At 53.2% G+C, this 243,793-nt stretch overlaps 12 protein-coding genes, 2 long non-coding RNA genes, 1 other non-coding gene and 2 pseudogenes across 21 annotated transcripts in view; 13 read left to right on the forward strand and 4 right to left on the reverse strand.

Moving 5' to 3' along the window:
* CEACAM19 (CEA cell adhesion molecule 19) overlaps nt 1–16,435 on the forward strand; it is an 18,697-nt gene extending 2,262 nt beyond the window's left edge. Inside the window, exons 3-7 of the mRNA XM_025269274.3 lie at nt 9,504–9,654; nt 13,176–13,222; nt 14,280–14,362; nt 15,145–15,219; nt 15,827–16,435. Coding sequence (XP_025125059.2) covers nt 9,504–9,654; nt 13,176–13,222; nt 14,280–14,362; nt 15,145–15,219; nt 15,827–15,880 — 410 coding nt within the window. The 3' untranslated portion in view covers nt 15,881–16,435. The remainder of the gene's footprint in view (nt 1–9,503; nt 9,655–13,175; nt 13,223–14,279; nt 14,363–15,144; nt 15,220–15,826) is intronic.
* On the reverse strand, nt 8,486–13,169 carry LOC112580321. Its single transcript, XR_003104693.3, has 2 exons — nt 9,863–13,169; nt 8,486–9,355 (listed from the first exon to the last, which is right to left on the reverse strand). It is a non-coding gene; the product is annotated as an uncharacterized LOC112580321 (long non-coding RNA).
* Nucleotides 16,436–28,262: 11,827 nt separating the features above from the next.
* On the forward strand, nt 28,263–33,443 carry LOC123465078 (carcinoembryonic antigen-related cell adhesion molecule 16-like). Its single transcript, XM_045163222.1, has 5 exons — nt 28,263–28,316; nt 28,839–28,944; nt 29,783–29,839; nt 31,632–31,769; nt 32,857–33,443. Exons 1-5 carry the CDS (start codon nt 28,263–28,265, stop codon nt 33,438–33,440), a joined length of 939 nt encoding a protein of 312 aa, XP_045019157.1. The 3' UTR covers nt 33,441–33,443.
* Nucleotides 33,444–33,466: 23 nt separating this feature from the next.
* On the forward strand, nt 33,467–40,102 carry CEACAM16 (CEA cell adhesion molecule 16, tectorial membrane component). The gene is made up of 4 exons (XM_044930732.2): nt 33,467–33,966; nt 35,404–35,682; nt 37,796–38,122; nt 39,884–40,102. Exons 1-4 carry the CDS (start codon nt 33,612–33,614, stop codon nt 39,892–39,894), a joined length of 972 nt encoding a protein of 323 aa, XP_044786667.1. The 5' UTR covers nt 33,467–33,611; the 3' UTR covers nt 39,895–40,102.
* A 1,415-nt stretch (nt 40,103–41,517) lies between these two features.
* LOC112580322 lies at nt 41,518–45,827 on the reverse strand. The gene is made up of 2 exons (XR_003104694.2): nt 45,560–45,827; nt 41,518–42,828 (listed from the first exon to the last, which is right to left on the reverse strand). It is a non-coding gene; the product is annotated as an uncharacterized LOC112580322 (long non-coding RNA).
* Nucleotides 45,828–71,354: 25,527 nt separating this feature from the next.
* BCL3 (BCL3 transcription coactivator) lies at nt 71,355–80,907 on the forward strand. The gene is made up of 9 exons (XM_025269276.3): nt 71,355–71,834; nt 73,509–73,662; nt 77,919–78,027; nt 78,214–78,418; nt 78,526–78,614; nt 78,805–78,882; nt 79,481–79,648; nt 80,039–80,156; nt 80,274–80,907. Exons 1-9 carry the CDS (start codon nt 71,579–71,581, stop codon nt 80,459–80,461), a joined length of 1,365 nt encoding a protein of 454 aa, XP_025125061.1. The 5' UTR covers nt 71,355–71,578; the 3' UTR covers nt 80,462–80,907.
* An 11,660-nt stretch (nt 80,908–92,567) lies between these two features.
* On the forward strand, nt 92,568–109,007 carry CBLC (Cbl proto-oncogene C). 3 transcript variants are annotated; one of them, XM_025269277.3, is made up of 12 exons: nt 92,568–92,932; nt 95,837–95,983; nt 96,744–96,900; nt 97,173–97,294; nt 98,356–98,493; nt 101,421–101,508; nt 102,315–102,446; nt 104,191–104,325; nt 104,613–104,693; nt 108,524–108,639; nt 108,759–108,825; nt 108,931–109,007. In XM_025269277.3, exons 1-11 carry the CDS (start codon nt 92,583–92,585, stop codon nt 108,766–108,768), a joined length of 1,476 nt encoding a protein of 491 aa, XP_025125062.2. In that variant the 5' UTR covers nt 92,568–92,582; the 3' UTR covers nt 108,769–108,825; nt 108,931–109,007. The 3 variants fall into 3 exon arrangements, with proteins under 3 accessions (XP_025125062.2, XP_025125063.2, XP_025125064.2); XM_025269278.2 differs by lacking the exon at nt 104,613–104,693; XM_025269279.3 differs by lacking the exon at nt 98,356–98,493.
* Nucleotides 109,008–115,084: 6,077 nt separating this feature from the next.
* On the forward strand, nt 115,085–125,344 carry BCAM (basal cell adhesion molecule (Lutheran blood group)). The gene is made up of 15 exons (XM_006067546.4): nt 115,085–115,240; nt 117,247–117,368; nt 117,930–118,158; nt 118,281–118,351; nt 118,630–118,726; nt 118,821–119,003; nt 119,467–119,603; nt 119,832–119,988; nt 122,528–122,643; nt 122,750–122,891; nt 123,057–123,193; nt 123,355–123,499; nt 123,589–123,733; nt 124,697–124,814; nt 124,907–125,344. The coding sequence occupies exons 1-15, from the start codon at nt 115,159–115,161 to the stop codon at nt 124,910–124,912; spliced, it is 1,887 nt and encodes a 628-aa protein (XP_006067608.4). The 5' UTR covers nt 115,085–115,158; the 3' UTR covers nt 124,913–125,344.
* Nucleotides 125,345–133,234: 7,890 nt separating this feature from the next.
* Nucleotides 133,235–166,134, forward strand: NECTIN2 (nectin cell adhesion molecule 2). 2 transcript variants are annotated; one of them, XM_006067543.4, is made up of 9 exons: nt 133,235–133,543; nt 146,717–147,112; nt 150,457–150,753; nt 151,918–152,035; nt 152,836–152,984; nt 160,575–160,728; nt 163,865–163,928; nt 164,075–164,161; nt 165,033–166,134. In XM_006067543.4, the coding sequence occupies exons 1-9, from the start codon at nt 133,453–133,455 to the stop codon at nt 165,294–165,296; spliced, it is 1,620 nt and encodes a 539-aa protein (XP_006067605.3). In that variant the 5' UTR covers nt 133,235–133,452; the 3' UTR covers nt 165,297–166,134. The 2 variants fall into 2 exon arrangements, with proteins under 2 accessions (XP_006067605.3, XP_006067607.3); XM_006067545.4 differs by lacking the exons at nt 160,575–160,728; nt 163,865–163,928; nt 164,075–164,161; nt 165,033–166,134 and adding an exon at nt 156,746–157,499 and having other exon boundaries at nt 133,239–133,543.
* Nucleotides 133,552–146,007, forward strand: LOC112580323 (annotated as a pseudogene).
* Nucleotides 159,493–159,564, reverse strand: TRNAC-GCA. Its single transcript has one exon. It is a non-coding gene; the product is annotated as a tRNA-Cys (tRNA).
* Nucleotides 166,135–169,955: 3,821 nt separating the features above from the next.
* Nucleotides 169,956–181,487, forward strand: TOMM40 (translocase of outer mitochondrial membrane 40). Its single transcript, XM_006067541.4, has 10 exons — nt 169,956–170,115; nt 170,225–170,504; nt 171,234–171,301; nt 171,871–171,963; nt 172,811–172,912; nt 173,989–174,094; nt 179,158–179,280; nt 179,418–179,494; nt 179,603–179,705; nt 180,829–181,487. The coding sequence occupies exons 2-10, from the start codon at nt 170,231–170,233 to the stop codon at nt 180,966–180,968; spliced, it is 1,086 nt and encodes a 361-aa protein (XP_006067603.1). The 5' UTR covers nt 169,956–170,115; nt 170,225–170,230; the 3' UTR covers nt 180,969–181,487.
* A 7,251-nt stretch (nt 181,488–188,738) lies between these two features.
* Nucleotides 188,739–191,479, forward strand: APOE (apolipoprotein E). 3 transcript variants are annotated; one of them, XM_006067539.4, is made up of 4 exons: nt 188,739–188,834; nt 189,597–189,662; nt 190,142–190,331; nt 190,622–191,479. In XM_006067539.4, exons 2-4 carry the CDS (start codon nt 189,620–189,622, stop codon nt 191,337–191,339), a joined length of 951 nt encoding a protein of 316 aa, XP_006067601.3. In that variant the 5' UTR covers nt 188,739–188,834; nt 189,597–189,619; the 3' UTR covers nt 191,340–191,479. The 3 variants fall into 3 exon arrangements, with proteins under 3 accessions (XP_006067601.3, XP_006067602.3, XP_045019440.1); XM_006067540.4 differs by lacking the exon at nt 188,739–188,834 and adding an exon at nt 189,029–189,143; XM_045163505.1 differs by lacking the exon at nt 188,739–188,834 and adding an exon at nt 189,264–189,348.
* A 4,947-nt stretch (nt 191,480–196,426) lies between these two features.
* On the reverse strand, nt 196,427–198,343 carry LOC102392564 (annotated as a pseudogene).
* A 4,691-nt stretch (nt 198,344–203,034) lies between these two features.
* Nucleotides 203,035–205,949, forward strand: APOC4 (apolipoprotein C4). Its single transcript, XM_006067538.3, has 3 exons — nt 203,035–203,192; nt 204,372–204,594; nt 205,761–205,949. The coding sequence occupies exons 1-3, from the start codon at nt 203,117–203,119 to the stop codon at nt 205,924–205,926; spliced, it is 465 nt and encodes a 154-aa protein (XP_006067600.1). The 5' UTR covers nt 203,035–203,116; the 3' UTR covers nt 205,927–205,949.
* Nucleotides 205,950–206,094: 145 nt separating this feature from the next.
* APOC2 (apolipoprotein C2) lies at nt 206,095–208,715 on the forward strand. Of its 2 annotated transcripts, XM_006067537.4 has the most exons (4): nt 206,095–206,529; nt 207,748–207,823; nt 208,004–208,163; nt 208,467–208,715. In XM_006067537.4, the coding sequence occupies exons 2-4, from the start codon at nt 207,769–207,771 to the stop codon at nt 208,555–208,557; spliced, it is 306 nt and encodes a 101-aa protein (XP_006067599.2). In that variant the 5' UTR covers nt 206,095–206,529; nt 207,748–207,768; the 3' UTR covers nt 208,558–208,715. The 2 variants fall into 2 exon arrangements, with proteins under 2 accessions (XP_006067599.2, XP_025125067.2); XM_025269282.3 differs by lacking the exon at nt 206,095–206,529 and having other exon boundaries at nt 206,549–207,823.
* A 6,485-nt stretch (nt 208,716–215,200) lies between these two features.
* Nucleotides 215,201–242,731, forward strand: CLPTM1 (CLPTM1 regulator of GABA type A receptor forward trafficking). The gene is made up of 14 exons (XM_006067536.4): nt 215,201–215,357; nt 221,674–221,786; nt 227,593–227,716; nt 228,653–228,811; nt 231,192–231,309; nt 235,552–235,637; nt 236,372–236,492; nt 237,092–237,336; nt 238,076–238,169; nt 239,976–240,166; nt 240,443–240,538; nt 240,856–240,991; nt 241,613–241,780; nt 241,998–242,731. Exons 1-14 carry the CDS (start codon nt 215,286–215,288, stop codon nt 242,285–242,287), a joined length of 2,013 nt encoding a protein of 670 aa, XP_006067598.2. The 5' UTR covers nt 215,201–215,285; the 3' UTR covers nt 242,288–242,731.
* The last annotated feature ends 1,062 nt before the right edge of the window (nt 242,732–243,793 follow it).

The raw sequence follows: 243,793 nt of genomic DNA on the forward strand, positions 1-243,793 counted from the left end.
GTCAGGGAACTAAGATCCCACAAGCTTCACAGTACAGTAAAAAAAAAAATGTATTGATGAATCTACTCTGAGCAAAACAGATATATGGTGGCAGAGAACAGCAACAGCTAATATTTCTTAGGTACTTGTTATGGATCAAAAACAGCTCTAAACACCTGCCCTAGAACACAACTTCTCAATCTGGGCACTATTAACATTTTCAACTGGCTATTCCTTCGTAGCAGAGGCTACACAGTTCTGTGCCCTGTCAAGTATCTAGCACCTTCCCTGGGCTCTAGTCACTAGAGGTTAATAGTGCCCTCCCAGTAGTGACAGCCAAAAACGTCTTCAGACATTGCCAAACGTCACCCCTGTTTGAGAACCGCTGCTGCTGCTAAGTCGCTTCAGTCATGTCCGACTCTGCGCAACCCCACAGACGGCGGCCCATACCCTATATTAATTCATGTGTTTCTTTTCTCAGAACTCCATGAACTATTATATGCCAATTATATCTCAATGAAGCTGGGAGTGGAATGACTTAACTTTTCCAGGCAGACTTGGTCACTCATCACCTAGGTCCCCACAGGACTCTGCTCATCCCTTTACCTTTGTGATTGTCATCATGGGTTCTAATTTATCACCTTAAGAACTCGTCTTGTGGCAATTCCCTGGTGTTCCAGTGGTTGCAACTCCTTGCTTCCACTGCAGAGAGCACAGGTTCGATCCCTGGTTGGGGAACTAAGATTCCACATGTGCATCAGTGCGGCCAAACAAACAGACCACAGAGTAAGAAAAATGGACCATACTCACCCTTTTATTTTTTAATTAATCCTTACTGAAGTCTAGTTGCTTTACAATGTTGTGTTATTACCGTACCGTTCCTATACATCCCCTCCCTTTGGAACTTCCTTCCCATTCAACTCACCGTGAAGTAGAGTCCCTATGCTATACTATTAAATGACCTGTTTAATAATAGGTAAATGCCAGCTTTACCCATAATAACTCATTTAATCCTCACTGCAGCTCTGCTAAGTAGGTAACATTATTAGATCCATTTTACAGATGAGGAAACTGAGGCACAGAGAGGTTAGACTTGTCCAATAAAAATAAATAAATAATGATGTGATCTAGAATAGGCTTTGCTGAGAAAGTAGGCAAAAGAAGGAAGGGAGTCCTGAAGATTTCTAGGGCAAGAGTTCCTGGTAGAGGGAATAGCATGTGCAAAGGCCCTGAGGTTAGACTAGTTTGGTGTGTTTAAAGTATAGACAGATGGACTCCATAGCTAGAAGACAGTGAGCGAGTTGGGTGTGAGGTCTGAGAGGTAGACAGGGGCCAGGTTCATAGGCCATGGCAAGACTGACAAGAAGCCACGAGAGGGCTTAAACAGGAGAGTGATCGATTCACAGCTTAACCCATCCATTGGGCACAGGGCAGGTGGAATCTCTGTTTTATCCTGAAGGTTTGAAGCAGGGTATCAGGCAGCTCACCATCAAATCAGCAGCAGAGATGGGACTCGAATGCAGTGCCTCCTGAATTAGACACACAACTGCCTCTGCAGGAACTAAATTCCTCATTCACTCTTCCTTCAGCAAGCACCCGCTAAGAGCCACCTCCTCCAGGCCTCCTCTGTGTCTGGCCGGTGCTGGGCAGCGCTGGGGACGGAGTGGTGACCAAGGCAGCCCTGACCTTCCCCTCCTGGGGCTCACAGCCCAGTGACGGAGACAGATATTAACTTCATAATCACACACACCTACAATACAGTCTTATGCACAGTGCAGGTACTGGGAAGGAAAGTGCAGGAATTATGAGATTGTAAAGAGGGGTGTCAGGGAGGTTGCCTGAAAAGGTGATCCTTCAGTTTGAATGATGATCAACAGTTCCCTTTTTTTTTTTTTTTTCTTCACTACTTTTTGTTTTGGTTGCTCTGGGCCTTAGCTGTGGCATGCGATCTCTTAGTTGCACCATGTGGGATCTAGTTCCCTGACCAGGGATTGAACCCAGGCCCCCCACATTGGGAGCACAGAGTCTTAGTCACTGCAACCACCAGAAAATTCCCCTGGAAGTTCTAATTAGAGAAGAAAGGAGCTCTGGAAGGTGTATGGGCAGAGGGCTCAGCCTGTGCATAGGGCCTGGGGCAGGAAGCTGCAGGGCTCATGAATTAGCTGGCAGGAGGCCAGCATGGCTGAGACAGGGCAGTGAACAGGGGGCATCCTAGGAGGTCAGCACTGCAGGATAAATTTGAGCCAAGGCCACGGGCTTCCCTGGTGGCTTAGACAGTAAAGAATCTGCCGGCAATGCGGGAGACCTGGGTTCAATTCCTGGTTTGGGAAGATCCCTTGGAGAAGAGAATGGCAACCCATTCCAGTATTCTTGCCTGGAGAATTCCATGGACAGAGAAGCCTGGCAGGCTATACAGTTCATGAAGTCGTAAAGAGTCGGACATGACTGAGCAACTAACACTTGGGTTGTAAGGATAGAAGCTCTCTCCAACTGACTCAGAGTGGGGATGTCTTGTAGAACCCCAGAGGTAGCCCCTGGGATGTGGGCTCTATATTAGGCCTGGGTTCACAGCTGCTTCTTCAGAGCCTAGAATAGGGCCAGTCACACTGTTGCATGAATGAATGGACCAGGCGCCCAGCCTGGAGGGTGGGAAAGGAAGCTTTGCGAGAAAGCAGGTTCTCCCTCCCCCTCCAGGGGGTGCCATCTCTGGTCTCATCTCTGCTCCAGGGCTCCATTCTGCTCTCACAGCCAAGGATTCCTACCAAGACACTACACAGGCTTTTTTGCGTATTCTGAGTCTTCTCTTCCAAGATGCAGAGATAGAGAGAAAGGGAGCTGGAGAGACAGACAGACAGAGAATCTGGTTGGCTCTATCTGGCCTGTGGGTCTGCTTCCCCTTGAGTCATAGGCCCACCCCTTTTCCGAGGAGATGGGATCAAGTACAACAAACCAGAAGGGGAGCTGGGGGTGACAGCTGGGAAGATGAGCCAGGACTCAACAGTCACAAGGTAGACTTTATCATTTTGTTCATCATCAATCTCCTATTGCCTAGAGCATGGCTTAGCACACATGAGCAGCTCAGTAAATATTTGCAACCCCATCTCTGATTTATGAAGCACTTACTACTTGCCAGCACCTCCAACTAAGTGCTTTGCCAACCTCACTTCATTCCATTCCCATAAGAACCTTGCAGGTAGCCCTGGGATGGTCCCCATTTTACAGAAGGGTAAATGGAGGCCCAGAGCAGGTCCCAGAGCACGCCTCTGGGAAGGGGAGGAACCAAGTGCATAGCCCTGGCCCTCCTGCCACGAGGTTCTTACACACGGACTCCCATGGAAGTACTGAGGGGTCCCCGTGGAGAAAGCAAGCAAAGGAGGCAGGGAATGGCCTTGATTTCAGGGGGCTGAGCACAGGGAGCAGGGAAGCCAGGCAGTTCAGCCCAGCATAAAAAGAAGAGCAGAGGAAAAGGCAGAGGAATTAGGAATAGGATTGGCTGGGAGGGTCCTCATGTTAGGGTGGGTGTCCTCAGCCCCAGACATTTATATTGGAGGGCCCCAAATTCAGCCCCCCAACCTAGGTGGGAATGGAAATGGCCAACAGCATTTCCAGCATCCCAGGTAACTCGCACACTCAATCTCTCTTCATCATGAGGGAGTTTGGCTGTAACAGAAGCCAACTCCGACTGGCATGTGCAGGAAGGTGTTTTAAGGGTTTTTTAAAAAATATATTTATCTTTTAAATTTATTTATTTGGCTGTGCCAGGTCTTAGTTGCATCACATGCGACCTTCTAGTTCCAGTATGTGGACTCTAATTCCCTGACCAGGGATTGAACTCAAGCCCCCTGCATTGGGAGTGTAGCGTCTTAGCCACTAGACCACCAGGGAAGTCCCCAGAAAGGGGTTTAATAAAGCTTAGCATGTCTAAAAAAAATAATACACATCAATTTATTAAAAACTCAGAAATAGACTCACAGATACGAAAAACAAACTTATGGTTACCAAAGGGGATGAGAAGGGATAAATGAAGAATATGGGATACAGAGCATTTTATATAAAATAGATAAACATTAGGGATTTACTGTATAGCACAGGGAACCATTGGAGAAGCAAATGGCCACCCACTCCAGTATTCTCGCCCGGAGAATTCCATGGACAGAGGAGCTTGGCTACAGTCCATGGGGTCGGACATGACTGAGTGACTAACATTACTACAGGGAACCATAGTCAGTATCTTGCAACAATTTACAATAAAAGAATCTGAAGTTATGCAGCTAAAACTAGCCCAACATTGTAAACCAACTATGGTTAAATTAAAAAAAAAAAAAGAAACTATAAAAAAAAAAAATAAAAAGGGTAGTACATGTTCGCAGGACCTTCCCGAGGCTAGAAACAAGGAACAAGGTATAAATACCTTGGTGGAACTGCTCCGACTGGAGTAGCCATTGCCCACAACATCTGGGCCCCTGGGGCCCAGAACCCCTGCCTGAGGGCCCTTGGAAGGCTGCATTCATTCATGTATTCATTCAACGAGCATCTACATTGAGCACCTACTGTACGCCAGGCACTGAGTTTACAGAAGGAAAGTACAGAGATCACTGCTTTTGTGGAGTTTATATGTTGGCGGACGTGCCGGCTCCAGCCTCACCATCACAGGCCCCACGTGGTACCTGCATCTGGCTTCACATGGACCCATCTAAATCAGGGAGCCTGGCTCACATGACAGGTCCCCAGGGAAAAAGAACCTAAGAAAGGGAGTCTCTGGCAGGACTCCCAAGGCACATGATTCACAAGTGAAGGCTCAGGATGTGTAGATACTGTAAACCATCCCCAGTTTACAGATGACAAGACTGGGGCTCAGAGAGGGGAAGGCAGTCTCCCGAGGTCACACAGCCCGCAAGCAACAGCAACTTGGCTCAAAAGTACAGAGGGGAGCCACAGTCCCAGAAACCTAGTCATGAGGGTTTGGGGCCTTTGAGAAACTCTGCCCGGTTTCCTCAGTCTTCAGGCCCTTTGGTACCCATGGGGATTAATTGTGGAGCCTGACTGCCCCTGACTGACCATGTACAGTGCGTTTCTCACACAGGTATCGTCTATGCCCTCCCAATCATGGCGTGATGACCCCCATTTTACAGATGGGAAAACTGAGGCACAATCTGAGTAACCTGTCTAGGTCATCCACATAGGGAGAAGCAGATGCTGGACTGGAACCCGGGCTAGTTGGCTCCAGAGTCTATGCTCCTAGTTAGGTCTTGATTCTGCCTGAGTGTTAACAGCTATCATCGTAAACTAACTATATGGAGTCAAGGGTTTAGTCCTGACCCACAATGCAGTTACGGAATTAGACACAAAGCCTGCCCTTGAGGCCCTAGCTGAACCCAAAGCCGCCCCCACTCCCGCCCCCCGGCTCAGGGAGTTCTTTCCCACTCAGGCTCAAGTTTGAGCTGCCAATAATGAAATTGAATTTGGTGCAAGCAAGACAGGCTTGAGAGTGGCCAGAGAGTGCAGAAGGGGAACTTCTACTCTAAAAGCCTCTTCCCTCTGAAGGGAGAGGAGTAGGGGGATTTTAAGGGTTAGGAAACAGGTCATCAGGGCTCTAGGAAAGAGGTGGAGATTTCAGGGGCAGCCTTGGGCACGCGCAGTCACCCATGCTCCTTTGCACATAGCTCTAACTGAGTCTTTATTGTTTTAGTTGTTAAGTCACCTCTGACTCTTTTCAACCCCATGAACTGTAGCCCACCAGGCTCCTCTGTCCATGGGATTTCCCAGGCAAGAATACTGGAGTGGATTGCCATTTCCTTCTCCAGGGGATCCTCCTGACCCAGGGATCGAACCCAAGTCTCCTGCATTGGCAGGCGGATTCTTTACCACTGAGCCACCAAGGAAGCTAATTTTGCCTAGCAGAGTATAAATCCCCTCTTCGGGCAGAGATCTAACAAAACAAAGGTAACTCTCGGACACCTCTGGGTCTCAGCTGCACAGGCGCACTCATGGGGTCATGTCAGAGCCGGTTTTGGGGCGGTTGACCACTGTATGTCTCTTAGCGCACAGCTGCAAAGCATCGCTGGAAGATATCAAGTGCTATGAAACAAACATGGAAATAAATCAGAGCAAGTGTTCTTCAGTTTTCGGGGCCTGGTATGAAAACACAGAGATAAACGAGGCAAGGACAGTCGGCTTTCTTGGATCTAGCCAGTTCAGTCTGGTTTTGTCTCGGGTCTTTGCAGCATCCTGTTGATAAAACACAACTAACCTGTGTGGTTTAAAAAAAAAAAAAACCAGTTTCTGTACCTGGGACCTGGACTGCATAGACTGCATAACACGGGTGTCAATATGACCTTTAGTGAAATGGCCAAAACTTTCAGAGGCTTTGTTCCTATGTCTGTAAAATGGGGACAACGACATCACCACCACCACAGGATCCTTTAGATCCCCAACATTTTTGGCACCAGGAATGGGTTTCGTAAAAGACAATTTTTCCGTGGCAGGTGGGGTGGGGTGAGTAGTTTGGGGATGATTCAAACGCATTACTAGTATTATGCACTTTATTTCTGTTTATTATTACATCAGCTCCACCTCAGATCATCAGGCATTAGATCCCAGAGTTTGGAGACCCCCTGCTTTAGAGGACTGCCATGGCAAGTCCATGTGAAGCTGCTACTTTTGAAGCTGTGGAAATAAAGGATAACCAAGGGAGGAAAACAAAGGCTATTAATTCAGAGCTTGTGTGTAGCAGGGGCATCATCCACTATCCCTTGCATTTTGGCAGAGACTCAAGGGCAGGCAGAGAGGTGGAAAAGCCTTGGAATGAAAAACAGGAAAGGCTACAGGTGTGTCCTTGTGGGAGGCTGTTGGCACAGAAAGGCAGGACACCCTAAGTGATTGGTTACAATACGTGTTTGGCTTTCTCTGGCTGGCCCTGAGTTAGAAAGAAGGGACAAAAATTAGGGAGGCTGTTAGTTGTTAATCAAGTCCTGGCCATTTGGCACTGATTGTTACATAAGTTATTGTTCAGCTTCCTGCGTTGTCACTAGAGATAGAAATCTGGCTTCCTGTAAGTCTGACTTTAGCTGGCTTCCTGGGCTGTTTGTAAGAGGGTTGGTTTCCTAGGCAGTTTGCCGTACCTTGTGAGTCAGAATTCTGTTTTCAGAGCTGGTCTGACAGTTGTCGGTTTGCATACTGGTCTCTCAAAGCACTTTTTCGATGTGATTCTATCTTACCAAAGATCAACATGGAGGGACTTCCCTGGTGGTGCAGTGGTTAAGAATCCACCTGCCAACACAGGGGCCACAGGTTCGATCTCTGGTCCGGGAAGACTCCCACATGCTGTGGGGCAGGTACGCCTGTATGCAGCAAGTACAGAACCCACGCTCTAGAGCCTGAGAACCACAGCTACTGAAGTCCATGCGCCCTAGAGCCTGTACTGAGCAACAAGGGAAGCCACTGCAATGAAAAGCCCTCACACAGCAATGAAGTGCAGACCCCGCTCCACAACTAGAGAAAGCTCCCATGCGGCAACAAAGACCCAGTGCAGCCAAAAATAAAATTAAAAATAAAAGGATCAACATGGATAAATCTACTCCATGGAAGACCCAGATTTTTTGTTAGTAGAACTGAGAATAGATGGTCCCAGAGACCAGTGAAGAGAAAAGCCAAAAGAAAAGATGTTTCAGTCCTGGAAGAAGAAACAGAATGTGAGGCTCGGTTCCAGCTACTTCTTCTTTTTTTTTTTTAATTAATTTATTTTAATTAGAGGCTAATTACTTCCAGCTACTTCTTGCTGTGGGACAAACTCAATGGTATAAAACAACAACCATTTTATTATGTTCATGATTTCTGGGATCAAGAATACAGAGAGCTTCGTGATATCCAGCCTTAGATGAAAGGCTTCAAAAGGCTGAGCTTGGCTCAAATGCCGGAAGCCAAAAGCACCCAGAGGTGTCTTTATGCACTTGCTGTCAGCTGGGAGCTCAGCTGGGGCTATCAATAAGATCATTGATCCTATTGATCAATGCGTCCTCGCCAGTGTGACTGCTTGGGCTTCCTCACAACACAGTAGCTGGGTTCTGGGTTCATGATGGGAAAGCATGGGAAGAGGAAGTGTTCTGGAAGACCACAACAGAAATTCACCTTGGTCTACACCGTATTCTTCTGATTTTCAAGTGAATCACTAAGGTCGGCCCACATTCAAGGGAGGGAGATTAGACCTTCCGATAGATAGGAGAATGGCAAAGTCATATTGAAGAAGGGTGTTCAGTTGCAATCAACTTCGGAAAATACAGTGATTCACAGGCTGGCTCTTCACAAGCTCACTGTCTATAATAAAAGGCAGAAAAACTTCCTTGGTGGTCCAGTGGTTGAGAATCCACCTGCAAGGCAGAGGATACCATTTGGATCCCTGGCCCGAGAAGTGTTCGCATGCCTTGGAGCAACCAAGCCTGCACACCACAACCACTGAAGCCCTCGCACCGAAGAGCCCTGGATGCAGGACACAACGAAGACCCATAAAAAATAATAAAATAAAAGGCAGAAAAGATAGCCAAACATAAATAAAATTTTTAAATAAATAACATTTTTAAAAATAATAAAATAAAAGGCAGAAAATATAAACAAGCTGTGAAAATCATGTGAATCAGGGAAGTTTTCTGCTACAGCAACAGAAACTGCTTCTGGCTGATTTAAACAGAAAAGGAACAAATTCAAGGATCCTAGACAACGCAGAGAGTCTCCAGAATGGCAGGGAGCCAGGCTTGGAATGTGTTGTTTGTTGAATTGCATGCTCAGTTGCTTCAGTCGTGCCCAACTCTTTGCAACCCTGTGGACTGTAGCCCACCAGGCTCCTCTGTCCTGTGGGGATTCTCCAGGCAAGAATCCTGGAGTAGGTGCCATGCCCTCTTCCAGGGGATCTTCCTGACCCAGGGATCAAACCTGTGTCTCCTATGTCTCCTGAACTGGCAAGTGGATTCTAAACCCCAGGCTTAGCTACCAAGAAAGACTGGGATAAAACAGATGTCCAGACTGAGATTAAAGGCTGGAGGTCCTCTTAAGAGGAGGGGGCCAGAGTGAGGTAAGGCTTGGTCCCAGATCTGGCATGTTGAGTTTGAGAATCCTACGAGTCCTTTATGTTCCTGACAAAACACAGTCCAGAACTTCACCCTTTTCCTGGAAGGATGGAGGGGTCATCAGCTGAGGCAAGAAAAAGCCGGTCACTGGAGCAAGGGTGGGGCAGCGTGTCACGAGGTAGGTATGGGATGTGCTGAGGTTGGAAGAAAATCCTAGAGAAGCAGAGATTTTGAGGTGGGGGGAGCCAAGATGTTCCATCTGGGACATGTTGACTTTTCTGTGCAGCAGAATCAACCGGACAGTTGGATGCTCAGATCTGAAATACAGGAGAAAGCTCTGAGCTGGGAAGATGAAATCACACTTCAGCGTTCTATGGACTGTCACTGATACAGTGGGGAGGGTGGTGGGGAGGCCTTCCAAAGAATCACATGGCCCTCTCTCTCTCTCTTTCTCTCACTCCCCAGAAAAGCCTAAGGAGCTGCCCGTTACCAACCTGCCTGTGAGTGCTGGGATTGTGGCTGCTATCGTCATTGGATCTCTTGCCACTGGGTGTCTGTTCGTCGGCACCATTGCCTATCTCCTGGTGACAAGAGGCTGGAGGGCTCAGAACCACAGGTACAGGAGCCCCAGCCCTCTCTCCCTGTCAGTCTGCTCCCCCTGCCCTCTTGGATCCCCTTGATTCTTCTTCCGTAAGTCACATCATCCAACTCATACACAATCTCATCCATCCTGGAACCCCTGAGGTGGAGAGGATCTTCCTACCTTGTATTAGACAGAATTCTGCATTGCAAGGGACAGAGACCTTACCTTTATATTGGCTTACCAAGTAATAAGAAACGTTCTTGTCCTATATAAGTGAGCTTCAGTTATGGCTGGATCCAGGGGCTCAATTCTATCAAGAAACTCTGATAGAATGTAGACCCCTCAACTCTCCTTTTCTCTACGGTGGCTCCATTTCCAGGAAGGTTCTCCCCTTAAGGTGTGACAAGATAGCTCTCAGTGGCTCTAGCCTTATATTCCAGCTAAGCCACCCAAGAGGAAAAATAGTACCTTTTTCCTGATAGTTCCATCAAAAACCCCAGAGCTGCCTCTCACCAGCTTAACTACATCACATGTCCTTACATGAAATAATCACCATGGCCAGGTCTTAGAATGCAAAGTTGAGCTACTTGTATAACCCTGAAGCCAGAGAGATAAACCGGGCTCCACATGATGAAATGGATTGAGAGTGGGGAAGGTTCCTCAAAAGAAAACCAGATGTAATTGCCAAAGAATGGGAGTGGATGGCGGGCAGGCAAAGGCAACAGATGGTGCTTACCTCTGAGGGGTTGGGTAGGCAGGAAGAGGGAGAGGCACAGAGAGAAGGGGGAGGAAGGCTGTTTTCCCAGGGAACAGTGTATTCATGAAAAATTCCTTTCTCATGAGATCAGCCTCTTCAGAACTTTGTCTCCTATCTTGATTCTGAGTTAAGAAGTCTAATTTTGCTTCCACTCAGTAATCCCTAGAAAATGAAAGCAGTAATTTTGTCTCCTCCCTCAACTCTTCCTTATGTGTTATAGCTTCCTGACCTTCAAGATTTTGTTTTCCCTGAATATGTTCTAATTTAGGGGTGGCAAACAGCTTTCACCTCCCAGCCCAATTCCAATCAGTAAATTAACCTACACATATTTGTTGAGGGCCTGCTATGGGCCAGGTACTATTCTAGGCACTAGACAGCTTAATGGAAAAGGAGGTGGGGAGTCCCATCTAAGTTAGTGAGAAAAGATGCTGCGATGGATTAACAATGTCTGCCACAGTCATATCAAAGGAAGTGGAGGCACATGAGCCATACCTGCTAGATATCCTTGTCATCTCAAAGGTGATACAAAAAGAGGTGATGGGGGACGTCTCTGGTGCTCTGGTGGTTAAGAATCCACCTTGCAATGCAGGGGATGAGGGTTCAATCCATGGTCGGGGAACTAAGATCCTAAGCCTGTGTCCTGCAACTAGAGAAGCCCTCACGCCACAACTAAGCCCGGATGCAGCCAAAATAAATAAGTAAATAAAAGGGAGCTACAGTCCATGGAGTCACGAAGAGAAGGACATGACTGGGCAAACACACACACACACAAACACCATAGTTTGCCAGCGCCTTAGAGACTAGAAGTCATTCAACAAATGGCACCGAACTGGCTCATGAATGGCAAAAGTTCTCAAGAGAGTGAACCTTACCTGCCTACCTTGTAAGCTCCAGAACCAAAGCTAGACACCGTATAACCTGACCCTCTGACCAGCTTCCTTCCCACAGGGCCAGTGATTCTAGGTAAATTTGAAACATTTCGAAATCTAAAAAAATTTTAACCTTTTGATGACATTTTTAAAGTTATGATATTTTTAAAGGCGTTGAATCAGATGGGGAAAATAACTCCTTTTTCTTCTCTTTTTGCATGATTCTGAGAGCGGCAAATGAACGCCTTGATCAGGTTTTTTTAACGCCTTTCTAATGCTTGCTATCTTCTACGAAGAGAAAATCAGCAACATATGGAGCTATGAATCTAAACCATTGTTTGACTTTTCCTTTCTCACTTTCTATACTTATGTCCAGCTGTATGGATCCCATGGACAGAGAAGCCTGGTAGGCTGCAGTCCATGGGGTCGCTAGAGTCGGACATGACTGAGCGACTTCACTTTCACTTTTCACTTTCATACATTGAAGAAGGAAATGGCAACCCACTCCAGTGTTCTTGCCTGGAGAATCCCAGGGACGGGGAGGCCTGGTGGGCTGCCATCTCAGAGGTCGCACAGAGTCGGATAGGACTGAAATGACTTAGCAGCAGCTGTATGGAGTTGTACTTTCATTCACAATGTAACAGCTTCCAACTGGTCTCCCTGTTGCCACTCCCACCCGCACAGTCTGTCTCCCATTATCCCGCTTAGCAGCCAGAGAGTCTGTTAAAATTGGTCAGGGACACCCCTGGTGGTTCAGTGGTTAAGAATCAGCCTTGCTAGGCAGGAGACATGGGTTCGATCCCTCGCCTGGGAACTAAGAGCCCACAGGCAACTAAGCCCGGGAACTGTAGCTACTCAGCCAGCAAAGATCCCACATGATGCAGTGAAGATTCCCCTGGGCTGCAACTAAGACTCGACAGAGTCAAATAAAGAAATAAATCAGTCAGCTCTGGTCCTGGAGTCAAGGCCAAAGTCCACACCATGGTCACAAGACCCAGCTCAATCTGCCACGCACCCTCTCGCCTCCCTGATCTCACCTCTTGCCACTCTTTCCCTCACTCTCTCTACCCCAGCCACACTCCGCTCCTTACTATTCCTTTGCTGTCCCGGCTCCTGCCTCAGGACCTTTGCACAGACTGTCATCACTACGTGGAACTTTCTTCTCTTGATTTCTGCACACCTGGTCCCCCTGGCTACTTCAAGCCCTTGCTCAGCTGTCACCTTCTCGATGTGGCACCCCAAACCGCCCTGCCTGAAACTGTGTACACACACACACACATATACACACACACACATATACCACCCTCTGCGCACACACACACACATACCACCCTCTGCCCCTGCAGTCTTCATTTTCCTTCATCCCTTTTGAAGGAAGGGGTTTCATTCCCTGATGTTCAATGTCCCATCATTTATTCTAATCCTCTCCCTCTCTCCTCACTATGGCGTCCACTCCAGGAGACCAGGGGTCTTTGTCAGTCTTGTTCCCAGCTGTGCCCCCAGTGACTTCAACAGTGCCCAGCCCGTGGTCAGTGTTTTTATAAATATTTGTTTAGTGAATTAATGAATTCGTGGTAGGGAGGTCACGTACTTTTTAAATAAGGGTATTCAAAAGAGCCGATTTAAAGAGGAATATTAAGGAAACCATGAAACAGGTAGGTGGAGCTGAATCGTTCAGGTGGTCTGTGTAACTGACGAGGTTAAGGATGCCCTGTGTAAGGCGGCAGCAGGGGAAACCTGAGGAACGACTGTGTGCCTGGGGATTATGGGTGGAGAAGCTGGGATGGGGCAGAACTTGTCCAGGGTCATTCTGAAGCGGGGATCCTCTCTCTCTCTAGGGCCTGATGGGGTTTCCAGCTTCTCTGAGTCTCTCTCCAGCCACCTGAGCATCTTTCAATTCTAATAGCCTTTCCTCCATGTGCCCCCAGGATAACAGCCACAGAGAAACCAGAGCTGGGCCCCAGTCATCGTGCTGGTAAGCCAGAGACCCCCGTCTCGCAACCCGGCTCTCCTCAGGGCCCCCTCCTCCTCTGCCTCCCAGCCAAAAACCCCCTTGTGGTCCCCAGTTTGGGGCCTCCCAATCACTTCCCCCACCCAGACCTTGCTGGGACTCTCCAGATTCAGCCCACGGAGTCTGAGCACATTAGCGCTCACCCCAAACCTGTTTCTCCTCCTTTTCTCAATGTCTAGCACTCCTGTCCTCTGTCACCACAACGCTGCTGGCTCCTGTCCTCCAACGGGCCACAACCCAACCCAAGCTCCATCTTCTGGATCTCCCAACCCAGTTCCCCACTGTCCTCCCAGCTCCCACCCTCGCCTCCACCCCATTTCTGAGCAGAGTCCCTCTATATCTCTGACCCTGTCTCTCCTCTGCTCAAAAACCCTCTATGGCTCCCTAGTACCCTTAGGACAAAGTTCAGACTCTTTAACATGACTCTCAAGGCCCCTCATTAATTGGTCCCCTCTGTCTTTCCTGGGTTCATCTCTCATAAGTAACATTTCCATCTCCAAAACAATACAAACAAATATATATATATATATATATATATTGGGGTCGCCAAGAAGTTCATTCAGATTTTTCCATAAGATCTTATGGAAAAACCCAAACAAACTTTTTGACCTACCCAATGCAATCCAGACAGATGAAACGTAGTCCCTCAAACACCAGCGTTCTCACCGCCAGGCCTCTGCACACCTGCGCTCTTGCCTTTGCGTGGCTCCCACTTCTCTTGCTCTTCTCAGAGGTCCCCTCCTCCAGGAAGTCCTCCCTGGCCCCCCTCCAGGAGCCCTGTGGGCTCCCCCACTCCAGCTCTGCACACTCTGGGTCACCCTCAACTGAGGACAGGTTTGTCTCCCCCACTGAACCATGAGCCCCAGGAAGGCAGGGCAAGGCCAGCGCTGCCTCAGTCACTACTGTGTCCCCAGCACAGGGCTGGGCAAGAAGAGGGCTTAACACAAATGTTAGTTGCAGTAGCTGGAACGGACCTGTGGGCCACCTGTCAGCCGGTTCCTCCTCCTGTCCTCTGCTTCAGGTGATGACAGCATCTATGAAGCAATACCATCGCCAGTCCTCCTGGTGTCCCCTTGTGACACGGGGCCCATGAGCACTGCCACGGTGAGCCCCCGCCCCTCTCCCCTAAAGCCTCCTTTTGACCTGTTGCCTCCCTTCCGAGTGCGCTGGGGCGCCCTAGGGTGCCTTGTCACACAGTTTGGGAACTGCTGTTCCCTGGCTAGGCCACTCCCTATTTTAAAAATATAAGCAAAAGAAACTAAAAGGAAACAGCACAACACAAAGACAATTTGTCTCTGGGCATGGAGGCTGGTGGGTGGGCTTTATCTTCTTCTTAGAAGTGTGGCAACTTAAGACAGGATTCTTAAAAGAGGATTTTCTACACTAAGCAGATATTTCCTTTACAGGTGGAAAGGGTTGCTTAAAGTAAGAAATGAGAGAGACTGGGAATTCCCTGGCGGTGCTCTGGTTAAGACTGCACTTTCACTGCCGAGGGTACAGGTTCAGTCCTTGATCAGGGAACTACGGTCTCACAAGCCTCATGGCGCAATCAGAAAAAAAAAAAAAAAAGAAATAAGAAGAAGGTGGAGGAGAAGGAAAAGGGACTTAAACAGTTAAGACTGAAAGCTTAGACCCACATGTGTTGACGGGGAGGCTGAGCATTATCTGGGTGATTGTCAGGCCATTAGTTACCCCTCCCATGTACCCATTTCTCAGAGGAGAACACTGAGTACAGGGAGGTTAATTCCCTTCACTTAGAGGCCTCAGAGTCAGGGAGGGGCAATGGGGACCCGGAGTCCAGGTCTGTCCCGATACCACAGGGCAAAGGTGGGGGGGGGGGTGTTAGGGTGCCGGGGCCCTGGCTCACCTCTGTTCTTCCCTTGCAGCCGCCAGACCTGCCTCTGCCCCCGCCCCCACCCCCACCGCCCCCACTGCCGCAGCCTGAGAACCACCCCTACCAGGTATGGAGCTGGAGGAGGGGGGAGGGGTCAGGAGCGTCAGGCTCGGTGGGCGGGGCTTCCTTTCCGACCCCGCCCCCGACTCCCGAGCTCCCGGGAAGGAAGTGCGCAGCCCCCTCGCCGAGACTTCCCGGGCAAGTCGTTTCCCGTCTCGGTGGCGAGGGGCGGAGGAGGGGTGGGTTACAGTTTCTTCCTGCGTCAAAGGAAGCCAATGCAGGAAGAAATGAAGCCCAGAGAGGGGAAGGGCCTTGCCCAGGGTCACACAGCGAGTCAGGGCCCCACCGCAGGGCGCCCCCGTTTCTGGGCCTGGGTCTCAGCCAGTCGCCCGCCGTCTGCCCCTGAGCTTCTGCCTCCGACTGTGTCCCTGTGCGTCCTATCTTACGTTTCTCTGTACGTGTCTCTCTACCCCTGAGGGGTCTCCCCACCCCGCCCCCGGCTCCTTGTGATCTTGCGTCTCTCCCTAACTCTTTTTTCTGTATTCTGCACAGAACTTTGTTTCTCTGTCTCTCTCACTCTCCTTGTCCCTCCTTTTCTGTGTCTCTGTCTCCCCCTGGCTCTCACCCCCAAACCACAACAACCCCTCCGTCTCTTTCCCTCCCCTTCCCCCCAGGATCTGCTGAACCCCGACCCTGCCCCGTACTGCCAGCTGGTGCCCGCGCCCTGAAGGGGTCCCAGGTGAGGCCAGCCAAGGAGAGGAGACGCGTCAGACTCCCCCCCGCGCCTTGAACCCGCAGAAAAGCCTCCGCAGAGACGCAGCACGACTGGGGCCCCGAGGCTGTAAGGTCGACAAGATGGACGCGGCCGTGGCTTAGGCAGCACAGCAGGATGGTGACGGGCCTAGCTCCTCACCCCGCAGCGAGCGAACAGCACGCCCTGAGGTCTGGCCCTCCAGCAACCTGGCCTGGGCCCATGCCTGGGAAAAGCAGGCTCTTGCTACCCCCGCTCCACTCCAAAGCCCCCAGAGGGTGGTCTCAGGCCTGCTTCCAGCCAGACTGCACAAGCCCCTGCTTGGCCGGGCTCCCTCTTCTCAACCCACAGCGCCCCACCCAGCTCTGTTGACCTCCCTAGAAGCCCCTTCCCCTGGGCTCCCCACCACACGTGCCCCAGAGCACAAGACACATGACTGCAAGCTCCGGCTTCACGAACCTGTGGCCCCAGAGGACAGTCCAGGCCAGTTTCCATGGCCGCCGGGGCCCCTTCCCTGTCCAGGCAGATCCAGCCCCTCTTAAAATTCAGTTTCTCAGAACCTGTGGCCAACTTCTGCCCATTTCCCGCCACACCCCCAGTTCGGGGCAGCCACTTTCTCCTCTACCCCCACGTAACCCTGTCCTCAATGTGGGTTCCATTTCTCACCCTCTAATTTATTCATTCATTCAGCAATAAATAAACTGTGTGCCTTGCACAGTTCAAAACAAACATCCCTGCTCTCCTGGAGGGTCACTCTTGCAACGAAGAGTCAAGAAACAAAATAAATAACATATGTGGTGTGTTGGCGGGAGGCATAAAGAGAGAAGGAGGGCAAGACTGTTGGGGAACTGTGTGTGTGTGTGTGTGTGTGTGTGTGTGCACGCACACACATGCACACACGTGCTCAGTCACTCAGTCGTGTCCAACTCTTTTGCAGCCCCATGGACTGTAGACCACCAGGATCCTCTGTCCATTTGATTTTCCAGCAAGAATACTGGAGTGGGTTGTCATTTCCTCTTCTGGGGATCTTCCCAACCCAGGGATTCTTACCACTGAGCCACCTGTGATGTGTTGGGGTGGGAGGGATAGAGAAGAGTGAGAGTGTTTGGGGGTTGAGGTTTTAAACAAAGGGCAGAGAAGGCTTAGCTGAGAAGGCAACAGTGGACAAAGACCTAAAGGAGGAGAGGGAGGGAGCCCTGAGGGGATCTAGAAGGAAAGCATTCCAGGCAGTGGGAATAGCGAGAGCAAAGGCCCTGAGGTAGGAGTCTGCCTGGTGAGTCCCAGGAGCATCAAGGAGGCCAGCATGGCAGAAGCAGAATAAAGAAAGGGGAAAGGGTGGGAGGCGAGATCAGGGAGATGGGCAGGGGCAGACCATGCAGGGCATGTAAGCCCCTGCAAAGACTGGCTTTTCCTCTGGGAGCCAAAAAACAGACTGTGTGGTAGGTGGAAGAATGACCCTTGCATTACTTAGGGATTCTGTTACACCCAGCTCCCTGTAAATCCTAAATGAAACAACCCCACACCCATGATGGCAGTACTTTCAAGAGTCAGTTCTCTGAGGCTGACTGCGTGCCTTCTAGCTCCCTTGGTACCAGCTTTGTTCTACAATAAATTGTGTTCCCCCCCAAATTCATGTTGAAGCCCTAATCCCCCATGTGACTCTTTTTGGAGTAGGACCTTTAAAGAGATGATTAAGACTCTTGAGAGTCCCTTGGACTGCAAGGAGACCAAACCAGTCAATCCTGAAGGAAATCAGTCCTGAATATTCACTGGAAGGACCAATGCTGAAGCTGAAGTTCTGATACCTTGGCCACCTGATGGGAGGAACTGACTCATTGGAAAAGACCCTGATGCTGGGAAAGACTGAAGGCAGGAGGAGAAGGGGACGACAGAGGATGAGATGGTTGGATGGCATCACCAACTCAATGGCCTTGAGTTTGAGCAAACTCCGGGAGTTGGTGATGAACAGGGAAGCCTGGCACGGTGCAGTCCATGGGGTCGCAGAGTCGGACACAACTGAGCTACTGAACTGAACTGAAAGTTTAAATGAGGTCAGGGGGTAGGGCTGTAACCCAGTACAATTAGTGTCCTTACGAGAAGAGGAAGAGAGAATTCCCTGGTGGTCCAGGGGTTAGGACACCTTACTCTCATTGTGAAAGGCCTAGGTTCAATCCCTGGTTAGGAAACTAGATCCCACAAGCTGTGCAGTGCAGCCAGAAGTAAATAAATAAAAATTTAAAGTAAAAATACCATTAAAAGAGGAGGAGGAAACCCTAGGGATGCACACGCATGGGGAAAAAAAAAAATGTGAAATCATAATGAGGCAGTCATTTGCAAGCCAAAGAAGGAAGCCTCAGAAGAATCCAAGTCTGCTGACACCTTGATCTTGGACTTCCAGTCTCCAGAATTGTGAGAAAATAATTGTTGTTGAAGCCATCAGGTCTGTGGTATTCTGTCATGGCCATTCTAGCAGGGTAATATAGGTTTGTACTACAGCCCTAGGAAACGGGCACCATTCCTTCTTCCTCCACCACGATGAAGCCAGATTTAAATATAATGATAACTGGACTTCCCTGGTGGTCCAGCGGTTAAGAATCTGCCTGCCAATGCAGGGGACACAGGTTCCATCTCTGATGGGGGAAGATTCCACGTGTCGAGGGATGCCTAAGCTGCAACTGCTGACTCGACTATGCCTCTCCCTATTTGAATTTAAGTTCTCAGAACAGCTCCGGGAGGCTGGGACTATTATATTCCCATTTTGTTGATGGAGAGGTGGAGTGACTGCCTCCAGGTCACGCATCAAGCATAAGGAAAGACCAGAGATGCATCAGGATGGGCTGGGTTATGCTGCAGTGACAAGCAACCCCACACGTTCCATGGCTTAGAACGTCAAAAGGTTTGTTTCTCTCTCTTCTTTTTTATAACATTATTTGTCTATTTGGTTGCACCAGGTCTTACTTTCAGCACGTGGGGTTTTTGATCTTCACTGTGGCATGCAGGATCTTTAGTTGCAGCACGTGGGCTTGAGTTCCCTGACCAGGGCTCAAACCCGGCCCTAATGCCTTGAAAGTGCAGAGTCTTAGCCACTGAGCTACCAAGGAAGCCCATACCCAGAATACGTGCGTGCGTGCATTCTAAGTTGCTTCAGTTGTGTCCAGCTTTTTGCATCCCTTGGACTGTAGCCTGCCAGGCTCCTCTGTCCATGAGATTCTCCAGGCAAGAATACTGGAGTGGGTTGCCATGCCCTCCTCCAAGGGATCTTCCCAACCCAGGAATCAAACCCATGTCTCCTGTGGCTCCTGCATTGGCAGGCGGATTCTCTGAGCCTCCAGAGAAGTCCTCATACCCAGAATATGGAGAATCAAAATATTTGTGAATAGCTCAGTCAATACACCTTCAGGATTCATGTCAGAGCCCACACTCTCACCCACTATGCTTTCTAGAAAGAAGTTCTCTGGCAGGTCTGCCTTCCCCCATCTATTCATTCAGTGACTCATACATTCATTCAGCAAGTGCTAGATCAGGGTGGAGGGGGTGGCTGGGGAAGAAGTGCACAGAGCTGAAAGATATTTAGAATGAAACATTGATATTATATAATTTTATCCTGCATTAGAGGAGGCGGATGAAGGAGAAGGGTGTTGTCAACAATGTGTCCATTCATCTATTCAACACATTAATCGATCACCTGCTGTGTGCAGCCGTTCTAGGCTCTGAGGAGACACCTGTGAACAACATATACAGAGATCCCTACCCTCAGAGAGCTGACAGCAAGCAGCACTGAAGGTAATGTCTGAGCGGGATGAGGGAGAGGGGCTATGAGGGAGAAGGAAACAGGCACCAAGGAAGCCAGGGTACCAGAATGCCCAGGTCTTTCTTGTTCCTGGTTTGCCACTGAGGGGTAGAGGACAGTGGTGCCATCCAAGCTGCAAGATGGCAAGGTTTGCAAGAAATGAAGACATACATCCCCACAGAAATGTGTTCACAAATGTTCATAGTAGTGTTGTTCATAATAGCTGAAAATTAAGACAACCCAACTGGCTATCAGCAGATGAATGGATAAGCATAATGTGATCTACCCGTAGAGGAATGAAATAGGAGCTTCCCTGGTGGCTCAGTGGTAAAGAATCTGCCTGCCAATGCAGGAGACACAGGTTCAATCCCTGGTCCCGGAAAATCCCACACACCAAGGCGTACCTAAGCCTGTGTGCCACAGCTACTGAAGCCCATGCTCTGCAACAAGAGAGGCCACCACAATGAGAAAGCTGAGCACAGCAACTAGAGAGCAGCCCCTACTCGCTGCAGCTAGACACAAGCCCGTGCAGCAGCAAGAAAGACCCAGCAAAACCAGAAATAAGTACATACAATGAATGAAATACTGATCCACACTACAACTGGAGGAAACTTGAGAACACTATGCTAAGCGAAAGAAGCCAGACACCAAAGACCACCCGGTATGGCTGCTGCTGCTGCTAAGTCGCTTCAGTCGTGTCCGACTCTGTGCGACCCCATAGACGGCAGCCCACCAGGCTCCCCCGTCCCTGGGATTCTCCAGGCAAGAACACTGGAGTGGGTTGCCATTTCCTTCTCCAATGCATGAAAGTGAGAAGTGAAAGTGAAGTCGCTCAGTCGTGTCCAACTGCCAGTGACCCCGTGGACTGCAGCCCACCAGGCTCCTCCGTCCATGGGCACGCGAATGAAATATCCAGAACAGGCAAATCCAGAGAGACAGAAAACAGATTGGTGTTGGGCAGGGGACTGGGAGGGAGAGAAAATGGGGAATGACTGCTAATGGAGACAGGGTTTCTTTTGGGAGTGATGGAAATGTTCTAAGGTTGATTGTGGTGATGGTTGTACAACTCTAGGAACACACTTAATACTTGGTCCGTGTGTTGCATCTCATAACACTCTTTAAAAAGAAAGAAACAGGGAGGGCTTGGGAGGCCAGTCTTGAGTTTAGTTCAGCGTGTCGGCAGGGGAAGGCAGCTGAAGATCCAGGTCGGTGGTGTTAGACTGGGGACAGTGAATGGGGTGCACCCTGCAGCTCGGCTGCCCAGGTAATACCCTCTTTGTCACTGGTTGGGTTTGGGCTTACTGGACCCATCCTGGTTACCAAGACTTACAGGCAGGACGCGAGTCAAAGTGGAGCCAGCAGGGGGCAGCAGAGGACCGCGCAGACCCACCGGCCAGAGCCGGGCGGCGTGGTGCCGCGCATCCACCTGCCTCCAGCCTCAGCCCCTTTCTTTGCCCCTCTGGGCGCCTATGGAGTCTACACGGCTGCCCAGACCCCGAAACATGGGTGCCTCCCTCCCTCGGTCTCACTGAGGCAGGCAGCGGACCCTGCCCCCTAGTGTCCTGAGCTAGGCCTTCCATCCTCTCTAAAGTCACCACAGCTTTCAACTACCTGCGGGGTCTCCCTCCTGGGGGCCCCCTCAGTCTAACCTCTCAGACTTCTGCCCCTCCCCCCAACCCTGTGGTCTGTGATCTGAGGGGCTGAACTTCTTCAAGAACCTTGAAGAAGGTATTCTCTTCTATCTGCCTGGAGTATGCCTGTAGCCATATCACCCCACTGTACCTGCCTTATACATTCATTTATCCTCCAATCTTGATTCAGATGCCTCTTCCTCCAGGAAGTCCTCCCTGACTCCCAGTCTGGGTCAGATCTCCCATTCTGAGTTCCTATCCACCCCAGCCTTGCCCATGCTAGGTCATCATCACTGTCTGGAGATGGGTTTATCTCCCTGCTGGACTGTGAGATCCCCAGAGAACACAGTCAGGGTCACCCGATGAGTCCCAGCACCACTCAGCATGGGGCACAGGGTAAGGGTTCCAGGAATGTGTGTGGAATAAGTGAACCTGTGTGAATCCTCATTATCTGTATCTTCTCTTCCTGTGTCCAGCATCTCCATTCATTCATTGACAAATGTTTACTGAGCAATTACTATAGGAGATCAGCCCTGGGATTTCTTTGGAAGGAATGATGCTAAAGCTGAAACTCTGGTACTTTGGCCACCTCATGTGAAGAGTTGACTCATTGGAAAAGACTCTGATGCTGGGAAGGATTGAAGGCAGGAGGAGAAGGGGACGACAGAGGATGAGATGGCTGGACGGCATCACTGACTTGATGGACGTGACTTTGAGTGAACTGGGGAGTTGGTGATAGACAGGGAGGCCTGGCGTGCTGCGATTCACGGGGTTGCAAAGAGTCAGACACCACTGAGCTACTGAACTGAACTGAACTATACATCAAACTCTGTCAAGTGAACTCAACTGAGCACCAGAGACAGGAAGATAAACTGGACTAACCCCCACTCTCAGGGAGCTCAAAGTCTAGTGGGGGAGGAAATATGGAAGCCAATGTAATAATAATTAATAATAAATGTCTCTTGAGCATTTACCAAACGCCATGCAATAAGTGCTTTACTTATTTATTTTATCCTCAAAAGTTTCATGAGGCAAGTACTATGATTCCTCCTATTTTATAGATGCAGAAACAGAGGCTAAGAAAAGTCAAGTAAGGGACTTCCCTGGCGGCCTGGTGCTTAGGACTCTGAGCTTCCACTGCAGGGGGCATGGGTTCAGTCCCTGGTTGGAGAACCTTTAAGAGTCCACATGACCCGTTGTGCAGCCAAAAAAGAAAAAGGTCAGGTCACACAGGCTGTAAAGGCACAAACTGGGAATGGAACCAAAGACTTTCTAACTCCAAGCTTTATCCTCTGCACGGTTCCAGTCTGAAAGGACAAGGGACCAGGATGTAACCCACACCACTCAAATGCTGGGATCTGCGTGTCCAAGCAGAGGGGAATGCTTAATCCGAAGGAGGTATAGCTGATGGTGGAATTTCAGGCACTGGCCCAGTTTTTGGCCCGGTTAGGAAGAGACCAATGTCCTTGGCTGGGACTGGGGGCCCCCAGGCTCCTTGGCTCTCTCGGCCCCATCTCTGTCCACTAGGGGTCGCTGCCCCCCACCACCTACTTCCCATGAGTCCAGGGGCACCTCCAGACTCTCAGGCCTGTGGCTCCTTGTTTTATAAACGAGGAAGTGGCTGCGTGGGGAAGGAAGTGCGCTGGGCCATGACCAAGAATGATAATGATTCATGGGGAAAACCCTTCTCTCCCAAATTCAACCCCTTTGTGTGCAAAAGGGCATTGCACTCTGAAAGAGATGGCCGGGATCAGATGGTGCGAGTAGCCTGGCCTCAGAGGTGTGGACGCCCCTTCACCACCTTCCACACCTTTGATGGGGGTGCAGGTTGGATCCTCTACTCGGGAGAGGGGGCTGAGTCGAGCCCCAAGGTACTTTTATCTGCTGGATGCACTGGGGTTCCACAGATGATTTCGTCTGAGGAAAGCATTCAACTGAATGGAAGCAAACACATCTGAAGTGAAGCAAACACTTCAAAATATTGAGCCATTTTTTGATCTTGGCACAGGGAAACCCTTGAGGGGTGATGAAAGGGTTCTAAAACTATATTTGGGGGATGGCCGCATATTATGAATATTATGGGATGAATATTCCAAGGTGAATATTATGGGATGGAAAGTATGCCCCCCAGTGAAGCTAGCAAAGAGATTTTGACGTTCAGGAGGTGACTGGAAATTTGGACCCATTGGGTATATGAAGATACTAAGGAATTGTTCACTGTTGGTTTTGTTTTCACTTTTTAGGTGAAACCATGACATTACAAGTATGGTTTTTTTTTAATGAGTCCTTACCTTTTGAAAAGACCCTGGTGCTGGGAAAGATTGAAGGCAGGAGGAGAAGGGGACGACAGAGGATGAGATGGTTGGGTGGCATCACTGACTCAATAGACATGAGTTGGAGCAAACTCTGGGAGTTGGTGATGGACAGGGAAGCCTGGAGTGCTGCGGTCCATGGGGTCGCAAACAGTCGGACACCACTGAATGACTGAACTGAACTGAACTGAACCTTTTAGAGACACAGTCTGAAGTATGAATAAAAACAATACCATGGCTGAAATTTGCTTTCAAAATCAAATGGGAGAAGAGCATGGGTAGGGACAAGAAACAGGATTGGCCTGAGCTCGGGGGAAGGGTGTCCTGCCCTCTGTTTTGAATGAGCATGCAAAATCGGAAGTTTTCCAAAGCTTTTAAATTGCTTTAAACCATAACTCAAAATCCAAGTCCAGACCCTTCCCATATTCTTGATGGGGAAAAATGAGGCCCAGAGAGTAAGGACACTTAGCCAAGTTGCCCCTCCCAGGCCCCTTTGGTCCTTTTGGGGTCCCCAGAGAACCCCGGCACTCTCTCTGCTCCCCTCCGCCTCCCTAATTCTGCCCTTCACTTCCAGGCCTTGACCACCTTCCAGAAAAACCCACCCCCTCACTCGTGCCAACCTGGCCCCCTGTGGCCCCTCGCCCTACACCTAAACCCTTCCCTTCTGTTCCTGGAGAAGGGAATGGCAACCCACTCCAGTATTCTTGCCTGGAGAATCCCATGGACAGAGGAGAGCCTGGTGGGCTACAGTCCATGGGGTGGCAAAGAGTTGGACACGACTGAGTGACTTTCACTCACTTCACTCACTCTGTTTCTCTTTGGCTCTTATCCCAAGTTCAACCTTTCCATCACGTGACTCATCTATAATGGGCCGTCTTGTGTCCAAAGGGCCCTGTTCTGGGTCCCCTGCTCCTTTTTCTATTTTTTTCTTGGCTGTGCCACATGGCATGTGGGATTTTAGTTAGGGATCTTGGCTCTCCGACCAGGTATTGAACTTGTGCCCCCTGCAGTGGAAGTGCAGAGTCTTAACCACTGGCCCACCAGGGAAGTCCCCCACCTCTTCTACAACCAGCTCCTCCCGCTGTCCTGTCTCGCAGAGTTCCAGCCACACCCCGTCTCCTTGCCTTCCTCACACTCATCCTCACCCTTGCTGCCTCAGGGCCTTTGCACTTGCCCATTGTTATTTAGTCACTAAGTCACGTTGGACTCTTTTGCAACCCCATGAACTGTAGCCTGCCAGGCTCCTCTGTCCATGAGATTTTGCCCAGACAAGAATACTGGAGTGGATTGCCATTTTCTTCTCCAGGGGATCTTCCCAACCCAGGTATCCAACCCGCGTCTCTTGAGTCTGCAGTATTGGCAGGGGGATTCTTTACCACTGAGCCACCTGGGAAGCCCAAGACTTCTGCCAAAAACACAGCTCCCCTAGATACTCACAGTCTTCCTTGGTCTCCTCCTTCAGGTCTCAGCTCAAACATCACCTCCTAGAAAGACTCCCTGACCTCCCTACCAACAGAGCAACCCCTGCCACTCCCAATCCTCTGGCCCTATCTCATATTTTTATAACACTTATCTCCACCTGACATGATATTCTCTATCAGTCTTTCCATTACGACCCGTCTCCCTCCAATAGGATTTAGCCCCACAAGGAGCGGGATGTTGCCTGTCTCCCCAGCCATCCTGGCAGGTAGTCAGTGTTTGATAAATATTTGTTCAATGATTGAATGACCTGGAAAAACCCAGGTGAATAAGGTGAGACTGGGATGGGGGCAGGGAGCGGGACAGGTATCCAGGCAACGGGAACAGCCAAGGCGAAGGTCTGAGGCTGGCCCCTCCAGTCCACTGTCCACCCCCCACCAGGCACAGTAGCCTGGACGTTCTTCTGAGGGTGAGGAATTAAGGGGATGTGGAGTTCTTTCTCCCCAACAACAGCCTCCCCAAGACCAAGCCCAGACCTTGCCAAGCCAGCACAGGAAGCCACACCCTGAAGTCAGATCCATGAGTAAATATTACAGCACCCTCAGCCTCGCCCTGGAGAGATAAGGGGAACAGAAAAGAGGGGTCCAGAAACCTGTTTCAGCCTCGCTAAGCGAGTAGCTCTCAGAGCGAGGGCTCCAACCAGAAGAACAGGGCAAGTGTCCTGGCATGAGAGCCCCAGCCACGAGTTCCACCTTAGGAATGTCGTCAGTCATGGGCGGAGTCTCGGAGAGGAGACAGAAAGGAGGAGGCCCAGGTCACCCCCAGCTCCCTAGGGCACTAATGACGTGGCTGGTGAGATAAGAGGGCAGGGGTCAGGGGACAGAGTGGACAAAATAAGGTCAGAGAACTTTGTCCCCAGCTGCAGAGAAGATTAAGGCTTGCCCACTTCAATTTCCCAAAGCTAAGGTCTGGGCCTCAGTTTCTTTGTCTGCAAAATGGGTTTTCAGGGAGGGAGGGATGCTAGTTGAGACAATAGGTAAAGCCAATAATGTCAAAATGATGCATAAATCATTAGTAAAATATATCAGTGACCCAACCACGTCTCCCCTCCGTGGGCCAGCCATACACTTTACAACGTTTTGGTATCATATGAAGAATAATAAAGCATACACTTTAAAACGTTTTGGTTATCATATGAAGAATAATAAAAAGAAACAGGTGAAACAAATTTATGTCACCCAACATAGGCAAAATGTTATCATTTCAATATGCTAACTCTCTTCAGTCATGTTCAACTCTGTGTGACCCCACTGACTGTAGCCTGCCAGGCTCCTCTGTTCATGGGATTCTTCAGGCAAGAATACTGGAGTGGGTTGCCATACCCTCCTCCAGGGGATCTTCCTGATCCAGGGATCAAACCCATGTCTCTTATGTCTCCTGCATTGGTAGGTGGGTTCTTTATCACTGGCTCCCATCATTTAAACATGGACTCAATATAAAAAGTGAACAACAGGTTTTGTATTCTTTGTGTATGTGTCTGTAATAAATCTTCAATATTTTTTGTGAGCTTTTGTTCCTTTTCACTTTCAGGGTTGTTTTTTTTTCCAGTTTTATTAGGAAAAACCTTATATAGGGAGTTCCCTCATGGTCTCCATGTTGTCACGGTAGAGGGCCCTGGTCAGGAAACTAAGATCCCTTAAGCCAGGCAGCATGGCCGAAAAGGAAAAAGAAAGACAAAGTTGAATATATCACTGATTGAGGTGCACAGCAAGATGGTTTGATTTACATATTTTGTGAAATGATTGTCACAACAGGTTTAGTTAAGCCTATCGCTTCCTATAAATACAATTAAAAAAGAGAAAAATAATTTTAAATTTATAGATGTTATAAGACATGAAGATTTAATATCTCCACTTCTCCTTCCTCATCCTCTTCAAAATTTTATCATGCATGCATGCACACGAGCATGCTCAGTCGTGTCTGACTCTTTGCAACCCCATGAACTGTAGCCGCCCAGGCTCTTCTGTCCATGGGGTTTTCCAAGCAAGAATTACTGGAGCGGGTTGCCATTTCCTTCTCCAGGGGATCTTCTCGACCCAGGAATGGAACCCACGTCTCCTGCATTGCAGGCAGATTCTTTACCACTGTGCCACCTAAGAAGCCCATGCTTTTAATTATATCAATAATTAGTGTTTGCACCATTATGATGACAATGTAAATATCGTTCACTGCAGGACCTATTAGGATACTGTGATTACGTGTCTTTTCTTTTAGTTGAAGTGTAATTGACCTGCGACACTGTTCGTTTCAGGTGCACAACATAATGATTCAACACTTCTGTATATTACAAAACAATAGCCTCTTCGGTGTGTACTTTTCACTCAGAGCTCATCTAAACTCGGAGAAGCTAATCGCAGTGACTACCACACTGGATGAGACAGCTGGATGGCATCACTGACTCAAAGGACATGAGTTTCAGCAAACGCCGGGAGATGGTGATGAATAGGTAAGCCTGTCGTGCTGCGGTTCATGGGGTCACAAAGAGTCAGACACAACTGAGTGACCGAACCATCACCACCACGCTGGACAGCGTGTCTAGACTTCTGTAGTCACCCCACTGCCTCCCAGCATCTGCTGTCACCTCCCACAGTCTGTGCCCCACACACAGCCAGAAGACCCTATTAACACCTAAGTCAGCTCCCATGCCTTCTCTGCTCACATCTCTCCCAGGGCTCCTATCTCAGAGTGAAAGCCAAAGTCCTCCTGTGGCCCACAAGGCCCTGCAGGATCCGCCCATGTTTCCTCTGTGCCCCCCTCCGCTCACTGTACTCCAGCCACACCAGCCTCCCACTCATCAAAACACGGCTGCCTCGGGGCCTCTGCACTTGCTCACTTGCTGTTCTGTCTGCCTGGAATGCTTTTCCCCAGAATCCCCCAGATTCAATTTTCCCTCATTGAGTCTCTACTCTGATGTCACCTCCTAAAACATCTTCTGTTGACCCTACATAAACCACTACCCCAGGCACCTCCATCCCCTCTCCTGCTTTGTTCCTCTCCATCACATTATCTCCACCTGATATATTACATCTATTTATTTGTCAGCTGACTATTGCCCCGAACAAAAGGTCAGCTCTATGGGGCAGGGATTTTTCCAGTCTTATTTGTAGCTGTAAACCAGCACCTAGCACAGTGCCCGGCACCTAGGAGATGCTCAATAAATGTTTGTTGAAAGGTGAGTACCCAGTGCCCACTCTGGAGCAGGTATGGCACTGAGCCCATGCACCTGGTCTCCCTCACCCCCAGAGAAACCCCAGAGAGGTCAGTATCATGATCACCTACCACCCACCTGCCAGACAGGCAAAGGCCCCTGCCCAGGATGGCCAGGTTTACTTTCTGCCCAGCTCTGGGCCTGGCACATAGTAGGTGCTCAAGAAACCACAGCACTCAATTGGACCAAAAGTCCAGGCTCATGTCTGGGAGCACCAGGGGGAGGGGCTGGGGAGATGGAGCCGGGAGTGAATCAGGAAGCACAAGGACCACAGAGCAAGGAGGGTCTGTGTGTTGCTGAGGGTGGTAGAGAGCCATGGTGGAGTCTGGACAAAAGCCAGGATTTGTCCTCAAGACTTTCAGAACCAAAGCCTCTTCTCGCTACTCAGCCAGACGGCAAATCCCCAGAAGCCCAGACCTCCCTGGAGACTCCTCTGTCTGTGTCATCCGCCCCTGGTGTCCAGTTCCACAAACACTCTCAGCCTCTGCTCCATCATCCGATCCTGTGCTGGGCAGTGCGGGGGACATGGTGATGCCCACAGCACAGCGGCCCCAGTCCTGCCCTCCCATGACTCAGTCACTTTGAAGAAACAGACCTACCCCCTGACAGTGAAGACCCAAGGTGGTCAGGGCTGTGACTGACTGGGGATGAGGGGCGCACCTCATGAAGTCTAAGAGTCCAGGAGGGCTTCCTGGAGGAGGAGGGGCAGTTGTTGAATAGGCAGTGAAATAGAGCAGGGGGAAGCAGGGATGTGCTGGGTGGAGAGAGTGCCAGTGAAGCAGAATAACTGGAGCAGAGTTCCCAGAAGGAACGGGTATTCAAGCAGGCAGGGGCCAGGACATGCGGGGCCACAGTGACAACTGGGCTTTCTCCTGAGGGCACAGCTTTCTCCTGAGGAGCCATAGCAGGTTCTGGGCACTGAGAGGGAGCCAAACCAGGGTCAGAGACCAGGGAGGAGTTGGGGAGGGGAAGCCAGATGAGGGGGCCAGTGCAGGTTGGGGAGACCCAGACTAAGGCAGGAGCCACAGGGAGAGAGACAAAGACGCATAGGGCATTTAAGAAACAGGCATGATAGAGTGTGGTATGCGGTGGCAGGGGTGGGGGGGTAGATTATAATCAGGGACAAGGCCCCGTCTCTGCCCCAGTGACGGTAGACGGTGGCGCCATCTCTGATAAGAGGGTGGGGAGGAGGAGCAGGTCTAGGGGAAGATCTCGAGGTCAATCTGGGACGGGGTGAGCGAGAGGTGCCCAGGGACATCCAGGGAGGTGGAGAGGGGGAAGCATCCTGAATGATATCCTGAGCCCCTGGATGAGGTTCCCAGGGCTCAGGGGAGAGGGCTGGGCTAGGACAGAGAAGGGTGAGTTGAGGTCACAGGAGGGATGGGGGGAGTATGCCAGGTCACCCACAACTCACCTGGCTGCACCCACCCCTCTCAGCTCACACTGTCCCCCACGTCAGAGCCCCGCCCTGCCAGGGCAGCTGAGGACGCAGTGCTGGAGGAGCAAATCAGGACAGGTGAGCCACAGGTATGGCCCCCGGCCCAGAAGCAGGATGCTGGAACCTCAGAGACACCAGGACCCAGACGCCATCGAGATACTGATAACACATTTGTCAAGAACAAATGTTCTTGACTTGGTGGCGGGGGGTGCTTCCCACCCCTGCCCCATCCCCCCATGGCCTCTACCAAGCATCACCTTCCCAGAGAGAGCCTCCCTGCCCCATCACCTCTGGCCCCAATTCCAAAATCGCCAGCCCCCTTCCTGGCTTGATTTTTCCCCACAGCACTTATCTCCATCCGACATGGGATAGATTTTATGTTTAGTTTGTTTACCCCACAAATCTCAGCCCCACAAGGGCAGGGATTCTACCTACTAGCCCCAGGACAGTGCTTGGCAGGCCAACAATGCTGATTAAATATTTGTAGGATGAATGAATGAGCATCTTTTTAAAAAAATATATTTTATTTGTTTATTTGGCTGCACCAGGTCTTAGTTACAGCATGTGGGATCTAGTTCCCTCACCAGGGATCGAACTTGGGCCCCCTGCATTGGGAGCATGGAGTCTTAGCCACTGGATCACCAGGGAAGTCCCTGAGTGATTTCTTCTTGAGCCTCTGCTCCATGCCAGGCATCATGGTAAGTACTTTACACAAGGTCATTCATTTCATTCTTCCAACAGCCCATGATGTGGGTATTATCATCACTCCCATTTTACAGATGAGGAAACTGAGGCCCAGTGGGCTCTATAACTTGCCTATGGTCATGGAAACTAGGAACAGCGGAACTAGGTCCAATAACACCAACCACCCCTTGTGTTTGGAACCCAACTCTGCCAGGTGCTAAGTTCCTGATACGTGGCATCTCACTAACCGCTTAACAACCCTGATTAGAGTCTATACATCCCTGGTTTTCAGAGCAGTCAACAGAGACTCAGGAAGAGGCTGCTTCCAGCCTCACTTCCAGAAAGTGTATAGCCAAGGTCAAGACTCTCTCTGGCCCCAAAGGGTTCACATATGCCCATTTCACAGACAGAAAGAACTAGGCTTCAAGGGAAGAAGAGAGAGAATGTGGATTGCTCAGCCCCATGTATGAAACCAACAGGAAACACAGCCCCTGGGACTTCCAGTGGTTAAGATCCCACACTTCCAATGCAGGGGGAACCCGGTCAATCCCTGGTCGAAGAACTTGGACACTATGCCGCCACTAAAGATCCTGCCTCCCACAATGAAGATTAAAGATCCCATGTGCCGCATCTGAGAACCGGTGCAGTCAAATAAATAAGTATGTATAAAAAACAAACAAAAAACAGGGCCCCAGAGAAAGTGTACAGTCACTGGCCTCCTTCCCTTCTGTGTGGGTTCAGAAACAGAGCAGAGTTCAGAACCCCCTGCCTGCAGGAACTTGGGCAAGTCAGAGCCCTTACCCCATGCCTCAGTTTCCCCGTCTGCCTGCCCTGACAGTGATCGCATCACAGGGCAGCCGCTGAGATGAAACCTGAGGGTCACCCACAGCTTTGGGCCTGGGAAAACGGCAGTCACTGTGGATGTGTTTTATCCCTCGGTGTCCCCCCCAAGTCGGCCTGCGCCGTGGGTAAGAACTGCCCTAAAATCTTCCCCTGGCCCTCCTCCCGCCTCCCTGGTGACCTGGTTCTTCTCCCGGTACCAAACCCAGGCCCTCGGCACAAAGAAGGTCAGGCAGCGCCCCAAGAGGCCTGACCAGGTCGTGGCCCCTGGCCCGTGCCTGCCACACCCGCTCTGGTACCCAAACGGGGCCCCAGATCCTCGGTGACTCGATCCCTCCAAATTCAGGTGATCTCCCCCAGCTGCAAATCACCGAATCCTCCCAGGTCCAGCGCCAGACGGAGCCAAACCCCAACCAGGAAGGGCCTCGGAGCGCCGGGCCGCCAACGCCGTTGTCTCCAAGAGCCGGCTTTGGGGTGAAAGATGGTGCTGATCCGAAGCAGATGGCTCTTTCTCAGTGGTGAGCGAGAATGGCACCCCTAGAGCCTTAGCCCCATGGTCTCAGGGAAGGGAGGGGAGCCTGGGGAGGGAAGATGTGAGCAAGAAACCCAGCAGGTAGGGGCAACAGCTCTGCTTCATGCAGGCACGATTTGCTCCTCCAAGAATCACCAGTGTGGGGCAGGCCGGGGACTGTCACCCAAAGAGATTTTTGAGGTAACTTTGAAGATTTCTAAAACCGGGGTGTAAGTTAGGGTTAGGGAGCCGCTGCTGTGCTTCATTCATGTAGCAAACCCTTACTGAGCTGCAGAAGCCTTAGCTACCATGAGTTGTAATCAACAGCTCAGCCCCTCCCTCAGGATGTGGTTTGGGCAGTTGCTTTCCTCTTCTCAGCCTCAGTTTCCTCATCTATGAAATGGGTCTAACTCCTGGGGTCATTTGAAGGTCATCCCCAGCAGCATTTACTACCATCTACTGGGTGTTGTCCTATACACTTTTTGTGTATTCATAACCACCGCACCCATGACCCCCACTCCATAGACCAGAAGCCTGAGGTTCAGAGAGGTGAAGTCGCTGGTCAGGGTCACACAGCCAGAAAGCGACAGGGCTGAGTGCTAGATCCAGAGCCTTAGCTCATAGCCAGGCTCCATCAGCATGGAAAGTACCAGAAACCAGGCCAGGCATGTAAACACTTCTTACGTGAGAACCGCCGCAGCTTCCTGATCCAGGCAACCACGCACAATTCCATCCCAGGCAGACCCGACCAGCTAGTCGGGTTTGGGGCTTATCTCCTGGGTTGAGAACAGAAGGGGTGGAGTGGATTAATCACAGCCCTACTTTCTGCTGTGGTTGAGCCTGGGGAGGCAAAGGAAGGGCACCCAACCGGGAGCTGGGGTTCCCGGGGGGGCTGGATGAGGCAGCTTAATCTTGTAAGTGGAGGCCTGATGACTCTCACGGCCGGGGAAAACCCTCTGGGTCTCGTCCCAGGTCCCATAGGCTGAGTGGGTGCTGTGAGCTTGCTATGAGCAAGGCCGATGCTAGATCCTTAGCACAGCCCATCACATCTGGTCCTCAGATCACAGCCCCTGTCCTCCCAGGACTAAGACCCCCTTTAGCACCTGGCTGACAGTTACTGAGTACTTACTGTATGGAAGGAACACATGTGCCAGGAGCCCATGTCTCCTCCCCCATCAAACGTGGGGAGCGGTCAAGCCTGCCTCACCCCACCCCTCTGGCTCCTTTTCAGCCGTGTTCCTGAGTGCGGGGGCCGAGATCATTATCACCCCCGAGCCTGCCCAGCCAGCCGAGGGCGACAACGTCACTCTGGCTGTCCAAGGGCTTTCGGGGGAACTGCTGGCCTACAACTGGTACGCAGGGCCCACGCTCAGCCTGTCTTACCTGGTAGCCAGCTACATTGTAAGCACAGGCGATGAGACCCCTGGCCCAGCCCACACGGGGCGGGAGGCTGTGCGCCCCGACGGTGGCCTGGACATCCAGGGTGCCCTGCCTGGGCACTCGGGCACCTACATCCTGCAGACTCTCAACAGGCAATTTCAGACGGAGGTGGGCTACGGACACATGCAGGTCTATGGTGAGACACCCCCGAGAGCCCCCTCTACCCTAGCTGGGTTTTCCCAGCTTCTGCCCAATCCTTCTTAAAAAAATAAATAAATAAATAAATAATGTGCCATCAAAAAAAAAAAAGAAAAAGTCCTAAAATAACATTAAAATGCTCACCTCCTCCCAGATGGCTTCCAGGATTAAACCTCCCTCTCATCCTGTTCTTTGCTCCTCTGGCTGGGGTTTCAGGGGTAGTGCTGGGATCCAGCCATGCCCCCTGCCTGGGGAGGGGGAGACCCTGGGAGCAGGCAGTGCCCGGCCCCCTCCCCCTCTGTCTCTTGCCCCACAGAGATCCTGGCCCAGCCCGTGGTCGTGGCTAACAGCACGGCCTTGGTGGAGCGCCGGGACACCCTACACCTGACGTGCAGCAGCCCCAGCCCTGCTGAGGTCCGCTGGTTCTTCAACGGCGACACCTTGCCCATCGCCGTGCGCCTTGGCCTGTCCCCCGACGGCCGGGTGCTGACCCGGCATGGCATCCGCAGGGAGGAGGCCGGCGCCTACCAGTGTGAGGTCTGGAACCCTGTCAGTGTCAGCCGCAGCGAGCCCGTCAACCTTACCGTGTACTGTGAGTCCTCCCGGCCCAGCCCCCAGCCTCGTAGATGGGGAAACTGAGGCCAGGAGAGGGTGCCCCAGGGCACACAGCGAGTCAGTAGGCCAGCTGGGGTTAGAAACCAAAGAGTCCCCTCAAAATGCCCTCGACCCATCTCCAAAGCACAAGAAGACCACGTTTGAAATTGAATCATCTTTCCCTTTGAATCGATACCTCCAGGACTGGTTGTTTTCAAAAGGGAGAGGGGACATGAATGGTGGAATGGGAGGGGGAATAAAATTAAAAACATAACCAAAGTATGGAGTCATCTCCAGGAGCAGCAGATGCACCATGTGGCATTCAGAGAAAGGGCTTCCCAGGTGGCTCAGTGGTAAAGAATCCACCTGCCAATGCAGGAGATGCAGATCCGATCCCTGGGTCGGGAAGATCCCCTGGAGAAGGGAATGGCAACCCACTCCAGTATTCTTGCCTGGGAAATCCCATGGACAGAGGAGCTTGGGGGGGGGGTGGCTACAGTCCATGGAGTCATAAAAGAGTCCAACACGACTGAGCGACTAAACGAGAACAACAACCAGAGAAAAGAAATCACTCAGGTACACAAGGGATGGCAATGTAGAAAAACTTAGAACCTAGAATCCTACAACCAGGGAATTCTAGATTTGAGAAGCTCCGGATTCTAGACTCTGAGAACCCCAGAAACTCTAGAGGCAGAGATTCTTAGACTCTAATTCTAAAAACTTAGAGCTGCCCAACCCTGCTGCTGCTGCTTAAGTCGCTTCAGTCATGTCCGACTCTGTGCGACCCCACAGACGGCAGCCCACCAGCCTCCCCCGTCCCTGGGATTCTCCAGGCAAGAACACTGGAGTGGGTTGCCATTTCCTTCTCCAATGCATGAAAGTGAAAGGTGAAAGTGAAGTCGCTCAGTCGTGTCCGACTCTTAGCGACCCCATGGACTACAGCCCACCTGGCTCCTCCGTCCATGGGATTTTCCAGGCAAGAGTACTGGAGTGGGGTGCCATTGCCTTCTCCGTGCCCAACCCTAGAATCTTAGAAACATAGATTTCTAGACTCTTAGCCTCCTAGAACATAGAAACACCTGCTCTTGGAACCCTAGAATTCTAGATTCTTAGAATGGCTTATCGGAAACCAATCATTTAGACCTTTTTTTCCCTTAATGAACCCGTAGATGTCAAAAACATCTTGCAGTGTTTTTGTGCAGTGCCCCAACGTCGTTTTTCTACAGAAAAGACAACTGAAATCCCCTGAGAGGGAAAGTGATTGTCAAGATCTTAGAGCAAGTTAGAGATCCATGTGGGATTTGCAAAGGCCAGAGCACTTTTTTCCTCCAGATTTTCCCAGGGGCCCCTCCTGGTGGAAAGAAAGCCGGGCGGGTGCCCGCATCGACGGCCCTCTCCCTCCACTGCCCCGTTTGTCTCCCTCCCACCCTCACAGTTGGCCCTGAACGCGTGGCCATACTCCAGGACTCCACGACCCGCACAGGCTGCACCATCAAAGTCGACTTCAACACGTCCCTCACGCTGTGGTGTGTGTCCCGGTCCTGCCCGGAGCCTGAGTACGTGTGGACCTTCAATGGGCGGGCCTTAAAGAGCGACAAAGACCACCTGAACATCAGTAGCATGACAGCCACCCAGGAGGGCACGTACACGTGTATTGCTAAGAACCCCAAGACCCTGCTCTCTGGATCTGCCTCAGTGGTGGTCAAACTCTCTGGTGAGTCGCCCCCAGCCTGGCCACCACCCCCTCCCCTTGGAGGCCCAGTTGGACCCCAGCTTTGGCTGCTCCACCCACCATTCTGCTGCCCTTTGCCCAACAGATGATGGGAAAGGGAGAGATTCTCACCCCATTCATTGGCCAAAGGACAAAGTGGCATTTCAGGTGGACTCTCTTCATCCCCAGGTCACAAAAGGAAGGCAGTCTGTGCCTTATCACACACCCCACCCCCCGAAAAAAAAAATCGACATATCAGACTCTCTTCCTTGAGGGGTGGCAAAGCCAGAAACTGGCCACGTGTTCCAAACCGTGCAGCGGTAGAGTGGAAAAACATTCGATGTCCCTTTACATGAATGCCCCTGTTTTAAATTCAGTCTGTCACAGCAGCTGCAGGCTGGACCCCATCCCTGCCGCAGAAACAGCTGAACCTCCGCGCAGCCAACTCAATTATTCAGTTATCTGGCGCGGATGCTGGTGTGCGCATGCGCACACCCTCACACAGGCAAACGCGCTCCCGGGAAAATTACAGCCGTTTATTGGCAAATGGAAAAACACAGCGAGAGAGGCACTGTCTTGCCTCTGTCCTTAAACAACCTGGCAGTGGGGGTAGCACGGACACAGCTGGTGTTCTCAGAGCCATCAGGATCCTCAGGGGACGTCTGCTCATCCCCTGGGGATGATGGCTTTGAACATGAGGGCCTCATTCATTCTGCCTTGGTTCCTTCCCAAGTGGCCACCATCCCCCGGGGACAGGGGGAACAACCCTTCCCTCCCTCGTGCCTCCCTCCTACTCACAGGCTGGGTTCATCCAAGGGGTGGAATCTCTTTCACCCAAAGCAGAAATGGCATCCCCAGAGGTAAGTGTACCTCCTGCCCCACCCTACGGGGGGCCTTGGCAGCTGGTCTTGGCAAGAGACAGGGGGGTGGACCAGATGACCTGAGGCGCTGCCCAGAGCCCTGTCTCTGCAGGTCAAGATAGGGGTGTCCAAGCTGTGCAGGTATGTGCAGGGAGTGGGCACAGCACCCCCAAGGGCCTCCTGAACTGTTGGCCACCCTGTGGCAGGTACCAAGGGGGGAGACAGAGGAAAGGGAACCATAACCCTGCCCCCACCTGGTCTGATGGAGGAGACATGGTCTCTGCCCTCGGAGAGACCGTCTTGAATTAGGGAAGAAGCCTCCCTATTCAAGAGCTGCCAGTCAGAGAGAAGAGGCAACGCCTCACACGCCACCCGAGCAGTGATGAAGACGGCATGACTTCTGATCAGATGGAGGAGACACAGGGGACACTGAAGCAGATTTTGTATTCTGATGGTGGAGACAGGGTCTTAAGGAGACATGGCTTTTTTTTTTTGAGAATTCCTAGTCTGATGGGGGAAACACAGTTTCCACTTTTGGGGGTACTCCCAATCTGATGGGGGAGTACAGGCCCCCCACTTTCTAGGAATTTCCAGTCTGATGGGATAGACATGCCCCCCATTCAACTTCTGGGGTCCCCAGCTGACTGGAAAGACCCAGCCCAATAATAAATTGGAATTTTTAATCTGATGGAGGAGACATGGCCTCCACTCTGTGCAATCTTTCAATCTAATGGAGAACTATAGCTCCCCCTATTCTGAGGTCTTGCAAGCTCACAGAAAAGACAATACCTGGAGCTCATAGCTCCCAACGATCTAATGGGGGAGACACGGCCCCCATAACCTGAGAATTTCCAATCTGATGGGGGAGATGCAGCCCCTGGACTTTTAACAATTTCCAATCTGATGGAGGAGACATGACTTGGCCCTCTAGGGTCTTCCAGTTTAATGGGGAGAGATAGTCCCCCAAGAGCTGGAAATTCTTAGTCTAATGGGAGAGAGACGGCCCCCACGCACGGGGGTCTCCCAAACTGATGAGGGAAAATGCAGCTCCCTGGCGGGCAGGCATTGTTGAGACACAAAATCCACCTCCACTGCCACACAAGTCACCACCTCCTTCCTCTGTCTCCCTCCTGGCACCCCAGCACGGGGAGGGCCAGTCAGTTGGGGGAGGCATAGATGAGCTGGCTGGGGGTGGGCGGGGGGCGCTGTGACCCATGCAGGCCCAGCTGACCCAGCAACCCTCGCTCTCTCCCCAGCGGCCACGGTCGTCATGACCATCGTTCCGGTGCCCACCCGGCCAATGGAGGGCCAGGACGTGACGCTGACCGTCCAGGGCTACCCCAAGGACCTGCTGGTCTATGCCTGGTACCGTGGGCCTGCCTCCGAGCCCAACCGGCTTCTCAGCCAACTTCCTTCGGGGAACTGGATCGCAGGCCCCGCGCACACAGGCCGGGAGGTGGGCTTCCCCAACTGCTCACTGCTGGTGCAGAAGCTGAACCTCACGGATGCCGGCCGCTATACCCTCAAGACCGTCACACTGCAGGGCAAGACGGAGACGCTGGAAGTGGAACTGCAGGTGGCCCGTGAGTGTGCAGGAGGGGAGGGGGAGGGGCGGCTCTTTTCAGACAAGGGCTCCCAAAAGTGGGGAGTCCAGCTGACTCAGTCCTCCAGCTGACTTGGGCCTCCCCAGATGGAGCTCTTGCCTTGTCTGTCAAACCAACAGACCAGGGGCAGACTGGCTTTCTCCATCAGACTGGGGGCACTCAATGGGACTTCCATGCCTTCTCTCTTCTGTAAGAAGCACACCAGACCAAAGGTTTCAAAATACAGGGTGTAGACTGAGGGTAAGGTACCCTTTTCCCTAGAACATAAAACACAGGAGATATTGCCGCCTCCCTCACGCTGTACCTCTCCCATCAGATGGGCGGTATAGGGTGAGGGTGGGTCCATGCCCCCTCCTCAGACTGTCATCTTAGACAATGCGGATCATGTTTCATGCTTTGTGCTACAGTAAGAGAACAGAATTTCTACCCTCAGAGGGTACATTTCTCTCGCAAGCTGAAACAAGGATTATCTCCTCCATCGAGATGGAGACCCCTAGGTGGTGGGAATTTTGTGTCCTCTTCAGACCGGAAATTCCCAGTGGTCAGGAACAATGTCTCCTCCATCAGACTAGGAATTTCCAGATGTTGGGGACCATAACTCCCAGTCAGACTGGGAGCTCCCAGAAGTCAGGAATAATATCTCCTCCATCAGACTGGGAGCTTCCAGATGTTGGGGACCGTGTCTCCCCATCAGACTGGGAGCTCCCAGAGGTAGGGACCATGTCTCCTCCATCAGACTGGGAGCTCCCAGAGTTAGGGATCTTGTCTCCTCCATCAGACTGGGAGCTCCCAGAGGTAGGGACCATGTCTCCTCCATCAGACTGGGAGCTCCCAGAGTTAGGGATCTTGTCTCCTCCACCAGACTGGGAGCTCCCAGAGGTAGGGACCATGTCTCCTCCATCAGACTGAGAGCTCCCAGAGGTAGAGCTCATGTCTCCTCCACCAGACTGGGAGCTCCCAGAGGTAGGGACCATGTCTCCTCCATCAGACTGGGAGCTCCCAGAGTTAGGGATCTTGTCTCCTCCATCAGACTGGGAGCTCCCAGAGGTACGGACCATGTCTCCTCCATCAGACTGAGAGCTCCCAGAGGTAAAGCTCATGTCTCCTCCACCAGACTGGGAGCTCCCAGAGGTAGGGACCATGTCTCCTCCATCAGACTGGGAGCTCCCAGAGTTAAGGATCTTGTCTCCTCCATCAGACTGGGAGCTCCCAGAGGCAGGGACCATGTCTCTCCCATCAGACCGAGCATCATCAGAGGTGTGAGAGGCCATGTCCCTGGAGCCTTGCCTCCCACATCAGACCCGGCAGTCTCAGAAGCCATGTCCCTGAGTCAAGGACTGTGACCCCCTCCCTCAGACTTGAAGCTGTGAGGATCAAGGACCCAATCACTTCCAGACACCCCTAGCACCATCCTTCATCCATTCACTCATCAAAACCTAGTTTTCTGGGTCAGCGCTGGGGGGAGAATGCTGGTCCATGACAGCAGGTCGCCCCCTGATGATGCTTCGGAACCCCTTTTCACCCTGTCTCTCTCCTCACAGTCAACCTTCCTTCCTCGCCCAAGGACCAACGCCACACCTTCCTGAATCTGAACCTGACGCAGGCTGAGCATGGGGCGGGTGGGGCCACCGGGAGGCCAGGGTCGGGCAGGGGCGCAGGAGGAATGGGGGCACTGGGGACCTGGTCCCCTACCTCCCCTGATGGCTTCCTCCACCCCTGTGCCCCGTCCTTCCCCCACAGTCCTGGAGTAGCACTGTGGACCTGGAGACCTCCAGAGAGACGAGCTCTTCATGTCACTCTCCTGTCTCCTCTCCTGGAGCAGAGGGCCACTCACTTTCAGCAAGGATGCCAGACCATGGTCCTCTCTTCTCCTGCTTTCACCCTAGAGTTAGAGCCCACAGGGCCCTACTCCTTCACCGAGCTGTCGGAGAGCCACAGCCTATAAACATCCTGGTTAACACACGCCTGTGTCAGCCTCTCCTTCCACTGCTGCCAACTTTGTCGTTCCTGGTGGCCACACTTGCTTCCCTTCCCACCCAAGGTGATCTCGGTCTGGCTACATACATGCACAAGGAAGCCCAAAATGCAGGGCTCCAAGCCCCCACTGCTTCATGTCACAGCCTCAGGCCCTTCCCACAACACTCCAGAGTATTTCTGAGGGTCCTGCTTTCCAGTGGCTGAAAGAGTGCCCCTCCTGTGGCACCAAACAGCTGTGGGACATGCCACCCCACACACACACACTGCGCCTCCCTCCATAACCTGGAGCCTGATGCAAAGCTATTTGCGCACAGGACAAGGAATAGCCAAATTTCTCAAGAAGAGTTCCAGCACCTTCTGGCCTACATCGATTTAATCAAAGATGACCTTTTGTGCTCTCCACTGTGTTGGGATTCCCCCACCCCCACTCCATGTATCTCTCAAGCATCACCTGCAGAATCCTAAAAATATCTCCCTCCTCCTCTACACACACCAAAAAAGCCCCTATGAATAAATGAATGCAAACGGGGCAGGGGTGGGGTTGAGGGCTGGAGAGCAGGGAAGAGTGGGAACCAGAGGGAGAGTGTCTTCTGACCAGTCTCACTAGGATCTGAGCCACAAGCCCCACCCAGCCAAGATGACCCTACTATAGCAAGACCTGGTGTTAATCAGAAGTGTGATAGCAGACTCCAGGCTTAGAGTGGAAAGAGAGGTTGGGCAGGGATGGAAAAACTCAGTAGAGCGATTTCTCAGAAACTTTAAAGACAGAGTCTTTCTGGGGATGGCCTTGAGCTGGGGAGAAGGCAATGGCACCCCACTCCAGTACTCTTGCCTGGAGAATCCCATGGACGGAGGAGCCTGGTGGGCTGCAGTCCATGGGGTTGCTAGGAGTCGGACACAACTGAGCTACTTCACTTTCACTTTTCACTTGCATGCATTGGAGAAGGAAATGGCAACCCACTCCAGTGTTCTTGCCTGGAGAATCTCAGAGACAGGGGAGCCTGGTGGGCTGCTGTCTATGGGGTTGCACAGAGTCGGACACGACTGAAGCGACTTAGCAGCAGCATGTTGAGCTGAGATGGTGAGTGGTGAAAGGCACCCAGAATGAGGGTTCTAAAATCTGGGCTAGAGCCCTTCGTTTGCTATGGATTCACTAGACCCTCCATTTGTCCACCAGTAAAAAGGTGTGGACTTAACAATACTGGAGTGGCTTGCCATTTTCTTCTCCAGGAGAATCTTCCCACCCAGGGATCAAACCCAGGTCTCCCGCATTACAGGCAGATTCTTTACCATCTGAGCCACCAGAGAAGACCTAGGATAGACTAGAGTTTTCCAAACCATTTTATTAGCCTCAGAGCCCTTTCTTCAAATGCAAGCTTACATGGTATATCAATATATTATTTTTAAAACATTTTTAATATATTAAATCACAATGCAATAAAAGCAGATATCAATTCAAAAGCCATAGCCCTCTTCTCCCACCACCACCAACTTTCTACACACTGTTGAAAAAAAAAATTCTTGCATTTAAATGATACGTGGATTACAGAGGCAATTAAAATGTAAAATAGCAACCAAAATCAAATGACAGTGAAAATATTATATATAGAGACTATGGGATATGATCAAAGCCACACTCGGAGCAGGATGATAGCATTAAAATGCTTAAATACATTGAGAGTACCAAAAAGAAAAGATTTTGAAATTGAGCAAAATAAGGTTACCACTCAAGAAACTAGAAAAAGTCCATGAAATAAACCAAAGAAAAAATGTAAGAAATTAAGAAAGGTAAAAGCAGAAATTGATGAAATATAAAATCAAACAGAGCTAGTCAATAAAACCTAAAGCTGGCTCTTTGAAAATACCAGAGAAATCAACAAACTTTTGGCAAGTATGATAAGAGACAGAGAAGACTAATATATAAAAGAAACTGTTTTGATTGAAGTAGAGTAGATTAGATGCTCAATAAATATATATAGCGAGGGAAGATATGTGGATACTTCCCCAGCAGCCACTCCTCTTTGCTCTTTTATGACCGAGGCACTGCCTCCCTTAAAGGAAGCTGAAAATGCCAGATACTCACTTTCCCAGACTGTCTTGCAGTTTCAGGTGGTCATGTGACCAATTCTGGCCAATGAAGGAAGGAGAGAACTAAAAGTTCTGTCCAGTGACTCTCCCTACCTAAGTGGACACTAAGGGAATTCCATGGAGTTGAAAACTACTGGCTAAATCAGTGTTCTCCAATATGAGGTTTCCAGGCAATGGCACAGCTAGGAAGTGAGGATGGATTTTAGCCCATACTGTTAACCCCAAGAACACTATCCAGACCCAAAATGGGAAATAGCATCCGTATTCACCCCACCCCTCCAAGTTCACATAAGAGTCAGTGACATATATATCAGTGAGAATTTTTCTTCAGTGGCCAGTAAGAGAGATTGGACATAACACGAACAAAGACAACACTAGAATACAAGATAAAAGAGAAACTGATACGTTCAGGAGCGGCTTACATAGACAGAAGATTATTTCTCTCACACATAAAAGGTGACCATGAGCAGAGCTGGGATGATGGCGCCACAGTGTCATTAGAAACACAGCCCTTTCTGTCTTTCTGCTCCATCGTCGCTGGCATGGGGCTTTCATTCTCCTGATCACTTCATGGTCCTAGATGGCTGCTGGAACCACAGCTGCCTCATCCACGTTCCAGGCTGGAAGCAGAAAGAAGGGAACAAAAAGTAAAAGCAGCTCCATGCCTGATTATGGACTGTGCCCCCCACCTGCCCATTTTTTCCTTTTTGGCCACACTGCGTGGCACGGGAAACTTTCCTGACCAGGGATCAAATCCATGCCCTCTGCAGCAGAAGCACAGTCTTAACCACTGGACCACCACGGAAGTCCTAATCCGTGCCCTTTTTAAGGAACCTTCCCCAAAGTCCCATCCTACCACTTCCACTTACATCTGATTGACCAGCTCTTAGTCATGTGGCCACCCTAGCTGCAAAGGAGGCTGGGACATGTAGTCTTTTCCCTGGGTATATCACTGCTCCAAAGAACTTCAGGGTCCTGCTCTCAGAGACAGGAAAGAATGGATCCCAGGTAGGCAGCTGGCAGGCTCTGCCATGACAGACCTTGGAACTCCTACTTCCCAAGCTGGACAAAATGGCCTTCCTCACCTAAGCCCAAAGGGAAGGAGTCCCAGATATAGTAGCCAGGATTTGGGAAAGACTGGGGTGGTGTTCTTCCAGGGCTTGCTTTGTGCAGTGGAGAATGAGGCCAGCAGGAGGGGCAAAGGAGGAGAAGGGGTGGCAGCTCAGTTTTCTAGGTCAAGTCGGATCCCATATCCTCAGGCTGTGGAGGCTCAGATGTCCCCAGGACCGAGTCTCCTGTCCCCCTAGGCCTATCTGGGCTTCTGGACTGAATCCTCCAAGCAGTCCAATTCTCCTCTTTAACAGTCCAGGAAAGAAAAATAGCAACAAAGCTTCCCAGGTGGCTCAGTGGTAAAGAATTTGCCTGCCAGTAAAGGAGACCACAGGAGACATGGGTTCTATTCCTGGGTCGGGAAGATCCCCTGGAGTAGGGCACGGCCACCCACTCCAGGATTCTCGCCTGGAGAATCCCACAGACAGAGGAGCCTGGGGGTCACAGAGAGTCGGAAACAGCTCGGCAACTAAACCCTGCTGACCCTGGTGGTCCCGCGGTTGACGCTGCCCTCCCACTGCAGGGGCCCTGGGCGCAGGAAACAACAATAGCTCCTGATATCTCAAATGTTGATGTTGTCCTCTTGTGTCTCTAGCTCAATGAATTCCTACAAGAACCCTGAGTAATTACCGGCAGTTCCTCCATTTTACAGATGAGGAAATTGAGACCCAGAGAGCCAAAAACCTCGCTCCAGGTCCCATAGTTCCCACGGCTCCTGGAAGGAAGCTAGCTGAGTTTCCGTCACTCCTCCGCAGGGCCGGCCAGGCCAGGGCACAGGCTCGGAGCCCAGACAGAACTGAGAGCAGACACTTGAGCCGAAGGACTCCAGGCAAAGTGACTTTTCTCACTTATAAGACAGAGATAATAATAGTATCCACCTCTGAGGACTGTTGGAAAGATTAAATGAGCCAATATAAGGAAAGAATTTAGTTACCTAAGTGCTTGGTGAATGCTTTTTAACTCACTCAGGTGGTAGTTTGGGCAACATGCAGATGGATAAGCCAACAATAACCATTTTTCTGTCATAGCTTCTTCCTGGGGGGCTTAATTAAGCCTATGTCACAAGGTCCCCCGTGACAAACCTAGACAGGGTGTTAAAAAGCAGAGACATCACTTTGCCAACAAAGGTCCATATAGCCAAAGTTATGGTTTTTCCAGTAGTCATGTACAAATGTGAGAATTGGATCATAAAGAAGGCTGAGTGCCAAAGAATTACTGCTTTTGAATTGTGGTGCTGGAGAAGACTCCTGAGCGTCCCTTGGACAGTGAGGAGCTCCAACCCATCCATCCTAGAGGAAATCAACCCTGAATGTTTATAGGAAGGCTGAAGCTGAAGCTCCAATACTTTGGCCACCTGATTGGAATACAGTGGCCACCTCTTTGGAAAAGACCCAGATGCTGGGAAAGATTGAAGGAGAAAGAAGGGGGCGACAGAGGATGAGATGAGATGGTTAGATAGCATCACCGACTCAGTGGACATGAGTCGACTCAACGGACATGAATCTGAGCAAACTCTGGGAGATAGCAGAGGCCAGGGAGCCTGGTGTGCCGCAGTCCATAGGCTTACAAAAAGTCGGACACAGTTTAGTGACTGCACAACAACACAGATTCCCCTCATTTTATGGAATACAGGCTGTTCTTGGAAAACTGTAATCATCTGAAAATAGTTTATGAGAAAAATAATACATGTGTACAATTAGAATCCTGATACTGAAAGGTTTTTTTTTTTTTTTTAATTTAAAAATAAAAGATAACGAGGAATCCCCTGACAGTCCAGTGGTTAGGACTCGGCACATTCACTGCCGGGGCTCCAGAGTTTCATCCCTGGTTGGGGAACTAAGACCCCACAAGCCATGTGATGTGGCGAACAACAACAACAAAAGAACAAAAAAACAAAAAGAAAATCTAAAAATATCAAGGTAATTCCAACGCTGCTTATCACAGGTGCCGGGGGAATGTGCCCTCAACACAGATCCTCTGGCTTGCGTCTCACCACCTCCCTGTGAAATGGAGCTCTATTTCTCCAGTCTCCTAGCTCTTTATTAAAAATACACCTTCCAGGTCTCCCCCTGGGCCCAGGAAATCTGTGTTGTCTCCATGGAAGGGACCTGGAAACTGGATTTTTTAAAATAAATAGCCTGGGTGATTTTTGTCAGCTGCAAAATTGGGGGACCCAGATGCAAGAACTGTCTGACGGACAAAAAAAGGAAATTAAGGCACGAAGAGTAGGAGGCAACTTACCCACAGTCCCTGAGCCAGGAAGGGGCAGGGCCAGGGATTGGCCCAGGATCACACAGCAGGGTTCAGACTGGTGGCTGAGATGGGGCCTCTTCTGCCCCACGGGCCTCATAACTGCTCCCCTTCTCCCCCACCCCCACTACCCAACCCCTCCCGACAAAGCCCAGAGGGTCCTGGGGTCCTCTCGGACCCTCGGATTCCATTAGCCATGGGTGGGAGCCAAGCGGAAATCCAATGCAGTCTCTGCCTCTCTCTGCCCCCTCCCTCCCTGCTCCCCCAAGATGCCTTTTCTCAAGTAACCTTTCTGACTTGGGGAGGGCCGGGGTGGGGGTGGCAATGACCTTGAGGCCAAAACACACAATGGCCCAGTCAGGCTCTGGAGCTCTGCCAGGCAGAGGAAGGAAGCCTGCCCTGTTTTTCTCCCCTGGGCTGGAATGTTGATTCAGGAGGGAGAGAGAGAGAGGAGGGTGAGAGAGAGAAAGGGAGAAGGAGGGGGAAAGGGGGGGTGGCAGGGTGGGGGGCGGGGGGAGAGGAGAAAGAGAGGTGAGGATGGAATAGGAAGGAGGAAGTGGGCAAGAGAACAATGGTGAAAGAGGTGGGTACCTGGCACCAGGGTGCCAAGCCTGGACTTTGGGAACCAAGTGGGGAGTCTGGTCAGCACACACTGTTCAGGGTCCAGAGGGGTCATCCCAGCCCCTCAAGGTTGCACAGGACCAGGGCAGCCGAAGGGCCTCATTCGTCTGCTGACCACAGACACGGTGACCATCAGGAGCAGGTCTCAGGTGCCCCCAGAAGTAAGGTCACCTTTCTGAATCATCTCCCCTTTTGGATCACGGTCAATCTCCTCCTCCTCTTTTTTCCTCTCACTCCACTCTGGCCACACTGATCTCCTTGTTATTGTTTGAACAAACCATGCAACTCCTGCCTCAGGGCCTTTGCACCATGGATTCTTGAATCACTCTATTCTCTGCTCAAATGTCATCTCCTTAGAAGGAGATCCCCCCAACACTCAATGCCGTCTAGCTTTGTTCTTCAGAGCTTTTATGACACATACACCCACCACTTCATATCTTCATACTATAGTTTTTCCTTTTTTTTTTTGGCCACACCAAAGGGCTTTTGGGATCTCAGTCCCCCAGCAGTGAAAGCCCTGAATCCTAACCACTAGACCTCCAGGGGACTCCACATTCTATATTTCTTCCTTCACTTGCTCATTATCTGTCTTTTCCACCAGACTAAACTCCACGAGGCAGAAATTTTCCTTCTTTTGACTATCACCTTAAATCAGTGCTTAGCACAAAGTAGGTGCTCAATAAATAGTAGTAATAATGATAAGGAGACTTTCTCCACCAGATAACAAAATGCACAGTAGACTTATTGTATCAGTATCTACTTACTGTGTAACAAATTACCCCAACACTCCGCAGCTTTATTATCTCAGTTTCTGTGGGTCAAGAATTGGAGAGTTGGGACTTTCTTGGCAGTCCAATGGTTAAGACTCTGTGCTTTCACTGCAGGGGGCGAGTGTTCGATCCCTGGTCAGAGAACTAAGATCCTGCATGCTGCTTGCTGCAACCAAAAAAAGAAAAGGAATCCAAGAGTGGCTTCACTAGGTGGTTCTGACTCAAGGTCTCTGGTGAGGGTACAGTTAAGAGGATGGCTTGGTCGCAGTCATCTGAAAGCTTGACTGGGACTGATTGAGAACCCACTTCCTGGCTCATTCACATGACCACTGGCAGGAGCCCTCAGTTCCTTGCCACATGGCCCTCTCTGCAGAAGGCTCATGACAAGGCAGTTGGATTTTCACAAAGTGACTGCATGGGAGGACACGAGAGAAGCCACTGTGCCTTCACGATTTGGTCTCAGAAGTCACACACCTCCATTTCTGCCATACTCTACCAACTAGAAGCAAGTCACTACTTCCAGTCACATTCAAGGGGAGGGGAATTCCTCTCCACCTTTCAATGGGAAGATTGTCAAAGAAGTTGCGGACATATTCTTAAACCACTGCAGATGTAATAAGATGTCATAAGTAAAATAGTGTGGAATAAAGAAAAAACAACTGAGAGACAATGAATGCTGGAAGGTGTCTGAGTCAGTTCCCGCTGCCATAACAAAATACCACAGACAGGGTGCCTTAGACAACAAATGTTTCTTTCTCATAGTTCAAGAGGCTGGGAAGTCCAAGATCAAGGGGCCAGCAAGGCAGACTTTAACCTGAGGCCTCTTCTTACAGCTTGCAGCTGGGTTCCCGTCACCCTGTGCTCTCCTGGGCTCTTCTTTGTGGGCTCACAGAGACAGAAAGAGAGCAAGCTCTCTGGGGTCTCTTCTTCTAAGGAAACTAATCCTATCAGCTCAGGGCCCCACCCTTAATTACTTCCTGATAGGCCCCATTTCCAAACACAGGCCCATTGAAGGTTAGGGCTTCCACATATGAATCTGGGTGGGGAGACACAAACATTCAGTTCATAATAAGGGGCAACAGAGGACTTCCCTGGCAGCCCAGTGGTTAAGACTCTGTGCTTCCAATGCTGGAGGGGCAGGTTGGATCCCTGGTTGGGGAAGTAAGATTCCACATGCTGTGTGGCTCAGCCAAAACGATCAAAAGCAAACAATAAAACATAATAAGGGGTGACATGGGGGCAGAATCACTGTCTGCATGCCCCAATTCCAAGAACAGTGCCAGGCAAATACTTGGTATTCAATAAATACTTGATGAGTTTAATAAATGAATGAATGGATGAATTTGACCAATATCTGCTGACTATGTACTCTTGAGAGTCTCGTGGACAGCAAGGTGATCAAACTAGTCAATCCTAAAGGAAGTCAACCCTGAATATTCATTGGAAAGACTGATGCTGAAGCTGAAGCTACAATATTTTGGTCACCTGATGTAAAGAGCCGACTCATTGGAAAAGACCCTGACGCTGGGAGAGATTGAAGGCAAAAGGAGAAGGGGGTGGCAGAGGATGAGATGGTTGGATAGCATCACCGACTCAATGGACATGAATTCGAGCAAACTCCGGGACATTGTGAAGGACAGGGGAGCCTGGAGGGCTGCAGCCCATGGGGTCGCAAAGACTGAGCAACTGAATAACAATGACCACAGTGTACCCTCAGGAGGCCTGATGCAAGGTCACAAGAGCATATTCTGATGGAGACAGCCTGACCTCACAGAGCTCACAGCCCAGAGCAGGGGACAGGTGTTAAGAGATAGTTACAAAGTCATGACAAAGGGTCATGAAGCCCAGATGGAAAAAGGGTGGTTTCTGAGAGAGAAACACCAGAGCATGTAATTTAGGTGGAGGCTCCAAAGCAACCTCCCTGGGATGATAGTCACTGTGTGTATCAGTTTCCTGTGGCTGCTGTAACAAACTGTCACCAATTCAGGGGCTTTAAACAGCAGAAATGTCTTCCCTTACAGTTCTGGAGATCAGAGGTCAGAAATGAGTTTTACAGAGATTGAATCAAGGGGGTCACAGGGCTGGTTCCTTCTGGAGGCTTCAGGAAAAAAAAAAAAAATCCATTCCTTGCCTCTTCCAGCTTCTGGAGGCTGCCAGCCTAACTGGGCTGTGGCTGCATCACTCCCATCACCATCTCACGATCTCTTCTGGGGTCAGCTCTCTCTCTGCCTCCTTCTTACAAGGATGCTTGTGATTACACTGAGGACCCACCAAAATCATGCAGGATCGTCTCTCCAGCTCGAGATCCTGAACTTCATCGCCTCTGCCAAGTCCCTTTTGTCACACAAGGTACCATTCTCAAGCCAGATTCAGACCTGGACCTCTTTGCGTGTTAAGTCGTGTCCAACTCTTTGCAACTCCATGGACTATAATCCACAAGGCTGCTCTGTCCATGGAATTCTCCAGGCAAGACTACTGGAGTGGGTTGTCATTTCCTCCTCCAGAGAATCTTCCTAACCCAGGAATCAAACCCAGGTCTCCCACATTACAGGCAGATTCTTTACCACCTGAACCATGAGGGTAGCAGATTTCTTTGGGGAGCATTACTCAGCCTATCACAAGGTCGGAGGAGCTGGGCAGAAAGTTGGCAGAGAAAGCATTTCAAACCAAGGGCCAGGAGGAAGGAAAGCAGATTCAACCCAGTGTGGCAGGGACTTCCCTGGTGGTCCAGTGGCTAAGACTCTGCACTCCCAAGGCTGGGGGCCCAGGTTCCATCCCTGGTCAGGGCACTACATCCCATGTGCCGTGACTAAGGGCTCACTTGCCCCAACTAAAAGATCCCGCCTGCCACACCTCAGACCCAGCGCAGCCAAATAAAAATTTTAAGTGTGGCAGGAGTGGAGTCAACACCAGGAGCGTGGAGGAGGTGAGGCCAAGGGGGAACAGGGAAGGTGCAGGGCCTTGTAGGCTGCGGTGAGGACCTTGGCTGTCACCTTGAGAGAGATGGGAGCCCCAGGAGGCTCTGTGCAGAGGCTGGACGGGCTCTGACTCAGGTCCTAAGAGGATCTCTCTGGCCACCTCTGGATCTCTCTGGTCTCTTGGAAGACACTCTGGTAAGCAGACATAAGAGCAGGGAACGCAGGGAGGATGTAACAGCGGCGCTGACCGGAGGTAACGGCAGCTGCACCAAGATGGTGGCCGTGGAGGTGGGGAGAGATTTTGCCGGCGGAGTCGACAGCATTTGCTGATGGACCGGAGGGAAGAGAGGAGTCAAGGGGCCTCTCAGCCTTTCTCTGAGCAGGCGCAGGAGGAGGGGCTACCATGCATGAGGCTGGAAGGCTGCAGGCAGAGTGGGATCTGAGGTTGGAATGAAGACATGTGACATTTCAGAGGCTAGTGATCGGGCAGATGGCCTGGATGGACCCCAAGGCACACAGGCTCCGAGAGGGAAGTTGGCACAAGTTGTGGACTGTGGTTTTCACCCACCTCGAGGGGCCCCTTATCCTCTCCCCCAACTTCCCCTCACGCCCGGGTGGAGCCAGCCTTGTTTGCTTCCCTCCCGTCATCCGTTTTATGATGGGGAAGGCTGGTTTTCCCCTAACCCAGCAGACACCTCTCCCCTCTGCCTGTCCCTGACCCTCCCGCCTCGGGAAGCCCCGCGCTGGCCTCCTGAAATGTCCCAGCAGGATGGGGCCCCTGCCACCCATGCAGCCAGCCAGATGGGTCCCAAAAGGGGAAGTGGGTCACCCACAGTCACCCGGCACGCGGTCAGCTCAGGACCCAGGGTCTCGTCTTCTTGATGTCCCACCACAGTCCTGGGAGGCGGGGGAGGAAGCAACCATCCTTTTCACATTTCTCACGAGAAAGCTGGGGCTCCAGGAGAGGCCCGAGTTCACCCGAAACGCTCCGCCAACAGGGAAGCTGGGATTGAAACCCAGGTGCTGACAGAAGGATGTCTTCATTGTAAGCACTGCGGACAAAGCGATGGGTGAACGGAACCCAGTCCCGTCCTCCCAGGACCCTCATAGGGGAGACATAACTGTCACGGACAGTGACAACCCAGCATTGGTCAGGGCTGAGATGGAGCGGGCCCAGGAGTCTGGGTTGGGGATGGCTGAGGCAGCTGGAGAGTCAGGGAGGACTTTCTGGAGGAGGGGCTCACTGAGACCTAGACAATGAGTGGGAGGGAGTTAATTACATGCAAATATTCCACTCAGAGGGAACAGCATATGCGAAGGCCCAGGATTAAGAGGAGGACTCTGGAGACTTCTAAATCTAACCTTGTACCTCCTCTGATTAAACTCTCCTGTGGCTGCTGGCAAACTCTTTAGCCTGGCATTCGTTAATTCTTGCTTTCATTCAGTCAAACTAACATTCCCTAAAGTTTACAGCTAGTGTCAAGACCTGTGGGGACACAGCCCTCCCCATGGGACTGTGACCCTGACTTGGAGAGGGGGTCAGAGAGGGAATCCTGGAAGAGGAGACATCTCCTCCAAGACCTGAGGGAGAAGAACAAGAGATGCTGGGAAGGGGACTTCCCTGGTGGTCCAAGGAAGTGGCTAAGCCTCTGAGCTCCCAGTGCAAGGGACCTAGGTTCGATCCCCTTTCAAGGAGCTAGATCTCACATGCTGCAACTAAGAGAGATAATAATAATAAGAGAGATGCTGGGAAAGAGGCAGGGAAGGGCGTTCCAGGCAGAGAGAACAGCCTATGCGAAGGCCTGAAGATGAGTTCCGAGAACGACACGCTCCCAAAACTACTCAGGTTCAGTTGAGGCACGGGGAGGTTTGGGAGAGGTTAGAGAGGCCAGCCTCGCAGCCCCCATGTGTGGACTTCGTTCCAGGGCACTGGGGAGCGGCGGCAAATTTGTGTGCAGGGGAGAGACAGGAGTAGGCTGATAAGTCAGAGAAACACTGCCCCCCACCACTGGAAGATGAGCGCGATGAAGCCTTAGAATCACAGATTGGTTTCTTTGGAGGTGGGAGGGCGGGGAGGATTTGAACCTAGCTTCCGAAGGAGGGGGTCCCGTTCTTCTGGGGCCCCCAGCTCTGGACGGGAGGCTTGGTCCGTAGCAGCCGCTAGGTGGCGCTAGGACACCACCGTCACCACCACCAGGTTCTGAGCTCACGAAGGGGCGTCCGGCCCAGAGTCCTACAGCACCGAGTCCGGGTTGGGGCAAACCCCACAGGCCCTTTGCTTCTGTGTCCTGTGGTCCTGGCCCCCCCAGAGCTGGGGCTTGCTCACGGTGATATTATAAGCATTTAGGTGCTCCTTGGACTCGGAGGGCTCCGGAAAGAGGTGGCTGAGCCGCAGCAGATTTTATCTGTCATCACATTGGAAACTCAGACTGGAGGGTCTAGTTTCCCGCTTCGGGGTCGTGGTGTGTGTGTTGGGGATGGGGGGAGCGGTGTTCTTACCTCCTTCTTACCTACCTCAGACTGGGGCTACCAGTCTCCTCCCTCAGATTAGAAACTCATTTCACACATCAGAATGAACCTTCCTTACCTTCCCCCAACAGACTGGAAATCCTGTTCTCCATCCAGGGAACTGGGCATTATCTTCTCTGTCCTACTTGGGAAATCCTGTCTCCCTCCTCAGACTTGATAAGAGCACTTTATTGTCCCCATCGGGCTGGGACTTCTGGTGTCTCCCTCCACCCTCTCCACCACCACCCCCTCCCACCCGGCCTCCGGAGGAGAAGATTCACTGGCCGGTTGCCAGTCCTTCTTCTGTCTGTTGAAGGAGCCACGCCCATTTTACCGAGGGGTGAACTGAGGCCCAAAGCCGCGAGGCTGCACGACCAGGTGGAACTGCAGATGCTCGCCTTCCCCTTTTGCCCCCTTCTCTGCGCCTGCCCTTTGCCCTCCGCGCCCTGGGTAACTCCCCTGGCACCGGGAGTAGGGGAATTTCGCCCACAGGCCTCTTCACCGCTTGCCTGCCTTTTATTGGCACCGGGCGGAGGCTGGGGGTAAAGTCCGGAGCTGGGCTTGGGGCTCAGGGCGCCGAAGGAGGGAGGGGTGGCGACCTAACCTGCCTGAGGCCGCCCCTGGAGGGGAATGAGCAGGACGGCATTCTGGTCTCTGCAGAGCGAAACAGGGCGTGGGTTCGAATCTCCCCACTTCTGGTTCCCCACTGTGCGGCCTTGGAGTGGAAACTATGCAGGCTCTCCCAGCCCTCAGTTTCCCCAGCTATGAAAAGAGGATGCTCCTCTGGGTGATTGTGAAGACTCATGGAGTTCCTACATGAGAAACACTTGGCTCAATGGCTGACGGTGACCTTGGAAATCAACATGGACCCCCACCATCTCCCGTCCCCAGGGGTCTACCTCCTAAGTCTCTCCAGTTGACCCTCTCCACTCGTCTTGCACCTACCCTCCCAACCCAAGCCACCTGCTGTCTTGAGGCAGACAGCTGGTCCCCCTGCACAGTCAGAGGGGTCTTTCCAAAACTCAAGCTTGGGAATTCCCTGGCAGTCCAGTTGTTAGAATGCCGAGCTTCCATTGCAGGGGACAAGGGTTGGATCCCTGGTCAGGGAACTAAGATCCCACAAGCTCCACCGTTTGGCCAAAAAAACAAAAGACTCAATCCTGACTTCTGCTCAGAACCTACTATGGCTTCCCAGTGCCCTCGGGAGAAAGCCTGAGGGCTATACCTCAGTTCCAGGCCTGCTGGGCACTGCATGGCCTGACTACTGCTTGCGTCCACCCTCCTTTCCATTTTTCTAGAAGATCCTAGTGTTCTCCTCCATCAGACACTTCCCCAGCTGCTTTAGGTCTCAGCTGAAACATCAGGGCCCCAAGGATGGTTTCCCCTGATCTCCACAAAACAGGCCTGATCCTCTCATTTCTCCCCTTCCTGCTCCCTGTACCCACCACACAGCCCCTTTCACAGCTAGAAATAAGACACACTTATTTGAAGGTGTCCACCTTCAAAATAGCCTCTGAATTCAGCCACTTCTCTCCATCGCAACTGCTCCACCCACCATCACATCACCTATGGCCTGGACCACTGAGTCTCCTCCTCCTTCCTGGGCTCCCTGCAGCCAGAGTTGTTGTTTGGTCATTTCAGTCGTGTCTGACTCTTTGTGGCCCCGTGGACTGTAGCCCACCAGGCTCCTCTGTCCCTGGCATTATCCCAGGCAAGAATACTATAGTGGGTGGCCATTTCCTATTCCAGGGGATCTTCCCGAGGGATTGAACCTGCATCTCGTGCATTGCAGGAGGATTCTTTGCCACTGAATCATCACAGCCAGAGGGACCCTGTTAAATCCTAAATCAGATCACATCCCTCCCTTGGGGCCTGGCTCAGAACCCTCTCAGGGCTCCCATCTCCCTCCGAATAAAAGCCAAAGTCTCTATGCTGCTGCTGCTGCTGCTGCTGCTAAGTTGCTTCAGTCGTGTCCGACTCTGTGCAACCCAATTCATGGCAGTCCATGAGGCTCCCCTGTCCCTGGGATTCTCCAGGCAAGAACACTGGAATGGGTTGCCATTTCCTTCTCCAATGCATGAAAGTGAAAAGTGAAAGTGAAGACGCTCAGTTGTATCCGACTCTTAGCGACCCCATGGACTGCAGCTTACCAGGCTCCTCTGTCCATGGGATTTTCCAGGCAAGAGTACTGGAGTGGGGTGCCACTGTGACCCGGAAAACCCGAACAGTCTGTTCAAGCCTCCCTCTACCCCTTGTTTTCCTAATCTCATTTCCATCCTACCCGCCTGCTCCCTCTATTCCAGCCACATTGGCCTCAAATAGCCAGCACAATCCACCTCAGGGCCTTTGCACCTGCTATCCCCTCAGCCTGGAACACTCTTCCTCCCAGATGTCCGTATGACTCCTTCTCTCCCCTCCTTCACGTCCTTGCCCAAATGTCACTCTTTATAGGGGCCTCTCAATTCACTGCAAAACAGTATTTTCTAATCACTTAGAACTTTTAAAGCAGTCTCCTTAACGGTGTTTGGGTAAAAGAGGAAATAAAAACTGCAATTACAGACAATTTAGAGAAAGATGATGAGAGCATTACATTTCACACCTCATGATGAAAGCAAAGCTGTACTCCTGAAAAAACATTTACATACATGAATGTGGAAGTCTAATCCAGTGATTAGAATGAATTACTCTAGCGTCTGGGCTTCCCTGGTGGCTCAGAGGTAAAGAATCTGCCTGCCAATGCAGGAGACATGGGTTTGATCCCTGGGTCAGGAAGGTCCCCTGGAGAAGAAAATGATAATCTACTCCAGTATTCTTGCCTGGGAAATCCCATGGACACAGGAGCCTGGCGGGCTACAGTCCATGGAGTCACAAAGAGTCGGATCATGACTTAGCGACCAAACAATAAATAAGGGCCTCTGGATTAAAAAAAAAAAACAAACACTTTAGGACTTCCCTGGTGGTCCAGTGGTTGGGAATCCACCTGCCAATACAGGGGACACAGGTTCAATCCTTGATCTGGAAAGATTCCTCATGCCAAGGGGTGGCTAAGCCCATGGGCCACAACTCGAGAAAACTCTGGAGCAGCAATGAAGATCCAACGCAGCCAAAAATAAATAAATGAATGTTTTAAATAAATGTAGGGGGAGAATGGATGCATGTATATGTACAGCTGAGTCCCTTTCCTGTACACCCAAAACTATCGCAACATTGTTAATTGACTATACTCCAATATGAAATAAGAAGCTTAAAGAATTAAATAAATTAATTAAAAAAAAATTTAAACCAGGGGACAACAGAGGATGAGATGGTTGGATGGCATCACTGACTCGATGGACATGAGTTTGAGCAAGCTCCAGGAGTTGGTGATGGACAGGGAAGCCGGGCGTGCTGCAGTCCATGGAGTCGCAAAGAGTCCCATACGACTGAGCGACTGAGCGACTGCACTGAACTGAAACCACTCTCCACCTCTCCCTCCCCCCACCCAGTCCCTTGACGACTTTTTTTTTTTTTTTTTTTTTTTTTTTGGTTCTTTATTTATTTATGGCTGCACTGGGTCTTTGCTGCTGTGCACAGGCTGTCTCTAGTTGCAGTATGCCAGAGCTACGTTCATTGTGGTACACAGGCTTCTCATCGCGGTGGCTTCTCTTGCTGTGGAGCTCAGGCTCTAGGCGGGAGGGCTTCAGTAGCTGCAGCACGCAGGCTCAGTAGTCGTAGCGCACCCCACGGGCTTAGATGCTCCGCGGCTCGTAGGATCTTCCCAGAGCAGGGATGCAACCCATGTCCCCTGCATTGGCAGGTGGCTGCCCGTCTGCCTGGGGAATCCTTGACGGCTTCATTTTTCTCCCCAGCAAATACTTGACACTCTCGATATTTTCCTTGTCCTGTTGATAGTCTGTCTTGAGAACTAGACTCTGATCCCCAGGGGCCAGACCTTATTGGTTCACCACCAGAGCAAGGCCTGAAATACCTGTCGGTGAAGTGTGTGGATTGCATGCCTCTATTTTGAACCTGTAAGACATTCACAAGTTTCAAAATCCAGAAGACAGGAAATGGAAGTGAGAAGCAACCCACCCACCACAGCGACTTATCGACCTGGCCTGACCCTTCCCAGTGCTGTTTGCCGGTCCCAGTGTCTTGTCCAGAGATAGTCTATGCAAGGATGAGAAAATGTGTACATGTATTTCTTCCCCTTCCTTTCTCTCCACAAATGCCACACACTCTTATCCTGTTTTGCAGTTTCCTCCTAGCAATACATCTAAGAGATCACCACATCAGTTTCCAATTGCTTCCTCATTCTTTTTTGTTTCTTTTTAAGCAACTGCATGCATGGTGACCAAGGGGGAAATAGTTTTTGTCGCAATCAGTTTTCCAGGAGCAGCGGCGGCTGAGAGCTCAGCGCCGTCTCACAGACCCCCGGACTCACACTGTGGTTCTGCAGTCAAGATCTCCCACACACTTCTGGTGGGCATGCAAACCAGAGTGGCCACTTTGGAACACAGTTTGCCAATCTCCCCAGAGGTTAAATATACACTTCTCATATGACCCAGCCCTTTCATTCCTGGGTGTTTACCCAAGAGAAATGAAAACCTCTGTGCGCGCGCGCGCACACACACACACACACACACACACAACCTGTATGTGCATGTCTCTAGCAGCTCTCTTCTGAATCACCAGCAGCTGGAAAACAGCCCAGATGTTTCTTCAGCTGGGAGACGGAAAAGCAAAACTGTGGTTCCTCCCCACATGGCAAGAAAAATGCAACACACTTTGGATTCGACAACCTGAATGAGTGGCGGATGCGTTCAGCTGAGTGAAGGAAGCAAGACTCGGAAGGCTCTATTATTCCATTTAGAAGACAGTCTGAAAAAGGCCATTGGGTAGTGACAGAAAGAGCTGTGGGTTGTGGGGGCGGAGTGGGGGAAGGGTGTGGCCACGGAGGGCCGGCAGGAGGGGATTTTGGGGGTAATGGAAACCATCTGCATTTTGATTCTGGGTGACTACTGCATGCGTGGCACAGAGCTTATAGAGCAGCACAGAGAAAAGAGTAAATTTTACTGTATGCAAATATTTTCATGAATTTTACTAAAAGAGTACCTAATGTAGGAGCCCATGTATATGACATGCTGGAATAGCAAAACTATAGGAATAAAAAACAAACCAGTGGGTTCCCGGGTTGGGGGATGAGGGGAGGGGCTGACTGCAAAGGGGCACAGGGGCGGTTTTGGGGTGATGGAACTTGATGGTATCTTGAGTATGATTCGATGATATGACTATAAACTTTTACCAAAAGTCATACCTTGTACACACTTAAAATGAGCGCCTTCTATTGTATCGTATTATAAATTATATCTCAATAAAATTGGGTTTGGAGGAGTTTTAAATATAATTTAATCTCAAGTGGTGGTGGTGGTTTAGTCACTAAGTTGTGCCCAACTCTTGCAACCCCGTGGACTGTAGCCCACCAGGCCCCTCTGTCCATGGGATTTCCCAGGCAGGAATACTGGAGTGGGTTGCCATTTCCTCCTCCAGGGGATCTTCCTGACCCAGGGACTGAACCCGTGTCTCCTGCATTGCAGGCAATTCTTTACCGTTGAGCCACCAGGGGAAGCCCCAGTAAAGTTGGTCTTAAATATCCTATCTCAGGACTTCCTTGGTGGTTGGGTGCCTAAGACTCCATGCTCCCAATGCAGGGGGACCTGGGTTCGATCTCTGGTCAGGGAACTAAATCCCACAGGCCACAGCTAAAAGTTCGCATGCCACAGGTAAAGATCTAGAGTTTGCAATGAAGATCAAAGATCCCATGTGCGGCAACTAAGACCCAGCATGACCAAATTAGTGAATATTTTTTTTAAATTAAAAAATAAATGTTTGTTAAAAAAAAAAAAATCTTATCTCCCCTTGCCCCTCCCTGACTGTGTGACCTTAGGCAAAGCCCCTAACGTCTCTGTGCCTCCAGTGAAGGAGGAAAGATCTGGGGAGGAGGTGGGTGCTGAGGTCTTGGGTCTCATCGTGGGTACCTAGGTACACCAGTACCCGCAAGAGACGTTTACAAACAAAGCAGAGGGGCTTTATGAGGCTTTAGGGTGAAACTAGGGTCAGACAGCTGAGCTGCTGACAATGGCTCCTGTGTCTCGGAAGGACAGGTCCTGAACCGAGCCCTGTCAGGCCCTTCCTGAGTCCCTTTGAACCACCGGGCACTCCTTGTTGACCTAGAAAAGCGAGGAGAAGCATCCGTGGGTCCCAGAGGGATGGCGTCAGGGATGCACAGTTCAGAGCATTGTAAGAGAGCCTTTTTCAGTAGTCAGATGGAACTGCTGGATCAGTTCCCTGCAGTCTCAGCTGTTCGGGGCAGAGTTTGGGTATGTACAGCCCCTGGCCTGCTCTCACCGGCTCACACGTAGGGGAGACTGAGCTATATCAGCGATATCCCAGAAGAGCTGGGGACTCAGGCTAGGGAATCCCGAAGGGGCACGACCCAGCCTAAGGAGAGAAATCAGGGAGGGCTTCCTGGAGGACAGGCTCAGCCAGAGCTGAGCCCTAATATGCTGACTGAACACCTACTGAGCACCCTGGCTTGGATCTCAGTGGAAGAGCCTATTTTTGAGGCTGAAGTGAAAGGGGTGTATGCGGGCAGAAGGGTGGGGGCAGAGGCTGCTGCTAAAAGCGGAGGTGTGGGGGGGAGCAGAACAGTGGGAGATAAGACAGGAGTGAGGTGGTACCTGGTTCAAGGCCACCCTGGCAGGAGCCTGGACTTTCTCCCTCTCACGCCCTGGGCAGGAGCAGCTTAAGATCCATCCACGTGTGCAGGGAGACTGCGATGGGAAGAAGCTGGGAGAGGTCAGGGGAAGTGATGGGAATGAGGTGACTGTCGGAGTCACATGGAGAAGTGGGTGCACATGTTACCAAAAGGTGAGGTGGACCCGGCTGCTCACCGCTCAAAAGCCAACAAACAGGCCAGACTGGTGGAAAGGAGAGTTTGCTTTATTTCAGATGCCAGCAGCTGGTGGGGGTGGGGGTGGGGGCAGACATCTGTCCAAAGGCTGACGAGCCCCCACTCCTGGCAACCAGTGGGGCAAGGGTTTTTATAGACAGAAGTGGCCAGGGAGGGGGGCTACCTGCAGAAACAGTAGCGTCAGCTCTAACAGTCATCTTCAAATTGGTCATCAGTGGTCTGACCAGCATCATCTTGATTGTTCTGCTGCTGCTGCTAAGTCACGTCAGTCATGTCCGACTTTGTGCGACCCCATAGACAACAGCCCACAGGCTCCCCTGTCCCTGGGATTCTCCAGGCAAGTACACTGGAGTGGGTTGCCATTTCCTTCTCCAATGCATGAAAGTGAAAAGTGAAAGTGAAGTCGCTCAGTCGTGTCTGACTCCTAGTGACCCCCTGGACTGCAGCGCACCAGGCTCCTCCGTCCATGGGATTTTCCAGGCAAGAGTACTGGAGTGGGGTGCCACTGCCTTCTCCCTTGATTGTTCTAGGGACAGTTAATCTTCAGTTCCAGGGTCCTTTGTTCTCATTTCTTTGAGGCCAGTTCTCAGAATCGTGGCAGCTCATGTCCTGGATACAGTCTGGTCCTCACGTAGTCAACTTCTACACCCTGGTGTTTTGGTATCTATAAGACAGCTCACAGGATATGTCTCAGAATATTTAGCTATAGCCCTTGAGAAAGAGCTTGTGTAAAGGTCCTTGACTCTGCTTAATGACTACCTTATTATTTGGTCTCCTTTGACTGTTTTCCTTTGTTTCTTCATTTCTTGTATCTCTGATTAAACTTATTCTTTGACTAAAGTTTTCCACAGACAGAAGGCAGGCAGAGGACATGGGGTGGGAAGGGGAGGACCATGAGGTCCTGCTCCATTTCACAGGTAGAGTGAGAAGGCAGAGTTCTTGCCTCCTAGGTCCCACCCAAGACCCTTCCAAGAGCTAGGAGGTCTCTGCTAATGGAGCGTTGTTATTTTTAAAGCATTAACACAATGATGCTTTAAAGATGCATTGCCAAAGATGCATTTTTTTTCTCATTCTTTAGTTCCTCAGACTCTCCGATCTGATCGTTTCTTAAATTCTGTTCGTCTTGGCTTCTAAAGTTCCATGGTGGCAAATATCTTTGATCCTTGGAGGCTCAGATTCGTTCACTCAGTACACATTTATTGAGCCTCTGTCCTGTGTGAGTGCCAAGAACACAGAAAAGAACAAAATAGATGAAATGATGCAAAGAGCTGACTCAATAGAAAAAAAAAACCCTGATGCTGGGAAAGATTGAAGGCAGGAGGAGAAGGGGACGACAGAGGATGAGATGGTTGGATGACATCACCGACTCAATGGACATGTGTTTGAGCAAATTGCGGGAGATGGTGAGGGACAAGGAAGCATGATGTGCTCCAGTCCATGGGGTCGCAGGGAGTTGGACACAACTGAGTGACTGAACAACAACAAGATGAAATTCCTGCCCTAGGGGAAACCACAGTTATTGAGGGCTAAGGTACCAGGATCAATTCTAGGTGTCCACATGTAACTCCTTTAATCCTGCCTCCAACCTTATGAGTTAGAGACTTAAGTAATCCCCATTACCAAATTCAACATTCAAAAAAAGATTACAGCATCCGGTTCCATCACTTCATGGCAAATAGATGGGGAAACAGTGGAAACAGTGACAGACTTTATTTTGGGGGGGCTCCAAAATCACTGCAGATGGTGAGTCCAGCTATGAAATTAAAAGACGCTTGCTCCTTGGAAGAAAAGTTATGATCAACATAGACAGCATATTAAAAAGCAGAGACATTACTTTGCCAACAAAGATCAGCCTAGTCAAAGCTATGGTTTTTCCAGTAGTCATGTATGGATGTGAGAGTTGGACTATAAAGAAAGCTGAGCGCAGAAGAATTGATGCTTTTGAATTGTGGTGTTGGAGAAGACTCTTGAGAGTCCCTTGGACTGCAAGGAGATCAAACCAGTCAATCCTAAAGGAAATCAGTCCTGAATATCCATTGGAAGGACTGATGCTGAAGCTGAAACTCCAATACTTTGGCCACCTGGTGCAAAGAACTGACTCCTTGGAAAAGGAGTCCTTTCCCTGATGCTGGGAAAGATTGAAGGGAGGAGGAGAAGGGGACAACAGAGGATGAGATGGTTGGATGGCATCACCGACTCAATGGACATGAGTTGGAGCAAGCTCCAGGAGTTGGTGATGGACAAGGAAGCCTGGAGTGCTGCAGTCCATGGGGTCACAAAGAGCCAGACACGACTGAGCAAATGAACTGAACTGACAAAGGAGGAAACGGAGGCACAGGATTCTGGAATGCCTCGCTCCTAAAAGTCTCAGTCAGTCAGTTCAGTCACTCAGTCATGTCTGGGACTCAAGAATTCTTTGCTCCTAAGATTCTAAGGTCCCACAGTTGTTGGTCTTGTTGTTTAAAGCAGTCTAGTTGATTTCTGATGTGTGTTCATTTCTGCTGTACAGCAGAATGACTCATTTATACATATATATTTTGTTTTTCATATTCTTTTCCATTATGGTTTATCTAAGTTTCTAGAGCTTTTTGTCCTAAAGAGTCTGTTGTCCTTCCATTCAAGTGAACAGTGGACTCAATCTCATTGTGGAGTGAGAAATTGCAAATTAGAACCACTATGAGATTCACACATGTACACACACACCAGGATGACTCATATTTTCAAAGTCTGACCAGATTCAGTGCTGACAAGGTTGTGGGGGGAGGACACCCCACAGCAGACACTGAGATGGGAGTGAAAATTGGAGCAACTGTCTGGCAGTATCTCCCACATCTGGACATCTGCACACCCTGTGTCCCAACAATTTCATTCTTGGGTTATGGGGAGAAATGTGTATGCTCATGGGCTCTAGGAGATGTACACAGCATTGTCAAAAGAAGGCGGAACCTGGAGACCACTCACATGCCCAGTTTTGTAAATTTCCATGCAAGAGAATGATCCAGTCAGGGAAATGAAAGAAATTCAACAGATGTAAGAATATGCATGAACCTCATAGACATACCTCACAGAGAGCTTCGTAGGTGGCTCAGTGGTAAAGAATCTGCCTGCTGGGCTTCTCTTGTGGCTCAGTTGGTAACGAATCTGCCTGCAATGCGGGAGACCTGGGTTCATTCCCTGGGTTGGGAAGATCCAACCCTGGGGGGAAGATCCTTCCCTGGAGAAGGGAAAGGCTACCCACTCCAGTATTCTGGCCTGGAGAATTCCATGGACTGTGTAGTCCATGAGGTTAAAAATAAAAGAATCCACCTGCTAATGCAGGAGATGCAGGAGACATGGGTTTGATCCCTTGGTGGGGAAGATCCCCTGGAGAAGGAAATGGCAACTCATTCCAGAATTCTTTCCTGGGAAATTCCAGGGACAGAGGAGTCTGGTGGGCTACAATCCATGGGGTCACAAAGAGTCAGACACAACTGAGCATACACACACACAGAGACATAAGATTGAGTGCAAGAAGCCAGATCCAAGAGACTGCACTTGAAGATTCTCTTTATTAAAAATTCAAAGAACTTGCCTGACAGCCCAGTGGTTAAGACTCTGCACATCCATGGCAGGGGGCATGGGTCTGAACCCTGAGCAGGGAACTAAGATCCCACATGCCTAGTGCTGTAGCCAAAAAAAAAAAAAAAAAATTCAAAACTGGGTGGGGGAAATAAATGAAGAGTTTGAAATTAACATATACACACTATAATATATAAAAATAACCAACAAGGACCTACTGTATAGCACAGGAAGCTATACTCAACATTTTATAAAGATCTACAAGGGAAAAGAATCTGTAAAAGAATGAATACATATATATCTATGTGTACATATATATATGTATAACTGAATCACTTTGCCTGTACACCTGAAATTAACACAGCATTGTAAATCAACTATTGTGTGCATTCAGGTTGTTGGACTCTTTGCAACCCCATGGACTATATAGCCCACCAGTCTCCTCTGTCCATGGCAAGAATTCTGGATCTGGTTGCCACTTCCTACTCCAGGGGATGTTCTGGACCCAGGGATGGAACCCACATCTCTTGCATCTCCTGTCTTGGCAGGTGGATTCTTCACCACTGCTGCTGCTGCTGCTAAGTCGCTTCAGTCGTGTCCGACTCTGTGCAACCCCATAGACGGCAGCCCACCAGGCTCCCCCGTCCCTGGGATTCTCCAGGCAAGAACACTGGAGTGGGTTGCATTTCCTTCTCCAATGCATGAAAGTCTTTACCACTACTATCACCAAAAAAAAAAAAAAAAATTAAATAACAAAAAAAGAAATGAAATAAAAAAGAAATACAGTTGTCATTTTTAAATTGACCTCACATTCTAAGCCTCACTAAATAACTATTTATGGTGGCTTTTCATAGATATGGAATGTCCTATGTCACATGCCTCATGTGAATGAAGACAGTGTCAGTCTTCAGTGTCAGGATAAATAAACAAAAGTATAAATTAATCAGTTAAAAACTGTAGTGGTCAGGTGTGTATTCATAGGTAGTAAACGTAAAATAATAACATCACCAAAGAATGCGTTCCCTTGAGAAGAGAGAGTTGCGATTGGGAAGAACCCTTGGAGGAACTAGCAGAACCATTTCTGAACCTAACTGTCCCTTTGAAACGAGTTGGCGAAACGAAGCATCATCCGTCATGCGATTCTCTACATTATATTAATATTTCATAATTTGAAGATTTATATTCTTTTTCATCCCATGATTCCACAGTCTCTCCGTTTCTCCTATGACTCGGTTCTCCAAGGGGGCAAGATTTCTGAGCCCGGTGGGGGGAGGGGCGGGGGGACGGCAGGAGACGGCTGCGGGAAACCACAAGAAGAGAATCTGGGATCTGAAACACAAGATACCATTTGACTTTCCCAGCAGTGAGCGAGGGTTCTGGGACCGTGTGACCACAGGAGGCCCGAAGGGACAAGTTCAGAGGTGGGTACGGCCGCAAACCAACCCCACCCCCACCTCCCGCGGAGCCTGGCAGTAAGAGGTCCCGGGCGCCCCACTTCTCACCAGCAAGCCCAGAGCCAGGGGTCGAGGGGCGCAACCTTTCGAGGACGCCTGGCGCGACCCCCAGGCTTTCTGATGTGGAGACTGAGCCTACCCAGGGCTGCGCAGCTGGGAGGCTGCGGTGCAGCCACAGACCTGATTCCTCCGGGCGGGGTAGCGGAGACACGCCCGCCGGGTCCTCACTCTCGTGGGAAAGTGCGGCAGGGCAGGGGTGGCCCCGACTGGGACGGGCGGATGGAGCCAGGGAAGGTGAGTCCAGCGTGCCCCCCCCCCGCTCAAATGAGGAAGGGAGGGTCTGGCCTGACCTGCTTTCCCAAGAGCCTGGGGGACTTTCGCATCTGTGTTTCTAAGCCCCGGTGGCTGCTGGGGAGGTTGTGGCCTCGGGCTGGGGAGGCACCGACTTCCAGGGAAAAGGCCAGCTTTTCAGGGAAGGTGCTGTCCCTTGGTCTGAGGTGGCCTCTGTGCTCTGCCCTGCGGAGGTGGGCTCGAGAAGGCGGGGTGGCTCCCAGTTCACTGGGGGGAGGGTCGCCTCATCTGGGTAAGGGTGTAGACTGATGGGGGAGGCAGACACCCCGTTTCCTCCTGGGGAATTTATAGCTTGTACTTCAATACTGGAGGAGAGCATGACAATCCACTCCCGTATTCGTGCCTGGGCAATCCCATGGACAAGGAGCCTAGCAGGCTACAATCCACAGAGTCAGACATGACTGAGGCGACTTAGCACCCACACACTTCAATACTGGGGACAAGATTCAGTCTCATTAAGTGTTCCCAGTGAGATGGCTGGTTCAAGCGACACCACTCAGCGAGCTAGTCTGATGCAGGAGGGCAGGACCTGGAGGATGACTAGACCAGGCTCAGAGGGCAAAGCATTTGGCAGCGGCCACAGGGTTGGAAACTGGCAGAGTAGAAGGTAGACCCAGATTCGATTCATCTCACTCCTTACAGGTGAGGATGACGTCGGCAACTGTGCCAAAGGCCCTAGGAAAATTCACTGGATCCACTCAGCCATCATATTATCACCACCATGATGACTCAGAGGGGGATACTGACACCCAGAGAGATCAGATGCCACTCCAAAGCCACTCAGGCAGAGCTGATACTCACACTCAGGTCGTCTTAACTCTAAAGCCCATTGTCGCAACGGGGTCCCCCAGAAAGCAGATACTTAGAGTTGTTGTTGTTCAGTCACTAAGTTGCGTCCAACTCTTTGCAACCCCATGGACTGCAGCACACCAGGCTTCCCTGTCCTTCACCATCTCCCGGAGTTTGCTCAAACCCACGTTCACAGAGTCAGTGATGCCATCCAACCATCTCATCCTCTGTCATCCCCTTCTCCTCCTGCCTTCAATCTTTCCCAGCATCAGGGTCTTTTCAAATGAGTCAGTTCTTCGCATCAGGTGGCCTAGAGTTAGGAGGGCAAAAGATTTATAGAGAGCAGCATGTGGGAAAGAGGGTGTGGGGGAAGCAGGATTGGGTAGGGGGACCATCAGGCCAGGATAGCCCCAAGGGGCAGCTCTGGAAGCAGACTGCCCATGAGGAATCCCACAGTGGATAGAAAATGGCCAGACCCTCTGACCCCACCTGGCTCTGTCAATGGCCAGAATCCCCAGCTGGCAAGCTGAGGCAGACCCTGAAGGAGCTGACTGTCAGCCATCTACACGCCTGGCAGCTGGGCCACAAGTCCTTTCTTCAAAAGGCATCCAAGCAGCATGCCTCTGTGGCAGCCCTCCCATACCCTATATTAATAATAGCAATCATTTGAAAATAACAGCTTCCATTTACTGAGAACTTACTCCACACCAGCCTGCGCCAACATGTGTTAACGCCTTTGACCCTCACTACAATCCTGTGAGACGTGCACTGGTTTCGCCCCATGTTATAGATGAGGAAACTGAGGTTCAGAGAGGGTAAGTCACTTGCCTAGGGTCACACAGCTGCTAAGTGGCAGAGTTGGGGGTTGAAGACCCTCAATTAAAGCATGAGCCTCGTTTACAGATGAGGACACTGAGGTCCTGTAGCACACCTCCTGTTAGTCCACCATCACCTCACTGGGACGTTTCTGCCTTACACCTGACCTTCCCAGAACCCCACTCCCACCCCCCATCCCCCAGGGCAGATGCTGATATCCACAAACCCCTCCCACTGCATCTCCCCTGTCTGATCAACCCAGTGAATTGGGGGGCGGGGGGAGGCTGTCCAGTCTTCAAACTCGCCTGGGGAGAATGTTGCAATCTTCTGACTCAGCGGCGGCCTGCGTGCAGACCCAGCAGGAGGGAGAAAGGGGAAGATTAAGTCTTGGCCCAAGCCCCAAATGGGCTATGCTGCCTGGTGCCAAGGATTCCAGCAGCTGCCAAGGCCCCAGGGTGGGGAGGAAGCAGGAGGTGCAGGCCAGCCTCCAGGAAGCTGGCCTGCATTCACCCCTGGGGGTGGGGTGGAGCCCAGGAGCTGTCTGCTGACCCAGGAGGGACTTGCAGCTCAAAACTGTGTGACTGGGAGGCTATGTGACCTTGGGCAAGTCCCTTCCCATCCCAGCTCAGCATCTCTGTTTCCCTCTTGTCTGCAAAATTCACTTGCTCTTCCCAAGCCTCTCTTAAATCTAACTCAGCCCTGCTGCAAGGCAATCTTCTCTCCGTCTGCTCCACCCTCCCTGGCCTGCCGAAGAGCACCCGAGCAAGAGTGCAGACTCAGGCACGAGACCTTGCCTCTCCTGTGCCCTAGTTTCCCCATCTAAATGATTCCTTCCCAGGAAGTGGCTAGGATGAGAGCCGAGAGGGGAGGCCGACGGTCTCTGGGACTAATGAGCATCCCTTCCAGGTCCGTGGTGCAGCAATCAAGATGCTGGGGCCATAGAGACCTGGTTTAAAATTGTGCTTCCCCAACCCATCTCTCATCATGTTCCCCCTAGACAGTGACTTCACTGCTCTGTGTCCCTTTCCTTCCCTTTGAAATGGAGATTTTCACTGAATTTTCCTTACTGGGTGTTAAGAGAATGAAGTTAGCCTGTTCCTAAGTAGGAGCTCGGGCAGAGCAAATGGGCCTATCTAGTCTCATCTCTGGGTGGAAAGCATGACAAGAAAGGCCTGGCCTGGCCTGGGGGCTTCCCTGGTGGTTCAGTGGCTAAGACTCCAAGACTCGGAACTCCCAATGCCAGGGACCCAGGGTTCGATCCCTGGCCAGGGATGGAGATCCCACACGCCACAACTGAGACATCACGTGCTGCAGCTATAAACAAAAGAGCCCGCATGACACAATGACGATCAAAGGTCCCGCAAACCACACACTAAGACCCGGTGCAGTCAAATTAATTAATTAATTAAAAATTACAAATAATCAAAGGCCTGGCCTGGCGGTGAAGGCAGACAACGTGAAGCATGGATACCATTCATTCATTCAGTCAGCCATTCACTCTGCACACCTGGTGTCGATCTGCTCAGAAATCCTGGGAGGCAGAAGCTGTCATCATTCCCAACCATAAAGTCACAAGGAAAGCCCTTAGGGGGAAAGCCATCTATCCAAGGTCACACAGCTAACACGCAGCAGAACTAAGGCTCAAACCCAGCATGTTGAATCGATGAAATTGGTCCTGCTATTGAAAATTTGGGTTAATGGATTAATAAGAATTGGTGTTATTCCTATGCCAGGTTATAACAGGAAGAATGGTTATAATGGGAAAAATAATAATAGCAGCTACATTGTATCAAGCACTTTCTATAGTTCAGGACCTACAGAATAGAAGCATGTTTTCTTGATTTAGTCTGTCTTATAAATGAGGAAACTGAGACTCCATAACGTTCAGTAACTGCTGCAAGTCACAAAGCTCATGAAAGCTGGAGACAGGACTCCTCAGTCAGAAGCAAAGAGGACAAAGGCCAGGAATTAAGCCAATAGGAACTTAGGGTCTGACCAGCCCAATCTTCTCCTTTTAGGAGAAATGGAGGCCCCCAAGGGCAAGAAAGCTGGCCCAGAATCACAGCCTTCTAGCTGTGGGACTTCACTTCCCTCTTGGGACCGTGAGCAGATATAATCATGGCCCTTCCTTCCCCAGGGAAATTTGAAGAAGGACAAGAGGAGAAGCAGTAGGAAGCAGTGTGACCAGGTACAAAGGTTGGCCTGCGTGGGGAAGGTGGTTAGACACCAAGCAGAACTTCCCGGCCTCCTCTGGGAAGTTTCTGGGACTCATCCAGGGGCCGCCCCTGCGGGTCGGGGGGGGGCCCTCCAGAGCTCATGGCCCAGAGAGGGGAGACCCTAGTCCTCCCCGACAAGAGTGCAGGGAGCAAGGGGGGAAAGGAGGGGGGAGCCATCCTGGTTCCGCATCCTCCATTCCCGACACAGGAGGGAGGCGGCTGTGGGAGCTGGGACTTTCCTGAGCAGCAGAAGATTCTGGGAAATTAGAGACAGCTGCGGGGCGGGGCTGACTCCAGGCCTCCCTTCTCTTCCCTCCCCTCAGTCCCTGCTGGTTCCCCAAGCATGCCTCCCTCTGCCCCAAGGAGGCCCTCTTCCAACTGATCCCCCTCCCTCAGACCATGGCCGCCACCCTGAGACCCTCAGATCTTCTCCCGCAGAATTTGCCTCCACGCTCACAGCCTCTTCAGATCTCATCTTCCCTCAAACCCTTCTTCCCCCACCCTCCACTTTCTCCTCCTCTCTCAGAGCCACTGGCCTCACTTAGTTCTTCTCTCTCTCCCGCAGACCCTCACCTCCCCCCTCAGACCCTCACCTCCCGCCTCAGACCCTCACCTCCCCACTCAGACCCTCACCTCCTCCCTCAGACCACCTACTTCCCTTTTGGACCTGTCTTCCTCCTTCATATCCTCCTCCCTCAGACTCTTTCATCCTTCCTCCACCCTCAGATTCAGAACCAGCAGCATCCTCTCTTTCGGCCCTCTAAGCCCCCTCTGGGCAGAAAGCAGACACCCCCGCCCCAGTCCTGTCTGGGCCCAGAGTCATTGCTCCACCTGCAGCAAGGGAGCCGGGGCATGGGAGGACCTTGAGCGTCCTTCTAACCCTACCTCTTGGGGTCATCACCTTGACAAGCCTTGCTTCTCCCAGGCTCAGCTGCTCTCTGTACAGCGGGGCAGTGCTCTACACCCCATCCCTCCCCTGTGTTGGAGAGTCACCAGAGGTGAGGGCTGAGTGGGTGGGAATGCCAGACTTCCCAACCTAATTCCCTCACCTCTTCCCCTGTAGCCCCCACAACTCTGGGGGCAAGGGTTGATTTCAGCCTCATTTTCCAGAAGAACAAACTGAGGCTCAAGAGAAATGACCTAAGGTCCACTGTCAACAAGGGGTGGAAGTGGGACTTGAACCCAGATCTTGCCCCCAGACGCTCTACCTTTACAGGGCGCGGAGGGGGAGACCCAGAGAGGCAGAAAGGAGAGAAGCAGGGAAGAGAGTGAGGCTTCTGTCTGCCCACAGCTGCTCCTGACATCACTGGGGTGGAGTCCCAGTCTTGGGCAAAGTCCCTTCCTGAGAACCGGGGGCCTTACACCCATTTTCAGGGTCCCAGGATGGGGAGACTGAGATGCAGACAGAGATGGGGAGACAAGGCGACAAGGCGGGACTGGAGGCTGAGGGACGGAGACCAGGGAAGGAGATGCAGAGACCGGGGGAGACACACAGAACCAGGAAGACCCTGCGTGCCGCCTGGACAGATCTGGGGTTCAGCACCCATTCCCTCGCCCCTTTAGGTCCCCAAGTCTTCCGCTCCACCTCCCGTAAGTCAGTGACCGGGACTCAACCCCAGCGATAGCCCCGCCTCCAGGGAAATCCGGGAAAGCCCCGAGCCGCTGGGGCCCCTCCCCGAGGCGGAGAGAAGGGCGGCAGAGGCGGGGTCAGGGGAGAGGCCCGCCTCCGTCCTTCCCTCCCCCTGGCCCCGCCGCCTCCAGCTCCAGCCTGCCTCTGAGTCATGCCCCCAACCAGCCGGGCCTGTTCCCCACCCACCAACCCCGCCCGGGATGGGAGGGGGACGCGGGGGCAGAAGGGAAGCCCGCCGGCCCCCCCCCCCCCCCCCCCCCCGTCTTCTGGACCCGGGCTTTGGCCGCTGTGACTCTGATCTTGTGACCCTACGGCTCTTGCTGTCTCCCCGTCTCCCTCTTACCTGGCCTCTCACGACCTCTGGACCCCTTTCGCCACATCTGTTTCTCTGTGTATCGAGGATTTTGGGGGCACCCACCCTGTGCCCGGAGGCTTAGGCTGGGTCGTGGGACCCCGAGGGGAGAGACACGTTCGCGGTTTCTCTGTGCACTCCCCACAGAACATCTCCCCCCACCACGCCCCCAGCGAAGTTCACACCCCAAACTGAGCAGGCACATGGAGGAGGCAGAGATGGGGGCAGGGCAGGCAGAGGGATCGTGCCCGGGCGCCCGCCGAGGGTAGTCCCTGCCCTGGGTGCGTCTTCTCGCTCCCACAAAGGAGGAAACGACTCAGAGAAGGGAAGTGCCTGATCAAGGTCACCCAGCGAGGAAGTGGGAGTCTGGAATCGAACCCACGTCCTGGCGACCCCAAGGGCCTCAGGGAACTGCCTCCCTGGGGAGGTGGGGTCGGGGGGAGAGGAAGAGGCTGAGAGGCAGACAGCGCTCGAGGGACAGAAAGGGATGCCCAGAGACGATGGAGACAGAGACAGTGAGAACAGTGAGAACAGAGATAGAGAGACATCCATCCAGACCCTCGAGTCAGGGACAGTTCCAGACTGAGATACAGAGATAGAGACCTACAGCCAGAAAGAGACACTCACACACACACACACACACACACACACACACACACACACACAAACACACACGGAGACGCCGCCGGAGGCCCGCAGCCGCAGGGGTGGGGACCCCGCAACCTCGCGACCCCGCCTCCTTCCCGCCCCCGCCCCCCGCCGAGGCCCAGCCGCCCCGGGCGCCGCGGGGCCGGGAGGGGGCGGGCGCGGGGCGCGGCGCGGGCGGGGCGATCGGCGGGCGGCACCGCGGGACGGCGGGAGAGGCGGCGGGTCCAGGAAACCCCTGGGGCGGACGGGTGGCCCCGGGGGGGCCGGGGGCGGGGAGGCGGGCGGCCGGCACCGCCCGGGCCGACAAAAGTCCCTTCAGTTCAGCCGGCGGCAGGGGAAGTCCCGGCGCTCGGCGCAACCACCCTCCCGTGCCGCCGAGCCCAGCCGCGCTCCGGCCGCCCGCTCGGCCGCCGTCCCCGGCGGCCCCATGCCCCGATGCCCCGCGGGGACCATGGACGAGGGGCCCGTGGACCTGCGCACCCGGCCCAAGGCCACCGGACCCCCGGGCGCCGCGCTGCCACTCCGCAAGCGCCCTCTGCGCGCGCCCTCCCCGGAGCCCGCCACCCCGCGCGGCGCTGCGGGCCCCGTCGTCCCCCCGGATTCCCTCCGCGGTGGCTCCGACACACCGGCTGTGCCCGCGCCCCCTCACGGCCTGGCGCGACCAGAGGCAATTTACTACCAGGGTGAGTGGCTTCCGCAGGTCATGGCCGGGTGGGGGGCAGGCAGTGCAGAGGGTGACCACCCGAGTCAGACGGCAGAGCTACGACCTTAACACGGGGGGGGGGGGGGCCCTCTGGGAGCCGAGGGACAGAAGCCAAGGTCCCAAGGACACAGAGAGGGGGTTCCTGGGGAGATGCGGGCAGAGCCTGAGGTCCCAGGGGTGCAGATATGGGAGCTTCAGGGAGCCAGCACCTTGGGACACAGATACCAGAGCTCTAGGAAGCTGGGTATCCGAAGTCCTGAGATCTGAGACCCACCTATAGGGAGCCAGGAGACAGTGCCCAGCAGTCCAGATATGGGGTCTCAGGGAGTCAAGTCCCAGGAACACAGAATTATAAACTCTTAAGAACCCAGATATATAGGGTTATAAGGAATCAGCAGCTGGACCCAAGAAGCTGGGGGTTTTGGAATCCTTGAACTTTATGTGGGGTCAAAGGGAGTGAGGGGAACAGAGGCTGGGGTTCTAAGGAGACATATTAAGGATCCCCATTTGTCAAAACCTCGGGAACCCAGATGTCGGGAGAAGATGGGAACAGAGTGGGAGTACTGAGCACCCCAATATCTGGGATCACAAAAACCCAAGGAAACTGATCCCAAAACCAGGGGTCCTAAGAGTCAGCAGGCCAGAGACCTGGGGTTCTAAGCACCCACTTCTGTGTGCTTGCAAGTGATCAGGGTCTCACTGGTGTCATGAGGTCAGGAGGCCTTAGAAGGGATTTGGGGACTGAGGATTCTAAGAACTGGGGGGCAGGACTGGGGAGTTCTGGGCCTCAAGGATTTAGGGCCAGGGAGGATTTGGGGGGTCTCTGGGCAGAAGGCCTGAGGGCACCAAGGCCTGGTATTGAACATACAAGGACCAGGAAACTTGGGGTTTCAGGAATGGAGCCCCCAAGGACCAGGAGATGACAGAGAAAAACAGGCACTATTCTTCCCATCCTGTCTCCGTCCCTGATACCCAGGAGGGGGCAGTCTCTCCCACAGCTGTGCCCACGTCACAATCTACGAGTGACCCCCAGAGCTGCAGAGACCCCAGGCCTTGGGCCTCCAGAACTTTGCCTGGTTTCTGCACCTTTCATCCCCTCAGGGTACAGCTTCAAGCCCTCCATCAGGAGGCCTGTCATTGCCTTCTCCCCTTTCCCATTCCCCCATGAAAACCTGAGCATCAGTTTTCCCCGTCTGAGTGATGGGTAGATGTAGATTTGCCAGCTACCTCGGTGCCTTCCAGCAGTTTGATTTATGCTGGATTCTGGCACTACTCCCTCTCCCCAAACTCTGTACACATTCATCCCACCCCCTACACCTGGTGCTTCATCCACCCTTACCTTCCTCAGCCACAAATTCACTCAGCAAACTGGCCCTGAGCTCCCCATGCTGGGCGATAGTGCAGAATCTTTGCCTAGTAGAAGATGAGGGGTCAGAGAGAAGTAAAGATAAGTGACAATGCCCAGGGCTGGGGAGGAGAGCTGCAGGAGCGCAGAGGGCCGTGGTAGAGGAGTTTGTCTTGGGCCTTGAGGGCTCAGGAGGAGATGCAAAAGGGACTAAGGGAAAAGGGCAGGTGACCCAGAGCGAAGGCCTGGAGCCGGGGGCAGGCTGATGACCTGTGGGCTTGGCCTCATGCATGTCCTTTCTCTCCCCAGGACCTTTACTGTCCCTGTACCCCACCCCGACCATGGGCTCCCCCTTTCCTCTGCTGAACTTGCCCACACCTCTGTACCCCATGGTGTGCTCCATGGAACACCCCCTGTCAGCTGACATCGCCATGGCCACGCGAGCTGATGAGGATGGAGATACGTGAGTGACAGTCCCCCGTTCATGGAGGGGGGTAGAAGGGTGGGGAGGCCAACCCTCCACCCACCTCACCCACCCATTGCAACACAGGGGCACTCAGCACGAGCTTTCAAGTTACCTGCACTGAATTAGAATCCTGTCTCCCCGTCTATGCGACTTTGAGGAAGCCCCTTTCCCTCTCTGAGCCTCAGTTTCCTCTTCTGAAAAATGGGCACCCTGAGAACCCTTACCTCCCAGGACTGTTTTTGAAGCAGTGGGCTTTAAAAGTTTTTACCAAAAGCCAAAAATGAGAAAGACATTTTACAGATTGACTTATTATACGAATTAGACATGTTAAGCTCCTTGCACAGAGCCTTGTAGATTGAAAGTGCTCAATCTGTATTAATTAATGTTATTATTATCATTATTACCTTTTGCTAAGCACACACACATATATAAACTTGAAATAAAAATTGCACAGAACAAACAGCACTCATGCTTACAACATGGGAGCTACTTTGGGGTTTTCTATTCTAGTCATGTCGCTGTTTCCTGGTCATAGCCCACTAAATTAATTTGACAATTCTTTAAGTTGATTTCACAAATCTCATGGTTTTATCATCTACTGTTTGAAGGACAGGCTTCTGAGCTGCATGAAGCCGAGAAATCCTGCATGGGAGTATTTAGCCCAGGCCTAGCACTCAAAAAAACACTTGACCACCATGGTTATGGTAATTCTACCAACCTCGGATGGAATCTCAGCTGGTCACTTTCTCACACCTCTCTACCTCAGTTTCCCCCTGTACAAACAAGAACCACAAGATGAAGGTCTCTATGAGGTAGAAAAGAAATGATTTCAATAAAGCAATTATACAGGAATGGGCTTGGGGACTCTGGAAACCACAGGGGGAAATGCAAGGAAAGTGGGGGGGTCTCCACCACTGGCCCCTGGGTAACTTCACATCCCCAAGCCTCAGTTTCCCTATCTGGAAATCAGGCCTCATGATCACAATGCGGATTCAATGCAGTGAAGTACAGGACTTGCTGTGCACAGAACAGGGCCGGGCACACAGTCGGTGCTCAGTACATGGGAGTGGATTTTGTTGGAACAGAGCTCCCAGGGTGGTTGTGGACTATCCTTGCGAACCCAAGCAGGACAAAGTGTCTGAGTTATAAATGTTATCTTTATATATATGTATATATAAAGATATATATATTTATACACAAAGGCCTCGGTAAAACTAGTTCCCGCCGCCTCTGGGTACCTGTGGGGTCATCTGTGAAATAGATTCAATTTGTCTCTGTCCCCAGGGGTGGTTTGTTTGCAGCCTGTGAAAGCCGGGTGCAGAAGCCCTGGCACACCAGTCTCCAGCCCCACGCCCCAGCCTCCCTCCCACCTCTCCCCCAAAGCAAACACTTCTGCCTCAGCTGCCTGGTGGGGGAAATCCCTTCCCGCAGAACTTGACCGCAGCCCAGCTGCTCTGCCTTCCCCACGTCAGCACCCGTCACTCACTCACAGCCTCCCCCTCCTGGCTCTCCCTCTAACCTTAACCCCTTCCGCTGGGGCCGAGGCTTTACCGGAATGGGCAGCGGGCCGGGCGGGGGCGGGGGTTGGGGGACACGCTAGGTCTGGATCCCCAAAGGGCCAAAGCTACGGTTGGGAGGCTGGACTTCGAGGTATTCAGGGCAGTAAGATCTCAGGGCATTTGCAATCACCCACCCACCCCCTCCCAAAGGTCTGGCAGTGGGGAGCTGGAAGTCTGAGTTTCCACGAGGTGGGGGGGAGGGGGGACGCGTTCTGAGTCCCGGAGGGCAGAAGTTGGGGTACTACATGCCTTGACCGCTGAGCGTGTAAGGCGCCGAGCGGCAGGGCAGCCGGGGGAGCCTAAAACTCGGAGCGATGGGGACAGTCCGTATCCGCCAAGAGTTAGGGCATTCTATGCCAGGGTCGCAGGAGGATGCATGCCAGGATGTGGGGGACAGAGAGGCAGCTGGAGTCTGAACCCTGAGGCATAGAGTTCTAGCGGGGTCCCCTGGCTGGAGCAATTGGGGTCCTTTCTTACCCCCAAGGTAACTAGAGAGAGCTCTTTGGGTCGGGCTCCCCTCTCCGCCTCATTCGAGGATGGAAGTTGGGGTGCCGGGGTGGCCAGGGTAGATCCCCGAAGGGCCAGGCTTCCCTCCCCCGGGAGCAGGAAGCGGAGCCCCGCCCAGCAGACCTGTTACTGGAAGTCCGAGGGCTGGGCCGCCCCTCCCGTCCCCACTTCCTCCAGCCCCGCCCCACCCCCTGCGGCCCGCGCGTTTATGGGAACTCAGGCCTGGACGGTTTCTCTGAAATCATTTCTCCCTCTGCCCTCGCTTAACCCCGCCCGCCCCGAAGGGGACCCAGGCGGGGCGTCCTGTGAGGTGCAGGGAGGGGACGGAGCCTTTCCCCGGGGGCCCCTGGCCCAGGTCCGACCCCTTCCCCGAGATTTCTTTTTCAAATGTGGCTCTCCCGGTTCAGGATCCGGGTTCAGAGTTTCACCTGCAGAATCTCTTCCTGGGAGCTGGCGGGAGATATTTTACCGAGGAGAAACCCGAGGCTGTAAAGGGCCACGTGACTTTGCCCACGCTTCAGGGCAAGAGAGATTTGCAACCCTGGCTCAGCCCCCGCAAAGCCCTCCGGTGCAGCAGAACTTCTCTGCCTCCAGCACCTAGGAGGTGGATTCTAGAAGTCTATTCCGCCGTGGGGAGGACCGCCGTTCACCTCTCTTAGCCTGGCCCAGGTTTGGCAGCAAGAAGCGGCGGGTGAGAAGGAAGTTGCCCCCAGTAAGTGGCCCTTAAATAGAGGTTGTGGGGCCTGTGTAACTTCAGCCAGCCTTATGGACTCAGCGCCAGCGTCCCCCCACCCCGCTACAGCCATCCCAGATTGTCCTCAGCTCTGAATGGCTCTTCCAGCTTCGGGGGCCCTGAGAAGCTGGCAGGAGGTTTATTGGAAAGGGTTCTCCAGCTCAGTGCCCGTGGGGATGGAGAAAGCCGGACTGGGCAGAGGGAGAATTCGCTGCTCTGTAGTTTCAACCGGGCCTCAGGGATCCCACAGGGAATATGGCAGCTGGAGCAGCCTTTCAGAGAGTTGGGGCCAGAAGGCTGGGCCTTCTATGCCCACACGGACCAGTCAGCGGATGCCATTGGGTGGCGTCTACCCACCCCCATGACCTGAGCAAGCAGCCCTTTTCAGCGGAGGGTAATTCCCAGAGAGAGCCGAGATTTGACAACCTTCCCAGAAGCTGAGGAAATGGAGTCCTTCAGTCCTAATGGGGGGATCAGGGTTGCGCAGTGCGGCCTCCCAAGCAATGACCCTCATTCCTGTTTGTCCCACCTGTACCATCATCTCCCTTCTGGGCAAAACTTGCCCCATGTACCTACTCTTGGGTTGGAGGCTGAACGTGATCTCCAGTCACCACAGATGGAGACCATCCAGTTCATCCCCAACCCATTCCACAGATGAGAAAACTGTGGCCCAGAACGGGGTGAGCACATGGTCCCCAGCTTCAAGGATGGCCAGGGATCCTTGAGAGGGCCTCATCTATTCAGGGTGTTTGTGGAGCACTTTCTCAGCACCAACCACTGTCATAGGCACTGGAAAAACGCTTTACCTGGTGGAGCTGACATTCTATCGAGGGAGATTCAGACAGGAAACAGTGTAAGATGTCAGGTGATGATGTGGAGGAAAATAAAGCCTGGGGGTGGGGGGGAGCCTCTGCCCTACCATTTTAGCAGAGGCCCCAGCGAGGGGAGTTAGCCTCAAAGATATGGGGGCGGGGGAGATACTGTTCCTGGCAGAGGGAACAGCCAGTGCAAAGGCCTAGGAGGCAAGCATGCTTGGTATGTTTGAGGAAGACCAAGGAGGCTAGTGGCCAGAGTGAACTGAGGAGAGTCAACAGAGATGACATCAAAAGGAATCGAAGAGGGAAAGACAAGATCACCCCAGGCCTGTGGGCCATGGTGAGGACTTTGAGAATTCTGTGCAGAAAAGGGGCATGATTTGACTTAGGTTCTAAAAGGGTCTCTCTAGCTGCTATGTGGGGAGCAGACAGCAGGGCTTTGTGGTAGTAGAGAGGCCAGTAAAGAGGGGACACTCCAAGAGGGAGATGATGGTGCCTGAACCAGGATGGAGGGAATGGGGAGCAGTGGTTGGATACCCCTGTTACTTCTAAAGCATCCTGCACATTTTGGAGTTAGCACTGCTAGGCATACAGGGGTGAGAGGTGACCACTCTCATGCCTGTGATTCTCCACCCCCAGGCCACTCCACATTGCCGTGGTGCAGGGCAATCTGCCAGCTGTGCATCGCCTGGTCAACCTCTTCCAGCATGGAGGCCGGGAACTGGATATATACAACCACCTCCGGCAGGTGAGCCTGGGGACCTGAGTCCTAGGGGAAGAAGAGCTGGAGGCCCTGACGCTTGACTCTGAGGGAGGAGGTGCTCAGATTTCTGGTTCAGACTACTGCTGAGGGTCAGGACCCGGAAACTCTGAGGGAGGCAGGACTGGGTCGCAGGGCAGGAAACAGGAGTCCCTCACAGTCTCTGTTCCCCAGACACCGCTACACCTGGCTGTGATCACCACCTTGCCGTCTGTGGTCCGGCTCCTGGTGATGGCTGGTGCCAGCCCCATGGCACTGGACCGCCACGGCCAGACGGCAGCTCACCTGGCGTGTGAGCACCGCAGCCCCGCCTGCCTGCGGGCCCTGCTGGACAGCGCGCCCGGGGGCACCATGGACCTGGAGGCCCGCAATTACGATGGTGAGCACCTACCGGGGCGCTGGGTGGGGCTGTCTGGTAGGACCTGGAGTCCTTCTGAGGCTGCAAAACCCCAGGCCTACGTTTAACTGAGTTTCCCGCTCTTTCAGGGCTTACCGCCCTGCACGTGGCTGTGAACACCGAGTGCCAAGAAGCGGTTCTGCTCTTGTTGGAGCACGGAGCGGACATTGACGCGGTGGTGAGCGCGCTTGGGCTGGGGGGTGGGGTGGGATGAGGGCGCCTGGAGGAGCAGGGAGGGGCGGGGCCAACGGAGCAGGGCTCGAAGTACCTAAGGAAACAGATGCTGGACCCAGCGCTGGTTGGGATGCGGGCCTCCAGCTGCTTGGGCAGAGCAAGGGGACGCTCAAAACCTTCCTTCCTTGCCGCAGGACATTAAGAGCGGCCGCTCCCCGCTCATCCACGCCGTGGAAAACAACAGCCTGAGCATGGTCCAGCTGCTGCTGCAGGTGGGTACGGGCCCCTTTACGTGGCCTCTCGCCCACCCTCTCCTCTGGCCCTGACCACCTGTCGCTCCATCCCTGCCACCGACCCCTCCTCCTTCCAGTTCTTGCACTTGTGCTTGCTACGCTTCCAGCCCCGACCCTTCCTCCTAGGCCTCCTTCTGTCAACCCTAGGACTTGATTCCTCCAGACTACGAACCAGTCCCGGCCCATCTCGCATTCCTTCCTTTAAACCCCCAAAACGTTCCAGGCCCCTCCCAGCTAGAGTCTTGCTGACCCTTGTCTTCCGGCTTTGGCCCAGTCCCCGCGCTGTCCTTCCGCCCTGACTCCGTCCACGATCAGGCCCAGATCTCTGTACCCTTCTCTTCTTTGACCCCGCCCCCTTTGCCTTGGCCGTGGCTGCCGAGTCCGTCGCCAACGGCTTCGGTGCCGCCCCGCGACCCGCTTGGTCCCGCCCCTGTTTCCAGTTTCCACCCTTCTCTGACCGTCCCCAGGTCTGGCCCCGTCCCAGCTTGTGACCTCGCCCCTCACGCTGGCCCCGCCCCCTGGGTCCCGCCCCCTTCCACCCAGGCGGTGGTCCTGACCCGCGCCTCTCCGCCCGCAGCACGGCGCCAACGTGAACGCGCAGATGTACTCGGGCAGCTCGGCGCTGCACTCGGCGTCTGGCCGCGGGCTCCTTCCGCTCGTGCGCACGCTGGTCCGCAGCGGCGCAGACAGCGGCCTCAAGAACTGCCACAACGACACGCCGCTCATGGTGGCGCGCAGCCGCCGGGTGAGTAAGCACGCTGGTTGCGGCGGGGGATTGCAGGAGTTGCGGGAGTTGGAGGGGTGGGGGCTGAATGAGGTTGCTTCTGTGCCCGAGCGCCGGTCTGCAGGGATGGGACAGATGAGTGGCACGTGTGTGCAAGGGATGCGGCAGTGTGCGTGTGCGCATAAGTGCCAGGGCGTGGAGGCGAGCCGGTGCAGCCTGACGCGTGGGTGTGAGTTCTAGGCAGAGGAGAGACTGAGGCCCGAAGAAAGGAAGTGACGTGCCCTCTTGCACGTCCTGAGAGAGAGGCGAGGCTCCCTGAGCTAGGAGACTCGGGAACCGGGAGAAATGGAGAGAGGCAGGTCTGTGTGGACAGGGCTGGCCCGGAGGTGATCATGCGGCGGCGTCCCACAGGTCATCGACATCCTCAGAGGCAAGGCCACACGGCCTGCTCCGGCATCCCAGCTGGAGCCCTCCCCGGACCGGAGCACCACCACGTCCCCTGAGAGCAGCAGCCGCCTCAGCTCCAATGGTGAGAAGCCAGCCCCCAAGGCCAGCCTCCCGGAACCCAGGGCTCGGGACCCCAGCCTCCTCCCTAGCTCTGGCCTCTGGCCACCCTCACCCCCGCCCCTCTCTTCTGTTCCCGCAGGTCTTCTGTCAGCGTCACCACCTTCCTCGCCTTCCCAGTCTCCCCCCAAGGACCCTTCTGGATTCCCCATGGCTCCCCCCAGTTTCTTCCTTCCACCCTCATCTCCACCGACCTTCCTGCCCTATGCCGGTGTCCTCCGAGCCCCTGGCCGGCCGGTGCCCCCCGCCCCAGCTCCAGGAGGTAGCTGAGAGGAATGGGGGGGCAGATCTTGGACTCGTGAGGAGGGACCTTGCTACCCTGTGGGGTCAGCCCTCCTGGAAACTGTGAAGATCTCACTCTGCCCCCCCCCCAATCTTTTGGATCAGGATTTGCACAGAGGCACATATATTTACCCCCAACCCCCTTCTTCTCAGCACAGATATTCCTCCATCTCAGCCCCGCCCCCAACCCAGGACTCTTACTCCCATTTTTCTCAGGCATCCTGGTCTCCCAGTCTTTAGTCTGGAACTGCCCCCAAACGTTCATTTCCTTCTCCTCTCCCAGAGCTGGTGGAACCAAGGAACAGCTCTCCCTTCTGCACTCTGCCCACTTCAGTGAGGAGGGAGAGATGGGCTGACTCCAGGCACTGATATCCATGTAAATTATTAGGCGTTTTGGTTGGATTTCTTTTGTAATAAACTATTTTTGTACCATATCCCTGGCTTTGCTGGGTCTCTTACATGAGGAGGTTGGGAGGAAGTGTGTGTGTGTGTGTGTGTGTGTGCACATGCACACACCTGGATGCCATATCCAGCTGTCTCGGGCTGACGATGACAGGTGTGGGCGATGCTGGGACTTCCAGGTGTGTTGTAAACATGGCATCGTTGTGTCACCGTGCCGTTGTTTCTGGAGAGTGGTGTGAAGTGTGATATCTTTCCAGAGGACCCTATTGGCTTCCATAGTAACCTTGGGTGTGTGTGTGTGTGTGTGTCTCTGAAGGACTCTGCAGTTTGTGTGGTCCTTGTGGTACCACAGCTGACTGTGTTGACCTGTTGTAAACTGTTCATTCCAGCTGTCTCTGGGTCTCTAGGCATGAGTGTTCTTAACACTGAGACCTGCAGTTATCGGGTGATTGTTTCTGTGTGACTACTTTGCTTCATGTGTCACATTTATTCGGTGGCTCCAGGGCCCCCCCCACCAACATACATACATATATATATACACGCACATATGTACATATGTGTATACATACATATATGGGCTTCCTAGGTGGCGCTAGGGGTTAAAGAACCTGCCCTGCCGGTGCAGGGGCCATAAGAGACACAGGTTCGATCAGGAAGATCTGGAGGAGAGCATGGCAATCCACTCCAGTATTCTTGATAGAGAATCCCATAGACAGAGGAGCCTGCTGGGTTACAATCCATTGGGTCACAGAGTTGGACACAACTGAAGCAACTTAGCACATGTACACACACATATACATATATACATATGTGTATATAATTATACACACACACACACACATATATATGCCTCACTGTGGGGCCTGTGGGATCCTAATTCCCCGACCAGGGATTGAAACTTCACCCACTGCATTGGAAGGCAGATTCTTAACCACTGGCTCCCCCACCCTGGGAAGTCCCCAGATATATTTTTGACTCTGTGGACACCTTTCTTATGTAGCAGTCAGGGTTTGCATTCATTCCCTGTTGCCACTGTAACAAAGCACCACAAATTCAGTACCTTAAAACAGCACAACTTCATCCTCCTACAGTTCTGGAGGTCAGCAGTCCAAAATCAGCCTCACCAAGTCAAAGTGCCAGGCAAGCTGCTTCCCTGTGGAAGCCAGAGAGGAGAATCTGTCCCCTTGCATTATCCAGCCCACAGAGGCCACCTGCATTCCTTGGCTCATGGCCCCTTCCTTGTATCAGAGCAATTTCTGTCTTCCATTTGCACATCTACTCTGATCTCCTGTCTCCCTCTTACGAGGTCCCTCTGATTCCCTGGGGTCCACCCAGATAATCCAGGATAACCTCCCTTCACGAGACCATTAACTTCCTCACATCTGCCAAATCCTTTTTGCCATATAAAGGAACAGTCACAGATTTCCAGGGGTTAGGATGTGGATATAATTCAGCCAACTCCTTTGCTTCAGTCAGAGAAACAACATTACTAACAAAAGGTATATGGATAAGAGATTCGATAAAGGAATTTGGGGACTTCCTTGGTAGTCCAGTGGTTATGACTCTGCACTCCCAATGCAGGGGCCTGGGTTCAATCCTTGGTCAGGAACCTAGATCCCACATGCCACAACTAAGAGTTTGCATGCTACAGCTAAAGATCCCACATGCTGCAGCCAAACAAGCTAACATATAAATAATAAATAAACAAATTTATTCTCTAACAGTTCTGGAGGCCAGAAGTTCAAAATCAAGGTGTCAATAGGCCACACTCCCTCCAAAGCCTCTTGGAGAGAATCCATCCTTGTCTCTTCCAGCTTCCAGTGGCAGCTGGCATTCCTTGGCTTGTGGCCGCATCACTCCCATCTCTACCTCCCTCTTCATGTGGCCTCCTTCTCCGTGTATCTGTGTCTTCTTTTCTGTCTCTTATAAGGACCATTTTCATTGGGCTTAGGACCCACCCAGACCCCATCCAGCATGATCTAATTCTTGACATCTTAACTTGAAGCGCATCTGCAAAGACCCTTTTTCCAAATAAGATCGATCACATTCACAATTTCTGGGGCGTTCGGAATATTTCCTTGTGGGAGGCTACCATTCAACCCAGGGCTTCTCAGGTAGTGCTAGTGGTAAAGAATTCGCCTGCCAATGCGGGAGATGCAGAAAATTCCCCTGGAGAAAGGAATGGCAACCCACTCCAGTGTTCTTGCCTGGAGAATCCCATGGACAGAGGAGCCTGACAGGCTGAAGTCCATAGGGTTGCACAGCTGAGCACACACACACACACACACACACATGCACGGCTCAACCCCCTACATAAGGTGACTTTTGTAAGCAGCTGCATGTGAGAACTTCCCTTGTGATAATCCCACCACATGAGCAAGGTCATGTGCAACGGCTGGTCTCTCCAGCAGACAGCGAGCTCTGGGAGGGCAGTGCCCTCTCCAGCAGACAGCGAGCTCTGGGAGGGCAGTGCCCTCTCCAGCAGACAGTGAGCTCTGGGAGGGCAGTGTCCTCTTGCTGCTTGACCCACGGCAGCCAACACACCGCCTGGCACGGAGCAGACCCCTGAGAAATGATGGCAGAATGCACTACGGTGTCTGTGATTCTTCATGGCTGTATCTGATCCCTTGTCCCACTGTGTGGTCAATGTGGGGGCAAATATTAGCAGCAATGTATTGACCATGCGTGCTAAGTAGCTTCGTCACGTCTGACTCTTTGAGACCCTGTGGACTGTAGCCTGCCAGGCTCCTCTGCCCGTGGGATTCTCCAGGCAAGAATACTGGAGTGGGTTGTCATTCCCTCCTCCAGGGGATCCTCCTAACCCAGGGATTGAACCCCTGTCTCTTACGTCTTGTGCACTGGCAGGTGGGTTCTTGACCACGAGCACCACCTGGGAAGTCCTGCATTGACCATAATGTTGCCCATATTCCAGATGGGAAAACTGAGACTCACAGAGAGCAAGCTGCTTGTCCAAGGCCAGGTCGGCTACCTCCTAAACCCACATTCATAGTCCCTGGGCCCTCTTGACTCACAGGAAGGTAATGTGTGGTTGTGTCCATTATTTTAAGTGTGTGTGTGGGCACCTGTGTGTGGAAAAGACAGCAGCTGTGTGATTGAGAGCACAGGCCCTGGAGTCAGACCTGGATTCAAGTCCTGCCCTTCTGCTCCCTAGCTGTGTGACCTAGGATTGGGTGATTTTCACAGCCCTGAGCCTCCATGTCCTCAACTGTAAAATGGGAATAATGGCCACTTCTCAGGGTCAATGGGTTGATGATGGTTTGATGAGAGCAGAGGTACCAGCCCCATCATTGGCCTGGAATGTGTGTGTCAGGATCTCCTTGTATCTGTGGGTCCAGACGGTGGGTGATGTGTCTCTTTGTGTGTGGGAAACTATCTCCGGGTTCAAAAGCTGAACCCAGCCCCTGACCTTGGCAAGCTACTTCTCTAAAACAAAGGATCTGGCTTCTCCACGGATGGAAATCCCCACTCAGCCTCCTGACCTTGGGACTGGGCACGTGTCCTTCCACACCCAGCCCCCTTCCCCTGAAGAAAGGCAGACTCCTAGGAGGTGGAGAGGAGGGTCACAGAGAGGGTCTCCAGGCCCCCTACACCAGCCCTCCCAGAATTAAACATGCCTCCCTCAACCAGTGCCACCAAGACCGTTCTCATCTGTGAAAGTCCTTGCATTCTTGAGCCAGAAGTCATACTTCCGAAGCATTTCTCCACGAGCCCCATTCCTGTTGCAAAGTTTCATTTGTAATCACCACCCTGGGTAAGCCCACACGCTCAGTCAGAGAATATCACTTCCAAGTGCATGCATTGCTGTTTCTGTGTGCTGTGCTCAGCCACTCAGTTGTGTCTGACTCTTTGCAGCCCCATGGACTGTAACCCCCAGGCTCCTCTGTCCATGGGATTTCCCAAGCAAGAATACTGGAGTGGGTTGCCGTTTCCTTCTCCAGAGGATCTTTCTGACCCAGCAATTGAACCCTTGTCTCCTGCATTGGCAGGTGGATTCTGTACCACCAGCACCACCTGGGAAGCTCCAAGTGCATGCAAGAAATCTTCCAAATCTTAAATATGGGTGCTATTCCCCTCAAATGCTTTTAAGAGCATTAGAACTAAACAGAGTGCTTCAGCTGGTTGATAAGGATTTGATGAGAGTGTAGGTGTGAGCTCCAGGTATGTGAGCAGACCCTCAGGTCAGCCACACCTCCATTTTACAGAAAGGGAGACTGAGGCCCAGAAAGGGGAGACTCTGACTTGGTGCGGCGATGAGTCCAGGATTCCATGATTTACCTTCACCGAGCGATGGAATTCATCATCAAGAGTGCAACCACCAATACCGCATACCTTCTGATATGACACTCAGAGAAGGACACAGCATCATTTTTATAATAGTCCTGCCACCAGAATCTGATCACAAGGAAATGCCAGACAAACCCAATCCTAGACATTGTTACAAAAGAACTAAGAAGTGGCCTGCGATTGATCAAAAATGTCAACTTCATGAAACACAAAGATAGGCTGAGAGAGTGTTCCAGACTGAAGGACACTAAAAAAGACATCAGAACTAAGTGCATGAACTTCCCTGGCGGTCCAGCGGCTGAGACTTTGCCTTCCAGTGCAGCGGGTACGGGTTCCATCCCTGGGGGCGGAGCTGGTATCCCACAGGGCATGTGGCCAAAAAATCAAAACATAAAATAGAAGCAATATTGTAACAAATTCAATAAAGACTTTAAAAATAGCCCACATTAAAAAAAAAAAAAACTAAATGCAGCTTGTGATCTCAGATTGAATGCTGGACTGAAAAAAAATAGCTTGCTATGAAGGATAGTTTGGGAACAACTGGCGATTTGAATATAAACCGTGTTGTTAGATGCCAGTATTGGATCACTGTTAAATGTCCTGCTGTTGATAAACATACAGTCACTGTGTAAGAGAATGTCCTTGGATTCTAAGCAAAGAGGTATAAAATCTGAAATTTACTCTCAAACTGTTCGAGGAAGGGGGCAGAGCAAATAATAAAGCAAACTGGCAAATCGACAACTGGTGAATCTGGGTGAAGGGTATTCAAGACGTCTTTGTCCTATTCTTGCGACTTTTCTGTGAATTTTAAATGATTTCAAAACAGAGAAGAAAGTCTGCAAATTAAAAGTCATGGTTTTAAGGCTCCACGTTTCTAAGAGGATAAGTCTGTGCATGCATCTGTGCTCAGACCTTGGGGAGTCGGAAAAGTGAACTTGCTGCTTCAGACTGCTTTGGGGTGTGACCTGGGTTTTAGGGTGTGTTTAAGGTCTAGGGATGTGGTCAAGGCCCTGGGGGCGTGGCCAACGTTTCAGGCGTGGCCAGAATGAGAGGCCAGCCAAATCCTTGGGTGTGGACAGATTCTCAGAGGTGTGGCCAGAGTTTACCATTAAGGCCTGAGAAACTCAGTTCCCAAGGGAGGAGGTAAATCTGTGCATAGAGCTCCCTCTTGTGGCTACCCTGAAGTGTGGCCTCCACTTTTAAAAACTGTTAAGTCACTCAGTCGTGTCCGACTCCTTGCGACCCCATGGACTGCAGCACGCCAGGCCTCCCTGTCCATCACCATCTCCCGGAGCTTACTCAAACTCGTGTCCATCGAGTCGGTGATGCCATCCAACCATCTCATCCTCTGTCATCCCCTTCTCCTCCTGCCTTTAATCTTTCCCAGCATGAGGGTCTTTTCAAATAAGTCAGTTCTTCACATTAGGTGGCCAAAGTATTGGAGCTTTAGCTTCAGCATTAGTCCTTCCAATGAATATTCAGGACTAATTTCCTTTAGGATGGACTGGTTGGATCTCCCTGCAGTCGAAGGAACTCTTAAAGAGTCTTCTCAAAACCACATGTCAAAAGCATCAGTTCTTCGGTGCTCAGCCTTCTTCACAGTCCAACTCTCACATCCATACATGACCACTGGAAAAAACCATAGCTTTGACTAGACGGACCTTTATTGTCAAAGTAATGTCTCTGCTTTTTAATATGCTGTCTAGGTTGGTCATAACTTTTCTTCCAAAGAGCAAGTGTCTTAATTTCATGGATCCACTCACCATCTGCAGTGACTTTGGAGCCCAAGAAAATAGTCTCACTGTTTCCACTGTTTCCCCATCTATTTGCCATGAAGTGGTGGGACCAGATGTCATGATCTTAGTTTTCTGAATGTTGAGTTTTAAGCCAACTTTTCCACTCTCTTCTTTCACTTTCATCAAGAGACTCTTTAGTCTTTCTTCACTTTCTGCTATAAGGGTGGTGTCATCTGCATATCTGAGGTTGATATTTCTCCCGGCAATCTTGATTCCACCTTGTGCTTCATCCATCCCAGCATTTCTCATGATGTACTCTGCATATAAGTTAAATAAGCAGGGTGACAATATACAGCCTTGATATACTCCTTTCCCTATTTGGAACCAGTCTGTTGTTCCATGTCTAGTTCTAACTGTTGCTTCCTGACCTGCATACAGATTTCTCAAGAGGCGAGTCAGGTGGTCTGGTATTCCCATCTCTAAGAATTTTCCAGAGTTTGTTGTGGTCCACCCAATCAAAAGCTTTGGCATAGTCAATAAAACAGAAGTAGATGTTTTTCTGGAAGTCTCTTGCTTTTTTGATGATCCCAGATGTTGTCAATTTGATCTCTGGTTCCTCTGCCTTTTCTAAATCCAGCTTGAACATCTGGAAGTTCACAGTTCACGAACTGTTGAAGCCTGGCTTGGAGAATTTTGAGCAGTACTTTGCTAGCGTGTGAGATGAGTGCAATTGTGCAGAAGTTTGAGCATTCTCTGGCATTGCTTTTCTTTGGGATTGGAATGAAAACTGACCTTTTCCAGTCCTGTGGCCACTGCTGAGTTTCCCAAATTTGCTGGTGTATTAAATGCGGCACTTTCACAGCATCATCTTTTAGGATTTGAAGTAGCTCAACTGGAATTCTATCACCTGCACTAGCTTTGTTCATAGTGATGCTTCCTAAGGCCCACATGACTTTGCATTCCAGAATGTCTGGTTGGTGATCACACCATTGTGATTATCCGGGTCGTGAAGATCTTTTTTGTATCGTTCTTCTGTGTATTCTTGCCACCTCTTCTTAATATCTTCTGCTTCTGTTAGGTCCATACCATTCCTGTCCTTTATTGTGCCCATTTTTGCATGAAATTACTCCCTAGTTCCCTCTAACTCCCTTCCTTTAGCCCCAGGCAATCCCTAATATACTTTCTGTCTCTGTAGATTTGCCTATTCTGGACATTTTATATAAATCAAATCATATAATATGTGGTCTTTTATGACTGGCTTCTTTTACTTTAGCATAATGTTTCTGAGGTTCATCCATTCCTTTTAATGGTCGAACAATATTCCATTGTATAGGAGTATTGCATTCAATTTACCCATTTATCCATTCTCATCTGAGAGACATTTAAGTTGTTTCCACAAATCTTTGTGTGGATATATGTTTTAAAATTTTATCTCTTTATTTTTGGCTATGCTGGGTCTTCTCTGCTACATGGGCTTTTATCTAGTTGTGGCAAGTGCCGGGGGTGGGTACTCTCTAGTTGCGGTGGACAGGCTTCTCATTGCAGTGACTTATCTCATTGTGGAGCAGGGGCTCTAAGCTGTGCAGGCTTCGGTAGCTGCAGCTTGAGAGCTCAGTAGTTGTGGCTCCTGGCTCTGCAACACAGGCTCAATAGTTGTGGCACACGGGCTTTCTTGCTCCAGGGCATGTGGGATCTTCCCGGATCAAGGATCATACCTGTGTCCCCCGCATTGGCAGGCAGATCCTTTACCACTGAGCCACCAGGGAAGCTCCTGGATGTATGTTTTTAATTCTCTGCACTAGGTTGAGATAGGCATGGAACTCCTGGACCGTGTGATGACACTGTTTGACATTTTGAAGAGCTACCAAACTATTTTCTGCAGCAGCTGCAACATTTTACATCCTCACTAGCAGTGCCTGAGGCTCCCAGTTTCTTCACAGCCTCTCCAGTACTTATTATTGTCTGTCTTTGGAGGAGGGAGCGCTGCACAGCTTGTAGGATCTTAGTCCCCAGACCAAGGATGGCACCTACATCCCCTGCATTGGAAGCACAGAGTCTTAATCACTGGACCGCCAGGGAAATCCTAATGTCTGTATTTTTAATTAGCGCCTTCCTGGCAGGTGTGAAGTTGGATCTCCTTGTGGTTTCGATTTTTGTTTCCCTAACTGATCATGTCTTTTTCAGTATCTTTTCTTATCATCACTTTGTTTGTATCCGCTTTGCAGCTACATGAACTCTTAACCAGTTTGCCATATGTGATCCAGATATTTTTAAAGCATTAACGATATCCTCAGAGCCCATCTTTTCCCTTTGCTGTGTCTTACATTTAATGCTCAACCACTCATGGTTTCATACCATTATCACAAACAATGCATTCCCCAGGTAATATAGTGTACTGGTTTTGCAATTTTTCTTACTTGGTATAAAAAAGGAGGGAATGGCCACCCACTACAGTATTCTTGCCTACAAAATCCCACGGACAGAGGAGCCTGGAGGGCTAGTCCATGGGGTCGCAAAAAGAGTGGGACATGACTGAGCACACACGTGTAAATAACATTGTGTTACACTAACTCCTCTGCACTTGCTGGTTTTTTTTTTTTTTTTCCTAAAGTCATTGTATTAGTTTCCTGTTGCTGCTGTAACAAAGAACCACAAACTGAGTGGCTTAAAACAACACATTTCTCTCACTGTCCTGGGGACCAGAAGCCCCAGATCAACGTGCTGGCAGGGCTCCGCTCTCTCTGAAGGCTCTAGGGCAGTGTCCTTCCTTGCCTTTTCCTAGCTTCTGGCTTCTGCCAGCAATCCTTGGCTTATATATGCATCACTCCAACCTCTGCCTCCATCGTCACGTGGCTTTCTCCCAGTCAGGATACTTGTTTTTGCATCCCAGTTTCCAGTCATACTGGATGTAGTGTGTGTGTACTCAGTCGCTCAGTCGTTCTCGATTCTTTGTGACCCCGTGGACTATAGCCCACCAGGCTCCATGGGATTTTCCAGGCAAGAATACTGGAGTGGGTTGCCATTTCCTCCTCCAGGGGATCTTCCCGACCCAGGGATGGAACTCGCATCTCTTGCATCTCCTGCATGGGCAGGCAGATTCTTTACCACTGGGCCACCTGGGAAGACTGGATGTATGGCACACCTCATCTAAACTTGGTTAAAGCCTACAAAGCCTCATTTTCTAGATAAGGTCCGTTCATAGGTCCCAGTGGACACAAATGGGGGAGGGGGACTATTCAACCCAGTAACCCTCATCGTTACGTTCTTACGATCCACACTATTGGAATGTGTGTCCATTTCATTCATTTGGACTGCTGTATGGAAGTCCTCTGTGGAAGGATACCACAATGTATTCATTCCTTCTCCTGATAATGAAACTTGCCTGGTCTTCAGTTTTCTCCATTTCCGACAAGGCTGCAATTAATCTCCCTGAACCTGTCTCCTGGAGTTTTTTAGGGCAGTATTTTTCAACCTGCCCAACAAGATCCATTAGTGGTTGTGAAATCAATTTAGTGGGTTGCAAACATAATTTTCCCTTTAATGAAACGAAATTAACTAGACGATATGAGAGCGCATGCGCATAGATGGGGTAAGGCTTGCCCCATGGAACTGTTTCAGGTATATAATGTCTCAATGTGAGCAGAAGTGTTTACAAGCCACGGCTCTGAAGGACGTGGCTGGCAACGGACTTGCCCTGCCAAGGCTTTGTTGGATCCTGTCAAATTACTCTCAAACCTAATTTGTCCATTTACACTTCCATCAACTCCTGGTCAACACTTGGCATGGTCAAAATTTTGAATTTTTGCCAGGCCAGTGGGTTGTCATCCTGCTTCCTGGAGGTGGAAACTGAGGCTCAGAGAGAGCAGGAACTCAAGGAACTGGGAGGTGGACCCTTCCACCCTGACTACAAAGACCCGGTCTTCATTTAGTTTGAGAAGAAAATTCAAAGAGTCCACAAATTAAGGATTCTCAGGTTCTAAGAGATAAGAGATGGGGGCTGAGGAGGGAAGTGGGGGCCTCACATCTCATCCTAAACCTTCTCCCTCTCCTTCTACCTCAGTTTTTGAGGATTCAGTGAGAAAATGTAAAGCCTGACACACAGGGGTCGACGGAGTGTTTAATAAATGCCTTGTTGTTGTTCAGTCACTCAGTGGTTTCTGACTCTTTACAATCCCACGGACTGCAGCACGCCAGGCTTCCCTGTCCTTCACCATCTCCCGGAACTTGCTCAAACTCATGTCCATTGAGTCGGTGATGCCATTCAACCATCTCGTCCTCTGTGGTCCCCTTCTCTTCCTGCCTTCAATCCTTCTCAGCATCAGGGTCTTTTCTAATGAGTCAGCTCTTTGCATCAGGTGGCCAAAGTATTGGAGCTTCAGCTTCAGCATCAGTGCTTCCAGTGAATTTTCAGGGATTTCCTTTAGGATTAACTGATTTGATCCATTATTATTACTATTATTCTCTGATTAGAAATTCTCTGTGCTGTGTGCTTAGTCGCTTCACTTGTGTCCGACTCTATGCGACCCCATGGACTGTATGTAGCCCTCCAGGCTCCTTGGTCCATGGGGATTCTCCAGGCAAGAATACTGGAACAGGTTTCCATGCCCTGCTCCAGGGGCTCTTCCCAACTCAGGGATCAAACCCAGGTCTCCCGCACTGCAGGCAGATTCTTTACCGTCTGAGCCACCAGGGAAGAAATTCTCTAGGTATGGGCATATTTGTAATCACAAATAGGCCAGTTTCCTGGCCAGGGCGTAGCCAGGAAGCCAGGGGGCGTGGCCTGGCTCCCTTGAGAGACAGAGGGACAGTCCGACCCACCAGAGCCCAGCCCCGCGCGCAGCCCTGGCTAGGTATCGGCTTCTCTCCAGCCCTGCTCTGGGCACCTGCTGCAGCCATGAGCCCCATCTTCCGCCTCACCCCCTGGGGACCCAGAAGCCCCCACCACCTCCTTTGGAAATCTGAGTGTCTCAACTCCAGCCTGATTTCTCTCAGGCCCCTGCTTATGGGGACCCAGGAATTATGTCACCAGATTCCTGCTCCCTCAGACACCCTCCTCCCAACTCCTGCTCTTAGGGGACCCACGGGTCTGGGCACGCTGTGTTTCTTCTCTGGGACAGAAGGGTCGCACTATTTCCCTAACGTTTCCTCCTAGAAGGTTCAGCTCTAACCTTTAATCCCATGCCACGACCAATGACCAAAACTTTGACCCACGACCCAGGAAAGCTACCTCCCAACACAACTCCCCTTCACGGTCTGGGTAGCTAAACTCCCAGCCCCACCCTCGCCCCCAACAAAAGTCCTAGATTTCCCCCAATCCCCCCTCCATTGCTAACTTGGGACCCTGCCCCCCACCCCTCGGCAGAAAAGGCCCAGGCATCGGACCTGCGATTCCCACCCACCCAGGAAGTCCTGTCGCCACCCACCAAAGCCACCCCATCCGGCTTTCCTTTGGGGATCGGACGTGAGAAACCCCATCTCTAAGGAACCCAGGTGCCAGAGACCCCAGCCCCCGCCCCCTTGGAGCACACGGGTACCGGCAGTCACCTTCCCCGGTTCTCCAGGGCCCGCCCTTACCTCTTCCGCCCGGTCCCGCCCCTACCTGGGGCTGGGCGGTGCCGGGCCTTTCTCCGCGGGTCCCCGTCCCTCCTACGGCATCAGAGGGACCCATGGCTGCGGCGGCCCTGCGGGGACGACAGTGGGGAGAATCCCGCGCGTTCGGCCGCGCGGTGAGGCTGCTGCAGCGCCTGGAAGAACAATGCGGGGACCCCCGGCTCTCCTCGAGTCCCCCCTCCCTTCGGGACCTGCTGCCCCGCACGGCGCAGCTGCTGCGCCAGGTGGCGCAAGCCCGGCGGGAGGCCGGCAGAGGCGTCCCCGAGGGTCCCGGGGGGCCGTGGGACTTTCTGGTGGTCTATCTGGCTAACATGGAGGCCAAGAGCAGGCAGGTGGCGGCGCTGCTGCCCCCCCACGGCCGAAAGATCGCCAACGACGAGCTCTTCCGGGAGGGCTCCAGACTCAGGTGAGCCCTTGGGCCGGGACAAAGGTTGAGATCGTCAGTGGGGCTGCCTCAGGAGTCCCGATCGCAAGCCCTTCTCCGTGAAAGAACCTGAGAAACTAAGCCTCCAAGGTTTTTTTCCTTCTTTGGGCATGGAGAGCCTGAGCTCACCATGTCCCCTTCTTTCTTGGCTCAGAAGCGGGCTGTTCGCCCCGAGGATTTAGACACACATTATGGAACGTGGGGACCCCAGGAAGCTTCCTGCATGGGGAGCATTGGAGAAAGAGCTCTGAAGCCCCCATCACCAACCCTGCCCGGGACACTCTCAGAGCCTGTCTTTAGTTCCTTAGCCTGTCTTTAGTTCCTTGGGTGGCTAGCTCAGGACCTAGGGCTTTTTTTTTTTTTCTTTTTGTCTGCAGGCTGCCTGCTCTGAATTTCCAAGACAGGGCTGTTGAGTGACAGGGGCAGAGTTTTGAGGTCTAGAGCCAGAACAAGGCTTGGAACAGTAGCTCTCAACCCCAACAGGGCCCCAAGCCCTTTCTTTAGAGCAAATATTTCCTGGTGTCTCTTTAAATCTATCCTGAAATGACATACATCAGGTGAATAACCTACCTACTCATAATTCTTAAAAAAAAAAAAAAAATCACTATAATGCCCAAATTGTAGTATAAGGGAATCAAAGGAATGTTCTTTATAATAAAATTATTTATATTTGGAATTAAAATGCCAAGGCACTGTTATAGTTACTCTGGAAGGCAGAATTGACTGGTTCTTGTACACTTGCACCTGGGAGAAATAATCATCCATTGCCGAATGAAAGAGACGTCCCTTGACACATAGGATAGTGAATCTCTGTAAAATTCAGAATTGATTTTCAATGTGCAAAAAAGTGCTTATGTAGAGTTAGGACTCTGCTTTCACTGCAGAGCCAGGATTTGATCTCCGGTCAGGGACCTAAGATCCCACAAGCTGAGAAAAGAAAAACTTATGTAAAATGGAATTGGACTCTAAGCTCAGATCACTGTAACCGGATTTTCCATCTTCACAAATGTGTGATGGGACATTGGAAAGTTGAGTAGGGGGTGGGTAAAATCTTACTGGAGGGGATGCTACTGCTGCTGCTAAGTCGATTCAGTCGTGTCTGACTCTGTACGACCCCATAGACGGCAGCCCACCAGGCTCAGCCATCCCTGGGATTCTCCAGGCAAGAACACTGGAGTGGGTTGCCATTTCCTTCTCCAATGCATGAAAGTGAAAGGTGAAAGTGAAGTCGCTCAGTCGTGTCTGACTCTTAGCGACCCCATGGATTGCAGCCTACCAGGCTCCTCCGTCCATGGGATTTTCCAAGCAAGAGTACTGGAGTGGGGTGCCATTGCCTTCTCCGACTGGAGGGGATAGTCCCCCACAATCTAGCCCCAAGCAAATTTCTAGAAGCTCCTTAGAAGGGTAGTGTAACTCCACTGAGCACCACTGTTCTAGATTCAGTAGGTTCTAGAAACTAGGAAGCTTAGGGACTCAGTGAATGGCTCAGTGGATTTTCTAGAGTCATGAGGTCGTAGCAACTCTTTGATGGAGATTCTAGACCAGGACTTTCTACAAAAATCTAATGGAAGCAACATATGTAGTTTTTCATTTTCCTGTAGACACATTACAAAAAGTTTTTTTAAGCAGGTGAAATGAATTGCATAAACTTTTAAAAATCCATTATATCCAAAATATTATGAGCTCAACTTATAATCAATAAATATAAGGTGATGCTTAATGCAATAATTCACATTCTTTTTTTTTTCCTTTTGCACTAGTGAAAGTCACTCAGTCATGTCCAAATCTTTGTGACCTCATGGGCTATATGATTCATGGAGTTCTCCAGGCCAGAATAGTGGAGTGGGTAGCCTTTCCCTTCTCCAGGGGATCTCCCCCACCCAGGGATCAAACCCAGGTCTCCCGCATTGCAGGCAGATTCTTTACCAGCTAAGCTACCAGGGAAAGGATACCCACTCCACTATTCTGGCCCAGAGAACTCCATGGACTGTATAGTATTTCCATGGGGTGGAAAAGAGTTGGACATGACTGAGCAACTTTCACTTTCACTTTTGCACTGAGTTTCTGAAACCTAGTGTGTGTTTCACATTTAGAACACATTTCAAGTTGGACCAGTCACATGCGAATAGTGACTGCGTTACAGACTGTGGGAAGGGAGGGTGCTTAGAAACTATCAAGGGTTTCCCTATAAAAAGCATCAAGAATCCAACAGACCTGGAGGCTATTAATATAAAATAATAAGAACAGTAACTAATTAACATGCCCTGAATGCCAACTGTATACCAGGTGGTGCCTGGCATCTTATGTGCTCATAAGATGGGTAAGAATCCTCATCGTGCACCACCCCCCACCCCACCATGAGGCAGGGGCTGTACTTATCCTGTATTTATACCCATTTCACAGCTGAGGAAACTGAGGCTTGAAGAGGGAAAAAGGAACTTGCCAAAAATCACAGAGCTAAGTGTCAGAGCTATCCTCTGCTGTCCCCCACACCCTGAGTGGTTCCTCAGGGAGGCAGTGAGCAGGAGGAAGCCCAGGGGTTCACCACCCAGGGCTGCTTAAACCAACAGGGAGTCTCTGAGCTCAGACTGCCCTAAGTGGCCCCAGCCCCAATGCTCCCCACATCTGACTAGGCAAGGCTTAGGACAGAGACTGGGATTCGTTTGCTGGGGGATGCCTCAGATATGAGGCGGTACCTCCCTTTCCTTCACAGATGGGGAAAGAGAGGTCCCCAGAGGGGACGAGTCAGGACTGTAACAGGTGGTCTCAGAACCGACTTTAATCGTGCACTAACATCTTAGAGGCTGGGGGTGTTCCCCACACAGCGTGGAAGGGTCAGTGGGGCTCCCAAGGTCAAGTCCAAGTCCTCAGAGCCCATCCCCGCAGGCGGCAGCTTGCCAAGCTGGCCCTCATCTTCAGCTACATGCACGCGGAGCTGGACGCGCTCTTCCCCGGAGGCAGGTACTGCGGCCACACCTACCAGCTCACCAAGGTCTCCGCCCACACTTTCTGGAGGGAGCGCTGCGGAGCCCGGTGAGTGAGCGCCCACCGCAGGGCCCACAGCGGCTAGAGCCCCATCCTGCCCCTGACCAGGCACCCAGGAGTCAGGCCCCAGCCCCTCCTCCCCCAGACCCAGGAGTCAGGCCCCAGCCCCTCCTCCCCCAGACCCAGGAGTCCAGGCCCCCAGCCCCTCCTCCCTCAGACCCAGGAATCAGACCCCCAGCCCCTCATCCCCCAGACCCAGGAGTCAGACCCCAGCCCCTCATCCCCCAGACCCAGGAGTCAGACCCCAGACCCAGGAGCCCAGACCCCCAGCCTCTCCTCCCCCAGACCCAGGAGTCAGGCCCCAGCCCCTCCTCCCTCAGACCCAGGATCCAGACCCCCAGCCCCTCCTCCCCCAGACCCAGGAGTCAGACCCCAGCCCCTCCTCCCCCAGACCCAGGAGTCCAGGCCCCCAGCCCCTCCTCCCTCAGACCCAGGAATCAGACCCCCAGCCCCTCATCCCCCAGACCCAGGAGTCAGACCCCAGCCCCTCGTCCCCCAAGACCCAGGAGTCAGACCCCAGACCCAGGAGCCCAGACTCCCAGCCCCTCCTCCCTCAGATCCAGGAATCAGACCCCCAGCCCCTCCTTCCCCAGACCCAGGAGTCAGACCCCAGCCCCTCCTCCCCCAGACCCAGGATCCAGGCCCCCAGCCCCTAGTCCCTCAGACCCAGGAGTGCAGCCCCGCTCCTTCCCAGGAGCTATGCCTCCCAGAGGCTTCATCTGCACCCCCCACCCCCACCCTCACCTAGATGTGTGCTGCCCTGGGCTGAGTTTGAGGCGATCTTATGCATCTGCCACCCTGTGGAGCCAGGCTCCACGGCCCTGGCCTTGCGCTCCACCATCGACCTCACCTGCAGCGGCCACGTGTCCATCTTCGAGTTTGACATCTTCACCAGGCTCTTCCAGGTCAGGGAAGGCCAGGGTCTGAAGCCCAGACTCTTGGGTCCTGGGGGAGGAGAGGTTGGGAGCCCAGACTCCTGGGTCTGTGGGAGGAGGGGCTGGGGGCCTGGACTCCTGACTCCTGGAGGTGGAAGGGCCTGGAGTCTTCTATGTCAAAGATATTCCTGAGGCCCACGGTGGGTGTGAGTGAGGTGTCTGTGTTCTTGGACCCCGGGAGGCACTAGGAGCGTGGGCCGCTCCCTCAGCCCCTCCCTGACCTCAGTGCTGCCCCGCCCTAGCCGTGGCCAACACTCCTCAAGAACTGGCAGCTCCTGGCGGTCAACCACCCGGGTTACATGGCCTTCCTCACATATGACGAGGTCCAAGCCCGTCTGCAGACTTTCAGAGACAAGCCAGGCAGGTAAAAGGGCTGGGCCTCGTGAGGAGGAGGCTGCAGGGATTGCAGGGTCTGGATCCTGGGCTGGGGTGTCTGGGTGACTGAGACATCCTTCAGAAAGTAAGAACTGAAGGGCTGTGGTACACGGGACCCCAGAGAGTCGAGAACTCAGAGGAAGAATGCTGAGTGCCCCTGCCACCTAGGTTGTCCTGGGACCATATAAACCCGCCCACAGTCCAGCAACTAAAGGGACAATACCCCTGGTCCAGCAAGGGGACCTGAAGATCCTGCCCTGGGATACAATCTGTTTCTCATAGGTTAGAACCCACACATCTGTTAAATATTTTGAATATGACCTCCCACCTGCTGGGAAACCAGACACCTGAGTCCTTAAAGTATTTCCAGCCAGGAGTTTTGAGCCATTGGATCCCACTAGAGGGCTAAAAATTGAGGGACTGAGCTACCTGGAACACCAAGAGGTTAAAGGAATAGGATGTCAGATTCCTGAGTCTTTGCAGGACGGAGGTGCAGGACCCCCAAGATGGTATGTTAGCACTTTTCCAGTTACACTTGAGACTGGTGTAAAGGGAAAGAAAAAGGAATGAATCAGTGGTCATAATTGAGAAGACCAGGTGTGGATTTCAGGAACAGCTGGATCCAGGTGCTCAAGTGCCGTTGTCAGAAATCAGTTCCTGTCCTTCCCCAGCTTTCCTCTGTGCCAGCCTCATTCTCAGACATAGTCTTTCCTTGTGGTGGCAAATGCTTTCCAGAAGCCACAGCTGTACACCCTACCAGCTTAGCATCCCCTATATAAATGGGGTGCCTTGCTCCTATTACTTCCAGCAAAAGTCCCCACGTCGTCTAAACCCAGTGACGGTAGAGGAGGAGCTTAACAGGTAAACTCTGCAGACATTCCCTGAAGTGGGGAAGGGACCTAGTAGTGCCTCTTTTGCCTAAAAGGTAGGAAGTTTATGAAGGAGCAAGAATCTAGACACCTGGATCCCCAGCAGGGTGAGGGGCCGGGAGGTTCCAGAGGGTCAGCGGTGGCCACTCCCTCCCCCATCCCTCCCTACCTCTTCCTCCAGCTACATCTTCCGGCCCAGCTGCACTCGCCTGGGGAAGTGGGCCATCGGATATGTGAGCTCAGACGGCAGCATCTTGCAGACCATCCCTCTCAACAAACCCCTGTTCCAGGTGCTCCTGGAAGGACAGAAGGAAGGCTTGTGAGTCACCATCCTAGGAGGGATGAGCACATCTGAGAGCACAGGGTTCACAGACAGCATGCCTTTGACAACATAAAATTGCAATACTGCAGTGTTCCAGCAGGTGGCAGGCAGAGGCGCAGGAAGGAACACCTTGTCAGTTCCCACACAGCTGCCATGTTAAGCTAGCTGCAGGTCTAGGAGGAGTGTGTGGTAGCTAGGCACAACCCCAGAGGTCCCCTTCCTTGGACTTGCACTCAAGGCTTTTGCTTCTAGATATCCATGTCCTGTTCTAGAATCTAGACTGTGAGAGCAGAAGGAGAACTGAGCAATAAAGCTAGACTGGGGTTTTCAGTCTGTAATCTTGGCTGCCCCAGGGCCCCTCTTGCAGGATCTGACTTGTGTGGGACAGGAGGGGTAAAAAAGGTAGACAGCGTTCCTGAGTCTCACCTTGAAGGTTTAACCAGAGCCTCCTTAGCTCCTTATCATATCTATATGATATGCTGAGATAGATAATGGGTAGATCTATGATAGATGGATACATAGATGATAGGAAGAAAGAATAGATGAACAGATAGATAGGCAGCTAGATAGGTAGGTGGGTAGATGGATGGATGACGTTGGATAGATAGATAGATAGAATGGATGGATGGATAGATAGATATAGGGAGACAGATGAAATGGAGGATAGGCAGATTAGATAGGTAGCTAGATAAGTAGATGGATGGATGGATAGGTAGGTAGATATCCAGTTGTGTGCATGCTAAGTCCATTCAGTCGTGTCCGACTCTTTGCAACCCCATGGACTGTAGCCCACTAGGCTCCTCTGTCCATCTAATTCTCCAGGCAAGAATACTGGAGTGGGTTGCCGTGCCCTCCTCCCTGGATCTTCCTGACCCACGGATTGAACCCGCGTCTCCTGTATCTTCTGCATGGCAGGCGGATTCTTTACCGCTGAGCCACCAGGGAAGCCCGTATTTCTATTTAAAGACGCCTGGTTTAATGTCTGTCATTGATACATTCGCTTTGAGCTTGTGGCCAGCAGCACGTAGCTCCCGCCTGAACGAAGTTCATCTCCCACACGTATTTTCTCCACGAGGCACATCTTGGCCTTCCTGTGCTTAGGCCCCTAGGCAGCACCTCAGCAGTCTGCGTGGGGGCGTTGAAACCAGCGCGGTCGCCAGGACAGAGCACTAAAATGGGGCCCTGCACAGACTGCGAGAAGAACACGTTTATAATATGAGAGCTCAGAGGAAAAGGCCAAATGCCGCCAGGTCCATCCTCAGCTGCGAGCAGGCCTGGCTGTGAGTGACCGTGAAAGTGCCGCAGGGAGTATGGATGTTGAGCTTCCAAGGGCAGTTTAGCAAGTAGGCAAGTCTGCACATACAAAATCCACAAGTAATGAAAATCTACTGGGCGTGTGTGTGTGTATTTATGCAAGAGTGCGTGCTCAGTTGCTCAGTCATGTCTGACTCTTTACAACCCCATGGACTGCAGCACGCCAGGCTTCCCTGGCATGCTATATACCTTATGCTATATACTATATATCGGAGAAGGCAATGGCACCCCACTCCAGTACTCTTGCTTGGAAAATCCCATGTACGGAGGAGCCCATTAGGCTGCAATCCATGGGGTTGCTAAGAGTCGGACATGACTGAGCAACTTCACTTTCACTTTTCACTTTCATGCATTGGAGAAGGAAATGGCAACCCACTCCAGTGTCCTTGCCTGGAGAATCCCAGGGACAGGGGAGCCTGGTGGGCTGCTGTCTATGGGGTTGCACAGAGTTGGACACGACTGAAGCAACTTAGCGTAGCATAGCATAGCATATACTATATATATATATATATATATATATATATATATATACTATATACTATATACTCTAAGGTACTGAGTTCCAGGTCAGATTTCAGTGGAGGATTCCAGAGTTAAAATAAGTATGAACACCTTCCATCTGGTTTAACCCCTCTGATCTATGTACATGAGAGCGTGCATGCACACACACACAATTCTGGAAATGGACAAGTCAAGAGAGAGGCGGGGCGGGGACCCCAAGCTCTCTCTACCTCACAGTGAGACAGTTTCTGGGTCTTTAGACATTGATCCTAGCAGTTCCCCTCACACTGGGTGTTTATGTGTGGGGACTGAGTCCTGTGTGTTCTCTAAGCACTGTCTTACTTGATCCTCATCACCCATCTTTAGCCTAGGCATGATTACATCCATTTTACAGAAGAGAAAACTGAGGCCAGTGAGGCAGAGTTGCCCAGTACTGGTCACTTATGACTTGGATGAGAGACTCAGGGTGTGCAGAGCCTGGGGTGTCCTGGAGCCGGTCACTCAGACCTGGCCCACAGCATGACTGCATGGCCTCAGGCATTGCCTTTCTCATTCAGAGACCCAGTCACCCTCTGTGAGGTAAGAATAGTGTAGACAGACCAGGAGGTCCTTCTAGCCCTGTGGGCCTAAGACTGTAGGATCTGGTCACTCCTGCAATCTGTGACAAAGATGCTATTATGGGGACTTCCCTGGTGGTCCAGTGGATAAAACTCTGCACTCCAAATGCAGGGGGTCCAGGTTTGATCCCTGGTTGGAGAACTAGATCCTGCATGCTGCAACCAAGACGCGTCCCAGCCAAATAACTTTTAAAAAGAAAGGTGAGGGGTGAGCTGTGAAGGAAGCTGGTTTTGCAGTTTTAGGGGGAAAAAAGATGCTTTTACGCTGCGGCCTGAAGACTCTAGGATGAGTGAAGCTCTAGGAGGGCTGGACCTGAGGTTTGATGCTTCCTGGTTCTCATTCATCTGGAGTTTCCAGAGCTGGAGTCCTTCTTTGGGGGTCTGAGGGGACAACTATCCCCAGGCCGGCCATGTATTTGGGACAGCCGCTCCAGTGTAGGGTGGGGGCACTGGATGCCCCCCTCCCCATACCCACCTCCTCCCTTCCCCCAGCTACCTCTACCCAGATGGGAAGAACAACAACCCGGACCTGACCGAACTCTGCCACATGGAACCGCATCAGCACATCCACGTGTCGGAGGTGAGGCCCAGGCCCCCACCCCGGCTCACCTGCCCCCCACCCACACTGCACCGCGGCTCAAGGATCCTCTCTCATGAGTCAGACTCCCAGAAGCCTTCAGGTTCTGTGCTGGCTTGGTGGCCATGTGACCTGGGGTAAATTGCTTGACCTCTCTGTTCCTTCTCTGGAAAACACTGCCCCTCCTGCCTCTTACCCCGGGGGTTTCCTGATAATGAAGCCAGGAAATGATACTGCTGAGATCATCAGGGCAGCTAATGCACTTTGTGCATTCACCAGTGGCAGCTTTTAGTCTTCCAACCATCCCAAGGGGATGAAATGACAAACAAAATTTTGAGTATGAGTGTATCCCATGCAGAGACTTCCCTGGCAGTCCAGTAGTTAAGACTCTGCACTTCCAGTGCAGGGGGACACAGGTTGGATCCTTGGTCAGGGAACTAAGATCCCACATGCCATGCAGTGCAATTGAAAATTTTTTTTAATTAAAAAAAATTTTAGGTGTATCTATGCAATATTTGGGACACACTTAGATCTCAAAATGTGTTCACTGTTCATCCAAAAATCAAATTTAACAGGGCATCCTGTATGTTTATTGGCTGAATCTGGCAACCCTGAGTGTAGACCAGCCCCAGAGAACAAGTCTGATAACGAAAGCACATGTAGGAGGCAGCTGGACACACAGCCTTGAACCTGGGAGAGGGTTCAATCAAGGCTGGTGCTGAGGTTCAGGACTCACTCCCAGTGGCCCGACTTGCCTGCTCGCGGCTGACAGCACCCCTGCTTCCGGTCGTCCCCTTCTCACCTGGCAGGAGCAGCTGCAGCTGTACTGGGCCATGGACTCCACGTTTGAGCTCTGCAAGATCTGTGCCGAGAGCAACAAGGACGTGAAGATAGAGCCCTGCGGGCACCTGCTCTGTAGCCGCTGCCTGGCTGCCTGGCTGGTGGGTCTGACCCCGCCCTGCCTTCCCCGCCTCCACCCTGTCCCCCACCCCTTTCTTCCAATAGAGCATCTCCCCTGAAGGCCGGAGGAGAAGGGGACGACAGAGGATGAGATGGTTGGATGGCATCACCAACGTGATGGACATGAGCTTGAGCAAGCTCCAGGAGTTGGTGATGATGGACAGGGAAGCCTGGCGTGCTGCAGTCCATGGGGTCGCACAGAGTCGGACACGACTGAGCGACTGAACTGAGAGCATCTCCCACATGCCTCGTCGACCACATGGGGAAACTGAGGCCCAGGGAGAGCAGAGGCTTGCTCCACCTGTGCCTCTGTCTCTCTCGCTCTACACCGGTTGCCTCTGTTTCTCCGTCTCCAGTTACATTATTCATGGAAAACGCTGCATTGGCCCCAGTGGGAGACAGTGGTGTCTTCGGGACTGGCCACATTTAACATGCCCCGGGCATTTCGAGCCTGTAGCAGTCCCTCGCTGGGTGATCTGGACCAGTGGCTTTACCTCTCTGAGCCGTATCTGCCTTCTCAGGGGAATGCGGCTGAGGCTAGTGACCTCCCAAGGGAGGATTCAGGCCTCTGGGTAAAGGGAGCCCCTGTGGGTAAAGGGTGCCTAATACACAGCCTATCCTTTGTGATGTAAGTGTTTGGCCTTAAGCTTTTGATTGGGGAGATTATCATAACAAAGACATCCCTCTTCCGGACTCAGCAACTAGCAAAACAACTAGATAAGGGACTATCAAGCCCTGAGCCTTGAAGTTTCCCCTGAAAAAGCCCTAGGTAACTGAGCTTGGAGTGTCCTGCTTCTCTCTTCAGTCCCTGCTTCTTCCTCTTCTGCTTTAAATTTGCCAGTCAACAGTGAGCACCCGAAATCCTAGGCACCCCACTCCACCCCCAATAAAGGCAGAGCCCCAGGTCTGCCTCCTCTGCCCTCTACTCTCCAGGACCTCTGAGTAGTAAGTTTTGTTCTTCAAAGTTCCCTGATGGTTGATGCTGAGATGCGCCCTGCAGTCTTAAGAACCAAACGGCTGGTCCAGCTGACACTGACCCCAGTGGTGGTGGCAGGGGGTGTCTCTGGGGGGCCCCCCATAATGAATACGTACAGGCCAGGCAAGTGTCTCAGGCATTCCTTTTGTTGCCCAGTCGCTCAGCTGTGTCTGACTCTGTGACTCTATGGACTGCAGCATTCCAGGCTTCCCTGTCTTTCACCATCTCCTGGAGTTTGCTCAAACTCATATCCATTTGATAGAGTCGGTGATGCTATTTAATCATCTCATCCTCTGTCACCCTCTTCTCCTCTGTCCTCAATCTTTCCCAGCATCAGGGTCTTTTCCAATGAGTCGGCTCTTAGCATCAGGTAGCCAAAGTATTGGAGCTTCAGCATCAGTCCTTCCAATGAATATTCAGGGTTGATTTCCTTTAGGCTTGACTGGTCTGATTTCCTTGCAGTCCAAGAGAATCTTAGGAGTCTTCCCCAGGCATTCCTACCCCATAGCATCCCTACCCTGACTATTCATTGGAAGGACTGATGCTGATGCTCCTCCTGACCTCAGGCAGCCCCTCCTTCCCATCCTGCATCTCTCTCTCTCCATCTTTCTCTCTTCCTCCTCCTCTCTCTCTGTTTCCCTCCCTCTGTCCTCCCCACATGACTCGGTGGAGGATAAAGGCCCCTGTCGTCCCAGGGGACATGGTGGGAACAGGGAGACCCTGATCTTTTCCCTCTCCACCTTCCCCAGTGCTCAGACAGCCAGACCTGCCCCTTCTGCCGCTGCGAGATCAAGGGCCAAGAGGCTGTGAGTATCCATCAGTTCCACGTCAGCGCCACTGCGGAGGACCCAGAGCACAGCAGTGATGAGGAGGAGCTGGAGCAGGTGAGCAGGGCCAGGCAGGAGCTGGAACGGGAATCCCTAGGGTCTGAGGGAGGAGGGAGCTGGTGACAGGCTTCTGGGGTCCCAAGGACACAAACTTTCGCCTCCCCTACGGTCTGGGGCTATGACTTTCTCTAGTATAACCCTCCCGAGGGTAGGACTTTGTCTCATTCTCCATTCTACCTCCAAAGCCTACAAAGCACCTGAATGCTGGGCCTCCTGGCAGGGGCACATGTAGGTGAACAGAAAATGATGGCTCACACGCCCTCCCCACCCTCTGTCTCCCCTAGATGGCCCCTTCAGGTCCTCCCCTGCCCCCTCGGCTGGATCTGTGTCCCAAGAGCCCCAGCGGCAAAGGCCAGCTGAATGTGGTGAGTGGGGCACTGGTCTGGGGTAGGCAGGTGGCTTCCGTTCACCCCTGGGGTCCCCAGTCTGGCCGGATGCCTAGGAGTGCAGGCCAGGCACCCATTCTTTGCACCCATTTACAGATGCCATCTGACATCCATACCTCTATGGCCTCTTTTCTTCTTCTCTCCCTTACTCACCCCACCTCACTGGCTTTCTGGCTCCTCTTCCAGCATCCCAGGCATGCCCTACCCCAGGGCCTTTGCACCAGCTGTTCCCTCTGCTTAGATCTCCTTTCCCAAGGTTCACTTTCCCATCCCCTCCTTAGGGAGGCCTTCCCTGACCACCTATTGAAAATAGCGCCCCCATGGGGCTTCCCTGGACTGCCCTGGTGGCTCAGACAGTAAAGAATCTGCCTGCAATGAAGGAGACCTGGGTTCGATCCCTGGGTTGGGAAGATCCCCCAGAAAAGGGAATGGCTACCCACGCCAGTATTCTTGTCTGGAAAATCCCACAGACAGAGGAGCCTGGTAGGCTACAGTCCATGGGGTTGAAAAGAGCTGGACACAACGGAGGACTAACATGTTCACTTTCTGGGGCTTCCCTGGTGGTCCAGCGGTAAAGACTCCTAGCTTCCGTTTCAGGAAGTTCAATCTCTGGTCGGGTTCAATCTCTGGTCGGGATGTTCTGCATGCTATGGGGTGTGGCCAAAAAAAAATGATGCCCCTCACCCGCACCCTCCCGTCCCTCCAAGCCCACCTGTCTGAATTCCCGCTGTGCGTTCACCAGGCTGGCAGAGCATATAACCCGTTGTTTTCTGTCACCGCCAGCAGGTTGTCATCTTCCCGAAGGTTAGGACTTGGCCTCATTCTCTGTTATGTGAACTGTGCCTGACACACAGTAGGTGCTCAAGAAACAGACATTGAATGAGCCAGTGGAGTGAGCCTTCCCCATAGCCCTAGGAAGTCGAAAATGTTCCTCTCCTCATTTTCCAGAAGAAGAAAAAAAAAAAAAAAACAAAACTCAGAGAGGAGACTGCACCTGCCCAAACACACAGCCTGAAAGAAGAGAAAACCCTTAAACAAACAAAAAAAAATCTGTTTATTTTCTTAGCAAGCCCCCACCTTGCTTTTTTTCCCCCTGCACTCTTCACCCAAGCATTTTCCAAGTCCCGGCTTCCTGGCGTGGGGGCAGGGGATAAGAGGAGGTCTCTGTTAGATTTCAGGCTGAATACACACCAGATCCAATCGATACTGGGCAGTCTTCAAACAAACAGCTCAGGAAGTCCGGGAACATTATTCGACCACAGAAAACAGGAGAGCCAGCCGGGGAGAGGGGGGCCAGGGAGAGGGGGGAGGCGGGCGGTGACACCAGCCAGAGAAGCTAAAAACAGATCTCGACCTGCAGCCAAAACCAAATGGAAACAGTGAGAGGTACTCAGCGGGCTCCCGGCGGACGATGAAAGGGACACAGGGCAACGGGCCCCTCTGGCCAGAGGGTCGCACCGTCCCCAAGGCTGTGCCCTCCACCCGGCAGACTCTTTCCTCCTCTGCCCAGACCCTTCCCAGTTCAAATTCCAGCCAACTCTTCTTCCTTCATTGCTTGGAACATGCTGCAGGAGGGAGCCCCGGTCTGTTATTTCCCAGCAAGGTGACTGTCATGATGAAAATAGCTCATCCATGTACGTATAACTCTCGCTATAGGCCTAGGGCTACTTTTTTTTTTTTTTAATTTTTGGCCATGCCACACAGCATGCGGGATCTTTTTGTTCCCTGACCCGGGATCAAACCCGTGCCCCCTGCAGGGGAAGTGCGAAGTCTTAACCATTGGACTGCCAGGGAAGCTCCTGGCACGGTTTTGTTTTGTTTTGATTTTGCTGCACCGGGTCTTCATTGCTTTGCATGGGCCTTCTTGAGTTGTGACCAGTGGGGGCTACTTGTAATCAAGGTGCCTGGGCTCCTCGGGCATCTCTAGCTGTGGCCCACGGGCTTAGTTGCTCGGTGGCATGTGGAATCTTCCCAGGCCAGGGATCGAACCCTTGTCCCCTGCATTGGCAGGCCTATTCCTATCCACTGTGCCACCAGGGAAGTCCCTCCCTGGTGCTGCTTTTTAATGCTGTCATTTAGTTGCCATGACAACCTGATAAGGTAGATGCTATTATGACCCCTATTACATAGAGGGGTATACTGAGGCTCCAAGATCTGAAGGCCAGCCAGCTCAAGGATGTGAGAGTCAGGACTGGAACCCAGGCCCCTGGCTTCAGACTCCAGAGTCCATCCTTGTTTTTCTTGTCTGTGAAATGGGCATGATGCCAGTCCTTGCCATGTGGGTATGATGACTCCCCTGACTGGGCATGCTCCCTCACAACGCTGTTCTCCAGGAGAGAAATCCCCCTTTGGGGGTTGAAACAGTCATTCAAAGGGACCCAGGCACCTTGCTGTGGCCACTGGGGATCTCTCTCATCCTCAGTGCCTACACGTGGAGTATATGGGGGCAAGCATGGCATGGGCCCCATGGGTTGTGAGGAAGTCAGCAAGATTGGACATTTGTAACCTGAATCAGATCCCCTCCCTCACCTCTCAGAAGCCCCCAAGACCTCAGGACTCCAAGAATTAAAGCCACTGTCCTCTCCATCAGCCCATAAGGCCTGGGGATCGGACCCCTCCCCACCGCTCTGACCTGCCAGCACCCCCTCAACTCCTTTCCAGCATCAATGGACTCCTTACTGTTCTAACAAAACCAGCAAGCCCACCACCCACTGCAACACTTCTGCTCACATCCTTCTTGCACTCAGACTTCTGCTCAATTTCCCCCTCCTCCAAGAAGCTTTCCCCAGTCACCCTCAGGTCCAATCACCACCCTCCTCACCCCATCCTCTGTCAGGTCTTTGAAGGATGCACAACTTTCTGGGATATTTCCTTGTTCGTGCACTGATGACTCATGTTAATCCTCTTCCTTAATAGACTATTGGCTCCATGAGGACAGAGATTTTTGTCTGTCTAGTTCCTGCTGTCTCTTCAGAGCCCACAACAGTGGCTGACACACTGTAGCTACTCAGGAAATTTGTGGGATGGATGGATGAATAAATGAATAGGTAGATTGCTGGGTAGATGGGTGGATGAACAGATGGATGGATGGACAGTCGGACAGATGGATGGATGAGGGGATAGAAGGGGGAATGGCTGGTTGGGTAGATATCTGGTTGGATGGGTAGATATCTGGATGGATGGGTAGATATCTGGATGGCTGGATGGATAGGTAAGAAGATGGGTAGATGGATGGATGGACAGATGGATGGAAGGGTGGATGGATAGATGGATGGATGGGTGAATGGATGGATGGCTAGGTGAGCAGATGGGTGGATGGATGGATGGCTAGATGGGTGGATGGATGGATGGATGGATGGATGGACAGATGGATGGAAGGGTAGATGGATAGATGGATGGATGGGTGAATGGATGGATGGCTAGGTGAGCAGATGGGTGGATGGATGGATGAATGGACAGATGGATGGAAGGGTGGATGGATAGATGGATGGATGGATGAATGGATGGATGGCTAGGTGAGCAGATGGGTGGATGGATGGATGGCTAGACAGGTGAATGGATGGATGGATGGGTGGAGGTATGGATGGGTGAATGGATGGGTGGATGTATGGATAGACAAACAAAAATTTTTTCTACTCAAGCCAAAGGTGTTAGGGGAACAAAACAGCATGGACTAGGGACAAGACCCTACCATGCTGCCCCCGACTGCACACCCCTGCTCCGCCATCACATGTAACCCCTGTCCAGGCCTGTGAGATGAAGTACTGCTGCAGCTTATCTGTGAAATTTCTTAATCTCCTCCCCTGCAGGCACCTCCGACCCTTCCCAGACTTCGAGCTCCTCTTCCCTTGCCAAGATTCTGGACTGTGGCTTCAGCCCCGTGGGCAGTCACCTCCAGCCCCCAGGCCGGGGAGGGAGCCCGAGGGTGAGTGCAGAGGGCAGCTGGGGCTGGGACTCCGGGGTCTGAGGGAAGAGGGGGTGGGGGCCAAAGGGGAACACTGGTGCTAGGAAATCAACATCGCCTTTAAACTCTTGCCATTGCAGAAACTCCTAAAGTGAAAGTCTCCCCTTCCATCTGCCCCTGAGGGATCCGTGAAGGCCTGGATGCCAGGTGAGGCCCCCTTCCCACCCAGGCTCCTGCCCTCAGCCTGGCCCTGCTCACCCCACCCCATCTTGCTGTGATACTATCTAAACCGCCTCTCTTTCCACCCCACAGGGCACCAAGATGTGCTGCGCGAAGGGAGCCCCAGGGGCTGGAAGGGGTTTACAATGCAAAATAAACTGCGGAGCCCAGTCTGTCCTCTGGTGTGTGGAGGAGTGTGGCAGCCACTAGGGGGCAGCTTGGGGTAGGTGGCGGTGCCTGAGGCCTGATCCCCACCTGCTTAACACAAGCGTCTGGGGTTCCCAGAGTCAAGAGTGGAGGACCCAGCTCCTCTGGATCCAGGAGTCTAGACACCCAGACCCCTCCCGTCTCAGACCCAGGAATCCCGCCCTCAGGACTTAGAACTTGGGAATTCTCAGAGAATCAAGCATCAGACTGCCTTTCCTCATGGCAAAAAAAAAAAAAAAAAAATCCTGGACCCAGACCCAGATGCTGCTGCTGCTACTTGCTAAGTCGTGTCCGACTCTTTGCAATCCCGTGGACTGAGCCTGCCAAGCTCCTCTGTCCATGGGATTTCTCCCAGGCAAGGATACTGGAGTGGGTTGCCATTTCCTTCTCCAGGGGATCATCCCTGACCCAGGGATCGAACCGGAGCCTCCTGCTTGGCAGGCAGTTTCTTTACCACTGAGCTACCAGTGAAGTGAAAGTGAAAGTCACTCAGCCGTGTCCAACTTTGTGACCCCATGGACTATACAGTCCATGGAATTCTCCAGGTCAGAATACTGGAGTGGGGTAGCCTTTCCCTTCTCCAGGGATCTTCCCAACCCAGGGATCAAACCCAGGTCTCTCAGGAGAGACTTTCACTTTCACTTTCTTTACCAGCTGAGCCACAAGGGAAACCCAAGAATACTGGAGTGGGTAGCTATCCCTTCTCCAGCGGATCTTCCCGACCTAGGAATCGAACCGGGGTCTCCTTCACTGCAGGTGGATTCTTTACCAACTGAGCTATCAGGGAAGCTCTCAAACCCAGATACCCAAGTTCTAATTCTCTTAGACAAAAAGCCCCCACGTTTCCTTGAGAGTGACACACCCAGTCTTCCCACAATCCATTCTCATCTCTCCTCCTTTCCTGGTGGGATCCTTCTTCCAAAGTAGCAATGGAAGTGTCTCCCCACTGCATCACTAATCCTGAAGGAACCCAAGCCTCCCTCTGCCTAAGTTTAAACCACTTGCCATCCCGGCAGCCCCCACCCTATGCTCAGTCCCAGGCCAGGCAAGGAGGGCAACGTAGAGGGCTGCAGGAACCCGGAGCAAACAGCTGATTCAGTTGAGGCGGTCAGGGAGGGCTTCTAGAAGGAGGGAACATCTAAGCTGCATCTGAAAAGATGAGTTAAAAGGTAATTCAGTGTAAACAGAATATGGAAGCATGCGTCACAGATTTAGTTACAAGGAACAGAAGCCTCCTCTGGGGCAGGAAGGGAATTGATTGAGAGGACTCGGGATCACTCACAGATTCCCAGAAGTGATTAGAGAATCAGGATCGGAAAGTGATCGAGGGAACATGACGGGCAGCTGGCTTCCAACCATAACCCAGCCACGGTCACACCACAGAACATGTCTGAAGGGGATACGCTGGGGCCTCAGTGACCACTAGATGCTGGTCATCTCTCTGCCTCTGCCACCCCAGAATAGGCTAGCTGTTGCATGGAACAAATCACACCGAAACTTTTATTTTAATATAATTTTATTTATTTATTTAGGGCCACACTGGGTTTTCATTGCTTTGCGCAGGCTTTTTCTAGTTGTGGCGAGCGGGGGCTACTCTTCCTTGCGGTGCCCGGGCTTCTCATGGCAGTGGCTTCTCTTGTTGTGGGGCACAGGCACCAGGCACACAGTCTTCAGTACTTGCAGCACGTGGGCTCAGGAGTTGTGGCTCATGGGATCTAGAGCACAGGCTCAATAGCTGTGGCCCAGGGGCTTAGTTGCCCCGAGGCATGTGGAATGTTCCAGGACCAGGGATCGAACCTATGTTCCTTGCACTGGCAGGCGGATTCTTATCCACTGTGCCACCAGGCAAGTCCAACACAGGATCTTATTTGTGCACAACAGTAAGGGTTTTGGGTGGTTCTGGCTCAGGGTGCGATCGAGTGGTGCTTGGAGCAGGGCAGCTGGGGACTGGACAGACACCCCTCTGCTGTCTCAGACCTCTCCACGTGCTCTCCACGCTTGCTAGTTTGGGCTTCCCCACAGCATGGCTGCCTCAACGTAGTCAGAGTGCTTATATGGTGGCTGAAGTCTTCACAGAAGATATTCCAGTGGTGCAGACAGAAGTTACACGGTTTTTTCTACCTAATCTTGGAACTCATGAAGTATTCTTTTTTTTTTTTTTTTTTTGGTCAAGCTGCATCTATGTTGTGGGACACAGGCTTTCTTTAGCTTCAGTGCTAGGGCTTAGTTTCCCCTCGGGATGTGGGATCTTAGTTCCATGACCAAGGATCAAACCTATGTCCCCTGCATTGGAAGGCAGATTCTTAGCCACTGGACCATCAGGGAAGTCCCCAGTTCTGCCACATTCTAATGGTTAGATGCACAGATTTAAAAGGAGGGGACGTGTTTAACAGATAGACCCTCACCTCTCAATGGAAAGTTCAGCTTGTAGGAGAGCATGTGGGATGAGAGCTCTTGCCACAGCCATCTTTGAAAAGCTGCACCTGTCCATCTGCCGTCGAGGGCATAGATTAGCCAGTTTTGGCTTGTTTGGTATTAGCACCTGATTCCAAGGTAGAGTGGGGTTCACCAGGCTTAGCTCATCTGAGCTACAACAGAGGCGGGAAAGAAATATCTGTTTGGTTTCAACAGAGGGTAACAGGCTTTTGGATGGCAAGGATTTTTTTTTTAATGTGGGGTGAGGTTGTGTGCATGCTAAGTCGCTTCAGTTGTGTCTGACTCCTTGCAACCCTACGGACTGTAGCCCACAAGGCTCCTCTGTCCATATCCTCTGGGGATTCTCCAGACAAGAATACTGGAGTGGGTTGCCATGTCCTCCTCCAGGGGATCTTCCCAACCCAGGGACTGAACCCACATCTCTTATGTCTTCAGCACTGGCAGGCAGGTTCTTTACCACTAGCGCCGCCTGGGAAGCCCTGAAGGGGGTGCAGCTGCTAGCTAACCCACCTCCACAAAAGGCCATTGTAATCCACCCCTTTGAATGTTCAGCATCAGTAGGTTTCCTTTACTTTAGACTGACATTCTCTTCCCCAAATAGTTCTTTTTTTAATATTTATTTTTATTTATTATTTTGGCTGCGCCAGGTCTTAGTTGCAGCATGTGAACTCTAAGTTGTGACATATGGGATCAAGTTCCCTGACCGGGGATCGAACCTCGGCCCCCTGCATTGGGAGTTCAGAGTCTTAGCCACTGGGCCACCAGAGAAGTCTCCAACCTCAAAACCTCTTATCAGAGCTCTCCTTGTACAATTAAGTCTTATACAAATAAAAATACATCATGCTGGCCCCCAAGATAACACAAACTCTCAGTAGTTACATTTTCCAGATGCAAGTCTAGAATCATGGGGGAGTAGACATTCCCCCTCCAAATACATCATGACTTCCTTGTATTCCACAATCTGTGAACTAGTTTAGAGTAACCAGCCCACACTGTGGGTTTCCCCAGTGCCTCAGCAGTAAAGAATCTGGCTGGGTTCGATCCCTGGGTCGGGAAGATCCCCTGGAGGAGGAAATGGCAACCCACTCCAGGATTCTTGCCTGGGAAATCCCATGGACAGAGGAGCCTGGCGAGCTACAGAGTCGGAAGTGACTGAGCACACACACACATCCCACACTGTATCCAAGATAATAGGATAAAGGTATAGAAATACAGGGCTTGTTACTTAAAATGTCTAAGTAGGTACATATGAGAAAGCAATGAAATTAGAAAATTCATTGATTTCAGGCGTAGTCAGCTCCTTATACCAAGCACCGTTCTAGACACTGGGGATACAGTGGTGAACTAAAGTTCCCGTTCTCTTGGAGCTTCTGTTTTGTGTAAAACAATAAAAAATAAATATGTGGCAGCGATAAGTGCTGCGGAGGAAAAATGTAGCGAAATAAAGGGCTGGGTTAGCTGCTGTATCAGAAAGGATGGTTAAGGGAAGCTCTGTGATAAGATGATGCAGTAGAGATTTGAAGCCAAACAGGGAGAGAGAGATGGCAGGAAAGAATGTCCCACAAGAGGGAAGAGCAAGAGCAAAGGCCCTGAGGCTGGAACAAGCCTGGCGATGGAGGAAGAGCATGGAGTCAGAGATCAATGTGGCAGGAATAGAGCTAGCGAAGTGGGGCAGAGAAGACGAAGATGAGGCCGGGGAGGCAATGAGGACCAGATCCAGGACATTGTGCACCATGGAAAGGACTTCAACTTTTGCTCAGAAGGAGAAGATCTCTGCGGAAGGGTGACAGGGGCTGACTCACATTTTAATGGGATCCTTCCGGCTGTTTTATGGAAGTAAATTGTAGGGGACAAAGACAGATATTTCAGTACTAGTTGGTGCAAGTCCTCAAGGAAACGGCCCTGGTATTTATGACTTTCCTCCTTTGTACACACTCCATACACCCCCACGTTTATGAACCAGAACCAGAACCCCGGCTGGTTGGATTCTTAAGGAAGGTGGAAGGGGGCTGTTGAGGAAAGGGTATACCTAGCAGCCCGAGCAGAAGATGTATGAGCCAGGGGCAGGGGAGCTGGGGAGTGGGTGCCTGGGGTCCCTGTGTGGAAGCTAGTGCCAGGGAGCTCTTTTGTCCACTCACGAGTTTGCAGGTGTGTTGGGCAACGAGCCAGTCTGGGTGGGGTTTGCGTGTGAGCCTGTGTACTCCTGTGTTTGAGCCTTGCAAACCTTCCTGAGTTCTTGCTCCATGTCTTGCCTGGGCTGGACAGTACTGGGGATGCAGTAGTGACCACAGCAGCCCTGGCCCTTCCCTTACTGGCTCTCAGTCCAGTGGGGGAGACAAACTCATCCCCAGACAGAACTGACCCAGAATGGGCAGGGCTGGGTCGGGGAGCCCAGAGGTGGGCACTTGACTCAGCCAAGGAGAGCACGGAGGGCTTCCTGGAGAAGGGGAGCTAACACTACAAGGTCACCTCTCCCAACTATAACAATCGCTCTCCTATGTGGACAAAGGAGCCTTGACCAGTCTAACCAATAACCCCCGCGCTGACCTACAATCTAAGATGTCCCTGGTGCCTGACCAGTGGTCCCCCTTCTGCCCGTCCACCCCCCACATCTGATCAGAGGCCTGGGGAAAGTCTCCCAGCATGACCAGCTGCCCCTTACTAGCCAGTGTGAAGGGCTAGCTTCTCCCGGGTAACCAGTGAAATCTCACCCCACCCCCATCCTCTGGCCAGCATCTAGGAATTTTGTCCCAGCCAGGCCTGCCTTGTAAGGAGCCCTGGACACTCTGATCTGTGATCCCAAGTCTGACCTGTGACCCTTACTTGTGACCCATGGCGGAACTCCTCCTTTTTTTCCCTCAGGTGCCCAGGCCTCCTCCCCACCCCCACTCACCTGTCAACCCCGATTCTTTTCCCCTCCCCCCAAAGTTGGAAGGGAGTGAAGGGAAGAGAAAGGGAGGAAGGGGGGTGGCATTCCTAGGATTCCCTGGAAGGGGGGAAGAGAGGGAGGGCCCTAGGGAGGAGAGCTAAGGGAAGAGCACCCCACAGCCCCCGCCCCCGCCAGCATCTCAGAGGCCTGGGCAGAGCTGGGTGTTGAAGACCATCAGACATTAGAACCATCAGACTTTAGAACCATTAGACATTAGAACCAGGTGGGTTCCAGGCCACTGGTCAGACAGGAAAGCAGCCCAGCGCACTGGCCACTGGGGAGGCTGGGGATTGCTGGTTGAACTGGGAGAGGCTGGTGCAGGCCACTGGTTGGACCCGGGCCAGCAGGTCGAAAACGACGAGGGGAGCCCAGGTCACCGGCCGGGGTGGGAACGGGTCCCGCCAGTGAGAATGAGGCGGAGATGATCCGCGGGAGTCCAGGGAGAACCCCTGCTCTGGACACCGGCCGAACTGGTTGGTCGGGTCACCCGCCAGGGGCGCTGGTCAGTTGAAGCCTGACACCCTGGGGCCTGGGGGCGGGGAGCCTGGCTCCCGGCTGAGCGCTGGGAGGTCGGCTCCGGGCAGTGGGAGGTCCTGGCCTGGCGCCCGGGTTTGGAGGGGGACGAGGAGGAGACCAGGAGGGCGGGGTGGGGCGGGGCTGCCTGGGGCGGGGCCTCCTCTCTCCAGTCCCGGCGGCCGAGGAGCCCCAGCCCGGGCTCAGTCTCTGCCCCTGCCGCCGCCGCCTTGAACATGGAGCCCCCGGACGCGCGGGCTGGGGCGCGTAGGGCCCCGCGGTTGCTGGTGCTCGTGCTCCTGCTGGCGGCCCCCCCAGGTATGGCTTGGGCTGAGAGCAGGGCGCGCCTGGGGGGCGCGGGGAGAGGACGGGAGGTGGGGAGGGGCTTTCACCGACCCCAGGGACCCCAGAAAAGGAGGGATATGGGGTACCCCTCCCAGTGAGAGATCTAGCGACAGCCAGACAGAGGGCTGGGGATCCTCAGCTGTGTATTAGAAGCGATCTGAGAAGCCATTGGACCCAGGAGTGCGGGCGCTCCGCTCCCTGCCCCCTCAGACGCTGGGATCTGCCACCGCTCCCACACCCGCCTGGCCCCTATTCCCCCGGACCCAGAGGTCCTGGCCTCCAGTGGCCGGAGTTCCTTTTCCCCGGGGACAGAAGAGACCAAAGCGGAACTCCCCGCTCAAAAGTTGTCAAGTTTTGAGAGGGTCAGGGACCCTTATTGCGGGTTCCCCCCATTCAGATTTAGAGCCCAGACTCTAAAGGACCCGCCCCTCTCGCCTCTCGCTCCATCAGAAAGGGCTGGAGCCCAGCCCCTGGGCAGTGACAGCGGAACTAAGTGTTTCCAAGTGACAGAGCCCCCCTTCCCAGGGGCCCAGATAAAGCCACGCACCTGCGTGGTGGTTGGAGGAGAGGTAGAGGCCCTCAGGGGCTGGGGGAAGAGAGAACTGGGGGAGAGAGAGATCCCTCCGACCATCCTTGCTGTCTCTACTGCTCGGACCCAGCCCTGGGCACCAGCCTGGCCCCACACTCCCTCCCATGGGGCAGGCCCAGGCCAGAGGTGGGTGCCTGGGAATCCAGGGCCCTGGCACAAGCATAGTGAACAGTGGGTCCCCAGGGGCAAAGCTGGGCCAGGCTGGGCAGGGAAGGGAAGGGAGATTCTAAGAACTGAGAGCCCGGGCCAGGATGCCAGCCCAGAGACTGAAAGAGCTCGCTTTCCTAATGTGAACGCCTCTACCTGCCCGGATCCTGGGACGGGAGTCCTGGCCCTCCGCTCCCTTCTCCCTCAGGACCCAGGATCTGGGGCCTCCACCCTGTCCTGCTCAGAGGCACATGCTGCTGCTTCTCTCAAAGAGTTAGATGGGCCAAGGCGCGGGTAGGGGGCTCGGGCAGGTCTGAGCCAGCCTGTCCCTCCCACATTCCTGAAACCTGCCCAGCCCTGTCCCCCCTCACTGCGCCCACACACCCATCCCGCCTCAGCTCTGGCCCAGCCCCAGTCCCCCCGCTCCTGATGGAGAGACCCAGGGGGCAGGGCCGGGCAACACGGAGACTGAGAGGAACGCAGAGAACCGTGAAACTAAGAGACGGAGACGCAGGGTGAGGGGCACGCACGTACACACACACACACACACACACACACACGCACACACACACACACACACGCAGAGGAGGTAACTAAGATGGAGACGATTATCCATCTCATTGTGCCAGGCCCCAGGTGAAGTGCTGGAGGCTAAGAAATGAGCCTGCCAAGGCCCTGCCCTCAAGGGGCATTTGGTCTAGTGGGATAAGCAAGGACACACAGGATTTGAGCCCAAGCAGATTGTATGGAGGCCACTGGGGCCCTGTGTGGCCCAGGGGAGGAGTCTTCAGTTCTGCAAGTGAACGGAGAGATGGGATCTGAAGCTTAGAGATGCAGAAATGAGAGATAAAGGGAGAGAGGAGCTGAATCTGAGGGAGCAGGGGCTGGGGGCCTGGACCCCTGGGTCTGGGGGAGGAGGGGCTGGGGGCCTGGACCCCTGGGTCTGGGGGAGGAGGGGCTGGGGGCCTGGACCCCTGGGTCTGAGGGAGCAGGGGCTGGGGGCCTGGACCCCTGGGTCTGAGGGAGCAGGGGCTGGGGGCCTGGACCCCTAGGTCTGAGGGAGCAGGGGCTGGGGGCCTGGACCCCTGGGTCTGCGGGAGGAGGGGCTGGGGGCCTGGACCCCTGGGTCTGGGGGAGGAGGGCCTGGGGGCCTGGACCCCTGGGTCTGAGGGAGGAGGACGGGGGACCTAGAGAGCTCTGCCTCCTGGTGGCAGTGGGAGAGAGCTCAGTCACCCTCCTGCAGGTTCCAAGGCTGAGGTCCGCCTGTCTGTGCCCCCCCTGGTGGAGGTGATGAGGGGGGAGTCTGTCACTCTGGACTGCAGCCCCTTGGGGACCTATGACTATTTCATGCTGGAATGGTTTCTGGTGAGTGCTGTGAGCTGGGAACAAGGGCATGACAGAGGGGGTCTGAGAGTCAGGGCGCACTGGGGCTGCAAACGTTCATCCCCTCATCCGAGCCTGAAAGCCCCTAGGAGCCCCACAAGCTGCCTTTCCATTTTACAGGTGGGGAAATGGAGGCCCAGCAAGGGGAAGCCCCTCTCCAGGGTACCCTGGTGTCCGGGCACAGCTGAGGCTAGAATGAAAGAGGTCCCCTGGCTCTTGAAAGGGGACATTCAGAGGCAGACACCCAGAAGGCAGGAGCCCGGGGATGGGACTAAAGAGAAAGAGAAACAGGAGACCCAGGGCAGGAAAGGGAGACAGAGGTGGAAGCATGGTGAGATGGCGAAAGAGGGAACCAGAGAAGGGAAAGGTGACCACAGACAGGGAGCGGGGATGGGAGAGCTGAGAGAGGACGGAGGGACCGGAGAGAGCGAGAACGTGAGAGAAGGAGACCCGCGGAGCGGAGCGGCAGCGAGAAAGGGGACACGGAGGAGGGCCCGTGGCCAGGCAGCCTCTCGCTGAGATGCTCCCCGCCCGCCCCCGCAGGTCGACCGCTCCGGTGTCCGCCACCGCCTGGCCTCGGCCGAGCTGCGTGGCTCCGAGCTCCGGGACAAAGAGCTCAACTCTCGGGGCCGCAGCCCCCCGTACCAGCTGGACTCCCGGGGGCGCCTGGTGCTGCCTGAGGCCCAGGTGGGCGACAAGCGCGACTACGTGTGCGTGGTGAAGGCGGGGGCAGCCGGCACCGCTGAGGCCACCGCCAGGCTCAACGTGTTTGGTGAGTGTCTGTGCCTCCCCTCCGACCACCACCCCCCCACTCACAACACACACACATCCTGGGAAGGGGCAGGGAAGTGAGAACCCCGGGAAGCAGCTCCTGACTGTAAGTCCCTCCCGCAGCCAAACCAGAGGCCCCGGAGGTCTCCCCCAACAAAGGAATCCTGTCTGTGATGGATGACTTTGCCCAGGAGGTACCTTGGGCCACACCTTGCTTCCAGGATTCTGAGGGGAGGAGGGGGTCCTGGGCTCCTATAGCCCAAGGTCGGGAGAGGCTGGGGCCTTGGGCTTCCCAGTCTGAGGAGTAGGGGTCCGGGAGTTCCAACCTTGGGTCTCCCGGGAGGAGAGGGCTGGGAGCTGGACTCGTCTGTCTGGGTCTGGTCTGGTCCCCACCCCGCTCCAGGGAGGGGGACCCAGACTCCAGGGTCCTGGCTCCCAGCCCAGTGTGGGTGTGGGTCTGTGTCTGTCCCAGATAGCCACTTGCAGCAGCCGAAACGGGAACCCAGCCCCCCAGATCATGTGGTATCGGAACGGGCAGCCCCTGGCCGTGCCCCTGGAGGTGAACTCCGGTGAGTGGCGCCTGAGGGAGCTTGGCTAGACCTCGGGCTGGGGCTGGGCGGCAGCCGGGCTGGCTGACCGCCTCCCCGCCGCCCTCTCCCGCAGAGGGCTACATGACCACCCGCACCGTCCGGGAGGCCTCCGGCCTGCTCTCTCTCACCAGCACCCTTTACCTGCGGCTCCACAAGCCCGACCGGGAGGCCAGCTTCCACTGCTCCGTGCACTACTACCTGCCCGCTGGCCAGCACGGCCGCCTGGACGGTCCTTCCTTCTCCCTCACCCTACACTGTGAGTCCGAGCCGGGCCCCTGGCTGCCCCCACCGGGAACTCTCGCGAGGAGGCCTGACCCTCCAAGGTGACCTCTTGACCTGCCCCACTCCTTCCAGGCCTTCCGCCCCCTTACCTCAGGCTGAAGTGGGTACTCGCCTCTGACCTCTGACCTCGAGTGCCAGCGGGAGCCCCATCCTGACTTCTGACTCCCCGCATAACACCTGAACCCCATGGAGTCTCAGGACTAACCGTGTGCCCCATGCTTCCACCCCAAAATGGGTCCCCCCAAATCTCACACTGACCTGTCACCCACACTGTAGCAAAAGAAAGGACTAAGGTTGGCCAAAAAAAGAAAAAAGATGTTCCCTCTCACCTTTGGCCAACCATAGCCCTTTCCTTTGCTGCAGTGCTGGCCTCTCCCCCTTAACCTAGCCCTGCCTTTTACCCTTGACCCTGACCATGAGTCTGCCCTTTCCCTTAGATCCCACAGAGCGCGTGCTGTTCTGGTTGGGCAGCCAGTCCACTGCTGAAGGCTGGGTCCGTGAGGGTGACTCTGTCCAGCTGTTGTGCCAGGGGGACGGCAGTCCCACCCCAGAGTACACGTTTTTCCGGCTTCAGGTAACCCACCCCCTCATTCCCCTGACCTCTGTGATCTACTCGTCTGCACCAACTTCTGACCCCTGGCTTAGCAAGGCACGTGATCAATGACCCAGGAGCTATCTGTTCCCCGATTTGTGAGAGTCTTGACATACCTTGATGCCTGGCTTGGGTGACCCTGGACCTAACCTGACCCTGCCAGCCCAGAGCAGCTCCTGAACAGGGTTCCTCATTCCTGGTCTCCCCCAGGACAAGCAGGAGGATGTGCTAAAAACAAGTCTTGAGGGGAACTTGACGCTGGAGAGGGTACAGCGGAACCAGAGCGGGACCTATGGCTGCAGGGTGGAGGACTACGACGTCCCCGAGGATGCGGAGCTCTCCAAAACCCTGGAGCTGCGTGTGGCCTGTGAGAGCCCCCGGAGTGGGAGGGGGCCCTGGCATCAGCGAACTCCTCACCCTCGCCACCCCCCCCACAGCCCTGTCTCCATCCCTTTCTGTGGTGCCCAGCCTGGTCTCGATGCCCCCAGCCCCTCCAGTCTCCCATACAAGGCAGCCAGAGACCCCTTTCCAAGGCATACACCTGACCTTCCCCTACCTAGAACCTGCTGTGGCTCCCCAGTCCTCTGGGGACAAGACCCACATGCTTCACCCCAGCCTTCAAGACCCACCCGGCTGGCCTCACCTTAGGCGGACCCTTCTCCCCATCACACCCCAGGCTCTTCTCCTCTTTACTCCCCATCTTCTCTTCCGTCCAATCCCAACCCATCTCTCGGGTCCCAGTCTTCCAAGAAGCCTTCTTGGTCTGCCTGCACACAAGCCCTGAGCAAAGGCCCTGTCCCCTCCTGGGCATTCCTGTCACCTCCCTTCCTGGGGCTAGACCCTGTGCCACATGTCAACAAGAGAGTGCAGCCCCAGCCTATACCCAGCTCCAGGGTCCAGTAGGGGAGACAGATGTTAAACGCTGAACACACACTTTTTTTTTTTTTGAACACACATTTTGAGTCACAGTCCTGCCTCTACAGAGACTAACGCAGAGGAGTGGGATAAGGAACTGGTGCGGTGAGCAGAGATTATTTTCCATGGAGGGTGTTGGGGGCTGCAGATTCTGACTGCAGGAAGGAAATTTATGGGGAGTGCCCCGGGATCCACACCTCTTGGTGGGTGATGAGGGAAGGAAGCAGGATGCAGCAGAGGCGGAAGTTGGGCTTCAGCCTAAGGAAGACCTCTACATGCTCATAGGGCATTTAGAAGCTGAGAGATCCCCAGTTGGGGTACAGGGGCTGGATCTTTTGTACATCCACGTCAACCTGTCGTTGGATGTGGGCTGTCTAGGGAAGGAGGGGACACGACCTTGAGCCAGGGGCTCTCTCTGTGACTCAGGCAGTTTCCAGAGAGGGCTGACAGCTGAGGGCTGACAGCTGACGGCCTTCTCAACAGCTGGGGAGAAAATCCTTTGGTGCCAAAGGGGAAATCTGAGTGTCCACGACAGAGGGTCAGAGAGACCTCTCTGAGAAGGGGATCATGTGTAGGAAACCAAAGAATGGAACCAGAGAATGATGAGTCAGAAGAAAAGCATTCCAGGCTGCAGAAACAGCACGTGCAAGGGCCCTGAGGCCCACACTGGCATATTGGAGAACAACAGGGAAAGAACAGGGTAGCCGGAGCTCAGGGAGCAAGAGGGGAAGGTGGGAGATGAGACTGAAGCAGTGGGCAGGGTCAACCAGGCAGGACTTTTTGGCTTCATCAAGGAAAGAGGCCTGTATGTCCACCATACTGGGGAACCACTGCAGAGTTTTGTTTTGTTTTGTTTTGTTTTGTTTCTCACTGCAATATTTTAAGCAGAGGCAAGGGCTGACCAGTGTGTTTTGAAAAGATCCCTTGGGAGGCCTTCCCTGGTGGTCCGGTGGATAACACTCCCCACTCCCAATGCAGGGGACCTGGGTTCAGTCCTTGGTTGGGGAACTAAGATTCCTACATGCCATCACTAAGCCCCATGATGCAACTAGAGAAGCCTGGGCACTACAAAAAAAAAAGAGGAGTGGGCAACTAAGATTCCCACATGCCATCACTAAGCCCCGTGATGCAACTAGAGAAGCCTGGGCACTACAAAAAAAAAAAAAAAAAAGAGGAGTGGGCTGTTTTGTTTTGTTTTAAAAAAAGAACCCAACACAGCCAAAATTAAATAAATAAATTTTAAAAACAATTTTTTTTTAAGTCAAACTTGGACATGACTGAGCAACTACACTTTCCCTGTTTAAAAAAGAAAAGATCCCTCTGGCTGCTCAGCAAAGAATGGACCAGAGAGGACAAGAGTCCTGCCCAGTACAGAGACCTGTGAGGACGTGACTGCAGTGTTCAAGGCAGTTGGACCCCAGGATCAGAGATGGAAAGAAGTGAGAAGATTCATTTGGGGGACAGAGCAGAGAAAGACTTGATGGAAAAAAATGGGTCGTGTGGAGGAGAGAAGGCCAAGGTTTGAGGGGTAGTCAGAGAAGGAGCGCCCAACACCTCCCAGGTTATCCATTAACCCTGGGCTCAGATGTCAGCTCTGGAGGCAGGTGGTCGAAGTGGGCCTGTATTTTGGTTTTTTGTTGTTGTTATTGTTGTTTTAAGTGTTTGTTTTATTTATTTAATTTGGCCGCATCAGGTCTTCATTGTGGCATGTGGGGTCTAGATCCCCGACCGGCCCCCCTGCATTGGGAGCACAAAATCTTAGCCACTGGACCACCAGGGAAGCCCGGTGGGCATGTACTTTGGAGTCAGACTCCTAGATCTGGGCTCAAGGGCCCAGATGAGAGAGTGGAGAGCTCATGGAGCTGGGGAGAAGTTGGCATTCTCTGCTGACGATTGTCCATTCACGTCTGCCCTCCTCAAAAGCCCTGGGGATCCCCTAACTGATCGGGTGAGGGTCCGGGGAAGGTGACATTCTGCTCCCCCCACTCCAGACCTGGACTCCCTGGAGCTCAGCACAGGGGAGGAGCTTTCCTTACCTCTGCATAACAGCACAACCGTGACCTGCTCTGCTCGAGGCCTGCCCACCCCGACCCTATACTGGACCAAGGTGAGAGGGAAAGGCGTCCCTCCCCAGCATGGGACCCTCCCCTTTCCATCAACCCCTACCTGCCTCTCACAGCCAGCTGGTGCCTGCTTTTTCTCTCCCCACCCAGGACTCAGCACCCATGGGGGAGGACCCCACACTCTCCCTCCACTCCGTCACCTTCGATTCCGCCGGCACCTACACGTGTGAGGCCTACATGCCCAGGATCCCCCTCCTGAGTCGCACCCGGAGCTTCAGGCTGCTGGTTCAAGGTTTGGGGTGTGGGCAGGCTGGGATGGGGATAGTATGGGGGGATGTGGGGCGCCAGGACAAATGAGATGGGTCCACGGCTGGTCCTTCTCTCCTCTTTTTCTCTCCCTCCTTTCCTTTTCCCAGGTGCCTACATCTCACCCCCTTTCCCGCCCCACCACCCACAGGGACACCAGAGTTAAAGGCAAAGGAGGCTCAGCCCAAGGCCGAAGGCAGCTGGACTGAAGGAGATGAAGTCACCCTGATCTGCTATGCCCGAGGCTACCCAAAGCCCAAACTCACCTGGAACCAGTTGGGCGGCAGCGTAAGGGACCCTCCCTGACCCTCCCCAAATCCCAGCCGGCTCAGTGGTCCACGGATCATGTCCTCCCCACCCTCCACCTCCACTGACCGCTTCCTTTTCATCTCTGCCCACACCCTGAGCCCTTGATCTCAAAAGCCTGGGCCTGACCTGAGCCTCCACAGCCCACAGAACCAGCCCCTGGGGGCCAGGGCTGGGTGAGCAGCTCCCTGACCCTGAAGGTGACCAGTGCCTTGAGCCAAGACGGCGTCTCCTGTGAGGCCTCCAACCCTCTCGGGAACACCCACCATGTCTTCCACTTTGGAACCGGTGAGTAACCACCGTGGTGGGACCGACACCGGGTGCAGGGCAGACAGCGGGCTGCTGGCTGACCCCTCCCCCTCTGCCCTGCCCCGCAGTAGCCCCCCAGACCTCCCAGGCCGGCGTGGCGGTCATGGCCGTGGCCATCAGCGTGGCACTCCTGCTCCTCGTCGTTGCTATCTTCTACTGCATGAGACGCAAGGGGCGGCCCGGCTGCTGCCAGCGGGGCGAGAAGGGGTCTCCGTGAGTGGCCTGCAACCTTGAAACGGACCTCTCTACCCCAACCCTGACCTCACCCCGACCTCAGCCCCAAACCAACCACAGCCCCAACCCCAGCTCCATCGGCAAATAAGATGCCATCCCATCTCCAACCTCCGACCTGGACCATGACCGTCCCCTCCCCTCTCCTCAACCCCACCCAACCCATAACCAACTCCCAGCCCACCCCAAGCTCACCTTAACCCCATCCCCAATCTCATCCCCACCTGTGATCCACACCCACCCCAATCCCAAAGTAACCTCATCTATACCTCCAGCTTCCTCTCCAACCCCAACCTATCCCCCAGCCGCACCCTCAGCTCCAGCGCATATCCAGTAACCAAACACAGCTTCAGCCACCTCCCCTTCCCAAGCCCCCCTGCACATCCCCCCATCCCTTTCCTAACTCCAAACCCATCCCCATCCAATCTTATCTCCAACCACAACCACACAGCCACCCTCAACTCCAGTCCACAGCCATCCCCACGTGTGTGTGTTCTAAGTCGCCTCAGTCATGTCCACCTCTTTGCGACCCCATAGACCATATAGCCCATCAGGCTCCTCTCCCCATGGGGTTCTCCAGTCAAGAATACTGGAGTGGGTTGCCATGCCTTCTTCCAGAGCATGTTCCTGACCCAGGGATTGAACCTGCCTCTCTTGGGACTCATGCATGGCAGGCGGATTCTTTACCACTGAGCCACCGGGGAAGCCCAGCTATCCCCACAGCCCTCCCTAAAACCCATCCCAGTGACATCACCAGCTCCAAATCCAAGAGCAGCGTCAAGCATGTCCTCACCCCATCCCTGACCCCAGGGCCACTTCCACCTCCTACCTCACCCCCAGCTCATTCCCACCCACCCATCGCCAAGTCTGTCCCCATCCAACACACCCATCACCAGTTCCTTCCTTGGCCATGACCACCTCTAACACAATGTCTCCTCCCACTAGGCCACCTGGGGAACCCAAGTTGAGCCACTCAGGATCACAGCGGCCGGAGCAGAAGGGCCTTCTCATGGGGAGTGCCTCTGGAGGAGCCAAGCATGGGAGCGGGGGCTTTGGAGATGAGGTGAGTAAGGGCCTGGGCCCCTGGGGAGAGGGGACCACTGCGGGTGGAAGAGCTGCTGTGGGCCCAGGCTGATCTCCCCATCTTTTCCCCAGTGTTGAGCCTGAGGACCTTCCCAGAGGCAGTCATTGAACCCAACCTGGAGTGGCGAGCATCAGAAAACCAGCCCCGCTCACACCTCTGCCTGCCCCCACTTTCCCGGCCTTTCCTCTTCCCTCTCTGGGCCCTCCCTTCCTTCCTCTGTGGGCTGGGCAGGGACCACAGCGGCCTGGGAGGGAGGGGACCTTCCTCCAAGGATTGTGACTCTCCCAGGCCCCAGAATAGCTCCTGGACCCGAGCCCAAGTCCTGGCCTGGGACGAGGCTCGAGGGTCGGCTGGCTGGGGCTATTTTTACCTCCTGCCTCCATTGCTGGTCGCCCCCCCCTCCCACCTGACGTCCTGCTGCAGAGTCTGACACTGGATCCCCGCCCCCTGCCCTGACCCCATCATCTGTGGACACTGGAGTCTGGAATAAATGCTGTCTGTCACCTGGACACCATCCTGTGGCCAGAGCCGCATCCTCTAGGGGATGAGAGGGGAAGGGGGGTGCAGGTGGTGCTCTGGGCCCGCTAGCTCTCCCACCCCCTTGCTGGACCTCAGGAGAAATCTGATGTCATGGAGAAAGAAATGAGAGAGAAAGGATGGAGGGTGACTCAGCTGGAAAAAGGTGGAGAAGAGAGGTGCTGGGGGTCCAGAGGGAGCTGAACCTGGCCCCTGAAGATCAGTGCCTTTAGGGGGAGGTGGGGTGCTGTCCCCTTAAGTAAAAAATGCCCAGTCTCTCTTGCCAGAGGCCCAGAGGGAATTGAAACATCCAGAGGAAAAGCTCTCTCTGAGCTGTAGAGTGGATGGAATTAGGGATTTAGGCATCTCCTCTGAGGACAGCCTGGGGCCTGCAGTGGTGGGGGGGGTGGGGTGGGGGAGGAGGGACAACTTGGAGGAACCCCCATGAAGGGATCTAGGCAGAGAGAAGGGACGGCAGAAACAGCAAAACAGAGACTTGCCGAAGGGGAGGGAGAGGCATTTGAAAGGAGGACGGAGAGGCTAAGGGGGAGAACTGAGGGATGGGCTGGGGCAGCTCAGAATTGAGAGAGAGCCACTGAGTCAGACAGAGATGTGGGGAGAGAGAGGCAAAGACAGACAAATAGAGACATGTCCTGGATCTATTTACTGTGCAATTCCAGACCACAGCAATAAAGCGAAGATCACAATAAAGCAAGTCACACAAATTTTTCAGTTTCCCAGTGCATATATTACGTTTACACTGTACTGTAGCAAGTATGCGATAGCATTCTGCCTGAAAAAAAAAAAAAAGTACGTAGCTTAAGAAACACTTTCAAAAACAAAACACTTTCTTGTTAAAAATGGTAACCATCGTCGGAGCCTTCAGTGAGTCATAGTGGTCACATCAAAGGTCACTCATCAGTGACCATAGCAAACAGAAGAACAATGAAAAACCTTGAAATATTGCAAGAATTACCAAATGTGACACAAATATACAAAGCGAGCAAAGGCTGTCAGGAAAATGGCACCAATAGACACAGCGTTGCCACAAACCTGTAATTTATTAAAAAAAAAAATGCAGTATCTGTGGAGCACAATAAAATAATGTGCCATACAGAGAGGTAGGGCTGCAGAGACAGAAACACAGAAAGAACTGGGATTCAGAGAGATCACTCCAGTTAGAAAGGGAGGGGGAAAAAAAGTTTCAAAAGAGCAGCTCAGAAGCAGTGCGGGGCAGACAAGTGTGACCTTGGGCAAGTGACTTCACCTCCCTGAGTCCATCAGATAAAGATAAATCACACTTGAGCCGTGGACGGCCACTGTGAGGAGATGGAGCAAGTATCCCTGTGCAGTGCATGCTGGGAGGTCTCTGCCAGTGACCCCACCCCTCTGTCCTCAGTTTACTGAGCCACCAGATGGACCAAGTGGGATCTGTGGCCATGGGGAGTTGAAGAGATGCTATGGGAGCCTCCTCGTAGGCAACTGAGCAAATGCTTAGAGATTTCCAGAACAGAAGAGCTCACACTGGCTGAGTTAAGGTGCTCGAACCCCATGATTTACTGAGTCAGATTAAAACAAACAGGAGGGACTTCCTGGTGGTCCGATGGTTAAGACTCCACCTTCCAACACAGGGGTCAGGGTTCAGTCCTTGGTTGGGGAACAAAGATTCCCGTCGGGTGTGGCCAAAAGATTAGAAATAAATAAATGTATAAACAAGTGTGAAAAACAAGAGAGATGGGGCAGGTTAACACACTGAGATGGGGAACAAATGATCAAAGTTCTGCCGCCTGAGCTCGGGGGTTCACGGGGCTCTGTTGTCCTCCCGTGTGGTGTGGTCTCCACGCCCAGAGTCGAGGGGGAGCAGGGAGGATCCACATCCGGAAGTTTCCAGGGCTGCGGGCGGCGGGGGGAGGCAAATGCATTCAGCCACACCTGCAGGTGGAGCAAAACATGCCCCCTGGCCTTGGCTCTCACCTGCATGACGTGAACACAGGACTCACCAAGCAGAGCGAGAGTCCTCAGGAGTCACCTTAAGGACTCTCGGATAAGTGAAATGAAAGTGTCAGTCAGTCAGTTGTGTCCGACTCTTTGTAACCTCACGGACTGTAGCCCACCAGGCTCCTCTGTCCATGGGATTCTCCAGGCAAGAATACTGGAGTAGCTAGCCATTCCCTTCTCCAGGGAATCTTTCCAACCTAGGAATCGAACCGGGTCTCTTGTGTTGCAGGTGGTTTCTTTACCGTCTGAGCCACCAGGGAAGCCCAAGGACTCTCAGATACTTGAGGCTTCATCAATCTTTCCATCCTTCCCTTGGACGTTCAGCTCACATTTTTTTTTCATCGAAGTATAGTTGATTTACAATGTTGTGTTAGTTTCCAATGTACAGCACAGTGATTCAGTTTTACATATATAGACAGACTTTTTCGTATTCTTTTCCATTAGGATTTATCACAGAATATTGAATAGAGTTCCCTGTGTTATACGGTAGGACCTTGTTGTTTATCCATCCTATATATAATAGTTTGCATCTGCTACCCCAATCTCCCAATCCTTCCCTCCCCGACCCAGAATGGAATATCCTTTTTTAAAAATTCAGCAGACACACAGAGAAATCATAGAATGATTGGGAGAATTTGATAACTGTGAAAAGTGTTTAGTGCAAAGCCTGGCACAGAGCATGTGTTCAGTATGTATTTAGTATTGTTATTATTATCACTCATGGAAAATGGAGGGACAGAAAGAAAAGCAAGAAAGGGACCAGGTGGAGAGAGATACCGCATTAAGGGCAGATATTGGTGGAGGGGGGGATTTGGGGAGCTGGAGGGGGAGGGAACAGATGGCTGGGGGAGGGGAGAGAGGGAACCCCAGGGAGAAAGGGATGCTCCGCCCAGCACCTGGTCCCCAAATTCATGAGGGGAGGGTCTTGGCCTGCCTCCCAAGAGGGCATACATTTGCATAAGATCCCTCATCTGCATGGCATTCCAGGCAATTTGCATACAGATGGCAGCCTGTGCCCTCCTTAGTCTGATCCCTCCTCCCACCTTGGCCAAGGGTCTGGGGGAAGGGGCAGCAGGTGTGCGGGGTGATGAACCACCATGATCTGGGGCTCCAGGAAGTAAAGGCAAATTCAGAGTAGATTCCCCTTGCTCCTCAACCTTCTGTGGCTCCCTTTTGCTCTCAGGACCGTGAGGCACCCTTCACCTGGCATTCAGGACAGGCTAAGATGTCACCCCTCACACATACCCACTGCTCCGTCTCTCACATCTTGTGCCTTTGCGAATTTACTATTCTCCCACCTGGAATGTCCTCTCTCATTTCCAGCACTGTAACAAAGCTTGCCTCTCCTTCAAAGCCAGGACATCTTTAAGATTTCTGACAAATTTTCCCTAGTGACTCAGACAGTAAAGAATCTGCCTGCAGTGCAGGAGATCTGGGTTTGATCCCTGAGTCTGGAAGGTCCCCTGGAGAAGGAAATAGCAACCCACTCCAGTGTTCTTGACTAGGAAATCCCATGGACAGAGAAGCCTGGCAGGCTACAGTCCATGGGGTTGCAAAGAGTCAGACACGACTGAACAACAACACTCCTTGTCCTTGGAACTTAACTGGAATTTGTGCCACCTCTGGACTCATACAGATTTTATTAGTAAAAGTGTGTTTTGTTGCAAATGACAAAAAAAAAAAAACCTGAAGTAAAAAAAAGTTGTGTAAATGAAAAGGGAAAATTATTCATTCATATAACCAGGAAGGTCAAAGACTGACTACTTTCAGGCATAGCTGGATCCAGGGGCTTAAATAGTCTCATCAGAAAGCTGGCCTGTTCCATTTCTCAGCTCTCCTGTCCTCCATACACAGGCAGTTTCTTTTATCTCTGGAGGCACCTAGAGAACCAGTGTTTTGCCAGTTTAGCAACCATCATCAAAAGAGGTGTCCCTTCCCTATTAGTTCAAGCAAACATCTCAGGGCTAATTCTCATTGGTCAGGAATGAGTCCCACCCCCATCCCTGAACCAAACCCTGAGGCCAGGGGACCCAATGCTCTGATTGGCCAGGACTGGGCCAGGCTCGCTCTGAACCATAAGGGCTTAGTATGGAAGAGGTTTTGTTATTGTTCAGTTGCTCATTCATGTCCAACTCTTTTCAACTCCATGGACTACAGTACGCCAGGCTTCCCTGTCCTTCACTATCTCCTGGAGTTTATCTCAGATTCATGTCCATTGAGTCGATGATGCCATCCAACCATATCATTCTCTGTTGCCCCCTTCTCCTCCAGCCCTCAGTCTTTCCCAGCATCAGGGTCTTTTCCAATGAGTTGGCTCTTCACATCAGGTGGCCAAAGTATTGGAGCTTTAGCTTCAGCATCAGTCCTTCCAGTGAATATTCAGGGTTGGTTTTCTTTAATGGACTTCCCTGTTAGTACTAGTGGTTAAAAATATGCCTGCCAATGCAGCAGACATAAGAGATGCAGGTTCAAAACCTGGGTTGGGAAGATGCCCTGGAAGAGGGCTTGGCAGCCCACTCCAGTATTCATGTCTGGAGAACCCCATGGACAGAGGAGCCTGGCAGACTACAGTCCATAGGGTCGCAAAGAGCCAGACACAACTGAAGCGACTTAGCATACATTTCCTTTAGGACTGACTGGTTAAAGGGCAGGTAAAATATAATACTTAGCATCAACTCCCTAGCTCCGTCAGGAAGCCTTTGGCTCTGTGCCCCTACCTCCTAGTGGTTATGACTCTTCAGTAAAGTGTCACCTCTGAGACTCCTTGACGCTGGAAGTCAACTCCCCAGGTATGAGACTCACCCAGTCATCTGTCAACAAACACACAAGGGAGTGCTCAGGTTTATCCAAGTCCCCTTATGCATGTGACTAGGGGCATGAAATTCCAGCCTACTAGGGCTTACCTCCTGGGCTCACCCCAGCTCACAAAGAAGAGCCAGGAGACAGTTGAGCACACTCCTTGACAGGCTTGGAGAAGAGTGGGTGCTAAGGGGGGGACTTCCTGGAGAAACTCTCCCTGGGGACTGGTTATTTTGTCCAAGCGAGGAAGGGGGGAAGGGGGCAGAATTTCACAAAGCAAATCAGTAACAAACTTGGCACTAACCCCAGAGATCCTGGCCCTCTAGTCTGGCCCCAGACTGGGGAGAGAAGGACAGAGAGTTCTAGAGAGAATTTACTAGGCACCTACGGTCATTCTCCTTTATCTAGGGGATACATTCCAAGACCCCAGTGGATATGTGGATTGTACTGAATCCTACATATACAGTGTGGTTTTTTTTTTTTTATATATACACATCCCTGTGACAAACTTTCATCTATAAATAAGACACAGCAAGAGAATGTCCAAATTGCCAGCATCACTACTCTTGTGCTTTGAGCCATTATTAAATAAAATGAGGGTTATTTGGACATCAGCCCCATGACACCACTGCAGTCCATCTGATAATGCAACCGGCTACTAAGTGCCTCAAAGGCAGGTAGTGTATAAGCACTGGATAGAGGATGATTTATGTTTAGGGCTCGAGACTTCATCATGCCTCAGAATGGTTAAAAAACGATGAATTTTTATTTCTGGAATTTTCCATTTGATATTTTTGGACTGGGGTTGACACGGGGTAACTGAAACCGCAGATAAGGGGGGGTGACGACTGTATTTGTCCAGCTGACCTCATGCCAGGCTGAGAGACACACCATGGGAAGGTCCTAGCCGGCTACTTCCTTGCTGGGAGGCATGGGGGCAGATAATCACTCTATGCTCTGTGTGTTTTTCAGCGAAATGGGGATCGTGAAATCTCCCTTCGTGCGATTTTTGTATGGAATTAACTGACAAGTGGGCATCTCTGGTGGCTCAGCTGGTAAAGAATCTGCCTGCAATGCAGGAGACCCAGGTTCAACTCCTGGGTTGGGAAGATCCCCTGGAGAAGGAAATGGCAACCCACTCCAGTATTCTCGCCCGGAGAATCCCATTGTCAGAGGAGCCTGGCGGGCTACAGTCCATGGGGTCGCAGGAGTCAGACACGACTTAGCGACTAAACCACCACCAACTGACAAGTAGCCAACTCTTTGACTTTGGATCCAGTCACTTCTTTCTTTGTGCCTCAGTTTCCACATCACATAGGGTGCTGTGGGGGGTTATTTGAGATAATACAGCGCACTTGGATTAGCACCCGGCACATAGTCAGTGCTAAATACATTTATTAACAGGATTATTACCAAGATGTGAATGCCAGTCAGTAAGAGTCTCCACTACTTAAGATATTGCACTTCTGGGTAGGAAAACTCAGGTGTGTGGCAGGTGGGAAGGGAGGGCAAGTCTATGGGGGTCCTCTTGGTTGGGCACGAAGCATCAGCCCCCAGCTGATCTGCTCCTTTTTCTAGGAACTGGAACCAAGGGATTTCAAGCGCTCAACGGCATCGTCTCCCTCAGCCTCCTGCTTGCCGCCCTCGTCCCTACACGCTGGGCGGCCTCACCAGCTCCCCCGGGCAGTCCAAGGAATGTGAAGAGGTAGGTGGAGGAGGGGAGAAGCGGGAGCCGCCGGGGAGAGACAAAGGGGCCGAGTCAGAGCGAAAGACACAAAGACGCGAGGAGGTTGGGAAGATAGGAGAAGTGGGACAAGGACACGGGGAGGGACTAGTCAAGTCTGGAGGCCCGGCCGTAGCCCAACCCCGCAGGGCCAGCCGACCGCTGGGAGCGGTCTGTGCTGCCCCCTGGCGGAAGGCTGCAGTAAGGAGATGGTGAGGACCAGATGCAGGAGCAGCGGGCTGCGGGATGGAGAGAGGTCAAGAGAGATGCAGAGAGAAACCAGAGACACTGAAAGAAACACAGAAACGCACCGAGAAACACTGGGACAGAGAAAGACACAGAGATAGAAACCCACAGAGTGACAGGGGTAGGGACAGACACAGATGCAGGGAGCGAGAGAGACAGAGCCAGAGTCAAAGGGATGAAAAAAGACAAGAACCAAGTGACATAGAGACAGTGATAGGAAGACCACCAGGAAGAAAGAGACCAGAAACACGATGCAACACCGAAACGTGAAAACTGAAAGACCCAGAGATAAACACAGGGACGGAAAAAGAGGCAGAGAGACTCACAAAGACAGAGACACTAAAAGACAGGAATCTAAAAAGACACCAAGCGGTGACTCCTAAAATCTCAGGCAGAGATTAGAAAGAGATGAGGAATTCATAAAAAAAAAAAAAAAAAGAAAGAAAGAAAGAAAGAGATGAGGATAGGCTGAGAATGCGGATAGACCTGTCAAGACAGTGAGCGCGGGGCGAGAACGGGGGAAGACGCCAGGCGGCGAAAGGGGTGGAGTCTCAACATGTGGGCGGGGCTCCAGAGGGGCGGGTCTATAGGAAACCACGTGCCTCACGCATGTGTGTCCAGATGGCCCTATCCAATACTAAAGGGGGCGGGGCAGAGGCCTGGACAAACTGAACTCCTGAGGGGCAGGGGAGACTACGGGGGGAACGAATGGGCAGGGCCATGCCTGAGGGCGGGACTTCGTGGAGGCGGAGACAGTCGCAAGCGGGGTACTTGCCCCATTAGACTGGGGGCGGGGCTCGAGGGCAATTTAGGTGTAAAGGGGCGTGGCTATAGCACTAAGGGGCGGGGTTTGCCTGGAGAGGGCAAAGAGAGAATTCTGGGGCATGGAGGCCGGCGATCAGAGAGTCCTGGGAGGGACGAAATTAGAATCCTGGGGAGCAGCGGGTGTAGAATCCTGGGAAGGGGAGGGAGAGGAATGCTGGGGGGGGGCGGGGCAAGCGTAGAATCCTAGGCAGAGACAGACAAGGAATCCCAGGAGGGGGCGGGGTCTGACCTGCCTGAGGGGGCGTGGCCGGAGCCAGATCGGCTCCGCGAGGAGGGGAGGAAGGGGGTGGATCCTGTGACGTAAGTAAGTCCGAAGCCAGAAAGAATCTAAGGGCCAGGGGCGCTGAGCCCGAGAACCGGACCTCGACAGCAGAGCCGAGAAAGCCGAGCGCCGCGGGAACCGGCCGGCAGCCGAAGCCACTCAGGCACCTACTCGTCTGCCCAGTCGATTGGCGCACGCAGAGTGGCCCTCAGGCCCCTGCCCGGGCCCAGTCCCTCCCCGGGACCCCCATGGCCCGGGCCGCAGCCCTCCGGCCGTTAAGATTGTCGCCGCCGACGCTGCCTCTACTGCCGTTGCTGCTGCTCCTGCTCCGGGAAACCGGTGAGAGAACGCAGACGCCTCCCCGCCGCGCGCGAAACCATCCTTTTCCCTACCCCCAGCAGGAGGGTCGCTATGATCAGGCGAGACTACCCCCATCTTTCCTTCTCTCAGAGTTGGGAGTCTAAGGCCCGGGGAGAATTGAGGGCAGGGAGCCAGATGTCTTCAGAGGGGCGGGCGGGGAGCTCGGACTTTGGGCCCCTTACAGGGCCAAGAATGATAAATCGGACGACCTGGGGAAGGGCTTAAGGGCTCCAACCCCGGGCCCCAGGGTGCTGAAGGCTCTGGCTCCTGGGCCCGGAAAACAAGGAACTCCTGAGCCCCAGAAAAAATAGGGGCTGAGGGCTCTATCTCTTGGGTCCCAAGGAGAATGAAGGCTAGGGGCTCCGTCTACCGGGGTCCTGGTGGAATTGGAGTCAGGAAGGGCTCGAACTTGTGGGTTCCAGATTGTGAGCAGGGTTCTCTGTCTGTCTCTAGGGTCCCAGACAGAACTGGGGGGGAGAGGAGGCCAAAAGGCCCTGTCTCCTGGGCTCCAGGTTTAATTGTGGGCATTGGAATGTCCCGGAATTCAGATATAAATGTGGGCAGGAACCCTGTCTCTTGGGTTCTAGATCTAATGAAGAGCCAGAGGCCCTGTCTGAAAGCTGGAGGCTCGGTCGGCCTGTGTCCCGCGTAGACTAAGGAGGCAGAGTCCCGCCGTCTGGGACCTTTCCCGTTCCTTGTGAGCGATCGGCGGGGACATCCCTGGGGAAGTTTTCCCGGTTTCACTTTCGTCGAGCCAGGGCAGGGCGGGGGCGGGAGCTCTCCAGGCTCCCCATTCCGGATTCCCGGTTTCGGGGACTTCATCTCTCCTCTCGTCGCGCCTTTGTCCTCAGAGCCGCAGCGGGAGGTGGACGTGAGGAGACGCCGCCCTAATCCGCGGTCTCTCCCTCCGCTGTGCCCACTTCCCCGCCCCCCTCCCCGACTCCTGTTTGCCCCACCTCCCCTAGAGGAGGGGTGCATCCCCAGGAGAGGGAGGGGCTGCGAGGAAACAGGTGAGGGAGGCTCTCGCCCTGCCCCTTTGCAGGTGACCCGGTTGTTTATTCCCAGCTAGAAACTCACGATACTGGAGTTTCACAAACGTTTGCCAGAAAGTGCGAGGGAGCTCGCGGGAGCCCTAGATCTTTTTTTCCCCCAGCCTGTCTCTGAATGGTCTCCCAGTTTGGACCCAGAGCAGGGGCACTGACTTTTCCTTCCGGCTGTTTCTCTCTCTGCGTCAGAAACAGTGAGATAAAATCAGTGCGTGATCTCGCAGAAGGCTCTCTCAGTCGCCCTAAGGGACAGGTCCAGTTCCTGTTCCCATTTGACAGATGAGGAAACAGAGGCTTAGAAAGGACAAGCCACTTTCCCAGCATCCTCAGCCAGTTTGCAGGCTTCAGAGCCTTTCTTGGCTCTGCCCTACATGGTGGGCTCCAGAAAGTGCCTCTGAGCCTCCATTCCCTTCTTTGGAAAACTGAGATAACAGTTCCATCCCAGCAGGGACACTGGGGTGGGGGTGGGGGGTAGGTTCAGAGATCCCACTGATCCCCGGAGGAAGCTCTTAGCACCTGAGGAGGATAGCGTCCCCCTTCCCCACACTCCATCCTTGAGCCTTTGTGCCCTGCTGTCTCTCATCTCTGCCTCTTTCCTTCCCTCCTTCCCTTACTCCTCTTCTCCGTCTCTCCCTCCCCTCCTTCCCTCAATTTCTCTCCCCCTCTTCCTCTCTCCATTTCTCACCCTCTCCCTGTCTGCTCCTCTGGCTCTCTAATCTCTCTCCAAGCTCTTTCTCTCCTCCTTTTTCACCCTCTCTCTCTCCTTTCCATCCGTCTCTGTTTCCCTGTCCCTGGCTCCTCTGACTTCCCCCTCCTTGGCCTCCGAGGAATGAGGGTGCACCACCTGGGCTTCTTGCCGGGCCAGCCCCCCTCCCCAGTCCTCCTGGCTTTCACTGCTCATCCATGTCAGCCAGGCAGCCCCACGTAGCAGAGGGGGATGGGAGGAGAGGGGACTGCCGGCCTGCTGTCTCTTCTCATTAGGGAAGGAGAACTGGACAGGGGAGAAGTAGGGGTGGGTCTGCCCACATCCTGGGGGGGAGTAGAGGGGCAAGAGGAATTCAGGGAGAGGCTGGAGATCCACACATGGGGACAGAAGCCAATAGAGGGAGGGTGTCAAACAAATTTAGGGACGGTGTCAGAGACACACGTAGAAATGGAACGGAGAGATGGGGGATGAAATCCAGCCACAGGGATGGGGGCAGAGAAGGTGGGGGGCAGGGGAAAGGGAGCTGGGAAGACATCTTGAGAAAGGCAGGAACAGCATAAAGAGACAGAGGTTTTGTGACAGTTGGGTGGGGGCCCAAAAGACCCCAGCCAGTCAGTGATGGTGATGCGATGACCCAGGGTGGTCAGAGCACAAGCCAACCTCAAGGCCTCAGCATGTGGGGGCCACGGGGGGTGGTAGACACCGGAGGTACAGGGAGTTGGGCAAGCTGGCTAGCTCCCCCGCCCCCACCAGGGACACTGTTACATTTTTAATGTCCCAACGATGCTGAGAAATGGAGCAAGAGGAGGAGGAGAAAAGGGGACCCAGCAAGATGGCCCAGTGAAGAGGAAGTATGGCAAGGGTGTGGAGAAACAGGCAGAGATGGGGAGACCCAGGAGGCAGAGGGTCAGAGCCATGGAGAAACAGAGATCCTGAGAGACAGAGACCAGAAACCTGGAGAGATTAGAGACCCCAGGAATCGGTGCCAGGAGCCAGATCCCAGAGACGAGGAGACCCCCAGACCCAAAAGATCCAGACCTCAGATGTCGGAGTACAGAAGAAAGAGAATATGAGAACAGATAGGGTCTCTTGGGCCTGGTAAAAATGATCTGAAATTGATTGTGGTCATGGAGGCACAAATGTATGAATTTACTAAATGTCATTGAACTAGACACTTTAAATGGGCGAATCATATGGTATGGGAATTGTATCTCAATAAAACTTTTAGAGAGAGAGACAGACAGACAGACGGACAGACACAGAGAGCAGAGACTAGGGACTCCTGGGAGACACAGAGGGGCAGACTGCGAACCCTAAGAACCAGAGACAGAGACACAAGAGATCAAAGAGACAGGACCTGCAAGAGGAGGGCCAGAGTCTCAGAGACAGAAGTGTTTTGGTGTAAACTCGGCCTGGGCAGAGCGGTGGGGTGGGGTTCTGTCTGAGGGGCTCAGCCAGGAAGAACAGTCCTAGAGAGTCACCCCCAGAAGCATCAGACTCCACAGGGGAAACCTTCAGTAGGGGTGGAGTCCCTGCAGAAAGGCAGAAAATCACAGACCAGGGAGGGGAATGATGACCATCCATCCTCCAAGCTGAGTGATGACCACCATCAGAGAGGTGGGCTGGGGAGGCAGGTGAGGATATGCAGACCCAGACAGACAGCCCAATATCTTGGCTGCTTCTGCTCAACAACACCCGCCCACTCCTCCACCCCCACCCCCCTGCAACCAAACAGGCTCCTGGATGTCCGCTGTGGGGGTGGGCTCCATGATTGATGCAATTAATTAACTATGGAGGTAGCTGAGGCAGCAGCTGAGGCTGGCAATCCAAGCACGCTGGCCTTCGAGGGCCAGCTGGCATCCACCACACCCTGGTCAGAGGGCAGGTCTACGATACCTTGTAGGTCTGGAGAGGGTGAGCCAAGCTGGGAGGAGCCAGCCAGGCAGGCAGGAACCCAGGAGTCCAGGCCCCCAGCCCCTTCCTCTCAGCCCTGATTTCCCCTCGCCGGATCTCAGGGTCTCAGGCTCTGGGTCTCTGTCCCCACCCACCCAAAGGATTCCCCTGGGCTCACACAATGGCCTGGGCTGCCCCTGCCCTGCCACCACAGGAAGCCTAGCATGCCAGGCCACAGGCAGGGGAAATGTGTCTGGGGACCCAGCTGACACCCCATGAAGCTGTCACCAGCCTGGCTCGCGGAGGAAAGCTGAGGGCAGCTGGTGTTCCCACAGCCACACCCTCCCCCACTGTGCTGCTGACCATGTTCTGGCCAAGGTCAGGGCACAGGCTCCCGCCCAACAGTGTCCTGGACACTAGGGTCTGAACTCCAGGCCAACCTTCCTCCTGGCTTCATTTCTCCCGCCTCTGCCTGAAACGCAAAACATCTGGGCATCAGCCAATACACCTCGTTCCCCTCACCACCTACCCCTGCCCCACAGCCGGTCAGCCTCCGTGTCCCAACCATTCTAACTTCTGAATGTGTTTCCAATCCAGTTCATCCTCCATCCCCACTGCCCTGACCCCCGAAGCCTGGCCCCAGTCCATTCTGAGGGTTCTTTCTAAAGCACAAATCTAACCTTGTCCCTCCCCCTGCCTATAACTCTCTATGGCTCTCTAGTGCCCCTAAAAAAAAGCCCAAACTCTAACTCAGCCTCAGCCTCTGTCATCTAATGCACTGTTGCTTCCCCATCTACACCTCATTCATTCACTCAACACATTTCTGGAGCTCTTACAGTGTGCCGGCTACTCCTCTAGGCTCTGGGAATACAGCAGGAACCAAGGCTCAGATGGTAGAGAATCTGCCTGCCAATGCAGGAGACCCGGGTTTGATCCCTGGGTCAGGAAGATCCCCTGGAGAAGGGAATGGCTACCCACTCCAGTATTCTTGCCCGGAGAATTCCACAGACAGAGGAGCCTGGCAGGCTACAGTCCATGGGATCACAAAGAGCTGGACATGACTGAGGGACTAACACTTTCAAGACAAAGATCCCTGCCCCGAGAACTAATGTTCTAGCGGGGAAAAGACATCAGGTGCAATGAGGAAAACGAAGCAGTGTCAAGGGAATTTCTGTTCTCATCATTAGGGTGGTCAGGGAACGCCCCAGAGCAAAGATCTGAAGGGAGCGAGGGAGGGGAATGTATTCCAGGATGAGAGAACAGCAAGTGCAGAGGCCCTGAGGTGGGACTTGCCTGGCATGTCTGAGAAATGGTGAGGAGGATGGCGTGTCTGGAGCAGGGTGAGCTAAGGGGAGAGGGTGAGAGATGAGGTCAAAAAGAGCACGGGCACAAGTCACACAGGACCTTGTGGGCTGCTGTAAAGACTTGAGCTTTTTTTATTTTCCGAGTGAGGAGAGAGCCATAGAAGAAGACCCTTCTCTGCGTGTGGGAACTGCAGGGGGCACCTGCAGCCCTTCATGGCAAGGGAGGGGGTGTGTGTCAGATGACCTAGGGGAGAGATGCCACTGGCTTAGACCAGGATATGGGTAATGCAGGGGTCAAACCTGGTCCACTTGAAGATATATTTTGAAGAAGAAGCTGATGGGATTTCCTGATGGATTGCAATGGGGGTTGAGAAAAAGTGGAGTCAGATATGACTCCAAAACTTCCATCGTAAACCTTTTACTGAGGTGGAAAGACCTAAAAGATGGGCCATTAACCATATGGGGGCTGAACCATGCTATTCATTCATTCAAAATGAGGCATTTAGAATGGGAATCGTGGAGCCTTAGAATTTTAGAACCTCCTTCATTTCACATATATGGAGCATCTACCAGGAGCAGGTCTCTGTTGCAGGTCTCGAGTGTACCCCTGTGAACAAGACCAGGCAAAGAATTCCTGCCCTCCAGGAGCTCAGGAGGGTCATGAAAACCTGGTGTGTGAGATGGGGAAATGGGTTCGGGGTGAGGGGATGATGAGGGCCAGCTAGTCAGAAAGAGGAAGGGTGTATGGCCATCCAGGACAAAGTATTGGTGATAAAAGAAATTCCTGAGAAGCTTGCCCCACAAGAAGCTAAAAGTGGGGTTTTTTTTATTTAATTAATTAATTCATTTATTTCAGGCTTACCGACCAGAGATTGAACCTCTGCCCTCAGCAGTGAAACCACAGAGTCCTAACCACTAAGCTGCCAAGAAATCCCCAAAAGTGGGTTTTTTTTTTCTTGTTGCTTTTTTTTTTTAATCTTCCTGAAGCTACCAGGGCCACTCGAGTTGCAGGACAACCTCCCTCAGAAGAGAGGTGTGAACCCCAGGCCATGACAGTGAAAGCCTGGGTCCTAACTACTGGGCAACCAGGGAACTCCCCAGAAGAGAGGCAACTGGCAGCCACAGGATTTCCTTAGGACAAGAAATCTGAGTCCCCAAAGGGACCCAGTGACCCAGGCAAGGTGTGGAGCTCCATGGGCTGGAGCTTGGCTTCCCTTGGGAAGGGTCTCCTCCTCCAGGAAGCCCTCCTGCCCTTCCCCTCGGCTGGGTCAGGCCCCTGCTTTAGGTCCTCCCCTCCACCCCCAGCCCTGCCCCCCCCACCCGACTGTCTGTGCAATCTCTCCCCTCTCCTGGAATGTCAACTCCTGGAGGACTTGTCCTGACACATCTGTGAAATGTACAGCCAGAACAGATCTTGATATTTATTCAACAGTTTTTTTTGTGTTTTTTTTTTCCCCAACAGTATTGATTGAGCACCTACTATACCCACGCCCTGGTGTGGGCTCTAGGGATACAGTAAGCAACAAGATAGATAAATCCCCGTCCTCAGGGACTGACTCTCTAGTACCTGGGGTCACTGTGTTGAGCAACTCTTTGTTGCCCACTGGTTGGCACAGGCTGGAAAAGAATGGCTAGCAGGAAGGTTCTACCACTCAAGCCCTTGAAGTTCTCAATCTTTGCTTTAGTCAAGTTCTTCTTCAAGTGAAGAACCCTCAATGGTTCCCACTTACCTCAAGAAGAAAACTTAAACCCTCATCCCCACCCTATGTCTCTTCTGCGCTCACACTGGCCTGGGTGTTTTTTCCCTGACTGAGTTCCCATCCCTCCTCACCCAGCTCAAAGGGGGCAGAGCCCTTGGGAACCCTTGTCCCATCCTCAGCGCCTTTGGGGGCCACGCAGGGTCCTTGCACCTTGGGGGAAGGGGGCAACCCTGCCTCAGCTCCACCCAACTGCTGCCCCCAGGGTCTCATATCCTGATTTTTGTCTGGATTTGACCTCCAGACCTTTCTGTGCTGCTAGGTCACTTCTGAAACTATGCTACCTGAGCCAAAAGTAACTGAGGGAGCTGGACTTGTTCGGTAGCATGTGGCTGTCTGCCCCTACTTGACTTACCTGCTGTGCCTGCCCTCTGAGGAATCTATAGGAGAAAATCATGTCATGGACTTGTCGCCAGGGACCCTACAGGGTTGCTCAAACATTCCCATTTTACAGATGGAGGAAATCAGGCTCAAAACAAAGTCACCCGGGGACTTCCCTGGTGGTCCAGCGGCTGGGAGACTCCATGCTGCCAATGCAGAGGGCCCGGGTTTGATCCCCGGTCAGGGAACTAGATCTGACATGCTGCAACTGAGAGTTGCCATGCCACAGCTAAAGATCCCATGTGGCACAATGAAGATGGAAGATCTCACATGCTGAAACCAGGGCCTGGTGCAGCCAAATAAATAAATATTAAAAAAAAAAAGTCACCCACCTAAAAGGGCACAGAGCCAGCAGGAAGCCCCCAGCCATCTGCTCCAGGGTCCCACACATGACACTCTGCAGTGTGGTCCCTCCAGAGGGGAGGATGCCCGTATCTCAAGGTGGGCCCCCTGGGTTTGAGTTGCAAGATATATGTAGGGATTCCACGAGATGATATGTGTGTCACACAGCCTTCACTGATGGCTTCTTTTGAGCAGTGCCTAGGATGGGTCCTGCCTTCTCTTGGGGACCCTCTCACTAGGGTCACTGTTAATGTTTCCTGGATTCCTGTGGGAGGCCAGCCGCTGCACACATGCCTCCCCTCACATCTCGGTCAAGGACAGCTGGGCATGGGCCTTTGCCTCGGAGCTGGGTGTCAAGGGCTACTTGTAATTATACTTAGCTGGTTATGTTTATTTACCAAGCACTGATCTTGCACTTCCTGGGGCCCTGTGTGCTAAGTGCTCAACAAACATCCTTTAATCCTTAAACAGCAACCCCTAGGAGGTGGGCACCATTATTACCCTCCCCTTTACAGCTGAGAAAACTGCGGCACAGAGAGGTTAAACAACTTGTCCAACGTCACACAGCCAGTAAGTGGCAGAGCTGGGATTTGAAGGCTTGTGCTCTCAGTCCCCATGCTTTACTGCCTTGCACAGTAAAAAAAAAAATTCACCTTTTAAAAAATAAATTATTAATGCATTCATTTGGCTGTGCTGGGTCATAGGGTTAGAGTTAGGGATGTGGCATGTGGGATCTAGTTCCCTGGCAAGGGATTGAACCTGGGCCCCTGCATTGGGAACATGAAGTCTTAGCCACTGGACCACCAGTGGAAGTTTCTGGAGAAACATTTATTTTTATGTTCGTTTTTATTAAAAGCCAGAAAACAAATGATGAGCTGAGAAATAAAAGCCATATATTCAGACAAAAACTGGCATAGAAATGTTCACAGTAGCTTTGTTCATAATCACCAAAACGTGAATACAACTCAGCTGTCCATCAGCTCCTAAATGAATGAACGAAACGTGGTCAGTCTGTACAGTGGAATATTACTGAGCCGTATAAGGGAACCGAGGCACTGATCCTTGTTACTGCCTGGGTACACCTTGAAAACACTGCCAAGTGAAAGACACAAAAGGCCACATATTTTATGGTTTGATTTATGTGATATGGCCAGAAGAGGCCAGTCTCTAGACAGAAAGTAGATCACTGATTGTCAGTGACTGGGCGACAGGAGGTGCAACTGACTGTATGATGGGTACATAGATTTCTTTGGGGCATTATAACAATGTCCTAAACTTGATTATGGCGATGGATGCACAACTCCTGTGAATACATGAAAAGCCACTGACTCGTACATTTTTAATGGATAAATGGGAATTAATCTCACTAAGGCTGTTAATAGGAAAAAAAAAAACAGGCTCAGAGGGTTGTTGGTTTTATAGAGATGTGAGAGAAAGGATTATTAACTGTGCAGGAAAAAAATGAAATACATACCCTTAAAAATTTTTTTAATTTCTTTTGGCGTAGATTTGAGTTTTTGTTATTTTTGGAAAATTCTTTTTTCCCTCCAAACATTTTACAATGAAAAGTTTCCAACATACACATGTAAGTTGGAAGAAAGGCCCATCAGCCTCCCTCATCTCTGCCTCTAGACTTGACAGCGTGTCATATTCTGTCTTGTTTGCTTCATCACTTTATCATTTGGGGGTTTTTGTTGTTTTTTTTTTTTTTTTGGATGAACATTTCAGATATGACATTTCCACCTTTTACCTTCCCCTTCTTTCTTCTTCTTTTTGGCTGTGCTGGGCGGCTTGTGGAATCTTAGTTCCCTAGCCAGGGGTTGAACCTGGGCCCTCAGCAGTAAGAGAGCATAGTCTTAACCAGTGGATCGCCAAATCAGTTATAGGACTTCCCCAGTAGTCCAGTGGTTAAGAATCCGCCTGCCAGGGAGAAAGGTTCGGTCCTTTTCGTCTGGCAGCAGCCATCAGGGTGAGTCGAAATGGGTCCGGACAAGTTCATCCAGGAGCTATGGAGGAAGAAGCAGTCAGACGTGATGCGCTTCCTACCCCCGGTGCGCTGCTTGGCGGTACCACCCGCTCTTGCGCGCTGCACCGCGTCCCCCCGCGCCGCACCTCCCTCATACCCCCAACCCCCCCAACCCCGCCCGCCCCCGCCTCGGCCCGATGAGGCGCGCAGGCTGGGATACAAGGCCAAGGAAGGTTATGTTATATATCGGATTCGTGTGCGCCACCGTGGCCACAAACGCCCAGTTCCTAAGGGTGCCGCTTTCGGCAAGCCTGTCTACCATGGTGTCAACCAGCTCCAGTTTGCTCGAAGCCTTCAGTCTGTTGCGGAGGAGCGCACTGGACGCCACTGTGGGGCCCTGAGGGTCCTAAATTCCTACTGGGTTGGTGAAGATTCTACATACCAATTCTTTGAGGTTATCCTCATTGATCCATTCCATAAAGCTATCAGAAGAAACCCTGACCCCTAGTGGATGACTAAACCAGTCCACAAGCACGGGGAGATGCAGGGGCTGACGTCTGCAGGCAGAAAGAGCGCAGAAAGAGCCGCGGGCCAGGCAAGGGCTACAAGTTCCACCAAGCTATTGGTGGCTCTGGCTGTGCAGCTTGGAGAAGGCACAGTACTCTCCAACTCCACCGCTACCGCTAATATAAGTAATGTTTGTCAAGTTCTTACCTAATAATTTAGGATGTTCTTGTCTGCTTAAAAGTGTTTTTTAATTTGTCTGTTAAAACTAGTTGTCTGCAGATTGCTTTATTGAATGCATTGTCAAAATTATAAAAGTTAGGGACTTCCGTAGTGGTCCAGTGGTTAAGACCCTGTGCTTCCAACTCTGGGGGCACACGTTTGATCCCTGGTCGGTCTGGAACTAAGACCCCACGTGCTAAGACCTGGTACAGCCAAGGAAAAAAAAATTATGGAAGTTAAAGTGCAGTGATGCTTGAAGACTTTAAGTGATGGTGTAACCCGTTTCTAATAAGGCGAATGCCTTTGTTTTTGCTTTCTTAGGGAGTTGATATGTCCATGTTTAAAATGCTGTTTGGGCAATAGGTGTAAAGTTCTATAAAAGAGGAGTGCAGAAATTTCACCCTGTAGATTTGTTGATGCATGTGATGAGACCTGCAGCTTTACTGGGGTGATGCAATGCTCTGCAGTTCTATGGAGTTTGGCAGCTACAACGTTTTACGTTGGATATTGCTTGGAAATGTGAAGGGTGTCCTGATCCTTTCTCAAGATCATATGCAGAAAAATAAAGTTGACTAGGGTCCATGTTTTAGGCTTAATCTGATACTACATTTATGTAACTGCTGCTTCTGAAAGGCAAAAAGTAATGCCACCATTTTTAAGAGAATTGAATAGACCTGTTGCAAGAGGGTTCTCACAAATGAATCAAATCCTGGTTTACCAAAATTAAATTGCCTTGGCCTCCATGGTACCACTGAAGTTCACATAAAGCTCCTGGTTCAGACTCTGGTATCTGTAGAATACTGAACTTCATGCAAAATGGTTGTATTGACATTGGTGTTGATTAAAACTAATGGAAATTGAACATTAGATAAGTGAGAGGGAGTTATTAGCCCTGAGGTTTTAGGAGCTAATAACTCCTAGGATTTAGGATTGGGAGGCTGATGTTCATCAGGTCCCTTTCAGGTGTAGGACGATGGGAAAAACTTATCAAAAAATTAAATGTTTTATCTGTAGTATTAGTTTGTGACCATCATGAACCACCTTAGGGGATGCAGGAAATAGGGGTGGTTATATTTAAAAGTATCATTGCTAAGTGTAATCAGTGTTCTCTAGGGTCAAGTCACTCCATTCTTAAAAGGCTACTGAGAAGGACTTCCCTTGGGGGTCCAGTGGCTAAGACTCTGTGCTCCCAGTGCAGTGGGCCCAAGTTGGATCCTTGGTCAGGGAACCAGATGCCACATGCTGCAATGAAGATCAAAGATCCTGTGTGCTGCAACTAAGACCTGGCAACTAAATAAACAAATAAATAATGAGTATCTTTTTTTAAAAAAGGCTACTGAGAAAAATCATGTAGTTGGTGTCACTACAAGTTCAATTGGCTTCTGACTTTGTGCTGTCTACAGTTGTTTCCATCCCTGCTCAAACCACCCTCAAGAGCCTCACAGTTCCAGACTTGCCAGGCCACCAGTTGTGGCTGGGCTCACCACCTCATTCTGCTCGTTGCATCGTGTCTTCCTGTAGACTAGACTTCTGTTTCCCAGGGTGTATTTGAGTGTAGAAAATACAGAAGAGGAATTGCCCCAGTTCTTGGTTTGCTATCTTAATAGGTAGTTTAATTTTGAAATCTAATTACTGATTTTCTTGAACCAATTTTTCTTGTTTTTTTCTTTTTCTCCCTCCCAAGGGTCTTTTAAAAGGCCCACTTAAGTGATTTCCAGAAAACAGGCTTGCAAAACCTTTTGAGACCCAAATTCCTTCCTACTCAAAAAATCTTAAACCATATTATTCTGTGTGTAGAGGTTGTTCAACTATATAATAATGGAATAAATGTCTATTAAACTAAAAATAAAAAAAGAATCTGCCTGCCAATGCAGGAGACACAGGGTTCTATCCCTGGTTTGGGAAGATTCCACACGCTGCCGAGCAACTAAGCCCAAGCACCACAACTACTTAAGCACAGACAAAAATTAAATAAATAAATAAAATGTTAAAAATAAATCAATCAACTATACTTCAATAAGATAGGGAATTCCCTGGAAGTCTGGTGGTTAGGACTCGGCACTCTCAATGGCAAGCCTGGGCTCTATCCCAGGTAGGGGAACTAAGATACTAAAAGCCGTGTAGTGAAAAATGAAATAAAATAGGATATTTTTAAAGATTTTTGATTTAAGGACTACTTTGTGGTTATTCAGTTAGTCCCACTCTTTCCCACCCCATGGCCTATAGCAAGCCAGGCTCCTCCGTTCTCCACTGTCTCCCAGAGTTTGGTCAAATTCATGTCCACTGAATCAGTGATGCTACCTAACCACCTCATCCTTTGCCACCCCCTTCTCCTTTTGCCTTCAGTCTTTCTCAGCATCAGGGTCTTTCCCAGTGAGTCAGCTCTTCACATCAGGTGGCCAAAAAGTATTGGAGCTTCAGCTTCAGCATCAGTCCTTGCAATGAATATGCAGGGTTGATTTTCTTTTTAAGATTGACTGGTTTGATCTTGCTGTCCAGGGGACTCTCAAGGGTCTTTTCGAGGACCACAATTCAAAAGCATCAGTTCTTCGGCACTCAGCTTTCTTTATGCTCTAACTCTCACATCCATACATGACTACTGGAAAAACCATAGCTTTGACTCTCTACTGGCAAAGTGATGTCTCTGCAGATTAATATGCTGTCTAGGTTTGTCATATCTTTCTTTCCAAGGAGCAAGTGTCTTTTAATTTCATGGCTACATGAATACTACATAATCACAATTTATTCATCACACCGAAGATCATGAGCAGTAATTCCATAATCGTATAACAGCTAGCCCAGAACCCAAATGGCCCTAGTTTTCCTCAAACTGTCTTATCTGGTTGGCCTTTTGGGAACTGGGACAGCTGAAGATGCCTGCATTACCCTGAGGTCTGCATTTCCGGGGTGGGGTGGAGGGGGCCCCCTCCCATGATGGCTCTGCCTGGCCCAGGGATTTCTAGGTACTTCCCCTACCTGACCTCTCTCTCTCTCTCTCTCTCTCTCTCTCTTCTCTCTCCTCTCTCCCCAGGTGCCCAGGATGTGCGAGTTCAGGTCGCCGCTGAGGTGCGGGGCAACCTGGGGGACACGGTAGAGCTGCCGTGCCACCTGCTGCCTTCAGCGCCTGAAATCCGAGTGTCCCAGGTGACGTGGCTGCGCCTGGACGCGCCCGAAGGCAAACAGAACGTGGCCATCTTCCACCCCCAGTATGGTCGCAGCTTCCCCAGCCCGAAGCCCGGCAAGGAGCGGCTGTCCTTCGTCAATACCGCGCCGAGCACGGGGGCCGGGCAAGGCTCGGAGCTGGAGGTGCGGGACGCCACGCTGTCCCTCCGGGGGCTGACGGTGGAGGATGAAGGCAACTACACTTGCGAGTTTGCCACCTTCCCCAAGGGCACCAGTCGGGGAGTCACCTGGCTCAGAGTCATAGGTGAGCAGGGTTGGGGTGAGGGGCTGCGGCGAAGCGAGAGGGGGAGGGGTGCAACGCGCGAGCGCCCCCACGGGCCTGTTTCTGGGCTTCAGCTGGGAAATCGACCTACTTTGTCTGCGGTCATCAATTGGCTGGCCGTGATTCACTAAGCACCTGCTATTTGCCACCGGTAGTTCTGCAGGGAGGAGATACAGCCGGCAAGAAGCGTTCAGATGGTTGAGCCCCTACTCTGTGGCAAACACTGTGGCACGCTCTAGGGATGAAGCCCTAAGGAGAACAGAAGTCCCCGTTCTCCTGGAGCTTAGACTCCAATTAAGGGAGTAGATAACATAAATAAGAAGAATAAGAGTGAGCTGGGCGGTTGTAGGCGCTTTAGAAATTGGAGGAGAAAAAAAAAAATTGGAGGAGAATAGGTTACCATTTTAGTAAGGGTGGTCTGGTGCTATTTGAACCCAAACTAGGAGGGTTTGAGGGAGTCCTGCAGGTCCACGGAGGAGAGTTTCAGGCAGCAGGAACAGCAAGTGCAAAGGCCCTGGGGCAGGGCACACCTGGAAGGTCTGAGGAAAAGCCAGGAAGTCAGTATGGCTGGAGATGAGTGAATGGGGGGGCGGGCAGGGAGAGGCAAGGCCAAGGCAGTGATGGGGGAGCACAGATCACAGATGACCTCATGGACCATGAGAAGATGTTGGCTTTTGCCTTGAGAGAACAACAGCTACAGGAGATTCTGAGTAGGGGAGGAATGCATTGCCTTGGGTTTTCACAGGCTATGTGGGGAGTGAGGATGGAGGCTCACAAAGGCGGCGAGGGCATAAGTCCAGGAGACAGGTGATGGCAGTTAGACCAAAGGGGAGGCAGTGGAGGTAGTGAGATGTCATTGTCTTATGGAAACATTTTAGAGGTCAAGCCAGAGAATAATCAAATTAGCAAACAAAAGGAGCTCCAGGATGTTGCAATATTCACAGTAAGGCCCCAGTGGACTCACGTAGAGAGAATGGTCAGTGAAAACCTCTTAGTCAAGTCTCGCCAAGTAAGCAGGAGCCACCCTCGGGGAGAAGAATGAAGGTCGAGCAGAGGGAATGGAACAGTCTAGGCAAAGGCTGGGATAAGAGAAACAGACTGGCACATTCTAGGAAGAGACAGGAGGCTAGTGGCAAGGGCTTGAGTGAGCCTCAACGAGGCAAGAAACCAACAGGGCCAGGTTTCACGAACCTCATAGATAAGAGGCCAGGTAGCTGGAATTCATCTGTTGGTTTTGTCCCCCCCCCCCACCCCCCCCCCCCCCCCCCCCCCCCCCCCCCCGTGCTGAGCAGCTTGGAGAATCACAGTTTCCCAACCAGGGATTGAACCCACACCCTTGGCGGTGAAAGCATGGAGTCCTAACCACTGGTGGACCACCAGGGAATTCCCTTCATCTGAAATGTTATTTGGAGCCATAAGACGGTTTCAAATCATAAGAACACCCTGACCAGGGTCTTGAAATTCTTTAAAAAAAAAAAAAAAAGGGGGGGGGGTCACTGGCAGGACTTCCCTGTTGGTCTAGTGGTTAAGAATCCATCTGCCAGTGCAGGGGACATGAGTTCAATCCCTGGTCCCGGAAGATCCCACATGCCATGGAGCAGCCTAACCCGGGCACCACAACTACTGAGCCCATGCTCTACAATAAGAGAAGCCACCACAACGAGAGGCCCATGCGCCGCAACCAGGCATGGTCCCCACTCAACGCAATTAGAGAAAACCCGCTTGCAGCAACAAAGACCCAGAGCAGCCAAAGATAAATAAAAGAAAAAAAAAAGAAAGATCAACTGGCTGCCAGGGTCAGGGAGGGGTGATGGGCATGGGGCATCAGAAGAGTAGACAAAGGTAGAAGGAAGCAAGGAGACAGGTTAGAGAAGGCATTGGTTTGGAAGAGGGAAGAAGCAGGGAGGAGTGAGGAAAGGGGAATAAACAGAGAAGTGAAATAATCACCCTTTTGGGAGATAGTGGGTGCTTGTCCGTGAACTAAGGGATGAGGAGGAGGAAGAAGAATTCCCAGCCTTCTGGCTCCAACAGGAAGTGACCAGCATGACCACTTAGCAAAATGTGGAAGAGTTAGGGAAGGCATCTTTTCAAAGGATGCTATTTCTTGCTAAATCTTGGCGGTCCCCTGGGGTCCCATCTTCCTCCAGCAACTCCGAAGAAGCCACATCACTCTGGATACGTTCTCCCCGCTCTGAGCTCCAGAGAGTTGGAGAAGTGTACCCTGTAATGTCCCTCAATACACACTTCCCTTCCCAAGGAACCACAGTTGTTTCACATAGTAAACCACTCTCCTCCTCCCCATCTTTCTCAAAGGCCTCTCTTTCTCTGCCATCATTTGTTCTATTAAGAGATAGGTAGAGATCACTTACTACCAGGCACCACGTGCCTATAAAAGCACAGAGCAGGACAGTGAAACCTCTACTTTCTTGGGGAGTCAAACTTCAGGGAAGTTTCTATGAAAAAGTGAGTCCGGGATCTGGAAAAGGAGGAGGAGCAAGACAGAACATTCCAGGCAGTGCAAGTCACTGAAGACCCCGCAGTGGGCAGGAGCAGGGACCAGGGACAGGTAGTGATACGGGTCAGAACGTGAGGGGCTGTCTGGTTAGGAGCACACATCAGTAACTGTGGTTGGCATTATTATTCCTCATGGAGGTTTTACCCCGCCTAATATTTTTCCATGTCTCCCCGGAGGATGGGTGAAAAGGGCAAAAAATGTCCAGCTTTGGGAATCTCCATTGCCTTTATCTCACCGCTGGGCCGAAATCTAGTGGTGATGAAAGGAAAAGAAGTAGAAGTTCTTTTCAGCTGGACCTTTGAACTGCATTGTTCTGCTTTGGCTTTTCGCTTAAAATCACAGCTTCATCCAGGCTTGTGGACACCGTCTGCTTTACTAGCAGACCAGAACAGAGAATGCATTGTACTATAATGGCTAACACTTAGATAGCACACTGAGTGTCAAGCACTGTCCAAAGCGCTTTATATGTCGATTTATTTCATCTATTACTATCCCCACTTTACAAAAGAGGAACCTGACGTAGAGAGTTGGGAAATGACTTGCCCAAAGCCATGCGGCTGCAAAGCAGCAAAACTGGGAAGTGAAGCCCTGCAGTTGGACCTTGGGCCTCCCAGATGACTCAGCTGTAAAGAATCCGCCTGCCAATGCAGGAGATGTGGGTTCGATCCCAGGGTTGGGAAGATCCCCCGGAGAAGGAAATGGCAATCCATTCCACTCCAGTTGAGACTTAACTGCTCAGCTCCACTGCTGAGGGTGTTTGTGGACTGACTCTAGGTGTGGAGTGACCCACCCCCTCTGTACCTCTCCCCAGCCCAGCCCCAGAACCATGCCGAGAAACAGGAGGTCACATTCAATTTGGATCCTGTACCCGTGGCCCGCTGTGTCTCTGCGGGTGGCCGACCACCTGCCCGGGTCTCCTGGCTCTCACCCTTGGACGGGGAGGCCAAAGAGACCCAGGGGTCGGGGCCCCTGCCTGGTACAGTCACCGTCACTAGCCGCTACACTGTGACACCCTTGAGCGAAGCAGACGGGGTCAAGGTCATCTGCAAAGTGGAACATGAGAGCTTCCAGGAGCCCAAACTGCTGCCAGTGATTCTCTCCGTGCGCTGTGAGTACATCAGGCTGTGACCGCTCCCCCATCCCAAAACACTGGCCCTCTAGGGCACCATCTACACGATCCTGGAGTGTGGTCTACACTGGCACTCTGGATCAACTTCTGCACTGCCTTCCTGTCCATTGTCTACAGTAGCTTCACTAGGCTCTCAACTTATTGCCACAGTCAATGGTACATCAGAATGGGCTTGCAAAGGTCAGTTTTACACATTTCTTCCCAATTCCACGTCCATTAAGTGTTACTGGTAGCTTGAATCAACTGTGGGGAGTATTTATACCAAGAGAATTGACAAACACCGCAAACTAGGGCTATCCCTATTTTTTTTTTTTTTTTTACCAGCATACAGGTGCACCCAGCAATCTCTTCTGGCTCCCATGGACCCCAGTTGACACTGCTCCTTCACTGTCCTATCAACTACTCTGTCTACTCGGCCCAACCCAGTATTGTTTACGCACACACCCCCGTTCATACTGTCTGAATTGGCTCCCTGGGCACTGTCTATACTGACTCGCCTGGGGTCTCTACACCAACTTCTGCCCCGAATGTGAGCACGCTGGCCCCTGAGGACCCTGTCGACGTACTGTGCTGCTGTCAATGTTGTTGGTGGCGATGGTGGTGGTGGTTTGCGGGATCTTAGTTCCCTGACCGCGGACTGAACCCAGAACCGTGGCGGTGAAAACACCAGGTCCTAACCACTGGACCCCTTCCCATATGTTCTGAGCTCGCTCTTCCCCAAACTGCCTACCCCGACACCCCCCGCCCCGATATTCCCCAGAGAGGCTCTCCTGGCACTCTCCCCACAGACTCTGCCAAATAGTTACCTTAGCAGCTTTTCCAACCGCATACCCCAACTCAGCATTTTCTATACTAGCTCCCCAGACAATGCCTTCAGTTAAACTAATTCCCTAATCTGCTCTGGGCATGTCAGAAATGACACACATTATCTCTAGTGGCTCGCTCGGGCGCTGCCTGCACTGAACAATAACTTCCTCAGAATGACCCTCAGGGACATCCCTGGACGGTCTCTGAGCAGGCGCTGTCCCTGGGTCCACCTCCTACCAGCCCACCCTGTTTCTTTAGGATTCTTATCTGTCTACTCACTGTCACCCCTTCTGGGATTCCCCTGGTCACTGAGTCAGTCCCCCCTATTTCCTGCAGACCCCCCCCAGGTCTCCATATCCGGCTATGATGACAACTGGTACATCGGCCGTAGTGAGGCCACCCTGAACTGTAACGTCCGCAGCAAACCAGAGCCCACGGGCTACGACTGGAGCACGTGAGTCCTGTTTGGAGCCAGACTCCTGGGTCTGGGGGAGGAGGGGCTGGGGTCTGGACTCCAGGGTCTGGGGGAGGAGGGGCTGGGGGCCTGGACTTCTGGGTCTGGGGGAGGAGGGGCTGGGGGTCTGGAGCCCTAGGTCTGGGGGAGGAGGGGCTGGGGGGCTGGATCCTGGGTCTGGGGAAGAGGGCCTGGGGGCCTGGATCCTGGGTCTAGGGGAGGAGGGGCTGGGGGTGTGGAGCCCTGGGTCTGGGGGAGGAGGGGCTGGGGGCCTGGATCCTGGGGCTGGGGAAGAGGGCCTGGGGTCTGGACTCTAGGGTCTGGGGGAGGAGGGGCTGAGGGCCTGGATCCTGGGTCTGGGGAAGAGGGGCTGGGGGTCTGGATCCTGGGTCTGGGGGAGGAGGGGCTGGAGGTCTGGATCCTGGGTCTGAGGGAGGAGGGGCTGGAGGAGGAGGACTCCTAGGTCTGAGGGAGGAGGGACTGGGGGAGGAGGACTCCTAGGTCTGAGGGAGGAAGGGCTGGGGGAGGAGGACTCCTGGGTCTGAGGGAGGAGGGGCTGGGGGCTGGATCCTGGGTCTGGGGAAGAGGGGCTGGGGACCCAGACTCCTGTGTCATGAGAAAGGAACACCCGAGGCCTGAAACCGTAAGTCCCCCAGGAGGAGGGAGCTGGCACTTTGGGGTGTCAAGGAGTAAGTTTCAAGTCTGTGGAGCTTGGCTCTTGAGGGTTGTGTCATCAGGGACCAGATTTGGGCCCCCCGTGGATCATGCTGCCCCTCTCACGTGACCCCCACACCCTCCAGGACTTCCGGTGTCTTCCCAGCCTCAGCAGTGGCCCAGGGCCCCAAGCTGATCGTCCACTCAGTGGACCGGCTGTTCAACACCACCTTCATCTGCACCGTCACCAACGCCGTGGGCACCGGCCAAGCCGAGCAGGTGGTCCTCGTTCGAGGTGAGCGGGTCTTGGGGGTGGTGTGACGACAGGGCCTGCTCCCCGAGTGTTCCTCCCGCCGGGCTCTGGGGCTGCGCTGGGGGGACTGTGCCGCCGACCTGAGGTGGGCTGCACCCACCTCACCGATGTGGGGCGTGGCTTTTATCCCCCGCCCCAGGTGGAGTCTGGATTGGGGTGACTGGGTAGGTGCTGACAGAGAAGTTAGGAACTTGAGGCCTGAGAAGGATCCTAAGGAAGAGATCCAGGGCAGCTGGCCCCGCCTCCAGCCAACGAGACACACCCACAGGAATCAGACAGCTCAGTCACGGGAGGGCAGCTGGACAGGCACTCAGAGACAATAGACTTTTTACAGGGAGCGCTGGCTGGTACCAGCCGGAAACCAGTTTGCGTGTGTGTTGGGATGTTTGTGTTCCTGGAGGTGGTATTTTGGGTTTGTTTTGTTTTTTGTTCTTTTGTTGGCCTGCCACTCAGCTGACGGGATCTTAGTTCCCCGACCAGGGACCAAAACCAGGCCCATGGCAATGAAAGCGTGGAGTGCCAACCAGTGGACCACCAGGCAACTCCCTGGAGGTGGTATTTTGGAAACAGTGGCTGGTGTGTCTGGCAGTCAGAAGTGCTCTGAGTCTCCCTGATGGGACCCAAGATCCACAGCCAGAGAGGGAAAAAGTGAAAGGAAACGAAGCCCAGGTGCGGGCTGATGGAAATGGGGTTGAAATCACAACTGTAGACTGTGATGCTTACAGGGAGCCAGGGGGCCTTGGTGTGCCCCCCCCCATCTCAGAAACACCACCAAAGACAAACTCAGAGTCACCCGTGTAAAGACAGACACACACACACACACTGGAGACAGGTGGAAGCAGGTCCCTTGCTGAGATGATCATCACACACACACACGCACACACACACACATCTAGAAAGATACCCACATGAAAACCTCCCCCAAAAAAGGAAAAATGAAAACGGATCCCTCTTGAGGAATTCTGACACTTGCCAGGGAGATGTGGCGTAGCCACTCAGAAACACTGTCACAGACCACACACCCAGAGAGACCCTTGGCCCGCCCTCAGCACGTCTCACACGCTCAGGTCCACAAACACACACCTGGAAGGAGACACCGCCACACAGACATGCTACAAGAACCTCCGGCAGCAAGGGCGCACGGGAAAATGTCATCACCCAGATGCTGAGAAGGAAACTCGGAGACGTTCTCAAGGGCATGCCCTTGGAAACCCCAGAAATGCCACTGTGGAGCTTCTCTTTCGACAAATCATCCTCTGACAAGTTGTTTGCTGAGGTTTCCTCTTGGCCAGCCATGCTCCTTGATGTTGAGAATGCAGCGATGACCCAGTCAGAGTCCTGCCCTCCAAGGCACACCCAGAGGAGGGTCAGCTCCACCCACCCAGCAAGGTGCCCAACTGGAAATACACCCCCTGAACTGTACCCCAGATGCACACCCACCTGAGAAACCGGTCTCTCCACCCACACTGGGCCCGTGGGGGTGGAGCCTGCAGAACCCAGACAGGATCACACTGAAGGGCCATGGGAGAAACACACAGCCATGAAAGCATGGACGCCGCCCCCGAGACAGCCAGAAACCCCAGGAACATCCACCACTGGCAACCCCCAAGGCGAACACACCACCATCAGAGTTCAGCCCTGGACAGGCAGTATTCACCCAGTGAAACACACGTACCCGGGTGGGGTGGGGTGCACACAGAATCACACACCCGTGGGAAGGCCCCCTGCCCCCGCACAGGTAACCGCAGACCCACAGGCAGTCAAGAGCATCCTTGCAAAGTCACACACCTACAGATGGACACCGACAGGTGGGGGGTACTCTCAGCACTCTAGAAATTCAGTCAAAGGTAGTGATGTGTCAACAGATGGCCCTGCCTGGAGAGGAGATTCACTCACAGCTCTTGGCAAAGTCACCGCAGAGGGTCTCAGAGATGGCTCACGTTCCTCACGTGCACACAGACCCGCACAGGCCGTCACACTCCGTTTGGGGCTCACGCCAGAGAAAACATAAGTACACAGGCCATGCCACAGGCTAGACGTTGCTTCAGAAACTTGACCCTGAGACAGGAACACGCTCAGCCAGCACCTCCAAAATACTACCTTCAGTAACACGGACACACGTCCCGACACGCGTAAAAACTGGCCTCCAGACTTCACTGAACAGTCTTTCCCACCTTCACCCAGGGTGCAGGCGTAGAAATATAGCCCCACCAGAAGTCTCACAGGGTATTATTGGCCCTTCACACTTGAGGTGGACTTTTTCTCTTCTGTTTTACTCTTGTTTGCACTGATTTGACAGCCCGCTAGGTCATGACCCCCGTCCCACCCCAACTCCAGTTTTGAAAACATCTAGAAACTGTGGCCTGGGTTCCAGCCCCTCCAATGTCCAGAGACGTGGGGAGGGGAGGGGAGGGTCAGGTGTGAGCAGGTCCTTCCCTGGTCTCTCCCAGTCAGGCCCTGCATGCCAGGGTGGGGGAAAGCAGGTATGTGATAAGATGCTGGTTGCATCTGTGGGCCCCAGACGCCCCCCCCATCCTCACTTCTCCCCGATTAGTGCTCCCCTGCTTCCTTCTCTACCCACCCCCCCCCGCTCCCCCAGACCCATCCCCGCCCACCAGCTCAGCCTCCGCAGGGAGAAGAAACCCCTGGGACTATGAGCTTAAGGGGCGCCATTTTCCACCCTGGGGATGCTGGGGGTGCTCAATCTCCTCAGTTCCCTTCTCTCAAGTGCTCAGAGCTTTGGGATCAAACAGTCTCAGGCTCAAACCCATCTCTGCTTCTTTCTGGCTGGATCAGCCACAAGATTCTGTGAGCCTGACCTCAGGGTTTCTAAGAGGGAGTGGCAAATTCAGATGCCTACAAGGTCCTGGCGAGTGACAGGGTGGCCAGGTATGGATCTCTGTTCCCGGAGTCTGCAGCCTCACTCAGCCACAGCCCATCACCAGGTGGAGGAGTGTGATGATGCCAGGTCTGATTTTTTTTTCTGCCGTAAAAGAAATCTGGAATTTTCAGTGAGATGACCTAGTGTTTTAAATGTTGGGTAGCGAGCTGTTGTTTCCTGTATGCACGTGTGTATGTGTGTGTTGGTTTTTTCTTTTGTCGCCGTGTGGTTCGGCAGGTGGGTTCTAAGTTCCCGACCAGAGATTGAGCCTATGCCCCCTACAGTAGGCTTCCCAGGTGGCTCAGTGGTAAAGAATCCGCCTCCCAATGCAGGAGACGCAGGAGACTCGGGTTCTACCCCTGAGTCAGGAAGATTCCCTGGAGGAGGAAATGGCAGCCCACTCCAGTATTCTTCCCCAGAGAATCCCATGGACAGAGGAGCCTGGCGGGCTGCAATCCATGGGGTCGCAAAGAGTCCAAAATATGGCTGAGTGACTGAGCAATCCGCCTGCAGTGGAAGCACAGAGTCTTAACCATTAAACAGCCAGGGAATCCCTAGCAATTTTCATTTTGGTTTTGTGTTTGTTATTTCAGGAGTCTTTTCTTTTTTTTCTATGTTGTTAGCAAAGCACTAGGCAGGTGTGAGGAAATCCATCTGGGGGAGGGCACCCACTGGCGCGGAGGGTGAGCGGGGCTCTCCCTCCTCTCCCCGCCTCCCCGTCCTCTGTCCCGCGTGGCGCCTCTTCCCCAGTTCCCGGCCCTGCCCTGCTGTGTCCTGTCCCCCCGGCCCCCCACCTCCAGATGTCTCCTCTTGACCTCGTGTCTCCCTCTCTCTCTCTCTCACCCCTCTTCTCTCTCCTCAGACACCCCCCGGGCCTCGCCTCAAGGCGCAGGCCCAGTGGTGTGGGGGGCTGTGGGGGGGACACTGCTGGTGCTGCTGCTTCTGGCTGGGGGGTCCTTGGCCTTCATTCTGCTGAGGCTGAGGAGAAGGAAGAGCCCCGGAGGAGGAGGAGACGGCGGCACAGGAGGGTCCTACGACCCGAAAACTCAGGTGTTTGGGAATGGGGGTCCCGTCTTCTGGACGCCCGCGGACCCTGGCCCCCTGAGGCCACAGGGCAAGGACGAGGAGGACGAGGAGGACGAGGAGGAGAAGGCAGAGAAAGGCCTCATGTTGCCGCCGCCCCCGGCGCTGGAGGACGACTTGGAGTCCCAGCTGGACGGCTCCCTCATCTCCCGGCGGGCGATTTACGTGTGACCCCCCTCCACCCCCCACCAGCCCACCCAGGCAGACAGACAGACAGACTGAGACAGACACAGCACTGCGCACACCGGCCAGCCAAGGGCCCCAGGCTGGTTGAACTCGTTTGTCCGAAACACACTGGAGTTCAAAGCTACCTCCCGCTTCCTTCCCTGGGATGTAGAGGACGCTGGAATATCACACACTGGACTTCTGCGTCCTGGGCCGCAAGGAGCAGGGGACGGCCCCCCCGGGGGGAGGGGGGCGCTGGGGAATGGGGACCCACAGAGCACCACCCCCCACAGAGACTGTTGGTTCGGGCTCCAGCCTGCCGTGGCCCCTTGACACTCAGGAGTTAATAAACGCCTTGGAGGAAAATATCCTGGGGTGTCTTGTAATACATCAGACCCCCTCTTTGGGGGGTGGGACAGGGACTGCTAGGTCCCAGCGGGTGGGCACTGGAGAGGGGGAGCATGGTGGGGGCTAGACTTGGGGAGGCTGGTGGAAGGGAGTACTCTGGCACTTGGGTCCTCAAAGGACACATTGGATGTCCGAGCCATCTGAGGCCCAGGGAACTGGGCTCGGGCTGGCTCTTGGATGTGGGGCTTCCAGGACAGCCTTCCCAGGCCGAGTAGCCAGACTGGCAGGAGAACTGAGTTCCTGGCCCCAGCGGGACTGAGATCCTGGACTCCTGGGTCCTCAGGGGTGGCGAGGGCCTGGGTCTGATCCTCTGGGGGCATCTCAGACCCGACCTCCCCAAGTCTGCTGAGGACATTGGAAGGGAGGACTTTCCACCTGCATTTTCGGGGTGCTAAGAAACCAGGGGAGCCCCACCTGGGGAGGACATCACGTCAGCCTTTCCTACCTTCTTCCTAGTCCCTTATCCCCAGGCTGGGCCCAAGGAGGGGCTCTGTATCCTTCTCACTGCCCCCTTTCCCCATTAGAAAATCTTCCAAACTCAGGCTGGGGACTGTGGTGGGGGGGCCGAGGAGGGAGGCAAGGTTAAATCCAGTCACCTCCACTCTCCAGAGCCCCACAACCACCCTAGGTGGCCTTCATCTCTGCTCCGGAGGCTGTCCTGGGACTCGGTTAAGGCTGCACCCAAACACCCAGTGTGGGGTGAAGCACCCGGGAGAGGCTGGGCGAGTCTGCTTCTGCCACCAGCATAGCCTTCCACTCACTCTGCGGGGGACACAGCGGTGGCGCGCAGTCAGAAGAGCAGCCTTAGGATGAGCAAGTGTGTGGACTGAGTGCAATTACTCTGATATTTCCCCGACGCTCTGAGACGCCCTCCAGAGGATGCCAGGCTGTGTAACAGGAAGCTGTGGAAATGGGATGGTCCAGGGATCCAGACAGCATTCCTTCGAGCAGCTTTCTCTCCTCCTCTCTGTAGTGGGGTTGATGAGAGGGGGAGGCCTGTGGGCGGGGCCTCGGCACACATGTTATTTCCTCTGGTTGTTTACTGTCCGTACCACCCTGTCTTGTCCTGCCCACCTCCCATCTCAGCTGCCGCCTCCTCCCCCAACGGGAGGGTAGTGCCAGGAGTGCAGGGGTGGGAATGTAGTCGATCTGGCAGACAGTGGGTCCCCAAGTGTCCCTGTTGGGCCCCTCCTTATGCATCTAGAAAAAACACCAGCTGTGTGTCAGACCCCGTCCCTTGGACGTCACAGTGTGGAAATTGGCAAGTAAACAGGTAATGGCTCCAATAACTATTCAGGAAGTGGGAAGTGTTACAAAGGAGAGGTCCAGGGTTGTGTAGAGGGGAGTCACACTTCTCTCCACCCCTTTTCCTGTGAGGTTGGAGGCCCTCTGATGCTCTGCCCAGGATAACTTCATTCTGTATAATGCATGAGGGGTTCTGATCCCAAGCCCAGAATCACGCATGCCCCCGATTTTCTGCCTTTTCGCTCCATTCCTTGTCACCTCTCTTCCCTTAGCACCACACTCTCCCATCAGCTCTCTGCTCTCTGCTCTGCTCCCTCCTGTCCCTAAAAACAACCCTAGGCTTCCTCCAGAGGACCTTGGCTCTGGCTGGCTGTTCGCTCTTCCTGGAATGTGCTCATATCCTCATGACTCGCCCCCTACAGCTACTTCAGGCCTTTGTTCAAATATCTCCAAGTAAGGCTCTCTCTGACTACTTTTGACTACCTTGCTCTGTCACGTAGCACTTCCCTACTATAAGTAAGGTGAATGACATTGGCATTATGTGGCATTATGTGGCATTGCCTTTGTATATGAAAGTGAAAGTGAAGTCTCTCCGTCGTGTCCGACTCTTTGTGACCCCATGGACTGTAGCCTACCAGGCTCCTCTGTCCATGGGATTTTCCAGGCAAGAATACTGGAGTGGGCTGCCATTTCCTTCTCCAGGGGATCTTCCCTACCCAGGGATCGAACCTGGGTCTCCCGCATTGCAGACAGGCACTTTACCATCTGAGCCACCAGGGAAGTATATATATACTGCTGCTGCTGCTAAGTCACTTCAGTCATGTCCGACTCTGTATGATCCCATAGACGGCGGCCCACCAGGCTCCCCCATCCCTGGGATTCTCCAGGCAAGAACACTGGAGTGGGTTGCCATTTCCTTCTCCAATGCATGAAAGTGAAAAGTGAAAGTGAAGTCGCTCAGTCATATCCGACTCGTAGCGACCCCAGGACTGCAGCCTACCAGGCCCCTCCATCCATGGGATTTTCCAGGCAAGAATACTGGATTGGGCTGCCATTTCCTTCTCCAGGGGATCTTCCCTACCCAGGGATCAAACCCAGGTCTCCCGCATTGCAGACTGGCACTTTACCATCTGAGCCACCAGGGAAGTGTGTGTGTGTGTGTGTGTGTGTGTGTGTGTGTGTGTGTGTGTATATATATATATATATATATATATATATAAAATTGGATTTTTTGGCTGTCCTGGGTCTTCATTGCAGTGCGCGGACTTCTCCCTGTGGTGGCTTCTCGTTGCAGAGCACGGGGCTCTAGGCATGCAGGCTTCAGTAGTTGCTGCTTGGTGGCTCTAGAGCGTGGGCTCAGTAGTTGTGATGCACGGGCTTAGTTGCCCCGCAGGATGTGGAACCTTCTCGGACCAGGGATGGAACCCATGTCCCCGCCATGGGCAGGTGGATTCCTATCCACTTCGACACGAGGGAAGTCCCCTACGATTACCCTCTATCATTTGCTGTCTGTCACCTGGCACATTAGCTATTATGTCTATTTCTCTACTTGTGGCCTCCCTGCCCGACAAAACATTTGTCCCATGGGACTGGCGCTTTTGCATGTTTTATTCACCATTCTATCACACAACAAATGCTCAATGAGGATTAAGTGAATAAAAAGAATGTCATCTGCCCTTGGGAGAGGTGGTAGGCAGGCAGGTGGTGACTGGAGGGTGGGGTGGGACTGGGAATAAGGCCTTGTGTGGCTTCCTCCTGGAGACTCCCTCACGCTGTCCTCCTCCTTGCAGAAACATCCAACACAGCTGGAGCAGGGGCCACAGGGGGCATCATTGGGGGCATCATCGCCGCCATCATCGCTACTGCTGTGGCCGCCACGGGCATCCTGATCTGCAGGCAGCAGCGGAAGGAGCAGAGGCTGCAGGGGGCAGAGGAGGAGGAGGAGTGAGTGAAGGGTCCTAAGAAGTGGATGGGGGAGGGGTCCCAGGACCGGGGTGCACAGGCTGGGGGAGGAGGCTGGGAGAAAGTCGTTGGCAATGGTTGTGACGCTGAAATGGCTCAGCTTCTCTGCACACCAGTGCTGAATCGAATCTCCAAGACAGAATTTGGGATGACTGGCAGGCTACTGTCCAGAGGGTCGCAAAGAATCATACACCACTGAATCGACTTAGCACACACCCAGAAAAGAGTAGCTTTATTGCTTTGCCAGGCAAAGGGGGACACAGTGGGCTACTGCCCTCAGAACCCAAGTGTCCTAACTTGGGGAAGATATTGAGAAGTTTTATAGTAATTATTCAAAGAGGGTGCGATCATCCCATGGACATTCTTCTGATGGGTCGGTGGTGAGGTAAGTAGGAGTCAGCAGCATCAAGCTTCAGGTCCAACTGGTCTGGGGTCTACATGCCTGTGGGCCACTTATCATCATTAACCAGTTGCTTCTCCCACCTGGAGGGGATTTCTTTATGTGCAGAGTAGTTCAAAGATATTGTTGTGAGTGTATCCATTAATAGGGAAACAGGACCTTGGCCCAAGGCTGCTCTTAACTGTTTCTCCCTGGTCTTGCATCTCCTGCCTTCCCTCAGTAACAACTGCTTGAATCTCCCCATTGGCACTCAGGGAAGGTCATGGAGGCTGAATGAAGGGTGTTTCCTATAAACAAAGAAATGGGGGACACAGAAAGGCCTTGTGCCCCAGGACCCCCACAGGACCCTGCACGGTATCAACTCTGTGAAACAGAGTGGTCCAAAATGACCAGGACTTAAATGGGGTGGAGAGGAGGGTTTATTTTCTAGAAATCATGGCCATGAAAACTCTGCTCTGTGATGTCATCAGAGTCCAGGTTCCTGCTATCTTGTTGTTCTGCCTTCCCTTCTTTGACATTCCAAGATGGCTCCCTTCTCTCTTATCATTGTCTATAAGGACAACCAGACATGGCCATCCTGGCCTCAAGGACCACCCTGCCTGCCAGTGGGAAGGGGAAATGGAAATAGAGGGCAGTCCTGTAAGGGAACCATCACATTCTCTCATTTCCCATTGGCCAGGGTCTAGTCACATGGCTGCCCTAGCTGCAGAGGAAGCTGGGAAATGTAGTCTTTATTCTGGGTGGCCACATGCCCAGTCAAAATCCGTATTACTGTGAAAAAAGAGGAATATTGGGGATATGAGGGGAAACTAGCTCTACTTCTCTCTGTAGAGCACTTGTTATGAGAGGCATCCTGACATCTCTACAGCATCTTGTGGAGACTTGATAAGAGGCATCGTACTTGTGATCTCAATGAAGCCTCATATCCATTCATCCATTTGTTCATTCAGTAGGTAATTCAGAAAGTATCCCCGTGGGGCGAGGCCCTTAAATTTAGGAACACAATGATGAGACAAAACACTTAAAAGGTGTCCAAAAAAGGGCTTCTCTGGTGGTCCAGTAGTTAAGAATCCACCTGCCCATGCAGGGGACATGGATTTGATCCCTTGTCCCACAGGATCCCACATGCTACAGAGCAACCAATCCTTTGCATCACACATACTGAGCCCGTGCGCCTAGAGCCTGTGCTCTGCAACAAGAGAAGCCCATGCACCTTAGGGAAGACTCAGCACAGCCAAATAAATAAATAAGCCTTCTAAAAAAAGTCCAAAAAATAATAAATTTAAAGTGTAAATAAAAGATATCCACACACATCAACATATCGTATCAAGGAAACCTAGATTCTCAGACAGAGCTAAGGATATACATCTTCTCAAAGAGGAAACAGGTTCAGAGAGCTGAAATCACTTGCTGAAATTTGTTCAGCAAGAAAGTTTTGCGGGCAAAATGCTTCTGATATAATGTGACCCAGTGTGTGTGAGGGGAGCACTTGTTAAAAATGCACCTTCCTGGGCTCACCCCAAACCTACTAAATCAGCACTTTCACAAGAAGGGCTTGGCGTCTATATTATAACAAGCTCCCTAAGATGCACATGGAAGTTTGTGAACCAGTCTGAATCATCTAGTCAATGCAAACCAACAACCTGCTGATGTTCTCATCTTCTAAGCCCGTGAGACCCAGTGGTGTCTGAGATGGTGCTGGCCTTGAGCTCCTGGGGTTCACAGTCTGGAGAAGACAGATCCATCCCCAATGACAGTCCAGGATGGCTAGGAATGGGCTAGGGAAGCTGAAGGAGCTGAGCGCGGCTACAGAGAGCACCTGACTCAGCCTGAAAGATCAGGGAGGGCTTCCTGGAGGCAGGGACATCTGAGCTAGGGATTGAAGGTGTAGTGAGCACCCGCCATTATTATATATACAGGATACTCTGGTCTGTGGATGTGCAGAATGAGGGAATTTAATATAGTTTGGGCGACAGGAAAGCATTTCACTCATTCTTTTCATTCTCTTTTTAAAATTATTTCTTTGGCTGCGCCGGGCCTTCACTGCTGCGCCCCGGCTTTCTGCAGTCACAGTGAGCAGAGGCTACTCTTAGCTATGGTGCACAGGCTCCTCACTGTGGTGCCTTCTGTTGCTGCAGAGCACAGGCTCTAGGTGCGCTGGCTTCAGTATCGTAGCCTGTGGCTCTAGATGCAGGCTCAGCAGTTGTGGCCCATGGGTTTATTTGGCTCACGGCACATAGGGTCTTAGTTTCCGGACCAGGGATCGAACCCGTGTCCCCTGCAGTAGCAGGCAAATTCTTAATCACTGGACCACCATGGAAGTTCTCATTCTGTCTTTCTCCAAATATGTCCTGATGCTCCTCATCGTGGGTTCTGGGAACACAGCACAAATCTCATTTTTCTCCCCTCACACTGTTCGCAGCGGGATACAATTGTTGAATGAGATCAGAAGTGATATTTCAAATACAAACTCAGTACGTGCCCCATTAGAGACGCATAGCTAGCTATGATCCTATAACAGGAACTCTGGCTCCTCCTGGAGAGTCAGGAGAACTTCCTGGAAGAAGAGAAATTCATGGAATGAGTAGGAGACAGCAGGGGAAGGGGAGGTGGGTGGTGGAAAAGGGAGATCAGGTAGAGGAAAGAGATGTGCAGTGGCTCTGGAATAGAGGGCTTCTCGGGGCTTAGCCTCCACCTGACTTACCTCCTACCCCACAGACTGGAGGGACCTCCCTCATACAAGCCACCGACCCCGAAGGCAAAGCTGGAGGAACCAGAGATGGTAAGCACTTTCCCTGGAGCCCAGGCTGCCCCCACCTCCCCACCCACCTTCCCCCACTGAGGCCAGGGCTGGAATTGGGAACTTGGGGGAAGAGGCTGTCAGGATAGGGGGGTGGTCCTGACTTGTCCCTCTCTCTCCCATCGAAGCCCTCCCAGCTCTTCACCCTGGGGGCCTCGGAGCACAGCCCACTCAAGACCCCCTACTTTGATGCTGGTGTCTCATGTGCCGAGCAGGTAGGAACTCAGGAAAGGTCAAGGGTGGATTTGGGATCTGAGTTTAAGGGCCTCCTTACATAAGAGGAGGCTTCCCAGGTGGTGCTAGTGGTAAAGAATCTGCCTGCCAATGCACGAGACGCAGGACTCTGGGTCGGTAAGATCCCCTAGAGTAGGAAATGGCAACTCACTCCAGTATTCTTGCCTGAAGAATCCCATGGACAGAGGAACCTGGCAGGCTACAGCCCACAGAGTCCCACAGAGTTAGACACGACTGAGCACGCACACAGAATCTTACATAACAGATCAAGGATTTAAAGGTTACAACTCAAGTTCAGGGCTGTATCTCTGGTCAGAGCTTAGAGGATTGAGATGTATTTAGGATTCAGTGAGGACGGTCATGGTTTTGAAAGTCCAAGGACAAGGGATGAGAGTTAAAATCACTCTATCAAAGAGGACCAGTTGAGTATCTCCATTTGCCAGATACTGTGCCTGGAGCTGGGACAAGACAGACAGTCATTCCCCTCAGTGGCCTCCTGGAGGTCAGGGGTTGGATGTTGAGTTTGAGAACAAGTCAAGTTTCAAAGGTAGAGCTTAAGTTTAGGTCAAGATTGAATTCAAAGGCTCATCGGGAAAGACCAGGTTTTCAATGATCAAAAGAAAAGGAGACACTTAGGATCAACGGGGTAGGGCCCATGCTCTGGGCTTTGAGTTAAGAACCACCTACATGATTATCCCAATATCAACCCAGGGAACAGGGGGTGACATAGGGTGAGGTCTGATCTGGTTGGCATGGGGAGACGGTGGTCAGGATTTGAGGGTCAAGGAGCAAACTGGGATTCTGTGTCATGCTCAAGAGGTAACCTTGGGCTCATTCCCTCCCCATTCCCAGGAAATGCCTCGATACCATGAGCTGCCCACCTTGGAAGAGCGGTCAGGGCCCCTGATCCTTGGGGCCACAAGCCTGGGGTCCCCCATCCTGGTGCCCCCAGGGCCACCTGCTGTGGAGAGGGTCTCCCTGGATCTAGAGGACGAGGAGGAGGAGGAAGACTATATGGACAAGATCAACCCCATCTACGACGCCCTGTCCTACTCCAGCCCCCCTGAGTCCTACCAGGGCAAAGGCTTTGTCATGTCCCGGGCCATGTATGTGTGAGCCACCGTGGCCTTGCCCTTTCACCTCTCATTTTTTGATATCTTAACTTTTGCCAGGGATCTGGGGTCCCTGGCTCGGGCCCAGCCACTGTCAGTCAGCACCCATGCATCTCATCTTTGACTTCTACCTTGCTGGCTCCACTGTGACCTCTAATCAATGATCTCTGATTCAGAGAAATTGGCCATGACAGTGGAAATCTGATAACCTTAGCAGGGGCTGGAGAAGGTAGGTTTCTGCAAAAACTCTTACCCAAGGATTCACCAGACATAGATTATACCTCTCACGGCCCACCATCTCCAGACTCCTCCCAAATCCCAAAGAAGACCCCAGACCTGATTCTTCCTCAGGCAGTAACTCCTACTATATATACTGGGGTGGGTGTTGGGGCCATCCTGCTGCTCAGACCTGAGCCCTCCAGGCAGCAGAGCCTCTGTCACCCATTCCCCACCCTGTCCCTTAAAGGTGGAGGGAGGGGATTCCCCAGCCCAAAGAGGAACTTCCCCATCTCCTCCCTCCTGCAGGCAGGAGTCTCAGGGTACCGACCCTTCTTCCCTGTGCGCCCAGTACCCCAATTCCTGTCTCCAGAGAATTAAGCCCCAGCTCAGGGCTACATGGGGTGAGCCTCATGCAGAGTGTGCCTTGCTGATGCCAACCTTGGAAGAAGAATTTGCTGTTACTTTGAAGACTACTGAGTCCTTTTACTCCTGCCCAGTGGGATTGGACCCAAACATCTCCCTGGGGGTTGGGGGGGGGGGAGTGGATCACCTGGGTTAGGGATAGGGGATGTGGTTGTTAATATAGCATTTCCTACAAAATATGAGTGTGTACTTTGACCAGATCTCAACTGGTGTTTTCTGTGCGCTGTTTAGGGGATAGGGGTGGAACATAATGGGTAATGAATGGGCAGCAGGGCAGGGTCCAGGGCTTGAGGGAATCAGTAGACTAGAAGTTAAGATAGGTTACAAACAAAAAGAAAAGGACCAAAGATATGAAAAAGATAAGTGCGGGGATAATGAGCAAAAATGCATAAGCCATGGTTAATGGAAGGAGCGGGAGGAGTCCAGGGCATAAGGAAAAATAATCTACAACAGCAGTCTAATGGGTAATGGGCAGAAATAAATGGAACAAAGTAGAAATAGCAGTAACTAAGTACAAGGGGCAGGGGTGTAATGATTAAGAGTAGGCAAAAGGCAAAATTATGAATAATGTTGTGATAGGAGCTCAGGGCATGATGGGCAATAGATCTCAATGAATGAGCCAGGGGTCGGTCAGTTCAGTTCAGTTGCTCAGTCGTGTCTGACTCTTTGCAACCCCATGAATCACAGCACACCAGGCCTCCCTGTCCATCACCAACTCCCAGAGTTTACCCAAATTCATGTCCATCGAGTCAGTGATGCCATCGAGCCATCTCATCCTCTGCGGTCCCCTTCTCCTCCTGCCCCCAATCCCTCCCAGCATCAGTCTTTTTCAATGAGTCAACTCTTCGCATGAGGTGGCCAAAGTATTGGAGTTTCAGCTTTAGCATCAGTCCTTCCAATGAACACCCAGGACTGATCTCCTTTAGAATGGACTGGTTGGACCTCCTCGCAGAGCAAGGGACTCTCAAGAGTCTTCTCCAACACCACAGTTCAAAAGCATCAATTCTTTGGTGCTCAGCTTTCTTCACAGTCCAACTCTCACATCCATACATGACCACTGGAAAAACCATAGCCTTGACTAGACCGACCTTTGTTGGCAAAGTAATGTCTCTGCTTTTGAATATGCTATCTAGGTTGGTCATAACTTTCCTTCCAAGGAGTAAGCGTCTTTTAATTTCATGGCTGCAATCACCATCTGCAGTGATTTTGGAGCCCAGAAAAATAAAGTCTGACACTGCTTCCACTGTTTCCCTGTCTACTTCCCATGAAGTGATGGGACCAGATGCCATGATCTTAGTTTTCTGAATGTTGAGCTTTAAGCCAACCTTTTCACTCTCCTCTTTCACTTTCATCAAGAGGCTCTTTAGCTCCTCTTCACTTTCTGCCATAAGAGTGGTGTCATCTGCATATCTGAGGTTACTGATATTTCTCCCGGCAATCTTGATTTCAGCTTGTGCCTCTTCCAGCCCAGCGTTTCTCGTGATGTACTCTGCATATAAGTTAAATAAGCAGGGTGACAATATACAGCCTTGACGTACTCCTTTTCCTATTGGAAAAGACATGGAACCAGTTTGTTGTTCCATGTCCAGTTCTAACTGTTGCTTCCTGACCTGCATATAGGTTTCTCAAGAGGTAGGTCAGGTGGTCTGGTATTCCCATCTCTTTCAGAATTTTCCACAGTTTATTGTGATCCACATAGTCAACACTGAAATCAGATTGATTATATTCTTTGCAGCCAAAGATGGAGAAGCTCTATACAGTCAGCGAAAACAAGACTGGGAGCTGACTGTGGCTCAGGTCATGAACTCCTTATTGCCAAATTCAGACTTAAATTGAAGAAAGTAGGGAAAACCACTAGACCATTCAGGTATGACCTAAATCAAATCCCTTACTATTATACAGTGGAAGTGAGAAATAGATTTAAGGGACTAGATCTGATAGATAGAGTACCTGATGAACTATGGATGGAGGTCCATGACATTGTACAGGAGACAGGGATCAAGACCATCTTCATGGAAAAGAAATGCAAAAAAGCAAAATGGCTGTCTGAGGAGGCCTTACAAATAGCTGTGAAAAGAAGAGAAGCGAAAAGCAAAGGAGAAAAGGAAAGATATAAGATCTGAATGCAGAGTTCCAAAGAATAGCAAGGAGAGATAAGAAAGCTTTCCTCAGCAATCAATGCAAAGAAATAGAGGAAAACAACAGAACAGGAAAGACTAGAGATCTCTTCAAGAGAATTAGAGATACCACGGGAACATTTCATGCAAAGATGGACTCGATAAAGGACAGAAATGGTATGGACCTAACAGAAGCAGAAGATATTAAGAAGAGGTGGCAAGAATACACAGAAGAACTGTACAAAAAAGATCTTCACGAACCAGATAATCAAGATGGTGTGATCACTCACCTAGAGCCAGACATTCTGGAGTGCAAAATCAAGTGGGCCTTAGGAAGCATGACTATGAACAAAGCTAGTGGAGGTGATGGAATTCCAGTTGAGCTATTTCAAATCCTGAAAGATGATGCTGTGAAAGTGCTGCACTCAATATGCCAGCAAATTTGGAAAACTCAGCAGTGGCCACAGGACTGGAAAAGGTCAGTTTTCATTCCAATCCCAAAGAAAAGCGATGCCAAAGAATGCTCAAACTACCACACAATTGCACTCATCTCACACGCTAGTAAAGTAATGCTCAAAATTCTCCAAGCCAGGCTTCAGCAATATGTGAACCGTGAACTTCCAGATGTTCAAGCTGGTTTTAGAAAAGGCAGAGGAACCAGAGATCAAATTGCCAACATCCTCTGGATCATCAAAAAAGCAAGAGTTCCAGAAAAACATCTATTTCTGCTTTATTGACTATGCCAAAGCCTTTGACTGTGTGGATCACAATAAACTGTGGAAAATTCTGAAAGAGCTAGGGGTATTGGAATGAATAAGGGAGAAATAGGGGCCACAGGCAAGTTGAGCAATAGACATAAAGCCTGATGCTCAATTAAGGTACAGCTAGAAGAATGCTGGAGGAATTCCATGGTGGTCCAGCAGCTAAGACTCTGCAGCTCCCAATGCAGGCGGACAGGGTTCCATCCCTGGGCAGGGAACTAGATTCCGCGTGCTGCAACTAAGAATTCACAGGTCACAACTAAAGATCCCACATGTCTAGCCATGCAGCCAAATATTAATAGATACATACTTAAAAAAAAAAGAATGTGGGAAATGAAAGGGCTAAAGGCGTAAAAGGGCTAAAGGTCGTACAGGCAACTAAGCTGAAATGAATGGAGAAGAAGGCATGATGGGTAATGGGATAGGAATGAATGGGCCAAAGATAGAAGCTTCAGTGACTGAGGCAAGGGTTGGGGGAAAGACACAGAAAGCATGATGGGTAACGAAATGGGTGGGCCTACGGCAACTGTCCCGTTAAATAGGTAAGAGGCATTGTGGGTAACAAGAAGCAGAACAGAGTTCACAAAACGGGTTAGAATTCTCCCCGTGGCACTGTGGGAAGGGCTAGCACTTCCGTCTTTCGGTCTCCGACTTCGGACTAGGGGGCCGCCCCTTTGCCGCGGTGCCTGGTGGGACTCGAGGCCTGACCTTGCTGCCTAGCAGCCTCTGCTGCGCAACCCATCTTACTCCGTGTCCCTTGACCCTCGCACGTTAGCCAATGAACACACAAGATGGCTTACGACACCAGGGTCCGACCCACTGTACCTGAAGGAGCCAATCAAAAAGCTGGAAAGGCCAAGGCCGACCAATTATCATTAACAACTTCGCCGCGGGGCGGAATCGAAAGAGGGACGCCTTCGGGAATGGGGCGGGAGTGTTACGTCAATGGGCGGTGCAAAGTGAGCAGCACAGACCAATGGTGGGTGAGCCCTGGAACCCGCGGCATCGCGAGCCAATCGGCGTGGGCTCCCCAAGCCAATGGGAAGGGCACGGAGGTGTGCTGTGACCTGTCTGCAAGTGGGAACCAACAGAAAAGGACGTTCCAAATAGGTGGGTGGGACTCTCATCTATGACTCCAATAGTAAGGCCAGACCCTGCAGCTGGCGGGAGGACCTCAGGGCCCGCTAAACCAATGGGCTAGGTGGGGCGGGGCGACCGTGGCGGCGGCGGCGGCAGCGTGTTCGGTTGCGCGTGGCCCACGGGGTGGGAGCGGAGCCCGGACCGGGAGGAGGCGCTACCGCGCGTAAGAATTGGGGTTCAGAGCGGGGGGGGGGGCTGGGGGGGTGTTGGCTGGAGACGAAGCCTGGAGCCTGCGAGCCTTGACCTCTGCCCTCTGACCTTTCCCCTTGCAGGCGACCATGGGGAACGTATTGGCCGCTAGCTCGCCGCCCGCAGGGCCGCCGCCGCCGCCTGCGCCTCCCCTCGTGGGACTGCCGCCACCTCCGCCCTCTCCTCCCGGCTTCACTTTGCCGCCACTCGGGGGCGGCCTGGGCGCTGGGGCTGGCACAGGTCGAGGTTCCGAACGGACCCCCGGGACTGCGGCTGCCAGCGCTGGAGGGACCGGGGACGATGGGGCCTGCGGCTGCCTGCCCAACCCGGGCACGTTCGAGGAGTGCCACCGGAAGTGCAAGGGTGAGGGGCTAGGGGCCTGGCAGGGGTGTGATGGCCCGGATCTCGGGGGAAGGAGGAGCGCACTGAGGACCTTGGGAATTGGCACGGACCATTGGAATCATTTAACAGAGCGTTAGGAGTTGACGTTGGGATCGAATAGTGGAATGTTGAACCTGGGGCTTAGAATGATGGGATCAAATGATGGAACCTCAGGATGGAATGCCGGAGCGGTACAGAAAGCCCTGAAGGACCTCATGTGCCCCAGGAATCGGCCAAGCCAGCCTCATGTGATCGGGAGGGAAACCGAGGCCCAAGGTCACAGTGTCAGCAATGGGTCAGTGGGGGGTGGAACCCAAGGCTTCTGGATCCTGGCTTGGAGTAATTGTGGTAGCGAAAGTGGTGGTGGGTTATTGAGCACTGTTCTGGCATTCAGTGTGTGTTAACTCATTAAATCCTTGCAGTATTTCTATGTGGTGAGCATCTTCAACTAACAGATAGATTTGACATGGATAAAATAATTTGCCTAAGGTCACACAAGTAGTAGATGGTGGCACTGGAATTTGGATGCAGGCAAAGGCTTTGGTCCTGAGCCCATCCTCTGGGCTGTTCTGCCTCTTTACTGGATGAGGTGCTTTGTGCAGTGTGCTGGTTGTGGGCTCCTGGAGAAGGGAGAGTGGGGACCATAGAGAAGAAAGGGATGAGAGATGGAGCGTGTGTGTTGAAGTGTGACAGCATTTTTCTCTCCTTCAGAGCTGTTTCCTATTCAGATGGAAGGTGTGAAGCTCACAGTCAACAAAGGGTTGAGTAATCATTTCCAGGTGAGCCTTTCTTGTGCCATTATCCTCCAGAGGTCATCCCAGCCATCCCTCTGCATCTGCACATACAGTCCTTTAGTGAAAGTGAAGTTGCTCAGTCATGTCCAACTCTTTGCAACCCCATGGACTGTAGCTTACCAGACTTCTCAGTCCATGGGATTTTCCAGGCAAGAGTACTGGAGTGGGTTGCCATTCCCTTCTCCAGTCCTTTAACTCCTCCTTAAACATTTGGGCTCCTTGATACTTAAAGACACCAGAGACAGTGCCAGGCTGACCACTCAATTTGGGGGCAGTGGCAGGGTTTAGGGACCCGCCCCCACAACCAACATCCAGGCAGGGATGAAGTACCAGGTATGCTCCCACACATCCCTTCTCTTGAGTGTCTAATCTAGTCAGGCCACACCTCCCAGTCTTCATCCCCTACCATGCCCAGAGATGCCCTGACAGGGAAGTCAGATTGGCAAGCATCCCCCATCCCAGGCTGGAGGGGAGCTAACCTGGAAATGGGCTCAGCTGGGTTCCTTGGGGAGTGACCCACAGGCTCATTACCACAGCCCTCCCTCTTCTCCCAGGTGAACCACACAGTAGCCCTCAGCACAATCGGGGAGTCCAACTACCACTTCGGGGTCACATACGTGGGGACGAAGCAGCTGAGTCCCACAGAGGTGAGGTACCTTTTGCCATTCATTCATTGTATCTTTCTTCTAACAAATAATGTAGCCAGTCAGTCGAAGAAAGCTGGGCTGCTGGTGGTGTGGGGAGGTGGGAACTGGGTCTCTCCAGGGTGCATCGAAACCTGGGTCATTCCTTCATCCTGACCCCCACTTCTCTGGGTGAGTCTGAGGACACCAGGGTCACCAGGCAGTGATGACCCAGAGTGGGCAGGGCTGGGCTGCAGATCCTGCAGGCCTCAGGCCAAGCCAGGCATTTGAACTTCCACTAGGGGGCACTAGAGAGCCATGGAAAGATTTAAAGGAGGGGAAGATGCGGTGATATGAGTGCTTTGGAAATAGCATTTCTCAGGCTGTCTGCGGAAGCTGGGTTAGAAGAGCGAAGGCAAAACTAGAAGCCCAGGAGGAGGCTGGGGCAGGACAAAGGTGGAGTTGTGGGGCTAAATTAGGTTTTTGCTTGTGTTAACTATTTCCATGCGATAAACTTACTTATTCAGCAAACCTTCAGGGCACCCCCCCATGTCCTGCCCATCTCTGTGCTGGGTGGTCCTGGGGACACAACAGTAACTGAAACAGCCGTAGGGGCTCACAGCCTAGTGGAGAAAGAGAATAAGCTTGTCCCCAGAGAGGAACAGTCCAGGGAGAGTAGGACTGAAATGGGGGAACCCAAAGGCTGAGCCCAGAGGAGAGCCTGACTCAGCCTAGGTGGTCTTATAGGGCTTCCTGGAGGAGAGGATCTCATTCTAGGCTTTCCAGTCCTAGGCTTTTCACCAGAGCCCATCATGCATGTCCATCCATGACGCTAGGCCTCTCACCTCTAACCCTGCCCTCTGCCCCACAGGCATTCCCCGTGCTGGTGGGTGACATGGATAATAGTGGCAGCCTCAATGCTCAGGTCATTCATCAGCTGGGCCCTGGCCTCAGGTCCAAGATGGCCATCCAGGTGAGTGGAAGGATGGAGTCGGCGACTCCCCCAGCCTCCCTGAGCCCCAGGCTGCCCTTGGGTGTTGAAACCAAGAACTCAAGGCACAGTGCAGCCAAACAAACTGAACCATCAGAGTCTGGAGCAGAGAAAGGCTTATTGCAAAGATTAAGCGAGGAATACGGGTGGCTGGTTCTCTACAGACCAAACTCCCGCATAGTTTTCAGGGCGTGAGTGAATGAAGTCGCGCAGTCATGTCCTACTCTTTGCGACTCTGTGGGCTGTAGCCTGCCAGGCTCCTCCGTCCATGGGATTTTCCAGGCAAGAATGCTGGAGTGAGTTGCTATTTCCTCCTCCAGAGGATCTTCCCGACCCAGGGATTGAACTCAGGTCTCCCGCATTGCGGGCAGACTCTTTACTGTCTGAGCCACCAGGGAATCCCAGTTTTCAGGGAAGGGCTTTTAAAGGCAAACTGGGGGCAGGGTGCTGCAGGATGTGTGACTTTCTTCTGGTTGGTCAGTGGTGAGGCCGTAGGGTGGATGGTGTGCCAGGCGTCTTGTGCTCAGCTGGAAGTTACCGTCCTCCTGGGTGGAGGCCCTAGCATGTCCTCGACAGGAGCTAGGATTCCACCTTATCATGGCACTGTTGTGCTGTGCTTAGTCATTCAGCTGGATCCGACTTTTTTCGACCCTTTGGATTGGAGCCAGCGAGGCTACTCTGCCCATGGGATTTTTCAGACAACTTTTCAGAATACTGGAGTGGGTTGCCATTTCCTCCTCCAGGGGAATCTTCCTGACCCAGGGATCAAACCTGTGTCTTCTGTGGCTCCTGCATTGCAGGCGGGTTCTTTACCCGCTGAGCCCTAAGAGAAGCCCTCACGGCACTATTGTGTGACTATTTAGCGGATTGCTTTTCCTTTCTTTCTGCTTTCTCTCTCTTCTCTGATGAGTAAATGGATCTGCCCTAGGGGAAGGTCTAGGAGGTGGAAGCCTTTTTCCTACAAACAAGAAGGGGAGGCCACTGAAAGGCCTTTGGTACCGGCAGGCCCCATGGGGTCCTGCTCAGTTTCACCCTCATACTTGGCCCTCCCCCCACAGACCCAGCAGTCGAAGTTTGTGAACTGGCAGGTGGATGGGGAGTACCGGGGTTCCGACTTCACAGCAGCCGTCACTTTGGGGAACCCAGATGTCCTGGTGGGTTCAGGTAAGAGGCACAGGGCTTGGAAGGTGGTCAGACCCCATGCCCAGCAAATCCATTTCTCCCTCTGACCCTCCTTTTCTGCCATCCAAGAAATGGTTTCAGGGACAGGTGTGACTTCAGAACACAGAGCATCAATTAGGTCTTGTAGCCTCGTGGGGGAAAAAACAGGTTCAAGTCCCAGCTCTGCCACTGGGTTCACTGCAGTTGGGGGCGGGGGGTGGGGCGGGGGCGCTTCCATCACCCTCATGGGCCTCAGCTTCCTCATTTGTTAAAATCGGGTTGCCTCACAGGGTTGTCGAGCAGGTCATGTGTGGAAAGTCTCAAATGGGGTCAGGCATGTGACGGGTCCCAAGGAAATGAGCTGCTGCATCACTCCTGGGGCTCTGGGGTTGCTCGGGGGCACAGATTGACCCCAAGGCAGGCGGAGTCCACGTGCAGCTGAGGGGAGGCAAGTCAGTCTGCAGTGGAGGGTGACAAGGAAGATTCCTGTTTGGGTTGGCTGGGGGGCAAGGACCTGCTGACTAATGTCTGTATTTCTGGTCTCTCCTCTCTGCTTCCCCCTTTTTTATTTTTGTCTCTGGGCATCTGCCTTTGATTTCTCTACATTGATTTGATGTTTCTTGACTGAATCATATATTCCATGTCCAGAGGATATGGTGATGAACTAAGGAAAACTAAGTCTGTCTTCTGGACATTCTAGTGGTGATTTTTATATTATGTATATTAAGGGAGGCATGCACATGTGCTAAGTCACTTCATTCTTTTTGAACTCTTTGTGACCCCATGGACTGTAGCCCACCAGGCTCCTCTGTCCATGGGAGAGTCCGGGCAAGAATACTGGAGTGGGTTGCCATGGCCTTCTCCAGGGGATCTTCCCAACCCAGGGTCTTATACCTTATATAAGACCCAGGATCTTATATCGGGTCTTATAAGACACCTGAACCCAGGTGTCTTATATCTCCTGCATTGGCACGTAGGTTATTTATCACTAGTGCCACCTGGGAAGCCCCTGGAACCTTCCATTCTAGAGACACGAGTAAAACAGATGGGTAATGGAGCCCTATGGAAAGATGGTGGTGTCGGGAGGGGCTGGTGGAGTCTTGAGAGAAGGCCTCATTACATAGGTGATATCTGAACGAAGACTGAAGGATGTGAGGGAAGGTGCCAAGCAGATATGTGGGAAAAGAGCTTTTCAGCCGGAAGGAACAGCGAGTGCAAAAGCCCTGAGGTACGACCCTTCACTGGAACATCAAGGAGGACTGGAGCTGTAACAAATGAGGAAGGAGGGCAAGTGGTAGAAGTCAGGATGGCAGGGCTGAAACATAAAGCTCTGGAGAGCTGAGTCTGAGGCCACAAGAGGATTTTGAAAGGGACAGGATCCTCCGACGTAGCTTCTAACAGGACCTCTTGTGCCCACGTGTAGAGACCAGGCCACAAGGGGGCAGCGGAGCGGGTAAGTGGAAGTCTGGGGTTAGGGGTCTGGATGTACCTTGAAGGCGGAGCAATAGTATTTGCTGCTGGATTCCGTGTGGGAGATAAGAGGGAGGTCAGAGTTGAGAAGTCAGCCATTTTGGGGGGCGGGGTGGGGCTTGACCCACCAGAAGGGTAGAGTTGGTGATTCCAGATTCTTGTGCCTGCTGTTAGCTCTATCAGGAAGAGCAGGCTCTTGGGCAGTGAGTGCGGCGTGAAGGCGCCCAGCACCTGGAACCCTGCTGGGAACAGAGTAGGCGCTCAGAAAATAGCGCATAAAGGAGTGAGCAGCGGTCACCGCAGGTCCTATTTCCCACCTGGTGCCCTTTGCCAGGCCCTCGGAATACTGTGCGCACCCGGGCCTTCACCCAGTCACTCAAGCCAATAGGGACTGGCTCGTGCAATCCTTCACAGCCCTGTGGGGCGGCGCTGCCATCATCCCTGTCTGATTGAGGCCCAGAGAGGGCAAGTACTTCCCCAAGGACACACAGTGAGGCCACCTCCAGAGTCCACAGCACCAGGCCCCCCGCCCCTGCAAACACTCACCAGCATCGGCCTCTCTTGCTCCTCAACACTGGCCTCTAGGTCTTTCTTCCCTGGAGCCCAAGGCCACCAGTGACACTCTTGTCTCTTAGTCCCTGTGGACGTCCCTTCCTCCCCTCAAGCACCGATCAGAACTTCTGGGCCCAGGGCAGTACTGAGTATATGAGTAGTTACTCATGTAATTATTCATGAGCACTGACAGCTGGTGCTCCACCCATTCTGAGCCTCGGTTTCCCCATCCATCTCAAAGACACGGTCACAGCAAGTGCACCTTGGTGAAGGAATCAGTGGGCGGACCGTCAGCCCCTTGTGGGACCAGACACAGCTAGTTAGGGTTCACTGTGGGAAGGGTCTCTGGGCCGCCCTACAACAGGCAGGGGGATCGGGGTTCTCACAGGTGAGGAAGGAAAGGTCTGGGGTGAAATCAGCCCTGCCCCAGGATCGCACAGCGAGGAAGCCGAGGGCCTGGCGTTGGAACCATGGTTGAGGCCTAACGAGGAGCCCGCGGACTACCTGGTCCCCTCCCCTGGCCTCAACTCCTCCTCTGGGGCCTCGGCTTCGTTCTGAGCACCCCAAGTGTGTGCCCACCCTGGGACACACACAGCCCCTCCCTGGCCAGTAGCCAAGACACTTGCCTTGAGACAAATAATCACAGTGACTGTGTTACTGTTGGGAGAACGCCTACTTGGGAGAGGTCCAGGTTGCTGTGAGAGCTTAGAACAGGAAGGCCCAGCTCGCCTGGAGTGATGAGGACAGTGTCTCTCGATGCCAGTGTCTAGACCGAGGAGGGTGAAGAGAAAGGCAGTGCTCCCAGAGGAAGGCTGTGTGGCCAAAGCCCTGGGGAGCGCAGCGTGGGGAGGGCAGGAAGCTGTTCTGTCGGGCCCCAGCCAAGAGCCCGCTGTGTACCCCCTCCCCAGGGGGCCAGGTGCGGCCCCAGCCCCGCAGGTTTCAGGAAAGCCGCACTCCGCCCCTTGTCCGAGGCCACCTCTTTGCTCTCAGACCTATAATAAGTGTTCTTTTCCTTCTCGTGGAGTTTTGAACTCAGTGGGTTCTTCACTCCAGGCACTCCATCCTAAAGGAGATCAGTCCTGGGTGTTCATTGGAAGGACTGATGTTGAAGCTGAAACTCCAATACTTTGGCCACCTGATGCGAAGAGCTGACTCACTGGAAAAGACCCTGATGCTGGGAGGGATTGGGGGCAGGAGGAGAAGGAGACGACAGAGGATGAGATGGCTGGATGGCATCACCGACTCGATGCACATGAGTTTGACTGAACTCCGGGAGTTGGTGATGGACAGGGAGGCCTGATGTGGTACAGTCCGTGGGGTCGTAAAGAGTCAGACACGACTCAGCAACTGAACTAAACTGATCTGAAGGAGATGGAGGTGCTAGAAAGGGCAGGATGTTCAAGAAAAAGGCCTGTGAGGAGATGAGGACTGTGCAAGGACTTGTGAAGCTCTTGGATGAAGTCTGATTGAAAGCTGGGGATGAACCACAGGGGGCTTTGCCCCCGTGTCCTAAGAAGCCAGGGTGTCCTTGATGCTGGGGTGTCATGGCAGGTTCTGAGCAGGGGGAGCAGGGTCGAGTGTGCGCTTTAACAAGATCCGTCTGCATGTGAAGCTGCTTGGAGAGGATGAGACTGGGGCAGGAGGCCAAGGAGGAGGGTAGGGCTTGGGAACCAGAGGGTGAGGCAAGCAGAGGAGATGGGGGGTGGGAGAGGAATTCGGGGTCTCGAAGCCCTCAGTCTGAACCATGACCAGAGACTCTTGAGTTGAAGTCCCTGTGTGACCCCTGGATGGTCACTTTTCTCTCTGTGGGCCCGAGGTTCCCCTTCTCTTGGGACAGAGGCTGCTCTTGTCCAGAGGTGTGCTGGTGATGGCTTAACAACCAGCTGGCGGAGGAGGGGCCAGGAGGTGGGTCAGTGCCACCCACTCCCGAGGAGAGGCCAGCTCCAGCCTGCCCTGACCGTGGCAGCCCCCGCCTGGGTGTGCCTGAAGACGCCAGCAGGTCCCATCCTGTCCTTCCGGCCTGCCCGCCCCCTCAGGCCAGTCCCCACTCGGCACCGCTGATCCCTGTCCAGGGAAGCATCTGCACGTCTGCGCTTTCCTTGTCCTTGCCGGTCCCCACCTCCTTCCCTCCTGCCCCGGTCTTCCCCATTCTTGCTGGGTGTCCATCTCTAAGCTTACCTCACTGGTCCTCACCTGCTCCGTCCTTCAGGTTGGGCGTCTCCAGGTCCTGCCATCCACCTCCATCTCTGATCGCTTCCCCGTCTCTACAGAGGTGATCTTGCTTTCCAGTTCTCCGTCATCACCCCCTCTGCGTCCCCCACTGCCTCTCTTCCTGGCCCTTCCCCTCCGCAGTGATCACCTCTGTGGTGTCCACCCTCCTGGGCTCTCAAAGACAGACAGTCTCAGTCCTTGGGCTCGAGGAATTCAGCCCGGCGGTGGAGTGGGTGGTTAGCAAACACTGAGGGGCCCTTAGAGCCATCCTTGCTGCCGAGGGGCCCGGGAAGTGGACTTCCGCAGGTCAGGTCTCCGTGGCGGCTGGGCCCTGGCCATGTGCTGAGCACGCCTTGTGCACACCACGCCTGCATCCAGCGCTCTGCTCTTCCTCAGAGTCTTGCGAGGTGTCCTGCTCACGGAGGAGTGGTGCCAGTGGCCCTCGATTACCCCAGCAGCAAGTGCTGGGGCTGGGACTTGAACCCAGGCCGTCTGGCCCCCACAGTGTGCTCTCGCCTACCGGTCGTGGCGGCAGGGTGGCTCGAAGCCTGTGTTCAGGAGATTGGGAGCCCTGGACTCTACCTCTGACATGTCCTGTGACCATGTGGGAGCGACTTGACTCCTCAGCCTCTGCAGCCTCCTGCGTAAAGGGAGGTGAATGCAGAGTAGATGAGGTCCCGGGGGCCATGGGAGGCTGACCTCAGAGCCCTGTGAACGGCCCTAGCAAGGAGCCCAAGTGGGAGGCCCGGGGAAGCGGGAGTCCAGTCTGTGCCTTGACGGGGTGGAAACTAACCACCAAGCTCAGAAGTCATGACTCCACTTCTCGCCTGCAGGGATCCTCGTGGCCCACTACCTCCAGAGTATCACACCGTGCCTGGCCCTGGGCGGAGAGCTGGTCTACCACCGGCGGCCCGGGGAGGAGGGCGCCGTTATGTCGCTAGCTGGGAAATACACATGTGAGCCTGGGGGCCCGGAGCCCTGGGACTAAGGGAGGAGGGGCTGGGGGCTGGACTCCTGGGTCTGAGGGAAAAGGGGCAAAACCTGGGCCCTTGGCTGCCCAAGCCCCCTTGGTAACCCACCTGCTCTCTTCCAGTGAACAACTGGTTGGCGACAGTAACATTGGGTCAGGCAGGCATGCATGCAACGTATTACCACAAAGCCAGTGACCAGGTGAGCCCATCTGGGGACTGGCTGTCTGGGTATGGGGTGCCCAGGACTGGCATGCCTGAGAGTCCAGCCTAGGAGGCTGACTCGTGTGTGTTGCCCTGGCCCCTCCAGCTGCAGGTGGGTGTGGAGTTCGAGGCCAGCACAAGGATGCAGGACACAAGTGTCTCCTTTGGGTACCAGCTGGACCTGCCCAAGGCCAACCTCCTCTTCAAAGGTACAGATCTCCCTTTCCTTACACGAGAAACAAGCAAGAGGTGGCTTGGCTCTGAGTGGGGTACAGGCCAGAGAAAATGGGAGAGGGTAGCATGCTGGGCCCCCAAATTACCCAGGAATGCTTGTTAAGAGGGTGGGTGGGTGCCTGGGCCCCGAGCTTTGCAGGGACCATCCCCACCCCAGCCAGCAGCCCTCCAGCAGTCTGCATGCATGGCCCTTGCTTTTCTTTTTCTCATGCATAGAAGACAAGTTGGAGCGCAGCCGGCCTTGCCCCACTGTCTCACCTTACGGAGGCTCCCTGGTCACAGCCAGACCCAGACACAACCTTCCCCCAGGCTGACTGAATCTCATCTTAAGTTTCTCCTTGCGCCTCAGTGGCTCTCGGGTTTGGGGTGTGTGGAGACCACCCCGGAAAGGCCGCTTCAGTGGCCCTGGTTCAAGGCTTCTAAAGGCAGCCAGGGGAAATCCCTGGTGGTCCAGTTGTCTCACTCTCAACTGCTGAGGGCCCGGGTTCAATCCCTGGTCAGGGAACTAAAATCCCACAAGCCATGCAGTGTGGGCAAAAAAAAATTTTTTAAACAAAAGTAGCCAGGAGGCCCAGGGAGAGGGGTTTGTTTTGCCTCTGAAACCTGCCTTAAGTCCTCACTCTGCAGTCAGCCCTGGGTCTGAGGCTGCGTTTGGACTGTAGCTTCTCTGCTCCCCTTCAGTGAGTCCTTGAGCTCCATTGGGTACAAACGGCAGCGGGCACTTGCACACCCATCAGGTCCTGGGCATGAGCCCTAGAGATTTCAGTCTCTGATTCAGCAGATACTCAGCACCTGCTCTGTGCCCAGCTGGGGACACAACAGTGACCAGGCTCCCCCCACCCAGTGGGGGTGTCACTCACAGTGGCAGGGACAGGCCCATCCACACAGAGCAGCGACCTGGTGTGGACAAGACTGGGATTGGGAGGGTGGTCCACGGGGTGGCCGAGGGCTTCTGGAGGGGAGGGGTCACGGAGCTCAGAGCTGAAGCACTTGGGGGCGTGAAGAGGGCTCCGGGTGGTGGGGACAGTACAGTCAGCGGCCTGGCCGGTGGTATCTGATGTGTCGGGTGAGGCTCTTCACACAGCTGTCCACCCACAGGCTCTGTGGACAGCAACTGGATCGTGGGCGCCACGCTGGAGAAGAAGCTCCCGCCGCTGCCCCTGACACTGGCCCTCGGGGCCTTCCTGAATCACCGAAAGAACAAGTTCCAGTGCGGCTTTGGCCTCACCATTGGCTGAGCCCCCGCAGGCCCCGCCTTCCTCGCCCTTTCTCCTTCTGATCCCACCTCCCCCTCCCCCTGCCACGGAGGGGAGACCTGAGCCCCCCTCCCCCTCCCTTCCCTCCCTCCTCGGGGGTCAGGGGGCAGCGGAAAGGAGGGGACCCATCACCCCAGCAGCTGAGGGGGGATTCTCCGAAGGACAGGCACGGCAGGACGTGGAGGACAAGGGGCCGCGTGCCCAGTAGTCTTGGAGTCCAGGAAGCGATTCTGGAGTTAAGGGGCCTATGGGATTCTGAGCACCAGGGGCAGAGGCGGCCAGACAACCTCAGGGAGGTGTTGGGGTGTCCCCGTTCCCCCGAAATGGCCAAATGGGCCTAGCCCCAAGGGGGCAGCAAAGAGAGGTGCGTCCCCAGTCACCCCGCCCCTGCCCACTTTCCCATCCACCCCTCGGTATAAATCATGTTTATAAGTTATGGAAGAACTGGGACATTTTACAAAAAAAATAAAAAATTAAAAAAATACACATGGAAAAAAGAAATGGGAGGCCTCTGTTTTCCTCTGTGTCTGGCCTGTTTTGTCCGGCCTGGACCTCCGACAGTGGCCCATGGAGGGCAAGGGAATCCAGCCTGGTCACTGGCCAGAGCCCAGACCAGAAAGGGGAAGGGCCTGGCCCAGGATCACACAGCCGCCCTGTGACCTTCCCAACGAGGACATCACAGGCCTTCCCTCCCTGGGAGGGTGCAGCCTGTGGTCACTCAGCCTGGCCTGGCCAGCAAGGCTGCAGAAGACTTTGTCCCAGTGAACTGAAGCGGGTGTGGGGAAGCAGCGAGCTGGGACTCGGGTCTTTCCAGGCTCCAGAAGGGGCAGGGGATGAAGGGGTGTTAAGACTTGATTATAATAGAAGGTCAAAGCTTTCAAGAAACTTCAGGAAGCATTTGAGCACCTGGAAATCATTTGGAATCATTTAGTTCTCATGGGGTGGGGGAGGGGTGGGCTGGAGTCTGACTCATGGGCCGGGAGAGAGGGTGGGGGCGTCAGTTCTGCACCCCTAGGGCTCAGGCAAGCTGACATCGCTAACCCCTCTCCAGACAGGGGAACTGAAAGTTCATCTCACACACTGTCTGGGCAGAGAGGCTGCTGGCCCTTGATGACCCATTATAGCCCAGAGAAGCCACTCCACCCACTCCCTGCCAGCACCTTCTGAGGCCAGAGCACACAGGCTGACAGCAACCCAGGACAGGCTGGCATTGAGGGTCCCTTCTTGGGACCAGGCATCCAGCCTCCCCAGCCCCATGGAATCCAGTAGTCCTCACCTCCTTAAAGGACCAGGAGTGAATCCCAACTCCTCCAGTTCTTTCAGGGTGACTTTACCATCCACCTCAACTCTGAATCTCCTCTTGAAAGAGGAAAGTGGGCAAAGGGGACTCCACCTTGGCTGTGGGACTCCATTTTAGACTTATTGTGAACTTTGGACTACATGCCTGGGTGCTTTCCCAGTGGACTTTGAGCTATGTGCCCGGTATCTATGGAAACAACATACTAACTGAAAAACAGACCCCTGGATAAAGGACTCCAGGACTGGTACCTAGACTTCCCATCACCGAAAAGAATGTACTAATCTACCCCAGAGCAAAACAAATTATCTCTACAATATCTATTGATATATGTTAGCCTCATTAGCTGTCTGGACTAATATATGAATCATGATTTAGCCCCTTTACATTATCCAGGCTAGTTTCCAGGAATTTGGGGAGGTGGATTTGAGCATGTACACTTATGGTATATAAGATTGCCACAAAAATTGGCCGGGTCCTTGGCTAAAAGGAGACTCTGCCTTGGACCCGCTGGTGTAATAAACTGCACTCCACTATTTGCGTTGTCCTTCTGAGTGAGTTTGCTTCCCGGAGAGCATGTCTACAACATTTTTGGTGCACTGGCCGGGAAGCTCCTCACTTTGAGGAGACAAGTTCCATTTGGAGCTACTCCGGGGCCTTGCGCCTTGAATCACCTAGAGGGGTGAGGTTGCCTCACCCCTCTGGAACGATTCTGCCTTTCAACGCCCAGACCTCTCATGTTAGCAAGTAGTGGATGGCAGCGAGGAAACTGAGCGCTCAGGTAAGGAGGGTCCCACCCAACAGGGTGGAAGAGGGAGCCTGCTCAGCCCCCTGAGAGAGATTAGAGACGTGCACGGACCTACGGTGACTGATGTATGAGGGTGACTGCGATTGTCGGGTACAGGTTGACAGATGTGACAGGGCTTTAAGGAAGACTCTATTGTGAATGTCATCTAGGAGGTGGTGTCTTGGGGAAAATTATTACCAGGCAATCGCAAGAGGGCTACTGGGGGAAGAAACTTGGTCTCTGTGTGCACGTATTCTGCCCTCCCCCAGGAGGTGTCCCATCTACTGTGAAAGTCTCAATCCCCTCAAGCTTGCTCAGGCAGAGAAAGGGAAATACATGAGTGAGTACGAATTGGCTTTTCTGGAGATTACCTGGGATGCGGGTTATTTAACTCGCCTGTGCTTATGTTGACACCCGATCAAGCTCACCAAGGCGGAGAAGGCGTTTAAAGTTTCAGGAGAAGTGGTCCTAGACAAAGTGATATTCTGGCTAAAGCACGTAAAATAACAGGAGAAAGCACGCTGGACTCCCCTCTCCCTCTGGGACTTGGCCAGCAAAGCCCTTTTCAATCCTATCAGGGAAGAAGCCGAGAGGCAATTTAAGTGCTTCATCGAGTGGAAATATCAGAAGTATCTGGGGTACCAGAAATTCCGCCAACAGGAGAAGAAACACTCCCGGAAAGGTAGGCAAGATGGGAGGAAACGGATCTAAGGCAACTATACTGGACAATATGATCAAAAGTTTCAAAAAGGGGTTCAGAGGAGACTATGGGGTAAAAATGACACCTGGCCAGCTGTGCACCCTCTTCAAGGTCGAATAGTCTGCTATGGGAGTTGGCTGGCCACCAGAGGGCACAATGGACTTGAAAATAATAAAAGCAGCCTATGTGATAGTCATGGGAAAACCTGGACACCCGACCAGTTCCCATACATATGCCTGGCTAGAGCTGCCCCAAGATTCCCCCACCATGGCCACGATTTTATATTCAAAATGGAGAAGGAAAGAGACACAGAAACTGATGATAAAAAAGAGATTCTACAGGATCCAAATGAGGAACTTCCTCCCCCGCTGTACTGGATGATGAACCTGCCCTCAAATGTGTCCGCCAGGCCGGGGGCCTTAACAGCCACCAGACCGAGGCCACAGGACATTCCAGCATCACCGCTGTCCCCGGCCCTTCCTTCAGCACCCCCAGAGGTCATAGAGCCGCCACCCCAGCAGGCTCCGACCCTAGTGGGAGGGACCACTGGATACCGCCCTCCGGATTCAGCTCCTGCCACAGAGGCACAACCTAAGCTCTACCCGCCGCCAACGCTGCCCCCCCCAACATGAATACTGATCAAAAAGGATATCCAATTAATCCAACTGGAATTAAACGAAGACTGTGCTCCGCCAAGGAGTTAGAAGAAAAGACACCATTTCAGATGCCCCTTAAGGAAGTCCAGCAGGCCCACATACAGGGGCAAGACGGTAATTATCATCAGGCTCCCGTGGCCTACTACGATCAACTATTTTTGTCTACTGATATATTGAACTGGCAAAAATATACGCCACCATATCCAGAGGAGACACAGGACATGATTAGATTGATGGAAACCATTTTTTATACCCGCAGACCGACATGGGACGATATTATCCAATTATTAACTTCCCTCTTCAGTACCGAAGAGCAGTATAGAACTCTTACTGAAGCAAAGAAATGGCTGCTAGAAATGGTTCCAGATGGAACTGTAAACCCACAAAGGTGGGTGGAACAAACCCTCCCCTATGACAGACCTAACTGAGACTATAATACAGATGAGGGGAGAAGCCTACCGTACAGCCATTCTACAGGGACTAAAAAGGGGAGCCCGCAGGCCTATGGATATGGCAAAACCTGCCGGAGTAGTGCAACAAGGGGCCGAGCTCCCTTCTGAATTTTATGAAAGACTGTGTGAGGCTTATAGACTCTGTACGCCGATCGACCCCGAGGCCAGGAGCTCCCACATCGTTATAAACTCAGCATTTGTGTCACAGGCTTATCCTGATATTAAAAGAAAGCTCCAGAAGCTGGATGGAGTATTATCAATGTCCAGCTCCCAACTAATTGAAATTGCAAAGAAAGTATTCAGAGACAGACATGTGGAAGCCAAGAAAGAAATTGAAAAAAGACGGAGGGAAGACACTAAGAGAGCAGATCAGAGATTTGCAGTGCTAGCCGCGGCCTCGGGAAGGCCTGCTGGGCTGCCCACGAAAGCCCCTCCCTCCTGGAGATGAGACCACTCCCTCAGGAGACCCCCACAAAAGCCTAGGCCCACGCTGCAGCCCAATCAGTGTGCCTGGTGCCGAGGGTTTGGCCACTGGAAAAACAAATGTCCTAAAACCACTAAAAACCGGGAATCAACCAGTACAGTGGAAGGCCTTGATGGACTAGAGACTGAATAGGGATGCTGGGGCTCAGAGACACAGGTCCACAAGAGCCCGTGGTAACGTTAAAAGTAAGGGACCGACTCACTGACTTCATGGTGGATACCGGAGCAGGATTGTCAGTAGTAACTGAACCCATGGCACCTCGCTTGAAAAAGGCCATTGCCATAACTGGGATATCTGGAAAGGAAATGATTAAACAATTCTGTAAGCCCCGAAAGTGCCAGATGGCAGAGGAGGGCACCAAGTGACTCATGAGTTCTTATATATCCCTGAATGCCCGGTACCTCTATTTGGAAGAGATCTACTCTCTCACCTGGAGTCACAAGTGACCTTTTCCCCCGACGAACGCCCTACTTTGCACATGGGCCCAGCTACTTACTTACTCTCCCTCTCAGTTACCCCACAAGATGAATGGGGGAGGGATGAATGGCCGGGAGGAAACACTGGCTCAACAACTGCCGGAGGTCTGGGCAGAAGGAAACCCCCCTGGGCTCGCCAAACACCATGCTCCAATAATAATAGAACTTAAGCCCGGTGCCACCCCGGTTAGAAAATGCCAGTATCCATTGCCCCTGGAGGTTCGTCTCGGCATACTGCCACATATAAATAGACTGAAACAGGCCGGCATCCTGATTGAATGCCAATCAGAATGAAACACACCAATCCTGCCAGTTAAAAAGGAAGGGGGACAGGACTATAGGCCAATACAAGATTTCAGGCTGGTCAGCCAAGCTGCCATGACCCTGAACCCCACAGTCCCAAACCCATATACCTTACTCAGCCTCCTCCCTCCAAATGCATAAGTTCTATACTTGTCTGGACTTAAAAGATGCCTTTTTCTGTACACACCTAGCCCAGGTATCACCACCAATTTTTGCTTTCGAGTGGGAAGACCCAACAGGGGGCGCCAAACAACAACTAGCCTGGACCCACCTCCCGTGAGGGTTTAAAAATTCTCCATTTTTGAAGTAGCCCTGGCTTTGGACTTAGGCACATTTCAGCCAGAAAAGTTTGGTTGTTGGCTGCTGCAATATGTGGACGATCTGCTCCTGGCCGCTGAGAACAAGGATGATTGCTGGGAAGGAACCAAGGCCTCGCTGAGACTGCTGATGGAGGCTGGTTACCCGGTCTCAAAAAAAAAGGCTCGGATCTGCAAGGAGGAGGTGAGGTATTTGGGATTTGTTCTAAAGAGGGGCACAAGGCTGTTGAGCCAGTCCAGCGCCATGCCTCTATCTGTGATGGACGGGCTCCCATGGCGGGTATCACCTCTACGGAGGGGTGATATGCCTATGGGATTTTTTTGCATCAAGCAAGAAAACAAAAATCAAGTATAGAATGGCATTAGACATACTCACTGCCGCGCAGGGAGGAACCTGTGCCATACTTAAGGTTGAATGCTGTGTATGGAACCTGTGCCATACTTAAGGCTGAACGTTGTGTATGCATTCCTGATTTATCTGGCAATGTAACGACTGCTTTGGGTGACATGAGGGACCAAGTAAAAGCAATGTCAGATGAAAATATTCCCTTCTGGACCTCGGTCCTATCTTGGGTAAAGGGTGATTGGTGGAAAACTGTGCTCACTGTTATTATAGTCATTTTAATAGTTCTGTTATGTGGACCTTACATTTTACAATGTGTTGTTAACTTTGTATCCCAGAGACTAACCTCACTTCCCCAGATCGGCATTAGGAGGCCTAGGATACAATATATTCCTATGAGCGATGCTCCCACTGAGAGTTAGGAGCATCAAGAGAGAGGAATGAAAGAGGAAAGTGGGCAAAGCGGACTCCATCTTGGCTGCGGGACCCCATTTTAGACTTCTTGTAAACTTTGGACTACATGCCTGAGTATTCTCCCAGTGGACTTTGAGCTATGTGCCCGGAATCTATAGAAACAACATTCCAACTGAAAAACAGAACCCCCGGATAAAGGGACTCCAGGACTTGTACCCGGACTTTCTGTCGCCGAAAAGAATATACTAATCTACCCCAGAGCAAAACAAATTGTTATCTGCACAAAACCTATTGATATATGTTAGCCTAATTAGCTGTCTGGACTAATATATGAATCATGATTTAGCCCCTTTACATTATCCAGGCTAGTTTCGAGGAATTCGGGGAGGAGGGTTTGAGCACATACACTTAGGGTATATAAGACTGTCACAAAAACTGGCCGGGTCCTTGACTAACAGGAGACTCTGCCTTGGGTCCGCCGGTGTAATAAACTGCACTCCGCTATTTGCGTTGTCCTTCTGAGTGAGTTTGCTGCCCGGAGAGCAGAGAGCAGTGGCTACAACACTCTCAATTCAGGATGCCCATCTGTTAAACAGCTGGGGTTCGTGAACAGGGCTGCAAGGGAGGGAGGGACAGGAGTGTTCACTGTGGCCCGGCACACAAGTGAAGTCCAGCATGGGGCCACTGTTTGCCAGCTAACCCTACTTGTTCTCAGTACACACAGTAGCCTGTTGCTTCACCGAATGACGGTGTTAAGTGCAACTCTTTTCCTGGTTGTGTGGACCTAGAAACTGGATGTTCAGAGAGGCTAGGTCGTTGGCTCAGGGTCACACAGCTGACAACTGGCAGAGCCTGGATTCAGGCCTGAGCAGTTTGGTTCTGGAGTCCACAGTCCTAAGCAGGCAACACTCATGCTTCAAGCCCCACTGAAGGAACAATACACAGTTGGGGAGAAATGCTGGATTTTCAGGTCTCAACTGGGGAAGGGGGCTCAAGAGAGGCAGTGTCCTGTGCCCAAGGTAACAGCCCAGGAGGGAGCTCATGTTAAAGTACAGATTGCACTCTCAAAGCCTGGGCTTTTAGCAGATACCTTACACTGTCCCCAGAACTCCTATCCCATTTCTATCTGGGCCAGCCAGCTCCCTTCCCCCTCCCTACCCAGAGTCCCAACCCCCTCCTTCCTCTAACCAGGGATTTCAGGCCCCCAGTCCTTTCCCCAAATTCTATTCATCCATCCGCTAGAAAAGAGGGGGAGGGGATGGGTACTGTGGGCAGTGGCCTGTTCCAGCCCCTTCCATGCCCACTGTCCCAGCCCTCACCAGCTCACCCACCCCCCAGAATGGAGGAAGCCGCCTGAGTTACTGGGTGAGAAGTCATCTTTTCCCGGGGGCTGGGACTGGGGGCTGCCAGGTCTCCAAGCCCCACCCGCTCCCCTCCTTGCTGTGTGTGATGGGGGAGGACAGCCCACCTCGTGACCTGAGGGGGCTGGCCCAGCTTGCCCCAGCTCAGGAGGAGTGGGCGGGCCAGGGGGGAGCCCTATAATTGGACGAATCTGGGATCCGTGAGTCCCTACTCAACCCCGGAGGCGAAGGACGCGGTTTCTGGAGGCGAAGAACGCGGTGAGAGGCAGAGCTGAGGAGCACGGAGACCAGCTCAGGGCTTCTGTGGGGGACGGGCTGCGGGGGAGGTGGACGAGGTGACGGTCCGACGCTGCCCGGACCAGGACAAAAGCTTGAGCAGAGGAGACCAGAGGCAGGGGACTGGACCTAGAGGGGTGGGGAGCAGGCGCATTCCGTTTGGACAGGAAGGTGGGTTCACGGGAGCAGCTGGACCTGCAGGAAAAACCAGATGAGAGATAGCAAAAACCCACTAACTGTTACTGCCGTTTATTGAGCACCTACTGGGTGCCCACAATCGTCCTAAGATCGGTAAGGGGAGGGTCAGGGGTGGCGGCACGGTAGCTAAAGCGTGGGTTGAAGTACTTCTAAGTGAGGATTAGATTAGCGAATATGCGGAAGACAGCTTTTAGAGTTGGAGCTGAGAATGGGAAGATACAGTGAGGAATGCGAGGTCGGAACTTTAGAAAGTCCAGCCGGGGCTCTCCGGGAACTCCGGGATGGAGGGGAGGGCGGGGTGAGTGGAATCTGAACCCTGGGAGAGGGATGGAATTTAGGCGGCGGCAGACCTGGGGATGGGGAGATAAGAGAAGACAATGAGGGAATGAAATAGACAATGAAGGGGTCGCTGGGTAAATATTTGGAATTGAATTAGGATGTTGCTGGGAGCGAGGCTTTGAAGGCTAAAACCGGGTGGGGCGGGGCTCTGAGGGGGAGGGGGTCCCCCCCACCCCGGGGATGAGTGACAATTTCTCCCTCCTTCAGGTTGGCCAATCGCAAGCCAGAAGATGAAGGTTCTGTGGGTTGCCGTGGCGGTCGCGCTTCTGGCAGGTATGGGGGCGGGGCTTGCCCAGGTTCTTTGCCCCACCCCCTCCCATCCTCAGCTTGCCCTCCTCCGGTCCGTCGTCCGTGGATCCTCTCTTCTGCTGGTCTATCTCCCCAGGTCTGAGGTCTCTCCGACATTCCGTGGTTCTGAGCTGCAGTTTTACTTTCTCTGAGCTTCAGTTTCCCCATCCTTAAAATGAGAGTTTTTAGCGCACTGCTGGCAGGCAGGTAGTGAGCTAAGTGTCAGCGGTGATTATTCTCAATCTGGGGCTGTTTTATTCCCTATCGCCCCAGCGTGGACCACACACAATCCATGCTTGTCAAGTGATTAAACAGGCTGGGCGTCTCTCCACTCCCTCCCCACCCCCCAGTGCTCTAAAGAAGCCCACCAGCCTCTGTGGAGCATCTCCTCTGTACCGGGTACTGTGTGTGAGCTGGTTCCAGCGGGCAGAGGACCCTGACCGCGGTGAACTTGCTGTGTGCAGGATGCCAGGCGGATATGGAGGGAGAGCTGGGGCCCGAGGAGCCCCTGACTCCGCAGCAGCCCCGGGGGAAGGACAGCCAGCCTTGGGAGCAGGCGCTGGGCCGCTTCTGGGATTACCTGCGCTGGGTGCAGACCCTGTCTGACCAGGTGCAGGAGGAGCTGCTCAACACCGAGGTCATTCAGGAACTGACGTGAGTGCCTCCGCCCTGGCCCCTGATCCCTCCGGTGGGCAGTGTGTTCGGGACCCCAGTTTCCTCTGATCTGGGATTCTTTCCGTCCCCATCACCAACACTTGGGGGGGGGGCGGGTCTAGTCTCTGCTCATTTCTTGCTTTCTTTTCTTCTTGAGCTCCTGGCTTTCCCTCTCTCTGATCCTGTTCTTCGGAGTTTCCTGTCTGGCACCTTCCTCTTCATCTCTCCCTCCATCACCCTAGCTCAGGATCCCTACCTCTTCTCTCCATTCCTGCCCGCTTGGCCCCCAGGGCGCTGATGGAGGAGACCATGAAGGAGGTGAAGGCTTACAAGGAGGAGCTAGAGGGACAGCTAGGTCCCATGGCCCAGGAGACACAGGCCCGCGTGTCCAAGGAGCTGCAGGCAGCCCAGGCCCGGCTAGGCTCTGACATGGAGGACTTGCGGAACCGCCTGGCACAGTACCGAAGCGAGGTGCAGGCCATGCTGGGCCAGTCCACCGAGGAGCTGCGGGCACGCATGGCCTCCCACCTGCGCAAGCTGCGCAAGCGGCTGCTCCGCGACGCTGACGACCTGAAGAAGCGCCTGGCCATCTACCAAGCTGGGGCCAGTGAGGGCGCCGAGCGCAGCTTGAGCGCCATCCGCGAGCGCCTCGGGCCCCTGGTGGAGCAGGGCCAATCGCGGGCAGCCACCCTGAGCACCCTGGCTGGCCAGCCGCTGATGGAGCGCGCCGAGGCTTGGCGCCAGAAGCTGCACGGGCGCCTGGAGGAGGTGGGCGTCCGGGCCCAGGACCGCCTGGACAAGATACGCCAGCAGCTAGAGGAGGTGCACGCCAAGGTTGAGGAGCAGGGCAGCCAGATGCGCCTGCAGGCCGAGGCGTTCCAGGCCCGCCTCAGGAGCTGGTTCGAGCCCCTGGTGGAAGACATGCAGCGCCAGTGGGCCGGGCTGGTGGAGAAGGTGCAGTTGGCTCTGCGCCCCAGCCCCACCTCTCCGCCCAGTGAGAATCATTGAGCTCCGGGGCATCGCCCTGGGGGGCCCCCTACTCCCACCCTGAGCCTCTGGTGCCCCCAGCCTGCAGGAGGCCCTGCCGCTGCCCCAGCTGTCCTCCTGGTGGGCCCTAGCTTAATAAAGATTTATCAAGCTTCATGGCAGCTGCTGGGCATCCGTGTATGATTTGTCACAGCTCAAGCCTGTTTCACATTTTTTCCCTTTGCTGACTACACAGCGCACTGTCCTGCCTCCTGAGCCTGTGTGTGCCTGTTTTCTTTGTGTCTCTTTCCTTCTGTCCCCTTTTAGAGTTGCCCGGTGACTTAGTGGTAAAGAAGCCGTCTGCAGTGCAGGAGACTCAAGAGACATGGGTTTGATCCCTGGGTGGGGAAGATCCCCTGGAGAAGGGAATGGCAACCCACTCCAGTATTCTTACCTGGAGAACCCCATAGACAGAGGAGGCTGGCGCAGGCTATGGTCCATAGGAAGTGACTTAGCACTCAGCTAGTCCCCTTTTAAGTCTTTCCCGTTTTCCTCCATCTCTACTCACAACTGCTCACTCTCTTCCTTAATTCTCACCAATTTGTTGCTGAGACAAAGTTCTGGAACAAATCCACCAGTGGGTTAAACCCTTTGGTTGCCCCTGACTACTCTGGGCAAAAAGAGCAACCTCACTGAGCCTCGTTTGGCCTGGCTTCACAATATCTGCCTCATGACTCAAAAGACTTCAGACCACTTCTGTGAATACTGAGCCATTTTCTGGACTTGCCTGGTGGTCCAGCAGTAAAGAATCCACCTCCCAATGTAGGGGACACCGGTTCCATCCCTGGTTGGGCAGCTAAGATCCCACATGGGCTACTGAGCCTGCATGCTCCGGAGCCCTTCTGCCAGAACAAAGATCCAGTGTAGCTAAAAATGAAAAAAATTTTCAATCTAGCCATTTTCAGGTTTTTTTTTTTCCCCCCACTCTTATTCTCCCACCTGCCTGATCTGATTCTTCCTCCTTCCTGCCTCTGTCTCTGTTTTTCTGTCTTCCATTTTTCCTCCATCTTTTCACTCTCTGGTTTCTCTTGCCTCTGTGTGTGTGTGTGTGTGTGTGTGCACGCGCACACACACTAAGTCATGTCCAACTCTGTGACTCCAAGGACTGTAGCCCGCCTGACTCCTCTGTCCATGGAATTTTCCAGGCAAGAATATTGAAGTGGGTTGTCATTTCCTCTTCCAGGGGATCTTCCCTACTTAGGAATCAAACCTGCGACTCTTGTTTTTCCCGCATTGACAGCAGATTCTGTACCACTGCACCTCCTGGGAAGCCCTCTCTTGCCCCTGGTGTGACATTTCTTTCTTCCCTTCATCTGGGTTTGCCCTCGCCACCATTTTGTTGTACATAGACCCTCTGCCTTTCACCCCTTCCTCTTGTTCCTTCTCTCCTCCAAGCGGGTGCTTGGCATCTTGTCTACCCTGACAAGCCTACTGGGTGCTGGGTGCAGACTGCAGAGAGAGGCACATTGAGGGTCTGCAACAGGCCCCAGCTGTTTAGGGCTGGAGGGGCTGGTTGGAAATCACACTCAGAGAAGCTTGGCTGGAGCCTGGAGGTGGCAACTCTGTCCTCTCCCACGCCCTTAGTTCTCCGAGGAAGGGAGTAGGGTTCCCCACCACAGGGGACAGGCCAGGACTTGTATCTCCCAGGCTGACCTCTGCCTGCTTTGGCTCCAACACACTGCACTCCACTCAGAGTTTTCTCGGGAGTTGCCTTGTTTGTCCTGATGGAATCAAGCCCCTCCCCGCCACCAGATGCTTCACCCTTGGGACTGAGTGGGGGGGTGGGGGGTTTTCTGGGGACTCAGAGGCAGGGGGCCTAGTCCCACCCACGTTTCCTGTTCACTCCGCTGACTCACACTGTGCGTCCAGGGACTGGGGCCGAGCCCCCTGAGCCTGTTTCCCCAGATGTCAATGAGGGCAGGGGCATCAGCCATATGTCCACTTGAAGACCTGAATCTTGAATTCTCCCTAATGAAGCCAGCTAAGCACAGAGGGTGTCCCGCCTCACCGCAGCCTCCCCCTCAAGGAGGCTGATGGGGGTGCTGTGGGGGTGGAGGCTGACCCCAGCAGGAATCCAGAGGGACAGCCTGAAGTCCGGGAAGAGGAGGGAAAAGCTGAGGGACAAAGAAGGGGAGGACCCTTAGCCTCTCACTGAGCCACTGAATGTTCTTGGCTGCGCCTCAGTTGCCCCATGTGTAAACAGAAACTCGGATAGCTGAGGTGAGGATGAAGCAGGCAGACTGCAGTGGTTGGTGCTCGCGGGATGGGGTGGGGAGCAGGGGCATTTGGGTGGACATGTGGGGAGCACTGGGGGCTCAGAGAGGAAACAGATGGGGCCCCCCGACAGGGATTGGCAGCACAGAGCTGGCCAGAGGGCTGTTGCAATCCTGCCATGGCAGTGTCTGTGCCTCGCTTTCACAACTACCCCACTTTGCCCCAAGGCTGACACGTGGGTGTGGGGGCATGAGGCCAGCCAACCTGGAGTCTGGGGCCAGGGCCACCCTCTCCCAGCTGCCAGGGTTCACTAGCAGTCAAAGACAGCTGGGCGGAAGAGGGGGGACGCCTTGGACGGGAGCCCCGGGGGGGGATTGATGTAGTGGAAGGGAAGGGGGTGGTGCTTGTCTTCTGAGTAGCCAAGAGGGTACATAAGGGCAGATGGAGTGTTTACAGGGGCCTTGGAGGCTTGGACAGCCGGGGAACAGAGAGAAGGGAGTTCCTGGTGGATCTCTTGGAGGGGCACACGTCGGGAGTCTCGCAGCTGAGGTTTTGTACCTTTGACAGGTTGCAAAGACTTCTCTCTAGAGAATTCCCTGGCGGGCCAGTGGTTAGGACTCCGTGCTTTCACTGCCATAGCCCTGGGTGCAATCCCTGTTTGGGAACTAAGATCCTGCAATGTGTGGCAAAAAAATAAAGACCTCTCTCCAAAAAACACTGGGGGCCATGATATTAAAATCCCAGAGGAGCATCCAGGGAAGTTTGGGGGAGTCTCCCAGATGCAAAAAGATGGGGGAATAGGAAGGCTAGTCTGAAAGTGACATTGGATGTGATAAAGGTGCGGGTGTGTGGCGGCAGACTGTAGGACCCCAGACCCTGGGAGGAAGAGTCATTTTAGCTGAAGAGGCTGGCTAAGAAGGGAGAGGGGATAGTAGAGATGGCCTGGGGACACAGTGTGAATTGACTTAGTGAGTTGGGTTTGTCAGTTTTTTTAATAATTACTTATTATTTGGTTGTGCCAGGTCTTTCAGTTGCAGCATGTGGGATCTAGTTCCCTGACCAGGCATCGAACCCAGGCCCCCTGCACTAGGAGCATGGAGTCTTAGCCAGTGGACCCCCAGGAAAGTCCTAAGTTAGTGAGTTATTGAATGTTACTGAGAGAACCCACTCCCCGCCCCCGCCCACCCAAGGCTGGGAGGAGAGACCCCTGAGGGAAGATGACCACAGAGAGAGGGGGAAGGCTGTCCCCTGGGTTGGGAAGGGACTATAGCAGCTTGAGGTCCCTACCAGTCAGGGAAATTTAGAGGTGCAGGTGCTGAACAACAAAATGCTTTGGGCCTGAGGCTTCAGGCTTGTGCCCTACTTGATCCCACCACCACCAAGGAGGGGTGGAAGTGGAGGAGGTGGGTGGGCACAGGGAGGCAGATGGTCAGGTGAGGGCTTAAGGGAAGGGAGACTCACCTGACCCCCACCCCCTACCCCTCCACACTCCCAGCATAAATAAGGCCCCGTGCTGTCCTCAGTGCCCAGAAAGGAACCTTCAGAGTGCCCCTCCGGACCCACCCTACCACAAAGCTCGTTCTGTCCGTCTTGGTCCTATTGGTGGCTCTCTTCATGGTTTGGGGCGGTAAAAGTGGAATGGGACACTGAGAATTTGAGATTTGGAAGACTAAAGCTAGCACGGGCCCCGGCACAGGCTTAGAAGACCCTTGAGAGCTCTGGGGCCCATTCTGTGCCCTGGATCTCATATTCTCCACCAAGTGCCCCCGCATCTCCACCCGCCCTGGGCGGGTCTCAGGGCTCTCTAAAGGTTGGTCCAGTGGATGGCAATCTGCCCAGAGGAGCACTAGCAACTGATGACGTAATCACTCTAGATCCTTCGGGATTGGCTAGTTTGCTTTTACCACGCCTAGAAAGGGCGGGGAACCAGTCTAGTGCTGAGAGGAAGGCAATTACCAGCATGGTAAAAACGATCTGGTCGCTCTGGTACCCTCCGCTGCATTCTAATGCCATGACACCCAGAACCACAGTCAAGGATCTCCTTTCCCATCCCGGGAATCTCATCCTAAAGGGCTCCCGTTATGGAAATGTTTGCACCCTTGCTCCTCTTCTGGGCACTGCCAGCCCCAGCCCAGGTGGCCCCAGGCCCTATCAAATTCCTTCCCATCATCAGAGGAGTACCGTGGTTTGGTCAAGTCGTGAAGACAACACAGCGAGTCGTTAGCACCGTCGAACACAGAGAAGTTCCTCTGAAGGCCACGTAAGGATCCTTCCCAGGGCAAGGGAGGACTGGGGTGTACAGATTCAGAGACTGGGAGGTGGCAAAGTCCCTGTGGCCACACAGTTGGTTCTCAGATCGCAAGGTGCTCAGACTTGGGGGACTGGTTCCCTGATGCCTATCCAGCCATACTATAGAGATAGTCCTGGAGGATGGTGAAAAAGCCCAAGCCGAAGGGCAGGCAGACATAGGTCCACAGGCTGGCAAAGACTCAGTACGCCCTGTGTAATCATGAGCTTCATTTTTCATGGGTTGACTCATCACCATGCAGGTGTTAGATCTTACTACATTTTGAACGGATAACGAAGAGGGATTTGAAAGAGGTCATGGGCTAGAAACCAGAAAAGACTGACACAATCCCCAGTCTCCACGTCTCAGCTTTGATGTCCCTTCCTCCAGGAAGCCCTCCTTGAAGCCCTCCAGGAAGCCTCCATCCCAGCCCTGTCCACTCTGGGTCATCACTGTCTGGGGATGGGTCTGTCCCACGCCCCACTGAACTCTGAGACCCGGGGGCAGGGACAGGGCTTCATCACCACTGTGGACCCAGGCATAGCCTGGCACAGGACTAGGTATGGTACAAAGATTTAATATTTGGTGACACGAATACGGTAAATCAGGGAGAAAAAAAAAATCTAAAGTAATATATCATTTTTACAAACCCCCCCTGAGGCAGATGCTGTCATGCTCCTATTATAAGAGAAAGAAACTGAGGCCCAGAAGGCTAAAGTCACTTGCTAGACATCACAAAGCCCAAAGTGCATAGAGATGGGATTTGAACCTAGGTGGGGCTTCTAGGGGCTATGTTCTACTCTGACTTCCTCCCCCAAGTCATCTTGCCTATCGTATCAACTGCAATTAAGCACACACACCTGATCCCAGCCTCACTGGCATCACATCCAGCATGTTAAAATGTGCACATGTCCTGATTTTTTGTTTTCATGTATTTATTTTTGGTTGTGCTGGGTCTTCATTGCTGCAAGCGGGCTTTCTCTAGTTGAAGTAAGCAGGAGCTCCTCTTTCTTGCGGTGTATGGGCTCCTCATTGCGATGGCTTCCCTTGTTGCGGAGCATGGGCTCTGGGTGCAACGGGCTTCAGTAGTTGTGGCGCATGGGCTTAGCTGCTCCGAGACAGGTGGAATCTTCCCAGACCAGGGATCGAACCCGTGTTCCCTTCATTGGCAGGCAGATTCTTAACTACTGTACCAACAAAGAAGTCCCCCATATCCTTTATTAGATCGAATTCCTATGAGGAGTTGCACTGGTCTTGCCTAGTTGGTATATGGGTATATCCTGTAGCGATTTCATCAAAAAATTACTTTTAACTTGATTTATTTATTTAGCATTTTGGAATCAATCAAATGATTTCCCAAGCACTTTCCTAAATCCCCAGAAATCTGTCACATTAAAGACTCAGAAGACACACAGGGGGACTTCCCTAGTGGCCCAGTGGCTGGGACTCTGCACTCCCAGTATGGAAGACGCGGGTTCAATCTCCAGTCAGGAAACTAGATCCCACATGCCGCAACTAAGACCTGGTGCAGCCAAATAAATAAATAAATAAATATTTTTTAAAGATGAGTACACAACTGAATCCCTTTGCTGCATACCTGAAACTAACATATTGTAAACAATATTACTTTTATTAAAAAAAAAACATTTTTTATACTGAGTAGGAAAAAGGATGAATGAAGCCACTCTGAAAAACAGTTTAGCAATTCCTCAAAAAGTAGATAGTTACTGTACATCAATTAAAAAAAAAAGAATCACCTTGGGAATTTTTTTTTTTTTTGGTCCGAGGTTTAATGAAAATATTTCAGCACAGCAGAAAACTTCAAACAGCTCTAAATTCATCCCAACTATAGCCCGCTGAGTGACCTGCAGTTTGGACAGACTGCCAAACTCCAAGAGCTTCAGGGTTTTCTTCGCGTCAGAATCTACTTCAGCGATTTCCTAGTCCAGGGCTGAGACCTCAGGCACGTAATTCTCTCTCCCCTCTCCTGCCTTCTCCTGCAGCTGGATGGAGACACCCCTCACCGGGCCTCTCTGAATCCGCTTCATCAGATGTGCAACACGACCTTTGATCTTGTTGCTGAGCTTCCTGCCAGAATCAGGGCTATCTCCTGGCCTACACGCTTGTTGGCGTGGAAGTTGCTGCCCAGGCTGGTGTAGACTTCTTGGTAATGACCAGGGGCCGCCTTCTTCATGGTTTTGGTGAGATCTCGGCCCACGTTGGTGGGTCCTTGGTAAAAGTGGGAGTTTAAAAAAAAAACAAACCCTGTTGTACATTTTATGTGGGGGCTTCCTTGGCGGCTCAGTAGTAAAGACTCTGCCTGCAATGCAAGAGATCCAGGTTTGATCCCTGGTTTGAGAAGATCCCCTGGAGGAGGAAATGGCAACCTACTCTCATCTGGGAAATCCCCTGGACAGAGGAGCCGGTAGGCTGCAGGCCACGGGGTTGCAGAGAGTCTGACACAACTGCACAGGCACACATCACACGCACATTATATGAAAGTTATCATGAGAGTAGATCCTGAGAGTTCTCCTCACAAGAAATATTTTTTTGCATTTAATTTTGAATCTATATGAAATGTGGGTGTTTAGTAATCTTTACATGATGTATGTAAGTCAAATCATTATGCCGTACAACTTAGACAGTATTGTATGTCCAGTTTCAGTTCAGTTCAGTTCAGTCGCTCAGTCGTGTCCAACTCTTTGTGACCCCATGAATCGCAGCACGCCAGGCCTCCCTGTCCATCACCAACTCCTGGAGTTCACTCAGACTCACGTCCATCGAGTCGGTGATGCCATCCAGCCATCTCATCCTCTGTCGTCTCCTTCTCCTCCTGCCCCCAATCCCTCCCAGCATCAGAGTCTTTTCCAATGAGTCAACTCTTCGCATGAGGTGGCCAAAGTACTGGAGTTCCAGCTTTAGCATCAGTCCTTCCAAAGAACACCCAGGACTGACTGCCTTCAGAATGGACTGGTTGGATCTCCTTGCAGTCCAAGGGACTCTCAAGAGTCTTCTCCAACACCACAATTCAAAAGCATCAATTCTTCAGTGCTCAGCTTTCTTCACGGTCCAACTCTCACATCCATACATGACCACTGGAAAAACCATAGCCTTGACCAGACGGACCTTTGTTGGCAAAGTAATGTCTCTGTCCAGTTTACCTCAATAAAATTGGAAGAGGAAAAAACAAGTTAAACAAGGTTACCACATGACCCAGCAAGTGCATTCCTAGGTCTCTACCCAAAAGAACTACAAACAGGTTCACACAAAAACTTGTACACACCTCTAATAGTACTTTTATTCATAATAGTCGAAAAAGTGCAAAACAGCCAAAAAATACCTATTACCTGATGAATGAATAAATAAATCCATATAGTGTATGTATGCTATGCTAAGTCACTTCAGTCGTGTCCGACTCTGTGTGACCCCTAGACAGCAGCCCACCAGGCTTCCCCGTCCCTGGGACTCTCCAGGCAAGAACACTGGAGTGGGCCGCCATTTCCCTCTCCAATGCATGAAAGTGAAAAGAGAAAGTGAAGTCGCTCAGTCGTGTCTAACTCTTAGCGACCCCATGGAGTGCAGCCTTCCAGGCTCCTCCGTCCATGGGATTTTCCAGGCAAGAGTATTGGAGTGGGGTGCCAATGCCTTATGTATGTCCATACACAGTGGAATATCATTCAACCATAAAATGGACGAAGCCCTGGGAATTCCCTAGTGGTCCAGAAGTTAGGACAGCAAGCCCTCACTGGATTTAATCCTTGGTCAGGGAGCTAAAATTCCACAAGCTGCACACACACAAAAAAATCCAGGAGAAAAAAAAAAGGAACAAAGCACTGACACACGCTGCAACACTGCAACAGGGGTGAACCATGACAGGAGCAACCACAACAGACCTCATGTTATGATTCCAGTCACATGAAATGTGCCGAATTGGGAAATCTACAGAGACACAGGATGAGATGGTTGGAGGCATCACCAACTCAACAGACATGAGTTTGAACAAACTCTGGGAGATGGTGAGGGACAGGGAAGCCTGGCGTGCTGCAGTCCATGGGGTCACAAAGAGTTGGACACGGACTGAGCGACTGAACAGCAACAAAGAGACAGAAAGCTGGTCAGTGGTTGCCCTGCCTTGGGGAGAAGGGGATAGGAGTGAGGGCTAAAGGGTGTGGGGTTTCCTTTTGGCTGATGAAATGTTCTCTAATTAGATAATGGTGATTGTTGCAAACTTTGCGAATATACCAAAACTCATTGAATTGCACACTTCATTTATTTATTTATTTTTGGCATCACCACACTGCATACAGGATCTTAGTTCCCCAACCAGGGATCAAACCTGGGTCCCCTGCAGGGAAGTGTGGGGTCTTTACCACTGGACCACCAGGAAAGTCTGAACTGTACACTCGAAAAGGGTGACTGTTATGGTATGTGAATATCTCAGTTTTTTGTTATGTGTTTTCTTTTCCAAATATCTCAACTTTTATAATAAAATGAATGAATGGAGATCTTCCAGACAAAGGCAGAAAGTAGAGATGGAAAGGATATACCAACCTCTCTTCCACCCCTGACTTCCCCACCACAACCCAGAGCAGCCAGGGAGGTGAGAGGTTAGGAATGACGGAAGGGAAGGGAATGTAGATTTCATGGGACGGGGAGTGGAATCTGGATTGAAGCAGAGACCCTGGAGTGGTTGGGAGTCTGGCGATGAGATTGACCATCTTGTGGACACAGAGGTTCAGGCTCAGAGATGCTGTCTGTCCCCAGACACACATGCTGAGATCTCAGGGCTCACTGCTCCCGTCCCCCATTCCCTCTTTGTGACCTCTCTGCCCCCCACCCTTCACCCACGGTTGTTTTTTTGAGCCACCCCTGAGGTCCACCCTGAACGACCTTCAGCCTGTTCCTGCCTTGGATGACAGAGATGGGCAAACATTGCAAGCAGGGAACAGCTCATGCTGACCTTGGAGCAGGGTCAGAGACCTTCCCCTCACGCCCACCCACCCCTGGCCCTGCTTCCATCTGTCTCTTGCCCTCTGGGATTGGGGTGGGGGAAGTGAAGGCAGAGCTCGTTTCTGGCTTGGTTAGGCAGAGTGAAAGGGGTGGCTTCGAATTTACCACTTACTGGCTGGGGAGCGCAACCCCTACAGCTTCAGTTTCCTCACCTGTAAAATCGGAATGGAAAAGATGCCCACTTCGCAGCAGTGAGGTTAATTCAGTGAGTTAATGTGCCCCGATGAGTAGCGAGCATCAGGAAATCCAAGCTTAATAATTAGCAGCGGGGTTAACAGCACGGCTTTGCAGTGTATCTGGCGTTGTTAGGGTAAGTTAGGTAAACGATCTACTTTACTCTCCTGCGTAAGCACATAGTCCATGACTCTGGTTCGTGGATGAAGAAACAGTCTCAGAGACATTAAGCAACATACACCAGGTCACACAGCAGGAAGGAGGTGGAGCCAGACTCTGAACCCAATACCCCACTGCTTCCCCTAACACAATGCAAGATGGGTTTTTTTCTTTTTCTTTTTTTTATCATGGTAAAATGTGACATCAAGTTTACCATTTGAACCATTTTTTAGGTGTACAGTTCAGTGGATTTAAGTAGATACACAATCTTGTGCAACCATGATCACTATACATTTCCAGAATATTTTCATCATCCCAGTCAGAAACTGCAGATTTTATTTCACTTATTATTGTCAGTGGTTCAGACGTGAAGAATCTGCCTGCAGTGCAGGAGACCGGGGTTCGATCCCTGGGTCGGGAAAATCCCCTGGAGGAGGGAATGGCTAACCACTCCAGTATTCTTGCCTGGGAAAATCCTATGGACAGAGGAGCCTGGCAGGCTACAGTCCATGGGGTCACAAAGAGTTGGACACGACTGAGCAACTAACACACATTGTGAGTGAGGAACTCTAGGGAGCATTCATTGAGTACCTACTGTATGCCAGAGCCCACACGGGGCCCACTGGAATGGACAGCATTCTGGAAGGCCTCCTGATCAGTTCTGTACAGTCATTCAGGTTGTGGCCAAAGGTTGATTGTCAGAGTGCTTGTGTGCTTAGTCACTCAGTCGTGTCCAACTCTGCTATCCCATGGACTCTGGCCTGCCAGGCTCCTCTGTCCATGGGATTCTCTAGGCAAGAACACTGGAGTGGGTTGCCATTTCCTCCTCCAGGGATTGTTGCAATCACCACATAAAAACACAGGATGCCTGGTTAGATTTGGGTTTCAGATACACAACCAATAAATTTTAGTATACTTCCCAAATACTGCGTGGGACATATTTATACAAAAAAAAAGATTCACTATTTCTCTAAAATTCAAATGTCACTGGGCGTCCTGTATTTTATCTGGCACCCTTAGACCAAAGAATCCAGCCCGTGGTTTCTTGGCTACATTGTGCAACCTGGCTCACAACTCAAGTCCTCCGGGAGAAAAAGGCTCATTTTCTTTCTGTCTGGTGTTTGACCGAAGCCTGATGTTGACAACCTCCCGCTAAGCTCTCCCTCAGAGGGCCTCACTTGGCTTTCATGTGGACCCTGGGAGGCAGACACTGCTATCCCCATTTTACAGATGGAAACATTGAGCCCAGAGACCGGACTATATTCACCCTGATCAAGCGGTGAAGGTGTGTCTGGCTCTATAGCCCAGTGGCCAAGGGATCTCAGAGACAAAAGAAAGAATAGGCAACTCTGATTTGTGAGCACCTTTGTTGCCAGCTTCCACACTAAGAATTTCCCTTAGGACGTCCCCGGGGGTTCAGCGCTTAAGACTCCGAACTTCCAATGCAGAGGGTGTGGGTTGGATCCCTGGTCTGGGAACTAAGATCCCACGTGCCACAGAGTGCAACCAAATAAAATAAAAATTTTAATTTTACAAACTTAAAATATCTAATTTCCCTTGTTATCACATCATTTAATTTACGTCCTAAAGTATGGATTGTGGGCCCATTTTACGGAGGAGGAAACTGAGGCCCCAAAGAGGGGCTATCACAAGAGGTGGAGCCAGGATTTGAACTCAGTTCAGCCCAGGAGGCCAAAGAAACTTCTGTCGTCCCCTGTCAGGTTAGGGTGCTGGGAGGGTAGGAAGGAGGCCAGCAGGGGCGGGCATGGCCTCTGTCACTGTCACCTGGGCCCCTCTCTCTCTGAAGTCCCTGCCAAGGGGCGTGGGGAGGCGGTCAGGGGAGGGCTCTGCTCAGTGCAGCCTGCCCCTCCCCCAGCCCGGAGAGCTGAGCTCAGAGGGACAGAGGACCCCAGAAATGTCGTTCCCTGGAGGCAGGCCCCAGGCCCTGGCCTTCCTCTGCTTCTGCGTTCTGGTCCTGGCCTGTGTCGTGGGTGAGGAAGAGCCGGGGGTGGGGTATGGGGACCCCGCAGCAGCCTGGGGTGTGAGTGTGCGCGACTGTGAGGCGTGCAGATCTGTGTGCGTGTCTGGGAGTCTGTGTCAGGGTTGGCCGTGTTTGAAAAGTGTATACACAGGCCTGGTACAGATGACACTGGCCATGAATTTGCACTTGTGTGTGTGTCAGCAAGAGTAGGCAGGCGAGGTAAACGTGTGTTTGTGAACATGCATTTATATGCTTGTGGGCACGTGTGTGTCTTTAGCGGGTAATTATGCAAAAGATTTGAGGGTTAGCGGGTGGGAGAGTGTCTGTGTGTACTGCTGTGTGAGTATGTCTGGGTTCTGCACGTGCAGTTCTTAAGTTTTGTTGCTTTGGCCATGCCATGAGGCACGTGGGATCTTAGTTCCCTGACCAGGGACGGAACCCATGCTCCCTGTATTGGAAGCGCAGAGTCTTAACCACTGGATTAAGCAATGAAGTCCCTCTGCACATGTATTTAAAATATCACTATGTACACAGTGCCTCTGATGTCCTGGAAACTGGTTCTCCGTGTTAACCCTGAACTCTCACAGTAACCCTATAAGCTAGGTCCTGTCCCGAGCCCATTCTACAGAAGGGGAAACTGAGTCTTGAAGAGGTTAAGTCGTTGGCCAAGGGCACCCCAATTGTTGCATGGGTGCCTCCGTACATGCCTGTAGACATGTACCCGTGTGATGGCTGGTCTCTGTAGGTGAGGCTTTGCCCAGGTGTGCGGGTGCCGGACCGACAGGTGTATGTGATTCCTGGTAGAACCCCTGGCCCACCAGCCTGACACACAGCTTTGCCAACCTCCGTCCCTGGGGACATCCCTCACTGCCCACGGAGGTCGTTCAGACTGTGTGGGTGGGGTCGCAGGAGAACAGAGGAGGCAGCAAGATCAGCTAGCAAGGGAGGCCTGGAGGGGCAAGGGTTACAGACTGTGGGAGGGAGCTTCAGGCAGATGGAGCGCTGATGGGGGTCCTGGGCACAGGGGGTGAAAGGAGATGACCGATGGCTGGAGGGGGGTGAGGGGTCAGAGCAACAGAGAAGGCAGTGAGAGAGCTCCAGGAGTGACAGCAACCACGAGCATGGAGGGAAGGGGAGAGGGACAGGTTCAGGGACCTGGTCGTCCAAGTTGTCCTCTGGTCCCACCTAGCATGCCAGCAAGAAGAGCCTGAGGGGACCCTGAGCACCCTGCCAGGGCCGGCCAGTACTTCCCAGAGCCGGGTTCCAGGCAAGGTGAAGGAGCAAGAGCCGGAGAGGACCCTGAGCCCCAAGCCAGCGCCAGCCAGGAGTTCCTGGAGCCTGGTTCCAGGCAAGGTGAAGGAGTGGGTGGAGCCGCTGGTGAACAGGACCAGAGAGAAGTGGAAGTGGTTCTGGTGAGTGTGTGCAGAAGGGGCCTGGGGGCCTGGTTCTCAGAGAGCAGGGGGTGGGCTAGGGGTGGGCTAGGGGGCCTGGACTCCTGAGTCTGGGGGAGGAGGGGCTGGGGGTCTGGATCCTGGGTCTGGGGGAGGAGGGGCTGGGGGTCTGGACCCCTGCATCTGGGGGAGGAGGGGCTGGGGGAGGAGGACTCATGCATCTGGGGGAGGAGGGGCTGGGGCCTGGACTCCTGGGGCTGGGGGAGGAGGGGCAGGGCCCTGGATCCTGGGTCTGGGGAAGGAGGGGCTGGAGGCCTGGACTCCTGGATCTGGGAGAGGAGGGGCTGGGGGAGGAGGACTCCTGGGTCTGGGGGAGGAGGAGCTGGGGGTCTGGATCCTGGGTCTGGGGGAGGAGGGGCTGGGGGTCTGGACCCCTGGGTCTAGGGGAGGAGGGGCTGAGGGAGGAAGACTCCTAGGTCTGGGGGAGGAGGGGCTGGGGGCCTGGATCCTGGGTCTGGGGGAGGAAGGGCTGGTGTCTGAATCCTGGATCTGAGGGAGGAGGGGCTGGGGGCCTGGACCCCTGGGTCTGGGGTGGAGGTGCTGGGGTCTGGATCCTGGATCTGAGGGAGGAGGGGCTGGGGGCCTGGACCCCTGGGTCTTGGGGAGGAGGGGCTTGGCGCCTGGAACCCTGGATCTTGGGGAGTAGGGTTTGGGGGCCTGGACCCCTGGGTCTGGGGGAGGAGGGGCTGGGGGTCTGGATCCTGGGTCTGGGGGAGGAGGGGCTGGGGGCCTGGACTCCTGGGTCTTGGGGAGGAGGGGCTGGGGGCCTGGATCGCTGTGTCTGGGGGAGGAGGGGCTGGGTGCCTGGACCCCTGGGTCTGGGGGAGGAGGGGCTGGGGGCCTGGTCTCCTGAATCTGAGGAAGGAGGGGCTTGGGGTCTGGATCCTGGGTCTGAGGGAGGAGGGGCTGGGCGTCTGGATCCTGGGTCTGGGCAAGGAGGGACTGTGCCCAAAGTCGTGGGTTCCAAGGAGCAGGATGAGGTGGGGGCAGGCCTGTGACGCTGGGTCTGAGAAGAGTGGAGGGTAGGTGTTGAGAGGGGGGTCCTGGGTCAAAGAGAGGAATGGGTGAACTGAGCAGAAGTCTTGTGGGCTATCTGTGGTCTCCACCGTGAATCCCCTCCCTTCCAGGGGCCCTACGGCCTTCCGGGGCTTCATGGAGACCTACTACGATGACCATCTGAAGGACCTGGGCTCTCGCGCCCGGGCCTGGCTCCGCAGTTCCAAGGATAGCCTCCTGAACAAGGCCCACAGTCTGTGTCCCCAGCTGCTCTGCAGGCCCAGCGACCAAAATTAAAGCGTCACACCCTCTGCAATAAACAAGTTCTCCTGTGTGTGTCCCTGTCCCAGTCCCTCCTGGCCTCGCCAGAGATAACCCCCCATCCCCCTCCAGAGGGTAAGACGTGGAGGAAGTGACACGTGGCAGGAGCACCAGTGGGGGTGGGGGTGGGGGTGGGGAGGAAGGACTGGGAGACCCGGAGGGATGACCCCACCCCGCCCCCAGTGCTAGACCCACACTGCCAGCTTATGGGGGGCAGAGGACTTCAGGCTTCTCAGTTTGGGGTAGAGGGTGAAGGCTGGAGAGCAGTTAGCAAGCCCCCCACCCCTGCCAGCCACCCCTCCTTCAGAGCTCTGCCTTCCCCTCCCACGCAATGGAGACCCCAGACCCGGTGCCTGGTGGGCACCCAGAACCCCCAACCCCTCCGCAGCCCCCCATTCAACCTGTCTCTTTCTCTGTCCCCATGCCACCTCCCCCCCAACTCTCCCCCTCCCACCCCCGCAGTCCTGTTGGCCAGGACTTTGGCCGAGGTGTCGAGGTGGGGGTGGAGGGGTGGATCTCAAGAGCTATAAAGCCTTTCTCTGCCCATTTGGAGCTGCTGAGGACAGCCGCCAGAGTCTGGTAAGAGAGGGGACAGAAATGGGGGGGCGGGGGACAGCAGGAGTGGCCCAAGATTGTTAGATCAGAAACTGCAAAAGTCAAGATATTAGATTCCAGGGAACTCCCTGGCCGTCCAGTGGTTAAGACTCCGAGCTCCCAATGCAGGGGGCACGAGTTCGATCCCGGTTGGGGAACTAAGATCCCTCATGCTGCTTGGCTCAGAGTTAAAAAAAAACAAACAAAAAATTAGTTCCAGTTTTAGAATCATGGAATTTAGGGAATTCTCTGGTGGTCTAGTGGTTACGACTGGGCACTTGCATTGCGGGGGGCCTGGGTCCTGTGCCGGGTGTGAGAACTTAAATCTTGCAAGCCGGGCATGTGGCATGGCCGGGGTTAAAAAAAAAAAAGAATCATGGAATTTAAAAACTGTAGAATGTCTGTGTGTGCTGATCCTCCTCCTGTCAGATGTCAACCTCCACGCCGCAGTCTCTGAAACGTGGAGGGTGATGTGATGGACTGAGCCCTGTTGTCCCTGAGAGTGACTCCCTCCCAGGGTTGGGATCAAGATGACTCTGGAATGTGGGTAGAACAGGGCCCAGAGCAGAGGAAACTCACTCATCCAAGTGGTGGCTCTTAACCCAGACTGTGGCACGTGGCCCTGTATTGAGTGGGTCTTAACATAAATGCCACCCCACTGCTGAGGCTTTCCCGGGCTACACAGCACATCCTCTGCATTCCAGAGCACTTATCAGAGGGAGACAGGCACTTTAATTCATTCATTTGACTTTTGCTCCTTGCATTTCTCTCTCATGTTGGCTTCCTGAGGGTGGCGGGCCACTGTGTTCAAGGCTGGGCCCAGAACTGCACCTGGCACACAGTAGGTGCTGAAGAAACGCTTCTTGAATGAATGAATGTTAGAAATAAGATGTTGCGGGGAATTCTCTGGTGGTCCAGTGGTTAGGACTTGGCGCTTTCACTGCCGGGCCTGGGTTCAGTCCATAGTCGGGGAACTAAGATCCCACAAGCCATGCAGCACAACGAAAAAAAAAAACAAAGAATTAAGATGTAACAATCAGCAAGCAGGAGTAGCATCATAGAATATTAGGAAGTGAGGCTCAAGTCATTAGGAACTTGACTCAGGTGGGGAGGAAGGGGAGAGGGGGTCCTAGGCCGATATCCCTGAGGCCCGGAGACCCCAGGACCAGATGCCTCCCATGGCCCTGCCCCCACCCGCCTCAGTGTTCCAGGTCTCCTGACGCCATGGGCACGAGATACTTCCTGGTTGGGTTTCTCATCCTCCTGGTGTTGGGATTCGGTGAGTGGGGTTGAGTGGGGTCGGTAGGGGAGGTGGGGATGCCAGGACGGGGAGGAGCCCCGAGCATCCTCCCAGTCCGGTTCTTGTCCCGCCCTGCCCCTGCCCATCCCTCTCCTTACGCCTTTTATTCCCCTACTGCAGCAGGCCCCTCAGCTACCCTAACGCACTCTCCTCCTGCAGAGGTCCAAGGGGCCCATGTTCCCCAGCAAGACGAGGCCTCCAGACCTACCCTGCTCACCCAGATGCAGGAGTCACTCTTAGGTTACTGGGACACAGCCAAGGCAGCCGCCCAGAAGCTGTACAAGAAGACATACCTGCCCACTGTGGATGAGAAAATCAGGTACCACCTGCCCCCCACCCACACCCCAGGAGTCCAGAGTCCCAGCCCCCAGCCCCTTCTCCCTCACACTCAGGAGTCCAGGTTCAAACCTGTAATCTTTCAAGGCCCAGGTATCTTAGCTCCCAACACCTAGCTCTGGGATTCTGGGATCCACGGCTTTGGGTTCTAGTCACCTTTTCCAACAGGACACGTGATTCTGGGCCCCCAGACCCAGGAGTCCAGACCTCCAGCCACCCATCCCTCAGACAGAGGAGTCCAGACCCCAGCCCCTCCTCCCTCAGTCCGTCTGTCCTTTCTCCCCAGGGACATATACACCAAGAGCACGGCAGCTGTGACCACCTATGCAGGGATTATTACTGACCAGGTCTTTTCTATGCTGTCAGGAAAAGATTAACAGCTGGGCCCCCAGTCACGGGGGAGTCCAGGCTCCAGCAACTCCCTGGGTCCCCTGATCTACACCCCTGCCCACTTCCTTGCAACTCTCAGCATCCTGTTCCCAATTCTAGCCTGACTTATCAATAATAATAATAAAGCCAAGTTTATTCTTTTCAACGTTGTCACTTTTCTGAGACCCCAGGGTCTAAGATGGAGGAGCTGATGCCTGCCAACCAACACTTATTGAGCACCTGTTCTATGTATATCTTCCTAACCCGATCAGTGAGAATAAAGAGGTGAATAATAATAATGAATAATCGTAACAACAATAATTAGAGACTGACCCTCACTGAGGTCTGGCTTTCTCATCTATTTTTTTTGGCCATGCCATGTGGCGCATGGAATCTAGTTCCCTGACCAGGGATCGAACCTGTGCCACCTGCTGTGGAAGCACAGAGCCTGAACCAGTGGACCAACAGGGAAGTTCTAGATTTCTCATTTGTAAAATGATAAATGAATCAGTTCAGTTCAGTCGCTCAGTCATCTCTGACTCTGCGACCCCATGGACTGCAGCACACCAGGCCTCCCTGTCCACTGCCAACTCCCGGAGTTTACTCAAACTCACGTCCATTGAGTCGGTGATGCCATCCAGCCATCTCATCCTCTGTCATCTCCTTCTCCTCCTGCCTTCAATCTTTCCCAGCATCAGGTAAATGAATATAGCTTACTTACAGCGGCCTCTGACTGTGTCTGGGGCCTGGACTGACACTTTTTAAAAATTTATTTATTTTTAAGTGAAGGATAATTACTTTGCAATATTGTGTTGGTTTCTGAATCACTGGGCTGAGACTTTAAATATGCCATCGCAGAGAGGTGTTCAATGGCCCGATGGCAGAGGGGAGAGTGGTGCCCATGAGTCATTGCTGAGTGTGGGAAGGCAGGGCCCAGGTTGGCTGGGACCCAAGAGGGCAGATCTGTAAAAGCTGTGTTCTGTGCCAGTTCCTATACATTTGCCCCACTCCCCGTCATGTATTTATTGAGACACAACCAGGCGCTGGAGACACAGCAGGGAAAAAGACAGCCCTGCCTTCATCAATTCAGTTCAGTCACTCAGTCGTGTTCGAATCTTTGTGACCCCATGATCTGCAGCACGCCAGGCTTACCTGTCCATCACCAACTCCCGGAGCTTGCTCAAATTCATATCCAACTTGGTGATGCCATCCAACCATCTCATCCTCTGTCGTCCCCTTCTTCTCCTACCTTCAATTTTCCCCAGTATTAGAGTCTTTTCCAATGAGTCAATTCTTTGCATCAGGTGGCCAAAGTATTGGAGTTTCAGCTTCAGCATCAGTCCTTCCAATGCATATTCAGGACTGATTTCCTTTAGGATCGACTGGTTTGATCTTGCCTTCACATGGCCCCTCAAAAACGTACTGATTGGGTCCTGACCCAGCTTCATACGGTTTTACTGATTACAGCTTGGCAGTATGCTTTTTTAGCTCTTCTTACTAGCAATAGCAATAATGTTTCCTGAGCTCCTATTCAGGACCAGAAGCTCTGTTCCATCCTGAGCCACAAATAAAGAGGCTGAGGGGACGGGGTGGGAGGCAGAGACGACCCATGGAGAAGATAACTTCAGACAGAAATGCAGGTGATGAAGAAAAGGTGAAGAAGTGAGGAACGAGTTCAAGATCTAGGTGCAGCCACCTTGGATAGGGGTCACAGGGAGCATACTCTAAAGGACGCAGCTGGGCTGGTCACAGGGTATGTGGAGTCACAATGAAGTGTGGTAAGGACAATTGCTGATGGAAAGTTGGGGGAGAGGAGGGGAGTATTCACTTGGCTCCCAGGTCTGAAAGGATGGACTCTACCCTCTGGTATCTGGGCAGTGGGGAATTACCGGCCAAAAGCACAGGGGGTGAATTAAAAGCAGAGGCCCTGCAGTCTGAGGGAGGAAAGTGCTGGGGCCCATGGGTGGAGTGGGCGAAGGGCCTGGACTCCTGTATCTGGAAGGACTAGAGAGTGGGTCCTCTGCCCCCAAATCCCATGGGTTGGGCATCTGAGGATGCAGGGCCTGTAGTCTGCTAACAGACTTGACATTAACTTCCGGCCAGCCTTTTCAGCTCTCTTGGGGCAGTTTTCCCAGTCCTGGGGCTGGGCAGCTGTGAGTCCAGCAGAAAACAGGGGCCTTGGGGAGAGGTTGTGGGAAATGCCCCCAAAGTCCCCAGGGCCTGGGAAGAACTGAGGCTGCCAAGCCCAGTGGGTGATGGGGCAGGGGGGACCCTGGATGAACAATCCCTGCTCTGTCCACTTGTTTCCCACAGACTCAAGCCAAACCAAACCACTGCCCAGGCTAGTTCTGCTTCCAACCAATCCTGGTGTACTTCCCAGACTCCTCCTTCCTTTCTCAGGCACCCACCCCCCATCCTATTCCCTTCAGGACCCTGGGAGTCGAGGCCACCCAAACTCCTTCTCTCCCAGAATCCAGGACCCTCAATCCATTCTCCTTGGGGACCCAGAAGTTCAGGTCCCCAGCCCGCTTAGAATTTGAAATCTTACTCTCTGGTTGGTGTTGGGCGTCCCCTAGTGGAGCACAGAATGGGTCTGATCGGTGATTTATTTAACAGGAACACAAGTATTCATTTGGTCATTCAGTGGACATGGGGGAGGGCTTTACAAGGGCCCCATGTGAGGTCATAGTGTACCTCAGAGCCCCTGGTATTGCAACAGATCAGGACTCTGCAGTATATGAGGATGTTGGGGCGTCTAGTGCTGAAATCAGAGATGGGGTAACAGTGAAACTAGAGAAGATGAAGCTTCAAGGTCCCTCACTTGCCTGGGCTTTCTTTGGTCCTCTATTTAAATTTGTACACGCGATTTTGCACTTTTAAAAAAGAGGTTCACAGGTATTTCCCTGGTGGTCCAGTGGTTAAGAATTTGTCTTCCAATGCAGGGGACGTGCGTTCGATCCCTGGTGGGGGAACTAAGATCCCACCTGCCTCAGGGCAACTAAGCCCATGCGCCGCAAACTAGAGAGAAGTCCGTGCCACAGTGAAAATCCCAGGTGCAGCAAATAAGACTCATAGTTGTTTTTAAAAGCCCACAAAATCTCCATCTGCCTATCTTCTGGGAGACTTCATCATCATGTTCATTACATCTCTAGACTTGAAGACTAGGCCTACAATTTCACAGAATCATTGCTATCGTTAGTATCTGTACTAGAAAGGGACAAGGCAAGAAGTTTTCTAATGTTTCTTCTTGTCCTTGTGTTGGTTCACAGAGGTAAGTCATTCACCTTCTGCACTCAAGAGTTTCATTCTTTCACTCAGCAGTCATGCCCTGGGACAGTGTTGGAGACACATGACCATGACCATGCGGTGACCATAACCAAGACACACCCATCTCTGTCAGTGATGACACAAAATGTGGGCAGGGAGGGGTGAGGAGTCCAGGGATACAGGAGGTCTGGGAGCTCAGGAGGGTTTCCTGGAGGACAGATACTTTTCAGCTGAGGCCTCGAGGAAAGTGGAGAATGTAGTTTGTAAAACATTAAATAAATATTTAAAATATCTCAATGCAAAGCCTGCTTTCCTTTCCAGACCATATGAAAAGTTTATAACCACAGTGCTTGATACTGATCACTTACTAAGGTCCACACTAAGTGAGGACGGAGGCCAGGTGCTTTACATTCTTTTACAGAGGGAAAAAATGAAGCCCAAAGAGATAGGTCATTTGTCCGCAATCATTTAGCCGCTCCGCAGCACAGCCAGGGTTTGAACCCAGGTCAGACTTCCACCCAATTCACTGGTGAAGGTTTCACAACTGCTAAGTCTTCTGTCCTCTCTGGGCCTCTTATTATTCCTTCCTTGGGCCAAGGGTCTCTCAACACATATTCGGAGCTGTAGCAAGTTACTGAAAAGGCATGGAGTTCTTTGAGTCCCTGAAGCGGAGTCCACCGCGGCAGGCTTCGCTGGACTGCGAAGACCACGGGGGCTATGTGCCTGCGCATTAAACTAGGCATCCCCAAGGCTTAGGGAGGGGCCGAGAGGGTCCGGTTAGGAAGTGTGGTGGCGTTAGGACGCTGAAATAGTAACTAAGCGCACAGGGCTATAACCTAGGGAGACTTGTCAGAGGAAAAGAAGAGAGGTCAGAAAGAGAGGCCACCGAGTCCTGGTTCGAAGACCAGGAGAGTTCCTTTAACGCAGGAGGGGTGTGGTTCAAGCGGAGAGGCTCTATGCGTTTACGGTGGCCGGGAAAGCTCATGAAAGTTGAAATGAAAATGATTTAAAGAATCCGCGGGGCGAAGCGGGCAGAATGACCCAGGAGGCTCATACAACTGAAAGGGGCGGGGTTACGCGAGAGGGGCAGAAAGAAGGGAGGCTGTGGCAAGCGTAAATGTTCGCCAAGAAAGTCCTGGGAGTTAGGGTCAGGCAAGGTGTCTACTGCTTGCTGTTGTTTCAGTTCAGTTTAGTTGCTCAGTCGTGTCCACTCTTTGTGACCCCATGAACCGCAGCACGCCAGGCCTCCCTGTCCATCACCAACTCCCAGAGTCCACCCAAACCCATATCCATTGAGTCAGTGATGCCATCCAACCATCTCATCCTCTGTCATCTCCTTCTCCTCCTGCCCTCAATGTTTCCCAGCATCAGGGTCTTTTCTGATGAGTCAGCTCTTCACATCAGGTGTTTGGCTCCATCCCTTCATTCTTTCTGGAGTTATTTCTCCACTGATCTCCAGTAGCATATTGGGCACCTACCGACCTGGGGAGTTCATCTTTCAGTGTCCTATCTTTTAGCCTTTTCATATTGTTCATGGGGTTCTCAAGGCAAGAATACTGAAGTGGTTTGCCATTCCCTTCTCCAGTGGACCACATTCCATTTAGGCTATTTCAAATCCTAAAGGATGATGCTGTGAAAGTGCTGCACTCAATATGCCAGCAAATTTGGAAAACTCAGCAGTGGCCACAGGACTGGAAAAAGTCAGTTTTCATTCCAATCCCAAAGAAAAGAAATGCCAAAGAATGCTCAAACTACTGCACAATTGCACTCATCTCACACGCTAGTAAAGTAATGCTCAAAATTCTCCAAGCCAGGCTTCAGCAATACGTGAACCATGAACTTCCAGATGTTCAAGCTGGTTTTAGAAAAGGCAGAGGAACCAGAGATCAAATTGCCAACATCCGCTGGATCATGGAAAAAGCAAGAGAGTTCCAGAAAAACATCTATTTCTGCTTTATTGACTATGCCAAAGCCTTTGACTGTGTGGATCACAATAAACTGTGGAAAATTCTGAAAGAGATGGGAATACCAGACCATCTGACCTGCCTCTTGAGAAACCTGTAGGCAGGTCAGGAGGCAACAGTTAGAACTGGACATGAAACAACAGACTGGTTTCAAACAGGAAAAGGAGTACATCAAGGCTGTATATTGTCACCCTCCTTATGTAACTTATACGCAGAGTACATCATGAGAAACGCTGGGCTGGAAGAAGCACAAGCTGGAATCAAGATTTCCAGGAGAAATATCAATAACCTCAGATATGCAGATGACACCACCCTATGCCAGAAAGTGAAGAAGAACTAAAGAGCCTCTTGATGAAAGTGAAAGAGGAGAGTGAAAAAGTTGGCTTAAAGCTCAACATTCAGAAAACTAAGATCATGGCATCCTGTCCCATCACTTCATGGCAAATAGATGGGGAAACAATGGAAACAGTGAGAGACTATTTTGGAGGGCTCCAAAATCATTGCAGAAGGTGATTTCAGCCATGAAATTAAAAGATGCTTACTCCTTGGAAGGAAAGTTATGACCAACCCAGACAGCATATTCAAAAGCAGAGACATTACTTTGCCAACAAAGGTCCCTCTAGTCAAGGCTATGGTTTTTCCAGTAGTCATGTATGGATGTGAGAGTTGGACTATTAAAAAACAGCTGAGCGCAGAATTGATGCTTTTGAACTGTGGTGTTGGAGAAGACTCTTGAGAGTCCCTTGGACTGCAAGGAGATCCAATCGGTCCATCTTAAAGGAGATCAGTCCTGGGTGTTCATTGGAAGGACTGATGCTGAAGCTGAAACTCCAATACTTTGGTCACCTGATGCGAAGAGCTGACTCATTTGAAAAGACCCCGATGCTGGGAAAGATTATGGAGGGCAGGAGGAGAAGGGGACGACGGAGGATAAGATGGTTGGATGGCATCACCGACTCAATGGACATGAGTTTGGGTAGCCTCCGGAAGTTGGTGTTGGACAGGGAGGCCTGGCGTGCTGCGGTTCATGAGGTCGCAAAGAATCGGACACGACTGAGCGACTGAACTGAACTGAGTCGCTAAGTCCTGTCTGACTGTTTGCGACTCCATGGACTGTATAGTCCGCCAGGCTTCTCTACCCATGGGATTTCCCAGGCAAGAAAACTGGAGCAGGTTGACATTTTCTTATCCAGGGGAATCTTCCCTACCCAGGATCGAACCCGCGTCTCCTACTTGGCAGGCGAATTCTTCACCACTGAGCCACCTGGGAAGCCCGAGGGTATCTACTAGGTGAAAACAAACGGGACACAGCAGCACTAGGGTACGGTGGCTCGATTGGCCCTTTCATAGCCGGAAGAGGCTTCCGAGAGGCGTGGCTGAGGCGCACTTCAGAGATAGATACGGTGGCCGGCGGGTCGGGCAAACGTGAAATCTCGCGCGATCGCGCTGGAGCCGTCCGGGACGGGGCGGTCCTGGCGGCGGGGGCGGGGACCCGGAGCGGGAAGATGGCGGCGGCGCAGGAGGCGGACGGGGCTGGCAGCGCCGTAGTGGCGGCCGGGGGAGGCAGCTCCGGTCAGGTACGGAGGCCGAGAGGGGCCTGAGGGGTTCTTCCCCACCCGGGGGGCCTCCCACGGGGCGTGTCCTGCCTGTTTTCACAGAATCCTGTGCTCTGAGGGGTCCTTGCCCAGAGGGACCTTGAATACCGGGCCCAGGCGGGGCCGGCAGCCTGGGAGGCCGGACAGTGCGGGGAGCGGGGCCCTGTTGCGCGCCGGGTCCCCTGCATACTCGCGCCGGGTGGCCACCAAGCTCGCTGCTCGAGCCGACGAGACAGGGGCGCGGAGGGGCGCAGACTTGTACCCAGGCTCCCTGGGTTCCCGACTCCGCGGTTCCAGGCTTCCGGACCTTCCTAGAGTGGGCTGGGGTTCACGGCGTGCTCTAGCTGTGGGCAGTGATTGATTATTTTGGAGTTTTCTAACTCTGCGGAAGTCGGGTTATCATCGTGGTGAAAGGCACGCGCTGTGGAGACTGACAGACCCATTTTACAGACAGGACTCCGAGGAACAGACTAAGGCGCTTAGAGAAGGTCACCTCGGTTAGATTTGGGATATGTTCCCTGTAGAACTTACCCGCCGTTGCTGAAGCGGGGTGGTCGAGACTGAGATGGGTTTACTTTCAGCGTTTATGAGTCCTATGGGGAAATTAATCCTGGCACTGACTTTTGACCCATTGCCACTTCAGCTAAACAAGCTGTAGAACATACTAGTTGAGGCAGCCACCCTTGAGATGTTCAGGGAGTCGATGGAGTGACAGCAGAGGTTCTGTCGACCCACCCACTGGGATGTCACTGACACGTGGGAGGCAGTACAGAGAGAGGAGCGCAGGTTGTGAGAAGAGAACAGATCTGAAGCTGACTCTGGGTGTGACCTTGGGCAAGTTCCTTTCCCCCTTTCATTTCTCCAGTGGTAAATGGAGGGGTTGGGCAGGAGGGCCAGCCCTGTGAGAGCCCTGCTCTCTCTTTTCCTAGCCACGAGAGTGGCTCTAACCATGTCCCTTCATCAGGGGAGTGAGAGAGAAGACAGGAGTATAAAGAAGTAAAATCCTGGGGTGACAAGGGTGGTGACAAAAAAATCCATGTCAGGGACTGAGGGAACCCAGTTCAGTTCAGTTCAGTCGCTCAGTCGTGTCCGACTCTTTGCAACCCCATGAATCGCAGCACACCAGGCCTCCCTGTCCATCACTATCTCCCGGAGTTCACTCAAACTCAGGTCCATCGAGTCAGTGATGCCATCCAGCCATCTCATCCTCTGTCGTCCCCTTCTCCTCCTGCCCCCAATCCCTCCCAGCATCAGAGTCTCTTCCAATGAGTCAACTCTTCGCATGAGGTGGCCAAAGGACTGGAGTTTCAGCTTTAGCATCATTCCTTCCAAAGAAATCCCAGGGCTGATCTCCTTTAGAATGGAGGAGGGGCAAATAATACCACCTGGGGAGGACGCGAGGGTGCAATTTGTATGACAGAGCCAACCTTCCTGGTCTGGATCTTTTCAGCATCTTCAACCAGGGCCTGGCCCCAAGGGTAGTCCTAGGAAGTGTTTGTCCCTGTCTTCAGGAGCTTCCCAGTCTCAATGAAAGAAAGCCTTTCCTTCTCTTGAGTTTCTGTTGATTGTTGCCTGGGGCAGTGTTCAGGGAGACTAGGGCTCAGTTTGCCCTGATTGATTACAGAAACCTGCCCCCCACTCCACCCCACGCAAGATCTCTTGTCCGACTTCTATCCAGAATGTTTCAAGATTTATCCCTTTGCTTTCAGGATTAAGTACAAATTCTTTGGCAGACCGAGGCGTTGCGTGATCTGCCTTTTTCCCCCTCAGACTCGACTGGGGTTTCTCAGCCTCAGCACTGTTGACATTGGGGGTTGGACAGTTCTTCGTGGTGGGCGCCGTCCTGTGTTGTATGATGTTTAGCAGCATCACTGGCCTCTACACGTTGGGTGTCAGTAACAGACACGTCCCTCGCCCATTGTGACAACCAAAAACATCTCCAGATGTTGCTAAGTGTCCCCTGGAGGGAGTGGCAGGGGGAAGGAGGCAAAATTGTCCCTGCCTGAGTCCCTGGACAGGAGGAGCATCAGCCACTGTGACGCCCTTACTGTGAAACGAGGCACATGCCTCGCTCTCTCTTCCAGCCTTTGCACGTGTTTCTCCTGTCTTTACCTGACTGATCCTTATTAGTCCTGGATATCTCAGGCATTCTCTCCCCGAGGAGCCTCTCTGACCCTCTCAGACTGGGTCAGTGCTCCCACTGTCCCTGGGCTGCCTGGTGCCAGCCCTTCCCACTCTGGGTTGTCACTCCGTCTCCTCCAATGGACTGGGAGCCCCTGGAGGACAGAACGGGAACTGCCTTGGTCAGCGCTGTATCCCCAGCACCGCCCAGCTCAGGAGTAAGCACGGAGCAGCCGCTCAGCACCTGTGGGATGAATGGGTCTTGAGGCAGAGGCCGGGCTGAGGTGGAATTCCCAGTGTGGATCCAGGCAGTCAAAGAGGATGCCCTGAGTTCCTCCCAGCCCCAGCCTGGTCTCAGGGCCTCCACTGCTTCCTGGGGCCTTTCCTGGGTGTTCTGGGGATGGTGTGAGACTGGGCACATGGGTCCCAGAGCAGGAACTATGTCTTAGTCACTGCTGTGCCCTCAGCCTCTGCTGCCACCCTCGCCTGGCTCCTGGGCGGGCCCTCAGCGATCTGCCCCAGCCAGCCTGCCCCTGCTTCAGCCAGGGCCTCAGACACCAGCCCACAGCTCTAATAATCATCCCTTCAGCTGATGTGGGTTGAGTCTCCGCTGCTTGTTAGTCCCCATGCTGATACTGGGGATCGGCTGGGAACAAACAGAGGCCCTGCGCTCTTGGAGCCCATGTATTGTTGAGGACTGGGGGGTGGAGTGGAGTTAGGGACAGGGACAGTGAATAAGAGAAATAAGAGAGTGTATACAGATAAGAACACATATAAGAAAAACATACAGTGGCTCAGGTGGTGATAAGTGCCGTGGCCAGACCTAAAGCTGGGGAGGAACATACGAAGTGAGGGTTGGGTAAGAGGGTTGTAACTTAAATACAGTGGTCTGGGAAGGGCTTTCTGAGGAGGCGACGTTTGAACAAAGATCTACTGGAGATGTGGAGGGAGTCACACAGACAGTGGGGGAAAGCCCTTCAGATGAAGAGAACAGCCAGTGCAAAGGCCCTGAAGCAGAAGAGGCCTGGGGTGACCAGGGAACAGTGGGGAGGCTGGCCTGTCTGGAACTGGTGACCGAGGGGAGGCGGGTGAGAGAAGACGGGCGTGGAGGATCATGCCAGGCCTCAGAGGGCCACGGTGACAGCTTTGGCTTTACTGTGAGAGGAGTGGGAGCTGCGAGAGGGCTACCTTTTCACTAAGGTGTAATTTAGACACCTGTGGTCAGTGTGGAGTTCAGAAGCTGTCCGCCTTCCTGCAGCTGTGCGGTGCAGCCGCTGCCCCAGTGTGGTCTCAGAACTCTCCCTGGTGCCCTTCTGCATGTTCTCGCCCCAGCAGGGGTCCTTTTTTATGGCTCAGTAGTATTCCATTGTGCCAATCCAGCGCAGGTCACCCATCAAAAGACTCGTTTGTGGGTTGCTTCTGGCTTTATGTATAACACTGCTATGAACATTTGCATATAAACTTTTGTACGGACGCATGTTCTGAATTCTCTCGGGCAGAGACCTCGGAGTGGGATTGCTGGCTTGGTTGGGAGCATACTTAGCTTTTAAGTATCTGCCGGATTTTTCAAAGCAGCAGCTCTGTGTCTCCCACCAGCAGCGTGCGTCTCTTCCAGTTTCTCCACATCCTCACCAGCACTTGTGCTTGTCCCTCTTTTTGATTACAGCCATCCTAGTGATTTGGTTTCCCTTTGCATTGCCCTGGGAGGGTTTCCAGGCCAGCTTGTCCACCATCACGGGTAGGATAACAGACCTGGGAGCCAGCCAGGTGCTAAGGTGCTCAGTGTCTGACTCTGCAGCCCCGTGGCTTCTCTGTCCATGGGATTTTCTGGGAAAGAATACTAGAATGGGTTGCCATTTGCTACTCCAGGGGATCGTCCCAACCCAGGGATTGAACCCATGTCTCTTGTGTCTCATGTGCTGGCAGGTGGGTTCTTTACCACTGGCGTCACCTGGGAAGCCAGCCAGACGTGGGTTCAAATCAATATTCAAATCAAATATTGAAGTCATTCAAGCTTCCTTTTCTTGACCCAGAATCAGCTCAGACCTGCTGGAAATCTTTGCCCCCTTTTCCCAACCCCTACCCTGTGTCGCCAGGAGCAAGGCTAGCCCTGAACTCTGCATGAAGTTCTGTGCCTGTTTGACCTCCCCCGCCCCTTGGCCAAGCCTTTGCCCACACCTTTTCTCTCCCTCAGATGCCCTTCACCCAAATGGCAAAGACAGCTTCTCAGGAGGCCACCTTGACTACCCGGCTACCCCTTTGTCATCACCCCCACTGCTTGTTTCCTCCGGAACACATCCCCGTTTACCATTGTTAATTATCCTGTTTACTTTTCTGCCGGCCTGCTTACCTCTAGACCCTGAGCTCCAGGAGGGCAGGTCCCAGAGCTGTGTGGGCAGCACCGACCCCACCGCCCAGCACTGGGCCTGGTGTTTGGGAGGTAACTTCTTTTGACACGCGAAAGAAATCTTTTCTGCCCTAAATGTATGATATTATCACAGCCTGGCCCCTGGGTCAGAGAGGTGAAGTGTCAGTGAGGGGAAGCGACATGCCCAAGATTTCACAGCCGGGAACTGTGGGACCAGACTGCAGCCTGGGTCTCCTGGACTCCAGAGCCCCCACCTTTGACCCCAGGGCTGGGTGCCACCCCCACTTCGGGAGGTGAAAGGAGAGCACTCTCACTGGTGAAGGGGACCGGAAATGGCAAGTGATGCATTTAACAAACACTGGCCTTGGCCTCGTGGCAGCCTCATCTGGCTGGGGGGTGGGGGGGGCCCTCTGTCTTCCGCTCTCGGGCATTTGCAGCTGACCGAAGGCAGAGGAGCAGTTTTGGGGTGGGAGGGAGAGAACTGGGGGGGCCCAGGAACAGGTAGACTTGAGTGGCTTGGGTGTTCAGGGCAGGCCCTTAAGGCAGCATTTGTTGATTTTCCAGGTGTTTATTGAGCCCCTGCTCTCTGCCAACGCTGGGTGGGGCAGTGCTCCCACCTAAAAGCGATTGAGACAGTCCTGGTCGTGTTCTCAAAAGCTGGTGGGTGAGGGGACAGCTGTCGGGAGGGAATAGGGCAGGACAGGGGAGTTAGCAGGTGCAAAGACAGGGGCAGCAAGAATTTCCCTATCTCAGGCCCTTCCACTCTGACATCATGACACTCCGCTTCTGAGCTTCCCTGTCTATCTTTGTTTCCTTTTTAAAAAATGTATTTAGCTTTGGCGGCGCCGGGTCTTGGTTGCTGCGCACGGGCTTTCTCCAGTTGTGATGAGCAGGGACTTTTCTCCAGTTGTGGTGTGAGGGCATCTCACTGTAGTGGCTGCTCTTGTTGCAGAGCTCGGGCTCGAGGGCACTCAGGCTTTAGTTGCTCCTGGGCATGTGGCGTCTTCCAGGATCAGGGATCGAACCGGTGTCCCTTGCATTGCAGGGAGGATTCTTAACCACCGGACCAGCAGGGAAGTCCCTGAGCTTCTGTTTCTAAGTGAAGACTCTGCCTTTGGGCAGCCCTGCCAGGCCTGCCCACCCCTCTGTCACCCTGCCGTCATCCTTCCTGAGTGACCCAGACACATGGTGGCTTAGGCTCCGCGAGCCTCGTTTGCCCGCCTGCCAGGTGGAGATGTTCCTGGTTCCGGCCTCACAGGCGGTCTGAGCCATGTACAGGTCACGCACGTCCGCCTGCCTCACGCTCCGGCTGTGGTTGTGTTTCTCTGTGTCTGTCTCACTTGCTGGATCCGGAGCCCTTGGAGAGAGGGCGCCCGCCACAGGGCTGACCACGGAGGAGACATCGTGACTTGTTTGCATAGGGAAGGAGCTTTCCGATCAACCCCAGCCTTGCGCAACCTGATGCCTCCTGCGTGACCCCTTTTGCACTGTCCCCGGCGGGCATCTCGAATCCTGGGAGTGTCCTGGCCACCGGAGCACTGGCCTGTCCTTAGAGTCAGACTGTCTCTCTCACCTTCACATGTCTACCTGCTGCTTCCCTCATTGCCTCCCCTGCACCGGCCAACTGGTTATAATTTAGGGCTCAGCTCTGGCATCTACTTCTCCAGGACTACTCCCTGACTCCCAGGCTGGGCCAGGCACCGCCTCTGCGCTCCGCCTTTGCTGGGCCTCAGCACGCAGTGGCGCCTGCGACAGCCTCAGTGCATCAGGACGCGTCCTCCGTCCTCACTCTGGCCTCTGTCCCCGCAGGTGACCAGCAATGGCAGCGTCGGGAGGGACCCGCCGGCAGAGACCCAGCCCCAGAACCCACCGCCCCAGCCAGCACCCAACGCCTGGCAGGTCATCAAGGGCGTGCTATTTAGGTGAGTGGATGTGGCTTCAGTGTTGTTCACTGACAAAAGCTCAAATAAGGAAAGCATAAAGAGGGAGTCCTCTGGCAGTGCAGTGGTTAGGACTCTGCGCTTCTGCTGTCAGGGGTGGGAGTTCAGTCCCTGGTCAGGGAACTAAGAGCCCACAAGCCTCATGGTACGACCAAACAAACAAAATTTAAAGAAAAAAGAGGAAAGGAAAGAATCATTGAGAATGGCCACCATCTGTATTAATGGAGACCCTTTCTATTTGTCCATGATCCTTGAGGCTGGAAGTCTTGAGATCGAGGTGTCAGGCAGTCTCGTCCCCTCTGAGGCCTCTCCTCGGCTCGTGGCTGGCCATCTTCCTGTGCCTTCACCAGGTCTTTGCTCTGCCTGCGTGTCTGTGTCCTAATCTGCCCTTCGTGTGTGGGGAGTCTTGTGGGATTGGGGCCCACCCTGAGTAATGACCTCACTCAGCCTTAATCAGCTCTGGAAAGGCCCCGTCTGCCCATACTGGCACTGAGATACCAAGGGTTAGGGCTGCAGCATGTGAACGTGGGGTGGGGTGGGGTGCGGACACAGTTCAGCCGCAACATTTGCATTACATACAATTTAGCATTTTAACTTTTATTATTTTGGCCGCACTGCAAGGCACATGAGATCTTAGTTCCCTGACCAGGGATGGAACCCGGGCCCCCTGCATTGGAAGCCCAGTGTGATAACCTCTGGACCGCCAGGGAGGTCCCATTTAACTATCCTTAAGTGTACCATTCAATGGCATTTGGTATATTGATACTGTCGTGCAACCATCAGACCATCTATCTGCAGAACTTTGTCATCTTCCTCAAACTGAAACTCTGTGGGCTTCCCAGGTGGCTCAGTGGTAAAGAATCCGCCTGCCAGCGCCAGAGGCGCAAGAGACGTGGGTTTGTGGCTCAGACAGTAAAAGCATCTACTGGCAATGCAGGAGACCCAGATTTGATCCCTGGGTTGGGAAGATCCCCCGGAGAAGGAAATGGCAACCCACTGCAGTACTCTTGCCTGGAAAATTCCGTGGTTGGAGGAACCTCGTAGGCTACAGTCCATGGGATCGCAAAGAGTAGGACACGACTGAGCGATTTCACTTTAACTTTCTTTTCCAGTATTCTTGCCTGGAAAATTTCTTCCCATGGAGGAGCCTAGCGGGCTACAGTCCATGGGATCACAAAGAGTTGGACAGGACTGAGCACACACACAGTCTGAAGCTCTGTACCCATGAAACACTGACTCCTGTCTCTCCTGCACCCGCTTCAGCCCCGGCCACCACCACTCTGCAGCACCTTCTGTCTCTATGGAACTGACTGCTCTGGGTGCCTTCTGTAAGCGGAGCCATACGGGCTGTCCTTGCGAACTTGGCTGGTGGTCATCCTTTTGCCTGCAGATTCGTATGACCATTCCAGGTGCCAGGAGGACAGGACCTGCCTTCTGGAAGGCCAGCATCTGACCAAGCCCTGGGGAGCCTCTGGGAGGGCGTGGGAGGTGGGGGGAGGAATCTCCCGGGTGGGTTTTTTTCATCCGTGGAGCCCCTCCCTCCTCTTCCCCATTTACTCCCTCCTATCCCCTTGTCCCCATATCCAATAGCAACTCTATGGACCATAGCCCACCAGGCTCCTCTGTCCATGGGATTCTCCAGGCAGGAACACTGGAGTGGGTTGCCGTTCCCTTCTCCAGGGGATCTTCCCAACCCAGGGATCGAACCCACATCTCTTACATCTCCTGCATTGGCAGGCGGGTTCTTTACCACTAGTGCCAACTGGGAAGGCCAGTATGGAGTTAGAATCTTCTTATCTTATATATCAGTTTCTTCTTTTCATGCTTCAGGCACCTAGGAATAAAGATTATTTTTATCTTTTCCTTCATTTTTACATAAGAGGTAGCCTATTTTACACAGTTCTGCACCTTGATTTTTCTCATTAACAATATATCTCAGAAACCTCTCCACATCAGTACATAACAGAGCTTCCTTCAGATAGGCGTTCTTCATACGACACGGTGTAGGCTCATTTCCTTCCCTAGAACCAGGCAGCACCAAGAAGCGGTCCCGGTGGGTGCCCGGGGACCTTCTCCATCCGGAGTTCTTGGATGGGCTTCAGGCTTTGTGCTCAGGGCCTGTGAACTCTCTGAAGCATGGAGCGGGTTGTGCGAGTGGCCTTTTGGGGAGTAGAGGGTAGAGTCCATGGTTTTCAGCGCCTCCTGCGACTCCACCAGCGGTTACCTGGGGTAGGGGTGGGATGGGAGGGCGGTTTTCTATGCTTTTTTATATATTTACAACTTTTTTCTGTGAATGTATTGATAGACTGCCTGCTTGAGGTGGGAGGGAAGTCTCTTTTATTTGCTCACTCCAGTAAGTTGAAAAGCAGTAGCTGAGGCCAGCACTGGTATCCTCAGGCTGGGCCTCCTCGTCTGGGAGGCGGGGATGGTGGGCTGCATCCGTGGGCTGCATCCGAGAGGGCCCGTGATGAGCAGATGGTGCACACTGGAGGGAATTGGGGATCTGGAATCCTGCAGAAAGTTTGTCCGGCCTGCCACGTCTTAGACACAGGGGCCCAGAAGCCCAGAGTGGGTGGGCCCCCTGCAGGCCACGTACTAAGTCAGGGCAGAGCTGCCTGTGGATGTCGTTGCTCCCACACCTTCTCTTGGCATATTTACTAAAATAAGAGCCTCTCTTGGAAGTGGAGGGGGTCCCTGGAGATCACCAGTGTCAGACCTTCCCCAGCCCTGTGCATCAGGGACCTCCTGGGGCAGCAGCGGATGGCTCAGCTGAGCCGTGGCCCCCGAGACCCCAGGGCTGTGTGCCTTGTACAGGCAGAGGCAAGTCCCTGCGCCTGATCCTGCCCTTCAGTGTGGTTTGGGGCTCAGCAGGGAGGTACCCACGCACACTAGAATTCGCTTGTAGTGTTTTTCCAGTTCAGAGTTGTTGTATGCCTTTTTTCCTATGATGAAAGTAGCGGTAATAGCTGACACGTCTAAGGCATTTACTGTCAGTACCAGGCTCCATTCTAGATGATGTATATATCGTGTGTGCGCATGTACATATCCGTGTATCTAATGCTTATCAATAACCCTACGTGGTAGGTAGTATTGTGGTCCCCATTTTAACTGTTGAGGAAATGGAGGCCTGGAGAGGTTGAGTCCTGCCTGAGGTCTCACAGTCAGGAAGTAGCAGAGCTGGACTTTGGATGCAGATATTGCAGCTTAGAGGCTGAGAACTTAACCTTTCTGCCACGCAGCCGAACACAGTCTCTGCTACACAGTTGAACAACGTGGGGATCAGGGATGCCTATGCTGTGTATCCACGTATAGCTTATAGTTGGCCTTCTGTGCCGGCGTCTCCTCCATATTTGTGGTTCCACGTCCACAGGTTCAACCATCCATGGATTGGGTAGTTTTGTAGTATTTACTACTGAAAAAGATTTGTGTGTTCAAACCTTTGTTGTTCAACGGGCAACTGTATGGCTTTTCACACCTGTGATCAAGAAGTCCTTGTCTCATTCAGTAATTACAGAGCTGCATGTATATGAGAGACCTGAATTAACACAATAGAACTTTCCCTCCATCTCATGTACTGTTCTGGACTTGGGCAGACCAGGGTTATGCAGTGTTCTGCATCCCAGATTCCTTCCTGCTCTTTGTTCATTCCTGGATTTTGCCTTTTATCCTCGGGGCCTAAAACCGCTGCTGAGGATGCAGCCATCATGTCCACATTCTAGGAGGGAAGAAGAAATAAAGATGGGATGCTCTGTCTCTTTAAGATACTCGTATAACATAATGTTTTTACATTTTACTGGCCAGGACTTCACCATGTGTCTACACCTAGCTGAAATGCTAGACTTGTAGTCTTATTCCAAGTAGCCAAGAGGTCCAGTTAAAATTTAGGAGTTTTCTTTCTGATAGAGAAGGGGAAGATGAATATTGGGAAAAAACTAGCAGTTTTCTGTAGTTTTATTGTGGGGCTTTTATTTTGTTCATTAAAAAATATTCAAAAAGCAAAGCATAAAGAAGAAACTAAAAATCACCTCATGGTAGCCAGCATTCATCATTACTATGTTGGTGGCGATCCTCTTGCTGCGTGGGCTTCTGTCTAGTTGCAGCGAGCCGGGGCTGCTCTTCATTGCAGCACGCAGGCTTTTCATTTCGGTGGCTTCTCTTGTTGCAGAGCATGGGCTCTGGGGCTTGCTGGCTTCAGTAGTCGCGGTTCCTGGGCTTTAGAGCACAGGTTTGGTTTTTGTGGCATATAGAGTTAGTTGTTCCTCAGCATGTGGGATCTTCTCAGACCAGGGATGGAACCCGTGACTCCTGCATTGGCAGGTGGAGTCTTTACCACTGAGCCACCAGGGAAGCCTCTGCGCTGAATGTTTTTAAAGACAGTATTGTGTTTTGAGGCATTTTGTTCTGTTTTTGCTTACCCCCAGGTCTTCCCTATTCCCCCAAAGCAAGGGGGTCCATTTTAAAGTTGATTTGTACGTTATACTTGTCTTTGCTTTTATGATGGCATAAAGTGCATTACAGATTGTTGGGATTTTTCTTTTCTTTTTATTGCAGCAAAAAATGTTTATAACACAAAATTTACCATTTTAAACCGTTTTTAGGGGTACAGTTCTATGGCGTTAAGTACATTCACATTACTGTGCAGCCATTATTGCCAAACTTCTCCAAAACTTTTTCATCTTCCCCATCTGAAACTGTCCCCATTAGACACCAACTTGCATTTCTCTTTCCTCCAGTTCGGATTTTCCATGGGGTTTTTGCGTATATTACACAATATGGATGGGTAACTCTAATTTCCTTCCCCTCGCCTTTCTCCTTAAAAGTGTATCCTGGAAATACCTCTGCTTCATTTTCAACTCAAAGGTTGCATATTATGTTTATTCAATTTTGTAAATTGAGAAAATGACTCTAATGTATTTTTTTAACTAAGAAAAAAGAATATGTCTACACAACTATACTTTAATAAAAATGAACAAAGAGCATATATTTACATGTATTATGTATAAAAATTATACGTAAGAATATATGAAGAATATAGAGAATATATTGCTATATTAAGACTTGTAATTATATATACAAAACTAATGTTGGTATTTTCTTACTATATATGTATATTTTTTTTGGCCTTGCAACAAGGCTTGTAGGATCTTAGATCCCCAGCCAGGGATTGAACCCACACCCTCAGCAGTGAAAGCGCAGAGTGCTAACCACTGGACTGCCGGGGAATTCCCTACATAACTCCTCCAGCTAGTTTCCAACGGAGAGTTGGTCTGCGTAACCTAGCCCAGTGGTACTAAAACTAGGGACTCACGATTCCTTGCTATCTGCTGGTCCCGTTTTCAGCTGACTTGAAGTTCTGAGGTTGCTATCTGCTCGTCCCGTTTTCAGCTGACTTGAAGTTCTGAGACGTTGATCATCCAATGTCTGTGCCTCCAAAATGCTGGGATTCCAGATTCCAGGGTTCTCACGCTTTGGGATTCCAGGGGACTGGGACATGAGGTGTCCAAGTTCTGAGGTTTCGAGGGTCTGAATCCCTGCGGCCTGTGGCCACCAGACTCCCAGTGGGAGTCAGTGCCAGGCCCCCCACTGGCAGACACAAGCATCTGGGGTCTGTCCCAAGGCATGACCTTTGGGGGCATCTGGTCTTCTCAGCAGCCCTGCAACTTCCTTCTTAGGGACGCCCCCCTCCCTGATGAGACCCCCAGTCAGGCCCCAGCAGGTGCTGAGTCAGGTTAGGAGTGGCCACATTGGGAAGAAAAGGACTCACCACCTTCCCTGCTTGCCTTCTCAGGATCTTCATCATCTGGGCCATCAGCAGCTGGTTCCGCCGAGGGCCGGCCCCTCAGGACCAGGCAGGCCCCGGAGGAGCCCCTCGCGTCGCCAGCCGCAACCTGTTCCCCAAAGACACTTTAATGGTAACTGCTGGCTGGGAGGCCAGACCCGGGAGAGGAGGGGTAGGGGAGGGAGGGGGAGTGACACGGGCAGTCAGCACAGACGCCGTCCCTGGTCACAGGCAGGTCTGTGAACGGGTCTGGAGTCAAAAGACTCTAGGTTCATCTTCAGCCTATGAAACCTGAGTCACTCAAGTGACATTACGAGGAACAAAGAAATTCTTTCGGGTTTGGGCAACAGTCTTGGCTTCTCCCACGTTTGTGGTTCTCCAGAGCTCTGGGATGCCAGATTTCTCGGAATTCTGGCCAGCAGGGTTACCACCGTCCAGCTGGTCCTTATCAGGGGACTTCCAGTTTCTGGAGAGAGAAGGCCATGGGGACGTGAGAAGGGAGGGGGTTCCGATGCTGTATCTGCAGCATCCCTGGGTTCTCAATAGCTGGCCAACACTCCTGCACACCTTAACTGGGCTTTGTCCATGGGAATTCTGATGAAGAAGCCCATGAGAGGCTGAGAGGGAACATAATGCAGGGAGGTTCGGATCCTTTCTAATCCCAAATTCTAATCGGCAGACTGACCATTGTTAAGACTCAAGATGGATCCCTGGGTTGGGAAGATTCTCCTGGAGAAGGCAGTGGCAACCCACTCCAGTATTCTTGCCTGGAAAATCCCATGGACAGAGGGGCCTCGTGGGCTACAGTCCATGGGGTCGCAAAAGAGTCGGACAGGACTGAGCACGCACACCTTCCTTCTTAGACGCCATAGGCTCAGACCAGGACAGACATGGTGGGGTATGAGGAAAGAGATTTATTCTGCCAGCGGCCACGCTTCTCCTCACTAACTGTCCCCACGCCGTGTTGTTCGTATGACTGGTGACAGCCCCTCTTGCGCTCGTTCATCTGTCAGCCTTCGGGGGCTCCTGTGAGCAGCCCTGGCCGACCCCCCGCTTCCCCTCCCGACAGAACCTGCACGTGTACATCTCCGAGCACGAGCACTTTACAGACTTCAACGCCACGTCGGCGCTTTTCTGGGAGCAGCAGGACCTCGTCTACGGCGACTGGACCAGTGGCGAGAACTCCGACGGCTGCTACGAGCACTTTGCTGAGCTCGACATTCCACAGGTGGGGCGGCTTCTGGTTTCTGGCTCCGCGGCTGCTGGGCCAGCACCCAGGGCGTTGCCTTGAACCAGCTCCCAGGCCGGCAGTTGGGAGTCCGGTTCCAAGCCTGGCTCTGCCCTCAGTTCACACTCTGTTGAGCACAGGCAACTTCCCAAGGTCTCTGGGCCTCGTCCCCCCTGCCTCTCCAGGCAGATGGAGTTGGAATTGGCCTCCTACCTGCTTTCAGGGTTGTGATCTGTGTTTTAAACCAGTGAAAGATAGTAATCATCCCTGGAGGTGTCCAGTCAGGCAGCCTGGTTTGAAAAATACAGTTGGTGTTGATTAAGTGCTCACTGCATACTGGGCACCAGACTAGGCTGACTGAGGGGAACCGCCCAAGGCAGTGGGAACTTTTCTTTCCATTTGACTAATGAGGAAGATTAGGTACAGAGAGGCCACGCCCAGGGTCACACAGCCAGTGACAGTTTTGAACTCGGGCTGTCTGACTGTGAGCTCTGTGACAGCCCCAGGTGCTGATCCCACCTCCTCCAGGAAGCTCTCCCTGACACCAGGCTCAGGCAGAGCCCTCTCTGGGCTCCCCCACCCAAGCCTTGCCAATCTGGAGGGGGTGGTCACTACCTGAATACGGATCTCTTTCCGCATGGGACTGTGAACCCTGTGACGGTAAGGCCAGGACCATCTTGGTCACCGCTGTGTCCCCCGCTCTACCCGGCAGTGCGCTGGGTGCAGAGCCCGTGACTGTTGAAGCGTCCGTGAAGTTGATGGCTCTGTGAGTGTTGCCGTCTCTCTGGAGCTTCCCTCACTCATGCCTCCCCATCAGGTCTCCTCAGCCTCCTAGGGAGGAGGGGGTGTGGGTACCGCGTCTGGCTCTGGCTCGGTCTGTCAGCAGCTGGAGGTAGCGGGGCGATGCAGGCCTTCTGAGGCAGGCAGGACAGCCCAGGCCGTGGGAGGGGTGGCTCCCGCGGAGACTTCACGTCCAGCCCCTAGACCCCTCCGCAAGATCCCAGGAGGGCTGCGGGGCAGGAAGCTAGGCAGTGAGGGCTGCTCCCAAGGACTTGGAGCTCACCCTCCTTCCCAGCTTTGTGATGGGAGGGTGTCCAAGTTGTTCCTGATGTTGATTTAAGGAGGTGACTGAGCAGCGACACAGAGAAGCCAGTGCCATTGGAAGAAGAATTTACTACTTACATTTCCTGGGAGGAGGGGGCCCACCACACCGTGCAGGGCCACATGCGAAAGTGCCAGGTTTGGGCAGGAGCACTTCCAAGGGGCAAGGAGAGGCCTCGGCCGAAACCTCCCTCCATTGAGGTTTCCTGAGGAAAGGCAGGCCAGGTGGGGAAACAGCTTAGGACTGGCCAGCTTGGTCAATGTGTAGGCTCCGGGCTGGAGGGGTGGTCTCTAGTTGTCTGGTGCCTGCCCTGGGTGATTCAGTGCAGCCTGGGGTATGAGAGTCAAATAAAGGGCTTGTTGCGGGTGTGGACTTGGGCTTCTTGGTTTGCATTTTAAAGGTGTCTTCGAAAGCAGTTGTTTATTATCTCCAGGAATCAGCTAGCCCTGGGAGGAGCAGTCTCTCCACCACCAGATGTGAAAATAGCATAAAATATAAAAAACATGAAAAGAAAAAGAAATAAAAAACATGGTTAGCACAGGGGTGGACTTAAAAGACGGAAGTTGAGGACAGAGAGCGGCCAAGTGAGTCCCAGCTCCCCATGAAGGTCAGACAGAGAGGCTCCAGCGAGGCCTTGGCCGCCCAGCTTCAGTTTCTAATCTGTGTTGGGGGGAAGGGCGGGCAGGGAGGGGGCATGAGAACAGCGGTGAAGGACCCAGGGAGGACACACACGGTGAGAGGCAGGGCCCTGGGGGAGCCCACAGACTGGGTTCGGACAGATCCACTTACTCACTGCCTGTAGCCTCTCCATGTGAGCCTCAGTCACCACATCTGGAAAACGGGATAATAATATGCCCCGCTGCCTGAGGTGTACGTGCGTGTGTGGATGTGGACTCGCCGGATCGGGCAGTTGCCATTCGAAGTGTCAGAGCAGGGTCTGACCTTCATTGTTTTACTGTTTAATGAATTCGGGCCGCTGGTGTTTATTGAGCCCGTCCTCTGGGCTCGAGTGACTGTGCTCAGTGACCCCAAGTACTCCTTACGCGCCTGCTGTGCCCTCCGTGCTGACCATCTGTGTCCTGCAAATGGGCCCTGAGGCTCGGTGAGCCACACAGCTATTGTGTGCTGGAGCCCGGTTTTGAATTGGAGTCTTAACTCCAGCGTCTGGCCTGAACCCCTCAGCTACACTGCCCGCCCTGAGCACTCAGGACATGGGGGTATGGGTGGGCATCATCAGGGGCGTCACTGTCTCCTTGTCCCCATGCACCCACCTTGCAGAGTGTCCAGCAGAACGGCTCCATCTACATCCACGTCTACTTCACCAAGAGTGGCTTCCACCCAGACCCTCGGCAGAAGGCGCTGTACCGCCGGCTCGCCACAGTCCACATGTCTCGGAGTAAGTTCCTCTGCGCCCTGGAGTCCGGCTGGTATGGCTGGACTCGAACCCCACGTACCCTACTTGTCTCTGGACACCCATGGACAGGCAGGAGAAGAATCTGCTTAGAGCAGGTGGAGAAAGGGCCTTTGGAGGGGGAGGAGTTGGTGTTCACAGAAGGAGAGGGTGGGCCGGCTGTGCATAGTGCCGGGCCTGGCAGACCAGAGGGTCCAGAGTAGTCTGTGGGCAAATGCTAGCTGGATCGAGTGAGCAGAGGGAAACTGGAAGGCCCTTGGCCGTCGGTTGCATCCAGTGTGATCTCCAGTCATCCACGTCAGCTGCTCCTGGAACGAGTGCTGCACAGTGGGCGTCTGGGGCCTCCCTTGGGGCCGGGCTAGGCTTCCGGGCTGCGGGTTTGGGTGCGTCCTGCATGGCTGTACTCCAAGCCTCTGTCCCCCCGCACCCCCAACACACGCCTCTGTGTGGGGCTGCTCTTGATGAGGCAGGCTGGTGGGGCCACGTCAGTGGACTGGCCGCGTTCTCAGCCTGCTGGCCGTCCACCAAATGCCAGGTGCACCCCCCGAGAAGCTTGATCTGGTGAGCAAACCCCGGGACTGCCAGTGGCCCCCAGAAGCCCCGGCTCAGAACTGTGGCCATTTACACAGCCTGGTACTGAAACTAAGCTGCTCTGCCCACGGCCTCTTCTTAAAATTTTTTTTTGTTTTAAATCTTGTTACGAGCACATGGTTTAAAACTCAAGTAAATTCAACCAGACAGCAAAACCCATCCGTCTCCTGCCCACCCCCTCTCAGGCTCCCCCAGTTTCCACTCCCCACTGGCAGCTGCTCTAGCTGTTTCTGCTCCTTAATCTCCAAGGCTCCCAGTAACAAGGCGATGCTGTAATTTTTGGATTTTTCTGTTCTAGACATTGTCTCTTGATTTCCTACTCTGGAAGAGGGCATCTCAACTCAGGAACGTAATTTGATTAGATTCAAATTCAACATTCAAATGATCTTGAGTTTGTGGCTCTTCCTCCCATCTAAACCACACAGTGTCTGTGTTTATTTTCCCTTCCTAGTCTAACTTCTTTTCTGTGAGGTTAATAATTATTGGCATTCTTTCATCTGCTCTTTGTCTTTTGTCCTTGAGTCCACTGTCTCCTAATGGGCAGTCATGGGGCTCTCTCAACACACTTGAGTTTCAGCAGATCTAGAGAACAGACCCCCTGCCTTCCACCCCTCAAAGCCCCCATCCCTTCATGTAAACGCTGTGTGCCCCTTGCTGTGATTCTGTCGTGCCTGTGGACTTGGTTAAGATCCCTCCAGCTGTTTTGCGTGGGACAGCGACAAATGCACTTTAATTTGCGTGGTTAGGTCTTTCCCTACTTCTCTGGGTATAAAAATAACCCAAAGGATGAGAATATTTTTGTGATCGTCTACACTGGATGAAACAAAAAACTAGTGACTCTGTCAGTTCTCAGAGTTGAGTCGGAAAAGTCCCCGAGTGTGCTGAGCACTGTTCTGACTAAGCAGGTGTGCCTGTGGACCGTGTTCTGCAGGCTGTTCTACCTAGCTGGCTGGCGGGCTTCGGTGGCGCGTGTCCTTGAAGATGTGGGCTGAAGGGGTGTGGTCTGCAGCCCCTGCCCCCCCCAAATGTGTCCCTGCAAGTCTGGTCACACGTGCCTGATGCCTGAGAGGTTCCCTCGAATGTGACCCCGGTGGGCAGCTGCTCACCTGTCCAGTTACCCCCAGCAGCCCTGCTCAGTGCCAGCGTCCTCTGTGGTTTCGTCTTTGGTGAATGTGATTTGTGGCACTGTGTGGCTAGGTCATGTTCACGGTCAGTGTGACAGATATTGGTGCACTCTGCAAAGTAGAGCCTGCAGCCTGTGAACCTGAGAAACCGCCGGGGTCACCAGGCTTGCCTCACAGCTGGGCCCTCTTAGAGCAGGGGCTCGGAGGGACATGCCAGCCCACTCCAGGGCATAGGACGAGAGTGTGGGACCGGAATAGCCCCCTCCCCAAAGGACCAGCAATCGGGACTCGCTGAGTGCTGTCCCGTAGAGATACAGCGCCCGCCACAGAGCTCATTTTAAGTTATCTAGTGCCCACATTAAAAAAAAAGATGGAAAAATGATTGTCAGTAATAATTTTATTGAGGTCAGTGTGTTGTCATTTCAGCGTGTAATCGGTACAAGAAATGAACAGGATGTCTTAGTCTTCTTTTTCCTGCGCTCCGTTTCAAAGTCCAGTGTGTGTTATGCACTCATAACACATCTCCGTTTCAGCGAGCCACATTGTCGGTGCTCAGGGTGTAGTTCCAGAAGCTTTAACTCCTAAAAACGGGAGCTTCTTTCACCCTTCAGAAGGCAGTTCCATCTCATATCATAATCCCCTCTGATGCCACCAAGTTGCAGCATGTTCTCCACCCGAGTGGAGAAGCCTCTCTTCCCTGGGGCCGGCCCTCCCTCCCCCAGGTGTGGAGCATGTCCAGTGACCGTGACAGTGACATGATCAGTGGAGCACGCCCCCTGGGTTCATTCCCCAAGACGTCCACCCTTGGGCGTTTCCTGCTTTCCCCCAACAAGTGGGGCCTAGGTCTCAAATGCCTTCCCCGTTAGTAATAATAGAAATGCTGGGATGATATTCATGGGGACGATAGGAGCAGCTGTTCCTGGGCTGAGACCCTCAGTCATTTGCCAGAAGAGTTTCTGAGCGTGAGCTCGTTCATAGACTCCAGAAGCCCCCAGTTCTGAGCGGGTGGGAGGGATCTGGACCCTGTGGCATGTGTCAGTGTGACTGTGCCGGGACACTCTGCTTGGCTGTGCTCTGTAGAGCAGAGAGCCACCTCCCAGTGGTCCTGCCCAGAAAAGGCGAAATTTATCCCCATTGTCAAGAGTGGGGACCGAGGCCCAAGGAGGTGACATAGCTTATCAATGGCCCCCAGCTTGTGGGAGACAGAGCCAGGGTGTGACCCCAGGGGCCCCCAATTTTGGCTAGCTCCCTCTCCCAATTCCCCATGTCTCCCTAGCCCCTGAGGGCAGGATGAAGTCTCAGACAGGCCGTATGAGGTCCCAACATAAGGAGGAGCTGAACAGTTACCCAGCCAAGGAGGAGGTGGGGCGACAGAGTGTAAACAAGCACCGGCCCTGTCTGTCTGGCGTGTTTGGGCAGGGTTGGGGGCAGGGTGGCAGGGAGCCCATGGCTGACCTGGCATCCACAGGAGGAAGTGAGGTCCATTCCTGCCCAGGGACTCAGCCCCACAGTACTTTCCACATTGGCGGTGCTTGGCCTTCTCCAGCACTGTCGCGGCCCACCTGTTTACATTTGTCAGCCCCTCTGCTCGTCACTGTGGGCCCAGCCTAGAGTGGGGGATATACTAGAGTCCAGGGTGGGCCGAACCCCACAGTTCGTAGACTGGTTGAAGGGACAGACAGCAGACGAGTAAGCTGGTGCACAGGTGACCAGTGGGTGGTGATGGGCTGCTGTGAAGGAAACAGAAACGGCGAGGAGCAGGCCTGGGCAGTCTCCTTCAGTGGAGGGGGCAGAGGGCCATGTAAGCAGGGGCTGGAAGGGGAGAAGGAGCCAACCGGGAAGATTCCCACCCTGATGGGTCCCTGCCAGGGAGACGCAGCAGCTCGTCTGAAGGCCCAGGGTCAGCACATCTGAGGAGAAGGAAGTGGGGTGGGTGAGGTAGGGAGGTGGCGCAGGCTGAGCATCAAAGGGGCCATGGTGAGCCTCTCAGGGGCCTTGCCCAGGACAGCCCTCTAGGGTTCTGAGGCAGAAGGATGATGCGATTGCATACTTGGTCACAAAGAATCTGGCTTTCCTGGGCAGAGGGATCTTAGGGAGCAAGAGTGGCCACCAGGAGGCCAGTACTGAGGTGACTCTGGTCAGACAGGAGGGGGTGCTGTGGCTGGCCTGGAGGGGTGCCCAGGAGGGGAGGCAGTAGTAAGGTGTTTGGCATGTGCTGGAGGGCACGTCCACCCAGGGTGGGCTGATGGAATGGACGCAGCAAATTGTGGAGAGGGAAGACAGGACAATTTGGTGGATGCTACTGTGACTATAAAGATGGGGACCCCGAGGCCAGCTAAGATGTGGAAGGCAGTACAGGCTCTCTGGTTGCTTCTGTTCTCGGTTGGTGGGCGGAAGAGTGGGAACCGGCAGCCAGGTGAGCAGCCGTCAGTGGGTGGAGGTCTGGGGCCTGGGTCCCCTGAGTGCCAGCCCATCTCAATGTCCACCCCTTTCCCGGCCTCCCTGCCTGCAGTGATCAACAAATACAAGCGCCGGCGGTTTCAGAAAACCAAGAACCTGTTGACGGGAGAGACAGAAGCTGACCCAGAAATGATCAAGGTAAACACGAGCAGAGCCTGGGGGCGCCATCCGGACCCGGGTTCCCAGCTCAGCAGGCAGCCCAGGGGAGTCATCTCCTGCACCACCCCTGAGCCCCTGGGGGAGCCTTTATGTCTCTGAGCCTCAGTTTCCCTCACTGGAAGCAGAGTCAGGATGCAGTTAGCTCTCAGGGAGCGGGGAGCTCCAGGCGAGGCTCCAGCCGACCTCTGGCAGTGGCGGGCGGGCCCTCTGCTCAGTGTACACAGACCCACCCAGAAGCCTCTCACCAGTCCGCTGGGTGGGTCCCGGCACAGGCAGACTGGCCCGAGGTGTCACAGCCAGGAGGTGGCAGGGCCGCGATGCACACCCAAGTTGCCGGGCCCAGAGCCCAGGGTTGGCCCGGCACAGAGGAGGCAGTGGTGATACTGTGGCTCTGGAAAGAACACTCCCCGTCAGCCCAGGATGTGAACTGGCCCCAAGAGTCTCCCTCTCCACAAGGTGGTTCCAGGTGGGAGGGTGGCCCCTGAGCATGGAGGCTGCACTCCACGGCCTGGCATGCTGTCCCATCCAGGTGGGCAGACCTGCGTGTTGTGCTCCAGCGGGTGGCTGGGGACAGCCAGGGCAGTGGGGTCTAGAGGCCGGCCCTCGGCCAGCGGTCGCTGTGGTGGTTGCTCTTTGCCGTTGTGATGGTCACGGGAGTCCTCTGGAGGAAGCGAGCAGCTGCCTGAGGCCCCCCACCTCCTGTCTTCCCTCAGAGGGCTGAGGACTATGGGCCCGTGGAGGTGATCTCCCACTGGCACCCCAACATCACCATCAACATCGTGGACGATCACACGCCGTGGGTGAAGGGCAGCGTGCCACCTCCCCTAGACCAGTGTGAGTCCCGCCTGCTCAGGCTCCTGACAGGCCATTTCCTCATCTCCTGGCCCCACGCCCCCACCCCTGTATTCCCTGTCATCTCCAACTAGGTGTCCCCCTTCCTAAGCTTCCCGCCCCACCCTCTAGACACTCCCCTTTCTCTCCCTCCGGCACCCCGATGACCCCAGTGCTGACCACCGTGTGCCCAAACCGGTCTCATCTGCCCCACGAGCTTTCTTCGGAAGGTGTGCACTGTTGCCAACCTTGGAAATGGAGGCAGCATCACTTAGGAAGCCAGATTTCTGACTCTTAAAAATCGCGACACGCGGTGGCCCTTGGGGCAGCCAGAGTCGAGCTGAGCTGCACCTGTCCTTCCAGCTGGGGCCTGCCCAGCCTGCCCTTAGCCTGCCCCCCTGAGGTCATGCAGTCTTTCCACTCCTTGGCACAGCCCAGAAATGTCCCCTGTCCTCCAGTGTCTGTCGAGGGGGCCCCATTGGGTCCCTGCAAACATCTGAATTTGACCCCTTTGTCCTCGGAGGCTGGAATCGCCCCACCCCTGTGGGTGCCTGGGGCCTCCGGCCCGGGCTGAGCAGTACCCTCGCCCCTCGTGTCTGCAGATGTGAAGTTCGACGCCGTGAGTGGTGACTACTACCCCATCATCTACTTCAACGACTACTGGAACCTGCAGAAGGACTACTACCCCATCAACGAGAGCCTGGCCAGCCTGCCGCTTCGCGTCTCCTTCTGCCCGCTGTCGCTCTGGCGCTGGCAGCTCTACGCCGCCCAGAGCGCCAAGTCGCCATGGAACTTCCTGGGTGACGAGCTGTATGAGCAGTCAGATGAGGAGCAGGACTCGGTGAAGGTGCGGCAGGGGTGGGGCCTTCCCTGGCTGCAGGAGGGGAAGGGGAAGTGGACCGCGCTGCTGGCCTGGGGGCTGCTGGCCGGTGCTGTCCTGCCCACAGTTTCACAACCTCTCAGGGCCCCTCCCCGTGGGGGGCAGGAAGTAGGCATTCGGCCTCTGGCCCTGGCTGACACTGGGGGTCCTGCCTCTGAGGCTTCCGTGGTCATCTTTGCCTTGGCTTTTCTGTTTGCCGGGGCCGGCCCTCTGGGTCTAGACCTGCCCCTTCTGCCCCACGGCCTGCTGCCCTGCCTCTGGGCTCCGACTCGAGGCCTCTGCTCGCTTGCCCTGTGTCCTTGAGCAGCATCCTTCTCTGCCCGCCTCTGGCATGTTGGGTCTTGGCTGCGCTTGCCTGGGGCCGTCTCTGGTGTTGGGTTTCTGTCCCTCACTCCGACTCTCTCAGTTATTACTCTGCCTGCCCCCATCGCTGTCCCCCCGTCTCTCTTCTGTCCCCATTTTTCCCCCTCCCTCTCCGTGCATCCCTCGCCCACCCCCTCTGTGCCCATCTGCCCATTTCTGACCTGCTCTCCTCCTGGCCAGCACGCCCCCTCCCCAGAAGCCCCAGGGTCAGGTCTGTGGGAATATCATCAGGCTCTCCCGGGGCCAGAGGAAGGAGAGACAGGCTGGCTAACGGGGAGGCGCTGCGGTCAGCCCCAGCCGGGGCCCGGCGATGCTCACGGCCATCTCCCCACCCCCGCCCCAGGTCGCCCTCCTGGAGACCAACCCCTACCTGCTAGCGCTCACCATCATCGTGTCCATCGTCCACAGTGTCTTTGAGTTTCTGGCCTTCAAGAATGGTAGGGATGGGCCCTGTGAGAGGCCATGGGGGACTAGGGGAATGGGGGTGTGTGTGGGAGGGTAGGGTACACTCCCTCCGTCTTCCTCTCAGGCCTTCTCCCTGCATGGGGCCCGCCAGCCCCACTCTCCAGAGGCCTAGGGAGCGGCCAGCAACTCCCAGCCTAGAAACTACCGGCCGCAGGGCGTGGCACAGGGGGAGGGGCAGGCCCGCTGTTCTGGCAAAGGTCTGGTCGGCACCGCCAGGAAGCAGGGCCGGGGAACTCCGAGGCTGGGAGCAGGGAAGCCCCACAGCTGCTCCCGCTGCCCTGCCCGGCAGGCTGCCCATTGGGGGAGACCCCTCGGGGGGAGCGGACAGGGCCCACCTGAGTGGGAAAGTGACAGCCATGTCCCCAGAGGGCCCCAAGGTGCCAGAGGCCAACAGGGGTGATGGCCATATTTGAGGGGCCCTGGCCACCTGCCAGGCACTGTGGGGGCACCCTCGCCAGTGAGCTCATGGAAGCCCCGCAGCCAGAGCCCAGGAGGCAGCATCATTACCCCACGTTTACGGATCAGAGAGGTTGGTTCCTTGCCCATGGTCATACAGCTCCCAAGTGGCCCAGCCAGGACTTGGATCCAGGAGCCCGCTCCAGCTCCCGCTTCATATTCCTGGCCCTGCTGGCTACTTCTTCCTTCCCTGGAGAACCCTGGTCTGAAGGAGGCCTGGCCCTCAGCAGCTTCTGAAAGTGGCAGTAGTAATGAGTACTATTAATATTATTATTAAGAGGGCATGGCTGAGATTGAGTTACTTTCTGGAGAATTGTAACATCAAAACCCAACAGTAAATGGTGCTGACTCCAGTAGGGAGGAGTCTGTTAGCCGAGGTGGATGCTGGTCCAGGCACCAACTTGCAGACGCTCCTGCTGACTGCAAGCTGGGTCCCTCAGGGTCCCTCTTTGCCTAAGCAGAAATGAAGGCACAGGGGAGGGAGTCACTTGCCCAAGGTCACAGCAAGGGTGTGAAGGGTGCCTCTGGTCTGAAGCGTAACTCGGATCCATGCACCCCCGCCAGAACCCCTGTGCGTCTTTGGATACATTCTTCCTAGTTAGGATTGGGTGGGGGAGGTCCTATGAGGGTCTGATGGTCTAACAAGAGATGCATGAGTCTGTTGGGTGTGCTGGGGCTCTGGAGTCAGATTCTGCCGTGATCCTTGGGTCCATGGGGCCCGCAGGGGGACTGAGCTGGGCCCCACGGAGGGTGACGGGGGTCCAGGGGGGACACAGGAAGGAGCTTCCATTGGAGAGCAGAGCCAGTGGTCCTTGTGCACGCCCCACGCGTGGTGCCGGCAGGTTCCTTCAAGGCTTTGGGGCCGTGGGCCGAGAGAGTACGTGTGCTGGATTTTCCCACCCAGCGGAGGCGCCACAGCGCCAGGGTGGACAGCTCAGGTCTGGTGTCACACAGACCCAGCTTCCGTGTAGATTCTGCCAGGCCAGGCTGTGTGGCCTTAGGGATGCCGCAGCCCTGAGCACTGAGTGCATGAGGAGCCCCGGAGCATGGCCGCTGTCTCACCATCACTGCCCATCTAGGGGCTGACCCTCGTTGGGGTGAGGGGTGTCCAACCTGAGGACTGCAGAGATCCTGCCTGCCTGGGGCTTCGGCGGCACCCACAGAGCTGACTCTTAGGGGAAACGGGAGTCGTGTACCCCCTTCCCCCTTGGCAGACCCACTGCCGTCCCGGGAGTCTGAGGAGGTCAGGGCTTGAGGGAGCTGCAGGAGGGCCCAGGCGGCTCCTCACCTCCTGGCTGTCCCCCGCCCCTTCCCGTGCACAGATATCCAGTTCTGGAACAGCCGGCAGTCCCTGGAGGGCCTGTCCGTGCGCTCCGTCTTCTTTGGCGTCTTCCAGTCCTTCGTGGTCCTGCTCTACATCCTGGACAACGAGACCAACTTCGTGGTCCAGGTCAGCGTCTTCATTGGGGTCCTCATCGACCTCTGGAAGATCACCAAGGTCATGGATGTCCGGGTAAGGCCGGGCTGCTACACTGCAGCGGGAGCCCCCCAAGGTTGGGAGCGGGGTCGCACGGCCCAGCCAGACCCTGGAGCTGGCCCCGGGGGATTCCCAGTGCCTGCCGCACTCCCAAGACCAAGGGGATTTTCGCACCAGGGGATTTTTCGGGTCACACATGGGGCAGGGGAACTGGGAGCAGTGGGGAAGGTCAGGGGCTGGAGCTGGCTCGGGGGTGGGGGGAGGGCGGGAGCCAGCACTGCAGCTGGCCGCAGCCTCCCTGCTTGTCTGCAGCTGGACCGGGAGCACAAGGTGGCAGGGCTCTTGCCCCGCCCGACCTTCCAGGACAAGTCCACATACGTTGAGTCCTCCACCAAAGTGTATGACGACGTGAGTGTCCCCCTTCCCAGCCGGCCCCAGGGGGGATCTCCAGGTACCCGCTCGCTCCTGGGGGCCCCAGCTCTGCACAGTGGGGGGCTGGGATGTCTGCCTGTCGGCCGACAGCCCCTTGCTTTAGGGCTTGTGTCATTCCCTCCAGTGTCCTCTGTCTGCCACATCGACTTCCTGGCTGAGTCGAGTTCCCAGGGCCACCTGGAAATTCCCCCAGGCTGGCCTGCCAAACCAGGTGTGGGTGGGTGGAGGCGAGGAGCCAGGCTGCCAGGTGGGGCCCAAGGAGCCACATCCCAGCCCCACCCTGTGCCCTGCAGATGGCGTTCCAGTACCTGTCCTGGATCCTCTTCCCGCTGCTGGGCTGCTATGCCGTCTACAGCCTCCTGTACCTGGAGCACAAGGGCTGGTACTCCTGGGTGCTCAGCATGCTCTACGGCTTCCTGCTGACCTTTGGTGAGCAGGCCCCGGGTGCACAGCCCCCATGGTGTCTGGGCAGGTATCCAGCCACGGCTCTCAACCCCGTGTTGGGGCCTTGACAGTGAGCAAATCGGCCTGGCCTTGCCCTCCCCACACTTGAGGTCCAGTGTGGGGAGACTCACACAACCCCAGACAGGGATACTTTGGGGTGGTCAGGGATGGCACATGGGCAGCTTCAAAGTGCTGCCCAGTCTGATTTGGGGGTCAGAGAGGGCTTCCAGGAAGCCCTGGACAGTGCATTTTGGTTGTCATCCCCAGGGGAACTGACAGAGTGAACAGGCAGACGGTGAGCAGGTGATGAGTGGTATGAAGGAGTCATAGTGAGGGGGCATTGAAGCTGGTGGGGGGACCTCTGAGGAGATGACACGTAAACTAAGGCCTGAAAGATGCCTAGGAGGGAACCATGCAAAGATCTGGTGACAGCAGGCAGAGCAAGTGCAAAGGCCCTGAGGTAGGATGTGCCGGGCTGTGGAAGTAGCAAGGAGGCCAGTGTGGCTGGAGCCGAGTGAGGAAGGCACAGAGGCCAGAAATGCAGTTGGGGTGGAGGGTCAGGATCCCCTTTTCCTCTGCTCACGGGTGCCCCTCCTCACCCCACAGGCTTCATCACCATGACGCCCCAGCTCTTCATCAACTACAAGCTCAAGTCTGTGGCCCACCTGCCCTGGCGCATGCTCACCTACAAGGCCCTCAACACCTTCATTGATGACCTTTTTGCCTTTGTCATCAAGATGCCTGTTATGTACCGGATCGGCTGCCTGCGGGACGGTGAGGCCCGGTGGGTGGGTGGGTGGGTGGGTTGGCTGGCAGCCCCCCCGCAGGCTCTCACCAGAGCTGGGCATGGGCGGGGCCCTGTCTGAGGGAGGGGCCCTGGCATGGGTGCTCAGCCCACTCAGGGCAGGACGACTCCTCCACCCGCCACATGCTGGGGGCCGGGTGGGCCCTGCCTCCGTCCCTCACGCCACCCCCCCCGCCCCTCCCCCAGATGTGGTCTTCTTCATCTACCTCTACCAACGGTGGATCTACCGCGTCGACCCCACGCGGGTGAACGAGTTTGGCATGAGCGGCGAGGCCCCAACTGCAGCTGCCCCCGTGGTCGAGGCCCCGCCAGCAGCAGGGGCCCTCTCATCTGCCCCCAGCCCCGCCACAACCACCGAGGCCGCCGGGGAGGAGGCCTCTACACCCCCACCCTCCCAGGCCCCCCAGGGGCCCAGCTCTGCCAGTGAGCCCCAGGAAGCCCCTCCAAAGCCAGCAGAGGACAAAAAAAGGGATTAGTCGCTCCTGGTTCTCCTCCGCCCAGGCTCCTGGTGACCACCACCCCGCCGCCCTGGCCCCTCGCCACCCCATCCCCGTTGCCCTTTCCCTGGACAGATCGGGCCGGGGCGGCGGGAGGCCCCCCACGGCCGGGGCCCAGCGTGAGGCGTAGGGGCCGGGGCAGGCCAGGGCCCATCATTTGTGGAGGTGCCGTCCGTCTGTTCCTCTGTGTTTCTAGCCATCGCGCCCCGCCAGCCTAGCACCATTGGGAATCATGGTGAAGCCGATGTGGCACTGCCGAGGGGGTGGGCCAGGTGGGGGAGGGGCCAGGGGCCCATGAAGGGACGCCCACGGCCGTCCGTCATCTTGTCCCTCGATCCCCCACCAACCCCCCTCCTCCCAGACCGCCGCCCTTTAACACAGTCTGGATTTAATAAATTCATATGGGTGTTTAACTTAAACTCAGCAGAGCCCCCACCTCGTGCCTTCCTTCCTCTGCCACCCTAGGGAGCAGGTATGGGTGGCTCTCCTGAGCATATACAGGAACGCTCTAGGCCAGGCCCCTTTCTCATCCTGCTCCCCCTCCCAGAGGGTTCCAGAACTGTCCCATCTCACAGACGGGAAGTTGCCTGCCGTGACCTCACTGCACCAGCACTCTTAGCCACAGAGCTATGTCAGAGCCTCACCTGTGCCTCCGATTATCTCCTGGCCTCAGGCAGCCTGGCAGGGCAGGAGGGCACACCTACCACCCCAAGAGTCGAGTCTGCCTCCCTCAGTCCATGGTCCTGGGACCCTGGCTGCCTGACGTTGCTTCTGGGCTTAAGAGCTCGTCTCCAGGGGGACCCTGAGGGTGAATCCTGGCTCAGAACGGTGCCAGGCTGTGGCATCCATAACTGTTGGGGTGCCATCAGCACCCTCAGGGCTGCCTGTGCCAAGGACCCAGCCAGAGTCTTGGTGTGTGGTGTGCCTGCCTTCCCAACAGACTGGGTACTGGTTCACCCACTTTGTCGGTGAGGGGACTGAGGCCCCTGGGTGTCCCTGCACTCCCAGGAGTTGGCACCCCACGTTCCCAGGTTTCCTCTTATTTGTTTATTTGCATGGGTGTTCTCATCAGTAGTTCTAAGAGAGGAGCCCTGGGGCTTAGAAGCTCTGCCACGGTGCCCTGCAGAGCGAGGCAGGGCATCCAGGAGGTGTGTACAGAGCTCCACCTGTGTACACAGGCGCGTGTGCACACGCTGCAGGTTCCACCCCTCAGGCAGCTACTCCACTCCCTCTCCTGCTGTGCGTCACCCCCGCACCCACTTCCCTAGGAGAAAGCCCCAAATCCTCATCCCACAGCCTTTGGCAAGACCCATCGGTGTACCCCACAATTGCTTGGGGTTCTCACTGCTTCCACTGAGACCACCTGGTCTAGGCTCCTCATTACCCTGGGGTCCCCACTCAGCCTCCTCCCTGGTCTCCTGCCCTTCCCCTCACCCATTCACTCCTCATCCAGCAGCCAGAACTTTTCTTGTTTCTTTTTTTGTT

The sequence above is a fragment of the Bubalus bubalis genome, chromosome 18 (genome assembly GCF_019923935.1).
Source record: "Bubalus bubalis isolate 160015118507 breed Murrah chromosome 18, NDDB_SH_1, whole genome shotgun sequence".
Lineage (NCBI taxonomy): Eukaryota > Metazoa > Chordata > Mammalia > Artiodactyla > Bovidae > Bubalus > Bubalus bubalis.

Bases quoted from the DNA above. Each gene is read 5' to 3' on its own strand.
- CEACAM16 (XM_044930732.2), top strand. From the start codon at position 33,612: ATGCCCCCTGCCTGGGGAGGGGGAGACCCTGGGAGCAGGCAGTGCCCG. The intron at 33,967-35,403 runs GTGAGTCCTCCC...CCACCCTCACAG, and splicing joins CGTCAACCTTACCGTGTACT to TTGGCCCTGAACGCGTGGCC. The intron at 35,683-37,795 runs GTGAGTCGCCCC...CTCTCTCCCCAG, and splicing joins AGTGGTGGTCAAACTCTCTG to CGGCCACGGTCGTCATGACC.
- CBLC (XM_025269277.3), top strand. From the start codon at position 92,583: ATGGCTGCGGCGGCCCTGCGGGGACGACAGTGGGGAGAATCCCGCGCG. The intron at 97,295-98,355 runs GTAAAAGGGCTG...CTCTTCCTCCAG, and splicing joins TTCAGAGACAAGCCAGGCAG to CTACATCTTCCGGCCCAGCT. The intron at 98,494-101,420 runs GTGAGTCACCAT...CCCTTCCCCCAG, and splicing joins GAAGGACAGAAGGAAGGCTT to CTACCTCTACCCAGATGGGA.
- CLPTM1 (XM_006067536.4), top strand. From the start codon at position 215,286: ATGGCGGCGGCGCAGGAGGCGGACGGGGCTGGCAGCGCCGTAGTGGCG. The intron at 221,787-227,592 runs GTGAGTGGATGT...TTGCCTTCTCAG, and splicing joins ATCAAGGGCGTGCTATTTAG to GATCTTCATCATCTGGGCCA. The intron at 238,170-239,975 runs GTAGGGATGGGC...TCCCGTGCACAG, and splicing joins GTTTCTGGCCTTCAAGAATG to ATATCCAGTTCTGGAACAGC.
- TOMM40 (XM_006067541.4), top strand. From the start codon at position 170,231: ATGGGGAACGTATTGGCCGCTAGCTCGCCGCCCGCAGGGCCGCCGCCG. The intron at 174,095-179,157 runs GTAAGAGGCACA...TCTCGCCTGCAG, and splicing joins AGATGTCCTGGTGGGTTCAG to GGATCCTCGTGGCCCACTAC. The intron at 179,706-180,828 runs GTACAGATCTCC...GTCCACCCACAG, and splicing joins GGCCAACCTCCTCTTCAAAG to GCTCTGTGGACAGCAACTGG.
- BCAM (XM_006067546.4), top strand. From the start codon at position 115,159: ATGGAGCCCCCGGACGCGCGGGCTGGGGCGCGTAGGGCCCCGCGGTTG. The intron at 115,241-117,246 runs GTATGGCTTGGG...ACCCTCCTGCAG, and splicing joins CCTGCTGGCGGCCCCCCCAG to GTTCCAAGGCTGAGGTCCGC. The intron at 117,369-117,929 runs GTGAGTGCTGTG...CCGCCCCCGCAG, and splicing joins TCATGCTGGAATGGTTTCTG to GTCGACCGCTCCGGTGTCCG.
- NECTIN2 (XM_006067543.4), top strand. From the start codon at position 133,453: ATGGCCCGGGCCGCAGCCCTCCGGCCGTTAAGATTGTCGCCGCCGACG. The intron at 150,754-151,917 runs GTGAGTACATCA...TATTTCCTGCAG, and splicing joins AGTGATTCTCTCCGTGCGCT to ACCCCCCCCAGGTCTCCATA. The intron at 163,929-164,074 runs GTAAGCACTTTC...CTCCCATCGAAG, and splicing joins AGCTGGAGGAACCAGAGATG to CCCTCCCAGCTCTTCACCCT.
- APOC2 (XM_006067537.4), top strand. From the start codon at position 207,769: ATGGGCACGAGATACTTCCTGGTTGGGTTTCTCATCCTCCTGGTGTTG. The intron at 207,824-208,003 runs GTGAGTGGGGTT...CTCCTCCTGCAG, and splicing joins CCTCCTGGTGTTGGGATTCG to AGGTCCAAGGGGCCCATGTT. The intron at 208,164-208,466 runs GTACCACCTGCC...CTTTCTCCCCAG, and splicing joins ACTGTGGATGAGAAAATCAG to GGACATATACACCAAGAGCA.
- LOC123465078 (XM_045163222.1), top strand. From the start codon at position 28,263: ATGCTCAATAAATGTTTGTTGAAAGGTGAGTACCCAGTGCCCACTCTG. The intron at 28,945-29,782 runs GTGGTCAGGGCT...CCCCCACGTCAG, and splicing joins CCTGACAGTGAAGACCCAAG to AGCCCCGCCCTGCCAGGGCA. The intron at 31,770-32,856 runs GTGCTGATCCGA...TCTGGTCCTCAG, and splicing joins CGGCTTTGGGGTGAAAGATG to ATCACAGCCCCTGTCCTCCC.
- BCL3 (XM_025269276.3), top strand. From the start codon at position 71,579: ATGCCCCGATGCCCCGCGGGGACCATGGACGAGGGGCCCGTGGACCTG. The intron at 78,419-78,525 runs GTGAGCACCTAC...CCGCTCTTTCAG, and splicing joins GGAGGCCCGCAATTACGATG to GGCTTACCGCCCTGCACGTG. The intron at 79,649-80,038 runs GTGAGTAAGCAC...GGCGTCCCACAG, and splicing joins TGGTGGCGCGCAGCCGCCGG to GTCATCGACATCCTCAGAGG.
- APOC4 (XM_006067538.3), top strand. From the start codon at position 203,117: ATGTCGTTCCCTGGAGGCAGGCCCCAGGCCCTGGCCTTCCTCTGCTTC. The intron at 203,193-204,371 runs GTGAGGAAGAGC...GGTCCCACCTAG, and splicing joins GGTCCTGGCCTGTGTCGTGG to CATGCCAGCAAGAAGAGCCT. The intron at 204,595-205,760 runs GTGAGTGTGTGC...CCTCCCTTCCAG, and splicing joins GAGAAGTGGAAGTGGTTCTG to GGGCCCTACGGCCTTCCGGG.
- APOE (XM_045163505.1), top strand. From the start codon at position 189,279: ATGCGAGGTCGGAACTTTAGAAAGTCCAGCCGGGGCTCTCCGGGAACT. The intron at 189,349-189,596 runs GTGAGTGGAATC...TCCCTCCTTCAG, and splicing joins GGGATGGAGGGGAGGGCGGG to GTTGGCCAATCGCAAGCCAG. The intron at 189,663-190,141 runs GTATGGGGGCGG...TGCTGTGTGCAG, and splicing joins GGCGGTCGCGCTTCTGGCAG to GATGCCAGGCGGATATGGAG.